At 41.0% G+C, this 240093-nt stretch overlaps 11 protein-coding genes, 1 long non-coding RNA gene, 2 pseudogenes and 1 gene segment (V, D, J or C); 7 read left to right on the top strand and 8 right to left on the bottom strand.

The window, feature by feature from the left end:
* The first annotated feature begins 16693 nt into the window (after positions 1-16693).
* LOC106608741 (uncharacterized) lies at positions 16694-18594 on the top strand. Of its 2 annotated transcripts, none has more exons than XM_045721726.1 (5): positions 16694-16798; positions 16965-17309; positions 17717-17770; positions 17931-17965; positions 18054-18594. In XM_045721726.1, exons 1-5 carry the CDS (start codon positions 16756-16758, stop codon positions 18201-18203), a joined length of 627 nt encoding a protein of 208 aa, XP_045577682.1. In that variant the 5' UTR covers positions 16694-16755; the 3' UTR covers positions 18204-18594. The 2 variants fall into 2 exon arrangements, with proteins under 2 accessions (XP_045577682.1, XP_014062320.2); XM_014206845.2 differs by having other exon boundaries at positions 17609-17770.
* A 3239-nt stretch (positions 18595-21833) lies between these two features.
* On the top strand, positions 21834-22482 carry LOC106608708 (Ig kappa chain V region K29-213-like). The segment is given in 1 exon segment: positions 21834-22482. A coding segment is annotated over 1 exon segment (342 nt).
* A 1425-nt stretch (positions 22483-23907) lies between these two features.
* LOC123743754 (uncharacterized) lies at positions 23908-27197 on the top strand. The gene is made up of 3 exons (XR_006770583.1): positions 23908-24265; positions 25598-25656; positions 26695-27197. It is a non-coding gene; the product is annotated as an uncharacterized lncRNA (long non-coding RNA).
* Positions 27198-28644: 1447 nt separating this feature from the next.
* Positions 28645-31439, top strand: LOC106608710 (uncharacterized; annotated as a pseudogene).
* An 11090-nt stretch (positions 31440-42529) lies between these two features.
* On the top strand, positions 42530-45136 carry LOC106608736 (immunoglobulin kappa light chain). The gene is made up of 6 exons (XM_014206841.2): positions 42530-42636; positions 42767-43135; positions 43492-43842; positions 43953-44081; positions 44183-44232; positions 44365-45136. Exons 1-6 carry the CDS (start codon positions 42597-42599, stop codon positions 44479-44481), a joined length of 1056 nt encoding a protein of 351 aa, XP_014062316.1. The 5' UTR covers positions 42530-42596; the 3' UTR covers positions 44482-45136.
* Positions 45137-51500: 6364 nt separating this feature from the next.
* Positions 51501-59042, top strand: LOC123743752 (uncharacterized). Its single transcript, XM_045721725.1, has 6 exons — positions 51501-51581; positions 51738-52082; positions 52245-52286; positions 57179-57361; positions 57550-57584; positions 57710-59042. Exons 1-6 carry the CDS (start codon positions 51539-51541, stop codon positions 57830-57832), a joined length of 771 nt encoding a protein of 256 aa, XP_045577681.1. The 5' UTR covers positions 51501-51538; the 3' UTR covers positions 57833-59042.
* Positions 59043-68993: 9951 nt separating this feature from the next.
* On the top strand, positions 68994-188392 carry LOC123743870 (uncharacterized; annotated as a pseudogene).
* On the bottom strand, positions 124878-127322 carry LOC106608743 (uncharacterized). The gene is made up of 7 exons (XM_014206846.2): positions 127270-127322; positions 126743-127087; positions 126603-126644; positions 126255-126386; positions 126069-126103; positions 125820-125973; positions 124878-125137 (listed from the first exon to the last, which is right to left on the bottom strand). The coding sequence occupies exons 1-6, from the start codon at positions 127310-127312 to the stop codon at positions 125854-125856; spliced, it is 717 nt and encodes a 238-aa protein (XP_014062321.2). The 5' UTR covers positions 127313-127322; the 3' UTR covers positions 124878-125137; positions 125820-125853.
* LOC106608739 (uncharacterized) lies at positions 156541-159387 on the bottom strand. Its single transcript, XM_014206843.1, has 6 exons — positions 159322-159387; positions 158870-159217; positions 157838-158188; positions 157517-157648; positions 157314-157348; positions 156541-156950 (listed from the first exon to the last, which is right to left on the bottom strand). The coding sequence occupies exons 1-6, from the start codon at positions 159359-159361 to the stop codon at positions 156810-156812; spliced, it is 1047 nt and encodes a 348-aa protein (XP_014062318.1). The 5' UTR covers positions 159362-159387; the 3' UTR covers positions 156541-156809.
* On the bottom strand, positions 166988-169896 carry LOC106608740 (uncharacterized). 2 transcript variants are annotated; one of them, XM_014206844.2, is made up of 6 exons: positions 169830-169896; positions 169323-169691; positions 168830-169171; positions 168591-168719; positions 168440-168489; positions 166988-167571 (listed from the first exon to the last, which is right to left on the bottom strand). In XM_014206844.2, the coding sequence occupies exons 1-6, from the start codon at positions 169867-169869 to the stop codon at positions 167455-167457; spliced, it is 1047 nt and encodes a 348-aa protein (XP_014062319.1). In that variant the 5' UTR covers positions 169870-169896; the 3' UTR covers positions 166988-167454. The 2 variants fall into 2 exon arrangements, with proteins under 2 accessions (XP_014062319.1, XP_045577678.1); XM_045721722.1 differs by lacking the exon at positions 169830-169896 and having other exon boundaries at positions 169323-169766.
* Positions 188393-194834: 6442 nt separating the features above from the next.
* On the bottom strand, positions 194835-197435 carry LOC106608793 (uncharacterized). Its single transcript, XM_014206943.2, has 6 exons — positions 197432-197435; positions 196910-197272; positions 196422-196772; positions 196092-196223; positions 195846-195880; positions 194835-194988 (listed from the first exon to the last, which is right to left on the bottom strand). Exons 1-6 carry the CDS (start codon positions 197433-197435, stop codon positions 194848-194850), a joined length of 1026 nt encoding a protein of 341 aa, XP_014062418.2. The 3' UTR covers positions 194835-194847.
* A 1624-nt stretch (positions 197436-199059) lies between these two features.
* LOC106608711 (uncharacterized) lies at positions 199060-225607 on the bottom strand. The gene is made up of 6 exons (XM_045721723.1): positions 225565-225607; positions 225119-225460; positions 224631-224987; positions 199629-199757; positions 199471-199520; positions 199060-199356 (listed from the first exon to the last, which is right to left on the bottom strand). The coding sequence occupies exons 1-6, from the start codon at positions 225602-225604 to the stop codon at positions 199240-199242; spliced, it is 1035 nt and encodes a 344-aa protein (XP_045577679.1). The 5' UTR covers positions 225605-225607; the 3' UTR covers positions 199060-199239.
* Positions 208034-209815, bottom strand: LOC123743751 (uncharacterized). The gene is made up of 5 exons (XM_045721724.1): positions 209463-209815; positions 208985-209335; positions 208524-208640; positions 208326-208375; positions 208034-208165 (listed from the first exon to the last, which is right to left on the bottom strand). Exons 1-5 carry the CDS (start codon positions 209779-209781, stop codon positions 208034-208036), a joined length of 969 nt encoding a protein of 322 aa, XP_045577680.1. The 5' UTR covers positions 209782-209815.
* A 771-nt stretch (positions 225608-226378) lies between the features above and the next one.
* LOC123743753 (uncharacterized) lies at positions 226379-228589 on the bottom strand. The gene is made up of 5 exons (XM_045721727.1): positions 228502-228589; positions 227680-228030; positions 227437-227556; positions 227017-227054; positions 226379-226914 (listed from the first exon to the last, which is right to left on the bottom strand). Exons 1-5 carry the CDS (start codon positions 228539-228541, stop codon positions 226768-226770), a joined length of 696 nt encoding a protein of 231 aa, XP_045577683.1. The 5' UTR covers positions 228542-228589; the 3' UTR covers positions 226379-226767.
* Positions 228590-230151: 1562 nt separating this feature from the next.
* On the bottom strand, positions 230152-232379 carry LOC106608792 (uncharacterized). Its single transcript, XM_014206942.2, has 6 exons — positions 232304-232379; positions 231780-232148; positions 231278-231628; positions 231039-231167; positions 230888-230937; positions 230152-230755 (listed from the first exon to the last, which is right to left on the bottom strand). Exons 1-6 carry the CDS (start codon positions 232341-232343, stop codon positions 230639-230641), a joined length of 1056 nt encoding a protein of 351 aa, XP_014062417.2. The 5' UTR covers positions 232344-232379; the 3' UTR covers positions 230152-230638.
* Positions 232380-240093: the final 7714 nt, after the last annotated feature.

The raw sequence follows: 240093 nt of genomic DNA, 5'->3' as shown, positions 1-240093 counted from the left end.
CAAAAATACTTCTCTATTCATCATTGTAACATTAGTCCCTTCTGCACTGTATAGTGTGTGGGTCTGACAGTGGGGCACTTTACATGCACCCTATATATGATGGCACTTTACATGTACCTTTCATGCAGTAGGAGGGAATACTGAAAGGAGAGATTTTATTGGCTGACTACAATCTTAGAAATGTGTCCTCTGGCTTACCATAGTTTGAGCTTCCCGGGAATTACTTTTTAAGAAGACATTATTATGCAATTTAATTACATTTTTATTTTACCTTTAATTAACTAGGCAAGTCAGTTAAGAACAAATTCTTATTTTCAATGACGGCCTAGGAACAGTGGGTTAACTGCCTTGTTCAGGGACAGAATGACAGATTTGTACCTTGTCAGCTCAGGGATTAACCACTAGGCTACCTGCCGCCCCAATTCAGTTACCTGATCAAGACACTCAAATATTTGTTTGATACTCCTGCATCTTTTTTAGAGAAATTAAACATTTTGTGAAATTATTTCTCTTTTGATGTTTGGACAGGAAACCGTGAATGATCTCTGGTGCTGCTAATACTACCGACCCAACCCAGCCCAGCCCAAAGGTTAAGGTAATCCATAATGTAAATTTACCCACCACTGCATAAAAGCTGCATTCCTGGCTGTTGGTTTTCATCATAAGGCTCCAACAATAAATACTAATATTAGTTGTAAGCGCAATAGCATTGAATAACATATGTTGGCTTAATTTGTTTGTTACCCATACCTTCTTTTTTTCATGAAGGAAGAGTTGACAAAATTATTGAGACACTCAATCTTTATCTGCACTTTGTCCTCTAATTATATGCTTTAGGGTTGTTAAATGTTTTCAACACGAGACCCAAGTGATAAATTGACTGTCCTCCCATGACCCAAATCGTCCTCCAATGACCCAAAGTAAGCAGAAATAGTGTGATTATAGATGTATTCTCATAACTCAGGACCCATAGTTCAAGAAAACCTGCACAGTTTAGGGTTTGGAAAATGATTTTAGCTTGTTGTATGTATTCTTGACATACTTTGCACATCTAACTGAATGGCAGGGGTCTGGTGTTCAGATGAACAGATGAAGAGAGAGAGGTGTGTAAAGACCCCCTACGCCCTCAAATCACCCAGGTATTTACTCTTCCACACACAGAGAGAGAGACAGAGACACACACACAGAGAGAGAGAGCGAGCATAAGGGACATTTCATCCCACAGTGTTAGTCTATGAGAAGCCCAGTGATGTTCACCTCAGCAGGTCTCGCTCTACACTGAGCTGCTCCTTACTGTCACTCACACCACAGGAAGTGATGCGTGCCCTCACTGGCCCCTCCTCTACGTCAAGACCTCAATCATATTATCCTTATAAGGTGCTTTTCGGAGTAGGGGGCTGTGATCAGTGCAAAGTCAAGACAGGAAATATACTGCTCAAAAAAATAAAGGGAACACTAAAATAACACATCCTAGATCTGAATGAATGAAATAATCTTATTAAATACTTTTTTCTTTACATAGTTGAATGTGCTGACAACAAAATCACACAAAAATAATCAATGGAAATCCAATTTATCAACCCATGGAGGTCTGGATTTGGAGTCACACTCAAAATTTAAGTGGAAAACCACACTACAGGCTGATCCAACTTTGATGTAATGTCCTTAAAACAAGTCAAAATGAGGCTCAGTAGTGTGTGTGGCCTCCTCGTGCCTGTATGACCTCCCTACAAAGCCTGGGCATGCTCCTGATGAGGTGCGGATGGTCTCCTGAGGGATCTCCTCCCAGACCTGGACTAAAGCATCCGCCAACTCCTGAACAGTCTGTGGTGCAACGTGGCGTTGGTGGATGGAGCGAGACATGATGTCCCAGATGTGCTCAATTGGATTCAGGTCTGGGGAACGGGCGGGCCAGTCCATAGCATCAGCAGAACGTTCTCCATGGCGTCTCCAGACTCTGTTACGTCTGTCACGTGCTCAGTGTGAACCTGCTTTCATCTGTGAAGAGCACAGGGCGCCAGTGGCGAATTTGCCAATCTTGGTGTTCTCTGGCAAATGCCAAACGTCCTGCACGGTGTTGGGCTGTAAGCACAACCCCCACCTGTGGACGTCGGGCCCTCATACCACCCTCATGGAGTCTGTTTCTGACCGTTTGAGCAGACACATGCACATTTGTGGCCTGCTGGAGGTCATTTTGCAGGGCTCTGGCAGTGCTCCTCCTGCTCCTCCTTGCACAAAGGCGGAGGTAGCGGACCTGCTGCTGGGTTGTTGCCCTCCTACGGCCTCCTCCACGTCTCCTGATGTACTGGCCTGTCTCCTGGTAGCGCCTCCATGGTCTGGACACTACGCTGACAGACACAGCAAACCATCTTGCCACAGCTCGCATTGATGTGCCATCCTGGATGAGCTGCACTACCTGAGCCACTTGTGTGGGTTGTAGACTCCGTCTCATGCTACCACTAGAGTGAAAGCACCGCCAGCATTCAAAAGTGACCAAACATCAACCAGGAAGCATAGGAACTGAGAAGTGGTCTGTGGTTACCACCTGCAGAACCACTCCTTTATTGGGGGTGTCTTGCTAATTGCCTATAATTTCCACCTGTTGTCTATTCCGTTTGCACAACAGCATGTGAAATGTATTGTCAATCAGTGTTGCTTCCTAAGTGGACAGTTTGATTTCAGAGAAGTGTGATTGACTTGGAGTTACATTGTGTTGTTTAAGTGTTCCCTTTATTTTTTTGAGCAGTGTACTAAGGGAAGAAAAACATAATGACAAAGGCTATTTTGGCTAAACTCTTTATGTGTCTTTAGAAGTGATCAATACAATGCAATTGTCTACTGATGGGTACTTTGCCCCTTAGGGTCACCCGATAAAAAAATTACCAAATCTCTAACACACAACAGAGATCTAAGTTAATGTTGAGGCAAATGTTTGTGCATATTTTTTTGTCATAAAGTTAATTTTATGAAAATCGCTATTTAGCAAGTTAGCTGACTAGCTAACATTAGCCAGCTAGCTTGCTATTGTTATGACATGAGAATGCATTTGTAATTCGTGTTGTTTAATGTTTTAGGGACTCCTGTGAAATCCAGCAAAGCAGGCTGTCGTTTTGTGAAACAGTGGATTTAAAGAATATAGCTAGCTAAAGCATTTACTGCATATTGAAAGTACAATTGTGTTAGCTTGCCTTGCTTATATAGGCAATACAGCTGAAGTAACATAGCTAGCTAACTATTTATTTGCTTATTGTGTAGTGGAGGATGAAAATAACTGTATGCCTATGGATGTGTAGCTAGCTACAGTATGTAGCCAATCTGTGTATGGACCCTAAAATCTATGAATATTAGTTCAGAACCTATCTATGAACCTCAGCTATCCTAGTTGTTGTATCAACTTCAAGTCTGAATGGCATTAATGAAACATATGGATTGAGTAGAATATAATAACTTTATTGTGCCAAGGATGCAAGTCCTGTATACATGTACTGTAGTTATTACCACGCAAAAGATCCCCACATTGTAGCTTGTACATTGAACATATTCATTGATCATGTACTCTTCCTTGGCAAATAAAGGTGCGGTTCAGGTATGAATCTCTGTGAGACATTCTCTTTCAGTCATATCCAATACCAGGTGTATCAAACACCATTCTTTGAATGATGCTGTGTCTGGATGTATGTAGTACAACTATACACTTCAACAGTGTTTACCACTCCTGCTCATGGGACATCAATGATTACACATTGTAACTATGCAATAGACTAGAAACAAGATTTAAGCAAAGGCTGATTTGTAATTCATATATACATAAATACACCAATGCATATCTAACTCCCTTCATCTGCATTAATCTGAGGACACAGGATAGGTGTAGTGTTCCAATAAAATACTTAATTTCAACCAGTGGAGAATGTGAAACGCTTCATTGAAAGTTCCTTATCAAGGTGTTACAAATACATAATACATGCATTATAAATATTATAATTGTAATATTCTATTATAAATTCAAGTTCAATCTGTACTTCAATGCACCTATGGTGTGCATTATAAAGAGGAAGAAAGGTGGTGGGGAGAAGACAGAAAAGGAAAGAGGTAAAACAGAGGAGCAGGGAAGACAGCATAAGATGAATGAATTACAGTGCTACCCTAATATTCTCTCAGTTCAGCACAATTACATAGTGTCTCTTGCGGTGTCTCCTAACCAGCCTTGGGCTCCCAGTCGGCCCGAAGGTTATCTTAACCTCTCTTGGGTAGGGGGCAGTATTTTGACGTCCGGATGAAAAGCGTGCCCAAAGTAAACTGCCTGTTACTCAGGCCCAGAAGCTAGGATATGCATATAAGATTTGGATAGAAAACACTCTAAAGTTTCTAAAACTGTTAAATTATGTCTGTGAGTATAACAGAACTGATATGGCAGGCGAAACCCCGAGGACAAACCATCCCCCCAAAAATAATTCAGCCTACCACTATTTTCAATGGCCATCACTTTTATTATAAGGCGAAGTCCTCCCAGATTGCAGTTCCTAGGGCTTCCACTAGATGTCAACAGTCTTTAGAAAGAATTTCAGGCTGGTTTTTGGCAAAACTTGCCAGAAATTGTAGTTTTCTAGGTGGCTCCCATTTTGGCTGTAGAGGGTCAAATACTTATTTCCCTCATTAAAATGCAAATCAATTTATGACATTTTTGACATGTGTTTTTCTGGATTTTTTTGTTGTTATTCTGTCTCTCACTGTTCAAGTAAACCTACCGTTAAAGTTATAGACTGATCATTTCTTTGTCCGTGGGCAAACGTACAAAATCAGCAGGGGATCAAATACTTTTTTCCCTCACTGTAGGTATGCCTCTTGTCCAGATGGGACAGGGCAGTGTGCAGTGTGGTGGTGATTGCATCGTCTGTGGATCTTTTGGGGCGGTAAACAAATTGAAGAGGGTCTAGGGTGGCAGGTAAGGTGGAGCTGATATGATCCTTGACTAATCTCTCAAAGCACTTCATGATGACAGAGGTGAGTGCTATGGGGCAATGGTGGCCATCTTGAAGCATGTGGGGACTGGGATAGGGAGAGATTGAATATGTCTGTAAACACACCAGCCAGCTGGTCTGTGCATGCTCTGAGGACGCGGCTATGGATACCATCTGGGCCGGCAGCCTAGCAAGGGTTAACACGCTTAAATATCTTACTCAGGTCGGGCCCGGAGAAGGAAAGCCATAGTCCTTGGTAGTGGGCCGTGTCGGGGGGAAAATGTATTATCCTCAAAATGAGTAAAGAAGGTATTCAGCCTGTCCGGAAGCAAGACGTCGGTGTCCGGGACGTGGCTGGTTTTCCTTTTATAATCCATGATTGTCTGTAGACCCTGCCACATACGTCTCGTGTCTGAGCCGTTGAACTGGGACTCAACTTTGTCCCTATACAGACATTTAGCCTGCTTGATTGCTTTGCGGAGTGAATAACTACGCTGTTTGCATTCTTCAATGTTCCCAGTCTTCTTGCCTTGGTTAAATGCGATGGTTCACGCTTTCGGTTTTGGTGTATGCTTCCATCTATCCATGGTTTCTGGTTCGGATAGATTTTAATAGTCACAGTGGGTACAACATCTCCTATGCACTTCATGATAAACTCATTCACTGTATCGGTACACGTGTCGATATTATTTTCTGAAGCTACTCTGAACATATTCCAGTCCACGTGATCAAAACAATCTTGAAGCGTGGATTCCGATTGGTCAGACCAGCGTTGAATAGTCCTCACCACGAGTGCTTCCTGTTTGAGTTTCTGCCTATAGGAGGGGAGGAGCAAGATGGAATCGTGGCCCGATTTTCCGAAAGGAGGGTGGGGGAGGGCCTTATATGCGTTCTGGAAGGTAGTATAACAATGGTTGAGGGTTTTAGCAGCACGAGTACAGCAATCAAAATCTTGATAGAATTTCTGGAGCCTTTTCCTCAAATTTGCTTTGTTAAAATCCCCAGCTACAATAAATGCAGCCTCAGGATATGTGGTTTCCAGTTTGCATAAAGTCCAGTGAAGTTCTTTGAGGGTCGTCGTGGTATCCGCTTGGGGGGGTATAGACCGCTGTGGCTATTGTTGACTAAAATTCTCTCGGGAGATAGTACATTCTGCATTTAATTGTGAGCTATTCTAGGTCGGGTGACCAGAAGGACTTGAGTTCCTGTATGTTATCACAGTTACACCACCAAGTCGTTAATCATAAAACATATACCTCCACCCTTCTGCTTCCCGGAGAGATGTTTGTTCCTGTTGGCGCGATGTACTGAGAACCCAACTGGCTTTACAGAGTCAGACAGTATATCTTCCTGGTGTCCCTCTGAAAAGCAAGTCTCGCCTTGAGCTCATCAATTTTAGCATCCAGAGATTGGACATTAGCGAGTAAAATACTCGGGAGAGGTGGGTGGTGTGCACGCTTCCTGACTTGGACCAGAAGACCGCCTCGTGTACCTCTGCTTCGCCGGCGTTGTTTTGGGTCAGCCTCTGGAATAAGTTTGATTGCTCTCAGGAGAGTAAACAAAGGATCCGCTCCAGGGAAGTCGTAAACCTGGTTGTAATGATGGAAGTTCTGGTGAGTTTCCAGAAAGGGGAAGTTCCACTCTAATATCCAATAGTTCTTCCCGGCTGTATGTAATGACACAAAACAATTCCTGAGCTAATAACGTAAAAAATAGTACATAAACAAACAAAATACTGCAGAGTTGCTGAAGAGCTAGTCGCGATGCTGCCATCTCCGTCGGCGTATACTTATTCATGTCACTGAGGGAGAGAGGGGAATGTATAACATTTACACTCTGTTCGGGTATGTTATTGTTAGCCATCAGGGATCCTATGGGAAGAGAAGAAACACAGTCTGGTACAAGTCAACAAGACAGTCGTGAGTTGCGGAGGAGTGAGCAATTTGAGGCCGAAGTCAGGTCAGATGAAGTGTGGAAGAACATTTATCACTAAGGTATTGTCTAGAAACAGAGATGCATTGGCTGTTCAGATGTGAAGGAGGAGACTCAGCATAGGAAAAAGAGTTAAATATCAGTGCTTGTGTGAATATGTATTTTGTCTTATGTAGCTGTATGACCCAAGGGGTGAATAAACTTGGTTTAAGCTTTACTTATCGTCTGTGAAATTTATAAGGTTCATTTAGAACCTAGCAATAGATACGAGAAGGAATTATATATACAACGAGCTGTTTGTATGTGGATGCTATGAAAGTGAACTGTCTTTGCGTGTAATCAGGGGTATATTCATTGAGCAAATAGAAACTCTCGTTTGCAACTGTTGGACTAATGATTACACCCTTGATCAGCTAGGTGCAGGCAAAAGTGTTCAAGGCGGTATTGAATGTGTCACTGTCTGGCACCTTGATTACTCCAAATGTTCTCCACCAGTGCACTTATGTTGTAAATGTTCATTCATAGGCTAGGTTGTAGCAACCTCATGATGGGTACCAGTAAAATTTGAATATCATGTAGTAGACTAAAACTATCAATGCTACATCAAGCTGGGTGAATGGAATATGAATGACAGTCATCCACTATGCTGTAATAGAAATAAGGGCATGTTCGTTAAAAAATGATCATCCTCCCTCATCTTAAACATTTACATTACATTTTAGTCATTTAGCAGACGCTCTTATCCAGAGCAACTTACAGTAGAGTGCATACATTTTATTACATTTAAAAAAAAATACTGGCCCCCCGTGGGAATCGAATCCACAACCCTGGCGTTGCAAGCGCCATGCTCTACCAACTGAGCTATTGGTGTATACTACAGCACTGACTGCCATTGGTGTATACTATTCGTTCTGTCTTTTAGATTAGAGTGAGAGGCAGGAGGTTGGCTGTCTTACACTAATGGAATGATGGTCCCCAGGCCTGATTAGTTGTTCTGAGACCAACAGAGAGAAGGAAGAGGACAGCCTACTGTATCATCAGTCCTGCCTCTAACAGTGAACTCTGAAGTTAATAAAGTCCTGAGTAATCAGATGATGATTAACATTAGTATGTTTCAGATTTTTACACTATATCTACACTTATATGTACATTAATGAAGGATATTTTCAAGTGAAATGAAATAGAACAGTAATAATTACTGCACGATGTCCACCATGTAAAACATGCCTATGTGTTATCGGTCACTTCAACACAGTATATTGCAGCATCAGAGATTGATTCAAACATGTGAAAAGAGTCCTCTATAAATGTGAGCTAATGGCCATTCCCTGCAGTTTGTTTTTTAACTGACATTAAAAAGGTGACAAGTGCATCAACAACAGTGTGACTTAACAGGAACTACAAGGCAGGAGCCAGATTTGACCTGCTATTATTGGTTAGTAATTCATTTCCCAAACTAGGGGTCGCCTGATTTTCAAAATGGGGTCTCCATAGAAAATCTGAAATAAAATAAAAACATTTGCGTTTGGTTTTTTCCTTACCTTTCTTACCACGCAACAACCATATATTGAGCTACCATACCGCGAGAGTTTGTACGTCTGCTTTGAAGCCCATGTAGATCTGTCTGGTGTCAGATCGATTAACCCAGGGGTTCCCAAACTGTTTTGCCCGCGACCCCATTTTGATATCAAACATTTTTTGCGACCCCATCATGTAAAAAAAGTTATGTCATCAAAGGCCAATGTTCCCTTTTATAATTGGAGCTATGACAGTTTATTACAAATCAGTCTAACAGTACTTTTGATAGTTTTTCAATCTGAAGGAAGTATGGTTTGATGTGACCAGGCAATAAATGTATATGATATTCTGTGTAGAAAAGATCACCATTGATGATATTATTTTTCTCCTAGTCTAATTTAGTGCCTGGTCTTGTGCAATCTGTTCTGGCTTCTGAGAATTGTAGAGGGAAACATAAAGTGCATATGCGTTCCTGGGAGTATTAACCTTCAGTAATGGGGTAATAATATTGTGTACCTTTAACCATTCTAAAGATAGAGCCACATTTGCAGGAAGAAAACTGAAACCACTTTATTTATACAACCGCATCTAGCGGTCAGACTCCATGAGGGTGGTATGAGGGCCCGACGTCCACAGGTGGGGGTTGTGCTTACAGTCCAACACCGTGCAGGACGTTTGGCATTTGCCAGAGAACACCAAGATTGGCAAATTCGCCACTGGCGCCCTGTGCTCTTCACAGATGAAAGCAGGTTCACACTGAGCACATGTGACAGACGTGACAGAGTCTGGAGACGCCGTGGAGAACGTTCTGCTGCCTGCAACATCCTCCAGCATGACCGGTTTGGCGGTGGGTCAGTCATGGTGTGGGGTGGCATTTCTTTGGGGGGCCGCACAGCCCTCCATGTGCTCGCCAGAGGTAGCCTGACTGCCATTAGGTACCGAGATGAGATCCTCAGACCCCTTGTGAGACCATATGCTGGTGCGGTTGGCCCTGGGTTCCTCCTAATGCAAGACAATGCTAGACCTCATGTGGCTGGAGTGTGTCAGCAGTTCCTGCAAGAGGAAGGCATTGATGCTTCCCGTTCCCAAGACCTGAATCCAATTGAGCACATCTGGGACATCATGTCTCGCTCCATCCACCAACGCCACGTTGCACCACAGACTGTCCAGGAGTTGGCGGATGCTTTAGTCCAGGTCTGGGAGGAGATCCCTCAGGAGACCATCCGCCACCTCATCAGGAGCATGCCCAGGCATTGTAGGGAGGTCATACAGGCACGTGGAGGCCACACACACACACTACTGAGCCTCATTTTGACTTGCTTTAAGGACATTACATCAAAGTTGGATCAGCCTGTAGTGTGGTTTTCCACTTTAATTTTGAGTGTGACTCCAAATCCAGACCTCCATGGGTTGATAAATTGGATTTCCATTGATTATTTTTGTGTGATTTTGTTGTCAGCACATTCAACTATGTAAAGAAAAAAGTATTTCATAAGATTATTTCTTTCATTCAGATCTAGGTTGTGTTGTTTAAGTGTTCCCTTTATTTTTTTGAGCAGTATATTTTACTTTATGGGGACTGAATGCTGAGTTAACCTGTTGGGTCTAGGGGGCAGCATTTGCACGTCTGGATAAAAAAAATGTACCCGATTTAATCTGGTTACTAATCCTACCCAGTAACTAGAATATGCATATACTTATTATATATGGATAGAAAACACTCTAAAGTTTCCAAAACTGTTTGAATGGTGTCTGTGAGTATAACAGAACTCCTTTGGCAGGCAAAACCCTGAGACATTTTCTGACAGGAAGTGGATACCTGATGTGTTGTATTGACTTTAAACCTATCCCATTGAAAAACACAGGGGTTTAGGAATATTTTGGCACTTCCTATTGCTTCCACTAGATGTCACCAGCCTTTACAAAGTGTTTTGAGTCTTCTGGAGGGAGATCTGACCGAACAAGAGCCATGGAACGGTGATGTCCCATTAGACACCTGGCGCGCTAGTTCATGTTGGGTACCCTCGTTCCAATACGTTATAAAAGAGTATGCATTCGTCCACCTTGAATATTATTCATGTTCTGGTTAAAAAAGGCCCTAATAATTTATGCTATACAACGTTTGACATGTTTGAACGAACGGAAATATATTTTTTCCCCTCGTTCATGACGAGAAGTCCGGCTGGCTTACATCATGTGCTAACGAGACGGAGATTTTTGGACATAAATGATGAGCTTTTTTGAACAAAACTACATTCGTTATGGACCTGTGATACCTGGAAGTGACATCTGATGAAGAGAATCAAAGGTAATGGATTATTTACATAGTATTTTCGATTTTAGATCTCCCCAACATGACGTCTAGTCTGTATCGCAACGCGTATTTTTCTGGGCGCAGTGCTCAGATTATTGCAAAGTGTGATTTCCCAGTAAGGTTATTTTTAAATCTGGCAAGTTGATTGCGTTCAAGAGATGTAAATCTATAATTCTTTAAATGACAATATAATATTTTACCAATGTTTTCTAATTTTAATTATTTAATTTGTGACGCTGACTTGACTGCCGGTTATTGGAGGGAAACGATTTCCTCAACATCAATGCCATAGTAAAACGCTGTTTTTGGATATAAATATGAACTTGATAGAACTAAAAATGCATGCATTGTCTAACATAATGTCCTAGGAGTGTCATCTGATGGAGATTGTAAAAGGTTAGTGCATCATTTTAGCTGGTTTTATGGTTTTGGTGACCCTGTCTTTGACTTGACAAAACATTACACACAACTCTTGTAAATGTACTGTCCTAACATACTCTAAATTTATGCTTTCGCCGTAAAACCTTTTTGAAATCGTAAAACGTGGTTAGATTAAGGAGATGTTTATCTTTCAAATGGTGTAAAATAGTTGTATTTTTGAAAAATTTGAATTTTGACATTTATTTGGATTCAAATTTGCCGCTCTTGAAATGCACCTGCTGTTGATGGAGTGCACCACGGGTGGCACGCTAGCGTCCCACCTAGCCCCAAGAGGTTAAGGCTCCCGGGCTTGCAAGGACAGACCAGATACAAATTCAATTAGCACCAAGGTGTGAAGTAAAAGGTGTCGAGGCCTTTGGGCCCAACAAGTGGCAGGAGTCTTTGAAGCATCCTCTGAAGCACCCTCCTGCTGTTCAAAGACCATTCACTGGCATTTTCTACAAGATATCTGCCTCCAGAAATAAAATCTTCTCCCAAGTGGGTGTGACACCTATTCCTGTTGCCTGCTGCTCTGCTGCTTGGATCCCCACCTGACGATCTGTTCACCGTCTGCCCTGGCTTGTCTCCCCGTCTGGTACAGGTACCTCCACCACACTCCCCCCTCTCTCCCAAGCTTTCGCTCGCCTCCAGCACACACGCACTGTTGGGGCGAGTGACTGAACTTACAATGGCTAGCCCCAAGTCATTATATATTAAAAAATGTTCTTGTGCATTTTGCTATTTTTCTGTTTGCCTCATGTCTCCTTGATACTTTGTTGACTACAAACTTTCTTTACCCAACCGTGGGATGTTTGTTTCCACACTCGGGACTCTGACTCTCTATTGGTTACACAGACTTTTGGCCTCCCATCCTATTTTAACCACCTCTCGCTGGATTTGTATGCATGTTACCTGATGAAATTGCTGTACAATATGATCTTGTTGCCATCTGATGCACATTCAGATGTCATAAATCAGCACTGCAGAGCTCTCCCTGTCCTATGCCGTGCCTTGATTGTATTACTGTTGATGATATCTGGAAATGTGGCTTTACAGCGAAAAGGCTTTACAGCGAAAGCAAAATATTAGATTATGTTAGGAGAGTACATAGACACAAAAAACACACAGCCATTTCCAAGCAACTAGCATGCATCACAAATACCCAAAACCACAGCTAAATGCAGCACTAACCTTTGATGATCTTCATCAGATGACACTCCTAGGACATTATGTTATACAATACATGCATGTTTTGTTCAATCAAGTTCATATTTATATCAAAAAACAGCTTTTTACATTAGCATGTGATGTTCAGAACTAGCATACCCACCGAAAACTTCCGGTGAATTTACTAAATTACTCACGATAAACGTTGACAAAATACATAACAATTATTTTAAGAATTATAGATACAGAACTCCTTTATGCAATCGCGGTGTCAGATTTTAAAATAGCTTTTCGGCAAAAGCACATTTTGCAATATTCTGAGTACATAGCTCGGCTAACACGGCTAGCTATTTTGACACCCACCAAGTTTGGGACAACCTAAACTCAGAATTACTATTAGAAAAATTGGATTTCCTTTGCTGTTCTTTGTCAGAATGCACTCCCAGGACTTCTACTTCAACAACAAATATTGTTTTGGTTCCAAATAATCCATAGTTATATTCAAATAGCTCCGTTTTGTTCGTGCATTCAGGTCACTATCTGAAGGGTGACGCGCGAGCGCATTTTCGTGACAAAAAATGTCAAAATATTTCATTACCGTACTTAGAAGCATGTCAAACGCTGCTTAAAATCAATTTTTATGCAATTTTTCTTGTAAAATAGCGATAATATTCCAACCGGGCAATGTTGTATTCATTCAAAGGCTGAAAGAAAAAATGGAGTAGTCTCGTGACCGCGCATCTCCAGCGTCACTGTCCCCAGGCTGACCACTAACAAATTCTGCTGCTGTTCTTTGCCCAGAGACAGCAGACACCCCATTCCACTTTCTGGCGGCTTCAGAGAGCCAATGGAAGCCTTTGAAAATGTCACGTTACAGCACAGATGCTGTATTTTCGATAGAGATGCAACAGAAGGACAACAAATTGTCAGACAGGGCACTTCCTGTATGGAATCTTCTCAGGTTTTGGCCTGCCATATGAGTTCTGTTATACTCACAGACACCATTAAAACAGTTTTAGAAACTTTAGAGTGTTTTCTATCCAAATCGACTAATTATATGCATATTCTAGTTTCTGGGCAGGAGTAGTAACCAGATTAAATCGGGTACGTTTTTTATCCGGACGTGAAAATACTGCCCCCTATCCCAAAGAAGTTAACAAACACGCCCCCATAAAGAAAATGAGAATCAAAACAGGTTCAGCCCCTGGTTCGCCTGTGATCTTACAGAGTTACTCCACCTCAAGAATTGCATTTGGCGAAAGGCTCGGCACACGCATACTCAGGCTGACTGGCTATCGTTAGTTACTTTAAGAGCAGTACTCTTTCTGTGGATCTAACCCCAAGAAGTTCTGGAAAATGGTTAAACTTGACCACAAAAAAACATCTGGGTCAGATGTTTGAGACCCTTTCTTCTTTCAGGTTGCTGCACCTATCGTCGCCAAGCCTGTCTCTCCTTTCTGGGGAGGTTCCCATTGCTTTGAAGGCAGCCACAGTTCATCCTTTATTTAAAAGGGGAGATGAAGTTGATCCTAACTGTTATAGGCCTGTTTCTATTTTGCCCTGTTTATCAAAAGTGTTGGAAAAACGTGTCAATAATCAACTGACTGGTTTCTTGATGTCTATAGTACTCTCTCGGGTATGCAATCTGGTTTTCGCTCAGGTTATGGATGTGTCACTGCAACCTTAAAGGTCCTCAATGATGTCAACATTACCCTTGATTTTAAGAAATATTGTGCTGCTATTTTTATTGACTTGGCCAAAGCTTTTGAAATGGTAGACCATTCCATTCTAGTGGGCCGGCTAAGGAGTATTGGTGTCTCTGAGGGGTCTTTGGCCTGGTTTGCTAACTACCTCTCAAGAGTGCAGAGTCAGAAAATTTGCTCTCTCAGCCACTGCCTGTCACCAAGTGAGTGACAGGCAGAGCTTGAGGTAGTCACGTCATACAAGTACTTGGGAGTATAAAGCTGCAGGCTAAAGATAAATCTAGACTTGGTTTCCTCTATCGTAATCGCTCCTCTTTCACCCCAGCTGTCAAACTAACCCTGATTCAGATGACCATGCTACTCATGCTAGACTACAGAGACATAATTTATTGGTCGGCAGGTAAGGGTGCTCTCGAGCATCTAGATGTTCTTTACCATTCGGCCATCAGATTAGCCACCAATGCTCCTTATAGGACGTTTCACTGCACTCTATAATCCTCTGTAAACTGGTCATCTCTGTATACCCGTCACAAGACCCACTGGTTGATGCTTATTTATGAAACCCTCTTAGGCATCACTCCCCCCTATTTAGATATCTACTGCAGCCCTCATTCTCCACCCACTCTGCCAGTCACATTCTATTAAAAATCCCCAAAGCACACATCCCTGGGTCACTCCACTATTCACTTCATTGCAGCTAGCGATGGAATGAGCTGCAAAAAGCACTCAAACTGGACAGTTAGGGTTAGTCTTGATTCAGAGACTCAATAATGGACACTCTTATTGACAGTTGTGGCTGCTTTGTGTGATGTATTGTCTCTACCTTCTTGCCCTTTGTGCTGTTGTCTGTGCCCAATAATGTTTGTACCATGTTTTGTTCATCTACCATGTTGTGTTGCAACAATGCTGTGTTGTCATGTGTTGCTGCTTTGCTGTGTTGTCGTCTTAGGTCTCTCTTTATGTAGTGTTGTATCTTGTTGTGATGTGTGTTTTGTCCTATATTTATATTGTTTTTATTTTTAAACCCAGGCCCCCGTAGGAGGCCTTTTGGTAGGCTGTCATTGTAAATAAGAATTTGTTCTTAATTGACTTGCCTAGTTAAATAAAAGACTAAGGTTCGGGTTGGTTAGGGTTTGGCTAGGCTAGGGTTACAGCTAGGACTTGGGCTGAGGTTAGGGCTAGAGTTAGGCTAGAGTTAAGGGTTAGGGTTGGTGAACAGTTAGTTCGAACATTGTTGCGTACACCTCTTGGAGGGAACGCAAGACCCCGCTACATTTCAACTCCCTGTGAAGTGAAAAAAGTATGTGATCGTAGGTGTGGGGATGGACGACAGAGGCAGAGAATACCGTTTACAGGGAATTTATTATTCCTAACACACAATAATGTGGGGAAAAACAGGCTGGCCGGAACTAAAGTAAAGAAAGTAAACATTAAGGAATCCCCTCTCCCACCTTACCTGCCTTCTAACCTAACCTTTAGCACCACCTGGCGCGCTAACCAAAATACAGGGGGTGGTCCGCCCAGGTCTTACCTAGTGTGCATAGACAGATTAAATGCTACGGGTTACGTATGCCCGCAGGCCTCTTGCCTAAACACTTCCAAAGTGCATTCCCCTTTCCCCCCCAGGAACAAATGAAACAGAATAATTTACCAATAGTCTAATTGTGAAATTTCAATAACCACAAACACTAAGTCCTATTGTCATACACATACATCTGAAGGAGAAGCTACAAAATAATATAAAAAAACTTTCACTGACCACCACAACAACCAACACAGGACAGAAAAAGAAGCTCTCTGACATTGGAACACTGGCTTTTATCCAGCTGGAGAAGAAGTTGGTAATTGAAGAAACAGCTGTATCCCCTGACGAGAGGGAGGGGTCAGAGCTCGAATCAGCGATGGGGCCGACCAATCAGCCGCTTTAGGAATCCAGGAAGGCATTTCCTGAAATAGACACACATACAAACCCACAACAACACAGAAACTGGGGAACGTAACAACATGTGCAATCCATCTGTAGAGTGAAGCCTCGTGGTCCTCTATGAACCCCACCAAACCCAAACACCTATATCAGTGGTATGATATTCTGTGTAGAAAACAATGGATGGTGTCCCTCCCCATCTTGATTTAGGGCTTGGTCCTGTCCACTCTGTTTTAATATGTCCTGAGTGGTTGTGGACAATGTAGAGGGAAACAGAAGACACATAATTGTTCGTAAGAGCCTTATCTTTCAGGGATGGGGTCATAATATTTTTTAACTTAAACCGTTCAAATGATTGAGCCACATTTGTAGGAAGAAAACAAAAAACACTCTGTTTATTACAACTGCAACTCGCAGCTTCCGTAGGTTACTGATATAACCCTGGTTCTATGAACCAAGAGCAATTTGTACATTTTATTTCAGATTTTTTCTCATGACCCCATTTTTAAATCAGGGGACAGACACTACATGGGGTCGCAACCTTCAGTTTAGGAAACGCTGACCTATATGAACCCAACCGAACCCAAACACCAATCTCTATTTTGATTCAACACAAATATGCTACATTTCTGTTTTTAAACTCCACATAAAACGTCTGTGTATGTACTGCTTTCTGTAAATAGACATTGTGGTCCAATGCCAACTACCACGCCTCCTACCAATGAAATCCCCTTTGATCTCACAGTGATCTCAGCGTGAATAAAGAGGTGTTCTCTGATTCACAACCAGACATAGCAGAATAGATTTACACACAGAATGGCAAGAACCTTCCTACAAGCTCTACTGCTCTATGGATTGAGTAATTAAGCTACTGTTAAATCTATCATGGAGACAGAGAAAGATTGACTGCATTCATCAAGTATAACCAGAATGTTCAGTGCAGCACTTCTTCCTGATTTCTAACATGTACATGTGATATCACCGATTACAGTCATTAATGTTGGACTTTGTTCTATCTGTTTCAGGTTTGGTCTCTGTTTTGGTTTCTCAGTCTCAGACTATGGTGGTCCGTACTGGGGATAACATCACCTTGCAGTGCTCCAATGTTACAACGGTTGTGGGACACACAGCATGGTTCAAGCAAGTCAACGGATCAGAGCCTGTGTGTATCTCATCTATGTACGGCTTTAATTCAACACCTGATCTCCACAATGGTTTTCAAAGGAGACATTTTGAAATATTCAGCAACAACACCACTATCTTTCTCAAAATCACAAAAGTGGAAATAGCTGACTGTGGCCTGTATTTCTGTGGATTGTTTCCATATAACCACATGTTCTTTGTCAACGCAACAGTTCTAAAAGTTAAAGGTACGTTTTCAATTATTTATCTGGCTTTTGATACATTTGAACATTTTTTATCAACCTAATCAGGAGTTATCATGAAACAAAGGCAAACCATTGATGGACATATTTTTTTTGCATTATAATTTTGAAAAGGAATACTTCTCTATTATTACTAATCGCAATGCTATAGGGCACAACGGAGGTGAGGAAACACCAGAGTCACCTAAAGAGAGTCATGTAGATGAAAAAATATCTACATGATAAAATGTTTAGGTCTGTCATTAAAGGATCACCAAGTGATTTAATAAAATGTCATCTAATAGGACATTGTAATGGAACTATCAGTCTAGTAGGACAGGATGATGATGGAACCATGTACCTCCTTCCCCTGGTTATGATCCTGGCTGTTTTGACTGCTGTTCTACTGATAGTCATCCTCATCCTGGTCCTCAAGATCAGACAAGACACAAACAGACACAATACAGGTAGGAGCCCATTTCATGATAATATGGGACCTTTGAATTATACCTTTAATGTGGATGTTTTTCCCATGACATACTGTACACTGATGATCAGAGGAGTCGGTGTGTTCACTATAATGGATTGATCCATTAATCCGTTCTCTCATCTCTCTTTGATATTCAGGCCCTGATCCTCAAAGACTACAACACAATGATCAGGTAAATACTGCATGATTAAATACTGAAATGTAAGCAATTCAGAAACTGAGAAAATTACAACTACTGCATGGTGTTTGCAAATCATCAGAACCAAGATCCAGATACATTGAATTATGCCGCTCTGAATTTCACCTCCACGAAGAGGAAGATGGAGAAGAGAGAAGGAGCTGGACCCCCATGTAGTGTATGCTGCTACAAGATTATAAAGTGGAGGAGGATGGAAGAGGAGGACAAATAGTTGTCCATATCTTTGAACACACTGATTTACCATATGTTTGAATACAAGATTAAATCTTGCTATATTGTATCTGTGTAGTTATATAAAATGTATTGACATTTATTTAAATGTAAATCAATTAATCTCTGCAGTGTATGTTTGTGAGTTTTACCTCAGGGCCACTGTAGCTCTCTCCAAGTTAGGCCAAACATCTCAGTGGTACAGGGTGTGGTTAGAGAGGAGGAGTTAGAAGTCAAAACACAACTGTTTAATGGCCGCAGAGTAGTTGCCTCTTTTGGCATCTCTTAACTTAGATCTCTGTTGTGTGTGTTAGTGATTTGGTTATTTTTTTATAGGGTGACCCTGAGGGACAAAGTACCCAGCAGTAGACAACTGTATTATACTGATCACTTCTAAAGACAAATAAAGAGTTAAACCAAAATTGCCTTTGTCATGATGTAATTCCCCCTTAGTATTTCCTGTCTTGGCTTTGTACTGATCAAATCAAATCAAATTATATTAGTCACATGCACCGAATACAACAGGTGTAGACCTTACATTGAAATGCTTACTTACGAGCCCCTAACCAACAATGCAGTTTTTTAAAATATGGATAAGAATAAGAAATAAAAGTAACAAGTAATTAAAGAGCAGGAGTAAAATTACAATAGCGAGACTATATACAGGGGGTACCGGTGCAGAGTCAATGTGCAGGGGGCACCGGTTAGTTGAGTTAATATGTATGTGTAGGTGGAGCTATTAAAGGGACCATGCGTAGATGATAACAACAGAGAATAGCAGGTGGGCGGCAGGGTAGCCTAGTGGTTAGAGCGTTGGACTATTACTAGTCCTTGAAGGTTGCAAGATCAAATCCCTGAGCTGACAAGGTAAAAATCTGTCCTTCTGCCCCTGAACAAGGCAGTTAGCCTAGCAACAGTGGGTTGTTATTGAAAATAAGAATTTGTTCTTAACTAACTTGCCTAGTTAAAGAAAGGTTAAAAAAAGAAAATAGCAGTGGTGTAAAAGAGGGGGGGGGTGGGCAACGCAAATAGTCTGGGTAGCCGTTTGATTAGGTGTTCAGGAGTCTTATGGCTTGCTGGTAGAAGCTGTTTAGAAGCCTCTTGGACCTAGACTTGACGCTCTGGTACCGCTTGCCGTGCGGCAGCAGAGAGAACATTCTATGACTATGTTGGCTTGAGTCTTTGACAATTTGTTTTTGACAATCACAGCCCCCTATTCCGAGAAGCAGTTCATAAGGAGAATATGATTGCGGTCTGAGGTAGAGGAGGGGCCAGTGAGGGTACGCATCACTTCCTGTGGTGTGAGTGACAGGAAGGAGCAGCTCAGTGTAGAGTGAGACCTGCTGAGGTGAACATCACTGGGTCTCTCATAGACTAACACTGGGGGATGAAATGTCCATTATGCTCTCTCTCTCTCTCTCTCTCTCTCTCGCCAGATTTTCAGTCCACCTGCCGACAGATAGTACGGGAAAATATTTGTGTGTAATAGTAAACGCAACTCTTCTGTTCATCTGGACCGTAAACACCAGACACCTGCCGCTCAGTTAGATGTGCAAAGTATGTCAAGAATACAAACCACGAGCTAAAAGCATTTCCCAAACCCTAAACTGTGCAGGGTTTCTTAAACTATGGCTCCTGAGTTATGAGAAAACATCTATAATCACAGGCTATTTCTTCAAATGTCTGGTCATTGGAGGACGATTTTGGTCACGGGAGGACAGCCAATTTCTCAATTGGGTCTCGAGTTGAAAACGTTTAACCTACAGTAAAGCATTCAACAAGAGGAGAAAGTGCAGATTCAGATTGAGTGTCATCTCAATAGTTTTGTCAACTCTTCCTTCATGGAAAAAGAGAAAGTATTGGTACCAAACAAAGGTTTGAAAAAAAATAGATATTATTCAATGCTATTGCGTTTACAACTAATATTAGATTTTATTGGTGCAGCTTTTATGCAGTGGTGGGTAAATTTACATGATGGGTTACTTTAACCATTGGGCTGGGCTGTGTTTGGGTAGGTAGTATTATCAGCACTAAAGATCATTCACTGTATAATTTCCAAACATCAAAAGAGAAAGAATTTAGGTAAATGTTTCATTTCTCTCAAAAAAGAAGCAGCCGTATCAAGCAAATATTTGATTTCCTTGATCCAGTTACTCTGACCTGCTTTATAATGTCTTAAAAAGTAATTAGAAGGAAGCTCAAACTATGGTAAGCCAGAGGACACACTTCTAAAATTGTAGTCGGCCAATAAAATCTCTCGTTTCAGTGTTCCCTCCTACTGTATGAAAGGTACATGTAAAATGCCATCATATACAGTATAAGGTGCATATAAGATGTCCCACTGTCAGATCCACACACTATACAGTACAGAAAGGACTAATGCTACAATGATGAATAGAGAAGTATTTTTGTTTTACATCAACTTGTGTAAGTGTAAGACATTTTAATTGAGTTTATTTTTTAATTATTTCTAGTATGTAGTTTAAATATGATAAGTTAAGTGGATGTTCTGTCTGTAATGGGTAAAAATGGTTTATCCATGTTACATTACATTACATTTAAGTCATTTAGCAGACGCTCTTATCCAGAGCGACTTACAAATTGGTGCATTCACCTTATGATATCCAGTGGAACAACCACTTTACAATAGTGCATCTAAATCTTTTAAGGGGGGGGGGTTAGAAGGATTACTTTATCCTATCCTAGGTATTCCTTAAAGAGGTGGGGTTTCAGGTGTCTCCGGAAGGTGGTGATTGACTCCGCTGTCCTGGCGTCGTGAAGGAGCTTGTTCCACCATTGGGGTGCCAGAGCAGCGAACAGTTTTGACTGGGCTGAGCGGGAACTGTGCTTCCTCAGAGGTAGGGGGGCCAGCAGGCCAGAGGTGGATGAACGCAGTGCCCTTGTTTGGGTGTAGGGCCTGATCAGAGCCTGGAGGTATGAAGGTGCCGTTCCCTTCACGGCTCCGTAGGCAATCACCATGGTCTTGTAGCGGATGCGAGCTTCAACTGGAAGCCAGTGGAGAGAGCGGAGGAGCGGGGTGACGTGAGAGAACTTGGGAAGGTTGAACACCAGACGGGCTGCGGCGTTCTGGATGAGTTGTAGGGGTTTAATGGCACAGGCAGGGAGCCCAGCCAACAGCGAGTTGCAGTAATCCAGACGGGAGATGACAAGTGCCTGGATTAGGACCTGCGCCGCTTCCTGTGTGAGGCAGGGTCGTACTCTGCGAATGTTGTAGAGCATGAACCTACAGGATCGGGTCACCGCCTTGATGTTAGTGGAGAATGACAGGGTGTTGTCCAGGATCACGCCAAGGTTCTTAGCACTCAACAGAGAGGAACATGTCTTTGTCTTTGATCCATTTTGTTTGTTTGCTTTGACAGTTGGTGCTTTTACCAAACCAAACGTAATCCAACCAACCCCTGTGATGGTTACTGAGCTGGGAGGTACTGTGACTCTCACTTGTCTTTGTTCAGATGAGTCAGTGACCAGGTTTATTTGGTTCAAGCAGAGTTTTGGACAGAAACCCCTTCACATGGCGTCATCTCTTTATTTTGGCCAAGATAGTTATTATTCCAACAACTTTATTAAGGACTTTACTGAGACCAAACGTTTGGGTGTGAGGAGAGGAGACTACAGCTGTAACTTGACCATATCCAAGACAGAGCCAGGGGACTCAGCTACATACTATTGTTCCACTACAGCCATCTATGAGCAAACATTTGAAGAGGGAACTGTTTTAATTGTCAAAGGTGACTAAACATTTGCTTCTTCATTTTAAAAATGTATGGCACTGTATATTAGTATGTTTTTGCAACTAGTTCATCAAATGCTAGTGATGAATACATGGCTTGTTTTTCACCCACTTAGTTTTACTTTAGTTACTCACTCTCTTCAGACTCAGAGTCCAACAGCATGTCTGTGCTCCAGCAGCCTGTGTCTGAATCCGTCCAGCCAGGAGACTCTGTAACTCTGAACTGTACAATACACACTGAGACCTGTGCAGGAGAACACAGTGTCTATTGGTTCAGACATGGCTCTGGAGAATCCTGCTCAGGAATCATTTACACCCATGGAGACAGGAGTGATCAGTGTGAGAAGAGCTCTGAGGCTGGGTCTCCTACACAGAGTTGTGTCTACAACCTCCCGAAGAGGAACCTCAGCCTCTCTGATGCTGGAAGTTACTACTGTGCTGTGGCCTCATGTGGGGAGATACTGTTTGGAGACGGGACCAAGCTGGACATTGATCGTAGGTGATACTTCTGACATCTATATAATCAAAGTTCTTTAGATTACAGGCAAGGTATCGTTTATATACTTTTTTAATTCTTCAGATATCTTTGTTTTAATTCATTCAGATATCTTTGTTTTTATATCATTCAGATATCTTTGTTTTTATATCATTCAGATATCTTTGTTTTTCTATATCACTGAGATATCTTTGTTTTTTCTATATCATTCAGATATCTTTGTCTTTCCTATATCCTTCAGATATCTTTGTATTTCTATATCATTCAGATATCTTTGTCTTTCCTATATCATTCAGTTATCTTTGTATATGAGAGAAGAAAGTTTGACTCTCAGATCAGGCCGAGTCTTGTTGGTGTCTCTAACATTGTCATAGCTTTATTCCTCAGTGTCTCAGTGTCTCTATCCCTATTTGATATTTCACAGATGGTTGTAAGGAGGACCATCTTCTGTTCATGTATTGCCTTGGCGTAGCGTTGGGTTTGTGTGTCCTCCTCATCATTGTCCTTACTTGTGTTTTGTACAAGATGAGCAAGTGCATAGGTAAGCAATATTATTGTGCAAGATACAGTATGCTTATCAATTGTTGGTACTGTTACATTAGTTGACATGTTTTAGTCAAAATTGGTCATAAAAGATCTTCATTGAAGGATGATGATGATTGTATTGATTATTTGTGTTTGATTAAAAGGAACGCACCTTCAGCCAAGTGCTCCTGCAGTCCCCAGTCATGATAACCAGGTAACCTGACCTAACACTTATTTAGTTGTTGCTGAATCAATGTGTTTTTCCTTCAATCAAAATATGAAAATATAAATTTTATTGGAGGATTGTTTCACTATAGTGTTATATTTAGTCTAATTGCAAATATTTTCATTTTTGTTATTCCTCTTAGGATCAAGAGCCTGATACTCTCCATTACGCCGCTCTGAACGTCGTCCACAAGAAACCAAAGGCCGGGAGACAGAGGAGCGCCATGGAGACAGACACTGTGTACTCTGGTGTGAGACGCCAAAACATGGACTGAAATGTCAACTTTTCCTCTTTATTAACTTGCATTGATTCTGTGTTTTTTACACTGTATGTTTGACTGTGGCTTTTTCATTGTAAGTTACAATTACTTACATTGATACTGATGTTCCATTTTGATCAAATAAAACATTCAACTGCTTTCATAGAGAGGAATTGTTTGATTTTCATTCATATATTTCTCTGTCCTTAAATTTCTACAACACTTTCACCCACAGATTCAGCGTGCAACAACCATATCAAGCCTATGCTCAATGTAAAAAATATGGTTGGTTGCATAATAACTGTAAATATGTTTCTATTGCTGGTGTTTTAGCCTCTCAAACTGTCTTCTTTTAGCTGTATCCTGTATCACAGCACTCTGGTGTTCTGACTGCTCTGAATAGATGTTCCACTTCCGCAAACTCAACTCTAACCCCCAGCAATCACCGTCAGTCCTCACCACACTCACTTTTCACACACCATCAAAACCACCAGCATCCATGTCACTAAGAGCCCAACTCTCTCTCTCCGTAACAAAAGACTGAACTAAAAATGTACTTCTTAGCTAAATAGACTTTGAACAGAATTGATATGGTTGAGAGACTGATTTCAAATATGACCATGTTCACATTGTAACTGAGCAGTTTTCACAAACTATTGACAAAATGTGAATATGTATAAGGGCACCTTGCAGGACTCTAATCCATTTATTTTTCAACAGGGAGCAGCAGTGTTCATGGAAGTCCCCATAACTCCCTCAACGGTAGAGTTGGCAGTAACTTGTAGCTATGAAGAATCTATAACAAGGTAATATAGTTATTACACATCTATAACATGTTAAAAATCATTTCCAGCGTATTTAAATAGCAGCTACCGAACAGGCTAGACAGTCATCATCACTGGGTCATTACTACTAACCTCAACATAGTTATAATAAAGTGTAGCTTAGTAACAAGGAGCAACAATCACTCAAAATGAAACAGGTGGTAGAGTGATCTGTATGATGAAGACAATGACTCATTTGTTTGAGTGTGTAGTTTTTTAATTGAGTTCCAGGGAGTCTTTGCATGAGTAAGGCACACAACCTATTTTCTTCATGTCCACTGAAATGTCTTGACCTTCTTTTAGACGAGTTGATAGCATGACACTCACATCCCCGCACACACATCTAACAAGTTCACAGGTACTTACGGTCTGCTCTAAGTACGAGGCTATATCTATTCTTTGGTCAGGCCTGCTGGCTTTGTACACACAGGACCCTCCTACCTGCTCTCTGTGTCTCTGTGGTTTTCAGCAGGATGTCTATCTGGTGTCAGTCAGTAGTTTTCGCATTTGTTACTGTTGTTTATGTTCCTACTGACAGCTTGCAGTCACAGCAAACCAGTTCTTTATAAACTTACTCAGATATAAATAGTTATCTGAAATCAGTTAGAAACCACAAAGAACTGTTTATGAACTCTATTGAACTCTCCAAGTTAAGCATCTCATGTCATAATACAGAACCATCTATTCTACATCTATGGGCTCAGAGTGAGGGGCCATTTTAAGATGATGTCATGGGAGAACTAGTGCATTCTCAATCAGACAAGTGTTCTAGGACTACTGCAGGGTTCTCTGTAAGGAGACCAATAGAGGAGGATCCTCCTTATGATAGATTGCCTCCTATGAGAACAACACTAACCAGAGAGTGATATAGAGTGGATAAAGTGTGTCATGTGTATTAGTTACATTAGGCTGGGGTGTCCAATCAGTGATGCACTCACAGGTGTTACACTAAAGTTAATGCATGTTTCAGTGAATGAGACTGACATACAATTGACTTGTTTCATGCTGTAGGTGTTTATCCCATTAACACTTCCAATGCTCTACTCCTGTTCACACTTACATTTGAGTAATTTAGAAGACACTCTTATTCAGAGCAACTTACCGGAGCAAGTAGGGTTAAGTGCCACAGATTTCTCACCTAGTCGGCTCGTGGATCTAAACAAGCGACATTTTGGTTACTGGCCCAATGCTGTTAACCGTTCGACAAGACATGGTCGATGTAAAACAGCCCTCCTAAGGGTAATCTGGAGTATTCTGACTGCTGAATGACCTGTTCAAAATAATAATAGTTTTGTTCTCTTTCAAATACTTTAGGTACACTTGGTTTTTCTTGTCTTCTGCAACGGAGGCAAGATCCACTTGATTTAATTAAAGTAAGTGTGAGAAAACAATTAGCCTCATATTTTGAACCAGGGTTCTCCAGAGAGGTGAGAAAACCACAAACCACCAAACAAGTAAAACCTTCAAGACAATTACTTGCATTTTACAGCATCCTGTGTCTCAGTGAGGCCAGCCAGTAGACTGTGTGCCTCTGTAGGTTGCAATAGACAACAAGACCATGTTCGTCTCAATGAGGAGTCAATAAAGAAGATTAGGTCCAGTTCAACCAATCACCCATTAGCCAATTGTTGAAGTGTTGTACACTTGGGTAGACCTTTTCCACTCAATATGTTATATTCAAAGATGGTGACACTGTTTATGATATTTCTAATTCTGTAACGCCCTGGCCATAGAGAGGGGTTTTGTTCTTTATTTTGGTTAGGCCAGGGTGTTACATTGGGTGGGCGTTCTATGTTCTGTTTCTATGTTTTTGTATTTCTTTGTTTTGGGCCGTGTGTGGCTCCCAATCAGGCACAGCTGAAGTTCGTTGTTGTTGATAGGGAGTCACACAAAAGTGCATGTTTTTCCATTGGGGTTTTGTGGGTAATTGTTTCTGTCATTTTGGTTCACCTGACAGGACTGTTTGGCTGTCGGTTTTTTCTTGTTTTGTTTGTATAGTGTTCTTTCTTAATTAAATATGATGAACACTAACTCCGCTGCGTTTTGGTCCACTCTCTCTCACGTCAGCCCTTACAAATTCTCAAACAAATAAGTTATATAACATTACCAAGGACTTCACTGGGACTAAACGTCTGATTGTGAAGAGAGGAGTTGACAGCTTTAACCTGACCATCCGTAAGACACAGTTAGGGGACTCAGATGCATACTACTGTGCTGCTGTTGAAGTGGGCAAGGTCACATTTGGACAAGGAGCAGATTTGATTGTCAAAGTTTAACTAACTTAGGTCTTTGTTTTGGATTTTCATTTTGCATTCATGAAATTCTAAATATACAAAATAAATTGTTCATAAAAAAATCTAGTACGACAATACAATTGACACACCATGATCTTACTCGGTCACTCTTTTCAGAATTAGAGTCCAACAACATGTCTGTTGCACAGAAGGGTTTGTCTGAGTCAGTCCAGCCAGGAGACTCTGAGACTCTGAACTGAACAATATACACTGAGACCTGTGCAGGAGAACACAGTGTCTATTGGTTCAGACATCGCTCAGGAGAATCCCATCCAGGAATCATTTACACCCATGGAAACAGGAGTGATCAGTGTGAGAAGAACTATGAGGATTGATCTCCTACACAGAGCTGTGTCTACGATCTCCCCAAGTGGAACCTCAGCCTCTCTGATGCTGGGACTACTGTGCTGTGGCCTCATGTGGGGAGATACTGTTTGGGAACTGGACCAAGCTGGATGTTGAGCGTGGTCACTCTGATGATCAACAGATGAGAATCCTGGTCCTTCTCTCCATCATAAGAACTAGAGTTCTCGTCTGCTGTCTGACCATCTTCATCATCATCTACACCACCAGGAAATAGATCAATCTAAGACAAATGTCGATGGACTTTTTGCAGTAAATGTTGGAAATATCATCACCTTGTATTGAAAATTAGTATTTGTTGAGATTGCTGAGTTGTTTTGCATTCTAAAAATGAATGGCCAGTGACCTTGTTTAAAAAGTTGTATATCAGTTGATTAAATTGCTCTTCTGAAATCCATGTATAAGTTGCTTCTTTTAGTATTAATTAATATACATTTAAACAACTGATACTGACTAAAATAGACTTGTCCCTTCTCCTGTGTTCTGTAAGTACAGGATGTCTGTATGAATGTGTGCAGAGGGCTTCTGCAGAACCATCCTACTGATAAATGCTAAACCCACCCATGCATGCACCCACACAGCGAGATGTTCACAGGTACCTGCACACTGTGGTCTGTTGTGAGCACAAAACAAGGCTGTCTCTACGCTTTGGACAGGCCTGCTGGCCTTTTACACACCCTGTGTCTCTATGTGGTTTTCAGCAGGATGTCTATGTGGTGTCACTCTGTTTTCTCTCATTCTTTCAATGTTATTCACAACCATGACAATTAGCATCATAGTCCACTTATATACTGTATGCCATGTAGCCTGTATCTGGTCACTTACAAGATCATAGGTTTAATTCATTCAAACTACAATCATTTGTTTACTGAGTTAAAAATTGTATTAATGTATACTAGGCTACAGTGAAGAGGCCTACCCACTGAGGTACACCCCTACTAAACGCTCAACTAGTAGCCTACACTTGAGTTAGTACATGAATGACAGGGATAAGACTGACTTTCACTCTGTCAGTGTTTTCCCCACATACTCTCACAGTAATGCTCCACCCCTGTTCACCCTACAAATCAGGATATGTTCTATGGCCTTCCCTGTGGCTCAGTAGGTAGAGCATGGTGTTTGCAACGCCAGGGTTGTGGGTTTGATACTCTCGGGGGGCCAGTACAAAAAAAAATACAAAACAAGGAATGGTATGAAATGTATGCATTCACTACTGTAAGTCGCTCTGGATAAGAGTGTCTGCTAAATGACTAAAATGTAAAAGTATGTATAACAGTCCCCCTATAGGTCATCAGTATTACTCCCTGTAACTGTTGCATGGGGTGGGGCTAAATCTATCTAAGGCACACAACTGAGTTTGACAACAAGAGGATACAGGTACATGAATTTGTAAGGTATGCTTGAAAATCTACTGCATACTTATCACATAATATTATACTTTTAACCAAATTAAGTGAAGGATATTCATATATTCTCTTTACACATTGCCTCATTGTTGGACATCTTTGATTCAGCTGGTGCCCACATAGCAAACTATACGTTTCCCCCACAAAAAAAGATTCATCTAGACACCACAAACTGTCTATGCTTCACCCACCCTCAACATAATATCCTATACAGTAAGCACTGGTTCACTTTGCATGGATTCTATGAGTGATTTTTAGTTACGAAGACCATGGTTGGCTGAATAAGATGTTAACAAAAATGACACGTCCAGTTCGACCAATCACCAATAACACCATAGTTAAAGTGGGGTCTACATGGGTGGACTTTTCCACTCAAGACACAGGTTGTGAAGAGGACATCTTCAAATATGATATCACTGTGTCTGATACTGGCACTTCTTGTCTGCTTAAGGGATGTACACTCAGATACTTTATTTTTGCAATTCATAGATTTTTGGGGTATATAAAGAACTTGCGTAAGTAACGGATCATGTCTCTGTGTGTATTCTAGCTGCTGCACAATCCTCGGAAATTCATCTTGTTACAGCCAATGTTGGAGAGACAGTGACTTTGCACTGCTTCTATAAAGGCAACAGGGCACTGTACTTTATGTGGTACAAGGAAACATTGGGTGACAATCTTCAAATCTTATCAGTCTTTTACAAGTATAACAAGAATGCAACATTTTACCATGAATTTAAGGGTAACACTCGCTTCTCAGTGCAAAGCGGTGAAGAAATGAATCACCTAAAGATCTCAGACATGCAGCTCTCTGATTCAGCCACATATTACTGTGGGAACTCTTATGCCAACCAGGTGGAGTTTGAAGAAGGAGCCATTCTCATTGTGAAAGGTACAACATCTGAATTTACAAAGAAAGGAAATTGTAACACATTTTCTGCGACTATAATCTGAGGGCTTTTCATCTTTGCGTTTTTGATACAATGGCTTAATTATGCTGTATTTGCATAATCAGATATGACTGTGTATGATTTCAACAATGATAAGTTGGGACACAACATAGGGAACAGATTTACTGACTTATAAACCTTCCTGTCAGGTTCAGGGTCCAGAAACATGACTGTGCTCCAGCAGCCTGTGTCTGAGTCAGTCCAGCCAGGAGACTCTGTGTCTCTGAACTGTACAATACACACTGAGACCTGTGTAGGAGAACACAGTGTCTATTGGTTCAGACATGGCTCACGAGAATCCCGTCCAGGAATCATTTACTCCCATGGAGACAGGAGTGATCAGTGTAAGAAGATACCAGAGGCTGGGTCTCCTACACAGAGCTGTGTCTACAACCTCCCAAAGAGGAACCTCAGCCACTCTGAAGCTGGGACTTACTACTGTGCTGTGGCCTCATGTGGGGAGATACTGTTTGGGAATAGGACCAAGCTGGACATTCAAGGTAGTTGATACGGTTGAATCTTTTTCTTTATTTTACTAATCTACTGTGTAGAACATACATTTACTTGCTATTCTGAGCGTCCTCTATCAATGTTTGAATGTCCACAGGCCATAGGGCAGACCTTCTTCTCTTGGTGTACTGCCTGGGTGTAGGATTGGCTTTCTCGTTAATCCTGATCATTGTCCTTGCTTGCATCATGTACAAGATGAACCAGAGAAAGTGTCTGCAGTGCAGAGGTAAGTGACTCCCTTTTAGAAGTTGCTCTTCTTTAATATCACCATCTACAGATGTATCTGCAGTGGAAGAAGGAGTTGCATCTTTATCTTTGGGGTGTTTCTTTTCAGGATCCATCTCTCTGACAGCATGTACAGCAGTCTCTTCTACATCCAGGAATCCTTTACTCCCATGGAGACAGGAGTGATCAGTGTGAGAAGAGCCCTGAGGCTGGGTCTCCTACACAGAGCTGTGTCTACAACCTCCCCAAGAGGAACCTCAGCTTCTCTGATGCTGGGACTTACTACTGTGCTGTGGCCTCATGTGGGGTGATACAGTTTGGGAATGGGACCAAGCTGAACATTCAAGGTAAATCCCATTTAATCTGTAAATATCCCCAACAATACAGTATATTCGTGCAAGCAGCCTACCTCCAAATGACCTCATTTGTCTCAACAAGCTATACAATATCACCATCAGCTTTTGATGCCATACTTTACTGTTTGATGATCTTCCTAAGCGCTCATGAATACAATATGAATTCTCTGATACCCTTTCCACAGTTCCAGAGCATGATTCTCCATTTGATCTGAGTCCTACTGTTCTGGCCTTGGTCGTCTTCAACATCATTCTGGGGATAGTGACCCTTCTACTTGTCTGGGCGTTGTGCAGACAACAGAGATAGCAGAGGTATTACGTTATATCTAATGTATCCAATGTATGTGATGTTACAACTGATGTGTCTAATTTTACATGAATCTCTATGCAATGTACATTCTGTAAATATTCATTAAATGCCCAACATATCAGCATTGTTAATTAACTGTATGAGGTTAAAAATAGATAGATTGTCATAAAAAATAATAGCTGGCCTTTCTCTATTTCAATCTCTTTGAAGGGAGGACTGATGTCCCAATGTCTCAGAGAAATCAGATAAACTTGTCAACATTTATAAATATATAATATTTATAGTTTTTACAAGAAACTGCCATTTAACTTTCCTTACAGCTAGTACTCAACTTATTTGTGCATTTTTTGTTATTAAGCTTTCTTGCAAGTAATATGTCACTGTACTAGATGTAGCCTACTTATATTTGTGATCATTGTTTATTTTTCTGTGGAACTTCTGTCTGTCACTGTTCCACTGACTGTCAGGTCATTGTAGTGGGTGTACAGTCTGAACAGTCATTTCTTTTGTAGAGTGTTTTCTTCCATAGGAGAATAGAAACGTTATATAGTAGATCATGCTATCATCATAATGCATTTCCTCATGGCTCCAACCCCTCAGAATCAAGACAGTGACGTGTTTGAACTATGCAGCTGTCAGTTTCACCCCCAAGAAGAAGTCCTCCTCCTCTAGAAGAGTGAGAGAGAAGACCAGCAGAGAGGATGCAGTGTACTCTGATGTCAGATACCTGCAGCAGCAGTGAAATATATCACCACTGTCACAAAGACTACAAGAAGAAATGTTACTATTTGTAGCATAATTAAACTGCTTTTAGTAACAAACATTTGTATGGAATTTTCAATGTATCAAAGAAACTGTTGTTTTAACACCGTTTTGCGGGTACTATTTAATGAAGCTGCCAGTTGAGGACTTGTGAGGCATCTGTTTCTCAAACTAGACACTCTAATGTACTTGTCCTCTTGCACAGTTGTGCACCAGGGCCTCCCACTCCTCTTTCTCTTCTGGTTAGAGCCAGTTTGCGCTGTTGTGTGACGGGAGTAGTACGCAGCGTTGTACAAGATCTTCAGTTTCTTGGCAATTTCTCGCATGGAATAGCTCCATTTCTCAGAACAAGAATAGACTGAGGAGTTTCAGAAGAAAGGTCTTTGTTTCTGGCCATTTTGAGCCTGTAATCGAACCCACAAATGCTGATGCTCCAGATACTCAACTAGTCTAAAGAAGGCCAGTTTTATTGCTTCTTTAATCAGAACAACAATTTTCAGCTGTGCTAACATAATTGCAAAAGGGATCAATTAACCTTTTAAATTATAAACTTGGATTAGCTCACACAACGTGCCATTGGATCACAGGAGTGATGGTTGCTGATAATGGGCCTCTGTATGCCTATGTAGATATTCCATAAAAAAATCAGCTGTTTCCAGCTACAATAGTCATTTACAACATTAACAATGTCTACACTGTATTTCAGATAAATTTGATGTTTCTTATTGAACAAAAAATGTGCTTTTCTTTCAAAAACAAGGACATTTCTAAGTGACCCCAAACCTTTGAATGGTAGTGTACATAATATTAGCATCAACATACATTATAGTTTAATTCAATTTCACATATTTAATTGTTATTTTGGTTCAACCATAATGCATAGTAAGCATCATCAACAGGGGGAACATATTGGGTGTACGCTGATTAGCTCTAGAAAGAATATATCAATTTATAAGACTTTTTCAAAAAATATATAATTGTTCATAAGAAGTGCCTGAGATCACAGTCAATATTCAGATCACTAGGGGTCAATGTTTTTACATAGGATATCCAGTAAGCCTCCCTTTGTAGTAGTAGGATCTCCATGTTACCTCCTCTCCTTGGTAGAGCAACATGCTCAATGCCTGTGTATTTGAGGGAGGAGATTGGATGGTTAGCTTCAACAAAGTGAGCTGCTACTGGATAGTCAATGTTCTTACACCTGATTGAGTTGCGGTGTGCAGCTATGCGTTGTTTTAATTGTATTTTAATTTGTCCTACATAGGCTTTCCCACATGAACAGGTGATGAGATGATACCCCGAACAGGGTTTTTTCTACGTGTATGTGGGTGTCTGAAGGATGTGTTTATTGTGATATTGCACTGTGCGCATGAGACACATTTGTAGTTCCCATTTGGAATGTGTGTCAAGAGTGTCTGAGTGGGCTCAGGGGGCATGTCTAATCTCATGAAGCTATCTCCAATATTGCGACCACCGGGACATGGACTTGTACCCATGTACCAACTTACTATGAAAAAGTATATTTCTAGGGAGATTTCGCAAATACATCTTGTCTTGAGCTGCGAAGGATGACTTGAGTTTTAATTTGCCCATACTGATGTTGGTTTGTATCACTGTGGAATATTCTGGTATAATGAATACTTTTTTGGAGATGGTGCATATGCCATGAAGGTCAGTGAAGAAACTGAAAGTTTAGTAGCAAACTATGTTTCCAATTTGAATTTCAGTTTTTTTCCCATCAGAATGTCGAAATGTTATGTGGTTTTCTTTAGCCAATGATAGATAGATACAAGAAGGAATTATATATACAACGAGCTGTTTGTACGTGGATGCTATGAAAGTGAACTGTGTTTTCGTGTGATCAGGGGTGTATTCATTGCACCTATTCTGTTGAAAAACTCTAAAACGGAAGCAAACGGAACAAAATGGGGATAAACATACCTGAATTTGTCCAATAAAAACTATTGTTTGCAACTGTTGGACTAATGATTACACCCTTGATCAGCTAGATGCAGGAAACAGTGTGCAAGGCGGTATTGAATGTGTCACTGTCTGGCATCTTGATTACTCCAAATTCTCTCTACCAGTGAACCTACGTTGTAAACTTTCATTCATAGGCTAGATTGTAGCAACCTCATGATGAGTACAGGGAATATTTTTGAATCATGTAGTAGACAAAACATATTGATTTTACGTTGAGCTGGGTGAATGGAATATGAATGACAGTCATCCAATATGCTGTTATAGAAATAAGGCCATGTTCATTCAAAAACGTATCATCCTCCCTAATCTTAAACGGCACCGACCGCCACTGGTGTATACTAGCCTGTCTGTCAGATTAGAGTGAGAGGCAGGGGGTTGGCTGTCTTACATGACTGTAATGACAGTCCCTAGGCCTGATTGGCTGTTCTGAGACCAGCAGAGAGAAGGAAGAGGACAGCCTACTGTATCATCAGTCCTGCTTCTAACAGTGAACTCTGAAGATAATAAACTCCTGAATAATCAGATGATGATTAACATTAACATGTTTCAGATTTTTACACTATATCTACACTTATATGTACATTAATGAACAATCTTTTCAAGTGAAATGAAGTAGAAGAGTAATAATTACTATACGTTTTCTCCAAAGTCCACCAGGAACAACATGCCTATGTGTGATCGGTCACTTCAACCGCAGTTTATTGCGCCAGCAGAGTTTGATTCAAGCGTGAAAAGAGTCCTTCATAGGTGTCAGCTAATGGCCATTTCCTGCTGTTGGTTTTTTAACTGACATTAAAAAGGTGACAAATGCATCAACCACAGTGTGAGGTGACAGGAACTACGAGGCTGGAGCCAGTGTTGACCTGATATTATTGGTTAGTGAAGCGTTTCCCAAACTAGGGGTCGCCTGATGTGGGGTCACCTGATTTTAAACTAAGGGTCGCCAGAGAAACTCTGAAATAAAATAAAAACATAGCCGCTGGTTCATTGTACCGGGGTTACGTCAGTAACCTCTAGTAGCCGCTAGATGCGGTTGTAGTAAATAGAGCGGTTTCAGTTTTCTTCCTACAAATGTGACTATCTTAGGAATGGTTTAAACTAAAGCATATTATGACCCCATCACTGAAGGATAATACTCTCAGGAACACATATGCATCTTCTGTTTCCCTCGACAGTTCCCAGATGCCAGAACAGACTGGACAAGACCAGGCACTAAATCAGACTGTGTAACAAAGAATATCATCAATGATGATGTTCTTTTCTACACAAAATATCATACAACATTATTGCCTGATGATCATCTCAACTTCCCAATGTCTTTCTGATGCATTTCAGTCACTTCAAACCATACTTCCTTCACATTGAAAAAACAGTCAAAAGCACTGACTTGTAATAGTCTGTCATAGCTCCAATTATAAAAGTAATCATTGGCCATTGACTACATAACTTTTTTTACATGGTTGGGTGGCAAAGAAAAATGTATATCAAAATGGAGTTACAGGCAAAAAGGTTTCTGAACCAGTAGGTTAGTAGCACTGACACCCAGACAGATCTGCATAATATGATCATGAGCTAAAAACAAGTATGGGTAACTGCAGCCCTATCTGGTGACTGGAGTATGGGCGAGTGAGTGTGTCAAAACAATTGGGTGTATGGAAATTAATCAGCTAATTGTGCAGATTTGTTGCCAATCCAGACTGTTTTGCATGGTTGATTTTGCTGAATGACGATAAGCCAGCGAACAGTGAACAGCTATATCATGGTCGTGTCGCCTGCTAACGTGGCCATGTTTTACCATCCCATTATTCTATTTCAAGTAGGATAGCAGCATACACAATAACTAATATTAAAAACCATCTAGATGTGACCTTAGTTCACACAGCACATACACTATACTACTCAATGGGGAGAGTATGAAAGGCAACAACACCAGGACACAGTGCCCTTCGCTCCGGTTTGTCAAGCACTAATGTCCAGCAAAGGCGTAGGAAATAGCTACCTACTGTAGTAGCCAATATCAGGGTGACAGTCACAGTAAGCACACACATACAACACATGAAGCAACAGTATACTCAACACCAGTACTTCTAATAAAAAATAACAATCGTCTGTTTTATAACTGAAAATGTACAATTATTTGTGTAACACTAACACAGAAATACGACTCAAACTCATGCCCTGGCTTCAAAACAGATGTCCAAACTCTCGCGGTATGGTAGCTCAATGTATCGTAGTTGATTGGTCAGAAACTGAGAAAAAAAAACATACCACTCAATCAAAACAGTCTGACCTATAGCAGAGAGTTCTCGACACACCAACTCCTTTCCACACACCCACTACTTTCCTTTCGACACCCACTCATCAGTTGCCATACTGGACTGCAGCTACCCCCTTCTCGCAAAAACACCTTTGTAGCTGTATCTACAGTCAGTTTAGGGTTAGGGTAAGGGTTACGGCTAGGACTAGGGTTAGGGCTGGGGTTGGGGCAAAGGTTAGAGTTAGGCTAGGGCTGGAGTTAAGGGTTAGGCCTGGGGTTGGGGTAAGGCTTAGGGTTAAGGCTAGAAGATAGTTATTTTGAACACATACAGTGGGGCAAAAAACTATTTAGTCAGCCACCAATTGTGCAAGTTCTCCCACTTAAAAAGATGAGAGAGGCCTGTAATTTTCATCATAGGTACACTTCAACTATGACAGACAAAATGAGAAAAAAAATCCAGAAAATCACATTGTAGGATTTTTAATGAATTTATTTGCAAATTATGGTGGAAAAAAGTATTTGGTCAATAACAAAAGTGTATCTCAATACTTTGTTATATACCCTTTGTTGGCAATGACACAGGTCAAACATTTTCTGTAAGTCTTCACAAGGTTTTCACACACTGTTGCTGGTATTTTGGCCCATTCCTCCATGCAGATCTCCTCTAGAGCAGTGATGTTTTGGGGATGTCGCTGGGCAACACGGACTTTCAACTCCCTCCAAAGATTTTCTATGGGGTTGAGATCTGGAGACTGGCTAGGCCACTCCAGGACCTTGAAATGCTTCTTACGAAGCCACTCCTTCGTTGTCCGGGCGGTGTGTTTGGGATCATTGTCATGCTGAAAGACCCAGCCACGTTTCATCTTCAATGCCCTTGCTGATGGAAGGAGGTTTTCACTCAAAATCTCACGATACATGGCCCCATTCATTCTTTCCTTTACACAGATCAGTCGTCCTGGTCCCTTTGCAGAAAAACAGCCCCAAAACATGATGTTTCCACCCCCATGCTTCACAGTAGGTATGGTGTTCTTTGGATGCAACTCAGCATTCTTTGTCCTCCAAACACGACGAGTTTAGTTTTTACCAAAAAGTTCTATTTTGGTTTCATCTGACCATATGACATTCTCCCAATCATCTTCTGGATCATCCAAATGCTATCTAGCAAACTTCAGACGGGCCTGGACGTGTACTGGCTTAAGCAGGGGGACACGTCTGGCACTGCAGGATTTGAGTCCCTGGCGGCGTAGTGTGTTACTGATGGTAGGCTTTGTTACTTTGGACCCAGCTCTCTGCAGGTCATTCACTAGGTCCCCCCGTGTGGTTCTGGGATTTTTGCTCACCGTTCTTGTGATCATTTTGACCCCACGGGGTGAGATCTTGCGTGGAGCCTCAGATCGAGGGAGATTATCAGTGGTCTTGTATGTCTTCCATTTCCTAATAATTGCTCCCACAGTTGATTTCTTCAAACCAAGCTGCTTACCTATTGCAGATTCACTCTTCCCAGCCTGGTGCAGGTCTACAATTTGGTTTCTGGTGTCCTTTGACAGCTCTTTAGTCTTGGCCATAGTGGAGTTTGGAGTGTGACTGTTTGAGGTTGTGGACAGGTGTCTTTTATACTGATAACAAGTTCAAACAGGTGCCATTAATACAGGTAACGAGTGGAGGACAGAGGAGCCTCTTAAAGAAGAAGTTACAGGTCTGTGAGAGCCAGAAATCTTGCTTGTTTGTAGGTGACCAAATACTTATTTTCCACCATCATTTGCAAATAAATTCATTAAAAATCCTACAATGTGATTTTCTGGATTTTTTTTCTCATTTTGTCTGTCATAGTTGGCATGTACCTATGATGAAAATTACAGGCCTCTCTCATCTTTTTAAGTGGGAGAACTTGCACAATTGGTGGCTGACTAAATACTTTTTTGCCCCACTGTATAATCCATCTGTAGGGGACTATACAAATAAAGCCTTGCCAGGATTAATAGGGATAGGGAGAAGCCTTTTGGTCCTCTATGAACCCCACCAAATCCAAACACTTATGTGAATTCCACCTAACCCAAACACCTATATCAGTTGTTCACTTACCTTTTTGGCCTGGGACCCCATTTTTATATCTGGTCTTGTCCACTCTGTTCTACTGAGTCCTGAGTGCTTGTGGGCATTGTAGAGGGAAACAGAAGACACATACGTGTTCCTAAGAGTCTTATCTTTCAAGGATGGGGTCAGAATGTTTTGTAACTTAAACATTTTTCAAAAGATAGATACACGCTCGAAGGAAGAAAACAGAAACCGCTCTGTTTATTAGAACCGCAACTTGCACTTACTGAAGTAACCCCGGTTCTATGAACCAGAAGAGATTTTGTACATTTTATTAACACATTTTTCTCCTGACCCTATTTTTAAATCAGGGGACAGACATTACATGGTGTCGAAACCTCCCGTTTGGGGATCGCTAACCTGTATGAACCCAACCGAGCCCAAACAGCTATCTCCATTTTGATTCAACGTCTGTGTCTGTTCTGCGGTCTGTAAATAGACATTGTGGTCCAATACCAACTACCACGCCCCCTACCAATGAAATCCCTTTTGATCTCACTGTGATCTCAGCGTGAATGAAGAGGTTTTCTCTGATTCACAACCAGACAGAGAAGAATAGATCTAAACACAGAATGGCTATAAACTTCCTACAAGCTGTACTGTCCTATGGATTGAGTAAGTAAGCTACTGTTAAATCTATCATGGAGAGTAAGACTGACTGCATCCGTCAAGTATAACCAGAATGTTCAGTGCAGCACTTCTTCTAACATGTACATGTGATATCACCGATTACAGTCATTAATGTTGGACTTTGTTCTATCTGTTTCAGGTTTGGTCTCTGTGTTGGTTTCTCAGTCTCAGACTATGGAGGTCCGTATTGGGGATACCATCACCTTGCAGTGCTCCAATGTTACAACGGCTGTGGGACACACAGCATGGTTCAAGCAAGTCAACGGATCAGAGCCTGTGTGTATCTCATCTATGTACGGCTTTAATTCAACACCTGATCTCCACAATGGTTTTCAAAGGAGACATTTTGAAATGTTAAGCAACAACATCACTATCTTTCTCAAAACCACAAAATTGGAATAGCTGACTGTGCCCTGTATTTCTGTGGACTGTATCCACTTAGCCGCATGTTCTTTGTCAACAGAAACATTCTACGTACGTTTTCAACAATTTATCTGGCTTTTGATCAATCGAATCAGGATGATCCATTAATCCATTTTCTCGTCTCTCTTTTATATCATATTCAGGACCTGATTCTCAAAGACAACCACAAAATGATCAGGTAAAACTGATCAGGTAAATACTGTATGATTAAATACTGAAATATAAGCAGTTCAGAAATCGTGGAAATAACATATGTTGGTTATGTCATGGTGTTTGAATTATGCCACTCTGAATTTCACCTCTAAGAAGAGGAAGATGGAGAGGAGAAGAGAGAAGGAGCTGGACCCCCATGTAGTGTATGCTGCTACAAGATGATAAAGTGGAGGAGGATGGAAGTTTGGTTGGCCATATCTTTGAATACATTGATTTGCCATATCTTTGAATGTAAGTTTAACTCCTTCTATATTGTATGTGTAGTTAAATTAAATGTATTGAAATGTAAATCAGAAAATATCTCTGTAGTGTTTGTGAGTTGTACCCCAGGGCCACTGTAACCCTCTCCAACTCAGTTAGGCCACACAGCTCAGTGGTACAGGGTGTGGTTAGAGAGGAGGAGTTAGAAGTCAAAACACAACTGTTTAATAGAGGAGTTGTCTCTGTTGGCCTCTCTTAACTTAGATCTCTGTTGTGTGTGTTAGTGATTTGGTTATTTTTTATAGGGTGACCCTGAGGGTCAAAGTACCCAGCAGCAGAGAATTGCATTATACTGATCACTTCTAAAGACAAATAAAGAGTTAAAACAAAATTGCCTTTGTCATGATGTTTTCTTCCCTTAGTATTTCCTGTCTTGGCTTTGCACTAATCACAGCCCCCTATTCCGAGAAGCACCTTATAAGGAGAATGTGATTGGGGTCTGAGGTACAGGAGGAGCCAGTGAGGGTACGCATCACTTCCTGTGGTGTGAGTGACAGTAAGAAGCAGCTCAGTGTAGAGTGAGACCTGCTGAGGTGAACATCACTGAGTCTCTCTCTCTCTCTCTCTCTCTCTCTCTCTCTCTCTCTCTCTCTCTCTCTTCTCTCTCTCTCTCTCTCTCTCTCTCTCTCTCTCTCTCTCTCTCTCTCTCTCTCTCTCTCTCTCTCTCTCTCTCTCTCTCTCTCTCTCTCTCTCTCTCTCTCTCTCTCTCTCTCTCTCTCATCAGATTTCCAGTCCACCTGCCAACAGATAGAATGTGCAAAAAAGTTGTGTGTAAGAGTAAATGCCTGGGTGATTTGAGGGTGTGGGACTCTTTACACAACTCTCTTCATCTGAACGGTAAACACCAGACCCATGCCACTCAGTTAGATGTGCCAAGCATGTCAAGAATACTAGCAACAAGCTGAAGCATTTTCCAAACCCTAAAATGTACAGGTTTTCTTAAACTATGGCTTCTGAGTTATGAGAATACATGTATAATCACACACTATTTATTCTTATTTTGAGTCATTGGAAGTTGATTTGGGTCACGGTAGGACAGTCAATTTCTCATTTGGGTCTCGAGTTGACAACATTTAAGAACCTGAAAGCATTCAGGAAGAGGACATAGTGCAGATAAAGATTGAGTGTAATCTCAATAGTTTTGTCAACTCTTCCTTCATGAAAAAAAGGAAATTAAGCCAACAAAAACATACACTACCAGTCAAAAGTTTGGACACACCTACTCATTCAAGGGTTTTTCTTTATTTTTACTAGTTTCTATATTGTAATATAATCATGAAGACATCAAAACTATAAAATAGCACATATTGAATCATGTAGTAATAAAAAAGTGATAAACAAACCATAATATATTTTAGATTTCAGATTCTTCAAAATAGCCACCCTTTGCATAGATGACAGCTTTGCACACTTTTGGCATTCTCTGAACCAGATTCATGAGGTAGTCACCTGGAATGAATTTAAATTAAGTGTGCCTTGTTAATTTGTGGAATTTATTTCCTTTTTAATGCGTTTGAGCCAATCAGTTGTGTTGTGACAAGGTATGGTTGGTATACAGAAGATAGCCCTATTTGGTATAAGAACAAGTCAATATTATGGCAAGAACAGCTCAAATAAGCAAAGAGAAATGACAGTACATAATTTCTTTAAGACAGGAATGGTCAGTCAATATGGAACATTTTAAGAACTTTCAGGTGCAAAAATCATCAAGCGCTATGATGAAACATGCTCTCATGAGGACCGCCACAGGAAAGGAAGACCCAGAGTTACGTCTGCTGCAGAGGATTAGTTCATTAGAGTTACCAGCCTCAGAAATCGGCAATTAACTGCACCTCAGATTGCAGCCCAAAGAAATGCTTCACAGAGTTCAAGTAACAGACACGTCTCAACATCAACTGTTCAGAGGAGACTGCGTGAATCAGGCCTTCGTGGTCGAATTTCTGCAAAGACACCAATAAGAAGAAGAGACTTGATGGGCCAAGAAACACGAGCAATGGACATTGGACTGGTGGAAATCTGTCTTTTGGTCATGATCAGTCATAATTGGAGATTTTTGGTTCCAACCGCCGTGTCTTTGTGAGACGCAGAGTAGACGAATGGATGATCTCAGCATGTGTGGTTCCCACCGTGAAGCATGGAGGAGGATGTGTGATGGTGTGGGGGTGCTTTGCTGGTGACACTGACAGTAATTTATTTAGAATTCAAGGCACACTTAACCAGCATGGCTACGACAGCATTCTGTAGCGGTACACCATCCCATCTGGTTTGCGCTTAGTGGGACTATCATTTGTTTTTCATCAGGACAATGACCCAACACACCTCCAGGCTGTGCAAGGGCTATTTGACCAAGAAGGAGAGTGATGGAGTGCTGCATCAGATGACCTGGCCTCCACAATCACCCGTCCTCAACCCAATTGAGATGGTTTGGGATGAGTTGGACTGCAGAGTGAAGGAAAAGCTGCCAACAAGTGCTCAGCATATGTGGGAACTCAAGACTATTGGAAAAACATTCCAGCTGAAGCTGGTTGAGAGAATGTCAAGAGTGTGAAAAGCTGTCATCAAGGCAAATGTTGGCTACTTTGAAGAATCTAAAATATAATTTGATTTGTTTAATAATTTTTTGGTTACTACATGATTCCATATGTGTTCTTTCAAAGTGTTGATGTCTTCACTATTATTCTTCAATATAGATAACAGTAAAAAAAAGAAAAACCCTTGAATGAGTAGGTGTGTCCAAACATTTGACTGGTACTGTATATTATTCAATGCTATTGCAGTTACAAATAATATTAGTATTTAATGTTGGAGGCTTAATATGAAAACCAATAGCCAGAAATTCAGCTTCTATGCAGTGGTGGGTAAATCTACATTATGGATCACTTTAACCCTTGGGCTGGGCTGGGTTGGGGTCGGTAGTATCAGCAGCACTAGATATATTTCACTGTTTCTTGTCCAAACATCAATTTAATTTCAGAAAATGTTTAATTTTTCTCAAAAAAGAAACAGCCGTATCTGGCAAATATTTGATTGCCTTGATCTAGTAACTCTGAATCGCTTTATAATGTCTTCTTGAAAAGTCACTCCCGTGAAGCTCAAACTATGTTAAGCTAGAGGACACACTTCTAAGATTGTAGTCAGCCAATAAAATCTCTAGTTTCAGTGTTCCCTCCTACTGTATGATGGGTACATGTAAAGTGCCATCATATACAAGGTGCATATAAAGTCTCCCACTGTCAGACCCACACACTATACAGTGCAGAAGGGACTAATGCTACAATGATGAATAGAGAAGTATTTATATTTTACATCAACTTGGGTAAGCGTAAGACATTTTAATAAATTTAATTTGTAGTATGTAGTTTGAATATGATAAGCGAAGTGGATGTTGTCTGTAATGGGTAGAAATGCGTTTGTCTTTGATCCATTTTGTTTGTTTGCTTTGACAGTTTGTGCTTTCACCAAACCAAACGTAATCCAACCAACCCCTGTGATGGTTACTGAGCTGGGAGGCACTGTGACTCTCACTTGCTTTTGTCCTAATGTGTCAGTGACCAGTTTTAATTGGTTCAAGCAGAGTTTTGGACAGGAACCCCTCCACATGACGTCATCTCTTTATGTTGGCAAAGACAGTTATCATTCCAACAACTTTATCAAGGACTTTACCGAGACCAAACGTTTGGGTGTGAGGAGAGGAGACTACAGCTGTAACTTGACCATATCCAAGACAGAGCCAGTGGACTCAGCTACATACTATTGTTCCACTACAGCCATCTATGAGCTCACATATGGAGAGGGAACTGTTTTAATTGTCAAAGGTGACTAAATATTTGCTTATTCAATTTCAAAATGTGTGGCCCTGTATGTTGGTATGTTAGCACAACTGCTTCATCAAATGCTAGTAATGAATCTGGTCTTCCCTGTGGCTCAGTTGGTAGAGCATGGTGTTTACAACACCAGATTGGTGTGTGCAACGCCAGGGTTGTGGGTTTGATTCCCACGGGGGGCCAGTACAAAAAAATAAAATAAATGCATGAAATGAAATGTATGCATTCACTACTGTAAGTCGCTCTGAATAAGAGCGTCTGCTAAATGACGTAATTGTAATGAATACATGGCTTTTAATGTTTTTCATCCACACCTTAGTTTTACTTTAGTTACTCACTCTCTTCAGGTTCAGTGTCCAACAGTAAGATTGTGCTCCAGCAGCCTGTGTCTGAGTCAGTCCAGCCAGGAGACTCTGTGACTCTGAACTGTACAATACACACTGAGACCTGTGCAGGAGAACACAGTGTCTATTGGTTCAGACATGGTTCAGGAGAATCCCGTCCAGGAATCATTTACTCCCATGGAAACAGCAGTGATCAGTGTGAGAAGAGCTCTGAGGCTGGGTCTCATACACAGAGCTGTGTCTACAACCTCCCCAAGAGGAACCTCAGCCTCTATGATGCTGGGACTTACTACTGTGCTGTGGCCTCATGTGGGGAGATACTGTTTGGGAACGGGACCAAGTTGGACATTAACGGTAGGTGATACAGCTTACATTTTTGTTCATATCTACTGTATAGTCTACTGTGTAGAACATACATTTACTTGCTATTCTGGTTTCCTTTATTACTGTTTGAATTTCAACAGACCATAGAACAGACCCTCTTGTCTTGGTGTCCTGCCTGGGTGTAGCATTAGGTGTCACGTTCACCTTGATCATTGTCCTGGTTTGCATCATGTACAAGATGAACAAGACAACATGTGTGCAGTGCAGAGGTAAGTTACTATCCCTTGCTATTCGTTGATGTCACCATTTGTTGATGTTTCAGTAGTAGAAAAAGAGGAAGTATCCTAATCTTTTGTGTCATTCTTTTTAGGACTCGTCTCTCAGACCAGAGGTCCTGCAGTTACCCAGTCAGATGCAGGGGTAAGCAGAAATAATTTTTTATTGTTTGAAGTTTATTGTGAAGCCTGTCTTTAACCAACTTCACTATTGTGGGTAAAAAAAAACTACATTTACAATAATTGAATGTCAACAATGCTATTTTGTGCTTCACAGGACCAAGATGGAAACAGTCTCCATTACGTAGCTCTGAATCTGAGCAACAAGAAGAACAGGTCTAGAAGACAGAGAGGTCACATGGAGACAGTGGTGTACGCTGGAATTAGACAGTAGAACTGGATGAATGAAACAATTATCATTTTATACTAGATAACTCTTTAATAACTAGTTCTAGCTTCCTTAACTATCTATGAATGCATAAGCAGTCAAACGTGATAAAAACAGTGGTCATAGCTTTTTTGTTATACAATGTTGAAATAATTGAATGCATTGCTATTTTTTGTTGTTGTTGAATAATAATAATAATAATAATAATAATAATAATAATAATAATTAGGGGGGTGCTTATATTTGTCTTGGTACACAAGTGTGTAATGGAAATGTTTTTTTTGTTGCTAATCCCAACTCCCCCTGAGGCACCCACAGGGAGTGGGTTCATAGCCAGGGTCACCATTGTACAGCACGCCTGGAGCAATTAGGGTGCCATGCTCAAGGGCACCTCGACAGATTTTTATTATTTTTATTGAATTTGTTGTGCCCATTTTAGCAACAGTAAACTAGTTACTTGTGTAAAGAAAAATAAATAGTTTCCAACTGTTTGAATTTGAATAAATTGAACCCATTGTATACTATGATGATATGGCGCTTCTTACAGACGGATGCTCTTAACTGTCTCAGACATTATGGTCTGTTTACAAAGCTTTGTGGTGAAGGTGAAGGTGTTGCAGTAACTTTCCACTGATGGAAACTAACCTCTTATAGACATTTAACACAGGAAGACTGACCTGCACCCACACTACTCTCTACTTTGTCCCTTAGGGCCCTGTATTGTTCACACCCCTTGGTGTGAAACAGCACCTTAGTGCAACAAGGACCTCTCAACACAAATGTGTAGGTCAAAGTTTACTTAATTATGTGACAGTACCACATCATGTTACGGTAAATGATTTAGGCCTCTTGCAATAGATCTACTCATAGTGAAAGTTGCACAACAGCCAGCACCACAGAAGGAGCACAGGCCATAGTCAGCCGTCATTATTTTTTTTATTTTAAGACATAACATAATAAACCATACAATTTTACTCCATACATCTCTATTCTCTGTCTACAGAACATCTCTGCCACCACATATACAAATATACAATATGATTAAAAGTAATAGCAGTTTAGCTGAATGTGTCAGGCTCCATCACACCATTAGAAATGGAGGAACACCAAGACACATCTATTTCTTATCACAGATGAAGTGCCTTTTTATTGAACCTTTATTTAATTATGTTTAGTCTAGTTGAAATTATTATTATATTTTTTTTTTCAAGAGAGACCTTGTGCTTGCACACCCCAAGAATCTCTGTGACTCTACATACCTCATAGATATACAGTTGAAGTCGGAAGTTTACATACAGTGAGGGAATAAAGTATTTGATCCCCTGCTGATTTTGTACGTTTGCCCACTTACAAAGAAATGATCAGTCTATAATTTTAATGGTAGGTTTATTTGAACAGTGAGAGAGAATTTGAGACAGAATAACAACAAAAAAATGCAGAAAAACGCATGTCAAAAATGTTATAAATTGATTTGCATTTTAATGAGGGAAATAAGTATTTGACCCTCTCTCAATCAGAAAGATTTCTGGCTCCCAGGTGTCTTTTATACAGGTAACGAGCTGAGATTAGGAGCACACTTAAAAGGAGTGCTCCTAATCTCAGTTTGTTACCTGTATAAAAGACACCTGTCCACAGAAGCAATCAATCAATCAGATTCCAAACTCTCCACCATGGCCAAGACCAAAGAGCTCTCCAAGGATGTCAGGGACAAGATTTTAGACCTACACAAGGCTGGAATGGGCTACAAGACCATCGCCAAGCAGCTTGGTGAGAAGGTGACAACAGTTGGTGCGATTATTCGCAAATGGAAGAAACACAAAAGAACTGTCATCTCCCTCGGCCTGGGGCTCCATGCAAGATCTCACCTCGTGGAGTTGCAATGATCATGAGAACGGTGAGGAATCAGCCCAGAACTACACAGGAGGATCTTGTCAATGATTTCAAGGCAGCTGGGACCATAGTCACCAAGAAAACAATTGGTAACACACTACGCCGTGATGGACTGAAATCCTGCAGCGCCCGCAAGGTCCCCCTGCTCCAGAAAGCACATATACATGCCCGTCTGAAGTTTGCCAATGAACATCTGAATGATTCAGAGGACAGCTGGGTGAAAGTGTTGTGGTCAGATGAGACCAAAATTGAGCTCTTTGGCATCAACTCAACTCGCCTTGTTTGGAGGAGGAGGAATGCTGCCTATGACCACAAGAACACCATCCCCACCGTCAAAATTGGAGGTGGAAACATTATGCTTTGGGGGTGTTTTTCTGCTAAGGGGACAGGACAACTTCATCGCATGAAAGGGACGATGGACGGGGCCATGTCCCGTCAAATCTTGGCTGAGAACCTCCTTCCCTCAGCCAGGGCATTGAAAATGGGTCGTGGATGGGTATTCCAGCATGACAATGACACAAAACACACGGCCAAGGCAACAAAGTAGTGGCTCAAGAAGAAGCACATTAAGGTCCTGGAGTGGCCTAGCCAGTCTCCAGACCTTAATCCCATTGAAAATCTGTGGAGAGAGCTGAAGGTTCGAGTTGCGAAAGGTCAGCCTCGAAACCTTAATGACTTGGAGAAGATCTGCAAAGAGGAGTGGGACAAAATCCCTCCTGAGATGTGTGCAATCCTGGTGGCCAACTACAAGAAATGTCTGACCTCTGTGATTGCCAACAAGGGTTTTGCCACCAAGTACTAAGTCATGTTTCGCAGAGGGGTCAAATACTTATTTCCCTCAATTAAATGCAAATCATTTTCTAACATTTCTGACATGCGTTTTTTTTTTATTATTTTTTTTATTCTGTCTCTCACTGTTCAAATAAATATAACATTAAAATTATGGACCGATCATTTCTTTGTCAGTGGGCAAACGTACAAAATCAGCAGGGGATCAAATACTTTTTTCCCTCACTGTGCACTTAGGTTAGAGTCATTAAAACTCATTTTCAACCACTCCACACATTTCTTGTTACTTTGTGCATGACACAAGTACATTTTCCAACAATTGTTTACAGACAGATTATTAATTTTCAAACACCTGAACGTACCACGTTCATCTGTACAAACTATTGTACGCAAGTATAAACACCATGGGAACACGTAGCCATCATACCGCTCAGGAAGGAGACGCGTTCTGTCTCCTAGAGATGAACGTACTTTGGTGCGAAAAGTGCAAATCAACCCAAGAACATCTGAAAAGGACCTTGTGAAGATGCTGGAGGAAACAGGTACAAAAGTATCTATATCCACAGTAAAACGAGTAGTTTGTTGAAATAACCTGAAAGGCTGCTCAGCAAGGAAGAAGCCGCTGCTCCAAAACCGCCATAAAAAAAGCCAGACTACGGTTTGCAACTGTACATTGGGACAAAGATCGTACTTTTTGGAGAAGTGTCCTTTGGCCATAATGATCATCGTTATGTTTGGAGGAAAAAGGGGGAGGCTTGCAAGTGGCCTGACTTCAATCCCATAGAAAATCTGTGGGCAGAACTGAGAAAGCGTGTTTGAGCAAGGAGGCCTACAAACCTGACTCAGTTACACCAGCGCTGTCTGGAGGAATGGGCCAAAATTCACCCAATTTATTGTGGGAAGCTTGTGGAAGGCTACCCGAAACTTTTGACCCAAGTTAAACAATTGAATGGCAATGCTACCAAATACTAATTGAGTGTGTGTACACTTCTGACCTACTGGGAATGTGATGAAAGAAATAAAAGCTGAAATAAATCATTCTCTCAACTATTATTCTGACCTTTCACATTCTTAAAATAAAGTGGTGATCCTAACTGACCTAAGACGGAATTTTTACTAGGATTAAATGTCAGGAATTGTGAAAAACTGAGTTTAAATGTATTTGGCTAAGGTGTATGTAAACTTCCGACTTCAACTGTACACACATATATATATATATATATATATATATATATATATGATTTACAGTAAATGCTCTCTTTGTAAGAAGTGCTGTGTCTGTTCACACACCTACCAGGAAGGGTGTTATTTGATGAATCTCCCACCAATCAGAGAGAATAGGTGACTTTCTGCCTTTCCCTGTAACTGTCAGGCAAGAAGCCTACTGATCACAGTACTGCACCAGTCCATTTGATTCAGGGTAGGCGAGAGTAACCACTAAGGATGGACTGCAAGATGACCCCATTATTATCTGTATGGTGATTCTGCATCTCACTTGTAAGTACTGTATGTGCACATCGACAGTAGACTGCCTAGTCCATTTCTCATGTGTTTCAGTAGCTATTTAAGGAAAAGATAACTGACATTGTCTTCTACCTTGGCTCAACTTACTGACATGGCTTTACTGTAACTCTTATGCAAACTGAGAATTTATACATTTTACTTCTACTTCAATTAGCCAAACTTGAGCCCTTTACCTCTGAATGATTTACACAATGTGCAAATACAGGGGCGAACTGGGACCAAAAATCGTAGTGTTTTAGTATTTTGATACTTTGTTCAAGTTGATAAGCATTAAAAACTTTGTGGATAGGGCCTCCTGAGTGGCACAGCAGTCTGAAACACTGCATCGCAGTACAAACTGCGTTGCTACAGATGATGGTTCGATACCCGTGCCGGCCGTGACTGGGAGACCCATGAGGCAATGCACAATTGGCCCAGTGTTGTCCAAGTTAGGGGAGGGTTTGGCCAGCTGGGATGTCCTTATCCCATCGCGCTGTAGTGACTCCTGTGGTGGGCCAGGCCATGCATGCTGACACGGTCACCAGGTGTACAGTGTTTCCTCTGACACATTGGTGCGGCTGGATTCCGGGTTAAGTGTGCATTGTGTCAAGAAGCAGTGCGGCTTGGCGGAGTTGTTTTTCGGAGGTCGCACGGCTCTCGACCTTCACCTCTCCTAAGGCCGTACGGGAGTTGCAGCGATGGGACAAGACAACTTGATATCACGAAAAGGGTGTAATAAATAAATACAATTATTTAAAAAAAAATTGTGGATGGGTATAATTTGTATGTAAAAAATGTATAATAGTAATATTTAAAATGAGTAAATCAGGTAATTTTGTATACATTTATTTAAAATTGCATCGGGACGCTTCTAAGGGGATTCTGGTAAGATGCCAGCAAAGTCAGCTGAAATCCGTTAGATGGAAACGACCCGATGTACTTGGGCCGATTCTGGGCAGTCATTCATTTTGATTCCTGGCCGAGTCCGACACCAGATTCCGGGCCGATTCAATCAGTTCCGGTCCCCCGGAAGAGGGCCGCTTCTGGGCAGAATCCTCATTTCTAGCTGGGTAGTAGATAGTTAGTTTGAACATGTATAATCCATCTGTAGGGGAAAATACAAATAAAGCCTTAAAACCTGTTGGGGCTACAGGTTAGCAATGAACCCCGAGCCGGGATTGCTAACAAGGCTGGAAATTCAAAACATCAAAAATCTAATAATTTCAATTTCTCAAACAATCAACTATTTTACACAATTTAAATGATAAACATCTCCTTAATCTAACCACATTGTTCGATTTTCAAAGAGGCTTTACGGCAAAAGCATAAAGTTAGATTATGTTAGGACAGTACATAGCCACAAAAGTACAAACATCCATTTTCAATTCAAGGTCAGGCGTCACCAAAAGCAGAAACCAGCTTGAATTATGCACTAACTTTTATCAATCTCCATCAGATGACACTCCTAGGACATTATGTTATACAATACATGCATTTTTTGTTCCATCAAGTTCATATTTATATCCAAAAACAGCATTTTACAGTAGCGTGAAATTCAGATTTTTTCTTCTCTGAAATGCTTCCGGTGAACATAACAAAATTACTATTCGAAAACATTGGTAAATTATAATATTGTCATTCAAAGAATAATATATTATCATCTCGTAATTGCTACCGAATGGCCAGATCTCAAAATAACTTTACTGGGAAATCACATTTTGCAATAAACGGGGTGCTATGCTAAGAACAACAGGCTATGCTATACAGTTAGCATCATCTAAAATCGATAATAACATTGTAAATACCCCCTTACCTTTGATTATCTCCATCAGAAGGCAGGATCCCAGGTCCGGAAGGCATTCCAGGTCCGGAACAAATGTGGTTTCTTTTGACAAAGTTCATAATTTATGTCCAAATAACACCAAGTACTTAGCGTTCATTATGCTCCCACAAAACGTGGTGGGGGGCTGGTAAAATCACGCCGAAAAGCTAAAAAAACCTAGTAAATAATCTATTTATGTTCGTTCAAACATGTCAAATGTTGTTTAGCATTAATCTTTTGGTCCATTTTTAACGTTAAACATCAGTAATATTTTCACACAACCTATCCTATGTCTAGATAAAAAATTATGACAACTCACGTTTCTCAGATTTATGCGCAGGCGCAAAAAAATGAAGTGATGACATGTCAACTTCCTTGGATTCTAATTTGCTCTCTGTTTATCATAGAGCTTCAAACAACTTTATAAAGATCGTTGACATCTAGTGGAAGCCGTAGGTGTTGCGAAATGAATCCTTTCTCACTATGGTATCTATAAAACAATGACACTAAATAGTACAGTCACAAAATTCACATTTTTTTGGATCTATTTTCACAGGTTTTTGCCTGCAATATGAGTTTTGTTATACTTACAGACACCATTCAAACTGTTTTAGAAAATTCAGAGTGTTTTCTATCCGAATGTGTTAATAATATGCATATCCTAGCTTCTGAGTTGGTGTAGGAGGCAGTTAAAAATGGGCACATATTTTTTTCAAAATGTCTCAATACTGCCCCCGAGCCCCAACAGGTTAAGAGCACTAACCCTGATAAGGTGAAGTCTTATGGTCACCTATTAACCCCACTAAACCCAAACACCTACTGTATATGAACCCAAACACTTTTCTCCATTTTAATTCAACATAACTATGCTAAACTTCTGTTTTTACACTCCACATAAAATGTCTCTGTCAATTCTGCTCTCTGTAAATAGACATTGTGGTCTAATACCAACTACCACGCCCACTACCAATGAAATCACCTTTGATCTCACTGTGATCTCAGAGTGAATAGTGCTCTCTGATTCACAACCAGACAGAGCAGAATAGATCTACACACAGAATGGCCAAAACCTTCCTACCAGCTCTACTGCTCTATGGATTGAGTAAGTAAGCTACTGTTAAATCTAACATACTGTAGAGACAGAGTAAGATTGAGTGCATCCGTCAAGTATAACCAAAATGTTCAGTGCAGCACTTTTTCCTGATTTGTAACGTGATTTCAACGAATATAGTAATTAACTTTGTTCTATCTGTTTCAGGTTTGGTCTCTGTGTTGGTTTCTCAGTCTCAGACTATGGAGGTCCGTATTGGGGATACCATCACCTTGCAGTGCTCCAATGTTACAACGGCTGTGGGACACACAGCATGGTTCAAGCAAGTCAACGGATCAGAGCCTGTGTGTATCTCGTCTATGTATGGCTTTAATTCAACACCTGATCTCCACAATAGTTTTCAAAGGAGACATTTTGAAATGTTCAGCAACAACACCACTATCTTTCTCAAAATCCCAAAAGTGGAAATAGCTGACTGTGGTCTGTATTTCTGTGGATTCTTTCCACATAGTCACATGTTCTTTGTCAACGGAACAGTTCTAAAAATTCAAGGTACGTTTCAATTATTTATCTGCCGTTTGATACATTTGAAAATGAGTAACAACCTAATCAGGAGTTGTCATAAAACAAAGGCAAACCTTTGCTGCACATATTGTTTAGTATAAAAATTTAGAAAAAATGATTTATTTATTTTGACTAATCTCGATGTTATAGGGCACAACGGAGGTGAGGAAAGACCAGAGTCATTGACAAAAAGTGAGTTTCTCTTTCTTTCTCATGTACAGCGCCTTCAGAAACTATTCATACCCCTTCACTTATTTCACATGTTGTTGTATTACAGCCTGAATTCAAAATGGATTAAAAAAATTATTATCTCACCTATCTACACACAATACCCTATAATGACATAGAAAAAATGCCTATCAACCGAATCAGGTGTAATCATGAAACAAACGCAAACCATTGCTGGACATTTTTTCATCATTATAGTTTTTTGCAAAAAATATGTATTTTTTCTTACTAATCCCGATGTTATAGTGCACAACGGAGGTGAGGAAATACCAGAGTTGTCTAAAGAGTTTCTCTGTCTTTCTCATGTACAGTGCCTTCAGAAAGTATTCACACCCCTAGACTTATTCCACATTTTGTTGTGTTACAGCCTGAATTCAAAACTGATTGAGTAGATTGACACAAAATACCCATAATGACAAAGTGAAAACATGTTTTTGGACGTGTTAGCAAATTGATTGAAAATTAAATGCAGAAATATATTTATTTAACTAGGCAAGTCAATTAAGAACACATTCTTATTTTCAATGACAGCCTAGGAACAGTGGGTTAACTGCCTTGCTCAGGGGCAGAACGACTGATTTTTACCTTGTCAGCTCAGGGATTCGATCTTTCAACCTTTCGGTTGCTAGTCCAATGCTCTAACCACTAGGCTACCTGCCACCCCTGTAAAGTGTAATTTACATTAGTATTCACACCCCTGAGTCAATACATATTAGAATCAACTTTGGCAGTGATTACAGCTGTGCGTCTTTCTGGGTAAGTCTCTAAGAGCTTTGCACATCTGGAATGTACAATATTTCACCATTAAATATTTTTGAATTCTTCAAACTCTGTTAATCGGCTACAAAATCTATGAAACAACTTGAAGATGTCTGTCTAGCAATGACAAACATATTGCTAGACAATCATTTTCAAGTCATGTAATTTTCAAGCCACTTTAAGTCAAAACTGTAACTCAGCCACTCAGGAACATTTAATGTCGTCTTGGTAAGCAACTCCAGTGTATATTTGGCCTTGTGTTTTAAGTGATTCTCATGCTGAAAGGTGAATTTGTCTCCCGTTGTCTGTTGGAAAGTAGACTGAACCAGGTTTTCCTCAAGGATTGTTCCTGTGCTTAGAGGTATTATGTATATTTTTAGCTTTTAAAAAACTCCCTAGTCATTCTCGATGACAAGAATACCTATAACATGATGCAGCCACCACCATGCTTGAAGATATGAAGAGTGATACTCAGTGATGTGTTGTGTTGGATTTGCCCCAAACATAATGCTTTCTACTCAGGACATGAAAATAATTTCTTCGACACATTTTTAGCAGTTTTACTTTAGTGCCTTATTGCAAACAATAATATTTGTTTTATTTTATTCAGACTTTCTTTCCCTCTGTCATTTAGGTTAGTATTGTGGAGTAACTACAATGTTTTTGATCCATCCTCAGTTTTCTCCTATTCCAGCCATTAAACTCTGTAACTCATTGTGAAATACCTGAGTGGTTTCCTTCCTCACCGGCAACTGAGTTAGGAAGGACGCCTGTATCTTTGTAGTGACTGGGTGTATTGATACACCATCCAAGTGTAATTAATAACTTTACCATGCTCAAAGGGATTTTCAATGTCTTCTTTTTTTACCCATCTATCAATAGGTGCCCTTCTTTGTGAGGCATTGGAAAACCTCCCTGGTACTTGTGGTTAAATCTGTGTTTGAAATTCACTTCTCTGCTAAGGGATCTTACCGATAACTGTATGTGTGAGGTAGAGAGATGAGGTAGTCATTCAGAAATCATGTTAAAACCTCTCTGGGGTATGTGGGACTCTAGCGTCCCACCCGCGGGACACACTATTCAACAGCCAGTGAAATAGCAGGGCGGCAAATTCAAAACAACAAAAATCTCATAATTCAAATTTCTCAAACATACAACTATTATATCCCATTTTAAAGATACACTTCTCGTTAATCCAACCACATTGTCCGATTTCAAAAAGGCTTTACGGTGAAAGCATAACATTACATTATGTTAGGACAGCACCAAGACAGGAAAAACCACACAGCCATTTTCCAAGCAAGGAGAGACGTCACAAAAACCAGAAATACAGCTAAAATGAACCACTAACCTTTGATGATCTTCATCCGATGGCACTCATAGGACTTCATGTTAGACAATACATGTATGTTTTGCTCGATAAAGTTCATATTTATATCCAAAAACCTCATTTTACATTGGCGCGTTATGTTCAGAAATGTTTTGCCTCCCAAAACTTCCGGTGAATGAGCGCATCAATTTACAGAAATACTCATCATAAACGTTGATAAAATATTCAACAGTCATTCAAAGAATTATAGATACACTTCTACTTAATTAATGCAACCGCTGTGTCAGATTTCAAAAAAGCTTTACGGTGAAAGCACATTTTGCAATAATCTGAGTACAGCGCTCAGATATCAAAACAAGCCATAAAGATACCCGCCATTTTGGAGTCAACAGACAAAAATTACATTATAAATATTCACTTACCTTTGATGATCTTCATCAGAATGCACTCCCAGGAATCCCAGTTCCACAATAAATGTTTGTTTTGTTCAATAAAGTCCATCATTTATGTCCAAATACCTCCTTTTTGTTAGCACGTTTAGTCTACTCCAAATGCAGGAAGCGTGCGCAAAATGTCACAACGAAAAGTCAAAAAAAGTTCTAGTTATGTTCGTAGAAACATGTCAAACGATGTATAGCATTAATCTTTAGGATGTTTTTATCATAAATCTTCAGTAATATTCCAACCGGACTATTCCAATGTCTTCAAAAAAGAAAAGGAACACAGCTAACTCTTATGTAAGTGCGCGCCACTGAACTCATGTCATTTTCTCACTCATCTACTTCCAGGAGCTCTTATTCTTTCCCTAGTCACAGTAGAAGCATGAAACAACATTCTAAAGACTGTTGACATCTAGTGGAAGCCTTAGGAAGTGCAAAATGAACCCTAAGTCACTGTATACTGTATAGGCAATCACTTGAAAAACTACAAACCTCAGATTTGAACACTTCCTGGTTGGATTTTTCTCAGGTTTTTGCCTGCCATATGAGTTCTGTTTTCTATCCAAATCTACTAATAATATGCATATCCTACCTTCTGAGCCTGAGTAGCAGGCAGTTTAACCTGTTGGGGGTAGGGGGCAGTATTGACACGGCCGGATAAAAAAACGTACCCGATTTAATCTGGTTACTACTCCTGCCCAGTAACTAGAATATGCATATAATTATTGGCTTTGGATAGAAAACACCCTAAAGTTTCTAAAACTGTTTGAATGGTGTCTGTGAGTATAACAGAACTCATATGGCCGGCAAAAACCTGAGAGGATTCTATATGGGAAGTGGCCTGTCTGACAAGTTGTTGTTCATCTTGGCTCTTTTTATTGAAGACAGGATCTTTGCTCTAACGTGACACTTCCTACGGCTCCCATAGGCTCTCAGAGCCCGGGAAAAAGCTGAACGATATCGAGGCAGCCTCTGGCTGAAACACATTATCGCTTTTGGCAAGTGGCCAATCAGAGTACTATGGGCTTAGGCGCATGCCCGAGTCGACCCCATGCTTTATTTTCTTTTGTCTGTTTACCCAAATGCAGATTCCCGGTCGGAATATTATTGCTTTTTTACGAGAAAAATGGCATAAAAATGGATTTTAAACAGCGGTTGACATGCTTCAATGTACGGTAATGGAATATGTAGAATTTTTTTGTCACGAAATGCGCCATGCTCGTAACCCTTATTTACCCTTTCGGATAGTGTCTTGAACGCACGAACAAAACGCCGCTATTTGGATATAACTATGGATTATTTGGGACCAAACCAACATTTGTTATTGAAGTAGAAGTCCTGGGAGTGCATTCTGACGAAGAACACCAAAGGTAATAACATTTTTCTTATAGTAAATCTGACTTTGGTGAGTGCTAAACTTGCTGGGTGTCTAAATAGCTAGCCCTGTGATGCCGGGCTATCTACTTAGAATATTGCAAAATGTGCTTTCACCGAAAAGCTATTTTAAAATCGGACATATCGAGTGCATAGAGGAGTTCTGTATCTATAATTCTTAAAATAATTGTTATGCTTTTTGTGAACGTTTATCGTGAGTAATTTAGTAAATTGTTAGCAAATTCCCCGGAAGTATGCTAGTTCTGAACGTCACATGCTAATGTAAAAAGCTGTTTTTTGATATAAATATGAACTTGATTGAACAAAACATGCATGTATTGTATAACATAATGTCCTAGGTGTGTCATCTGATGAAGATCATCAAAGGTTAGTGCTGCATTTAGCTGTCTTCTGGGTTTTTGTGACATTATATGCTAGCTTGAAAAATGGGTTTCTGATTATTTCTGGCTGGGTACTCTGCTGACATAATCTAATGTTTTGCTTTTGTTGTAAAGCCTTTTTGAAATCGGACAGTGTGGTTAGATTAACGAGAGTCTTGTCTTTAAAATGGTGTAAAATAGTCATATGTTTGAGAAATTGAAGTAATAGCATTTCTAAGGTATTTGAAAATCGCGCCACGGGATTACACTGGCTGTTACGTAGGTGGCACGATTTCGTCCCGCCGGCCCTAGAGAAGTTAATTTGGGCACGCCTTTCATCCGGACGTCAAATACTGCCCCCTACCCTAGAGAAGTTAATAAACACTAATATTGCACACAGAGTGAGTCCATGCAACTTATTATATGACTTGTTATTAATCACATTAATCTGAACTTCATTAGGCTTGCTCTAACAAAGTGGTTGAATACTTATTGACCCAAGACATTTCAGATTTTAATTTTTATTAATTTGTAAACATTTCTAAAACATATTTTCACTTTGACTTTCTGAAGGCACTGCCAAAGCAAAACCAAAACATTGTAATGGAACTATCAGTCTAGTAGGAGAGGATGATGATGGAGCGACGTTCCTCCTTTCCCTGGTTGTGATCCTGGGTGTTGTGACTGCTGTTCTACTGATAGTCATCCTCATCCTGGTTCTCAAGATCAGACGAGACACAAAAACACACAACACAGGTATAATGGAGGACCATAAACATTTTCTAAAAGGTGTATATCTCAGATTATATCAATTGAACGCAAACCACACACACATGCTTAGGGTATTTCTCTCTGACCAAATTTCTTTACATTAACACACAACGTAAAATGTATGTTTGAATAACTGTTTGTGTACTGACCCAAATTACTCTTTCCTTATTCAGGTATCGAGGCTCAACTGCAGCCACAAAATAGCCAGGTAATAGAAACTGTTATATTTACTTGATTTTCGTACATGGCATCCAGATAACTGTACTTGATTAGAATTGTGTGTTTTGTTGAGATTTGTTTGATACCTCTAACCTTATTTTATGCTTTCTACAGGACCCAGAATCTCTGAACTACGCAGCACTGAGTTTCCTTCAGAAGAGGTCCAGAAATAAGAAGACAGCTAAAGGTCAAATGATGGAGATGGAGTCGAGTGTTGTTTATGCTGCCACAAGATAATGTCAAATGTTTTAATGTTGATATCAGTGTACTGTAGCACCGACAAAGAACTGATGCAATATATTGAATAGTAGTAGTCAAAAATCCCCTTGTGACAGCCATCATGATTGAGTGCTGAGGTAGAGGAGGAGGGGCCAGTGAGGAACGCATCACTTCCTGTGTTGTGAGTGACAGGACGGAGCAGCTCAGTGTTGAGTGAGACCTGCTGAGGTGAACATCACTGGGCCTATCATAGTCTTGACAGAAAGATTGTGTAATATTATTATTATAATTTTTGGGGGGGATAACCAATATTTGAATACTTTTTGATATTAAAGACGACGTAGCCCTGGGCGTATATCTCTAATTCTGTGTAAATAAGATTTAGGATGCAAACCGCAACAAAATAGGGGCACTAGTTTGTATAATATATTTGTATGTCTATGATAATGGTGACACTGATAGGCCTTGTTATTTTCCACTGAGGTAAAGTCCTCTTATTCTCTATCTCTGCTGAAGACGAGCAACCTGCACCACAGGAAGACTGGCCTAGAGCTCTCTCTCTCTGTTTGTCTCTCTCTCTCTCTCTCTCTCTCTCTCTCTCTCTGTTTCTCTCTCTCTCTCTCTGTTTCTCTCTCTCTCTCTGTCTCTGCATATAACCACACACTCTCTTCTCAACAATCAGGCCCCACATCAATTTCCATCCACACCGCCAGACTGAAAATACCTGACCAAAACCAAACTCCTCCAGGCTCTAGACTAGAGACGTGCACAATGTGTGAAGTGTACAATGACAAACACTATTATACTTCAAAACATTATCTGCTGTTGTTATCATAATTTTATGGTTGAATTTATTTGAATACATGATGCACAATGATATGTGTGGACATCTGGGGTTTGGGACACCTGTACACCACCTGTATACCGCCACTTGTACACCGCCAATAAAGGTGAGTGGGCAATGTTCAAAAAATCCATAAAATGTTAGTTTTTTTTAACTTCTTGAACACTTTTGTTCACTTGTAGGCATACTTCAATCATACTGCATACATTATGTGTTTGCATGCATAGGGAACGCATCCATAAACAATAGGCCTACTGCACTAATGTTGAGTGTGCCGAGGCAGGTGTCAATGCTCTCAGCCTGGTCTAATACACTAGACGTAACATAGTAAATGTAAATCAGGGAAGTTCTAATTAGTATGATATGTTACATTTGGTATGGTTACGTAAGACAGAAGGTTACTTAACCTGTTATGGCTAGGGGGCAGTATTTTCACGGCCGGATAAAAAACGTACCCGATTTAATCTGATTATTACTCCTGCCCAGAAACTAGAATATGCATTTAATTATTAGCTTTGGATAGAAAACACTCCAAAGCTTCTAAAACTGTTTGAATGGTGTCTGTGAGTATAACAGAACTCATTTGGCAGGCCAAAACCTGAGAAGATTCTGTACAGGAAGTGGCCTGTCTGACCATTTCTTGCCCTTCTTGATTATCTCTATCCATTACTGGGGATCTCTGCTGTTACATGACACTTCCTACGGCTCCCATGGGATCTCAGAAGGCAGCAAAAAGCTGAATCGTGGCTTTGCAGGCTCTGGCTGAAAAAAAGTAGCGCGTTTGGATAGTGGCCAGTCACAGTACTATGAAACTCAGGCTCGTGCACGAGGGGATCCCATGCTTTTATTTTCTCTCTCTTTGTACGTATACACGCTTTCCCGGTCGGAATATTATCACTTTTTTACGAGAAAAATGGCATAAAAATTGATTTTAAACAGCGGTTGACATGCTTCGAAGTACGGTAATGAAATATTTAGAAATCTTTTGTCACGAAATGCGCCATGCTCGTGACCCTTATTTACACTTCGGATAGTGTCTTGAACGCACGAACAAAACGCCACTGTTTGGATATAACTATGGATTATTTTGAACCAAACCAACATTTGTTATTGAAGTAGCAGTCCTGGGAGTGCATTCTGACGAAGAACACCAAAGGTAATCAAACTTTTCTAATAGTAAATCGGAGTTTGGTCTGGGCTAAACTTGGTGGGTGTCTAAATAGCTAGCCGTGATGGCTGGGCTATCTACTCAGAATATTGCAAAATGTGCTTTCACCGAAAAGCTATTTTAAAATCGGACACCTCGATTGCACAAAGGAGTTCTGTATCTATAATTCTTAAAATAATTGTTATGTTTTTTGTGAACGTTTTATCGTGAGTAATTTAATAAATTCACCGGAGGTTTTCGGGGGGTATGCTAGTTCTGAACGTCACATGCTAATGTAAAAAAGCTGGTTTTTGATATAAATATGAACTTGATTGAACAAAACATGCATGCATTGTATAACATAATGTCCTAGGGTTGTCATCTGATGAAGATCATCAAAGGTTAGTGCTGCATTTAGCTGTGGTTTTGTTTTTTGTGACATTATATGCTAGCTTGAAAAATGGGTGTCTGATTATTTCTGGCTGGGTACTCTGCTGACATAATCTAATGTTTTGCTTTCGCTGTAAAGCCTTTTTGAAATCGGACAGTGTGGTTAGATTAACGAGAGTCTTGTCTTTAAAATGCTGTAAAATAGTCATATGTTTGAAAAAATTGAAGTTTTCGGATTTTAGAGGAGTTTGTATTTCGCGCCACGCCCATCATTGGATATTGGAGCAGGTGTTCCGCTAGCGGAACGTCTAGATGTAAGAGGTTAACCTCTCTGGGCTAGGCGGGACGAATTCGTCCCAACTACGTAACAGCCACTTGCAGCCTGTGGCGCGATTTTCAAAACATTAAAAATCCTATTACTTCAATTTCTCAAACATATGACTATTTTACAGCTATTTAAAGACAAGACTCTCGTTAATCTAACCACACTGTCCGATTTCAAAAAGGCTTTACAACGAAAGCAAAACATTAGATTATGTCAGCAGAGTACCCAGCCAGAAATAATCAGACACCCATTTTTCAAGCCAGCATATAATGTCACCAAAACCCAGAAGACAGCTAAATGCAGATGACAACCCTAGCACATTATGTTATACAATACATGCATGTTTTGTTCAATCAAGTTCATATTTATATCAAAAACCAGCTTTTTACATTAGCATGTGACGTTCAGAACTAGCATAACCCCCGCAAACTTCCGGGGAATTCGCTAACATTTTACTAAATTACTCACGATAAACGTTCACAAAAAGCATAACAATTTTTTAAGAATTATAGATACAGACCTCCTCTATGCACTCGATATGTCCGATTTTAAAATAGCTTTTTGGTGAAAGCACATTTTGCAATATTCTAAGTACATAGCCCAGGCATCACGGGCTCGCTATTTAGACACCCGGCAAGTTTAGCACTCACCATAATCATATTTACTATTATAAAAGTTTCATTACCTTTTGTTGTCTTCGTCAGAATGCACACCCAGGACTGCTACTTCAATAACAAATGTTGGTTTGGTCCAAAATAATCCATCGTTATATCCGAATAGCGGCGTTTTGTTCGTGCGTTCCAGACACTATCCGAAATGGTAAAGAAGTGTCGCGCGCATGGCGCAATTCGTGACAATAAAATTCTAAATTGTCCATTACCGTACTTCGAAGCATGTCAACCGCTGTTTAAAATCAATTTTTACGCAATTTTTCTTGTAGAAAAGCGATAATATTCCCACAGGGAATCTCCTTTTCGGCAAACAGAGGAAAAAATCACAAAGGCGGGGGCGGTCGGGTCACGCGCATAAGCCCAGAGTCCCTTGATCGTCCACTTGATAAAGGCGATAATGTGTTTCAGCCTGGGGTTGGAATGACGACATTCTGTTTTTTCCCGGGCTCTGAGCGCCTATGGACGACGTGGGAAGTGTCACGTTAGAGCAGAGATCCTTAGTAAAAGATAGAGATGGAAAAGAAGTTCAAGAAATGGTCAGACAGGCCACTTCCTGTAAAGGAATCTCTCAGGTTTTGACCTGCCATTTGAGTTCTGTTATACTCACAGACACCATTCAAACAGTTTTAGAAACTTTAGGGTATTTTCTATCCATATGTAATAAGTATATGCATATTCTAGTTACTGGGTAGGAGTAACCAGATTAAATCGGGTATGTTTTTTATCCAGCCGTGTCAATACTGCCCCCTAGCCCTAACAGGTTAAGGCAAGACAAAAGTAGGGTGGGAGGGGTGATTAGGCATTTAATGTGAACCTCTAGCAACCTGAAGGTTGCGTGTTCCAGTCTCATCACGGACAACTTTAGCATTTTAGCTAATTAACAACTTCGCAACTACTTACTACTTTTTAGCTACTTAGCAACTAGTTAGCTTGTTAGCTAACCATTCCTCTAAACTTAACCCTTTACCCTAACATTAACCCAAACCTTGACCCTAACCTTTACCCTTAACCCTAACCCCTATCCTAGCTAACTTTAGCATTAGCCTCCTAGCTGCCTAGCTAATGTTAGCCACAATAAATTGGAATTTGTAACAAATAGTATGTTTTGCAAATTCGTAACATATTGTTTGAATTGAAATTCGTAACATATCATATGAATTGTATTTCGTAACATATCATACGAAATGGATGATGGACATCCACAAATTAATACATACCATATGAAACGTAACATTTCATACTAATTGGAGTGGCCAGATTTACATTTACTATGTTACGTCTACCCTTGAGTCCAGGTTGAGCCACTCTGCAAACTCTCATCTGACGGATTCGCTGCAGACACAACATCCTCGACCTTTAGTCAGTGTCACCTTGCTGGTGTGAACAGGGATGGTCTTTGTGGTGAGAAGTTTCCACTGAACAACCAAACATACATTTTTTTCTTTGGTACTTTTGATTTCACACCTCATCTCTTCCATGATATATTTGTTATGGTTTGTTACCAAGGCAATTTGATGTGTATACAAATAATCATGTTGCTAATTGTGTTGCTACGGCCTTGGACACGCCTTGTTGTGTTTTTGGTCAACATTTCTGAGGAGGTTGATAACAAACCCTCAGGTCCAACAGTTTCAGCCCATAGTTTTTATATTGTTACATTTCAGGGAGGCAGGAGAGTGGACTGTGCACACATCAAGGCTTATTTTTACTTTTCGCTGACAGAACTGTTATCTTTTTACAGCATCAACCAAATAACAAGTGTGCTTTGAAATGGTAAAAGAAGTGCCTCTGGTCAGAGGTACGGTACAGTATGTGCACTATATAGGGAATATATAGTGCACTCCTTCACCAAACCCTCTTTCTGAACCACACTCATACCACATGTTTATATGCAGACCACAACCTGTTGTTGTCACTATACTCATCAGACAACGGGAAAAAAATACTTTATTTAACATGCAATGCCTGACATCTATCAGAATGCTTTCAATAACTTGAGAAAGTATTGAGAGGATATACAAATTATATCGATACAATCTCTTTCTGTGAACCCTATGGAAATGTAGTAGGTATGAGGAAGTACAGAGTCAGGACCGACAGTATTATTGTTAATTTTCAGAGCATCAGAATGAGACAATATGTAAATGTAAAAGCACTCTTCGGTTTATACATTCAACAGTATAATATCACAGAAAAGTGCATGACTAGTGTGCTCTCTGAGAAGGCATTCATAAGCAGAATAATAATACTGATACCTTTGACCGTGTACATATGAGATGGCCAATCAAAATCATGCCATCAGATAAAAATTCTAATTCAAAAACTGAAATGAGAACAAGTATATATCCATATCGTACATATTGTCACACCTACTCCCTCCAGCACTTGACGTTGTCAGGTCTACTAACCACCGGCCCTGGCAACAGTTATTAAGCACACCTGCTCCCCATCGTTACGCACACCTGGTCATCATTATCTCCTTGATTACTCCCCCTCAATCATTAGGTAGTATTGTTTCTCGCGCGATTTGTACGTGATCGCATCTACGTGCCCATGGGGGTAAGATATCGGCTGTTGACCTGGGCACACACATCCCTCGCCGCTGGACACCCAGGTATCACCCACACCATCCAATCCCTCTCCGATAAGTACTGGTGGCCCACCTTGGCGCAGGATATCGCCCACTATGTCAACTACTGCTCTGTATGTGCACAATCCAAATCTCCCCTGCATGCTGTTAGGAATCTACTTCCCCTTCCCGTGCCTCAGCCGCCTTGGTCACATCTGTCTATAGACTTCGTAACTGATCTCCCCCTTTCTGATGGTTTTACCTTTCCAGTCCACTATGCTTGTTGACAGATTCTCTAAATCCTGCCGTTTTATCGCTTTCTCTGGTCTACCTAACGCTCTCCAGGTCTCTTGAGGTATTATTCCAGCAGGTTTTCCAGCACGCTGGTCCCCAATTCACGTCGCAGGTATGAAAGGCCTTCATGGCGAAGCTGGGGGTCACGATCAGCCTCATATCCGGGAGTGGCCTCAGTCCAACGGCAGGTGGAGAGGACCAACCAGGAGCTGGGGAGGTTTCTAAGGAGTCCCACTCCGACTGCTCTGACGAAAGCTGAGCCCACGGTTTGTGGGGCCCTTTGAGGTCCTTCGGAGGGTCAATGAGGTAACCTATCGTCTAAAACTCCCCACCAACTACCGGATCTCACCCTCCTTTCAAGTTTCCCTTCTCAGGCCAGTGGTTCCTGGTTATCTGGCTGATGCCGTCCCCCGCAACACCCCTCCACCTCCCCTGGACATCAAGGTTGTAGGAGTAGGCTCCAGTACCTGGTGGACTGGGAGGGGTACGGTCGTGAGGAGCGCTCTTGTGTTCAGGTGGCGGACATCCTGGACCCCAACATTATCCAGTGTTTCCATCTCTGCCGCAGTCGTCCTGCGGCTGGAGCTGAGGGGGCGGGGGGGAATTGCCACCCCTAAACCCACTCCCTCTCTCCAGCGCTCGACGAAGGCGCTCTAATAACCAAAACGTTTTTTTTTTAACAAAAGTAGTGCACTGGGCCTTTCCTAGTCCTGTATTAGCGGACCGATATAGCCATCTGCAGTGACGCAAAAAAGTATCTGCATCTGTCCTGTTACGTGTGTTTACTGATGCCACAGCAGCAAATCAGGGATGTAGTCCCTCACTCCAGTTCTGTATAAAAAATATCTTTCATTTAGCATTTAGCATTAGATATGTATGGCAGAACTTCGCCTGGAAATAACATACAGTGTACAGATGAGGAAGTTACAAAACAATGTGAAGACATTCAAGTATTCATATATTTTTTAATGCTGGTCTCATGCAACCGTCAGACAGTCTGATATGTGACCGACCGGCTCAAATCGGTCTTATGTAGCAAAATTTGAAATTGTGTTTTTTACATTTGGAAAATAAATCTGCTTTGAAAGTTGAAGCCTTTAAATGTTTTGGTACTACTACTGGAGAGCCCTTTGTCTACACCCTCTTGAACATCGTTCAAACCCTCTTTAAGATTTAGCCCCGACCATCTCTTGGGGCTAGGGGGCAGTATTTTCACGGCTGGATGAAAAACGTACCCAATCTAAACAGGTTACTACTCTGGCCCAGAAAATAGAATATGCATATTATTAGTAGATTTGGATAGAAAACACTCTGAAGTTTCTAAAACGGTTTGAATGGTGTCTGTGAGTATAACAGAACTCATATGGCAGGCAAAAACCTGAGAAAAATTGAATCAGGAAGTGGGAGAAATTAGAAATGTAGTTTTTCTTTTGAATCCCTTGAAAAACTACAGTGACATATGTTGGTGCTGACATCTTCAGGACAGGAATACCGGTTTACTTAACGGAGGAATAAACACACATGTTCATCATTGGTGTTTTAACCAGAACGGGGGAAAATGCACTTTATTTATTTTCGCACATGCGCAGTCATACATCTCTCATAGGGCATGACTGTACCAGTGTAAGAACACAACTCAACAACATATTAGTCCACATGCCAACACCCCCACTTGCTCTTATACTGTACAAGTCGTATTCAACCTAACTTTATCAACACATTTAGCTTACAGTTATTCATCTCACAAATGTCAGTTTATATTCCAAACATGTAACCCAAGAATTGTTCATTTTTGAACTTCGTTACAGGTTTAGTCAAAACATCTGCAGCCATGTCTGCCGTTGGACAATATTCAATACTTATTTTACCATCACTGAGTTTAGTTTTTGTTCACATGGTGTTGACCTTGTTTGGTTCATCTTTATTTTCCCTTCACTTTGTGTAAAATCAATGCCTAGGAAATGTCCAAGCCTCCCAAGATCTTTCATCTTAAATTGTTCACTTAACTTTTACACTTGTGAGTGAGTCACTATCACTAGCAGCGATAATTAGATAATCGACCCAAATTATCAAAATGATCCTTTCTGTTGCAGTTTGTTTGTTATAAACACAGTGATCAGCTGGGTTCTGTGTAAAACCATTTTCACTAAGGTGATCATGCAACATTTTGTTCCAGTTCCTTCCTGACTGTTTCAGGCCGTACAGTGACTTGTTCAGATTGCAGACTAGTTGCTCACCTGTATCTGACCTGACTTCAAAACCCTCTGGTTGCTCCATGTACACTTCACAGTCAATAGGAGCATGTAGATATGCTGTTTTGACATCCATCTGATGTAACTAAGTCATACTGAGCTGCTAGCTGCATCAAACAGCGTAATGATGTCATATTTGCAGTTGGAGAAAAAGTATCCTTATAGTCTATTCCTGCCACTTGACTATACCCCTTTGCAACATATCTTGCCTTGTATGTCTCAGTCTCATCTGAATCGTTTTTGACCGCATAGACCCACCTGCCCCCCACTGCATTTTTACCCTCTGGCAGTGTGGTTAATGTGAATGTATCATTTTCCCTAAGGGAATCCATCTCCTCCTTCATAGCAGTAGCCCAAATCTCTGATTTTGGTGAAATCATTGCTTCTTTGAAGGTTTGTGGTGCATTGCACATTACTCTGTAGCAGTAGTCAACACTAGGTGGTATCTGGTCATCACATTTCACTTTACACTCATAGTCTTTTAAGTACTGGGGTTTCTTCCTCGCTCTGTCTGGATAGCGTGGACTGACCATCTGAAGTCTCAATTTGCACATCTTGTGTCTCTTCTGAGTTTTGATCTGCCATCTTGGCTTTCGGCATGGGGTTTTCAAATCTCTCCCCATGAAGATCATCACTGATTTCCAAATCTGTCTGAGTTTGGTGTTCGACTACACCTTTTGTAACACACTTGACTAATCTGTTTTTAATAACTTTCCCAGTGTCTGGGTAGTAGACTAGGTATGCTGGACTATTTTTATCATACCCGACAAAAATACCCTTTTCACATCTTGAGTCTAACTTTTTCTTGTTCTGTCTATATGCATAGCAAACAGATCCAAATTCTTTCATCTTTGAAAGATCAGGCTTTCTCCCAGTAAACATGTAGTGTGGAGTCTGTCCTACACGCTTATTGTAACACCTATTGCGAATTACTGCAGCAGTCATTACAGCATATGTCCACAAGTTCTTTGGTAGGTTGCTTTCAAGTAGCATGCATCTTGCCATTTCGAACAGTGTTCTCCAATTTCTCTCAGCGGTCCCATTTTGATGGGGTGAGTAAGGGGCTGAAGTTTCATGTCTTATGGCGTTCTTACTGAGCAGTGACTGGAACTCTTTGGCTGTGAATTCTGTGCCATTATCTGACCTGACACACTTTATTTTCCCATAAGGGGTCACATCAGCAATAAACTTCTCAGTAGCTTTTACAGTATCACTCTTTGCTTTTAGGAAATACACAAAAACTGCCCCTGAATAATCATCCGTAAATGCTAGAGTATATCTGAACCCATCTTTCGTCTCTGGCTCAATAGGGCAAATCAGTGTGCACAAGCTCAAGAGCCGCTTTTGCCTTTTCATCAGGCTCTCTGTTTCTGCTCTGAACAAATTTTCCTTGAGTGCAGATTTCACAGTTGAGGGTAGATTTGTCAATCTTACCTGTGATTTTCATTCCCTCTGTCACATTTTCTAACTTTGACACATCCTCAAAATTACAGTGGCCAAGACTTTTGTGCCATGTGTGAATATCATAGCACCCATGACACCCATCATCATTTTCATCACCTACAGTGTTAAGATAGTAAAGTCTATCGTACTCCTCGATGTCAAAAGTGGTACCGTTCTTGTGGATGAGCTTGTTACACCCCTGTCGAAAGTTGACTGAAGCTCCGTTGGCTGTCGCTGCTTTAACAGAGAAAATGGCCTGTGGAAACGACGGCACGTACAGCGCCTTCGTCAGCGTTGTTTTTACCCGACGACCCGTGTTGTCTCTCAGGTAAACCTCCGCTGCACCTCTCCTCTCCGCGACACCATTCGTTCTTGTTCCGTCAGCCAGCTCCACGGAATGTTTTTCCGGTTTGAAAGTCTTGTCAAACTCCTTAAACTTCCCGATGTCCGTGACTATATGTGACGTTGCTCCCATATCAACCATCAGCCCTTTCTGTTTCAGTCCACTAACCTGACAGTCACTTATTCTGAATGCAAATGTGTGGCTTTCAGCATCTGTTGCTTGTTTCACATTGTCTCTTCTTTTTCGTCTGCAATTTGCATCAGTATGAGTGGAGCTCTTGCAAAAACTACACCACTGTCTCTGTTCTTTGCGCTCTCCAGTAACGGTACATTCCCGGGCCTTGTGCCCTTTCTGGCCACAGTTGAAGCAGGTTATCTCGGTCCCTTTATCTCTCCCTCTTGGCCAGCTAACTTTAATGTTACTTGCCTTCATCACGTTGTCGTCAGTGGAAATGGCGCTAAACTTCTCGGTGCTTTCATAGCTCCTCAACTTGGTTTTGAACTTGCCAAAACTTGTCGGCTCGTCACTCTGCATTATGTGGATGGCAAACGGCTTAAATGATTCGGGCAAACCTTTCAGAATCATTGCAATCAACAGCCCATCACTTAAAGTCTCTTCAGCATTTCTCAGTGCTGTAATAGCCATCTCAGCACGAATGATATAGTCCGTAACACTTTCGTCAGTGGCTTTCTGAAGAGAAGTTAGTTCAGTGTAGAGGCTAATCACACGTGGCTTCCCTTTACCTGCATAATGTTCCCTCAATATCTTCAACGCTTTTCTCCCATCATCTGCTGCTTCTCTCATTATCAGGGAAAGACTTTTATCATCCAAAACCTGTATCAATTCGGCGTAGGCTTCTTCATTTTTCTCTCCGTCTTCTTCATCTTCATCCACGCTCAACATGGCGGCCTTTAGCCCAAGCAAACGCAAGTGCCCCAAAAACTTTGTCTCCCATAACTCGTAGTTTTTTTTCATCTCCGTCGAAATATAATCTATTCCATCGGCTTCCATGTTCCCTCCTGGGCCCATAACCTGTTGGTGCTGACATCTTCAGGACAGGAATACCGGTTTACTTAACGGAGGAATAAACACACATGTTCATCATTGGTGTTTTAACCAGAACGGGGGAAAATGCACTTTATTTATTTACGCACATGCGCAGTCATACATCTCTCATAGGGCATGACTGTACCAGTGTAAGAACACAACTCAACAACATATTAGTCCACATGCCAACAACATAGGATTTACGTTGCACCTCCTAACTCTTCCATTGGCTGTCAACAATCTTTAGGAACTGGTTTCATCCGTCACCTGTTACCGGGCAGAAAATTGTGGCTCAGTCAATCACTGGCCAGTCTGAGGACAGGTGTCTTATGACGCGCATGCACGTGACTTCGTTGTTTGTAATTTTTCTTCTGGGATGAATACCTATTGCCCGGTTGTAAAATTATCGCAATTTTACGTAAAAAATTACCCTAAAGGATTGATTGTAAACATCGTTTGACATGTTTCTACAAACGGTAATGGAACTTTTGAACATTTCGTCTATGGATTTGCGTCCACGCCACATGGCATTGTAAAGTGTTCTGGATGGGTCAACAAAACGGACGTATTTGGACATAAATGATGGACTTTGCAGAACAAATGAACATTTCTTGTGGAAGTGGGACCCCTTCCGAGTGCATTCCGCCGAAGATCAGCAAAGGTAAGAAAATATTTTGAACATATTTTTAGAGATTTGTCGACGCCGTGGTTGTAGGCTAACTGTATAGCTTAGCATTGAAGGCTAAATTCTGTACTCAGAATATTGAACAATGTGCTTTTTCCGTAAAGTTATTTTGAAATCTGACAAAGTGGTTGCATAAAGGAGTAGATTATCTCTAATTCTTTAAATAATTGTTATACATTTTGTCAACGTTTATGAGTTCTTCTGTAAATGAAATGTGCCTATTCACCGTCAGTTATGGGGAGAAAACATTTTCTGAATGTCACGCGCCAATGTAGAAATTGGGTTTTTGGATATAAATATGAACTTGATCGAACAAAAAATGCATGTATTGTCTAACATGATGTCCTAGGAGTGTCATCTGATGAAGATTGTCAAAGGTTACTGCTTAATTTTAGCTGTATATCTGGTTTTGTGACGGCTATCCGTGCTTGGAAAATGGCATTTTTTTTGTTAACCTGTTAGGGCTAGGGGGCAGTATTGACACGGCTGGATAAAAAACGTACCCGATTTAATCTGGTTACTACTCCTGCCCAGTAACTAGAATATGCATATAATTATTGGCTTTGGATAGAAAACACTCCAAAGTTTCTAAAACTGTTTGAATGGTGTCTGTGAGTATAACAGAACTCAAATGGCAGGTCAAAACCTGAGAGATTCCTTTACAGGAAGTGGCCTGTCTGACCATTTATTGTCTTTCTTTGACATCTCATTCCATTACAAAGGATCTCTGCGGTAACGTGACACTTCCCACGGCTCCAATAGGCTCTCAGAGCCCGGGAAAAACCTGAATGTCGTCCCAGGCTGAAACACATTATCGCCTTTCTCAAGTGGCCGATCAAGGGACTGTGGGCTTAGGCGCGTGCACTGGCCGACCCCGTCTTTGTGTTTTTTCCTCTGTTTGCCGAAAAGGAGATTCCCGGTCGGAATATTATCGCTTTTTTACGAGATAAATTGCATAAAAATTCATTTTAAACAGCGGTTGACATGCTTCGAAGTACGGTAATGGAATATTTAGAATATTTTTGTCACGAAATGCGCCATGCCCGAGACCCTGATTTACCATTTCGGATAGTTTCAGGAACGCACGAACAAAACGCCGCTATTCGGATATAACGATGGATTATTTTGGACCAAACCAACATTTGTTATTGAAATAGAAGTCCTGGGAGTGCATTCTGACGAAGACAACAAAAGGTAATCAAACTTTTGTAATAGTAAATCTGATTTTGGTGAAGGCTAAACTTGCCGGGTGTCTAAATAGCTAGCCCGTGATGGTTGGGCTATGTACTTAGAATATTGCAAAATGTGCTTTCACCAAAAAGCTATTTTAAAATCGGACATATCGAGTGCATAGAGGAGTTCTGTATCTATAATTCTTAAAATAATTGTTATGCTTTTTGTGAACGTTTATCGTGAGTAATTTAGTAAATTGTTAGTAAATTCCCCGGAAGTTTGCGGGGGGTATGCTAGTTCTGAACGTCACATGCTAATGTAAAAAGCTGTTTTTTGATATAAATATGAACTTGATTGAACAAAACATGCATGTATTGTATAACATAATGTCCTAGGGTTGTCATCTGATGAAGATCATCAAAGGTTCGTGCTGCATTTAGCTGTCTTCTGGGGTTTTGTGACATTATATGCTAGCTTGAAAAATGGGTGTCTGATTATTTCTGGCTGGGTACTCTGCTGACATAATCTAATGTTTTGCTTTCGTTGTAAAGCCTTTTTGAAATCGGACAGTGTGGTTAGATTAACGAGAGTCTTGTCTTTAACCTGTTTGGGCTAGGGGGCAGTATTGAGAATTTTGGAAAAAATATGTGCCCATTTTGAACTGCCTCCTACACCAACTCAGAAGCTAGAATATGCATATTATTGTTCAGGTTTGGATAGAAAACACCCTAAAGTTTCTAAAACTGTTTGAATGGTGTCTTTGAGTATAACAGAACTCCTATGGCAGGCAAAAACCTGACAAGGTTTCATGCAGGAAGTGGCCTGTCTGACAAGGAGTCGTGCGTCTTGCATCTGTTTATTGAAAAGTAAGGATCTTAGCTGTAACGTGACAATTCCCAGGGCTCCAATAGGCTCTCAGGACGCGGGAAAATCATGAAGGTTGACGAGGCAGCCTCAGGCTGAAACAGATTATCGCCTTATTCAAGTGTCCCATTAGGTGACAATGGAATGAGGCGCGTGCGCGATTAGCCCCCGTGGAGTATATTCATTAGGCTGTTTAGCTTATTGCAGATTCCCGGTCGGAATATTATCGCTTTTCTACGAGATAAATTGCATAAAAATTGGTTTTAAACAGCGGTTGACATGCTTCGAAGTACGGTAATGGAATATTTAGACATTTTTTGTCACGCCATGCGCTATGCTCGTGACCGTGGATTACCATTCTGATAGTGTCTAGAACGCACGAACAAAACAACGCTATTTGGATATAAAGATGGATTATTTGGGACCAAACCTACATTTGTTATTGAAGAAGAAGTCCTGGGACTGCATTCTGACGAAGAACAAGAAAGGTAAGAACATTTTTCTTATAGGAAATGTGATTTTGGTGAAGGCTGAACTGCGTGGGTGTCTAAATAGCTAGCCCTGTGATGCCGGGCTATGTACTTAGAATATTGCAAAATGTGCTTCATCCGAAAAGCTATTTTAAAATCGGACATATCGAGTGCATAGAGGAGTAATGTATCTATAATTCTTAAAATAATTGTTATGCTTTTTGTGAACGTTTATCGTGAGTAATTTAGCAAACTGTTAGTAAATTCCCCGGAAGTTTGCGGGGGGTATGCTTTTTCTGAACGTCACATGCTAATGTAAAAAGCTGGTTTTTGATATAAATATGAACTTGATTGAACAGACATGCATGTATTGTATAATATAATGTCCTAGGTGTGTCATCTGATGAAGATCATAAAAGGTTAGTGCTGCATTTAGCTGTGGTTTGGGTTTTTGGTGACATTATATGCTAGCTTGAAAAATGGGTGTCTGATTATTTCTGGCTGGGCACTCTCCTGACATAATCTAATGTTTTGCTTTCATTGTAAAGCCTTTTTGAAATCGGACAGTGTGGTTAGATAAACGAGAGTCTTGTCTTTAAATAGCTGTAAAATAGTCATATGTTTGAGAAATTTAAGTAATAGGATTTTTAAGGTATTTGAAAATTGCGCCACTGGATTACACTGGCTGTTACGTAGGTGGGACGATTACGTCCCGCCTAGCCCATAGAGGTTAATGTGCTATCCTAAAATAATCGAATGTTTTGCTTTCACCGTAAAGCCTTTTTGAAATCGGACAATGTGATTGGATTAACTTGTTATGGATAGGGGGCAGTATTTTCACGGCCGGATAAAAAACGTACCCGATTTAATCTGGTTATTACTCCTGCCCAGAAACTAAAATATGCATATAATTAGTAGCTTTGGATAGAAAACACTCCAAAGTTTCTAAAACTGTTTGAATGGTGTCTGTGAGTATAACAGAACTCAAATGGCAGGCCAAAACCTGAGAATATTCTGTACAGGAAGTACCCTGTCTGACCATTTCTTGGCCTTCTTTGTCATCTCTATCCAAAACAAAGGATCTCTGCTGTAACGTGACACTTTCTAATGCTCCCATAGGCTCTCAGAAGGCGCCAGAACGTTGAATGATGACTCTGCTGTCTCTGGCTGAAAAACAGTAGCGCATTTGGATAGTGGTCGATCTGAGAACAATGAGACGGGGGCGCGCGTGCACGAGATGACTCCATGTTTACATTTTCAGTCTTTGAACGAAAAAGACGTCTCCCTGTCGGAATACTATCACTATTTTACGAGAAAAATTGCATAAAAATTGATTTTAAACAGCGTTTGACATGCTTTGAAGTACGGTAATGGAATATTTCGAATTTTTTTGTCACGATACGCGCCGGGCGTGTCACCCTTCGTTACCCTTCGGATAGTGTCTTGAACGCACAACAAAACGCTGCTATTTGGATATAACTATGGATTATTTGGAACCAAAACAACATTGGGTGATGAAGTAGAAGTCCTGGGAGTGCATTCTGACGAAAAACAGCAAAGGTAATCCAATTTTTCTTATAGTAAATCTGAGTTTGGTGAGTACCAAACTTGGTGGGTGTCAAAATAGCTAGCCCTGTGATGCCGGGCTATCTACTTAGAATATTGCAAAATGTGCTTTCACCGAAAAGCTATTTTTAAATCGGACATAGCGAGTGCATAGAGGAGTTCTGTATCTATAATTCTTAAAATAATTGTTATGTTTTTTGTGAACGTTTATCGTGAGTAATTTAGTAAATTCACCGGAAGATCATCAAAGGTTAGTGCTGCATTTAGCTGTGGTTTTGTTTTTTGTGACATTATATGCTAGCTTGAAAAATGGGTGTCTGATTATTTCTGGCTGGGTACTCTGCTGACATAATCTAATGTTTTGCTTTCGCTGTAAAGCCTTTTTGAAATCGGACAGTGTGGTTAGATAAAGGAGAGTCTTGTCTTTAAAATGGTGTAAAATAGTCATATGTTTGAAAAATGGAAGTTTTTGTATATTTGAGGAATTTGTAATTCCTATCATTGGATATTGGAGCAGGTGTTCCGCAAGCGGAACGTCTAGATGTAAGAGGTTAACGAGTAGAGTATCTTTAAAATGCCATATAATACTTGAATTTTAATTTTGAGATTATTATTTTTTAATTTCGCGCCGTGCTATCTCACTTGTTGTTGTCCAACCAATCCCGTTAACGGGATTTTATCTCGAAGGGGTCCTCATTTAACCTCTATGGGACCGGCGGGACGAATTCGTCCCACCTACGTAACAGCCACTGCCAGCCTGTGGCGCGATTTTCAAAATCTTCAAAATCCTATTACTTCAATTTCTCAAACATATGACTATTTTACAGCCATTTAAAGATAAGACTCTCGTTAATCTAACCACACTGTCCGATTTCAAAAAGGCTTTACAACGAAAGCAAAACATTAGATTATGTCAGCAGAGTACCAAGCCAGAAATAATCAGACACCCATTTTTCAAGCCAGCATATAATGTCACCAAAACCCAGAAGACAGCTAAATGCAGCACTCACCTTTGATGATCTTCATCAGATGACAACCCTAGGACATTATGTTATACAATACATGCATGTTTTGTTCAATCAAGTTCATATTTATATCAAAAACCAGCTTTTTACATTAGCATGTGACGTTCAGAACTAGCATACCCCCGCAAACTTACGGGGAATTCGCTAAAATTTTACTAAATTACTCACGATAAACATTCACAAAAAGCATAACAATTATTTTAAGAATTATAGATACAGACCTCCTCTATGCACTCGATATGTCCGATTTTAAAATAGCTTTTTGGTGAAAGCACATTTTGCAATATTCTAAGTACATAGCCCAGGCATCACGGGCTCGCTATTTAGACACCCGGCAAGTTTAGCACTCACCATAATCATATTTACTATTATAAAAATGTCATTACCTTTTGTTGTCTTCGTCAGAATGCACACCCAGGACGTCTACTTCAATAACAAATGTTGGTTTGGTCCAAAATAATCCATCGTTATATCCGAATAGCGGCGTTTTGTTCGTGCGTTCCAGACACTATCCGAAATAGTAAAGAAGTGTCGCGCGCTTGGCGCAATTCCTGACAATAAAATTCAAAGTATTCCATTGCCGTACGTCGAAGCATGTCAACCGCTGTTTAAAATCAATTTTTACGTCATTTTTCTCGTAGAAAAGCGATAATATTCCGACAGGGAATCTCCTTTTCGGCAAACAGAGGAAAAAATCCCAAAGGCGGGGGCGGTCGGGGTCACGCGCATAAGCTAGTGTCTCTTGATGGGCCACTTGAGAAAGGCGATAATGTGTTTCAGCCTGGGGCTGGAATGACGACATTCTCTTTTTTCCCGGGCTATGAGAGCCTATGGAAGACGTGGGAAGTGTCACGTTAGAGCAGAGATCCTTAGTAAATGATAGAGATGGCAAAGAAGTTCCAGAAATGGTCAGACAGGCCACTTCCTGTAAAGGAATCTCTCAGGTTTTGACCTGCCATTTGAGTTCTGTTATACTCACAGACACCATTCAAACAGTTTTAGAAAATTTAGGGTGTTTTCTATCCATATGTAATAAGTATATGCATATTCTAGTTACTGAGTAGGAGTGGTAACCAGATTAAATCGGGTATGTTTTTTATCCAGCCGTGTCAATGCTGCCCCCTAGCCCTAACAGGTTAAGGGTTGATCCGAGCATTCTGTACTAAAAACAGCAGTCAAGCACCCGGGCTAACTTGCTAGCTACTTCCAGACACAAATAAGAGAAAAGCTCACTGAACATTACTCACCCTACCAGAGCTGGTTATGTTATCCAGGGCATTGTTGACTGCAACTGTGCTGTCAGATTGTCAGTTTGTAAATTCAGAGCGTTTCGCTCTTGGAGCGTTCAGAGCACACACTGGACGCTCTGGCCGATGAGTAGGGTTGCTCGAACGTTCTGACCTCACAATGGTATTCAAGCACCCAAGCTAACTGGCTAACATTGGCTAGCTTTTTAGCTACTTCCAGACACAAATGAGAGAACACCTCACTGACCATTTTCCTCGCCCTAGTAGAGCTGGTTAGGCTGTTTTCATGTTATCCAGCGCATTGGTGACTGTAACAGTGCTGCTGGCAACAATTGAATTATGCTTTTTTGTCAACTTTTACTTACACCGGCCATATTCAATGGGTGTTGAGCATTCGTAAATTCATCAGTTATTCTGTAGTCTGGCACACTCAGACAAGAGTGCTCATCGGAGTATATGGCCAGACAGAATTTACGAACGCACCTGAAATGGTTACTTGCATAGCAGATTATTTTGTTAAGATATTTATCTAGCTAGCTAGGCAAACAATGAACCATAATCCCAATTTATGACATTACTACCCTGCATGAATCTGCAGGTAGCTAACCAACCAGGTTCAATGTTAGCTAGCTAACATTAGGCTATAAATAGCTAAGCAATGGCTCTGAGATACGAATAATAAGATCGTACATGTAACATTAACATTAGTTAGCTAACATTAGCTGGCTAAAGGACACTTTAACCTCTCTGGGGCAGGCGGGACGAATTCGTCCCACCTACGTAACAGCCAGTTGAATCCTGTGGCGCGATTTTCAAAACCTTTGAAATGCTATTACTTCAATTTCTCAAACATATGACTATTTTACAGCTATTTAAAGACAAGACTCTCGTTAATCTAACCACACTGTCCGATTTCAAAAAGGCTTTACAATGAAAGCAAAACATTAGATTATGTCAGCAGAGTACCAAGCCAGAAATAATCAGACAGCCATTTTTCAAGCTAGCATATAATGTCACAAAAACCCAGAAGACAGATAAATGCAGCACTAATCTTTGATGATCTTCATCAGATGACAACCCTAGGACATTATGTTATACAATACATGCATGTTTTGTTCAATCAAGTTCATATTTATATCAAAAAACAGCTTTTTACATTAGCATGTGACGTTCAGAACTAGCAAATTCCCCGCAAACTTCCGGGGAATTCGCTAACAATTTACTAAATTACTCACGATAAACGTTCACAAAAAGCATAACAATTATTTTAAGAATTATAGATACAGAACTCCTCTATGCACTCGATATGTCCGATTTTAAAATAGCTTTTTGGTGAAAGCACATTTTGCAATATTCTAAGTACATAGACCAGCCATCACGGGCTAGCTATTTAGACACCCGGCAAGTTTAGCACTCGCCAATATCAGATTTACTATTATAAAAGTTTGATTACCTTTTGTTGTCCTCGTCAGAATGCACTCCCAGGACTGCTACTTCAATAACAAATGTTGGTTTGGTCCAAAATAATCCATCGTTATATCCGAATAGCGGCGTTTTGTTCGTGCGTCCCAGACACTATCCAAAATGATAAATCAGGGTCGCATACGCAGGCGCAATTCGTGACAAAAAAATCTAAATATTCCATTACCGTACTTTCGAAGCATGTCAACCGCTGTTTAAAATCCATTTTTATGCCATTTTTCTGGTAAAAAGCGATAATATTCCGACCGGGAATGTCCATTTAGCTAAACAGAGGAAAGAAAACAAAGCTTTCGGTCGACGCGGGGCGCGAGCCTGAGTCTCACAGTACTGTAACCAGCCACTACCCAAACGCACTACTTTGTTTCAGCCAGAGCCTGCAAAGCCACGATTCATCGTTTTGCCGCCTTCTGAGAACCTATGGCAGCCGTAGGAAGTGTCACGGGACAGCTAAGATCCTCACTCTTCAATAAACAGAGACAAGAAGAACGACACCTTGTCAGACAGGCCACTTCCTGCATGAAATCTTCTCAGGTTTTTGCCTGCCATATGAGTTCTGTTATACTCACAGACACCATTCAAACAGTTTTAGAAACTTTAGGGTGTTTTTTATCCAGCCGTGTCAATGCTGCCCCCTAGCCCTAACAGGTTAAGGGTTGATCCGAGCATTCTGTACTAAAAACAGCAGTCAAGCACCCGGGCTAACTTGCTAGCTACTTCCAGACACAAATAAGAGAAAAGCTCACTGAACATTACTCACCCTACCAGAGCTGGTTATGTTATCCAGGGCATTGTTGACTGCAACTGTGCTGTCAGATTGTCAGTTTGTAAATTCAGAGCGTTTCGCTCTTGGAGCGTTCAGAGCACACACTGGACGCTCTGGCCGATGAGTAGGGTTGCTCCGAACGTTCTGACCTCACAATGGTATTCAAGCACCCAAGCTAACTGGCTAACATTGGCTAGCTTTTTAGCTACTTCCAGACACAAATGAGAGAACACCTCACTGACCATTTTCCTCGCCCTAGTAGAGCTGGTTAGGCTGTTTTCATGTTATCCAGCGCATTGGTGACTGTAACAGTGCTGCTGGCAACAATTGAATTATGCTTTTTTGTCAACTTTTACTTACACCGGCCATATTCAATGGGTGTTGAGCATTCGTAAATTCATCAGTTATTCTGTAGTCTGGCACACTCAGACAAGAGTGCTCATCGGAGTATATGGCCAGACAGAATTTACGAACGCACCTGAAATGGTTACTTGCATAGCAGATTATTTTGTTAAGATATTTATCTAGCTAGCTAGGCAAACAATGAACCATAATCCCAATTTATGACATTACTACCCTGCATGAATCTGCAGGTAGCTAACCAACCAGGTTCAATGTTAGCTAGCTAACATTAGGCTATAAATAGCTAAGCAATGGCTCTGAGATACGAATAATAAGATCGTACATGTAACATTAACATTAGTTAGCTAACATTAGCTGGCTAAAGGACACTTTAACCTCTCTGGGGCAGGCGGGACGAATTCGTCCCACCTACGTAACAGCCAGTTGAATCCTGTGGCGCGATTTTCAAAACCTTTGAAATGCTATTACTTCAATTTCTCAAACATATGACTATTTTACAGCTATTTAAAGACAAGACTCTCGTTAATCTAACCACACTGTCCGATTTCAAAAAGGCTTTACAATGAAAGCAAAACATTAGATTATGTCAGCAGAGTACCAAGCCAGAAATAATCAGACAGCCATTTTTCAAGCTAGCATATAATGTCACAAAAACCCAGAAGACAGATAAATGCAGCACTAATCTTTGATGATCTTCATCAGATGACAACCCTAGGACATTATGTTATACAATACATGCATGTTTTGTTCAATCAAGTTCATATTTATATCAAAAAACAGCTTTTTACATTAGCATGTGACGTTCAGAACTAGCAAATTCCCCGCAAACTTCCGGGGAATTCGCTAACAATTTACTAAATTACTCACGATAAACGTTCACAAAAAGCATAACAATTATTTTAAGAATTATAGATACAGAACTCCTCTATGCACTCGATATGTCCGATTTTAAAATAGCTTTTTGGTGAAAGCACATTTTGCAATATTCTAAGTACATAGACCAGCCATCACGGGCTAGCTATTTAGACACCCGGCAAGTTTAGCACTCGCCAATATCAGATTTACTATTATAAAAGTTTGATTACCTTTTGTTGTCCTCGTCAGAATGCACTCCCAGGACTGCTACTTCAATAACAAATGTTGGTTTGGTCCAAAATAATCCATCGTTATATCCGAATAGCGGCGTTTTGTTCGTGCGTCCCAGACACTATCCAAAATGATAAATCAGGGTCGCACGCATGGCGCAATTCGTGACAAAAAAAATCTAAATATTCCATTACCGTACTTCGAAGCATGTCAACCGCTGTTTAAAATCCATTTTTATGCCATTTTTCTGGTAAAAAAGCGATAATATTCCGACCGGGAATGTCCATTTAGCTAAACAGAGGAAAGAAAACAAAGCTTTCGGTCGACGCGGGCACGAGCCTGAGTCTCACAGTACTGTAACCAGCCACTACCCAAACGCACTACTTTGTTTCAGCCAGAGCCTGCAAAGCCACGATTCATCGTTTTGCCGCCTTCTGAGAACCTATGGCAGCCGTAGGAAGTGTCACGGGACAGCTAAGATCCTCACTCTTCAATAAACAGAGACAAGAAGAACGACACCTTGTCAGACAGGCCACTTCCTGCATGAAATCTTCTCAGGTTTTTGCCTGCCATATGAGTTCTGTTATACTCACAGACACCATTCAAACAGTTTTAGAAACTTTAGGGTGTTTTCTATCCAAAGCCAATAATTATATGCATATTCTAGTTACTGGGCAGGAGTAGTAACCAGATTAAATCGGGTACGTTTTTTTATCCAGCCGTGTCAGTACTGCCCCCTAGCCCTAACAGGTTAACTTGATATTAAACTTTGTTAATAAGGCACATGATTGTTCACATGTTTGAAAAAACTAATCTTGATATAATTTTTTTTTACATTCAAATGGCTCTCCTGTGAAGTAGTGACCCACGGCATACGCATAGTTGCCTGAAAGGGTCACATATATTAAAGACCTTTATCGTTGGAGACACAGTGGATTTGGAATGCCTCATCTTAGGAGACAAAAATAACTACTTCAACTGGTTCAAGCTGAGAGTGGGACCAGCTCCTTTGTTGATGCAACCCTTCTACTCTCACTTAAACTCCCCATAGAACGTTGGAGTGTTTATCAACCCTGAGTTAGTTGCAGAGAAGAGTGGAACTAGTTTTGTGCTAACCATTGCGGATGCCAGACCGGCAGATGTGGGGATGTATTACTGTGCTGCATGCGATTATGACACCATCATATTTGGAAATTGTGTGTTTTTGATGCATGAGGGTAAGTACAGTTGTTAAGAAATAATATGTAATGGTGTCAGGCTTTTTTTTTTACTGTGTAAAATGGGCAAGTACAAGGAGCCAGCATTAGGTGAGAATAAGCATAATAGATGGTGAGAATAAGCATAATAACAAGGAAAGTAATTGAATAACATGGGTGGTAAATTCTCAAAGGAGGTCCTGGAATTAACCGGAGATGAGAGATATATGGATAAAAGGAACATTTATTTGGGCCCAAAATGGAGAAAGAAGTACGAATTTGATGGACGTCTAGATGTAGAAAAGCTAGAACTAATTGTAAAGCAAATGCATAAGGCATGCGGAGATAGTATAGGGAAGTAGCGAGTAGAGGGGCTAGACACCACTAGGGTGTGGCTGTCTGAGGCCCGTAAGAGAGTAGAAGGAGTGAAGGAGAAAGAAGTATGGTTTTGTTGGGCGTCTCGATATAGACAAGATTAAATCATTTCAGGGGGAGTATCATCCGAAAATGTGTTCTGACTGAATCGTTTCATGGTGTGTATCATCCGAAAATGTGTTCTGATTGAATCGTTTCATGGTGTGTGTCATCTGAAATGTGTTCTGATTGAATCGTTTCGTGGTGTGTATCATCTGAAATGTGTTGTGTTAGAGTCTATGATTAAACAGATGCATAGAAAGAGAGAGAGAAAGTTTCAAGAAGGATATCAGCAGGGGAAAAATTATGTGCGTGTGAGAGAGGTTTATTAACCAGTCAAAAGTCATAAGAAGCGGTAACTCGTATACGTGTGAGACCTAAATAGTCTATTGTATATGGGAAGTAGTCTGAGACTATTAAAAGTAGAGATAGATATATTAATCAGTCGAGAGTCACAAAAACGATAATTCGCTCACGTGTGAGACCTAATAACTTATCAAAAGTCACAATAGTAATTATTCCTAAATTCCAGAGAGAGACAGAGAGAGCAAGATAGACAGAGACAGCAAGAGCGAGAGTAGAGAGATATGGAGATGAGACAGCACCAACTTTTTAAAGGTTTTAGATTTGTTAAACAACAGGATTCTTTCTTCCGGAAAGGATGGAAGTCATCTAAAGCATGTATGTTTATTAAGGAGGCATAGGAGAACACGCCTACATTTCTATTAAAAGCCTGGGATAAATATCACTGATTCCTTACGCTGAGAAATGTACTACATTTGTGACAGAAAACAAAATGTGTTGCATTTAGTGGGGTAACAGGAACAATCTAAGGAGAAAAAGCTATTACATATTTGTTGGACATGGGTCGAGGAATGATACCAGGATAATTGTATCTAACGGTAGCGCATGTTCAATTAAGTACATATAAACATTGAGGAAGTTTAAAACGAATGATTTGAGGGAGTACAGTGGAATTATCATTATTATTAGGTTTTGTTTGTAGTTAACTTTTGGGTTTCTGAATCGGTGTAGTATAATGAATGCTGACGAAGTGTTTGTGTTTTTTTTTCTGGGAAAATGGGGGTTTCATTGTCTCTCTTTGGAATGTTTCCTGGGGCTATAATCTTGGGGAGAGTGAGTGAGATGGAGGCCATAAACTACCAAATTGAAAAGGCCTGGCAAGTTTTTGTTTGTTTTTACCTTAGGGTTTGCAAATACCCACACACACAAATAGTGTATTACTATTTGTTGGTGCTTTCAAAATACTGTGTTTTGATTTGTGTGTTCTATTTCCTTTGGGTTTGGTGAGATTTCCATTTGTCTTAAGTGCCAAGGTATCTTAAAGGGGCACGCACATGGCATTTTAGAAGTTTTTATTTCCTGAGTTTTAATTAAACATGTGAATTCTTTTGATAAAGGACTGTTCTAGGAACCTGGGATACAACATGTAGGAAATGTTTGACGGTTTTTCTTTAATTTGTCTAATATAGTAAGAAACACTTCTTTGAAGGGTTTGTATGACCTATGACCTCTATCATGACTTTCCATTGTGGTTTGATCAGCCTCATTGGAAAGCCATTTGGATAATGAATTTAAGGTCATTTATAATACTGATTTTAAGGTAATTTGTGTCATTGATAATTATGATGGAGTTTAAAGTTCTTAGACATATTTGTAATTTGAACCAATGAGAAGAAAGAAAGAGCATTGCCTTTGACTAAGGATATGCTTCCTTAAGTCTATTTTCCTATGACCATAAGGGTACAATCATTTTTCTTTGGGGAGTTTTTCAGGGTAGTGATTTTAATTTGATTATGTTATTTGAAATGTTGTCTTATCTTTTGACCAGTAGTAGTTTTTTATATACATTACTCTCATGGAGAATTAAGTGTTAAAAATGGGGCGAAGATAGGTTTATAAGAAATTGGTATAAGGTTATTTTGACACTCCCACTATTTTGGCTTAAGGAATGTTTAGTAACCTAGCTAAGTTTTATTTTCCCTTAGGTAGTTAGCTGTTGTTGTATGTAGATGATATTTTCGTGAGAAATGTATCACTACAAGGCTGTGAAATTGATATACTAGTATTATTATATTTTGTTGTTGAATAAGGTTAGAAATAATAAGTTTTAATAATGGTAGACTTATGTTAAGTATTTAAGACATATTCTAAGCCAACAGGACAAGAAAATAGATAAAGATTGAAAGAACAGTGATTTTATAAGCGTTAAAATTCATTATGAAAATAAATATATTACGGTTCTTAGGTATGGCAAATTACTGTAGATAATGAATCCCACACTATGCAACATATATTAAATTATTGATGGGACTGATTTAAGATTAACCCATCTTATTGTTAGATAAAATACAGTGGACTCCCGAAGGAGAGATTTCATTAGTACAGATAAAACATATGCTATGTTTAGCATTCATTTTAGTTTTATTTAAATAGTAGAAAGTTGACAGGGATATATGGCATCTGTGCTGATCCAGGATCATTGATAGTATCGAGATGAACTTAATCAACTATGTAATAATCTTAGAGATTACTACCATAGACATGTTGATTTTTCCAAGGTCCACGAATGTAAACAGGGAGACAGTGAGACAGTTAGTCAATATTTGGAAACAGAAACCATATTTGACACTGACTGTTATGGGAAAGAAAAGATACGTAAGAAAGAACAGAGAGAAAGAGCGTCAGACAGATAGTAGGAAAGGCAGACGGAGAAGGGCTCCCCCACCCTATGCTGAGACTTTGATGGTTTGGGAGTAGTAGGAAGAGGAGGGGGCCAGGAGGAGAGCAAGATAGAGAGCAGAAGGTTATAATCTCAAAATAAGCCAGGATTGAGAGAAGATAGAAGTGACACAGAATGGTTAGATAACAGTTACTGAGTGGAGACCAGCATAGTTAAATTATAGACAGGTATAGATGAAAACTGAATTGGAGAAGCGAGAACTTAACCTGGGGTCCACTTAGACGTGGGGCCCAATTAATGACAGGATGATTTGTTTTCAGCTTAGGAACAGAAAGAGGAGTTAGAAGCTGTACCCTCTGTGTTATGGTCACAAGGACTCGTTGATGTGGGGTTAATTAACTTCTTCGGGGTAGCCCCCCTTCTTCTCAATTTCTGCATGAAGACATACCCTAATCTAACTGCCTGTAGCTCAGGCCCAGAAGCAAGGATATGCATATTCTTGGTATCATTTGAAAAGTAACACTCTGAATTTTGTGGAAATGTGAATTGAATGTAGGAGAATATAACACAATAGATCTGGTAGAAGAAAATACAAGGAAATAAACATACGTTTTCTGTTTTTTATTGTTGCTGCATCATCTTTCAAATGAACAAGAACAGCCAAACATACAGATAGGGTGCTGGGATGATTTGAATGAAGAACATAAGATGGCAACAATAGCCGAGCAAAGTTTTAGACAGATAACTTCAAAAATGAGCAAGCTACATGACATTGAGCATGAAGTCACCCAGGTGTCCCACACAAATGTACCCAAATGTACCCAAGTGGCCGAATTGGTACAGTGATACATTTTGAAGGAAAGAACTATATACAAAATACATAAATGCTATTCTAATACACCCCCCCCCCAAAAAAATATATATATAAAAAAATACAAAATACAAAAAATATTTACAAATCTAAAATAACAAGGGTAACTACTTACACATTTTCTATTTACAATATTGTGAAGACCCTCAGTCCTCTACACAATATTGTGCTGCTGGTGCCATGGCCCATAGCAGTCTCTTTCTGCTGTAAAGCAGAGGGTTACTGAACAGGGGGTGCAGGTGATGGGGCATTTCCTGTGACAACGGGCACAACGACGTCTCCCACCTGTGCCCTTTTTGCCCTGAGGCACATTCATGCCTGCAGAGATGAAGCTGGGCAGGTGAACACCACTGGTTGGAGCAGAAGGGACAGAGGTAGAGGGGACAGAAGGTGCTGCAGTGGACTTGCTGTAGCTAGCAAGCTCCTGGATGAGCAGCTCCCTGAAGGCTAGCTGTGAGATGGGGGGCTGTCCACAGCTCTTGGCCATTTCCTTCTGGAGGATGAAGGCATTCACCACAGCAATGTCAATGAAATGATAGAAAAATGTCTTGTACCATTTCATGGTCTTGTGGACAACATTGTAGTATCCTATCAGTGCGTCTGACATGTCCACACCTCCCATGCCCTTGTTGTAGTCCTTCCCAGCAGCTGGAATGGGGACATTTTTTGTGGTCCATGCCCCGCGACCGTCCTTCACACGCCTGACGACGTGAACGCCACTGAAGGACTTGTGGATAGTACTGCACATGACCACCTCTCTGGTATCCATCCACTTTACAAAGAGCAGGCCATCTTCACGAATCCATCGCATCGTACCCCGCTCAGCCCGCTTAGGCATGTCGTTCACCTTTGTTTTTGGAAAGCCCACTCTTTTGGTCCGAATGGTGCCACAAGCCCACACATCCCGCTTCCTCAGCTCTGTAAACAGGGTAGGGCTTGTGTAGGAGTTGTCCACAAACAGTTTGTAGCCCTTCCCCAGCAGTTGAAAATCCAATAACTCCATAATGGAATCATAACTCAGTCCATTACCGGTAGCAAAACTGTTTTTCCCCTCATAAACAAAAACATTGCAAGTGGAGGCACACACAGAATAAGCCAAAACAAACTGTTTGTAACCCCATTTGGTTGGTTTGTTACACATGTATTGTTTGAGGCTGATTCTGGCCTTTGAGGCCACCATCCTCTCATCGATGGACAGGTTCTGGGCAGGCTGAAAATAGGTCTTGCAGGTCTAAATAATGTTGGGGTAGAGAGGTTTGATTTTGCAGAGCCTATCAAACCTTGGTGTGCCTCTCTTCTTGTCATTCTCCCCATCAACTTCTGGGTCACTGATGTGAAGCGCCCGTGAGATAGTCAGAAACCTTTTACAAGACATGACAGTCATGGGGAAAGGCAGTTGATAGAGAGCTGACGTTTTCCGGTAGTCCCTTAGAGTTTTCATTTTCAGCAGCCCCATGTAAATGACCATTGAAAGGTAGCAGAAAAGGTCTGACATGAAAATGGGCTTCCATGCCTCTTTCTTTCCTGCCTGCTTCTTAGCCCCATACTTATTGGTGTTCGACACCAGGGAATCAACAACTGACGAGGTGAAAAACAGTTGAAAAAGTTGAAGGGGGCTGTACTTTTCGGTCATGTGGAGTTGAGGTCCTGGCTGCCTTTTTGGTCTAAAAACTGGTGGAATTGGTTCCACATCGTCTTCTAACACAGAGTGCCAATGACCCTCTGGCCCTCTGTCTGCAGGTTTCTCTCTTCCCCACCTCCACTTCTTTGTCACTGACTTCACACCTCTAGATGGCCGGGTAGGTGTGGAGCCGGAGACAGCAGGGGTCCGGCAGGATGAACCAGCTTCAGAGGGGGATGGACACCTAGACATTGGTGGCTCATAATCAGAATCACTGCCACTGTGAACGAAAGACAAAAATCAGTAAGAATACTTTCACGTATGAGCCCTGTATCAACACGTAAAATAAACAGATATGTATTATACAGAGTAAAAATATATATAACACACACACACACACGCACACAGTATAGCCAATGTGTACTTTACACATTTCATTACTGATGATATTTTTATATATTGCAAATAAAATAAGAAAATCAAAAAAAAATCTCAAATGAATAATATTTGATATTATTAATTTCAAACAATGACATTAGCATTAGAACTTACCAGTCCAGCATGGCATCCTCTCCATGGAGAAACATGTCTTCCGCCTGGGAGTCACATGTCACGTCACCCCGCTCCTCCGCTCTCTCCACTGGCTTCCAGTTGAAGCTCGCATCCGCTACAAGACCATGGTGATTGCCTACGGAGCTGTGAAGGGAACGGCACCTCCATACCTTCAGGCTCTGATCAGGCCCTACACCCAAACAAGGGCACTGCGTTCATCCACCTCTGGCCTGCTGGCCCCCCTACCTCTGAGGAAGCACAGTTCCCGCTCAGCCCAGTCAAAACTGTTCGCTGCTCAGGCACCCCAATGGTGGAACAAGCTCCCTCACGACGCCAGGACAGCGGAGTCAATCACCACCTTCCGGAGACACCTGAAACCCCACCTCTTTAAGGAATACCTAGGATAGGATAAAGTAATCCTTCTAACCCCCCCCTTAAAAGATTTAGATGCACTATTGTAAAGTGGTTGTTCCACTGGATATCATAAGGTGAATGCACCAATTTGTAAGTCGCTCTGGATAAGAGCGTCTGCTAAATGACTTAAATGTAAATGTAATGTAAATGAGTCAATACCAGCTTCGCTGAAAGATTAATCTTCCTCAAGCAATTTGGTCTCACTTTCTCTATCAATTTCCTCTATAATTTGGGTTAAATCTGTATACCTAGACTTTGTTTTAGCTTTTCCTGATTTATTCGTCATAATTTAAATATATAAACTTGCTGAAAATGCTATTGACTATGTACTGCTGTGCGTAACATTCGTGGCTCCGTCAGGTAGGATTTGCAATGGCGAATGAACCTCTTTTACGCCAGAGTTTACGACAAAGGCTGGTCTTCGAACGTATAACCATTACATATTGCCGTTTACCTTAGCTCATTGGCTATCTTCCAAGCTAGATTTCAAGATGATCAGTGGTCATTGGGCCAAAATACAGTCAATCAACGATTGACCGGTCCAACCATTGGTGCGCAATGAGGTCATTGATTGCTGTCTTCAAATCAGTCTGTTTCGGTCAATACGTCCCAGGAAAAGAACCATTAAGTATAGTTGTGTTAGTAACAACCAGAGGATTGCAATGAAACCAACCATGACTGGATAAACGTTTGTTTTGTGTGTGTAATTACCACGCATGTTTCGTCCAAAGTTGAACGAGACGGAAATCACGTCGCAAGAAGTTTACAAATGTTTCGTGTTAACCTGTTGAGGACTGCGGAACCCCTAGCCAACAGCCAATGGCATTTTTCACACCCGGATAAAAAACATACCCGATTTAATCTGGTTACTACTCCTGCCCAGAAACGAGAATATGCATATAATTAGTAGATTTGGATGGAAAACACTCTAAAGTTTCTAAAACTGTTTGAATGGTGTCTGTGAGTATAACAGAACTCATATGGCAGGCCAAAACCTGAGAAGATTCTATACAGGAAGTGCCCTTTCTGACAATTTGTTCTCCTTCTAGGGCATCTATATCAAAAATACAGCATCTCTGCTGTAACGTGACATTTTCTAAGGCTTCATTGGCTCTCAGAAGGCGCCAGAAAGTGGAATGAGAGCTCTCCAGTCTCTGGGCGAAAAACAGCAGGAGTTTTTGTGAGTGGTCCTGCTGAGAACAATGACACTGGAGCGCGCGTGCAATAGACAACTCCATGTTTTTCTTTCAGTGTTTGAATGAATACAACGTTGCCCGGTTGGAATATTATCGCTATTTTACGAGAAAAATAGCATAAAAATTGATTTTAAACAGCGTTTGACACGCTTCGAAGTACGGTAATGGAATATTTTGACATTTTTTGTCACGAAATGCGCCGGCGCGTCACCCTTCGGATAGTGACTTGAATGCACGAACAAAACGGAGCTATTTGGATATAACTATGGATTATTTCGAACCAAAACAACATTTGTTGGCGAAGTAGAAGTCCTGGGAGTGCATTCTGACAAAGAACAGCAAAGGTAATCCAATTTTTCTTATAGTAAATCTGAGTTTGGTGCGGGCCAAACTTGGTGGATGTCAAATTAGCTAGCCATGATGGCCGGGCTATGTACTCAGAATATTGCAAAATGTGCTTTCACCGAAAAGCTATTTTAAAATCTGACACCGCGATTGCATAAAGGAGTTCTGTATCTATAATTCTTAAAATAATTGTTATGTATTTTGTGAACATTAATCGTGAGTAATTAAGTAAATTCACCGGAAGTTTGCGGTGGGAATGCTAGTTCTGAACATCACATGCTAATGTAAAAAGCTGGTTTTTGATATAAATATGAACTTGATTGAACAAAACATGCATGTATTGTATAACATAATGTCCTAGGAGTGTCATCTGATGAAGATCATCAAAGGTTAGTGCTGCATTTAGCTGTGGTTTTGGTTTTTGTGACATATATGCATGATTTGAAAATGGCTGTGTGATTATTTTTGGCAGGGTACTCTCCTGACATAATCTAATGTTTTGCTTTCGCTGTAAAGCCTTTTTGATATCGGACAGTGTGGTTAGATTAACAAGAGTCTTGTCTTTAAAATGGTGTAAAATAGTTGATTGTTTGAGAAAATGTTATTGTATTTTTGTTGTTTTGTATTTCGCACCCTGCTATTCCATTGGCTGTTGGTTAGGGGTCCCACTGGCGGAACGGGGTTCCGCTAGCGGAACTCCTGTCCATAACAGGTTTTAATGCACTTGGGAGGTTAGGATGTGCAGGATATATTCACCACGTTAGATGACATGGGGGAAGACAAGAGCTATGAGATTGTCTTCACAAAGCTAAACGAGTACTTCACTCCACAAAAAAACATTCCCTACGAGAGACATTTGTTTAGGAAAGCTGAACAAGTGCAGGGGGAATCATTGGACACGTTTGTGAGCAAACTGAAACAGTTGGCTTTTACATGTGATTATGGAGATTTCAAAGATGATTTCATAAGGGACCAAGTGATTGACAAGTGTCACTCAAATGTGTTGCGCAAACGGTTTCTGCGAAAGAGGGACCTCACTCTCACCGCTCTAATGGATATAGCAAGAGCAATGGAGGCTGTTGACCAGCATGCGGCAAAAATGGAAGACTGAAAGTCAATGCAAAAACACCTGCTACACAAGATGACAAACCAGACAATGACAATGAACATGTGTTCACACCTACCAGCAGTACTGATGATGCTGAAATGCAGGTATTGGTCAATGGCCAGCCAGTTAACCTCTATGGGCTAGGTGGGACGCAAGCGTCCCACCCGTGGTGCACTCCATCAACAGCAGGTGCATTTCAAGAGCGGCAAATTTGAATCCAAATAAATGTCAAAATTCACATTTTTCAAACATACAACTATTTTACACCCTTTGAAAGATAAACATCTCCTTAATCTAACCACGTTTTACGATTTCAAAAAGGTTTTACGGCGAAAGCATAAATTTAGAGTATGTTAGGACAGTACATTTACAAGAGTTGTGTGTAATGTTGTGCCAATTCAAAGACAGGCGTCACCAAAACCATAAATCAGCTAAAATGATGCACTAACCTTTTACAATCTCCAACAGATGACTCCTAGGACATTGTGTTAGACAATGCATGCATTTTTAGTTCTATCAAGTTCATATTTATATCCAAAAACAGCGTTTTACTGTAGCGTTGATGTTCAGGAAATCGTTTCCCTTCAATAACCGGCAGTCAAGTCAGCACCACAAATTAAATAATTAAAATGAGAAAACATTGGTAAAATATTATATTGTCATTTAAAGAATTACAGATTTACATCTCTTGAACGCAATCAATTTGCCAGATGTAAAAATAACCTTACTGGGAAATCACACTTTGCAATAATCTGAGCACTGCGCCCAGAAAAATACGCGTTGCGATACAGACTAGCCGCCATGTTGGGGAGATCTAAAATCGAAAATACTATGTAAATAATCCATTACCTTTGATTCTCGTCATCAGATGTCACTTCCAGGTATCACAGGTCCATAACGAATGTAGTTTTGTTCAAAAAAGCTCATCATTTATGTCCAAAAATCTCCATCTTGTTAGCACATGATCTAAGCCCGCCGGACTTCACTTCATGAACGAGGGGAAAAAATATATTTACGTTCGTTCAAACATGTCAAACATTGTATAGCATAAATCATTAGGGCCTTTTTTAACCAGAACATGAATAATATTCAAGGTGGACGAATGCATTCTCTTTTATAACGTATTGGAACGAGGGTACCCAACATGAACTCGCGCGCCAGGTGTCTAATGGGCCATCATCGTTCCATGGCTCTTGTTCGGTCAGATCTCCCTCCAGAAGACTCAAAACACTTTGTAAAGGCTGGTGACATCTAGTGGAAGCAATAGGAAGTGCCAAAATATTCCTCAGCCCCTGTGTTTTTCAATGGCATAGGTTTAAAGGTAATACAACACATCAGGTATCCACTTCCTGTCAGAAAATGTCTCAGGGTTTTGCCTGCCAAATGAGTTCTGTTATACTCACAGACACCATTCAAACAGTTTTAGAAACTTTAGGGTGTTTTCTATCCATATATAATAAGTATATGCATATTCTAGTTACTGGGTAGGATTAGTAACCAGATTAAATCGGGTACATTTTTTTATCCAGCCGTGCAAATACTGCCCCCTAGCCCCAACAGGTTAACATGTTAATTGACTCTGGGGCTAGCGGTGATATTGTGGGCACAGCAACACTCAGTCATTTGCAGACCAAATGCAATGTGCAATTGAAACCAACATCCAAGAGACTTTACCCATACGGTTCAACACAACCATTAGCAGTTGAGAGCTTGTTCACTGCCAACATTACAGCAGTTGTTAGTTCTGAGTCAGTCACTGCAGACATTCTAGTCGTGAAAGATGCACAGGCATCTGTACTGGGAATGATATCAGCAGTTGCTCTTAGCATTTTGCACATAGGATCAAAGGTACACATAAGCTCAGTCCAAGGTGATGACACAGACATTCAAAGCTGCACTTCAGCAGGAATGCAAAGACTGTTTCACAGGCCTGGGAAAACTGAAAGACTTCCAGTTAGGAATTCATGTAGATGAGATGGTCACACCTGCTGCATAGCCAGTACGCAGAATACCATTCAGTGTCAGGAAGCTAGTTGAAGAGAAGCCGAACGAGCTAGAGGACATTGATGTTATTGAGAAAGTGAACGGACCTACACCATGTGTGTCCCCATTAGGTGTACTACACAAGAAAACCGGTGACATCAGAGTATGTGTTGACATGCACAGAGCAAATGAAGCTGTTGTGCGGGAGCGACACCCCATCCCCACCATCGACGAGATCCTGGAGGACATGTCAGGACCTGTGGTTTTCTCAAAACTGAACCTAAAGTGGGGATATCATCAGATCTAATTGAAACCTGAGTCTCGTTCCCTGGCCACATTTGTGACTCACACAGGTTTGTGGCACTGCTGGAGACTAATGTTCGGTGTCTCCTCTGCTCCAGAGACATATCAGCACATCATCCGTCAAGTCCTACAAGGCATAGATGGGGTCCACAACATCTCAGATTATATCATTGTGTTTGGGAAGAACCCACAAGACCACCACAAACGACTACACCAAGTCCTGAGACGACTACAGGAGAGGGGACTCACCCTCAGCAGTAACAAATGTGAATTGCGACTGACGGAGATGGAGTTCATAGGCCACGTTCTCTCGAAGAATGGCATTGGAGCATCACAGTCAAAGGTAAACTACTGTGGCAGATTTATCCCTAATCTGGCAACCACATCCGAACCGCTGAGAAGACTCACAAAAACCTCATGCAAATGGTCATGGAGAGATGAACAAGAATCATCATTCATAGCACTGAAGAATGCACTGGCCAGTTCACACAACATGGCCTACTTCAATCAAGATGCAGAGACACGTGCTTGTGGATGCTAGTCCAGTGGGGCTGGGGGCTATTTTGAGTTAGAAGCAAAAAGATGGTTCACAAAGGCCAGTGTACTACGCTAGCCGTGCTCTCACAGACGTAGAGCGACGCTATTCTCAGACTGAGAGAGAGGCACTCGCCATAGTATGGGCGTGTGAGAAATTTCATATGTGTCTCTATGGCTAAGACTTTGTAATGGTAACCGACCACCAGCCTTTAGAGACAATTTATTCTCCAAAATCCAAACCACCAGCGAGGATCGAGAGACGGGCACTGAGAATGCAGCCTTACAGATTCAAGGTTGTATACAAGCCTGGGCCTCAGAATGCAGCCGACTCACTGTTACGGTTGACTCTGAACCCTCCGGCATCTCTACACTATGGGGATGACCACATCTAGTACGTAGCCAAACATGCAGTGCCATGTGCATTCCCCCCACGAGAGCTGGAGGGAATGTCAACAAAGATCCTAGTTCTAGCTACTCTACGAGCAAGCATCAGACAGGGTGACTAGAGCACATGCGACACTGCATAGCGACGTGTTCAAGAAGAACTCGCTATTGTTGGACAGATAGTTCTACGAGGCAACCACATTATAATGCCACGAGCAGCTCAGAAACTGACTGTGATGTTAGCATACAAAGGGCATCAGGGGATAGTAAAAACAAAACAGAAACTGCGCACAAAAGTGTGGTGGCCAAACATTGATAAAGAGGTTGAACTGCTGGTGAAGTCCTGTCCAGCATGTCAAGTCAATGGCACACCGCCAAAGCAGGTCCCCACAGTCAGAACAATGTTACCAGCTAAACCATGGCAGATCCTAGCCATTGACATGTGTGGGCCGTTTCCAACAGGAGAACACCCTTCTCGTAATGGACTACTACTCAAGATGGGTTGATGTAAGTATCCTAAACCGCATCACCACCACCAATTTAATCAAAAGCCTAAGGGTAACGTTCACAGTCCATGGTTATCCTGAGTCTATTGTGACAGATAATGGTGCTCCTCTCACCGCAAGTGATTTCCGAGCATACGTGGAGGAAAATGGGATCCGACACCGCCGCATCACTCCATACTGGCCACAGGCCAACAGGGAAGTTGAAAGACAGAACAGGACTCTTGTGAAAGCAATTTGCGCCGCTCAATCAGAAGGGAAGGATTAGCACACAGAACTACAGACATTTCTTATGGCCTACAGGAGTACGCCACACAGGCCGCAGTCCAGCTAAACAGTTGTTCAACCGCCAAATTAGAACCAAACTGCCAGAGCTGTCAGCCGAAATGCAGGCAGGAGCTGAACCACACCACAACGCCATTCGGCTTGCCGATGCTAAAAGAAAGGAGAGAGGTGGACAGAACGCTGACAGATCTAGGAGAGCAACTGAAAGCACAATCCAAAGCAGAACAAGTTGTCAACTACATTCGAACCAGAACCATACACTGTCGTGGACAGGAAGGGGAAATCTGTTGTCCTGGAAAGGAATAGAAAGAGGGCCATGCAACATCTTTCTTTTGTGAAACTGTGGATACAACCACAGTCAGGACAATGGACTACTAGTGACAGAGCAGGGCAGAGCCTGCCAAACTGCCTAGACAAGTGCCTGCACCTGCTGAGGCCATTCAACTACAGCCCCGACCCCAAAGACTCAGACAACAAGCTGTGCATCTGAAGGACTATGTTAGATAGACATGTTGCCAAAATGGAGCAGAATAATCTCCGGCACAGTCTCATTGGCATGGTAGTCTACCCCTAGCCATCACAGAAAAGTTCCGGTAAGAATTATTGTCAAAGAAACATTGTTAACAAAAGAGTTTGGGCAATGTAATCAGTGTTATTTTACTAGGCAAGTCAGTTAAGAACAAATTCTTATTTACAACGACAGCCAAGGAACAGTGTGTTAACTGCCTTGTTCAGAACGACAGATTTTTACCTTGTCGGCTCAGGGATTTGATCTTCCAACCTTTCGGTTACTAGTCCAATGCTCTAATCACTAAGTTACCTGCCACCCTGGTAACCTAGTAGTTTAAAGAAAGTAGAAGTAAACATTAAAGTATGTTGTTGTAAAAACATGTTAATAGTGTATACAAGAGATACCGTATTTTGAGTACTAGATCATGTTTTGTTACGTTATAATGCATAGATCTGCAGTTTGGAGATGTGTTATCATAGTGAATAGTCAAACATCTAAGAAGAGGAGAGATGTAGTTTATTAGCGACACCTAGTGGCGCAATACCAGCGGAGCACTAGGAGCCACTTGAGGAACGGAGGGGGGCGATGCTTGGGAAGACGAGAAATAAAGTAAATGATTCCCGTGAGTCTGAGTCAAGTTGATAAATTGCAGGTCCAAAGTAGCACCGATCCACAGCAGCACATCACAATGTCCTCTTGCATTGTAGAATATATATGTAGATGAAATATCCCTCCTTTCATCAATACACTAAAAGCCCATTGCTAGAACATGTGATCAAGATTACTGGTGAAACGGCATTCAATTGTCACATTGTCCCCCAACTTTGCAGTTAGGAATGGAGCAGGCTGAGAAATCTCAGATGATTTGGTCACATCTGAAACAAAATCAGGTATTTCCATTGAGAAAAAGACAGAATACCAAAAACGTATTATTGATCCCAGATTGAAAGTAGACTTTCTTAGGAAATGTGTCACTTACAGGAGTTGCAGAGAAGAAGAAAGACCAAGAGCTCAACCATCTTGTCCTCGCCTCTAGCTTTTCTGGAGCAGGAGTGATTTGTTAAGTGCATCCTGTGCTAAGTCTCAGAATCACACATCTTATGTCTGATTGGTTAGATCTAGATGGCATCGGATTGGTCTGTCAAATTAGTTAAGCTGAACACTCGATTGGCTGCCCAGCAGGTCTTTTGTGGAACAGGAACATTCTTTCTACGAAGTTTGAATCAGTGTCACTTTGCAAGAAAGGATACAAGAAAATACAACCTGAAAATATGATGTTTGGTCACCCATGTTGTCAGTTTCATGTCTTTGACTTTACAATTCTCATTTTTTTAACAGTTTAATATTGATTAAAATACACTGGGGAGTAATAACAAACTCATAATGGAAGCAGTGATTTTTGATCAGCAACATTTATTCAGTTATGAGGCAATTTGAATATTTAAGACATTAGAGAAACAATGAAAGCCTACTCATTGAAGTTGCTTTTATGGGTTACAAGTAGAGATATTTCCTATTTTATTTAGCTATTAGTTACGTACTAAAATCTTTTTTTTTGACCAGTCATCACAAGGCCTTCAAAGTTATCTCTAATGTATATGGATGTGGTTTCCGTTCAATGTGGTGAGGTTATTCACATATCTCTCTCCTGCTGAAGGTACCTGACCTCAGAGTACTCTGCATCCTCTCTGCTGGTCTGGGCTCTCTGTCTTCTGGAGGAGGAGCTTTTGTTGGGGGTGAAACTCACAGCTGCATAGTTTACCACGTCACTGTCTTGGTTCTGTGAGAGAGAGGTGGAGCCATAACAAGACATTATACTGGTCACATCTACTAGATAAACCCTTTTGAGATGGAGAAAAAAGTGATACAACAAAGAGTTTACCTGACCGACTGGTGACCTATCAGTTGCATCTTCAAATTAAAAACAAGATGAAAAACACATTACATATACAAGCTATCTCGGTCAGTGGTGAAAGTAGATAGAATTTCTTACCAGTACGGGGACACCCAAGCACGCACAATTTTTTTATAGCCAAGGTGTAATTATAGAATTACATATAGAATCCCTATTAATTTAATGTATGATCTCTATGGGCCTAGAAGCCTTGGCCTAGTAAAATATTTGTCATATCACTTTTAACGTTTTGATATGTACGAACACAGGGGTGTGATCATTCTACAGTGGTCCCTGCAGCTTATGCTCAAGCCTTTGTGATTAGAACACTTATTTAGAACGTCCAGTTACGATTGACGCAACAGTCAGCGTTGAGCTGGCCACACTGTTTTTATACTGAAACATTTTGCACAAACACAGTCTTTACAACGTTATGTCCTCAATGTGAGTAGTTAATTATAATTAGAAATTGACAAGTTGAAACAGCCTATAGATAATTAGCAGGCAGTGTGCCTTGGTTTGGGGTGCGTTATGCCAAAACCACGCCCCGTTATTGAGGGACGTTCACCTACGCTCCTATTGGCTAGCTAGCATTGTCTCACTCACAGGCAATCAGCGCAGAGACAGTAACCTTCCAAGGTAAGGATGGAAAGTGTAATTTAACAATTAGCTGCCTACCGTAATGCAGGCCTATTATTATCATGCTTGGTAACATTTGCCCATGTACTTACTATCAGAGCTTCAATGAGTTGTAAAAATGTCTTAGAAAACTCTGCTGAATTCTCTCAATTGAAGGTCAGCTAAGTTAACCTAGGCTACTGAACGTTACTAGCTCGGTATTTGAAGTTGTTTTATCATTAGTAGTCTATTATCAGGTAAAAGCATATGCTTATTATTCATAATTTCTCAAATATTTATTAGCTTATCATTCAGTCGAATATGCTATGTTACAGCCATTGAATCTGTCTTTGAGCGATAAGGGACGTTAATGGCTAGCTCGGTTCAATCTTGAAATACAAGGGAAAATGTTATTAATCAGTGACTGAAATTTTATGCTAGGTGATATTCACTTCCGGACTTGGAGACTTGGAGAGCGCTCAAAGCTTGTAGAATGCTGCTCTGAATAACAGGGCGTGGTTTTGCCTTAACACAGGCTATTCAAGTCCTTCAGTAGGGTCAGAGAGGGGAAGGGAGAAAGGTATTTATGGGGGGGGGGTCATAAACCTTACCCACAGGCCAACGTCATGACAGTCCCCCCATGTTGGGTTCAATCTTGCATTTAAACTGCATGTTGTAAACCAACATAAAAATGAACGTGGGTTGTCCTGGTTGTGGATCATCGTTGTGGTCCCCATCTGGCGGTCGACCCGGGTAAGGTGTCTGCAAATGAAGAAGTCCGTTCCATGGCTCGGCAGCGGATGTCCGGATTGGGATCGCCGTTTCGGACCCGTCGTCTGGTCGTCCAGACTGGAATATCTGGGCAGTAACTTAGGCAGATGTTAACAACGCACACACACTCATGAAATATATCATTACATTTCCTCCCAAATGAGTGGCGTTGTGGCACTAACTGATGGTTGTATGGGGGAGTTGTTTATGGCTTTATCACTTTCTATGTGCCGAAGAAAATGAAACAAAATGAATGAAAGCATAAACAAAACAAAATATAGTTATGCCACCTTAATCATCTAATTGGACTGTATTCTATCTACGTCCATGGTCTTGGCAAAATGACCCTATCATGGCATTGTCTAATGTCATATCTAGGGCTTTCCTAATTTGCGGGGTGGCGCTTAGGGTACTATCCTAAGTTGACAACTATATGATAAGTCTACAGCTGTAAGGCACTAGTTTTGGGCAGTCTACAGGGATGACCTATGGACTTCTGGTTAGAAAACTGGTGAGTGCTGTAGAGTCAAAGGCCTAGAAGTAAATGTTCAACTTTACTAAGGCTGGTATTTTGCTTGGACCCTTAAGTGATCCTAGCATAAATCCTAATTGGATGTTCCGTTGTACATGTGCGTTTATGCTTGCACAATCGCGCATGTCAAGGGAAGAAAACCAAGTATCCTGGCAGATTACAACTTGTTCAGAATGAGTGTGACGTAGTCAGGTAATTTTCAGGTCAATGCCTGGAGGTCAGTCAGAATTGGTGTGAAGGGAGTCTGTAGTAGTTTTTCTACAAGTCACTGTGTCTTCCACTATTGTAGTGGCAGTAGGTATGAAGTCTATTTCATAGCTATGTTATCCACGGAGGAGCTAACCTCACGACGGAAGTACTCTAAGTATTAGACCAGTCGTACGTGGTGTGATCATGGTTCATGACTTCTAATAATTTTCTCCTGAACGGAGGGTTCTATTTATTAGTGGCATGTGTTAACCTGTTATGGCTAGGGGGCAGTATTTTCACGGCTGGATAAAAAACGTACCCGATTTAATCTGGTTACCACTCCTACCCAGTAACTAGAATATGCATATACTTACTACATATGGATAGAAAACACCCTAAAGTTTCTAAAACTGTTTGAATGGTGTCTGTGAGTATAACAGAACCCATTTGGCAGGCAAAAACCTGACAAGGTTTCAGGCAGGAAGTGGCCTGTCTGACAAGGTGTCGTTCTTCTTGTTTCTGTTTATTGAAGAGTGAGGATCTTAGCTGTCCCGTGGCACTTCCTACGGCTGCCATAGGGTCTCAGAAGGCGGCAAAAAGCTGAATCGTGGCTTTGCAGGCTCTGGCTGAAACAAAGTAGCGCGTTTGGGTAGTGGCTGGTTACAGTACTGTGAGACTCAGGCTCGTGCCCGCGTCGACCGAAAGCTCTGTTTACTTTCCTCTGTTTAGCTAAAAGGAGATTCCCGGTCGGAATATTAGATTCCGCTAGCGGAACACCTGCTCCAATATCCAATGATAGGTGTGGCGCGAATTACAAATTCCTCAAAAATACAAAAACTTCAATTTTTCAAACATATGACTATTTCACAGCATTTTAAAGACAAGACTCTCCTTTATCTAACCACACTGTCCGATTTCAAAAAGGCTTTACAGCGAAAGCAAAACATTAGATTATGTCAGCAGAGTACCAAGCCAGAAATAATCAGACACCCATTTTTCAAGCTAGCATATAATGTCACAAAAACCCAGAAGACAGCTAAATGCAGCACTAACCTTTGATGATCTTCATCAGATGACACCCCTAGGACATTATGTTATACAATACATGCATGTTTTGTTCAATCAAGTTCATATTTATATCAAAAACCAGCTTTTTACATTAGCATGTGACGTTCAGAACTAGCATACCCCCCGCAAACTTCCGGAGGAATTTGCTAACAATTTACTAAATTACTCACGATAAACGTTCACAAAAAGCATAACAATTATTTTAAGAATTATAGATACAGAACTCCTCTATGCACTCGATATGTCCGATTTTAAAATAGCTTTTTGGTGAAAGCACATTTTGCAATATTCTAAGTACATAGCCCAGCCATCACGGGCTAGCTATTTAGACACCCGGCAAGTTTAGCACTCACCAATATCAGATTTACTATTATAAAAGTTTGATTACCTTTTGTTGTCTTCGTCAGAATGCACTCCCAGGACTGCTACTTCAATAACAAATGTTGGTTTGGTCCAAAATAATCCATCGTTATATCCGAAAAGCGGCGTTTTGTTCGTGCGTCCCAGACACTATCCGAAATGGTAAATCAGGGTCACGCGCATGGCGCAATTCGTGACAAAAAAAATCTAAATATTCCATTACCGTACTTCGAAGCATGTCAACCGCTGTTTAAAATCCATTTTTATGCCATTTTTCTCGTAAAAAAGCGATAATATTCCGACCGGGAATGTCCATTTAGCTAAACAGAGGAAAGTAAAAAAAGCTTTCAGTCGACGCGGGCACGAGCCTGAGTCTCACAGTACTGTAACCAGCCACTACCCAAACGCGCTACTTTTTTTTCAGCCAGAGCCTGCAAAGCCACGATTCAGTATTTTGCCGCCTTCTGAGAGCCTATGGCAGCCGTAGGAAGTGTCACGGGACAGCTAAGATCCTCACTCTTCAATAAACGGAGACAAGAAGAACGACACCTTGTCAGACAGGCCACTTCCTGCATGAAATCTTCTCAGGTTTTTGCCTGCCATATGAGTTCTGTTATACTCACAGACACCATTCAAACAGTTTTAGAAACTTTGGAGTGTTTTCTATCCAAAGCCAATAATTATATGCATATTCTAGTTACTGGGCAGGAGTAGTAACCAGATTAAATCGGGTACGTTTTTTATCCAGCCGTGAAAATACTGCCCCCTAGCCATAACAGGTTAAGCAGTCCTCCAGGACTGTTTCCAGGTATGGCCGTTTAGATTCGTGGTTAGTGGGCATATTCCCCACAAAGTGGAGTGGTCGTTCGCAACGACGTGATGTGCCATTTCTGTTCAAGGTGGAAGCAGATTGACTTTTCCGATTTTGAGTGGGCTTGGCTTTAACGAAGCGTTTGACCTTTTTCTTCTTAAATTTTGTATCAGAGTCTACAGACAAAGCCCGGGGGCTTGTTTCTTGATCAGGCGGGCCCTGGATAGGGTCTTGAATGAGAGCGGGAGAAATTTGAACTTTAACGTCCTTGCTATGGGTGTTAATTTCTGCGGACCTGGTGTCCGGTAATTCCCCGTCTAGTCCTTGTGACTTATCTTTTACCCTTTTCTCAAATTGTTCTCGCTTTAGTTCTTCACGTAGTGGAACTTCTGGAGAACATTGGTCTACGTTTTGATCGTCCTTCAACCCTTTGTTACCCTTGTGTTCTGACACTTTGTGTGGGTTGGGTGCAGGAACGTAGCGAACAGGTCAATTGTAGCGGTAGTCGTTTTGAAGGCGACGTACTTTACAGTTATTTCGACCGCGGCGGTTATGGGAATCATGGTTTCGTGGTAGAAACTGTTGTTGTGCGTCAGCTCTCGACGCTCCAATACCTGATAATGCACCCTCTAACTGGAGTGAGTGCTCCTGGTCAAACTTCAAAACCGAGTGGTCAGGGCTCTTAGCGTTGCGAGCTTTTGATGCCTCAAAAGCTGTGCTTGCAAGCTCTCTGAGTTGTAAGATATGCAAGCCAACGTGGGCTGCAGGGCCCAAGTAGGTAATGAAGGTGGGATACATGTTCGACAGAAACATTTGTTTGAATGGTAACAGCTCTTCCATTCCTGTTTCCGTGAGTAGGCCAAAGTAAGCTGAACAAAGCCTATGATAGAAAGCTTGTAGGTGTTCGTTCCGAGCTTGTTTGACCGTGTTAGCCAGTGAGCTATCGTGTTTGCGAGTCGCAGAATCACTGAATTTGAATTTCAAAGCTGTGGCAAGTTTAGCGTAGTCATTTAGCACGTGTTGCTGTTGTAGGCGGATGAACCTTGTCACGTGTCTATTCGACGTTCACTTCAACAGGTAAACCCTGTCAGAACCCGTAGCTTTCGGGTAGCCACCCAACGCGTCCTCTATGTCAGCTAGGAACGTCTCAGTATCGTTTGGCTGACCTGGAACGGGGTCAAAGGTGGGGAAATTCTTGACGAGTTTGTCAAGGTATTCAGCGCCAAGCGGGCGGAGAGGATTGGCTTCATCCTGTGGAGAAATTGGGGCCGACAGGCCAAGAGGAGAAGCCAAGCTTTGGCTTTGTTGGCCGAGAGGCTCCATATTACTCAGTGCCGAATGGCCAAGATGAGAAGACTGAGGGACACATGATGGAGGCAATGTCTGAAACCTATCGTCTTCACTCCTTTGAGTACCGGACTCCGGTTGCTTGGATGGGTAGTCATGCTGTAGAGCGTGACCATTCTGGACTTCCTCCAGATGGTACCTAAGGGTGGTCTTCTGCTGCATTGCAGAGTCCACTTGAGCGCTTAGAGTACCGATTTTGGACATGTGAGTGTCACCTCTGCTCCTTTCGGTCTCAAACTTATCTGTCATGGTTTGCAGATAGAGGTCTCGAGTATGGAGCGAGAGATTCAGTGATGAGATTTCCTCTGCTTGCTTAGAAATCAATATTTCCATCCTCATCACCTGAGGTCTCTCATCATTCATTTGGTCAGCAACTTCAATAAGTTCTGCTGATTTGTCATCCAACTTTGTCATTGTGTTCATCAACTGATCGTCTTTGGTCTGCAGAATTTGGAGTAGAACATTGTTACCTTGAGTAACGTTCAACAAAACTGCCTGCATGTTATCAAATTGTGCGCTCCTGTTTATAGATAACTCGACAGATTTATCTAATTTGGAGTGGACTACATCGTATTTAGTTTTGGCTAAATCGAGTTGTTCCTGCAGATGACGATTTTGTTGGAGAGTTTGTGCTCGTTCATCGTCATAAGTATTTGCAATTACTTTTAATTCTTCCGATTTCAAACGCAGTTCCTTGGCTAGCAGAATGTTTTCATTTCCTGCTTTTGTCAATAGTTGCTCAGTTCTCTCCACCTGTGCCCTCATGTTAGCCATGTCTTGCACGTGCTTCAGCTGTGCACTGTGGTATTGGACCGATGCCAACCTTTGATGGCGATACATAAGTGCTAAAGTGGAGAGAACCGTCACAAAGCCTGTGTTTGATGGTTGATTTTGGAGAGCGTTCGCAATTTCGGCTGTGTTTTCGCTAATGTCATAATTAGGGTTGGTATCCCTGCTGAGGTCAGAGATCGATCCTTTTATGAGTTGAGGTTCACTAATTAGCGGAGGAGTGGTGACCACCTCCTTTGGTAGCTTGCACATTATTCGAAAAATTTAGAGGAAACATTTTCCTATTTTTTTTTCAATGTTTGGGTATGGAATTCATTGGAAGCTGCAAAGACAAGTTTAATCTATTCATAGATGTTGACGAACCATCAGTACTGTACCAGTAATGTGGAAGTTGGACGTGAATGAATTTGCAAAAGCAAATTGAATTAATTAATCAATGCCAATGATTAATCATACCTGGGTAGGCTATCTGGGTATTAAACTTGAATTAACCTGAGAGGTTGCTTCATCCAGGTTAATATGGGAAGTTTAAAAGTGTCTCATTTGATTGCAAGAACATTCAGGTATGTTCAACAATTTAACTTATTAAATTGAATGAGATGATAATCCATACAATCTCCATTGATTGGATATCATAAGTGTAAACAGTAGTTCAAATGTTGGGAACACTCCCCACTATGGTACACTTCTTCCTTGGGCCGAAGCCACATGGGATTCCCGTGGGGGCGGGACTTCTGTCAGTACTGGATTACTGAATGGGTTTTGCAAAAACCAAATTTTACTGATTGATCAATTTTAATGATAAATCAAACCTGTATAGGCTATTTGGGATTTAAACTTTAATTAACCTGAGAGGTTTATTCATCTAGGTTAATGTGGAAAAAATATTACAATGTCTCATTTAGAAAACTCATCAATTTGGATATTATTTAAAAGATCCATTTGAGAATGTAAATCTGGCAATTTCACTTATTAGTTCAATTGAATAAGACATCGATATCCGTCTGGATATCACGAGTAACGACTTGAGTGTCACCTGACTAATTCTTCTTGAAGGAAAGTACTGGTGACTCTTCAGAGGTCCCTGCTGGCACACGCTGAAATCAAGCGGAAGTACCCAGAGCGGGACTTTCGTTCCGCAAGTCGGATGAATTACAATGTGGCACAAAACAAAATGGCTGTTTTTCCTTTTGTTAGCTTAGCATCTCGAGCAAGCTAATGCTACTTTATGCCTGAAAAATGCACAACATAGGATTCCCTTGGCAGGGGAAAGGTTTTACTTATAACGTATTATGTTCAAACCCTTTTCGGCGATATTTGACGATGTTTTAACCGGAACTCGCGGCAAACAACGAAATGCACCGTGGTCTACTCGCATCGAAACGCGAGAGAGACAGAGAGATACTTATCGCTGGTCAAGCTAATCTCTCCTAAATTTCAATCGGCTGGCTCTTTGTCCTCGCTCGAGAAATTAATAATGACCTAGCCAACACGCGTCTGAAACGTTTGGCCAAACGCGCTATTTCTCAGATAGCTTTATCAGCCATCATACATAAATGTATAGTTTATGCTACCCACTGACTACGTCAGAGCACAACACGGAGGCGATTCTCCAGAGCACACACGCACCAATAATTCCGGTCTACAATTCCCATAATGTATATAATAAACTTGGTATATTATGTAATCTGCTTTTCAATTTTATATAGGCTGAATCAAAATGAAAGCGTCATCCTATTTTAGATTCCTCACAGGGGGCAACAAATGTCGTGTCTTTGGCTATGCCGGATTAAGTGATATGACATGCTAACCTATAAAATTCTTTCTCTAATTAATATTACCTGATTAAGCTAATCATGTAAATGTAATTAACTAGAAAGTCGGGGCACCACGGAAGAACGTTTATAGAGCCGTTATCTTCCGAATAAACTCTTAAAATACTTAGTAATACTTTACATCGGTAGCAGTCAATATTAACCCTTATCTTATTTTCAGTCTCATAATGAACTTTGTAAATTCTTGGTTATCTTCACGAACCCTGGCTAACAAGTTGAATCAGCAATACCAAATTGGGTTTAATTATTTATTTACTAAATACCTAAACTAATCACACAGAATTACATATACACAGAATACAAATGATGTCATACAGAAAACGTCCTGGTGGACAGAACCTGTATGAGGCTTGTTACACAAAGGAAAGGGGGTTGGGCTTGAATGAAAGAGCGGGAAGACTTAGGAACGAAGAAACAGCAGCTATGCTATCGTAAATACATTATCTTATGCATTCTAAATTACTGCCCATTTGGAAAAGGAAAATGCAATAAATATTTACTCTGAGCTGCGCTTCGGTAGATTGGTCGTAGATGCTGGCCGGGTTGGCCAACAGATCTTCCTGTCCTCGGAAGAATGTCTCTGGTGGTAAATTGAATACGTGGTGGTATCTTCGTCTGGTTGTTAGACTGGATCCATCGTCCGTCCTTTCCTAGCTCCCGTCTACAGCGGCCGCTGCTAACTCAACGGCTAGGAAGTATCACTTCTGTAGTGAATAAGCTCAAAGTTCATACCATTCGCCACCAAAGCTCACGCCGAGGTTGGCTTAGTTCTGTACTTGACGTGTGTCCTTCTAACGTAGAGGCTGCAGACCTCACGTACTGGAACAACGTGGTTATCTTTTCATCAAAGGCTTATATAGTGGAGAGGGGGAAGGATGTGTTTCATCGTTTATAACCCCTGTCTCTTCACAGGGGTGGGCCACTGATCAAGCAGGGCACTTTCCTTATGAAAACCCAATTCTCTCATTTGGAAGCTAAAATTACATTTAATCTCCTAACAAACAATTTCAATATCAAACATTTCAATTGCATAACAATTCCATGTGACTCTGATAACTAGAGGGTGTATACTTTCTCAGGTACAGTTTATGTCGTCCTGTCATCAGTCATAATGTCTCAGATGACAACCGAACTGACATACATACTCATTACGTTCCCAAGCATATTTCCAACTGGTTTTATTACCAAAATATGGTTCCTTTTCCCCATTTGTTTGATGTTCCCAGACTCTCTATATTTAACACAGGCTATTCAAGTCCTTCAGTAGGGTCAGAGAGGGGAAGGGAGAAAGGTATTTATGGGGGGGGGGGGGGGTCATAAACCTTACCCACAGGCCAACGTCATGACATGGGATTGGAATGTCCTTTGTCTCCAGAAGACTTTTGCTGTCAAAAACTCTAACGTCCAAAAAGTGAACACTGGAACAATCAGAATGTGGGGAATGGTCAGTGGGGACCTAAATAATAATCATGTCATATTGTTTTTCATTTTGTGATGTTATTATTAAGACTATAAAGGAAATACTGTAATTTGAAGAGTATTTACACTACAGGTATGAAGTCTCCATCCAAAATGTGTATTTTTTTTAAGATAGGAATGTGATTTTAGTTTTGTAATGAGATAATTGTTTACCTTGCATACCTTGCACAGTAACTAGCTACGCCACTCTCAACCTCAACACGAGGTGAACTAAATTAACTTATCAGACCACGACACCGCCAGTCTGCAGCTGCGCATGTAAAGTGGTTTGGAACTTTGACTATCTACCCGTGATGGAAAAAAGAGAAAACCCCTCTCAGACAATCACTAGTTCAGCTAAGAACTGTTCTGAGGAAACAGCCCATGGTTGACCAGACAACTAAGAAGAAGGACATAGTGACCACTGGTGGACAATCAGAGCCTTACAAGTGAGCTGAGTGAATACATAGCCAAAACCGCCTTTCAAGAAAGCTTGGATTCAACAGAGATAGAAGACAGATGACGGCATTCAAACACGTAAATGTCACATTGTATAATGATAGGAGGCGCAGGAATACAAAATAGTTTTTTTTATTTCACTCCCCAAAATACCTTTTGTCATGAACATGACGGGGACGAAGACCAAAACAAACACGTGTGTATATATATAACACAGGGCTGTAACCCAAACAAAGAGCGAGGTGTAAACCTCTAATAAATACACGGGACAAGACCCGTAATAACAATACATGGGACGAGACACATAATAACAAGTGCACACTAACATGGTAACACGCCAGCCGATACAACAGAGCACAGGTACCGTGGTTTTTCCTTTAAAAGTTTACAACAACAAAAAAGCTTACACCGCAGGACTTAGAGGTACCCAGCATCACAGCTTCATTGATCCAGACCACCACAAGGGGGAGTTAGAGCACTCATTATGCATTTGGGTCCCAAGGATTTTATATGACCAATCATATCGAGTGCTTCCAGTGACGAATTTGACGCGAGCCACCCATCCCTGGTGAATTTCTTCAGCAAAGATGGCTGACAAAACATTATGGGGGAAGCAATTGTAAATAATTATAACGTCATAACGAGTCAAGCTAAAAATCTACAATTGAGAGGAATATGTTAGTTAATGTAGAGACAAACGAATGTCCATATTTTTTTGTCATAAAGTTAGTTTACAAAAATCATGATTTAGCAAGTTAACTGACTGGGTAACATTAGCCAGCGAGCTTGCTGGTGTTATGTCATGAGTACAGTATGACATTGTAATTTGTGTTGTTTTTAAGGACTCCTGAGAAAACCAGCAAACCAGGCTGTCGTCTTGGGAAACAGTGGATGTAAAGAATCTAGCTAGCTAAAGCATTTACTACAAATTGAATGCCGTGCAATGCAGCTGAAGTAACATAGCTAGCTAACTAATTACTTGCTTATTTATGTAGTGGTGGATAAAAATAACTGTATGCCTATGGATGTGTAGCTAACTATTTACTTGCTTATTTATGTAGTGGTGGATAAAAATAACTGTATGCCTATTGATGTGTAGCTAGCTACAGTATGTAGCCGATCTGTGTATGGACCCTAAAACGTTGTGTTCTGAACTAATATTCATACCAATCTATGAACCTCAGCTATCATAGTTGTTGTATCAACTTCAAGTCTGAATGGCATTAATGAAGCCTATGGCTTGAGTAGAATACAATAACTTCATTGTTGTAAGGGGTGCGTAACTGGTGGCAGTGATGTCAGATGCAAAAGAGCAGAACTAGGTAATAGCCGGAGCAGTTTAATTTCAAAACCAACAGCATAAAGAAATAACCAACATGGGTACACAACCCGACGCGCACCAGTAAACATGTGCACAAGCACTTACAACAAACAATTCCACATTAAGACATAGGGGGAACAGAGCGTTAAATACACAACACTTAATGAGGGAAATGAGAACCAGGTGTGTAGGAAAACAAGACAAAACAATTGGAAAATGAAAAGTGGATCGAAGATGGCTAGAAGACCGGTGACGCCGACAGCCGAACGCCGCCCGCCGAACGCCGCCCGAACAAGGAGAGGAACCGACTTCGGTGGAAGTCGTGACAATTGTGCCAAGGATGCAAGTCCTATATACATGTACTGTAGTTATTACCACGCATGAGATCTCCACATTGTAGCCTGTACATTGAATATATTCACTGATCATGTACTCTTCCTTGGCAAATAAAGGTGCATTTCAGGTTTGAATCTCTGTGAGACATTCTTTTTCAGTCATATCCAACACCAGGTGTATCAAACTCCATTCTTTGAATGATGCTGTGTCTGCATGTATGTATTACAACTATACACTTCAACAGTGTTTACCACTCCTGCTTCTGGGACATCAATGATTACACATTGCAACTATGCAATAGACTAAAAACATGATTTAAGTAAAGGCTGATTTATAATTCATATATACAGAACTACATAACTCCCTTCATCTGAATTCATAATGAGGACACAGGATAGTATTTCAATGAGATACTTAATTTCAACCAGTGGAGAATGTGAAACGCTTAATTGAAAGAAGTTCATTATCCGGGTGTTATAAATACATAATACATGCATTGTAATTATGATAATTGTAATATTATATTATAAATACAAGTTCAATCTGTACTTCAATGCACATATGGTGTGCATTATAAAACGAGGATTAAAGACGAGGTGGGGAGAGAGGTGTAGAAGACAGAAAGGGAAAGAAATAAGAACAGAGGCAGACAGCATATGATTAATGAATTACAGTGCTACCCTAATATTCTCTCAGTTCATCTCAATTACAGTGTCTCTAGCGGTGTCTCCTAACCAGCCTTGGGCCCACAGTTGGCCGGAAGGTTATCCTAAGAGCGAGTGAGGTGGCGATGACGGGACTGGCTTCCTCTCTCACATCAAAACATACCTGCAGATGAGAGACAGATGGATAGAGAGAGCATGATTAAGCCTTGTTTTTTTTCATGATCATGATGTGCCCTCTGTATCAGCAAGTTCAGATGCGAGAGGGGTTCACCAACACAGCTGATATAACCTAGAGGATTTAGGGAGAAGGGGGAGAGGGATGAAGTGAAGGAGAGAGACTGCTATTGTGTGTCACCTGGTGTCCACGCTAAGTGACTACAGAGTACTTTATGCCGAAAAACAGACACATGAGGACAAAAAATAGAAGATGATGTCATTATTAGACATAAATACCGCTTGAAGCTTGATGATAACTTGATCATTTGAATCAGCTGTGTAGTGCTAAGGCAAAACAAAAATGTGCACAGGTGTTTGGAGCATTCCGATATGCCACAGCTGGTGAGGTGTCAGGTTTGCCTCTATACTTAGGGTGATTATTCCAACTCTCTGAAATGCTGCAGATCTGCCCGCAGACGAGGTAGGAACACATATCCCACACAGAAGAGGTGGATAGAATTCAACAGGTCAAGGTATCCTTCCTCCTCCAAACTGTGCATGTGAGACTGGTTCCATGTACAACAAGACAGGCAGAGAGGAAGAGAGAAAAATAACACAGAGCAGTTTAATTACCTCTGGTTATGGACACTTTTGCCAGCAAAAGTTTTCACGGCATGTTCGTCGGACAGTGAACATCTGGCAATAATTACTTTTTCGACCCCTTGATCAGCTCGCACCCTGAAAGTAAAGAAAATAGCTTATTTTTTGTTGATATGAAAACAATAACTGAGATATGACTGTTCAATCTAAAGCAGCAGATGTTATTTTCAAGATACGTCAATACAGCACAGAAAGCTTTACACCAGACTGGTATTGTTGTTGTTCCTTAGGTGATGGGAAATATGCATTATGCAGGTGCGACGCTACCATCCCACCTGCCCATAAGAAGTTAACGAAGTAACGTAACGTTAACTAGTTTAACATCCGATGACTCTGACCATCAAAATAGTCTGTTAACCCCACTATTTTCATACCAGAGTTATTATTTTCATTAATGATGATCTTTACTTTATGGAGATAATAGATAAGTAAAACAAAAGATCGTCTTTTGATGGTGTTTAATCTATTGATTTAATTAAATGAATAGTTCTACTTTTCAGCCCTTCCAGCCTGAATTTGAAGTATTTACAGTGAGCACTTGCATTTTAAACGATATACTAGGCCTACACAGTATGTCTCATGTGATATGATGACCTGTTCTTTGGGGAACTTATCATCAGTACATTATTTCTCATGTGGGGATGTTGTTGTCTTTTGATTTCAGGGAGAGCTGTATGCCTCCCCAAGGGATGGCAACGCATTTTGCCTGATGTGGAACAAGGCATTGTTCAGGTGGTCGGGGAATGGGGTTCCAGAGATGGACTTTGCCAGGGTTGACAAAATGTGGTGGGACCGCCATTCACCACCATCTGCAGCTCAGTAGAGATGGAGAGGTACTTTGCCCATCCTCTGCTGCTCTGGATGCCCAGGAAGCTCTGGCAGGTAAAGCTGTATTGCCCACATTCTGTGCAGTAGGAAGGCCATCAGTTGGAACATACGGTTCCTTACACTGCTCCACGCAAATATACTGGTAATGGCAATATCGGTTTAATGTAATTAATAATCTAATGCCGCCTTGGCGCAGGACATAGCTCATCAGTCGAGGTTGCGACACCAGGAATTAACGAGTGTAGCGAAATCTGAGGGCATTTTCAACCAAGAATGAACATACTCGCCAATGCCGACCCTGTATCAATGCCGACCAATGCCGACTCGCCAATGCCGACCCCGCTGCTGTATTTAGCTGTTTTTAATGCTTTCCTCTCCTTACCGTGACAATCTAAGAGTAGAAAAGAATTGGGCTTCATCCGACAATCCTCGTTCCTCTCAGCCTGTCAATCTGTCATCATCATCACTTTTTAATTATGAAAACCTGTCTCTTTTTGTCAAACCACTCACCCTCTTCAGGATTCAACTTTATAGACATGAATGTATAGCCTAAATGTGTTAAGCCTAAACGCCACAGGAGTTAAATCTTGTTTATCTCAAATAAGAGACATGGCTTAATTTATAAATGTATTATCATGTTCACATCGAAAACCTAATGTTGGCGAAATTGTTATGATTGTAAAATAAAGGAAGTAATTGAAGACAGAATTGGAGGAAGACGTGAGAATGACAAATATACCCTAATTGTTTGAAATCAGTGCACAATGCACGCAAGCTGGAAAATTAAATAGTTTATACAATGGAGCATTCAAAGACTGACATTAATTGATCAAAATGTAATTAGAGAATTCAGCTAAGGGCTTTTGTTCCCTTAGTGAATTAAGGGGAGAATACTTTTGACACAACAGAGGGACAAACAACTGAACACAAATAATAACAATTGTATATACTGTAACTAACTGAAAATGGAGAGTGACTGATCGCCTGCTTCATCAGAATGCCCAGCCTGTAAGGAGCAGAGGACGGGGCAGACTGAGTGCCAGCCAAGCATAGGTGTCGGGCACGGACAGAGGCCCAGCCGGGCACAGGTGTGGAGGTCATGAACAGAGGCCCAGCCGGGCACTGGTGTCGGGCACAGACAGAGGCCCATCCGGGCACAGGTGTGGAGATCATGAACAGAGGCCCAGCCGAGCACTGGTGTCGGGCACAGAGAGAGGCCCATCCGGGCACAGGTGTGGAGATCATGAACAGAGGCCCAGCCGGGCACGGGTGTGGAGATCATGAACAGAGGCCCAGCAAGGCACAGGTGTGGAGATCATGAACAGAGGCCCAGCCGGGCACAGGTTTGGAGATCATAAACAGAGGCCCTGCAGGGCACAGGTGTCAAGGCCACGGACAGAGAACCAGCTGGTGGTGGAGTAGTCCGTACAGGAACGGAGGACTGATGCGGTTAGAGGTGTGGAATGGATGCTGGATGGTGGGACTCCTACAAAGTCATCTGATTGGCAGCATGTTTTTTTGCATCACTCTTCATCAATGCCACCAAATACCCAGCATACCACAGAGCATTTTCAACAACCTACTTGATGGTCTGTTTCCTCTAAAGGCTGAACTGCATCTCGTGTTGACACAACAAGTGTGCCTTGTTGCTGGTTTGCAAACTCTGACTAATATAGGCCTCCTGGCCAAATTTATCCGGAAATATAGCCCTGGTGTACTCTCTTTTAGAACTATGTCTCCTGAAATGGCAAGCATCCTTACTGTCAAAAATCTAATCCAATTTAATTCATCATATATACAGTATACAGTGGGGTGTAAACAGTGCTATGAAATGCTTACTTGCAAGCTACCTCTCAACATAACCCTTGTCATACAGCATGCCTTGGGGGTATGATATTTGTGCGTCTATAACTTTCTCATTCATCATTATTCACAATTCATCAGGACTATCCGTAATCCTGGTAGCATACAAATTCATGTAGAAGTGTTTAGAAACATATTATATTCTTATTTATGTATTTACTTCTAAGTAAGTCAGCCTATATGCGCAATTTATAGATGATAATGATTTAATACAACAAAATGTTTTTTAAATGCTGAGCGCTTTTTGAGCGCTAACAGCCTATTGTCTCGGACTTGCAAATGCTTCACAATGTATTTCTTTGTAGGCTTTAGCCTTGAAATAATTTAAATAATATAGCCTAAATAATTCATTTTTTTCCCTTCTTAGCCTCTTTAATATGACATGTAGCCGATTTGAAATGTCTCAGTGTCCATTCTCCAGCATCTATTCTGCAATAGTCTATGTGTCGGGGGGCTAGGTTCAGTCTGTTATATCTGGTGTAATTCCCCTGTCTTATCTGGTATCCTGTGTGTATATATAAGTATGCTCCCTCTAATTCTCTCTCTCTCCCTCCTGTCCCGAAGGACCTGAGCCCTAGGATCATGCATCAGGACTGCCAGGCCTGTTTTCGACTCTCTCTCTACCGCACCTGCTGTCTCGACCTCTGAATTCTCGACTATGAAAAGCCAACTGACATTTAATCCTGAGGTACTGACCTGTTGCACCCTCTACAACCACTGTGATTATTATTTGACCCTGCTGGTCATCTATGAACGTGTGAACATCTTGATAGTATATATGGCCTTAAATGCCATGTATTCTTATAATCTCCACCCGGCACAGCCAGAAGAGGACTGGTCACCCCTCAGAGCCTGTTTCCTTTCTAGGTGTCTTCCTAGGTTCCTAACCACCGTGCTTCTACATCTGCATTGCTTGCTGTTTGGGGTTTTAGGCTGGGTTTCTGTATAGCACTTTGTGACATCTGCTGATGAAAAGGGCTTTATAATTACATTTGATTGATTGATTGATGAGTGCTTCTTACTGTACGTTCACCTTTTCATGTTTATCCAATACTTTTCATTCAAATCCATATAGTTTGGTTTCAATACTTCAAAACCAAATTGTAGGTCCAGGTAGTCACAAAAATAGATGGGGTTTGGTTAAATTGTGATTGGAGCGAATTTGGAGTTTTTTTTCCTGTGAGCATGGAGCAGTTTTTAGCGGAGCGGTTGGAAAGGACATGGAGCACTGGAGAGGTGCTTGAGCAAGGCTCCATGAGCAATGGGTGGGATTTCCAACTGCTCAACTCCACTCACATGCTCTGGTCAAACTGTATCTTTAGATCACATAAGAAAACGTGCAAGCGTACCTGTAGTTACTATACTTCTATAACCATATTTATTTTCACACAAAATGGCGGTGACCTTTTTCTCCTTGTGTACTGCCTGGGAGTAGCATTGGCTCTCTCTCTCATCCTGATCATTGTCCTTGATTGCATCATGTACAATAGGAACCAGAGAAAGTGTCTGCAGTGCAGAGGTAAGTGACTCCCTTTTAGAAGTTGCTCTTCTTTAAAAACTTGTTAAGGCTAGGGTCCTTTTTTCAGAATTTCCGCCTGACTGATGTGCCCAAAGTAAACTGCATGTTACTCAGGCCCAGAAGCCAGGATATGCATAATATTGGTAGCATTGGAAGGAAAACACTTTGAAGTTTGTAGAAATGTAAAAATAATGTATGAGGCTATAACACAATTGATATGGCGGGAGAAAATCCAAAGAAAAACCAACTGGAATATTTATGTTTTTGAGATCCCAGGCTCTTATAATGGCAAGCAATTCCTATGGCTCCAAATTCCTATGCAATTCCTATGGCTTCCACTAGATGTCAACAGTCTTTGTTCAAGGTTTCAGGCTTGTTTCTTCCAAAACGAGGAAGAATTTGGAGTTTTGGAAATCAGTCTGTGGGCGAAACAAAGAGGATGGGCGAAACGAAGAGGATGCGCACTTGCTAATTTTACTTTTCTATTGAACATACTTCTTTCCGTATGAAATATTATAGTTTATTTACATTTTAGGGTACCTGAGGATTAAATAGAAACCTAGTTTGACTTGTTTGAACAACGTTTAGCGGAAGCTTTTTGGATTCCTTTGTCTGCATATTGAACGAGTGGATTACTGAAATTGATGGTGCCAACTTAACTGACTTTTTGGGATATAAAGAAAGATTTTATCTAACAAAACGACCATTCATGTTGTAGCTGGGACCCTTTGGATTGCAAACAGAGGAAGATTTACAAAAAGTAAGTGATTATTTAATCGCTATTTGTGAAAAATATGTTGATGTGTGGGGCCGTCCTCAAACAATTGCATGGTATGCTTTTGCTGTAAAGCCTATTGTAAATCGGACGACGCAGTTAGATTAACACGAATTTAAGCTTTTAACCGATATCAGATACTTGTATGTTCAAAAATGTTTAATATTACGAGTATTTAATTGAATTGCACGCCCTCCAATTTCACCGGATGTTGTCGACAGGTGTCCCGCTAGCGTGGAAGAAGGGGTTGTATTTTTATCTTTGGGGTATTTCTTTTCAGGACCCGTCTCTCTGACAACATGTCCAGCAGTGTCTTGTACGGATGCAGGGGTAAGTAGAAGACCTTATATTTTGTATGTGTGATAATTGTTACATTTTATAGTAACATATAGTAATATTTCCCCCATTTTCTCATTGTTCTTCACAGGCCCAAGATGCAGACCATCTCCATTACGTTGCTCTGAATCTGAGAAACAAGAAGAACAGTTCTAGAAGACAGAGAAGCAACATGGAGGAAGAGACAGGGTACTCTGGAATATGACAGTAAAAGTGGATAGATTAAACAGCCTTATTAAATAGCTATTTATTAGCTTTATCTTTATCAACTGTATTAGCTTTATTACTGTAACTGTAGCTACTAATGAATTAAGTACATTGCTTCTCTACCAAACTCATTTGAAATGGACTTGCTTGTGATAAGATGAATAAAGCACGTGTTATGCTTTATGAACATGAATAAAGCATGTTCAGAGGAACAGAATAGCATACTCTGAGTTGTCCTTATGTTAGGCCCTGATCTAGCTATGCCATACGGCTGTGGGCTACACTAGTTCATTTAGCAGACAAGATTTGCTTAGAATTCTGTGGAATTATTTTATATTATTTTAAAGTATGAAGAATACAATTGAACATAGCTAAATAAAATAGAAAGTATATTTTCTCCAAACAATTTGACGGAGTGTGCACATGTGGCTATTCTGTGTTGAGCGGTTAACAAAGAAACAGGTCCTCCTATATGCTTAATTTAGATTTACTAATGCAACATTAGTTGTGATACAAACATTTGGCTATATGTTTAGATTTTTTATACATTCTAAGGCTGCATGATGCGACTCTAATGATGATTTGAAAAAAGTCACATGAAAGGCACGAAGTCTGCTTTGTTTGTTTTACACAGGCTGCACACACTTCATCAGTCTTTCATTCACAATTTGACAAGCACTTGAAAATGGCTCGGATTTCCCAGCAGCATCCCTTTTGTGTGGTCGTAATGCCCCCCAAAACAATCCATGTCTTTTGCAGCCAGTGTATGTTGTGCCCTTGGGATGAATATAACAATTCCTCACATGGCTCTTTCAGATATCTCAATTGTTATTAGCTAATATACAGTATTTTATTTTGTTTAACACTTTTTTGGTAACTACATGATTCCATATGTGTTATTTCATAGTTTTGATGTCTTCACTATTATTCTACAATGTAGAAAATAGTAAAAATAAAGAAAACCCTTAAATGAGTAGGTGTGTCCAAACTTTTGACTGGTACTGTATATATTTCTATCGCTCTTTTTTTCTCTATGTCTCTCTCTCTCTCTCTGTGTGGTTCTCTGCAGACTGTCTCAGGTGTGTCACAATCTACTGGCTCTTCAAGTTGACCATTTATGCAACAGTAGACCACTATTTTCATGAGGCAGTTTGTTATCTATTCATAGTAAACTGAAATCTGTGAAAAACCATAATGAACTATCTATTGGGTAATTTAACCTAGATATCTGAAGTACTTTGCCCCACACACATGACAGAATTAAGTGTGATGTAAAGTATTATCAAAATCTGGGCCAAGAAGAAAGAGCCTCCTCATATTTATATGATGGGAGGGCTTATATCCGTCCATACATTGGACAATAAATTGTGTATGAGATATTGCTGGTTAATAACCTGTTGAGGACCCCTTCGAGATAGGATCCCGTTAACGGGATTGATTTTGACAACAGCCAGTTAAAAATCAGAGCGCCAAATTCAAAACAGCAAAAATGTCATAATTAAAATTTGTCACACATACAAGTATTATACACCATTTTAAAGCTAAGATTCCCCTTAATCTAACCACATTGTCCGATTTCAAAAAGGCTTTACGGCGAAAGCAAAACATTAGATTATGTTAGGCCACCACCTAAACAAGAAAAGTCACACAGCCATTTTCACAGCAAGGAGAGACGTCACAAAAACCAGAAGTACAGCTAAAATTAAGCACTAACCTTTGATGATCTTCATCAGATGGCACTCATATGACTTCATGTTACACAATACATGTATGTTTTGCTCGATAAAGTTCATATTTATATCCAAAAACTCCATTTTACATTGGCGCGTGATGTTCAGAAATGTTTTCCCTCCAAACCTCCCGGTGAATGAGCACAATGAGCACACATATTACAGAAATACTCATCATAAACTTTGATCAATATACAAGTGTTATGCACAGAATAATAGACAACCTTCTCCTAAATGCAACCGCTTTGACAGATTTCAAAAAAGGTTCACGGCGAAAGCACAATTTGCAATAATCTGAGTACAGCCCAGAAGACATCAACAACAAGCAAACAGAAACCCGCCATCTTGGAGTCAATAAAACTAATAAATTACATTATAAATATTCACTTACCTTTGATTATCTTCATCAGAATGCACTCCCAGGAATCCCACCTCCACAATAAATGTTCGATAAAGTTTATCTTTATGTCCGAAAACATCCATTTTGTTCGCGCGTTAGGTTCACAACCCAAATCCACAACGCACGTGCTTACTTAGTCCAGACGAAAAGTCAAAAAAGTTATACTACAGTTTGTAGAAACATGTCAAACGATGCATAGAATCAATCTTTAGGTTGTTTTAACATATATCTTCAATAAAATTCCAACCGGATCTATCCGTTCTCTTTAGGAATGAATATTTTTGTGACAAAAAATGTCTAAATATTCCATTACCGTACTTCGAAGCATGTCAACCGCTGTTTAAAATCAATTTTTATGCAATTTATCTCGTAAAAAAGCGATAATATTCCGACCGGGAATCTCCTTTTCGGTAAACAGAGGAAAAATCACAAAGACGGGGGCGGCCAGTGCACGCGCCTAAGCCCACAGTCCCTTGATCGGCCACTTGAGAAAGGCGATAATGTGTTTCAGCCTGGGGCTGGAATGACGACATTCAGGTTTTTCCCGGGCTCTGAGAGCCTATTGGAGCCGTGGGAAGTGTCACGTTACCGCAGAGATCCTTTGTAATGGAATGAGATGTCAAAGAAAGACAATAAATGGTCAGACAGGCCACTTCCTGTAAAGGAATCTCTCAGGTTTTGACCTGCCATTTGAGTTCTGTTATACTCACAGACACCATTCAAACAGTTTCAGAAACTTTGGAGTGTTTTCTATCCAAAGCCAATTATTATATGCATATTCTAGTTACTGGGCAGGAGTAGTAACCAGATTAAATCGGGTACATTTTTTATCCAACCGTGAAAATACTGCCCCCTAGCCATAACAGGTTAAAATCAATTTTTATGCAATTTTTCTCGTAAAAAAGCGATAATATTCCGACCGGGAAACCGTGTTTAGGTTCAAAGAGAGAGAAAATAAAAACATGGGGTCGCCTCGTGCATGCGCCTCAGTCTCATTGTCCTCTGATAGACCACTTACCAAAGGCGCTAATGTTTTTCAGCCAGGGGCTGCAAAGACTTCATTCAGCTTTTTCCCGGGTCCTGAGAGCCTATGGGAGCCGTAGGAAGTGTCACGTTACAGCAAAGATCCTACATTTTCAATAAAGAGAGTCAAGAAGCCCAAGGAATGGTCAGAGAGGGCACTTCCTGTACAGAATCTTCTCAGGTTTTTGCCTGCCATATGAGTTCTGTTATACTCACAGACACCATTCAAACAGTTTTAGAAACTTTAGGGTGTTTTCTATCCAAAGCCAATAATTATATGCATATTCTAGTTTCTGGGCAGTAGTAATAACCAGATTAAATCGGGTACGTTTTTATCCGGCCGTGCAAATACTGCCCCCTACCCTCAACAGGTTAATTTGGGTAAGTTTTTCATCCGGCCGTGAAAATACTGCCCCCTATCCGTAAGAGGTTTTTAAGCAAAGACTATTATCATGTTTTCTGTAGATGTTTCTTTGTGTTAGAAACCCTACGTGATGACAGTGTCATAGCATGTGGCCAACAAGGTCACAACTACTGTATGACTCCCATGGACAAGAATGGCAAGAACAACAGATTAAGTAAAGTAATCCATTGATGCTTGTGGTTATGTCTTATACTTTCAGGTGGACAAGCCCTCAGGTGGATGGCTGTAGTACATAGTATTGTAGACAGTATGAGCTGTATTTAGGTCTAATAAAGGATAAAACACAGTAGTCACATTCAGTTTAAAAATACAACTAAACATTGACAAAATCAAACTTGCAATGTGATAAAGTTGTGCAACATATGTTCAAGCTGTACAAAAACATGAATGGACAGTGTTTGTTGCAATCGTGACCTACTGGCCAGCCAATCAAATCTGAACATCCAGATCAGACGGTACCGGAGATCAACCAATGTAAGCAAATGCAAGTTTCCTTTCTGTTCTGTAGAGAGACTGAATTTCACACAGGTCAATCTCATCACTTGAAGAAACAAGCAAGATGAACAAACTCTTCATCTTTCTTTTCATCCGGAAAGCTTGTAAGTAACATCTAGCTCAATTTACTAGGTTATCCAGATGGATGGCCATCGCGATGAGTGCGTCCAAGGAGAGGTGGTCGTGACAACATGCCAGTACCGTCTGGACCTCCTCGCGCTGTCCTCTTCTGAATAGCATACAGAGCACCGGCTCATTCCATCCGCTGTTTGCTGCTACAGCCCGGAGGGTGAGAGCATACTCGGCAGTGGTCTGGTCATCCTGCTGTAGTTGGAATAGGCGCTCACCCCCCTCTCTGCCCTCCAGCGGATGATGGAAGATACCTCTGAACAGAGCCATGAACCCCTCATACGGATCCAGCTCCTCCTCTCCTCTCTCCCAGACGGCTGTAGTCCACTCCAACACCTGTCCAGTCAGCAGAGAAATAACTGTGGCAACCGTGGACCTCTCAGTGGTGGGGGCTCCCATCTGGTGCACTAAATAGAGGGAGCACTGGACTAGGAAGCCGCCGCATTTAGATGGGGTTCCATCATATTTATCCGGGAGGGACAAACGGGCATTGCTGACCTGGGCGGACTGCTGAATGGACTGGTGTGCTGAGTCGCTGGGTCGTCTAGTGGCAGATTATCCTCCGCTAGTTGAAGGCAACGCCTCTTGGGTATGTTTGAGACGTTGAAGACTGCAAATGACCTCTTCCACAGCCTTCCCCAGTTGCGCCAGCTGGTCGTGGTGTTGACGAAGTAGTAGGTATCTCTGTTCATTGACCGTCTGGGAGATGTCCTGATTTCCTGCTGCTTCCATTTGTTGAGGCAATATTCTGTAACGTAGATGCTGGGAGTTGGGAAGCAAGTGCAGGTGGTGAGTTTAGGAATAAAAAAACAGAACATGGAACAATACAAGAAACAAGGGTAGCGTACGGACATAAAACAACATCAATAATGCCTGGGGAATAAACCTAAGTTAGTGCCAGATATAGGGGAGGTAATGAGTGAGAAAATGGAGTCCAGGTGTGCCTCATCATGAGGAGTAGGTGCGCGTAATGATTGATGCCAGGTGTGAGTAATAATGGTTGCCAGGACCGGTGGTTAGTAAACCGGTGACGTCGAAAGCCGGAGAGTGGGAGCAGGAGTAGACTTGACAGTAGCCTAGAGGCATGTCTTTTTGAAGTGATTGTTTGACAATCAGATGAAAACATCATGACTGGTTGTGTTTATGCCACATTAAAAGGTAATACATGTTAACCTTTTCAAACGTGAGTTCCAAATATGTCTAATGGGTGCCCCAGTGTGAGTTTTTTAATGCATGTGATGTCAGAATGCCCTCACTGTTCCAAAATGTGATTGTTATGTAACAGGACAGTTAACACTCGCTGCCCCAAACGCGTCTTTCTTTTTCCCAACAATGTTAATCAGGTAATATTAATTAGAGAAAGAATTTTATAGGTTAGCATGTCATATCACTTAATCCGGCATAGCCAAAGACACGACACCCAATAGAGAGCCAGAAAGTTCTCTCCTGCTTAAATTTACGACCGGGTGTGAGGGTGTCAAAACCCCCACCGTGCCTGGTGATTATCAGCCATTGCCAAGCTGATCTGACCCATTGTGATCCTCATGTGTAGTCATGACACAGCAGTAAGTCCCAGCATCAGAGAGGCTGAGGTTCCTCTTGGGGAGGTTGTAGACACAACTTTGTGTAGGAGACCCAGCCTCAGGGCTCTTCTTACACTGATCACTCCTGTCTCCATGGTGGTAAATAATTCCTAAACAGGATTCTCCTGAGACATGTCTGAACCAATAGACATTGCGTTCTCCTGCACAGGTCTCCGTGTGTATTGTACAGTTCAGAATTACAGATTCACCTGGCTGGACTGTGTCATGGAAGTATTCTAATCAAAAGGAGAGACTTTTAAATTTCTTCAAAACAAGTTAACTTTATTATTGAATTACTTCAGTAATGGAGCTTGTCAACGACCCACCCGTAGGTGATTCGTTGAGAGCCCAACCAGCAGAACGAAGCCACAGCATTGTATAGCAAAGTCCATGCTCCTGGATGTTCATGACAAATCAAAGATGAGAGAATTTTTACAAAGGTACATTTTGCTCTCAGGCAAGAGACATCAAGATTTACATGGCGTCAAATATCTGTCTCTAGTTAATTTACTGCTTGCATATACAAAAATACTAATGCAACCTAGAATATTAAACGCTTTCGTTAAAGAAACTGGAGATTGGTTCTCCCTGTTACCGACATACATGCACACAGACACTAACCATGGAATGGAATGTTGTCTTATCACCAATCCATCGTAAGTCTACTGTCACTTAAAATCTCCCAGAGCCCCACTTTCAGTCCACACACACACACACACACACGTGTTCTAAAAAAAAAATATTCTGTTGCATAAAACTAGTGAAAACTAAAGTAAAGCTAAGGTCTGTGGGTGAAAAACATGTATTCGTCACTAGCATTTGATGAAGCAGTTCTACGAACATATCAAGGAAAAGCTCATGTTTAGTTAAATTCAACAATTAAAGAAGTTCCCTCTCCAAATATGAGCTCATAGAAGACTGTAGTGGAACAATTGTATCTAGCTGAGTCCCCTGGCTCTGTCTTGGATATGGTCAAGTTACAGCTGTATTCCCCTCTCCTCACAACCAAACGTTTGGTCTCTGTAAAGTCCTTAATAAAATTGTTGGAATAATGACAGATGTCTTGGCCAACATAAAGAGATGACGTCATGTGGAGGGGTTTCTGTCCAAAAGTCTGCTTGAATGTAACGGCTGTCTTCAGAAATGAACCAAGGCGCAGCAGGTATGTGAATACTCATCTTTAATTACCCAACAAAAGGAGTAAAGCATCCACAGGAACCAATAAACACGACAGCAGCAACAGTTTACAGGCTAAAAAACACAGTGCAAAACAACCACCCACAACCCCAAAGAAAAACACACACACCTATATAGGACTTCCAATCAAAGGCAACTATACACACCTGCCTTCAATTGGAAGTCCCAATCAACAACCCAACATTTAACAAACACAAACCACCTGCCACATCCTGACCAAGACTAACACAATTACGCCCTCTGCTGGTCAGGACGTGACATTGAAACATTTAAATCTGGTCACTGACTCATTTGGACTAAAGCAAGTGAGAGTCACAGTGCCTCCCAGCTCAGTAACCATCACAGGGGTTGGTTGGATTACGTTTGGTTTGGTAAAAGCACAAACTGGCAAATCAAACAATTAAAATGGATCAAAGACAAAGACATAAACCATTTCTAGCATTACAGACAACATCCACCCCACTTATCATATTCAAACTACATACTACAAATGATTAAAAAGGGAAATAATATAAAATGTCTTACACTTACACAAGTTGGCGTGAAACAAAAATACTTCTATATTCATCATTGTAGCATTACTCCCTTCTGTACTGTATAGTGTGTGGATGTGACAGTGTGAGACTTTATATGCACCTTATATACGACGGCACTTTACATGTACCCATCATACAGTAGGAGGGAACACTGAAAGAAGAGATTTCATTAGCAGACTACAATCTTAGATGTCTGTCCTCTGGTTTACCATAGTTTGAGCTTTCCGGCAATTCAGAGTTACTAAATCAAGGCAATCAAATTTTGGCTTGAGCTGTATCAAGCTTATTGTTTGAGAGAAACTAAACATTTACTGATAGGATTTCTCTTTTGATGTTTGGACAGTATACAGTCAATGATCTTTAGTGCTGCTAATATTACCGACCCCAACCCAGCCCAGTCCAAGGGTTAAAGTAATCATCCACAATGCACATTTACCCACCACTTCATAAAAGCTGCATTTCTGGGTCTGGTTTTCATCATTGGCGTCCAACATTAAATACTAATATTAGATGTAACACTAACAGCATTGAATGAAATATACAGTTGAAGTCGGAAGTTTACATACACTTAAGTTGGAGTCATTAAAACTTGTTTTTAAACCACTCCGCAAAATTCTTGTTAACAAACTATTGTTTTGGCAAGTAGGTTCGGACATCAACTTTGTGCATGACACAAGTAGTTTTTCCGACAATTGTTTACAGACAGATTATTTCACTTAGAATTCACTGTATCACAATTCCAGTGGGTCAGAAGTTTACATACACTGAGTTGACTGTGCCTTTAAACAGCTTGGAAAATTCCAGAAAATTATGTCATGGCTTTAAATGCTTCTTTTAGGCTAATTGACATCATTTGATTCAATTGGAGGTGTACGTGTGGATGTATTTCAAGGCCTACCTTCAAACTCAGTGCCTCTTTGGTTGACATCATGGGAAAAACAAAAGAAATCAGCCAAGACCTCAGAAAAAAATTGTAGACCTCCACAAGTCTGGTTCATCCTTGGGAGCAATTTCCAAATGCCTGTAGGTACCACGTTCATCTCTACAAACAATAGTATGCAAGTATAAGCACCAAGGGACCACGCAGCCATGATATCGCTCAGAAAGAAGACGCGTTCTGTCTCCTAGAGATGAACATACTTTGTTGCGAAAAGTGCAAATCAATCCCAGAACAACAACAAAAGGACCTTGTGAAGATGCTGGAGGAAACAGGTACAAAAGTATCTATATCCACAGTAAAACAATTCCTATATTGACATAAAGGCTGCTCAGCAAGGAAGAAGCCACTGCTCCAAAACCACCTTAAAAAAGCCAGACTACGGTTTGCAGCTGCACATGGGGACAAAGATCGTACTTTTTGGAGAAATGTCCTCTGGTCTGATGAAACAAAAATAGAACTGTTTGGCCATAATGACCATCGTATGTTTGGAGGAAAAAGGGGGAGGCTAGCAAGCCAAAGAACACCATCGCAACCGTGACGCACAGGAGTGGCAGCATCATGTTGTGGGGGTACTTTGCTGCAGTAGGGACTGGTGCACTTCACAAAATAGATGGCATCATAAGGATTGAAAATTATGTGGATATATTGAAGCAACATCTCAAGACATCAGTCAGGAAGTTAAAACTTGATTACAAATGGGTCTTCCAAATGGACAATGACCCCAAGCATGCTTCCAAAGTTGTGGCCAAATGGCTTAAGGACAACAATGTCAAGGTATTGGAGTGGCCATCACAAAGCCCTGACCTCAATCCTATAGAAAATTTGTGGGCAGAACTGAAAAAGCATGTGCGAGCAAGGAATTTTTACTAGGATTAAATGTCAGGAATTGTGAAAAACTGAGTTTAAATGTATTTGGCTAAGGTGTATGTAAACTTCCGACTTCAACTGTATATTCTTGTTGGCCTAATTTCAAACCTTTGTTAGTTACCAGTACCTTGTACCTTGTTCATAAAGGAAGAGTTGACAAAACTATTGAGACACTCAATCTTTATCTGCACTTTGTCCTCTTGTTGAATGCTTTAAGACCGGAAATCTGACGAGAGAGAGAGAGAGAGAGAGAGAGAGAGAGCATAAGGGACATTTAATCCCCCAGTGTTTGTCTATGAGAGACCCGGTGATGTTAGCCTCAATAGGTCTCACTTTACACTGAGCTGCTCCTTCCTTTCACTCATACCACAGGAAGTGATGCGTACCCTCACTGGTCCCTCCTCTACCTCAGACCCAAATCATATTCTCCTTATAAGGTGCATCTCACAATAGGGGTATGTGATCAGTGCAAAGCCAAGACAGGAAATACTAAGGGGTGAATAACATCATAAGAAAGGCAATTTTGATTTATCTCTTTATCTCTTTCTATGTGATCAGTATTATGCAATTGTCTACTGCTGGGCACACCCTTTAAACAAAAAAATACCAAATCACTAACACACACACAACAGAGATCTAAGTTAAGAGAGGCCAAAAGAGGAAACTGCTCCTCTGCGGCCGTTAAACAGTTGTGTTTTTACTTCTAACTCTCTAACCACACCCTGTACCACTGAGCTGTGAGTTGGAGAGAGCTAGAGTGGCCCTGAGGTACAACTAACAAACACTACAGAGATATTTACTGATTTACATTTCAATACATGTAATTCATCTACACAGATACAATATAGCAAGATTTAAACTTGTATTGAAAGATATGGCAAATCAATATATTCAAAGATATGGCCAACCAATTTTCCTCCTCTTCCAACCTCCTCCACGTTGTCATCTTGTAGCAGCATACACTACATGGGTGTCCAGCTCCTTCTCTCTTCTCCTCTCCATCTTCATCTTCTTGGAGGTGAAATTCAGGGCAGCATAATTCAATGCATCTGGATCTTGGATCTGTGGATTTGCAAACATCATGAAATAGGCTACGGGTGTAATTTTTACCGTTTCTGAATTGCTTATATTTCAGTATTTAATCATACAGCATTTACCTGATAATTTTGTAGTTGTCTTTGAGAATCAGGTCCTGAATATGATATAAAAGAGAGACGAGAGAACAGATTAGCGGATCATTCTATTCTAGTGACTCTTCAGTGTACAGTATGTCATGGGATAAACATCTAAATTAAAGGTGTAGTTCACAGGCCACATATAATCATGAAATGATATGCTGCTACCTGTGTTTTGTCTTTTTGCATCTTGTATGATCTTGAGGACCAAGATGAGGATGATTATCAGGAGGACAGCAGTCACAACACCCAGGAACTCAACCAGGGGAAAGGGGTACATGATGGGTTCATCATCCTCTCCTACAATACAGATTGTTCCATTACACTACCACCCATCACAACCAGTGGGAAGAGGTTCATTGATCTATCATCCTCTCTTATCAAAACTCTTAATTTAGAATCAGAAGTATAACAATTACACCCATTTAATCTAACAATTATTAGCTCATATCGAAGATATGGGTTAAAATTGATGTTTTAAATTATTTTCACCATACAATAACAGACGTAGCATACCTTCAGAACGTTGCTCTGGCTCTTTGTCAGAATCCTTGTAACCTTTTGGATGAATAGGACAGTTGAATTTTCCTACTACATAAACTTGATTGAAAGTTAACTTGTAGTAGTCACAGCTGAGAAATGATTGAAAAGATTACCTGGAACCATCAGGAAAGTCATGTTGGTGAAGATGAAGTATTGATCGTACATTCCACAGCAGTACAGACCAGAATCAGCTACATCCACCTCTGTGATTTTGAGGAAGATTATTTTATTGTTGATGAACATTTCCATATGGCTGGGCTGAAAACCATTGTGATGCGTGACATACGGCTGAGAGCTGTACATAGACACGATGCACAGAGGCTCTGAGACGTTGACTTGTTTGAACCAGGCAAAGTGCCCTGGTCCTTTAAGGACATCAGTGCACTGTAGGGTGACATTATCCCCAGGATGGACCACCACTGAGGGTGGCGGAGAGACCAAGATGACAGGGGTCAAACCTGAAGGAGAGAAAACAGATTTAGAAACATAACTTTCTGTGGAATTCTTATGGAAAGTACATCTGGTGTGATTGAATAAAAAGTTATTGTTCACACACACAATCTTTTGCACACTAGACACAGTCACAACTATTTGACAGACCAAATCTATTAAAATCTGAAATGAAGATAAAGTATCTTACAGAAGCCGTAGAGGACTAGAGCTGATACATATATGCATGCCATTCTGTGTGTACATCTACACTGCCAGACTATTAAGGAAGGACTGAATCTTCAAACATGAGAGATGAAAGTAACTTGTAATTATGGGCGGTACATAGTGTGACAACCATATAGCTGCATAAACCCCAGATTGATAACAAGCCACGGGTTTTCCACTCTTGCATTTGGTTTGAGAGAGAGAATGCGAAGCAAATCTGAATCTGTTTTCTCAATGATGATGCTCAGCATGGTTAGATTGAATAATTACACCACCGCTCAAAAGTTTTAGAACACCTACTCATTCAAGGGTTTTACTTTATTTTTACTCTTTTCTACATTGAAGACCTGTTGCACCCTCTACAACCACTGTGATCATCTTGAAGAACAATCTGGCCATGTACTCGTATAATCTTCACCTGGCACAGCCAGAAAAGGACTGGCCACCCCTCAGAGCCTGGTTCCTCTCTAGGTTTCTTCCTAGGTTTCTGCCTTTCTAGGGAGTTTTTCGTAGCCACCGTGCCTTTACATCTGCATTGCTTGCTGTTTGGTGTTTTAAGCTGGGTTTCTATATAGCACTTTGTGACATCTGCTGATATAAAAAGGGCTTTATAAATACATTTGAGTGATTGATTGATTGATTGGCAGCAGCTAATTGGGGATCCTAATAAAATACTACATTCTAAATTGGGGCCTCAAATAAAAATAATTGCTGGTGTGGGGGCCTCATGGAAGTAAATAGGCTGGTGTGTTTGATATGCCAGGGATGATTTCTGGTCCCAGTCCGCCCTGGCAGGAGCAGGGATTTGTTCTTCACCCATTGTATAACTTAAAGGGGTGTGGGTTGTTCAAATAACATTATCTGATAATCTTTCAAAATAAAGGCCAGGCTTTTGCTAAACCACTCTTCATCCAAAAAGTGGCATTCTGAGTTTCGCTGCACTACATTTGAAAGAATAGTTAGATCATAGAAGATAAACACAATAATTTTAGCCCAACAGGACGTTCAGTTCTGCCCATCCGGTCTTTTGTAATCTGGGTTAGGTCAAGCCACAGGGGCACTTAGCCTACCACTTAGCTGTCCTCGCTGCTCACATAAAATTAATCTCAGGAACTAAATAACGTAATTTGAGAAGGGTTGTTCTACAGAGGTAGACTTTTCCACTCAAGACACTGGTTTTGAAAAAGATGACAGATATTAGCATGACAGCTATTAGATAGTAAGATGGCGCTGACAGAAAAGGCAGCTCTGCTTCTAGCTCCAAAGCAACTTTGTAGTGTTTTGTTTTTTTATGCGTTATTTCTTATATTATTAGCCCAGAACATTTTTTGTGTTATTACACACTTTGGGATATCAGAGTGGCGGTAACTTAACAGCATTACGACCAGGATTACGACTTTCCCGAATTGGATCCTTTGTTCGTACCCCCCAGGGCAATTTAACTTATCCCAGAGGCTGTTCCAAGTCACCGCCCGGCGGAGAAGAGGTATTCGGAGCGGACTTCTAGTCCGACTCAGGAGGGGGGCACACCATCCACCGCTTCTGAGTATATCACTCGCCAATCTCAGAACAAGGATCTCCTTCCAGAGAGACATGAGGGACTGTAACATATTCTGTTTCCCGTGCCAAAGACGCGGCCCGCTCCCAGGGACTGTGGGCTCTCGTTCTCCGTGGTCGACGTGTTTAATACGGCATCCCTAGTCGCGTCCTCAGAGAATGCGCAGACCAGCTGGCTGGAGTGTTTACGGACACATTCAATATCTCCCTATCCCACTCTGCTGTCCCCACTTGCTTCAAGATGTCCACCATTGTTCCATTACCCAAGAAAGCAAAGGTAACTGAACTCTATGACTATTGCCCGTTGCACTCACTTCTGTCATCATGAAGTGCTTTGAGAGGCTGGTTAATAAAGTCCTGAATAATCAGCTGATTAACATTCTGATATGTTTCAGATTCTTACACTGTATCTGCACCTATATGTACAATAATTAACCATATTTTAAAGTGAAATGAACAGTAATAATTACTGAACGTTTTCTCCAAAGTCCACCATGAAGAACATGCCTATGTGTGATCGGTCACTTCAACCGCAGTGTATTGCGGCATCAGAGTTTGATTCAAATATGTGCAAAGGGTCCTCTATAGGTGTCATGTCCTGATCTGTTTCACCACCCCCCTCCAGGTGTCGCCCATCTTCCCCATTAACCCCTGTGTATTTATACCTGTGTTTTCTGTCTGTCTGTTGCCAGTTCGTCTTGTTTGTTCAAGCCTACCAGTGTTTCGTCTTAGCTCCTGTTTTTCCCTAGTCTCTCTTTTTCTCGTCCTCCTGGTTTTTGACCTTTGTCCTGTCCTGACCCTGTACCCGCCTGCCTGACCACTTCCTGTGTCTGACCCTGAGCCTGCCTGCCGTCCTGTACCTTTGCTCCGCCTCTGGATTACCGACCTCTGCCTGACTTGAGCCTGCCTGCCGTCCTATAACTTGGCCTCTGCTCTGGATTATCGACCCCTGCCTGCCTTGACCTGCCCCTGTGGTTACAATAAACATTGTTACTTCACACAGACTGCACTTGGGTCTTACCTTGATTCGTGATAATAGGTGTCAGCTAATGGCCATTTCCTGCTGTTGGTTTTTTAACTGACATTAAAAAGGTGACATGTGCATCAACCATAGTGTGAGGTGACAGGAACAACTAAATATTATGACCCCATCACTGAAGGATAATACTCAGGAACACGTATAAAATAAAAATAAAACATTTGCGTTTGGTTCATAGTACCGAGATTACGTCAGTAACCTTCGGTAGCCACTAGATGATGGTTGTAATAAACAGAGTGGTTTCAGGTTTCTTCCTACAAATGTGGCGCTATCTTTGAAATGATTTAAACTACAAAATATTATGACCCCATCAATGAAGGATAATACTCTCAGGAACACGTATGTGTCTTGTGTTTCCCTCTACAATTCCCAGATGCCAGAACAGAACAGACTGGACAAGACCAGGCACTAACTCAGACTGGGGGAAAATGAACATCAATGATATTCTTTTCTAAACCCAATATCATACAAATGTATTGCCTGGTGATCTTCTGAACTTCCAAATACCTTTTTGATGCATTTCAGTCACTTCAAATGATACTTCCTTCACATTGAAAAACGGTCAAAACTACTGTTAGAATGATTTGTAATAGACTGTCATAGCTCCTATTCATAAATGTAAACATTGGCCTTTGATTACATTACTTTTTTTACATGGTGGCGTCGTAAAATGTTTTGATATCAAAATGGGGTTGCGGGCAAAAAAGTTTGGGAACCCCTGGGTTTGTAGCTCTGACACCCGACAGATCTACATGCTATGATCATGAGCTAAAAACAAGTATGGGTAGCTGCAGCCCAATATGGCGACAGGAATATGGGCTAGTGGGTGTGTTGAAAGGAGTGGATGTATAGAAATCAAATCAGCTAATTGGGCAGATTTGTTGCCATTTGGCTGAATGACGAGGCGATAAGCCGGCGACCAGTGCACTGGTGTTGTATCGATGTGCCGGCGGTAGCTAACATGGCCATGTTTTACCATCCTATTATTGTATTTCAAGTAGGATAGAAGCACACACAATAACTAATTTTGATAACCATAATAATGTCACCTTGATAAATACATACACTATACTACTCAGTGGCGTAGGAAGTAGCTACCAACTGTAGTAGCCAATATCAGGGGACAGTCACAGTAAGCACACACATACAACACATGAAGCAACAGTACACCCATAACCAGTACTCTTAATAGCAAATAAACAATCCTCAGTTTTATAACTCAAAATGTACAATTATTTGTGTAAAACTAACAGAGAAATACGACTCAGAGCCATGCTCTGGCTTCAAAACAGACGTCTAAAACTCTTACTGTTTGTTAGCTCAGTGTATCGTATTTGTGTGGTAAGAAAATTAAGTCAAAACAGTCTAACTTATAGCAGAGAGCTTTTGACACACCAACTTATTTCCAGACATCCTCTACTTTCCTTTTGACACATCCACTCGGCCATTCTCCAGTCACCATATTGGACTGCAGCTACCCCCTTCTCGCAAAAACACCTGAAAAGACCTGTCTACCTTTGTAGCTGTAGCTTCAGTCAGGCTAGGGTTAGGGTAGGGTTAGGCTAGTGTTACAGCTAGGACTAGGGTCAGGGCTGAGGTTAGGGCTAGGGTTAGAGTTAGGCTACGCCTGGGGTTAAGGGTTAGGGCTGGTGGATAGTTAGTTTGAACATGTATAATCCATCTGTAGGGTGAAGCCTTGTGGTCACCTATGAATGCCACCAAACCCAAACACCTACATCAGTTGTTCCCAAACTTTTTTGGCCTGCGACCCCATTTCGATATCCAAAAATGTTTGAGACCCAACCATGCAAAAAGAGTGATGCAATCAATGGCCAATGTTTACTTTTTAATTGGTCTAGTACAAATCAGTCCGACTGTACTTTTGACAGTATTTCAATCTGAAGGAAGTATGGTTTGAAGTGACTGAAATGCATCAGAAATGTATTGGGAAGTTCAAAAGATCACGAGGCAATAAAGTTGTATGATCTTTTTTGTAGCAAAGAATATCATCATTGATTATGTTTTTTTCCTTCCCAATCTTATTTAGTGCCTGGTCTTGTCCACTCTGTTCTAATGAGTCCTGGGTGCTTGTGGGAATTCTAGAGGGAAAGAGAAGACACATACGTGTTCCTAAGAGTCTTATCTTTCAGGGATGGGGTCATAATTGGGCTCCCGAGTGGCATGGGGGTCTAATGCACTGCATTTCAGTGCTAGAGACGTCACTACAGACCCTGGTTCGATTCCAAGCTGTATCAAAACCGGCGGGGATTGGGAGTCTAATAGATCGGCGCACAATTGGCCCAGAGTCATTATAATTAAGAATGTATTCTTAACTGACTTGCCTAGTTAAATTAAGGTTCAATAAAAAAAAATCATATTTTGAATATTAAACCGTTCAAAACATAGACACATTTGTATGAAGAAAACAGAAACCAATCTGTTTATTACAACCACAACTCACGTCTACCAGAGGTTACTGACGTAACCCTGGTTCTATGAACCAAGACCAATTTTGTACATTTTATTTCAGATTTTTTTCTCGTAACCCCATTTTTAAATCAGGGGACAGACACTACATGGGGTCGCAACCTTTAGTTTGAGAAACGCTGACCTATATGAACCCAACCGAATCAAACCCAAACACCTATCTCTATTTTGATTGAATGTAAATATGCTACATTTCTGTTTTTAAATTCCACATAAAATGTCTGTGTCAATTCTGCTTTCTGTAAATAGACATTGTGGTCCAATACCAACTACCATGCCCCCTACCAATACAATCCCCTTTGATCTCACTGTGATCTCAACGTGAATGATTCACAACCAGACAGAGCAGAATAGATCTGCACACAGAATGGCCAGAACCTTCCTACAACTTCTACTGCTCTATGGATTAAGGATCATATTACCTCTACCTTACCTGACACCCATGACCCACTTAAATTAGTTTACTGCCCCAATAGATCCACAGACGATGCAATCGCAATCGCACTGCACACCACGCTATCCCATCTGGACAAGAGAAATACCTTCATCAGAATGCTATTCATTGACTATATCTCAGCCTTCAATACCATAGTAACCTCCAAGCTCATCATTAAGCTCGGGGGCCTGGGTCTGACTGTGCAACTGCATCCTGGACTTCCTGACGGGCCGCCCCAGGGGTTGAAGGTAGGAAACAACACCTCCACTTCGCTGATCCTCAACACAGGGGCCCAACAAGGGTGCGTGCTCAGCCCCCTCCTGTACTCCCTTTTCACCCATGACTGCGTGGCCACGCACACCTCCAACTCAATCATCAAGTTTGCAATTGACACAACAATAGTAGGCCTGATTACCAACAATGATGAGACAGCCTACAGGGAGGAGGTGAGGGCCCTGGCAGAGTGGGGCCAGGAAAATAACCTCTATCTCAACGTCAACAAAACAAAGGAGATGATCGTAGACTTCAGGAGAGGGAGCACACCCCTATCCACACCAACGGGACCGCAGTGGAGAAGGTGGTTCCTCAAGTTCCTCAGCATACACATCACTGACAATCTGAAATTGTCCGCCCACACAGACAGTGGGGTGAAGAAGCTCCAACAGCACCTCTTCAACATCAGGAGGCTGAAGAAATTTGGCTTGGCTCCTAAGACCCTCAGAAACTTTTACATATGCACAATTGAGAGCATCCTGTCGGGCTTTATCACCACCTGGTACGGCAACTGCACCGCCTGAAACAGCAGGGCTCTCCTGAGGGTGGTACGGTCTGCCCAACGCATCACCTGGGACACACTGCCTGCCCTCCAGGACACCTACAGCACCCGATGTCACAGGAAGGCCAAAAAGATCATCAAGGACATCAACCATCTAAGCCACGGCCTGTTCACTGTTTACCTACTGCTTTACTTATCTCATATGTATATACTGTATTATATTCTACTGTATTTAGTCAATGCCACTCTGACGTTGCTGGTCCTAATAATTATATATTTCTTTCTTTTACTTTTAGATTTGTGTATATTGTTAATTGTTGGAGCTAGGAACACAAGCATTCCTCTACACCTGCAATAATGACACCATTTATTTTATTAACATTCACAGACACGTTGAGGCAATCCAACCTTGTATTTTAATCTATATGAAGTTTATTTATTTGTGTAAGATGTTGTCTTTTGTTTTGTTGTAGTTCATATGTTAGCTGGGACTGAGTCCTCTGCCATACAGGCGAGTGGTCTCATGTCAACCAATGTTGTAGACACATTGTCTTTTCAGTGCTTCCATAAGGGTGGCATGGCCGTGCACTGATACAAGCAACCCTTGGAAGAAAACCCTCAACTCATCTCAACCATCTATAAGTACTGTATGACAAAGGTAAAACATTTTGCCATGAGTTTAAGGATAACCATCACTTCTCAGTAAAAAACTGCAAATGTGCAAATCACCTCAGCATCTCAGACATGAAATGCTCGGATTCAGCCATCTACTACTGTGGAAGTACGCACTCAAATGTGGTAGAATTAGGAAAAGGAACCACTGTCAATGTAAAAGGTATAGTACTGAGAAATGTATTTTAATATTTACGGACATTCAAAGATATCAGAATTTATACACAAAGAGCAGTGAAAAAAGTGACATTTTGGATACGGACTTACAGAATATTCAATATTTTCTGACATATAAACACTCTTTTCAGGTTCAGAGTTCAACAGTAAGACTGTGCTTCAGCAGCCTGTGTATGAGTCAGTCCAGCCAGGAGACTCTGTTACTCTGAACTATACAATACACACTGAGACTTGTGCCGGGGAACACAGTGTCTATCAGTTCAGGAGAATCCCATCTAGGATTTATTTACACCCATGAAGACAGGAGCAGGGCTGTTGCGGTGACCCTATTATCGCCACACCGACGGTCACGAGTCATTAAGGCAGTCAAATTCCACGTGACCTTTTAGTCACGGTAATTAGGCTTGTCCAAGCTCTGATGCTGCTGCTGGTCATTAGTAGCATACCAAACTTACTAACTGCCTGGTACTCAGCACTCTATTGTCCCTCTAATCACTCTGACATTAATGCAAATGTATTCATGAGATCCCATAAGCTCATGTTGCTATACAATTGTGTGAGAAAACAGAGTAATGGCCTCTATTAAGTTTCCAGTCGAATTGGACCAATTTACAAGTTCTCTCTCTGAAAAATGTAGTTAATTTAATCTGATTGTCATGACTGTCCACACAGGGCATATGAACACACAAAATACATTTTGATGATTTTCATTACAATTTGTGTTTTTTATTTAACTTTGTACACCTGTGGTGTTCCCGGTCAAAAATTACCGGTCGTTAGAAATTAATGGATGAGACTACAATTAGTGTATAAAATTGAATTCAGGCACTTCCTGTGAGAAAGACCCAATCACATGATGGAGAGCCATGTGAGTGAGAGGTGCTTCAGAGCACGCAACGCTTAGGCAGAAGGGAATTCAAATTATTATATAAAGCCTAATGACACAACGGCCACTGGCCGCAAAAGGCATGGATTTGTGCTCATCAAATGTTGGTAGATACAGATTGGCACCAAGCTGAACATTCATGGTAAATATGTTATGCTTGTATATTAACAATATACAAACATGACCTTTAGTTATTACAATGTATTAGCCAATACTATATTATATACAATTATAAAAATTTGGAAATATAAAAGGTTTATTCTTTCAGGTGGTGACATTCAAGTGGCGACTGAAGCATATATGAGAACTGGATTTCTCCTCTGCTGTCTGACAATCATCTTCATCATCTACCTCGTCAGGAAATAGATAAATGTAATGATTCAGTTTCTCAATCCTTCAGCTGTTACAAACACAAATGTGGTTTACTGTCTGTTCAACTGTTTCAGTGCTCGTCAGCTTAGGTGACATAATGTAAACATAAAATGCCATTTCGTCAGCCTTTTGATATGTTGATGATGCAGATTCGCTAGTAATCATTTTTTGCAATATTTCTGTTCAAATTGTCAATAAATAAATACAACATTTTAATAAAAATGCTATTTTTTATTCAATACTGGCCAACATTACACAGTAGTTAAAGTCTGATACGTAAACATAGTCAAACAAGACTGATGGGAAGTATTTCACGGCCAATGTCTCAGACACTTCTCCACCCTGCCCTCTCCCTCTTCCATGCTCTGATTTGTTTATTGAGAAGCTCAATGCAGCGTAATTTTCGGTGTCCATGTTCAGATTCTAAAATAAAGAGAGAGAGAGATACGTACTTTATCCTCAATGACTAAATTAGCTAGCGACCTATATGAAGCATGAGATTTTATTGAGAATGTGAAGCAGTATAACGTCAAGTAAAAAATATAATGCCAAATAACTCACTTGGACTGTGGATGAAGTGTCCATAGTCACCCCTAATTAAAAATAAAACACACATTTTTAGTGTATTCTTGTTTGGCATTCATACAATATATAATATAATATGGCATTCATACTGTACATCATATATTGTGTACAAAGTATAACAAAGTCAAACTTCATCACACTACTTTAACGAGTCCGACGAGAAGGATATACTGCCTTCCCGGGAACAGGCCCAAATCCCTGTCATTTGCGTGAAGAAAAGGGGGCGCAGGTCAGGCTGCCTTCTGAGAATCCGTAGGCAAGCGAATAAACTCCCACTGCCATCCATTCAACTGGCAATCATGCAATCATTGGAAAATAAAATTGATGACCTACGATTATCCTACCAACGGACATTAACTGCGATAACATCATATGTTTCACCGAATCGACAATGATAATATAGAGCTTGCGGGATTTTCCATGCTGTCACGTCCTGGCCAGTATAAGGTTAATTGGTATTGTAGTTTGGTCAGGACGTGGCAGAGGGTATTTGTTTTATGTGGTTCGGGGTGGTGTTTTGGAAAATAGGGTGTTTGATTTAGTATTTCCGGGTTTTTGGTTTATGGTCTGTGTTTATGTATTTCTATGTGTTATCTAGTTAGTTGTATGTCTATGTTTGGTTAATTGGGGTGGACTTCCAATTGAAGGCAGCTGTGTGGTGTTGCCTTTGATTGGAAGTCCTATATTAGTTGGGTGTGTTTGTTTGTCTAATTGTGGGAGATTGTTTTTGCATTGCGTGTTTTGTAGCCTGTAAAACTGTTGCACTATCGTTGTTTATTGTTTTTTGTATCGTGTTCACGTTAGAGATTTATTAAATTCAAAGATGAACACGACCTACGCTGCGTATTGGTCTACCTTTTCTGACGAGGACTTTTCTATTTCTTCTGAAGACGATGAATGCTGTGACAGATCTCCCACCAAACCAAGACCAAGCAGCGGAGAGAGGAGCAGCACGCTCAGGATACGGACTATGTGGAGAGATGGACATGGGAGCAGGTTATGGCCGGAGAAGGCCCATGGAGTATGGCTGGTAAGGACCGGGAACGTTTCCGAGGATCAAGACTGGCGTTGAAGCACGAGAGGCACCCCCAATAAAAAAATTTGGGGGGCACACGGGTAGTTTGGCTAGGCATAGGAAGAGCCGGAAGCCAGCTACCCGTGGTTATATGGAGGAGCGTATGAGGTGGAGAGCGCCATGTTTCGCTGAGGAGCGCACTATCTCACCCATACGCACGCACAGTCCGGTGCGCATTATTCCAGCCCCTCGCAGGTGCCGTGCTAGAGCGGGCATCCAGCCTGGTAGGAGGATGCCTGCGCAGCGCATCTGGTCGCCGGTACGCCTCCGAGGACCAGGCTACCCAACTCCCGCTCTACGCACGGCTACCATCAGGCCCCTGCACAGCCCAGTCTGCCCTGTACAAGCACCCCGCTCGTACAGGGCTACTAGTTCCATCCAGCCAAGGCGGGTTGTGCAGGAGGTAAGATCAAGACCGACTGTGCGCCTCCATAGCCCTGGGTTTCCAGCTCCTGTCTCTCGTGCGGACCCGGAAGTGCGTCAACCCAGTCCGACTCGTCCTGTTTCCGCTCCCCGCACTAGCCTTCAAGTGCGTAAACCCAGCCACGCCAGTCAACAGTCGTCGGAGCTGCCCGCCAGTCAACAGTCGTCGGAGCTGCCCGCCAGTCAACAGTCGTCGGAGCTGCCCGCCAGTCAACAGTCGTCGGAGCTGCCGGAGTGGCCAGACTGCCCTGAACTGCCGGAGTGGCCAGACTGCCCTGAACTGCCGGAGTGGCCAGACTGCCCTGAACTGCCGGAGTGTCCAGACTGCCCTGAACTGCCGGAGTGGCCAGACTGCCCAGACTGTCCCGAGTGGCCAGACTGCCCTGAACTGCCGGAGTGTCCAGACTGCCCTGAACTGCCGGAGTGGCCAGACTGCCCTGAACTGCCGGAGTGGCCAGACTGCCCTGAACTGCCGGAGTGGCCAGACTGCCCAGACTGTCCCGAGTGGCCAGACTGTCCTGAGTTGCCAGACTGCTCAGACTGTCCCGAGCTGCCAGACTGCCCCGACAGCCTGGAACGGCCAGAGCCGGAGCCACCTCCAGAGATAGGTGGGTTGGGGAGGGGGGGTGTAGCACAGTGCCGTCGTTGACGGCAGCCACCCTCCCTTCCCTCCCTTTAGTAGGGGGGAAATGTTCTTTTTGGTGTTGCTTGGGGTTATTTTTGTTAAGGTGCTTCCGGGGTTAGCACCTTTAAGGGGGGGGGTACTGTCACGTCCTGGCCAGTATAAGGTTAATTGGTATTGTAGTTTGGTCAGGACGTGGCAGAGGGTATTTGTTTTATGTGGTTCGGGGTGGTGTTATGGAAAATAGGGTGTTTGATTTAGTATTTCCGGGTTTTTGGTTTATGGTCTGTGTTTATGTATTTCTATGTGTTATCTAGTTAGTTGTATGTCTATGTTTGGTTAATTGGGGTGGACTTCCAATTGAAGGCAGCTGTGTGGTGTTGCCTTTGATTGGAAGTCCTATATTAGTTGGGTGTGTTTGTTTGTCTAATTGTGGGAGATTGTTTTTGCATTGCGTGTTTTGTAGCCTGTAAAACTGTTGCACTATCGTTGTTTATTGTTTTTTGTATCGTGTTCACGTTAGAGATTTATTAAATTCAAAGATGAACACGACCTCCGCTGCGTATTGGTCTACCTTTTCTGACGAGGACTTTTCTATTTCTTCTGAAGACGATGAATGCTGTGACACATGCACCGGCAGAACAGAGAAGAAGCTATGTCTGGTAAGACGAGGGATGGGGGTGTGTGTCTACTTGTCAATAACAGCTGGTGCGCAATGTCTAATATTAAAGAAGACTTGAGATATTGCTCGACTGAGGTAGAGTGCCTTATGATAAGCTGTAGACCACACTATCAACCAAGAGATTTCTCATCTATATTATTCGTAGCCATCTATTTACCACCACAGACTGATGCTGGCACGAAGACTGCATTCAACCAACTCTGTAAGGCAATAAGCAAGCAAGAAAATCCTCATCCAGAAGCGGCGCTCCTACTGGCCGGGGCCTTTAATGCAGGCAAACTTAAATCAGTTTTACCAAATTTTTACCAGCATGTCACATGTGCAACCAGAAGAGAAAAAAACTCTAGACCACTTTTACTCCACACACAGAGATTCATACAAAGCTCTCACCCGCCCTCCATTTGGCAAATCGGAGTAATTCTGCTTCCTGCTTACAAGCAAAAACTAAAGCAGAAAGTACCAGTGACTCGCTCAATATGGAAGTGATCAGATGACGCGGATGCTACGCTACAGGACTGTTTTGCTAGCACAGACTGGCATATGAGCATTGAGGAGTATACCACCTCAGTCATCAGCTTCATCAATAAGTGCATCGACGACATCGTCCCCACAGTGGCCATACGTACATATCCCAACCAGAAGCCATGGATTACAGGCAACATCCGCATCGAGCTAAAAGCTAGAGCTGCCGCTTTCAAGGTGTGGGACACTAATCCAGACGATTATAAGAAATCCCGCTATGCCCTCAGACGAACCATCAAACAAGCAAAGTGTCAATACAGGATTAAGATTGAATCCTACTACACCGACTCTGACGTTTGTCGGATGTGGCAGGGCTTGAAAACTATTACAGACTACAAAGGGAAACCCAGACGTGAGCTGCCCAGTGACGCAAGCCTACCAGACGAGCTAAAAACCTTTTATGCTCGCTTCGAGGCAAGCAACACTGAAGAATGCAGGAGAGCACCAACTGTTCTGGATGACTGTGTGATAATGCTCTCGGTTGCCGATGTGAGCAAGATCTTTAAACTGGTCAACATTCACAAAGCCGCAGGGCCAAACGGATTACCAGGATGTGTAATCAAAGCATGTGCAGACAAACTGGCAAGTGACTTCACTGACATTTTCAACCTCTCACTTACGAGTCCATAACACCTACATGTTTCAAGCAGACCACCATTGTCCCTGTGCCTAAGGAAGTGAATGTAACCTGCCAAAATGATTACCGCCCCGTATCATTCACATCTTTAACCTGTTAGGGCTAGGGGGCAGTATTTTCACGGCTGGATAAAAAACGTACCCAATTTAATCTGGTTACTAATCCTACCCAGTAACTAGAATATGCATATACTTATTATATATGGATAGAAAACACCCTAAAGTTTCTAAAACTGTTTGAATGGTGTCTGTGAGTATAACAGAACTCAAATGGCAGGTCAAAACCTGAGAGATTCCTTTACAGGAAGTAGCCTGTCTGACCATTTCTGGAACTTCTTTGCCATCTCTATCTTTTACTAAGGATCTCTGCTCTAACGTGATACTTCCTACGTCGTCCATAGGCGCTCAGAGCCCGGGAAAAACCTGAATGTCGTCATTCCAGCCCCAGGCTGAAACACATTATCGCCTTTCTCAAGTGGCCGATCAAGGGACTCTGGGCTTAGGCGCGTGACCTGACCGCCCCCGTCTTTGTGATTTTTTTCCTCTGTTTGCCGAAAAGGAGATTCCCGGTCGGAATATTATCGCTTTTCTACGAGAAAAATGGCATAAAAATTGATTTTAAACAGCGGTTGACATGCTTCGAAGTACGGTAATGGAATATTTAGAATTTTTTTGTCACGAATTGCGCCATGCGCACGACCCTTCTTTACCATTTCGGATAGTGTCTTGAACGCACGAACAAAACGCCGCTATTCGGATATAACGATGGATTATTTTGGACCAAACCAACATTTGTTATTGAAGTAGCAGTCCTGGGAGTGCATTCTGACGAAGACAACAAAGGTAATCAAACTTTTGTAATAGTAAATCGGAGTTTGATCAGGGCTAAACTTGGTCGGTGTCTAAATGGCTAGCCGTGATGGCTGGGCTATCTACTGAGAATATTGCAAAATGTGCTTTCACCGAAAAGCTATTTTAAAATCGGACATATCGAGTGCATAGAGGAGTTCTGTATCTATAATTCTTAAAATAATTGTTATGCTTTTTGTGAACGTTTATCGTGAGTAATTTAGTAAATTCACCGGATGTTTGCTGGGGGTATGCTAGTTCTGAACGTCACATGCTAATGTAAAAAGCTTGTTTTTGATATAAATATGAACTTGATTGAACAAAACATGCATGCATTGTATAACATAATGTCCTAGAGTTGTCATCTGATGAAGATCATCAAAGGTTAGTGCTGCATTTAGCTGTGGTTTTGTTTTTTGTGACATTATATGCTAGCTTGAAAAATGGGTGTCTGATTATTTCTGGCTGGGTACTCTGCTGACATAATGTAATGTTTTGCTTTCGCTGTAAAGCCTTTTTGAAATCGGACAGTGTGGTTAGATTAACGAGAGTGTTGTCTTTAAAATGCTGTAAAATAGTCATATGTTTGAAAAATGGAAGTTTTCGGATTTTAGAGGAGTTTGTATTTCGCGCCACGCCCGTCATTGGATATTGGAGCAGGTGTTCCGCTAGCGGAACGTCTAGATGTAAGAGGTTAATCAAAGAGGCAACAAAGAGACCAAAGATAGCACTGGTGAAGCTGCAAAGCTCCACAGCAGAGATTGGAGTATCTTTCCATAGGACCACTTGAAGTCGTACACTCCACAGATCTGGGCTTTATGGAAGAGTGGCCAGAAAAAAGCCATTGCTTAAAGAAATAAATAAGCAAACATGTTTGGTGTTCGCCAAAAGGCATGTAGGAGACTCCCCAAACATATGGAAGAAGTTACTCTGGTCAGATGAAACTAAAATGTAGCTTTTGGGCCATCAAGGAAAACACTATGTCTGGCGCAAACCCAACACCTCTCATCACCCCGAGAACACCATCCCTACAGTGAAGCATGGTGGTGGCAGCATCATGCTGTGGGGATGTTTTTCATCAGCAGGGACTGGGAAACTGGTCAGAATTGAAGGAATGATGGTACTAAATACAGGGAAATTCTTGAGGGAAAGCTGTTTCAGTCTTCCAGAAATTTGAGACTGGGATTGAGGTTCACCTTCCGGCAGGAAAATGACCCTAAGCATACTGCTAAAACAACACTCGAGTGGTTTAAGGGGAAACATTTAAATGTATTGGAATGGCCTAGTCAAAGCCCAGACCTCAATCCAATTGAGAATATGTAGTATGACTTAAAGATTGCTGTACACCAGCGGAACCCATCCAACTTGAAGGAGCTGGAGCAGTTTTGCCTTGAAGAATGGGCAAAAATTCCAGTGGCTAGATGTGTCAAGCTTATAGAGACATACCCCAAAAGACTTGCAGATGTAATTGCTGCAAAAGGTATCTCTACAAAGTATTGACTTTGGGATTGAGAATAGTCATGTACTGTATGCTCAAGTTTTCTTTTTTTTGGTCTTATTTCTTGTTTGTTTCTTCAAAGTGGTAGGCATGTTGTGTAAATCAAATGATACAAACCCCGAAAATCCATTTTAATTCCAGGTTGTAAGGCAACAAAATAGGAAACATGCCAAGTGGCATACTTCTGCAAGCCACTGTACTTAAGTTTCAAAAGTAGAAGTAATGTCTTATATTAAGCAAACCAGACAACACCATTTTTCTTTATTTTTTATTTTACTAATAGCCAGGGGCACAGTTCAACACTCAGACAAAATTCACAAGCAAAGCATTTGTGTTTAGTGAGTCTGCCCGATCAGAGGCAGTAGGGATGACCAGGGATGTTCTTTTGATAAGTGCTTGAATTTGACTATTTTCCTGTCCTGCTAAGCATTCAAAAGGTACTTGGGTGTACTTGGGTGTCAGGGAAAATGTAAGGAGTAAAAAAGTACATTACTTTCATTAGGAATGTATTGGAGTAAAAGTAAAAGTTGTCAAAAATATATATAGTAATGTAAAATACAGATACCCCCAAAAACGACTTAAGTAGTACTTAAAAGTATTTTTCCTAAGTACTTTTTACCATTGCAAAATTGCTAAAGTTTTCCATGATGAGATTCAAACACGCAACCTTTGGACTGCTAGACGTTTGCGTTTTACGCCTACACATCCACTCCGACCCACCACACATCTTTTGTTTTTGCCTTAAGTAACCTTCTGTTTTATGTAACCATAACAAACGTAGCATTGTTTATATATGCATTCCCTAAGGATGCGAACACATCATGGATGCATTATGATTGAAGTAAGCCTACAATACAAAAAAGTGTGTGTGTGCTTTTTTAACACTAAATGTGTGGTTATTTTACTTAACAGCAGGTGGCGGTGTACAGGTGTCCCAAACCCCAGGTGTCCACCATATCATTGTACATCATACATTCAAACAAATTCAACCAGACTATTATGAAAACAACAGCAGATAATGTTTTGAAGTATCATAGTGTTTGTCATTGTACACCTCAAACATTGTGCACAACTCTCTAGTCTAGAGCCTGGAGTAGTTTGGTTTTGGTTTTGGTCAGGTATTTTTAGTCTGGCAGTATGGATGGAAAGAGAAGTGGGTTCTGATTGCTGAGAAGAGAGTGTGTGGTTAGATGCGGAGAGAAAGAGCGAGAGAGAGAGAGAGAGTGACAATGAGAGAGAGAGAGACAGAGAGAGACAGAGAACGAGAGGGAGAGAGAGCTCTAGGCCAGTCTTCCTGTGGTGCAGGTTGCTGGTCTTCAGCAGAGAGAGAGAATTAAAGGATTTTACCTCAGTGGAAAATAACAAGTTCTATCAGTGTCACCATTATCATACACACAAATGTAAAAAAACAATGTGTATTTTATTGATTATTTCCCATTCAAGATACAGTACAGACATTACAAGTATTTTGAGTTTGGTCAAAAGTGCACCAGATTTTTTGCAGTTTGCATCCTAAATCTTTAGAAATATATGCCCAGGGCCATGTCATCTTTAATTTAAAAAAGTGGTCAAATTTTGGGAATCAATTCTAAATAGTAGTTAAAAAAGTAATACAAAATCTGTCAAGACTATGAATGGCCCAGTGATGTTCACCTCAGCAGGTCTCACTCAACACTGGGCTGCTCCTTCCTGTCACTCACAACACAGGAAGTGATGCGTTCCTCACTGGCCCCGCCTCCTCTACCTCAGGCCCCATTCATGATGGCTGTCACAAGGGGATTTTTGACTACTACAACTATTAAATATATTACATCAGTTCTTTATCAGTGCTACAGTACACTGATATCAACATTAAAACATTTGACATTATCTTCTGGCAGCAGAAACAACATTCGACTCCATCTCCATCATTTAACCTTTAGCTGTCTTCTTATCTTCTGAAGGAAACTCAGTGCTGCGTAGTTCAGAGAGTCTGGATCCTGATCCAGATCCTGTAGAAAACATATAATAATATTAGGGGTATCAAACAAATCTCAATTAACCACAACATTTAACCTCGGTATCTGAATAAGGAAAGAGTCATTTGAGTCAGTACACAAAGTTATTCAAAAATAAATGTTACATTGTGCAATACCATAGAGACATTTGGTCAGACAGAAATACTATGAAAATGGGTATGTGTGGTTTGCTCTCAGTTTGCTCCCAATAATCTGCGATATACACCTTGTAGAAAACACTTTTGGTCCTCCATGTCACGGATCCCTCCGGAACTTTCATTACGCACACCTGTCCCCTATTCCCACAGATTAGTGCTTCTATAAGTGTGCCATTTGGTTTCCATTGGGCTGTCCATTATTGTTACAATGTCCATTGGTACGTGTGAGTGGGTCCGTCCGACGATGCAACTTCAGCAGTGGCAACCGGCCCGTCCGACGACAACTCAACTCCGGCAGCTGCATCGGATCTTGATCGACCCGCACTGCATTCCTGTGATCGTCCTCGAGACCGGTGTCATTGCACTGCTGGTGCAGCGCTTCAGGGGGGGGGTACTGTCACGGATCACTCCGGAACTTTCATTATGCACACCTATCCCCTATTCCCACTGATTAGTACTTGCATAAGTGTGCCCTTTGGTTTCCATTGGGCTGTCCATAATTGTTACAATGTCCGTTGGTGCGTGTGAGTACCTGTGCTGTGTGTTTTGGCTTTTGTGCCATTGTGAATTGTGCAGATGATTATGAGTCGCGACCCGTGTGTTAATCTTAAGGCTCGGGGAGAGTGTTTGGAAGTTCGGCTGAATGACGTGCCCAAAGTAAACTGCCTGTTACTCAGGCCCATAAGCTAGGATATGCATATAATTGGATAGACAACACTCGGAAGTTTCTAAAACTATTACAATAATGTCTGTGAGTATAACAGAACTGATATGGCAGGTGTAAACCCGAGGAAAATCCATCCGGAATTTTTGTTGTTGTTGATATCACAGGCATTTCAATGATAGCCTATGGGAAAAACAAATAGATAAGACCCAGATTGCAGTTCCTATGGCTTCCACTAGATGTCAACAGTGTTTAGAAAGGGTTTCAGGCCTGTTTTTTGAAAAATGAACAAGTCGTTGTAGTTTTTCCAAGGTGTCCTTCATTAGAAAAGTAGTCTTGTTGTGCGCGTGAATGAGGTGTGCGCTCTTTGTTATTTATCTTCCCTATTGAACATACTATTCTCTGTCTTACATTTGATCATTTATTTAGATATTAGAGTGCCTGAGGATTAATTAGATACATTGTTTGACTTGTTTGGACAAACTTTACCAGTAACTTTTTGGATTCGTTTGTATGCATGTTGAATGAGTGGATTACTGAGATCAGTGGCACCAACTAAACTAACTTTTTTGATATCAAGAGGGACTTTATCGAACGAAACAACCATTCATTGTGTAGCTGGGACCCTTGGGATTGCAAACAGAGGAAGATCTTCAAAGGTAAGTGATTTATTTTATTGCTATTTGGAATTTTGTGACGCCTGTGCTGGTTTGAAAATAGTATTTTGATGTGGGGTGCTGTCCTCAGATAATCGCATGGTATGCTTTCGCCGTAAAGCCTTTTTGAAATCTGACAACGGGGTTGGATTAACAAGAATTTAAGATTTTAAATGATGTAAGACACTTGTATTTTCATGAATGTTTAATATTACGATTTTTGTATTTTGAATTTCGCGCTCTGCAATTTCACCAGATGTTGTCATAGTGGAATGCTAGCTGGACACCGATCCCAAAGAGGTTTTAACTTCTTTGGGCTAGGGGGGCAGTATTTTGAAGTTTGGATGACAAACGTGCCCAAAGTTAACTGCCTGTTACTCAGGCCCAGAAGCTAGGATATGCATATAATTAGCATTGGATAGACAACACTCTGAAGTTTCTAAAACTGTTAAAATATTGTCTGTGGGTATAACAGAACTGATTTGGCACGCGAAACCCCGAGGACAATCCATCCTGGAATTTCTTTGTTGTTGAGGTCATTGGACTTTTCAATGCTTTTCTATGGGAAAGTCTAATAATTAGGACCCAGATTGCAGTTCCTATGGCTTCTAGATGTCAACAGTCTTTAGATATTGTTTCATGCTTGTTTTTTGAAAAATGAAGAAGTATTCGAATTCTTTCGAAGTATCCCTCTTTTGGTGCGCGTGAATGAGTGCGTGCTCCTCGTTCTTTTTCTTCGGTATTAAACACAGTGTATTCTGTCTTAAATTTTATCGATTATTTACATATTAGGGTACCTGAGGTTGGATTAGAAACGTTGTTTGAATTGTTTGGACGAAGTTTACAGGTAACTTTTTAGATTCCTTTGTAGGCATGTTGGGCGAGTTGGAACAGGTGGATTTCTGAATCAAACGCAGAAAAATAAACGGACATTTTTGGGATATAAAGGACTTTATCGAACAAAACAACCATTCATTGTGTAACTGGGACCCTTTGGATTGCCAAAAGATGAAGATCTTCAAAGGTAAGTGATTTATTTTATCGCTATTTTTGAGTTTTGTGACACCTGTGCAGGTTATGAATTCATGTTAATGCAGGAAGTGGGTAAGGCGATGTCCTTCTAATGATAGTCATCCTCATCCTGGTCCTCAAGATCAGACGAGACACAAAAACACACAACACAGATACATGGAGGGTCACGTTGGTAACAATGATTCGGGAGACAGGCGCAGGAATGCGTAATAGTTTTTTTTATTCAGTCCAAATTTTGGCGTGCCGTGTAAAGGCACCGGGACGAAGACCAAACAAACAGGTAACAAAAAAACAGTGTAGAAACCCAAAACAAAAGTGCGAGGAGTACCTTGAATAAATTACACACGCGCACAATGATTAACATAATTTTTTAATGACTACCTCATCTCTGTATTCCACCCATACAAGTATCTGTAGGGTCCCTCAGTCAAGCAGTGAATTTCAAACACAGATTCAACCACAGAGACAAGGGAGGTTTTCCCATGCCTCACAAAGAAGGGCACCGATGGGTAAAAAAAAGCTGTACTTTAATTTCCCTTTGCTCATGGTGAAGTACTTAGTTACACTTTGGATTGTGTATCAGTACACCCAGTCATGGCAAAGATACAGGCATCCTTCCTATCTCAGTTGCTGGAGAGGATAGGAAACTGCTGAGGGATTTCAACATGAGTTACAGAGTTGAATGGCTGTGAAAGGAGAAAACTGAGGCTGGATCAACAACATTGTAGTTACTCCACAATACGAACCTAAATGACAGAAGGAAATAATATATGATAAAACATGCATCTTCTTTGCAATAAGGCACTAAAATAAAACTTCAAAACATGTGGCAAAGAAATTCCCTTCGGGACAAATCCAAAACAAAACATTGAGTACCACTATTCCACCCTGGCAGGTTGGGATGGATGGGTTGGAGTATAATGAAAATGTTTAGCAACCCAAAGGTTGCGAGTTCAAATCTCAGCACAGACAACTTTAGCATATTAGCAGCTTTTCAACTACTTACAACTGTTTTGCCACATTGGAACTACTTAGCTTGTTAGCTAACCCTTCCCCGAACCCTAACCTTAACACTTTTAGCTAACCCTTCCGCGAACCCTAACTCTGACCTTAAGCCATTAACCTAACTCCTAAACTTTACCCTAACCTTAACTCTAACCCCTAACACTAGCTAATGTTAGCGAGCTAGCTAATGTTAGCCATCGATCTACAATTCGTAACATATCATAAGTTTAGCAAATTTGTGACATATTTTACGTTTTGCAAATTCATAACATACAATACAAATTGTAATTCGTAACATATCCTCTCTGGGCTAGGCGGGACGAATTCGTCCCACCTACGCAACAGCCAGTGTAATCCAGTGGCGCGATTTTCAAATACCTTAAAAATCCTATTACTTCAATTTCTCAAACATATGACTATTTTACAGCTATTTAAAGACAAGTCTCTCGTTAATCTAACCACACTGTCCGATTTCAAAAAGGCTTTACAATGAAAGCAAAACATTAGATTATGTCAGCAGAGTACCCAGCCAGAAATAATCAGACACCCATTTTTCAAGCTAGCATATAATGTCACAAAAACCCAGAAGACAGCTAAATGCAGCACTAACCTTTGATGATCTTCATCAGATGACAACCCTAGGACATTATGTTATACAATACATGCATGTTTTGTTCAATCAAGTTCATATTTATATCAAAAAACAGCTTTTTACATTAGCATGTGACGTTCAGAACTAGCATACCCCCGCAAACTTCCGGGGAATTTACTAAAAATGTACTAAATTACTCACGATAAACGTTCACAAAAAGCATAACAATTATTTTAAGAATTATAGATAAATAACTCCTCTATGCACTCGATATGTCCGATTTTAAAATAGCTTTTTGGTGAAAGCGCATTTTGCAATATTCTAAGTACATAGCCCAGCCATCACGGGCTAGCTATTTAGACACCCGGCAAGTTTAGCCTTCACCAAAATCTGATTTACTATAACAAAAAATGTTATTACCTTTGTTGTCTTCGTCAGAATGCACTCCCAGGACTTCTACTTCAATAACAAATGTTGGTTTGGTCCCAAATAATCCATCGTTATATCCAAATAGCGGCGTTTTGTTCGTGCGTTCCAGACACTATCCGAAATGGTAAATCAGGGTTATGAGCATGGCGCAATTCGTGACAAAAAAATTCTAAATATTCCATTACCGTACTTCGAAGCATGTCAACCGCTGTTTAAAATCAATTGTTATGCAATTTATCTCGTAAAAAAGCGATAATATTCCGACCGGGAATCTCCTTTTCGGTAAACAGAGGAAAAAACAGAAAGACGGGGGCGGCCAGTGCACGCGCCTAAGCCCACTGTCCCTTGATCGGCCACTTGAGAAAGGCGATAATGTGTTTCAGCCTGGGGCTGGGATGACGACATTCAGGTTTTTCCCGGGCTCTGAGAGCCTATTGGAGCCGTGGGAAGTGTCACGTTACCGCAGAGATCCTAAGTTTTGGAAAGAGATGTCAAAGAAAGCCAATAAATGGTCAGACAGGCCACTTCCTGTAAAGGAATCTCTCAGGTTTTGACCTGCCATTTGAGTTCTGTTATACTCACAGACACCATTCAAACAGTTTTAGAAACTTTGGAGTGTTTTCTATCCAAAGCCAATAATTATTTGCATATTCTAGTTACTGGGCAGGAGTAGTAACCAGATTAAATCGGGTACGTTTTTTATCCAGCCGTGTCAATACTGCCCCCTACCCCCAACAGGATATCATATGAAATGGTATGAACTTATGTAAAAACATGTTTTCACTTTGTCTTTATCTGGCATTGTGTGTAGATGTGTGAGAACATTTTATTCATTTTGAATTCAGGCTGTAACACAAGTGCTGAATAAGTCAAGGGGTATGAATACTTTCTGAAAGCACTTTACATGAGAAAGATAGAGATACTCACTTTCTTTAGATGACTGGTATTTCTTCAACATCGAGATTTGTGAGAATAAATAATTATAATGATAAAATATATGTCTAGCAATGTTTTGCCTTTGTTTCATGATAACTCCTGATTAGCCATATAAATAGTTGAAAAAGTACCTTGAATTTTTGGAACTGTTGCTTGTGGCTATGTGGATACAATCCACAGAAATACAGGCCACGGTCAGCTATTTCCAATTTAGTGATTTTGAGAAAGATAGTGGTGTTGTTGCTGAACATTTCAGAATGGCTCCTTTGAAAACCATTGTGGAGATCAGGTGTTGAGTTAAAGCCGAACATAGACGAGATACACACAGGCTCTGATCCGTTGACTTGCTTGAACCATGCTGTGTGTCCCACAGCCGTTGTAACATTGGAGCACTGCAAGGTGATGTTATCCCAAGTACGGACCTCCATAGTCTGAGACTGAGAAACCAAAACAGAGACCAAACCTGAAACAGATAGAACAAAGTCCAACATTAATGACTGTAATCGGTGATATCACATGTACATGTTAGAAATGAGGAAGAAGTGCTGCACTGAACATTCTGGTTATACTTGATGAATGCAGTAAGTCTTACTCTGTCTCCATGATAGATTTAACAGTAGCTTACTTACTCAATCCATAGAGTAGTAGAGCTTGTAGGAAGGTTCTGGACATTCTGTGTCTAGATCTATTCTGCTCTGTCTGGTTATGAATCAGAGAACACCTCTTCATTCACGCTGAGATCACAATGAGATCAAAGAGACAGCAAATCAATTTATAACATTTTTGATATGCGTTTTTCTGGATATTTTTGTTGTTATTCTGTCTCTCACTGTTCAAATAAACCTACTATTAAAATTATAGACTGATCCTTTCTTTGTCAGTGGGCAAACGTACAAAATCAGCAGGGGATCAAATACTTTTTTCCCCCACTGTAACGTCAGAGTTCGCTGTTAGAAGTAGAACAGATGATACGGTTGGCTGTCCTCTTCCTTCTCTCTGCTGGTCTCAGAACAGCCAATCAGGCCTGGGGACCATCATTCCATTCTCATCTGTCAGACAGAAGGACTAGTTTTTATGAATTTCACTGAGGAGTATGGTCCTCTTCTTCCTCCTCTGAAGAGCCTCCACTGTTATACACACAATGGGTATCTATCTACAGAGGAGGACAATGACAAAACACTGTCTGGCCATCTCTCAGTTATTTGCAGTATGTAGAGCCAGCTGTAATGATGCAAACTTACTACTGAAATAGAGATTGATGTCTTTGATTAATCAAAACATGTATCTTTTTATGGTTTGTTTCTTGCTTTTGCTAGGTCTGATATTTGAAAGACCTTTTCGCTGGAGACACAGTTAATTTGGAATGCTTTATCACTGGGAAACTTGGCAACTACTTCAACTGGTTCAAAGTGATAATGGGGCAACTTCCAGTGTTGATCTAATCTCTGTATGCTCACTCCAACACTGCAACGTTCTTTGGAGAGTTTAACAATTTTGCTTTGCTACAAGGAAGAGTGTAACCAGTTTTGGGCTGACCAATTCAGATGCCAGGCCATTAAACATGGTGATATAGTACTGTGCTGTATGTAAATATGGACGGGACCAAGCTGAATATTCATGGTAAATACAATATGGTTGTTTATTAACAATATACAAACATGAACCTTAGTTATTGTACTGTATTAGCCAATACTGTATTATATACATTTATAAAAATGTGGAAATATAAAAGGTTAAATTATTTTAGGTGCACACATTCAAGTGGCAACTGAAGCAGATATGAGGATCCTTGTCCTCCTCTCCATCATACGAACTGAAATTCTCCTTTGCTGTCATCTTCTTCATCATCTACCTTGTCAGGAAAAAGATCAAGTCAATGATTCAGTTTCTCAGTCCTTCAGCTGTTACAAACATAAATGTGGTTTACTGCCTGGTCAAATGTTTCAGTACTCGTCAGCTTAGTTGACAATGTCAAGGTAAAATGCACACATGTTTATGATGCAGATTTGCATATAATACTTTATCAAACTTTCAATTCATAATTTAATCGTTACAGTATGATATGGTAACATACTCAAACAAGACTGGAAGTATTTCACTGCAATTGCATTATGGGAGCTTACACAAAGTGTCTCGGAAATGTCTCCATCCTGCCATCTCCCTCATCCACGCTGTGATCTGTTCATTGGGAAGCTCAGTGCAGCGTCATTTTCTGAGTCCATGTTCATATCTGAAAAAAGGAGAAGAGATAACGAGAGAGATACATACTGTCGTGGAAATTCAACACCAGGGACACTGTCACAACACCTACGGAAGGTGGCGACCATCCTCGGCCGGGCGGCGCTCGGCGGTCGTTGTCGCCGGCCTACTAGCTGCCACTGATCTCTGTTTCACATTCTGTTAGTTAGGTCTAGGTTAGTTACGCACCTGTTTTGTATTAGTTGTTAGTGGGAAGGGGTATTTAGGCTAGCTAGTTAGGTTTGTGGGTTGTGCGGGATTGTTTATTGTCTGGGCTGATGTTGCTTGTGAGGGTCTGTGTTTTTCCACAAAATTATTGTTGGGCTGTGTCCCTAGTTTTCTGTCGTAGAGGGTGGTGCCTTCAATTTTGCACACCCTGCACTCCATGCTTGTATTTTCCGTGCAAATATTTATTAAAAGTATTATTCCCGGAATCATCTGTCTCCTGCGCCTGACTCCACCTCTCCTGCTTCCTCAAGCCACCCATTGTGACAGACACCTGAAGTCAAACTTAAATGAATCATTCTTTATTATCAGCAAGATGGAGAGGTTCCAAGAAACGTGATGCACCAAGTAGTACACGTCTGTCAGGAGCTCTCACATCCACATTCACTTAACCTCTATGGGCTAGGTGGGACGCTTGCGTCCCACCTACTCAACAGCCAGTTGAATCCTGTGGCGTGTTATTCAAATACCTTAGATATGATATTACTTCAATTTTTCAAAAATATGACTATTTTACACCATTTTAAAGATAAGACTCTCGTTAATCTAACCACACTGTCCGATTTCAAAAAGGCTTTACAACGAAAGCAAAACATTAGATTATGTCAGCAGAGTACCGAGCCAGAAATAATCAGACACCCATTTTTCAAGCTAGCATATAATGTCACATAAACCCAAACCACAGCTAAATGTAGCACTAACCTTTGATGATCTTCATCAGATGACAACCCTAGGACATTATGTTATACAATACATGCATGTTTTGTTCAATCAAGTTCATATTTATATCAAAAACCAGCTTTTTACATTAGCATGTGACTAGCATGTGACTAGCATTCCCACCGAACACTGCCGGTGAATTTACTAAATTACTCACGATAAACGTTCACAAAATGCATAACAATTATTTAAAGAATTATAGATACAGAACTCCTCTATGCACTCGATATGTCCGATTTTAAAATAGCTTTTCGGTGAAAGCACATTTTTCAATATTCTCAGTAGATAGCCCGGCATCACAGGGCTAGCTATTTAGACACCCAGCAAGTTTAGCACTCATCAAAGTCAGATTTACTATAAGAAAAATGTTATTACCTTTGTTGTCTTCGTCAGAATGCACTCCCAGGACTTCTACTTCAATAACAAATGTTGGTTTGGTCCAAAATAATCCATCGTTATATCCAAACAGCGGCGTTTTGTTCGTGCGTTCTAGACACTATCCTAAAGGCTAAATAAGGGTGACGAGCATGGCGCAATTCGTGACAAAAGAATTCTAAATATTCCATTACCGTACTTCGAAGCATGTCAACTGCTGTTTAAAATCCATTTTTATGCCATTTTTCTCATAAAAAAGCGATAATATTCCGACCGGGAATCTGCGTTTAGATAAACAGACAAAGGAAAAGAAAGCATTCGGTCGAAGCGGGCACGCGCCTAAGCCCATAGTACTCTGAGTGGCCACTTGCCAAAAGCGATAAAGTGTTTCAGCCAGAGCCTGCCTCGATATCGTTCATCTTTTTCCTGGGCTCTGAGACCCTATGGAAGACGTAGGAAGTGTCACGTTATTGCACAGATCCTGAGTCTTCAATAAAAAGAGCCAAGATGAAACACTACTTCTCAGACAGGCCACTTCCTGCTTGAAATCTTCTCAGGTTTTGGCTTGCCATAGGAGTTCTGTTATACTCACAGACACCATTCAAACAGTTTTAGAAACTTTAGGGTGTTTTCTATCCAAAGCCAATAATTATATGCATATTCTAGTTACTGGGCAGGAGTAGTAACCAGATTAAATCGGGTACGTTTTTTATCCAGCCGTGTCAATACTGCCCCCTAGCCCTAACAGGTTAATACTATTCCCAAACACACTCAATTGTCCCATACTACAGTAGTCGCAGCCTACAGTGGTCCCAGACCATAGTGGTGCCAGACCACATAGACAATTCCCAGAATTGCCTATAGACAGCTGTTGGTGGGGCTTCTCTACCCTTTCCACGACAGTACTTCATCCACAATTACGAAATTACTCCAGAAACCTATATGAATGTGGAGCAGTATAATGTCAGGCAAAATATAATGCCAAATTCCTCACTTGGACTGTGGGTGAAGTGTCCATGCTCTCCCCTAATAAATAACAAAACATATATTTTTTGTGTATTCTTGTTTGGTGTAATATTAATTAATGACATTGATATATTACATTCATATATAATATATTTTGTATAAAGTATAAGAAAGTCAAACGATAGCACACATTTATCCAGAGCTCTCCTTCACAAGATATCCAGAGCTCTCCTTCACAAGAAAGTGTGTGTTGCTATCAGGATAATAATGTTATGTTGTTCATAAATCCGTGTTGATTCTCTTGAGAATAATACATACATACATTTGAAAGGAGGGAATTCTTAAGGTTTCAGACCAGAATATCCCCAACATATAAATTATAATAACTGTAGCTACATTTGGTGCCCCTGTTGTGGAATATTCTAATCAAGTGAGAGAGACTTTGTCGTTTCTTCAAACAATCATATTTTTTCAATATCGATGAATTATTGCAATAATGAGACTAGTCAACACAACAGTCTTGACTTTTGGGCCCAGAGCGTAACCGATAATAAAACAAACAGATCTTATATAGGACCTAAAATGCTGAGTCAGGGCTGGTTCCACCCCTCCCATAAGCCACCTTGGTCCATCTCCTGGTTATCTGCACGGGATGTTGTTTTACCCCAAAACCGGCTTAGTTTCCCAGATGCCAGTGTAACCGGTGTGAAATGGCTAGCTAGTTGGCGGGGTGCGCGATAATAGCGTTTCAATCGGTGACGTCACTCGCTCTGAGACCTTGAAGTAGTTGTTGCTCTGCAAGGGCCGTGGCATTTCTGGAGCGATGGGCAATGATGCTTCGTGGGAGGCAGCTGTTGATGTGTGCAGAGGGTCCCTGGTTTGAGCCCAGGTAGGGGCGATGAGAGGGACAGAAGCTAAACTGTTACACCAGGAAGATGAGGCAACGAGAGATCGTTCTGAACTCTTCCAGGCTATCTCTATCTAGGGTCACACATACCACATCTTGTCTATGGAATGCCAGCTTTAGGTTTTTATCAGCAAGTCATTGTCAGCTCAAGCTATCTCTAGCAAAACCCATTAACGTGACCATACGCCCAGACTAACTGCAGGAAGCTAGAGTGGAAACCATCTCTTTACAGATACACAGAATTAAACAGAACAGAAATGTCCTACTATTTGTTAAGTATATAATCCTTAACTATTAATATCAAACAAATCAGGTAAATATACATTTTTTCTATCACACCCCGTGTGAGGAGAATACGTAATTTTCTTATTGTATAAAATGTGTGCATCGTTTTTTATCAGCTCTTACACCGTCTTACCCTCATTGTCCAGCTTGGTTCCGTTCACTTGAGTTCCTTCATTGGCTAAAGAGAACCACACAACATTTAGACATTCTGATGGAAGAAAATCTGAAATTCAAATTAGAAACATAGTTTTCTACTAAACTTTCTGTTTCTTCACTGACCTTGAATCACAAGATACACACCATCTCCAAAATAGTATTAATTATACCAGAATATTCTACAATGATATTATCCAACATCAGTATGGGAAACATTCCATAGGGTCAAATTAAAACTCTAATTATCCTTATGTAGCTCAAAACGAGATGTATTTGGAAAATCTCTCTGGAATTGCACAATGTCCCGGTGTGTTTCAGCCATATCCAGGATAGCACTGAGTCTACCATGGAGAAGGCTTCTTGCCTGACAGTTAGAGAGCAGAAAGTCTATTTTCTCTGATTGGTGGGAGATATATCAAATCACACCTTTCCTGGTAGGTGGGTGAGCAGACACCGCACTTCTTACAAAGAGAGCATTTATTGTAAATAATATATATGTATATCTATGCAGTATGTGTAGTCAGAGATATTCTCATGGTGTGCAAGTACCAGGTCTCTCCTAAATATTTGTATATGTGGTCGCAGAGATGTTCTGTAGACAGCGTGTATAAAGACATGTACAGTGTGAATAAATTAATGGTTTATTATGTTAAAAACAGACAGTCATACAACAAAAATAGGATTCTCTATTAGATGATTACTTACAAGCTGTCAAAAGTGATGGCTATTTAAGGCATTACAGGATCATTATATAAATCTGACATATAGACAATGTTCAAATTACAGTTTCTTTGTTGTGTGTAAAATGCCATACTAATGTCAGTTACCAAAAGCAGTTTTATTAGGCTACCAATAGTTCTTGGTGTCTTTGTGACAGTGGTGATATATTTCACTGCTGCTGAAGGTGCCTGACATCAGAGTACACTGCATCCTCTCTGCTGGTCTTCTCTCTCACTCTTCTAGAGGAGGAGGAGTTGTTCTTGGGGGTGAAACTCACAGCTGCGTAGTTCAACACGTCACTGTCTTGATTCTGAGGGGGGTGGAGCCATGAGGAAAACCATTATGATGATAGCATGATCTACTATATAATGTTTCTATTCTCCTGTGGAAGAAAACACTCTACAAAAGACATGACTGATCAGACGTTACACCCACTACAATGACCTGACAGTCAGTGTAACAGAGACAGAAGTTTCATGGAAAAATGAACAGCGATCACAAAGATCAGTAGGCTACATCTAGTACAGTGACGTATTACTTCCAAAAAAGCTTAATAACATAAAAAGCACACAAAACTGAATACTAGCTGTAAGGAAAGTTAAATAGCAGTTGTAAAGAAGCACTCTAGTAAAAACTGAAAATATACTGTATTTATACATATTGACAAAATTACCTGACTGCCAAAGGACTTTGGGACATCTGTCCTCCCTTGAAAGTTTGAAATAGAGGAATGACAGCAATTAATTTGAAGACAATACATTTTTCTGTTTAACCTCATGTAGTTAGTTAACTAGGCTTATAAGTTGGAAATTGAATTGATATTTGCAGAATGTACATTTATTGACATGAAACATTAGACTTGATATAAAGTAATACCTCTGCTATCTCTGTTCAGAGTCTTGCACAGAGCCCAGACAAGTAGAAAGGTCACTATCCCCAGAACGATGTTGGAGACGACCAAGGTCAGAACAGTAGGACTCAGATCAAATGGAGAATCATGCTCTGGAACTGTGGAGAATGTACTGGTATTTTGTATTAATTAACCCTAAGTAGTAAGACCATCAAACAATAAAATAATGCACCAATAATCTAATGGTGGTACAGCTCTATCTTGTTGTGACAAAAGTATGTACTTTTTTTTAGGTTAATTCTTATGAATATATCATTGTGTTCATTTACAAATTAAATGGGAATTACCTTCAATATCCATCTTGGTCCCGTTCCCAAACAGTATCTCCCCACATGAGGTCACAGCACAGTAGTAAGTCCCAGCATCAGAGAGGCTGAGGTTCCTCTTGGGGAGGTTGTAGACACAGCTCTGTGTAGGAGACCCAGCCTCAAAGCTCTGCTCACACTGATCACTCCTGTCTCCATGGGTGTAAATTATTCCTGGATGGGATTCTCCTGAGCCATGTCTGAACCAATAGACACTGTGTTCTCCTACACAGGTCTTAGTGTGTATTGTACAGTTCAGAGTCACAGAGTCTCCTGGCTGGACTGACTCAGACACAGGCTGCTGTACAACAGTATCACTGTTCAACTGAGCACCTTTGAAATTAATAATTCATTATTCAATATTACATCCACAAATAAATTTGTTTTAATTTACCGGCATTTGTTTTCCTCTTACAACTGATTCACCTAATACTATGGTCAAATGCACACAATGATGTGATTATTGTGGATTGTCAGAGTAATATAGTAGTTAGATTAAAATGTTTATATGCTTTGCAAGAAAAAAACGATTTTCCTAATAATCCTGTTTACATGGACACATCTGAAATCAGGCTGCAGAAAATTGGCAATCAAAATCAAATGTATACCAGAGGGAGCATGTTCATTTTGGAGAGGATATTTCATTCTGAGTTAGGACATACAAAGTTTGTAGCTATGTGAAAACGACTTTTAAGACGCATACGTTCAGTTGTTCCGAACTGACTTTCCTCATGCTAAAGGGCTAGACTTGCTCGACTGGTGCTAGCACATGTACAGATCAAATAAACCACTGGAACGCCAATTAAGGTGATGACATGTCCTCATAATTCTACAGATTTCTCAGATAACCAGGTGTTTTAATCGGCGTATGCTTACTACGATCGCGACCTTACGCCGATTAAGATAAGCAGAGTAAGGTGTTTACATGACTAACACCGTACTCAGGCTTCTGCCATAATCAGTTTATTAGTGTACATGTAAACGTACTCGTTGTAAATACTGTGTTATCATTACCTTTAACCATCAAGGCAGTTCCAGGTCCAAACTCTACAAAGTTTAAGCGCAGAAGTCCACAGTAGTATATTCCAATGTCCTCTGGCTTCGTAGCAGATATAGTTAGGTGACATTTTCTTTTTTCTATCAATACACCAAAACGCCCGTTTCTAAAGTTACCTAAATAATGTACATGTTTGTAAAAGATCTCTGCCTTTGCCACACACTGGAGTTTCTTGCCAGTGGTCATCTTGTACCACACCATGTGATCAACATTACTGGTTACATGGCATTCAACTGTCACGTTGTCCCCCAACTTTGCTGCAAGGAATGGAGCAGGCTGAGAAATCTCAGATGATTTGGTCACATCTGAAACAAAATTAGGTATTTCCATTGAGAAAAAGACTGTATAGCAAACACATATTATTGAACACAGATGGAAAGTAGACTATCTTGGGAAATGTGTCACTTACAAGAGTTGCAGAGAAGAAGAAAGACCAAGAGCTCAACCATCTTGTCCTCACCTCTAGCTTTTCTGGAGCAGGGGTGATTTGTTAAGTGCATCCTGTACTTAACAAGTCACAGACTCACATATCTTATGTCTGATTGGTCAGATCTAGGTGGCGTCTGATTGGTCTGTCAGATTTGTATGTTCAGCTCAACATCTGATTGGCTGCCGAGTAGGTCATATGTGGAACAGGAACAGTCTTTCTATGAAGTTTGAATCAGTGTAATTTTGCAAGAATGGAAACAAGACAATACAACCTGAAAATATGATGTTGGGATCAGACCCATGTTGTGAGTAAGGAAACTCAAACCTACTTAGGGACTACCCTGTTTTTACTTTGACTTCACAGTTCACCTAGAGGGTAATTTGTTTAACATTTTAATATACCTAAACGTAACATATAACATGATGAAAATACACTAGGGTGTAATAACAAACTCCATAAGGAAGCAGTGATTTCTGATCAGACACCTTTATTCAATTAGCATATTTAATTCTTTAGAGAAACAATGAAAGCCTACTCATCGAATATTCTAATACAAATTGCTTCTCTAGGTTACAAGTAGAGCTATTTCCTATTTTATTTAGCTATTATTTACGTCCAAAAAGCAGTTATTTTACCAGTCATCACAAGGCCTTCAAAGTTATCTCTAATGTATATGGATGTGGTTTCAGTTCAATGTGGTGAGGTTCTTCCCATATCTCTCTCCTGCTGAAGGTACCTGACCTCAGAGTACTCTGCATCCTCTCTGCTGGTCTGGGCTCTCTCTCTTCTGGAGGAGGAGCTTTTCTTGGTGGTGAAACTCACAGCTGCATAGTTTACCACGTCACTGTCTTGGTTCTGTGTGAGAGAGGTGGAGCCATAACAAGACATTATACTGGTCACATCTCCTAGACAAACCCTTTTGAGATGGAGAAAAACGTGATACAACAAAGAGTTTTCCTGATTGACTGGTGGGGTTTCATCTTCAAATTAAAAACAAGAAGGAAAACGTATTACATATACAAGCTATCTCGCTGAAACAATCAATATGGTTTGGACATAGTAAAAAATGATAGTCAATGAAAAATTCCACAACAGCAAGTATATTACTGTAACTAGTCATATGCAGGACACATGCAAAACAACAGCAAGTATATTAGTGTAACTAGTCATAGGCAGGAAACATGCAAAACAACAGCAAGTATATTAGTGTAACTAGTCATATGCAGGAAACATGCAAAACAATAGTAAGCCTGACTCTACCTTCAGGTCCTCTGGTCCTTTCCTTGCATATCCAACATGTCAATAGAATGATGACAATCACAACCACAATGTTTGATATGACCAGCACAAGAGCAGTGGGAGTCAGGGGGAAATCATACTCTGAAACCAAAGAATTACATGATTTATTATGCTCATTATCTAGCAATACAAGAGTAAATGAATATAGTAATAATCATTTCTTCAGGTAACATGACACAAACATGTTTTTAATTAACTTCTTAAGGATCCGCCCCATTTTTTTTTAAATGTTCGCCTAAAATGACATACCAAATCTAAACATGTTTTCCATTAAAAACTAAGTGAAATTACCTTGAATGTCCAGCTTGGTCCAGTTCCCAAACAGTATCTTCCCACATGAGGCCACATCACATTAGTAAGTCCCAGCATCAGAGAGGCTGAGGTTCCTCTTGGAGAGATTGTAGACCCAGCTCTGTGTAGGAGACCCAGCCTCAGGGCTCTTCTCACACTGATCACTCCTGTCTCCATGGGTGTAAATAATTCCTGAACAGGATTATCCTGAGCCATGTCTGAACCAATAGACACTGTGTTCTCCTACACAGGTCTCAGTGTGTATTGTACAGTTCAGAGTCACAGAGTCTCCTGGTTGGACTGACTTCGACACAGGTTGCTGTATAACAGTCTTTCTCTTTAAAGTTGTGCCTGATAACAAAGTTAAATAACAGATAAAATAACGAATTACAAATATTCAGAGGACATACTGTATGTAAAGTAGTTCCCAATGTCCTCTTGTTTTGTGTCAGAAACGTTGAGGTGAAATGTGTTTTTGCCAGCCAACACAGAGAATCGCCCATCATTGAATTCATTGTGGAATTGTACATCACTCTGGTACTTGGAAAATGTAGAAATGTATTGAAGCACCATGCCAGTGGTGAGTTTGTACCACATCATGTAGTTGATGTTCTCACTGGTCATGTGGCAATCAATAGCCACATTGCCTCCTTCTGGAATGAAACACGCTGAACAATTATTTGTGTTTTAGATGTACCTGAATTTAAATAATAAATGGACCATGTTGGAAACACATGTACCAAATATAGTAAGAACCTGTAATGTATGTTTAACAGTTATAAGATTAGTATATTGAGCTAGATGTTACTTGCAAGCTTTCCAGATGAAAAGAAAGATGAAGAGTTGGTCCATCTTGCTTGTTCCTTCAAGTGATGATATTGACCTGTGTGAAATGCAATCTCTCTACAGAACAGAAGAGAAAGGAAACTTGTTGTCACGTCCTGACCAGTAATAGGGGTTATTTGTTATTGTAGTTTGGTCAGGACGTGGCAGGGGGTATTTGTTTTATGTGGTTCGGGCTGGTTGTGTTAGTTGTAGGGTGTTTGATTTAGTATTCCGGGTTTTGGGCACTATTCTATGTTGATGTATTTCTATGTTCAGTCTAGTTATTTGTACTACTATGTTTAGTTAATTGGGGGTTGAACCCTCAATTGGAGGCAGGTGTTTTCTCGTTGCCTCTGATTGAGGGTTCTATAAATAGGTATGCGTTTGTTTTAGTATTTGTGGGAGATTGTGCTAGGTATAGCTTTGTTGCCTTAGCGGGCTGTTATTAGTAGTTGTGTTCTTGTTGTGTACGTATTTATTTTGGTTTACCTTCTTTGTCCGTTTAAATAAAAAGAAGATGAGTGCACATTTCCCCGCTGTGTCTTGGTCCGCTTTACCATACGACAACCGTGACACTTGTTTTTTCTTTCATTGGTTGATCTCCGGTACCGTCTGATCTGGATGTTCAAATTTGATTGGTTGGCCAGTAGGTCATGAATGCAACAAACACTGTGCATTCATGTTGTTGTACAGCTTGAACATGTGTTGCACAACTTTATCACATTCCACGTTTGAATATGTTTATTTTTGTTTTTGAAACTGAATGTGACTAGTGTGGATTTATCCTTTATTAGGCCTCAGTTTAAAATGTCTACAATACTATGTACTACAGCCGTCCACCTGAGGGCTTGTCCACCTGAACGTATAAGACATAACCACAAGCATCAATGGATCACTTTACTTCATCTGTTGTTCTTGCCATTGTGGTCCATGGGAGTCATACAGTAGTTGTGACCTTGTTGGCCACATTTTATGACCCTGTCATCCTCGAGGGCTTCTATGACCACCACACAGTCACTTCATAACACAGAGAAACATCTACAGAAACAATGATAATAGTCTTTGCTTAGCCAGCAATATCTCATATACATTTTATTCTCCAATGTATGGACAGATAAAAGCCCTCCCATGATATAAATATGAGGAAACTCATTCTTCTTGTCCCAGATGATGATGATGATACTTTACATCACACTTAAAACTGTCATGTGTGTGTGGGGCAAAGTACTTCAAAAGTCTAGGTCAAATGACCCAATAGAAAGTTCATTGTGGTTTTTCACAGATTTCAGTTGAATATATATGTAGATATCAAGCTGCCTCATGAAAATAGTGGTCTACTGCTGCTAAAATGGGCAACTTGAAGAGCAATTATAGAGTATGTGAAACAACTGACTGACACCACTGAGACATCCTGCTGGAAACCACATAGAGAGAAAGTCAATGCAGAAAGACAGAGAAAGATAGACAGAGAGAGAGAAAGAGAGTGTGAGAGTCAGAAAGAGAAAGACAAAGAAAGAAAGAAAGAAAGAAAGAAAGAAAGAAAGAAAGAAAGAAAGAAAGAAAGAAAGAAAGAAAGAAAGAAAGAAAGAAAGAAAGAAAGAGAGACAGAAAGAGAGACAGAAAGAGAGACAGAAAGAGAGAGAGGGAGAGAGAGAAAGACAGAGATAGAGAAAGAAAGAGAGAGGGAGAGAGAGAAAGACAGAGATAGAGAAAGAAAGAAGAGAGAGAGAGAGAGACAGAGAGAGAGAAGGAGAGAGAGAAAAAGAGAGAGAAAGAAAGAGAAAGAGAGAGAAAGAGAGAGAGAGAGGGGGAGAGAGAGAAAGACAGAGAGAAATACAGAGAAAGAGAGAGTGAGGGAGTGAGAGAGAGACAGACAGAGAGAAAGAAAGAGTGAGAAAAAATAAGGGGGGAGTGAGAGACCCATATTTCCCTGATTACACAGATCCACAACGAAGTCCATGGAGAATAAGAGCACCTCCTCCCAGCTGCCTACTGCACTGAGGCTAGGAAACACTGTCACTACCGATAAATCCACTATAATTGAGAATTTCAATAAGCATTTCTCTACGGCTGGCCATGCTTTCCACCTGGCTACCCCTACCCCGGTCAACTGCCCTGCACCCTCCACAGCAACCCACCCAAGCCCCCACCATTTCTCTTTCACCCAAATCCAGATAGCTGATGTTCTGAAAGAGCTGCAAAATCTGGACCCCTACAAATCAGCCGGGCTAGACAATCTGGACCCTCTCTTTCTAAAATGATCTGCCGAAATTGTTGCAACCCCTATTACTAGCCTGTTCAACCTCTCTTTCGTATCGTCTGAGATTCCCAAAGATTGGAAAGCTGCCGCGGTCATCCCCCTCTTCAAAGGGGGAGACACTCTAGACCCAAACTGCTACAGACCTATATCTATCCTACCCTGCCTTTCTAAGGTCTTCGAAAGCCAAGTTAACAAACAGATTACCGACCATTTCGAATCCCACCGTACCTTCTCCACTATGCAATCTGGTTTCAGAGCTGGTCATGGGTGCACCTCAGCCATGCTCAAGGTCCTAAACGATATCATAACTGCCATCGATAAGAGACATTACTGTGCAGCCGTATTCATCGACCTGGCCAACACTTTCGACTCTGTCAATCACCACATTCTTATCGGTAGACTAAACAGCCTTGGTTTCTCAAATGACTGCCTCGCCTGGGTCACTACTTCTCTACTTCTCACTACTTCTCTGACAGAGTTCAGTGTTTCAAATCGGAGGGCCTGTTGTCCGGACCTCTGGCAGTCTCTATAGGGGTGCCACAGGGTTCAATTCTCGGGCCGACTCTCTTCTCTGTATACATCAATGATGTCGCTCTTGCTGCTGGTGATTCTCTGATCCACCTCTACGCAGATGACACCATTCTGTATACTTCTGGCCATTATTTGGGCACTGTGTTAACTAACCTCCAGAGGAGCTTCAATGCCATACAACACTCCTTCCGGGGCCTCCAACTGCTCTTAAATACAAGTAAAACTAAATGCATGCTCTTCAACCGATCGCTGCCCACACCTGCCCGCCCGCCCAGCATCACTACTCTGGACGGCTCTGACCTAGAATATGTGGACAACTACAAATACCTAGGTGTCTGGTTAGACTGTAAACTCTCCTTCCAGACTCACATTAAGCATCTCCAATCCAAAATTAAATCTAGAATCGGCTTCCTATTTCGCAACAAAGCATCCTTCACTCATGCTACCAAACGTACCCTTGTAAAACTGAACATCCTACCGATCCTGTCATTTACAAAATAGCCCCCAACACTCTACTCATCAAATTGGATGCAATCTATCACAGTGCTATCCGTTTTGTCACTAAAGCCCCATATACTAACCCAAAACTGCGACCTGTATGCTCTCGTTGGCTGGCCCTTGCTTCATACTCATTGCCAAACCCACTGGCTTCAGGTCATCTACAAGTCTCTGATAGGTAAGGCCCCGCCTTATCTCAGCTCATTGGTCACCATAGCAGCACCTACCTATAGCACATGCTCCAGCAGGTATATATCTCTATTCTAGACTCTTACCTCCCTCACTAGCTTTAAGCACCAGCTGTCTTAGCAGCTCACAGATCACTGTACCTGTACATAGCCCATCTAGCCCATCCAACTACCCCATCCCCATACTGTATTTATTTACTTATCTTGCTCCATTGCACCCCTGTATCTCTACTTGCACATTCATCTTCTGCACATCAATCACTCTAGTGTCTAATTGGTATATTGTAATTACTTCGCCACCATGGCCTATTTATTGCCTTAACTCCCTTTTCTTATCTCATTTGCACACACTGTATATATATTTTCTTCAACTGTATTATTGACTATGTTTTGTTTATTCCATGTGTAACTCTGTGTTGTTGTATGTGTCGAACTGCTTTGCTTTATCTTGGCCAGGTCGCAGTTGTAAATGAGAACTTGTTCTCAACTTGCCCACCTGGCTAAATAAAGGTGAAATAAAATAAATAAAATAATTTGAAAACAAACCCAATTTTGATAAACTCCCATATCTACTGGGTGAAATACCACAGTGTGCCATCACACCAGCAATATTTGTGACCTGTTGCCACAAGAAAAGGGCAACCAGTGAAGATCAAACACCATTGTAAATACAACCCATATTTATGTTTATTTATTTACTCCTTTGTACTTTAACCATTTGCACATCATTACAACACTGTATATATACATAATATGACATGTGAAATGTCTTTACTCTTTTGGAACTTCTGTGAGTGTAATGTTACCTTTCATTTTTATTGTTTATTTCACTTTTGTATATTATCTACTTCACTTGCTTTGGCAATGTTAACATATGTTTCCCATGCCAATGAAGCCCTTGATTTGAATTGAGACAGACAGACAGACAGACAGACAGACAGACAGACAGACAGACAGACAGACAGACAGACAGACAGACAGACAGACAGACAGACAGACAGACAGACAGACAGACAGACAGACAGACAGACAGACAGACAGACAGACAGACAGACAGACAGACAGACAGACAGACAGACAGACAGACAGACAGAGGGTGCTGTGCAGAAGACCTGCAGGACTCACGAAGTGTAGCTTGTTACAGCGTCGTGTTTTGTTGACAGCAGACCACAGCCTACCTGTAAATAGGTTGCTGTGTATGTGAGGGGGTGTGTAGGATGACAATAGGCCTATGTCTTAAAAAAAATCATTTTTTTAAAACAAGCTACAACAGAATGATGCCTGGCGATGGCTTGTCCTCCTTCTGTGGTGGTGGCTGTTGTGCAACTTTCACTATGAGTAGATCTATTGCAAGAGGCCTAAATCATTTACCGTAACATGTGGTACTGCTAGACTTCACATAACTAAGTAAACTTTGACCTACACATTTGTGTTTATTGGCCTTTGCTGCACGAAGGGTCTGTTTCACACCCACTAAGTAGTGTGAACAGTAAGGGGCCCTAAGGGACAAAGTAGAGAGTAGTGTGGGTGCAGGTCAGTCTTCCTGTGTTAAATGTCTATAAGAGGTTAGTTTCCATCAGTGGAAAGTTACTGCAACACCTCCACCTTCACCACAAAGCTTTGTAAACAGACCATAATGTCTGAGACAGTTAAGAGCATCCGTCTGTACAACGCGCCATATCATCATAGTATGCAATGAGTTGAACTGATTCAAATTCAAACAGTTGGAAACACTTTATTTTTCTTTACACAATCAACTAGTTTACTGTTGCTAAAATAAGCACAACAAATAAATACAAAAAAGAACAATCTATCATTGTGCCCTTGAGCATGGCGCTTAACCATAATTGCTCCAGGGGTGCTGTACAATGGTGACCCTGGCTGTGAACCCACTCCCTGCGGGTGCCTCAGGGGGAGTTGGGATTAGCAACAACAACAACAAATATTTTCATTACACAGTTTTGTACCAAGACAAGTACAAGCATCCCTCAAATTATTATTATTATTATTATTATTATTATTATTATTATTATTCAAATGTAAAAATTGGTTTGTCAGAGAAGCAATGCAATCAATTATTTCAACTTTGTATAACAAAAAAGCTATGACCACTGTTTATCACATTTGACTGCTTATGCATTCATAGATAGTTAAGGAAGCTAGAACTAGTTATTAAAGAGTTATCTAGTATAAAATGATAATTGTTTCATTCATCCAGTTCTACTGTCTAATTCCAGCATACACCACTGTCTCCATGTGACCTCTCTGTCTTCTAGACCTGTTCTTCTTGTTGCTCAGATTCAGAGCTACGTAATGGAGACTGTTTCCATCTTGGTCCTGTGAAGCACAAAATAGCATTGTTGACATTCAATTAGTGAAGTTGGTTCAAGACAGGCTTCACAATAGACTTCAGTGTCGGGGGGCTAGGGTCAGTCTGTCACATCTGGAGTATTTCTCTTGTCTTTTCCGGTGTCCTGTGTGAATTTAAATATGCTCTCTCTAATTCTCTTTTTCTCTTTCTTTCTTTCTTTCTCTCTCTCGGAGGACCTGCGCCCTAGGACCATGCCTCAGGACTACCTGGCTTGATGACTCCTTGCTGTCCCCAGTTCACCTGGCCGTGCTGCTGCTCCAGTTCCAACTGTTCTGCCTGCAGCTATGGAACCCTGACCTGTTCACCAGACGTGCTACCTGTCCCAGACCAGTTGTCCAAGACCTGCTGGAACCCTGACCTATTCACCGGACGTGCTACCTGTCCCAGACCTGCTGTTTTCAACTCTCTAGAGACAGCAGGAGCGGTAGAGATACTATCAAAGATCGGCTATTAAAAAGCCAACTGACACTTACTCTTGTGTTACTAACTTGTTGCACCCTCGACAACTACTATGATTATTATTATTTGACAATGCTGGTCATTTATGAACATTTGAACATCTAGGCCATGTGCTGTTATAATCTCCACCCGGCACAGCCAGAAGAGGACTGGCCACCCCTCATAGCCTGGTTCCTCTCTAGGTTTCTTCCTAGGTTTTGGCCTTTCTAGGGAGTTTTTCCTAGCCACCGTGCTTCTACACCTGCATTGCTTGCTGTTTGGGGTTTTAGGCTGGGTTTCTGTACAGCACTTTGAGATATCAGCTGATGTAAGAAGGGCTATATAAATACATTTGATTTGATTTGATTCAGACAATATAAAAGTATTTCTGCTTACCCCTGCGTCTGACCTGGTAACTGCAGGACCTCTGGTCTGAGAGACGAGTCCTAAAAAGAGTTACAAAAAAGATTAGGATACTTCTACTTCTTCCACTGCTGAAACAACAGCAAATGGTGACATCAACGAATAGCAAGGGATAGTAACTTACCTCTGCACTGCACACATGTTGTCTTGTTCATCTTGTACATGATGCAAACCAGGACAATGATCAAGGTGAACGTGACACCTAATGCTACACCCAGGCAGGACACCAAGACAAGAGGGTCTGTTCTATGGTCTGTTGAAATTCAAACAGTAATAGAAGAAACCAGAATAGCAAGTAAGTGTATGTTCTACACAGTAGACTATACAGTAGATATAAAGAAAAATGTAAGCTGTATCACCTACCGTCAATGTCCAACTTGGTCCCGTTCCCAAACAGTATCTCCCCACATGAGGTCACAGCACAGTAGTAACTTCCAGCATCAGAGAGGCTGAGGTTCCTCTTTGGGAGGTTGTAGACACAGCTTTTCTCAGTCTCAGAACTCTTCTCACACTGATCACTCCTGTCTCCATGGGTGTAAATGATTCCTGGACGGGATTCTCCTGAGCCATGTCTGAACCAATAGACACTGTGTTCTCCTGCACAGGTCTCAGTGTGTATTGTACAGTTCAGAGTCACAGAATCTCCTGGCTGGACGGACTCAGACACAGGCTGCTGGAGCACAGACATGATGTTGGACTCTGAGTCTGAAGAGAGTGAGTAACTAAAGTAAAACTAAGTGGGTGAAAAACATGAAAAGCCATGTATTCATTACTAGCATTTGATGAAGCATGTCTATGAACATGTCAACATGCAGGGTCACACAATTCGAAATTGAAGAAGCAAATGTTTAGTTACCTTTGACAATTAAAACAGTTCCCTCTCCAAATGTGAGCTCATAGATGGCTGTAATGGAACAATAGTATGTAGCTGAGTCCCCTGGCTCTGTCTTGGATATGGTCAAGTTACAGCTGTAGTCTCCTCTCCTCACACCCAAACGTTTGGTCTCAGTAAAGTCCTTAATAAAGTTGTTGGAATAATAACTATCTTGGCCAACATAAAGAGATGACGTCATGTGGAGGGGTTTCTGTCCAAAACTCTGCTTGAACCAATTAAATCTGGTCACTGACTCATCTGAACAAAGACAAGTGAGAGTCACTGTACCTCCCAGCTCAGTAACCATCACAGGGGTTGGTTGGATTACATTTGGTTTGGTAAAAGCACAAACTGTCAAAGCAAACAAACAAAATGGATCAAAGGCATTTCTACCCATTACAGACAGAACATCCACTTCACTTATCATATTCAAACTACATACTAAAAATGATTAAAAAAAGGAACTCAATTAAAATGTCTTACACTTACCCAAGTTGATGTAAAACATAAATACTTCTCTATTCATCATTGTAACATTAGTCCCTTCTGCACTGTATAGTGTGTGGGTCTGACAGTGGGACACTTTATATGCACCTTATATATGACGGCACTTTACGTGTACCCATCATACAGTAGGAGGGAACACTGAAACGAGAGATTTTATTGGCTGACTACAATCTTTGACGTGTGTCCTCTGGCTTACCATAGTCTGAGCTTCTCAGGAATTACTTTTTAAAAATACATTTTAAAGCAAGTCAGTTACTGGATCGAGGCAATCAAATAATTGCTTGATACGGCTGCTTCTTTTTTGAGAGAAATGAAACATTGACTGAAATTGGACGTCATTGTAAATAAGAATTTGTTCTTAACTGACTTGCCTAGTGAAAATAAAGGTTTAACTAGGAAATGGTGAATGATCTCTAGTTCTGCTAATACTTCCGACACCAACCCAGCCCAGCCCAAGGGTTACAGTAATCATCCATAATGCACATTTACCCACCACTGCATAAAAGCTGCATTTTTGGTTCTTGGTTTTTATCATAAGCCTCCAACATTAAATACTAATACTTGTTGTAACTGCATTAGCATTGAATAATATATGTTTATGTTGGCTTAATTTCTTTCTTTTTCATGAAGGAAGAGTTGACAATAGTTTTGTCAACTCTTCCTTCATGAAAAAGAAAGAAATTGAGATCACACTAAGTCTTTATCTGCACTTTCTACTCTTGTTTAATCCTTTAGGGTTCTTAAATATTTTAACCTTGAGACCCAAGTGATAAATTGACTGTCCTCCCTTGACCCAAATCGTCCTCCAATGACCCAAAGTAAAAATAAATAGTGTGTGATTAGAGATGTTTTCTCATAACTCAGGACCTATAGTTCAAGAAACCCTGCACAGTTTAGCGTTTGGAAAATGCTTTTGCTTGTTATTTGTATTCTTGACATACTTTGCACATATAACTGAGCGGCAGGGGTCTGGTGTTTACTGTCCAGATGAACAGATGAAGAGAGGTGTGTAAAGACACCCCCCCCAAGCACTCAAATCACCCACCATTTACACTTACACACAAATATTTTGCCAATTCTATCATTTGGCAGGTGTACTGGAAATCTGGAGAGAGAGAGAAAGAGAGAGAGAGAGGGAGAGAGAGAGAGAGAGAGAGAGAGAGAGAGACATTTCATCCTCCAGTGTTAATCTATGAGAGACTCAGTGATGTTCACCTCAGGTCTCACTCTACACTGAGCTGCTCCTTCCTGTCACTCACACCACAGGAAGTGATGCGTACCCTCACTGGCCCCTCCTCCACCTCAGACCCCAATCATATTCTCTTTATAAGTTGCTTCTCGGAATAGGGGGCTGTAATCAGTGCAAAGCCAAGACAGGAAATACTAAGAGGCAAATAACATCATGACAAAGGCAATTTTGGTTTAACTCTTTATTTGTCTTTAGAAGTGATCAGTATAATGCAATAGTCTACTGTTGGGTACTTTGCCCCTCAAGGTCATCCTATAAAAAAAATACCAAATATGACTGACCGCCTTGATTCGATCTTATCTCGCAAAATTAGAAATTGTTATTTTTACGTTGGATTAAAGCAGAGACACAGAGCTACAAAATGGTAACCTGGGCTGTTAGCAAAGCGGCCTCTCAGTTTCTCAAGAGCCCTGCTTAGCTCTCCCGGAACACTTCGCTGGAGAGTCGGGAACCTATCGTGCGTTTCTCATGCAGTGTTCTCTCATCATCGAGCTGTAGCCCTCCTCCTTCCCCTCGGATCTCTCGAAGATAGCATACCTCATCATGCTGAGGTCCGGGAGGGCTCTCGCCTGGGCTACGGTCGTGTGGGAGCAACAGTCGGCCGTATGCTTCAGTCTGGAGGAGTTTGTGGCGGAGGTGAAGAAGGTTTTTGATTCTCAATTATCCGGGAGAGAGACTGACCGGAAGCTTCGGCAAGACTCCTGCAGTGTGGTAGACTATGCGGTGGATTTCCGCACATTGACAGCTGAGAGTGCCTGGAACCCGGAATTGCTGTTCGACACATTCCTGTACAGAGTATCGGAGGAGGTTAAGGACGAACTAGCAGCCCGGGAACTACCGATGGATCTCAACTCGCTCATTGCCTTGACCATCCAGATCGATGGGTGACTACGGGAACGTAAGAAGGAGAGGAGGTCCGATTCCACTCTCCCGCCCAAGAATTCCAACTCGCCTCCGAGGCATCACGGAAGTCCCCGACGTCCCCGAACGTCTCCGGCCAGTCAGTGCGAGCCAATCAAGACCTGGAGACGACGCTTCGCTGCCTTGTCTCCGCCAACCCCACCACCTTGAACCAGCAACTAGTGTGGGTTGAACATGCCCGTAACACCCTCCTCTGCACTGCCACTGGACTCTCGCGTTTCGAGTGTTCCCTGGGTTATCATCCCCCGCTCTTCCTGGAGGAAGAGGTCGGCATACCCTTGACCCAGATGTTTGTCCGCCGCTGTGGCCATACCTGGAAGACAGCCCGGTCGGCTCTTCTCAAGACCACCTCCAGGTATCGACGTCAAGCGAACCGCCACCGGACCCTCGGCTCCCCGGTATTGTCTCGGGCAGAGGGTATGGCTGTCCACTCGAGACCTTCCCCTCCGGGTGGAGTCCCGCGAACTTCCCCCCCGGTTTATCAGCCCTTGCCCCATCTCCAAGATCATTAGCCCCTTTTCTGTTTGTCTTCTGTTGCCCTGTACTGTATACATCCCACTTTGTATGTGTTTAGGATTAACCTGTTTTGGCTTGGGGGCATTATTTTCACAGCCGGATAAAAAACGTACCCGATTTAATCTGATTATTACTCCTGCCCAGAAACTAGAATATGCATATAATTATTAGCATTGGATAGAAAACACTCCAAAGTTTCTAAAACTGTTTGAATGGTGTCTGTGAGTATAACAGAACTCATTTGGCAGGCCAAAACCTGAGAAGATTCCATGCAGGAAGTGCCCTGTCTGACAATTTCTTGCCCTTCTTGATTATCTCTATCCATTACAGAGGATCTCTGCTGTTACGTGACACTTCCTACGGCTCCCATGGGCTCTCAGAAGGCGGCAAAAAGCTGAATCGTGGCTTTGCAGGCTCTGGTTGAAAAAAAGTAGCGCGTTTGGGTAGTGGCTGGTTACAGTACTGTGAGACTCAGGCGCGTGCGCGAGTCGACCGAATGCTTTGTTTTCTTTCGTCTGTTTACCTAAACGCAGATTCCCGGTCGGAATATTATCGCTTTTTTACGAGAAAAATGGCATAAAAATTGATTTTAACCTCTTACATCTAGACGTTCCGCTAGCGGAACACCTGCTCCAATATCCAATGATGGGCGTGGCGCGAAATACAAACTCCTCTAAAATACAAAAACTTCAATTTTTCAAACATATGACTATTTCACAGCATTTTAAAGATAAGACTCTCCTTTATCTAACCACACTGTCCGATTTCAAAAAGGCTTTACAACGAAAGCAAAACATTAGATTATGTCAGCAGAGTACCAAGCCAGAAATAATCAGACACCCATTTTTCAAGCTAGCATATAATGTCACAAAAACCCAGAAGACAGCTAAATGCAGCACTAACCTTTTATGATCTTCATCAGATGACAACCCTAGGACATTATGTTTTACAATACATGCATGTTTTGTTCAATCAAGTTCATATTTATATCAAAAACCAGCTTTTTACATTAGCATGTGACGTTCAGAACTAGCATACCCCCGCAAACTTCCGGGGAATTCGCTAACATTTTACTAAATTACTCACGATAAACATTCACAAAAAGCATAACAATTATTTTAAGAATTATAGATACAGACCTCCTCTATGCACTCGATATGTCCGATTTTAAAATAGCTTTTTGGTGAAAGCACATTTTGCAATATTCTAAGTACATAGCCCAGGCATCACGGGCTAGCTATTTAGACACCCGGCAAGTTTAGCACTCACCAATATCAGCTTTACTATTATAAAAGTTTCATTACCTTTTGTTGTCTTCGTCAGAATGCACTCCCAGGACTGCTACTTCAATAACAAATGTTGGTTTGGTCCAAAATAATCCATCGTTATATCCGAATAGCGGCGTTTTGTTCGTGCGTCCCAGACACTATCTGAAATGGTAAATCAGGGTCGCGCGCATAGCGCAATTTGTGACAAAAAAAATCGAAATATTCCATTACCGTACTTCGAAGCATGTCAACCGCTGTTTAAAATCCATTTTTATGCAATTTTTCTCGTAAAAAAGCGATAATATTCCGACCGGGAATCTCCTTTTAGCTAAACTGAGCAAAGTAAACAAAGCTTTCGGTCGACGCGGGCACGCACCTGAGTCTCACAGTACTGTAACCAGCCACTACCCAAACGCGCTACTTTTTTTTCAGCCAGAGCCTGCAAAGCCACGATTCAGCTTTTTACCGCCTTCTGAGACCCTATGGCAGCCGTAGGAAGTGTCACGGGACAGCTAAGATCCTCACTCTTCAATAAACAGAGACAAGAAGAACGACACCTTGTCAGACAGGCCACTTCCTGCCTGAAACCTTGTCAGGTTTTTGCCTGCCAAATGAGTTCTGTTATACTCACAGACACCATTCAAACAGTTTTAGAAACTTTAGGGTGTTTTCTATCCATATGTAATAAGTATATGCATATTCTAGTTACTGGGTAGGAGTGGTAACCAGATTAAATCGGGTATGTTTTTTATCCAGCCGTGAAAATACTGCCCCCTAGCATAACAGGTTAAACAGCGGTTGACATGCTTCGAAGTACGGTAATGGAATATTTAGAAATCTTTTGTCACGAATTTTGCCATGCTCGTGACCCTTATTTACACTTCGGATATTGTCTTGAACGCACGAACAAAACGCCGCTGTTTGGATATAACTATGGATTATTTTGAACCAAACCAACATTTGTTATTGAAGTAGCAGTCCTGGGAGTGCATTCTGATGAAAAACATCAAAGGTAATCAAACTTTGTAATAGTAAATCGGAGTTTAGTCAGGGCTAAACTTGGTCGGTGTCTAAATGGCTAGCCGTGATGGCTGGGCTATCTACTGAGAATATTGCAAAATGTGCTTTCACTGAAAAGCTATTTTAAAATCGGACATATCGAGTGCATAGAGGAGTTCTGTATCTATAATTCTTAAAATAATTGTTATGTTTTTTGTGAACGTTTATCGTGAGTAATTTAGTAAATTCACCGGATGTTTGCGGGGGGTATGCTAGTTCTGAACGTCACATGCTAATGTAAAAAAGCTGTTTTTTGATATAAATATGAACTTGATTGAACAAAACATGCATGCATTGTATAACATAATGTCCTAGGGTTGTCATCTGATGAAGATCATCAAAGGTTAGTGCTGCATTTAGCTGTGGTTTGGGTTTATGTGACATTATATGCTAGCTTGAAAAATGGGTGTCTGATTATTTCTGGCTGGGTACTCTGCTTACATAATCTAATGTTTTGCTTTCGCTTTAAAGCCTTTTTGAAATCGGACAGTGTGGTTAGATTAACGAGAGTCTTGTCTTTAAAATTGTGTAAAATAGTCATATGTTTGAAAAATTGAAGTTTTTGCATTTTTGAGGTATTTGTATATCGTGCCACGTGATTACACTGGCTGTTGAGTAGGTGGGACGCACCTAGCCCATAGAGGTTAATGTTAGATCCCTCACTTCCAAGGTAGTTATAGTCAGTGAACTAATCACTAATCATAATCTTGATGTGTTTGGCCTGACTGAAACATGGCTTAAGCTTGATGAATTTAATGTGTTAAATGAGACCTCACCTCCTGGTTACACTAGTGACCATATCGCCCGCGCATCCCGCAAAGGCGGAGGTGTTGCTAACATTTATGATAGCAAATTTCAATTTGCCCCAAAAAATGTGTTTTTCATCTTTTGAGCTTCTAGTCATGAAATCTATGCAGCCAACTCAATCACTTTTTATAGCTACTGTTTACAGGCCTCCTGGGTCATATACAGCGTTCCTCACTGAGTTCCCTGAATTCCTATCGGACCTTGTAGTCATGGCAGATAATATTCAAATTTTTGGTGACTTTAATATTCACATGGAAAAGTCCACAGACCCACTCCAAAAGGCTTTCGGAGCCATCATCGACTCAGTGCGTTTTGTCCAACATGTCTCCGGACCTGCTGACTGCCACAGTCATACTCTGGACCTAGTTTTGTCCCGTGGAATAAATGTTGTGGATCTTAATGTTTTTCCTCATAATCCTGGACTATCGGACCACCATTTTATTACGTTTGCAATCGCAACAAATAATCTGCTCAGACCCCAACCAAGGATCATTGAAAGTCGTGCTATAAATTCTCGGACAACCCAAAGATTCCTAGATGCCCTTCCAGACTCCCTCCGCCTACCCAAGGACTTCAGAGTACAAAAATCAGTTAACCACCTAACTGAGGAACTCAATTTAACCTTGTGCAATACCCTAGATGCAGTCGCACCCCTAAAACCAAAAACCATTTGTCATAAGAAACTAGCTCCCTGGTATACAGAAAATGCCCGCGCTCTGAAGCAAGCTTCCAGAAAATTGGAACGGAAATGGCGCCACACCAAACTGGAAGTCTTCCGACTAGCTTGGAAAGACAGTACCGTGCAGTATCGAAGAGCCCTCACTGCTGCTTGATCATCCTATTTTTTCCAACTTAATTGAGGAAAATAAGAACAATCTAAAATGTATTTTTGATACTGTCGCAAAGCTAACTAAAAAGCAGCATTCCCCCAGAGAGGATGTCTTTCACTTCAGCAGTGATAAATTCATGAACTTCTTTGAGGAAAAGATCATGATCATTAGAAAGCAAATTACGGACTCCTCTTTAAATCTGCGTATTCCTCCAAAACTCAGATGTCCTAAGTCTGCACAACTCTGCCAGGACCTAGGATCAAGGGAGACACTCAAGTGTTTTAGTACTATATCTCTTGACACAATGATGAAACAAATCATGGCCTCTAAACCTTCAAGCTGCATACTGGACCCTATTCCAACTAAACTACTGAAAGAGCTGCTTCCTGTGCTTGGCCCTCCTATGTTGAACATAATAAACGGCTCTCTATCCACCAGATGTGTACCAAACTCACTAAAAGTGGCAGTAATAAAGCCTCTCTTGAAAAAGCCAAACCTTGACCCAGAGAATATAAGAAACTATCGGCCTATATCGAATCTCCCATTCCTCTCAAAAAAATTGAAAAAGCTGTTGCGCAGCAACTCACTGCCTTCATGAAGACAAACAATGTATACGAAACGCTTCAGTCTGGTTTTAGACCCCATCATAGCACTGAGACTGCACTTGTGAAGGTGGTAAATGACCTTTTAATGGCGTCAGACCGAGGCTCTGCATCTGTCCTCGTGCTCCTAGACCTTAGTGCTGCTTTTGATACCATCGATCACCACATTCTTTTGGAGAGATTGGAAACCCAAATTGGTCTACACGGACAAGTTCTGGCCTGGTTTAGATCTTATCTGTCGGAAAGATATCAGTTTGTCTCTGTGGATGGTTTGTCCTCTGACAAATCAACTGTAAATTCCGGTGTTCCTTAAGGTTCCGTTTTAGGACCACTCTTGTTTTCACTATATTTTTACCTCTTGGTGATGTCATTCAGAAACATAATGTTAACTTTCACTGCTATGCAGATGACACACAGCTGTACATTTCGATGAAACATGGTGAAGCCCCAAAATTGCCCTCGCTGGAAGCCTGTGTTTCAGACATAAGGAAGTGGATGGCTGAAAATGTTCTACTTTTAAACTCGGACAAAACAGAGATGCTTGTTCTAGGTCCCAAGAAACAAAGAGATCTTCTGTTGAATCTGACAATTATTCTTGATGGTTGTACAGTCGTCTCAAATAAAACTGTGAAGGAACTCAGCGTTACTCTGGAACCTGATCTCTCTTTTGATGAACATATCAAGACTGATTCAAGGACAGCTTTTCTCCATCTGCGTAACATTGCAAAAATCAGAAACTTTCTGTCCACAAATGATGCAGAAAAATGTATCCATTCTTTTGTCACTTCTAAGTTAGACTACTGCAATGCTCTACTTTCCGGCTATAAAGCGTTAAATAAACTTCAGCTAGTGCTAAACACGGCTGCTAGAATCTTGACTAGAATTTTTTTTTAAATCATATTACTCCAGTGCTAGCCTCTCTACACTGGCTTCCTGTTAACCTCTCTAGGGTAGGTGGCACCAAATCGTCCCACCTACGTAACAGCCAGTGTAATCCCGTTATTCAAAAACCTAAAAAATGCAAAAACTTCAATTTTTCAAACATATGACTATTTTACACCATTTTAAAGACAAGACTCTCGGTAATCTAACCACACTGTCCGATTTCAAAAAGGCTTTACAACGAAAGCAAAACATTAGATTATGTCAGCAGAGTACCAAGCCAGAAATAATCAGACACCCATTTTTCAAGCTAGCATATAATGTCACATAAACCCAAACCACAGCTAAATGCAGCACTAACCTTTGATGATCTTCATCAGATGACAACCCTAGGACATTATGTTATACAATACATGCATGTTTTGTTCAATCAAGTTCATATTTATATCAAAAAACAGCTTTTTACATTAGCATGTGACTAGCATGTGACTAGCATTCCCACCGAACACTGCCGGTGAATTTACTAAATTACTCACGATAAACGTTCACAAAAAGCATAACAATTATTTTAAGAATTATAGATACAGAACTCCTCTATGCACTCGATATGTCCGATTTTAAAATAGCTTTTCGGTGAAAGCACATTTTGCAATATTCTCAGTAGATAGCCCGGCATCACAGGGCTAGCTATTTAGACACCCAGCAAGTTTAGCACTCACCAAAGTCAGATTTACTATAAGAAAAATGTTATTACCTTTGCTGTCTTCGTCAGAATGCACTCCCAGGACTTCTACTTCAATAACAAATGTTGGTTTGGTTCAAAATAATCCATAGTTATATCCAAACAGCGGCGTTTTGTTCGTGCGTTCAAGACACTATCCGAAAGGGTAAATAAGGGTGACGAGCATGGCGCAATTCGTGACAAAAAAATTCTAAATATTCCATTACCGTACTTCGAAGCATGTCAACCGCTGTTTAAAATAAATGTTTATGCCATTTTTCTCGTAAAAAAGCGATAATATTCCGACCGGGAATCTGCGTTTAGGTAAACAGACGAAAGAAAATAAAGCATGGGATCGACTCGGGCACGCGCCTAAGCCCATAGTACTCTGATCGGCCACTTGCCAAAAGCGATAATGTGTTTCAGCGAGAGGCTGCCTCGATATCGTTCAGCGTTTTCCCGGGCTCTGAGAGCCTATGGGAGCCGTAGGAAGTGTCACGTTAGAGCAAAGATCCTCAGTCTTCAATAAAAAGAGTCAAGATGAAACACAACTTGTCAGACAGGCCACTTCCTGCATGGAATCTTCTCAGGTATTGGCCTGCCATTTGAGTTCTGTTATACTCACAGACACCATTCAAACAGTTTTAGGAACTTTAGGGTGTTTTCTATCCAAAGCCAATAATTATATGCATATTCTAGTTACTGGGCAGGAGTAGTAACCAGATTAAATCGGGTACGTTTTTTATCCGGCCGTGTCAATACTGCCCACTAGCCCTAACAGGTTAAGGCAAGGGCTGATTTCAAGGTTTTACTGCTGACCTACAAAGCATTACATGGGCTTGCTCCTACCTATCTTTCCGATTTGGTCCTGCCATACATACCTACACGTACGTCACAAGATGCAGGCCTCCTAACTGTCCCTAGATTTTCTAAGGAAACAGCTGGAGGCAGGGCTTTCTCCTATAGAGCTCCATTTTTATGGAATGGTCTGCCTACCCATGTGAGAGACGCAGACTCTGTCTCAACTTTTAAGTCTTTACTGAAGACTCATCTCTTCAGTAGGTCCTATGATTGAGTGTAGTCTGGCCCAGGAGTGTGAAGATGAACGGAAAGGCACTGGAGCAACGAACCGCCCTTGCTGTCTCTGCCTGGCCGGTTCCCCTCTCTCCATTGGGATTCTCAGGCTTACTGGTTCTCTTCCATGCCGTCCCTAGGAGGGGTGCGTCACTTGAGTGGGTTGAGTCACTGACGTGATCTTCCTGTCTGGGTTGGCGCCCCCCCTTGGGTTGTGCCGTGGCGAAGACCTTTGTGGGCTATACTCAGCCCTGTCTCAGGATGTAAGTTGGTGTTTGAAGATATCCCTCTAGTGGTGTGAGGGCTGTGGTTTGGCAAAGTTGGTGGGGTTATATCCTGCCTGTTTGGCCCTGTCCGGGAGTATCGTTGGACGGGGCCACAGTGTCTCCCGACCCCTCCTGTCTCAGCCTCCAGTATTTATACTGCAATAGTTTGTGTTGGGGGGGCTAGGGTCAGTCTGTTATGTCTGGAGTATTTCTCCTGTCTTATCCGGTGTCTTGTGTGAATTTAAGTATGCTCTCTCTAATTCTTTCTTTCTCTCTCGGGGGACCTGGCCCTAGGACCATGCCTCAGGACTACCTGGCCTGATGACTCCTTGCTGTCCCCAGTCCACCTGGCCGTGCTGCTGCTCCAGTTTCAAATGTTCTGCCTGCGGCTATGGAACCAGGACCTGTTCACCGGACGTGCTACCTGTCCCAGACCTGCTGTTTTCAACTCTCTAGAGACAGCAGGAGCGATAGAGCTACTCTGAATGACCCGCTGTGAAAATCCAACTGACATTTACTCTTGAGGTGCTGACCTGTTGCACCCTTGACAATCACTGTGATTATTATTATTTGACCCTGCTGTTCATCTATGAACATTTGAACATCTTGGCCATGTGCTGTTATAATCTCCACCCGGCACAGCCAGAAGAGGACTGGCCAGCCCTCATAGCCTCTCTAGGTTTCTTCCTAGGTTCTGGCCTTTCTAGGGAGTTTTTCCTAGCCAACGTGCTTCTACACCTGCATTGCTTGCTGTTTGGGGTTTTAGGCTGGGTTACTGTACAGCACTTTGAGATATCAGCTGATGTAAGAAGGGCTTTATAAATCAATTTATTTTGATTTGATTTATCATGAAACAAACAGACACAACACATACCTGTGTTGTGTCTGTTTGTGTCTCGTCTGATCTTGAGGACCAGGATGAGAATGTCTATCAGCACAACACCCAGGATCACAACCAAGGGAAGGAGGTACAGTGAGGGAAAAAAGTATTTGATCCCCTGCTGATTTTGAACGTTTGCCCACTGACAAAGAAATTATCAGTCTATAATTTTAATGGTAGGTTTATTTCAACAGTGAGAGACAGAATAACAAAAAAAGAATCCAGAAAAACGCATGTCAAAAATGTTATAAAATGATTTGCATTTTAATGAGGGAAATAAGTATTTGACCCCTCTACAAAACATGACTTAGTACTTGGTGGCAAAACCCTTGTTGGCAATCACAGAGGTCAGACGTTTCTTGTAGTTGGCCACCAGGTTTGCACACATCTCAGGAGGGATTTTGTCCCACTCCTCTTTGCAGATCTTCTCCAAGTCATTAAGGTTTAGAGGCTGACATTTGGCAACTCGAACCTTCAGCTCCCTCCACAGATTTTCTATGGGATAAAGGTCTGGAGACTGGCTAGGCCACTCCAGGACCTTAATGTGCTTCTTCTTGAGCCACTCCTTTGTTGCCTTGGCCATGTGTTTTGGGTCATTGTCATGCTGGAATACCCATCCATGACCCATTTTGAATGCCCTGGCTGAGGGAAGGAGGTTCTCACCCAAGATTTGACGGTACATGGCCCCGTCCATCGTCCCTTTGATGCGGTGAAGTTGTCCTGTCCCCTTAGCAGAAAAACACCCCCAAAGCATAATGTTTCCACCTCCAATTTTGACGGTGGGGATGGTGTTCTTGGGGTCATAGGCAGCATTCCTCCTCCTCCAAACACGATGAGTTGAATTGATGCCAATGAGCTCCATTTTGGTCTCATCTGACCACAACACTTTCACCCAGTTGTCCTCTGATTCATTCAGATGTTCATTGGTAAACTTCAGACGGGCATGTATATGTGCTTTCTTGAGCAGGGGGACCTTGCGGGCGCTGCAGGATTTCAGTCCTTCGCGGCGTAGTGTGTTACCAATTGTTTTCTTGGTGACTATGGTCCCAGCTGCCTTGAGATCATTGAAAAGATCCTCCCGTGTAGTTCTGGGCTGATTCCTCACCGTTCTCATGATCATTGCAACTCCACGAGGTGAGATCTTGCATGGAACCCCAGCCCGAGGGAGATTGACAGTTATTTTGTGTTTCTTCCATTTGCGAATAATCGCACCAACTGTTGTCACCTTCTCACCAAGCTGCTTGGTGATGGTCTTGTAGCCCATTCCAGCCTTGGGTAGGTCTACAATCTTGTCCCTGATATCCTTGGAGAGCTCTTTGGTCTTGGCCATGGTGGAGAGTTTGGAACCTGATTGATTGCTTCTGTGGATAGGTGTCTTTTATACAGGTAACAAGCTGCAGTTAGGAGCACTCCCTTTAAGAGTGTGCTCCTAATCTCAGCTCGTTACCTGTGTAAAACACATCTGGGAGCCAGAAATCTTTCTGATTGAGAGGGGGTCAAATACTTATTTCCCTCATTAAAATGCAAATCAATTTATAACATTTTTGACATGCGTTTTTCTGGATTTTTTGTTGTTGTTATTCTGTCTCTCACTGTTCAAATAAACCTACCATTAAAATGATAGACTGATCATTTCTTTGATCAGGTGATGGTATCCACAGTATGGACCACCATAGTCTGAGACTGAGAAACCAAAACAGAGACCAAACCTGAAACACAGAGAACAAAGTTAATTATTATAATTGCTGACATCACATGCACATGTTAGAAATCAGGAAGAAGTGCTGCAAGGAACATTCTGGTTATACTTGCCGGATGCTGGAAATCTTACTCTTCATGTTAGCTTTAACAGTAAGTAGCTTACTTTCTTAATACATAGAGCAGTAGAACTTGTAGAAAGGTTCTGGCCATTCTGTGTGTAGATCTATTCTGCTATGTCTGGTTGTGAATCAGAGAAAACCTCTTCATTCACGGTGAGATCACAGTGAGATCAAAGGGGATTTCATTGGTAGGGAGAGTGGTAGTTGGTATTGGACCACAATGTCTATTTACAGAAAGCAGAATATACACAGACGTTTTACGTGGAATGTAAAAACAGAAATGTAGCATATTTGTGTTCAATAAAAATGGAGATGGTGTTTGGGTTCGGTTGGGTTCATATAGGTCAGCGTTTCCCAAACTGAAGGTAGCAACCCCATGTAGTATGTGTGTGTGTGTGTGTGTGTGTGTGTGTGTGTGTGTGTGTGTGTGTGTGTGTGTGTGTGTGTGTGTGTGTGTGTGTGTGTGTGTGTGTGTGTGTGTGTGTGTGTGTGTGTGCATGTGTCTGGGCCAATCTTTGTGCTGCTTCACTGTCCTCGCTGTTCCATAAGGTGTTTTTTTATCGTTTTTTTAAATCTAATTGTACTGCTTGTGTCAGTTACTTGATGTAGAATAGAGTTCCATGTAGTCATGGCTCTATCTAGTTCTGTGTGCCTCCCATAGTCTGTTCTGGGCTTGGGGACTGTGAAGAGGGTGTCCGAGTGTCCGAGCTGTGTGCCAGTAGTTTAGACAGACAACTCGGTGCATCCAACATGTCAATACCTCTCATAAATAAAAGTAGTGATGAAGTCAATCTCTCGTCCACTTTCAGCCAGGAGAGATTGACATGCATATTATTGATATTAGCTCTCTGTGTACATCGAAGGGCCAGCCGTGCTGCCCTGTTCTGAGCCAAGTCCTTTTTTGTGGCACCTGACCACACAATTGAACAGTAGTCAAGGTGCGACAAAACTAGGGCCTGTAGGACCTGTCTTGTTGATAGTGTTGTTAAGAAGGCAGAGCATCACTTTATTATAGACAGACTTCTCCCCATCTTAGCTACTACTGCATCAATATATTTTGACCATGACAGTTTACAATCTAGTGTTACTCCAAGCAGTTTAGTCATCTCAACTTGCTCAATTTCCACATTATTTATTACAAGATTTAGTTGAGGTTTAGGGTTAAGTGAGTGTTTTGTTCCAAATACAATGCTTTAGAAATATTTTGGGCTAACTTATTCCTTGCCACCCACTCTGAAACTAACTGCAGCTCTTTGTTGAGTGTTGTAGTCATTTCAGTCACTGTAGTAGCTGACGTGTATAGTGTTGAGTCATCCACATACATAGAAACTCTGGCTTTACTCAAAGTCAGTGGCATGTCATTAGTGAAAATGGGAAAAAAAAGCAAGAGGCCTAAACAGCTACCTTGGGGAATTCCTGATTCTAACTGGATTATATTTGATAGGCTTCCATTAAAGAACACGCTCTGTGTTCTGTTAGACAAGTAACTCTTTATCCACATTATAGCAGGGGGTGTAAAGCCATAACCCATACGTTTTTCCAGCAGCAGACTATGATCAATAATGTCAAAAGCTGCACTAAAGTCTAACAAGACAGCCCCCACAATAATTTTCTCATAAATTTCTCTCAGCCAGTCATCTGTCATTTGTGTAAGTGCTGTGCTTGTTGAGTGTCCTTCCCTATAAACCTGCTGAAATTAAGTTATCAATTTGTTTACTGTAAAATAGCATTGTATCTGGTCAAACACAATTTCTTCCAGAAGTTTACTAAGGGTTGGTAACAGGCTGATTGTTCGCTATGTGAGCCAGCAAAAGGGGGCTTTCCTATTCTTGGGTAGCGGAATGACTTTAGCTTCCCTCCAGGCCTGAGGGCACACGCTCTCTAGTAAGCTTAAATTGAAGATGGGGCAAATAGGAGTGGCAATATCGTCTGCTATTATCCTCAGCCATTTTCCATCTATATTGTCAGACCCTGGTGGCTTGTCATTGTTGATAGACAACAATAATGTTTTCACCTCTTCCACACTGATTTTACAGAATTCAAAAGTACAATTCTTGTCTTTCATAATTTGGTTCGATATACATGGATGTGTAGTGTCAGTATTTGTTGCTGGCATGCCATCTCTAAGTTTGCTTATCTTGCCAATGAAAAAGTCATTAAAGTAGTTTGCAGTATCACTGGGCTTTGTGATGAATGAGCCATCTGATTCAATAAATGAAGGAGCCGAGTTTCATTTAAGGTGGCCCAAAGCTTTTAACTATCATTCTTTATATAATTTATCTTTGTTTCATGGTGTAGTTTTTTTTCTTTTTCTTTTTAATTTTTTTTTCTTAATTTGTTAATTTGCAGTACGTTTGCCAATCAGTTGGGCTGCCAGACTTAATTGCCATACCTTTTGCCTCCTCCCTCTCAACCATACAATTTTTCAATTCCTCTTCAATCCAATGGGATTTAACAGTTTTTACAGTCATTTTCTTAATGGGCGCATGCTTATTAGTAACTGGAATAAGTAGTTTCATAAATGTGTCAAGTGCAGCGTCTGGTTGCTCCTCATTACACACCACAGACCAGCAAATATTCTTTACATCATCAACATATGAATCACTACAAAACTTCTTGTATGATCTCTTATATACTATATTAGACCCAGCCTCTGGAACTTTGGTTTATATTTTGGTAATTTGACAGTTTTTCAATCTGAAGGAAGTATCATTTGAAGTGACTGAAATGCATCAGAAAGGTATTTGGAAGTTCAGAAGATCACCAGGCAATACATTTGGATGATCGTCTGTGTAGAAAAGAACATCATCATTGATGTTCTTTTTCCCCCAGTCTGAGTTAGTGCCTGGTCTTGTCCAGTCTGTTCTGGCATCTGGGAACTGTAGAGGGAAACAGAAGACACATTCGTGTTCCTGAGAGTATTATCCTTCAGTGATGGGGTCATAATATTTAGTAGTTTAAAGATAGAGTAACATTTGTAGGAAAAAAACTGAAACCACTCTATTTATTACAACCGCATCTAGTGGCTACCGAAGGTTACTGACGTAACCCCGGTACTATGAACCAAGCGCAAATGTTTTATTTTTATTTTATACGTGTTCCTGAGAGTAGTATCCTTCACTGATGGGGTCATAATATTTTGCAGGTCCTGTCACCTCACACTGTGGTTGATGCACATGTCACCTTTCAAATGTTAGGTAAAAAACAAACTGCAGGAAATGGCCATTTAGCTGATAGCTATAGAGAAATCTTTGCACATGTTTGAATCAAACTGTGATGCCACAATATACTGCGGTTGAAGAGACTGATACATAGATAGGCATGTTGTTCAAGGTGGACTTTGGAGAAAACGTTTAGTAATTATTATTGTTCTGTTTCATTTCACTTGAAAATATTGTTAATTGAAGTACATAGACGTGTAGATACAGTGTACAAATCTAAAACATATAAGAATGTTAATCATCTGATTACTCATGACTTTATTAACTTCAGATTTCACTGTTAGGACTGACAGTAGGGTGTCCTCTTCCTTCTCTCTACTGGTCTCAGAACAGCCAATCAGGCCTAGGGACCATCATTTCAGTCATGTAAGACAGCCAAGCCTCTCAATCTAATCTGACAGACAGAACGACTAGTATACACCGGTGACGGTCAGTGCCGTTGAAGATATGAACATGTCCTTATTTCTATTACATCATATTGGATGACTGTCATTTATATTCATTCACCCAGCTCAATGTAGCGTCGATAAGTTTAGGCTACAACGTGATACTTGAATTTTCCCTGTACCCATCAGGAGGTTGCTACATCCTAGCTTATGAATGAAAGTTTACAACATAGGTGCACAGGTTGAAAGAATTTTGAGTATTCAGGTGCCAGACAGTGAAACATTCAATACTGCCTTGCACACTCTTGTCTGCATCTAGCTGATCAAGGGTATAATCTTTAGTCCAACAGTTGCAAACGAGAGTTTCTATTGGACCAATTCAGGTATGTTTATCCCCATTTCGTTCCATTTGCTTCTGTTTAAGAAAGTTTTTCAACAGAGTTGGCGCAATGAATACACCCCTGATCACAGATAAACACAATTCACTTTCAGAGCAGCCACAAAGAAACAGCTAGTTGTATACATAATTCCTTCTTGCATCTATCTATGCACTCTCTTCCTCTCAAATAGCATCCCTCTCTTTTAGAGCCAGGTGTTTCAGTAGGCTAAACTAGCTAGCTGCATTCGATTCTGTATAAAAATACATATCACGAAATATAGCTAGCTCTCTCTTGCGCGCTCTCTCTCGCTCTCTCTCTCTCACGTCTCCTTACTTTTGGAAGAAATGAATTTGTTTAGAACTGTTCATCTGTTGTCTTTCTCTCTCCTTGAGTCAACTACTCACCACATTTTATGCACTGCAGTGCTAGCTAGCTGTAGCTTATGCTTTCAGTACTAGATGCTTTCAGTACCCCATCACTGACTCTGATCCTTTGATTGGGTGGACAACATGTCAGTTCATGCTGCAAGAGCTCTGATAGGTTGCTGGACATCCAACGGAAGTTTTCATAATTACTGTGTAAGTCTACGGAAGTGGGTGGGAACCATGAGCCTCCCAGGTATTGTATTGAAGTCAATGTACACAGAGGATGACAGAAGCTAGCTGGCCTCCGGCTGCACCATGGTGTTACCCTACAGAGTTCTGCTGAGGCCTTCATTGCGAAACAATGTAGGCCTTCATTGCGAAACAGTGTTTTACTCAATTATTTGGTGACGTGAATATGCTTAATATAGTTTTATAAAAAAATGATAACTTTTTAAATGTTTCATTATTTGTATTTTTATAAAATTAACTTAGGAGTATGGTCCTCTCCTTCTGAAGAGCCTCCACTGGTATACACATGATGGGGTTGTATCTACAGAGGTGGACAATGACAAAACATGTATCTTTTTCAGCTTTGTCTCTTGCTTTTGCTCAGTCTGATGTTTGAAGACCTTTATCCTTGGAGACACAGTTAATTTGGAATGCTTCATCACTGGGGACCTTGGCAACTACAACTGGTTCAATGTGAACATGGGACAGTCAGTCAGAGCCAGGATACTCTGTGCTCTGAAATGGACAATACACACTGAGACCTGTGCAAGAGAACACTGTGTCTATTGGTTTAGACATGGCTCAGGAGGATCCCATCCAGGAATCATTTACACCCATGGAGCCAGTGGTGATCAGTGTTAGAAGAGCCCTGAGGCTGGGTCTCCTACACAGAGCTGTGTCTACAACCTCCCTAAGAGGAACCACAGCCTCTCTGATTCTGGGACTTACTACTGTGCTGTGGCCTCATGTATGGGAGATACTGTTCAGGAAATGGACCAAGGTGGACATTCATGGTAAGTCTATTACTGTTGTTTATTAACAATATACAATCTGGAGGCGAAAGAAACGCACACCTTTTTAGGGTGTGGTGCTGGCTAGCTGAGTAGAACACTTGAAAAAGAAAAGGAAAGACTCGCACTCAATAATTTCATAACCAAATAACCAACGTTTTGACAGACAATGTCATGGATTCCCCCGGTACTGCTGCACATTCCCGGATTCCCCGGTACTGATGCTCATTCCGTTCACCAGCTCTGGAGGTCTATGTGACCGGCCTTCTAGACGTCTGAACTGAACTGGATCATTACCACCAACCCCAACCCCGGACTGTCTTGTCTCATTACGCACACCTGGTTCCCATTCCCCCTGATTAGTATGTGTATATATGTGCCCTCTGTTCCCCATTGTCCTTGATTATGGTTCCATGTCTGTTGGTCTTGTATCGGCTTGCGTGTTACCATGTTAGTGTGCACTGGTTTTCCGGGTCTCGTCCCATGTACTGTTATTACGGGTCTCTTTATGTGTATTTATTAGAGGTTTACACTCTCTTTGTTAGGATTACAGCCCTATGTTATCTATATATATATACACACGTGTTTGTTTTGGGCTACGTCTCCGTCATGTTCATGACGTACGGTATTTTGGGGAGAGAAAAAAAAACAAGTTCGTATTTCAGAGCCTGTCTCCTATCATTATACAACGTGACAGACAGGCTGTCTTCATCAGGGTATAATGTAACAATGTGAGCTGAGAGTCGGGAAGCAAGTTCAGGGAGTGAGGGTTTAAGGATTGGCGTTCCGTCAACGGGACAGTTGTAAATCATGCAGCGCTTGGTTTTACCCACATCATTTTTAACACAAGGACAAGTTATAAGATAAAAAACTGCCTTAGTGGAGCACGTGATAACACCTTTGATTGGGATCGATTTCCCTGTTTGGGGGTGTTTGAAGGATCTACATTTGTAAGTGTCATTGCATTGAGCGCAGCCGTTACACTTGTAGTTTCCATCCTGAAGAGGCGCAAATAGAGGTTGCACAAAATACCCCTGCACAACATTTATTTGTACACCTACTAGATGGAAGTCCATGTCGCAGTGTGTGTTTCAGCTGGAAGTCTCCATGGAGACTGTGTCTACCATGGAGAAGCACTCCATACTCACAGATCCCCTTAGGGGTACCAATTCTGTCAGCACAGGCTGAGATATAATGGGATACATGGTCCCATCTAGAACACACAGGACAGAGGACAAAGTTGGAGATGGAAATATTTGCTCATGGTGTAAATCATCCAGAGTTAAAGGGCTCATGTTTGGCAAAATGATGTAGACATAAATTAATACATTTGAAATTTGCGTAAAAGTTACAGTAAAGCCATGTCAATAAGTTGAGTCAAGGTACAGGACAACGTCAGTTATCTTACAGTAAATAGCTACTGAAACACAGGAGAAATGGACTAGGCAGTCTAGATATGCACATACAGTACTTAGTGAGATGCAGAATCACCATACAGATGAATAGTGGGGTCATCTTGCAGTCCGTCCTGAGTGGTTACTCTCGCCTGCCCTGAACCAAATGGACTGGTGCAGTACTGTGATCAGTAGGCTTCTTGCCTTACAGTTACTGGTAGGTGTGTGAACTGACACTGCACTTCTTACAAAGAGAGTATTTAATGTAAATCGTATACAGTTGAAGTCGGAAGTTTACATACACATAGATTTTCAACCACTCCACAAATTTCTTGTTAACAAGCTATAGTTTCGGCAAGTCAGTTAGGACATCTACTTTGTGCATGACACAAGTATTTTTTCCAACAATTGTTTACAGACAGATTATTTCACTTATAATTCACTGTATCACAATTCCAGTGTGTAACGGTTGTCGTCGGGAATAGAGGACCAAAACGCAGCAGGAATGTGGATGCTCATCTTGTTATTTATTTTAAATAAAGAGAACACCAAAATAACAAAACGAAGAACGCACGAACAACAAAACAGTCTTGTCAGGCTCACACAGGCAAAACACTTAACCAAACACATACCCATATATAGGACTCTCAATCAGAGGCAACTAGAAAACACCTGCCTCCAATTGAGAGTCCAACCCCATTAAACTAGACATAGAAATACAAAAGAATAGAGACCACATAGAAATACAAACCTAGAACATAACCCCAAAAACCCGGAACTAACTAAACCAACACCCTACTAAATAAATCACCACCCCGAATCACATAAACAAAATACCCTCTGCCACGTCCTGACCAAACTACAAGAACAAATAACCCTTATACTGGTCAGGACGTGACACAGTGGGTCAGAAGTTTACATACACTGAGTTGACTGTGCTTTTAAACAGCTAGGAAAATTCCAGAAAATTATGGCATGGCTTTAGAAGCTTCTGATAGGCTAATTGACATCATTTGAGTCAATTGGAGGTATACCTGTGGATGTATTTCAAGGCCTATCTTCAAACTCAGTGCCTCTTTGCTTGACATCATGGGAAAATCAAAAGAAATCAGTCAAGTCCTCAGAAAAATAAATGTAGACCTCCACAAGTCTGGTTTATCCTTGGGAGAAATTTCCAAACGCCTGAAGGTACCACATTCATCTGTACAAACAATAGTACGCAAGTGTAAACACCATGGGACAATGCAGCCGTCATACCGCTCAGGAAGGAGACGCGTTCTGTCTCCTAGAGATGAACGTACTTTGGTGTGAAAAGAGCAAATCAATCCCAGACCAACAGCAAAGGACCTTGTGAAGATGCTGGAGGAAACAGGTACAAAAGTATCTATATCCACAGTAAAACCAGTCCTATATCGAGATAACCTGAAAGGCTGCTCAGCAAGGAAATAGCCACTGCTCCAAAACCGCCATAAAAAAGCCAGACTACGGTTTGCAACTGCACATGGGGACAAAGATCGTACTTTTTGGAGAAATGTCCTCTGGTCTGATGAAACAAAAATAGAACTGTTTGGCCATAATGACCATCGTTATGTTTGGAGGAAAAAGGGGGAGGCTTGCAAGAGGAAGAACACCATCCCAACCGTGAAGCACGGGAGTGGCAGCATCATGTTGTGAAGTTGCTTTGCTGCAGGAGGGACTGGTGCACTTCACAAAATAGATGGCATCATGAGTGGGAAAAATGATGTGGATATATTGAAGCAACAAGTTAAAGCTTGGTTGCAAATGGGTCTTCCAAATGGACAATGACCCCAAGCATACTTCCAAAGTTGTGGCAAAATGGCTTAACCTGTTAGGGCTAGGGGGCAGTATTGACGCAAGCGTCCCACCCGTGGTGCACTCCATCAACAGCAGGTGCATTTCAAGAGCGAAAAAATTTGAATCCAAATAAATGTCAAAATTCACATTTTTCAAACATACAACTATTTTACACCCTTTGAAAGATAAACATCTCCTTAATCTAACCACGTTTTACGATTTCAAAAAGGTTTTATGGCGAAAGCATAAATTTAGAGTATGTTAGGACAGTACATTTACAAGAGTTGTGTGTAATGTTGTGCCAATTCAAAGACAGGCGTCACCAAAACCATAAAATCAGCTAAAATGATGCACTAACCTTTTACAATCTCCAACAGATGACACTCCTAGGACATTGTGTTAGACAATGCATGAATTTTTAGTTCTATCAAGTTCATATTTATATCCAAAAACAGCGTTTTACTGTGGCGTTGATGTTGAGGAAATCGTTTCCCTCCAATAACCGGCATTCAAGTCAGCACCACAAATTAAATAATTAAAATTAGAAAACATTGGTAAAATATTATATTGTCATTTAAAGAATTATAGATTTACATCTCTTGAACGCAATCAACTTGCCAGATTTAAAAATAACCTTACTGGGAAATCACACTTTGCAATAATCTGAGCACTGCGCCCAGAAAAATACGCGTTGCGATACAGACTAGCCGCCATGTTGGGGAGATCTAAAATCGAAAATACTATGTAAATAATCCATTACCTTTGATTCTCTTCATCAGATGTCACTTCCAGGTATCACAGGTCCATAACGAATGTAGTTTTGTTCAAAAAAGCTCATCATTTATGTCCAAAAATCTCCGTCTTGTTAGCACATGATCTAAGCCCGCCGGACTTCACGTCATGAACGAGGGGAAAAAATATATTTACGTTCGTTCAAACATGTCAAACGTTGTATAGCATAAATCATTAGGGCCTTTTTTAACCAGAACATGAATAATATTCAAGGTGGACGAATGCATTCTCTTTTATAACGTATTGGAACGAGGGTACCCAACATGAACTCGCGCGCCAGGTGTCTAATGGGCCATCATCGTTCCATGGCTCTTGTTCGGTCAGATCTCCCTCCAGAAGACTCAAAACACTTTGTAAAGGCTGGTGACATCTAGTGGAAGCAATAGGAAGTGCCAAAATATTCCTCAGCCCCTGTGTTTTTCAATGGCATAGGTTTAAAGGTAATACAACACATCAGATATCCACTTCCTGTCAGAATCTGTCTCAGGGTTTTGCCTGCCAAATGAGTTCTGTTATACTCACAGACACCATTCAAACAGTTTTAGAAACTTTAGGGTGTTTTCTATCCATATATAATAAGTATATGCATATTCTAGTTACTGGGTAGGATTAGTAACCAGATTAAATCGGGTACATTTTTTTATCCAGCCGTGCAAATACTGCCCCCTAGCCCTAACAGGTTAAAATTCAAATCATCCTATGCAGCTCAAAATGAGACGTAGTTGCTAAATCTCCCTGCAATCTGACTTTTTCATTGTAGGTTGTCACATGGGTACAAGTCCATGTCCCGGTGTGTGTTTCAGCCATATCCAGGATAACACTGAGTCTACAGTGGAGAAGCACTCCAGAGTCTCGGATCCCCCTATGGGCATCCAATCTGTCAGCACAGACTGAGATACAATGGGATGCATGGTACCATCTAGAACACACATGCCAGAGTACATAGTTGGATAGGGAAATATTTGTTCATGCTGTAAATCATCCAGAGGTAAAGGGCTCATGTCTGGCTAATTGATGTAAACATAAATCAATCAATTCACAATTTGCATGAGAGTTACAGTAAAGCCAAGTCAATAAGTTGAGTCAAGGTAGAAGACATTATCAGTTACCTTCCAGTAAATAGCTACTAAAACACAGGAGAAATGGACTAGGCAGTCTAGATATGCACATACAGTACAGTACCTAGTGAGATGCAGAATCACACAGAAATCACAACCATGGGCAGCCACATCATATTTAGCTTACGTTGATTGGACTAAATCGTTTTTGTTATATTTTAGTTGTCACGGTATTAGACTAAGCAGAGGTGATCAAATCAAATCAAATCAAAGTGTATTTGTCACGTGCGCCGAATACATCAGGTGTAGACCTTACAGTGAAATGCTTACTTACAGGCTCTAACCAATAGTGCAAAAAAGTTATTAGGTGAACAATAGGTAAGTAAAGAAATAAAACAACAGTAAAAAGACAGGCTATATACAGTAGCGAGGCTATAAAAGTAGCAAGGCTATATACAGACACCGGTTAGTCAGGCTGATTAAGGTAGTATGTACATGTAGATATGGTTAAAGTGACTATGCATATATGATGAACAGAGAGTAGCAGTAGCGTAAAAGAGGGGTTGGCGGGTGGTGGGTGGCGGGTGGCGGGACACAATGCAGATATCCCAGTTAGCCAATGTGCGGGAGCACTGGTTGGTCGGCCCAATTGAAGTAGTATGTACATGAATGTATAGTTAAAGTGACTAGGCATATATGGTAAACAGAGAGTAGCATCAGCGTAAAAGAGGGGTTGGGGGGAAGGGGGGCACACAATCCAAATAGTCTAGGTAGCCATTTGATTACCTGTTCAGGAGTCTTATGGCTTGGGGCTGAAATGTTGAAGTTGAAATGGTGCTGGAATAGTGGAGGCAGTTGCTGTTTTCGTTGCGACTTGCGGTAACTCTGTGGTTCTAAATCAACAGTTGTTTAGTGGTCTGAAAATGTGAATTTATACTGCCAATGTGTCTTCCTATTGTCTCGGCCTTTCGGCGTGTATATCACGGTCTCAAGGCATATGAATTTACAGGTTAAAGAGAAAACAATGCAATTATCACAAAACATACTGTAGGATGTAATATGTCTCCAGTGATTTTACCCACGCACCACTACCACCTGATTTGTGTGTAAACCAGCACTGCACTTCTTACAACGCAAAGTGTATATCTATGTGCGGTATGTGGAGTCAGAGAGATTCTCATGGTCTCGCCTGAAAAATGTATTTGTATCTCAACGAGACTAAACATAATTAAATTAAAGTTAAATAAAAAATGCACCTCTTCTGTGATAAGAAATAGATGTGTGTTTGTGTTCCTCCATTTTTAATGGTGTGATGGAGCCTGACACATATTCAGCTAAACTGCTATTACTTTAATAATATTGTATATTTGTATATGTGGTGGCAGAGACGTTCTGTAGACAGAGAATACAGATGTACGGAGTGTATAAATGAATGGTTTATTATGTTAAAAACACACAGTCATACCGCAAAAATGGGATTCTCTTTCAGAAGATTTCTTACAAGCTGTGAAATGTTATGGCTATTTAAGGCTGGACAGGATCATTATGTAAATCTAACATAAAGACAATGTTAAAGTTACATTTTCTTTTTTTGAATTGTAAATTGCAAAGTAATTTAAGTTACTAAATAGTAAAATGTTGCTTCTTGTAGTCTTTGTGACAGTGGTGACATATTTCACTGCTGCTGAAGGTATCTGACATCAGAGTACACTGCATCCTCTCTACTGGTCTTCTCTCTTGCTCTTCTAGAGGAGGAGGACTTCTTCTTGGGGGTGAAACTGACAGCTGCATAGTTCAACACGTCACTTTCTTGATTCTGAGGGGGGTGGAGCCATGAGCAAAACCATTATGATGATAGCATGATCTACTATGTAACATTTCTATTCTCCTCTGGAAGAAAACACTCTACCAAAGAAATGACTGTTCAGACGTTACACCCACTACAATGACCTGACAGTCAGTGGAACAGTGACAGACAGAAGTTCAATGATCACAAAGATAAGTGGGCTACGTCTAGTACAGTGACCTATTACTTCCAAAAAAGCTTATGTTATGCTGAGTGGAACAGGGGAAACCAAGAGCAGACTCAGATGAGGAGACGGGGATGAAGTAACCAAGGCATTTATTGAAACACAGGTGGAGATGGAGTGCAGGTCAGGGGAAACTCAGGCGGGTTCTGAAACCAGGTGCGGAGGCTGAGGCTGGAGCGAGAGGGGTTGAGACAGGGTAAGCAGGTCTGGGGTGGAATCCAAGGGAGTAGTAGAGTGGGGAATCCAGGACAGAGAAGCAGGATGTCGAGAAGTGGGACAGGAGACAGGGACCAGAGTCAGAGCGGGCAGAGTGAGCAGAGATTACAATCTGGCAGTGTGGAAGTGGCAGGGCTGCGTATTTGTAGTTTTGATTATGGAACAGGTTGCAGTTGGTGGGGATCTGCTCTGACTCCAGCACACCTGTCTCCACCAACACAATCACACACACAGAGAGAGAGGGAGAGAGTACAGGGGGAGTGGCGGCAGGTCACGGAGACACAGGATGAGCAGTAGAGAGCGTTGCAGGAGCAGATGTGACAGCTTAATAACATAAAAAGCTGAATACTAGCTGTAAAGAAAGTTAAATGGCAGTTTCTTGAAAAAACTGAAAATATACTATATTTATAAATGTTGCAAAATGTACCTGATTGCCCTGGGACGTTGGGACATCTGTCCTCCCTTCATAGAGATTGAAATAGAGGAAGCTATAATAAGCTATTATTTGATATGACAATCCATCTCTTTTAAACTCATGCAGTTAATTAACATTGCATATATGTTGGCATTTAACTGATATTTACAGAATGTACATTGCATAGAGATGCATGAAACTTTAGATACATCAGCTATAACATTAGATACATTGGATACATTAGATATAAAGTAATACCTCTGCTATCTCTGTTTAGAGTCTTGCACAGCCCCCAGACAAGTAGAAGGGTCACTGTCCCCAGAACGATATTGGAGACGACCAAGGCCAGAACAGTAGGACTCAGATTAAATGGAGAATCATGTTCTGGAACTGTGGAAAGGGTATCAGAGAATTCATTTTGTATTCATGAGCGCTAAGGAAGACCATCAAACAGTAAAGTATGGCATCAAAAGCTGATGGTGATATTGTATAGCTTGTTGACACAAATGAATGAGGTCATTTGGAGGTAGGCTGCTTGCACGAATATACTATGTTGTTGGGGATATTTACAGATTAAATGAGATTTACCTTGAATGTTCAGCTTGGTCCCATTCCCAAACAGTATCTCCCCACATGAGGCCACAGCACAGTAGTAAGTCCCAGCATCAGAGAGGCTGAGGTTCCTCTTGGGGAGGTTGTAGACACAACTCTGTGTAGGAGACCCAGCCTCAGAGCTCTTCTCACACTGATCACTCCTGTCTACATGGGTGTAAATGATTCCTGGACGGGATTCTCCTGAGCTATGTCTGAACCAATAGACACTGTGTTCTCCTACACAGGTCTCAGTGTGTATTGTACAGTTCAGAGACACAGAGTCTCCTGGCTGGACTGACTCAGACACAGGCTGCTGGAGCACAGTCATGTTTCTGGACCCTGAACCTGACAAGAAGATCAATTAACCCATTGAATCTCTAGAATATTACTGTGGACATTTTCCAACTCAACATCTCATCTGAATAAGATAATACCTCATATTTACACTGCATATATGTAAATTAAGTTATACAAAAATGTACCTTTTACTATGAGAATGGCTCCTTCTCCGAACTCCACCTTGTTCCCATAAGCGCTTCCACAGAAGTATGTGCCTGAATCAGAGAGCTGCATGTCTGAGATCCTTAGGTGATTCTTTTCTTGGCCATTTTCCACTGAGAATCGAGGGTTATCCTTAAACTCATGGTAAAATGTTGCGTTCCTGTCAAACTTATAGACAGTTGAGAAGAGTTGAAGCTTATCTCCCAAGGGTTGCTTGTACCAGGAAAAATGCATGTCCATGTGGCCTTTATAGAAGCAGTGCACAATCACTGCGTCTCCAACGTTGGCTGATATGAGACCACTGTCCTGAAGTATAGATGAGGATTCAGTACCAGCTACTACATCTATTAAGGAACATGAACAATATAGTATATTTGCTGTTACATACCTTAAACACAACTTAGAATATTCAAAGTGTCTGTAAAGTATTACATGTGATATCTCATGCATCCAAATCAAGGGCGGACATCTCATAAGCAGAGAAATATAAAAGTTGGACTTACCCATCTCTACAAGAAGTGGAAATATCAGACACAGTGTGATCCTCTTTGCATTTTACATTTACATTTTAGTCATTTAGCAGACGCTCTTATCCAGAGCGACTTACAAATTGGTGCATTCACCTATAATATCCAGTGGAACAACCACTTTACAATAGTGCATCTTTGAAGGTGTCATCCTCCTCACAACCTGTCTTGAGTGGAAAAAGTCCACCTATGTAGACAACACTTCAACAATGGAGTTAAAAGTGATTGGTCGAACTGGTCACGTACTTTTTGTTGACGCCTTATTCCGTTACGACAATCTTCTTCACATTGTCTAGAGTCACAGAGTCTCCTGGCTGGACTGAATCAGACAGAAAGATTTTATTATCGGTATATTCTTATCCTTAAATATTTAGGACACATTTAGGTATAATCATTCAAGTTTGGAATCGCTTATTCTTTATCACTACAGATACTGTTGTCTACGTCAAAAGACTGATAGTTGTGAACTTCACCTCACTAAAAAACATCTATGGAAAACAATCTCTAATTCAGGATATTCAGTTGGACTGAGTATTATCACCTATAGGCCTAGAGGAATCTACCTCCTCAATAACAAAATCATGGGAAGGGATTCTATCCCTCCTCAATTAGGGACTCTATCCCTTCCCATGATTTTGTTATTGAGGCGGCAGGTTCCTCTAGGCCTATAGGTGATAATACTTCAATGTTAAAACTGTGTTGTGTTTGACTAAGAACTACAGCTCAAGGTGAAATTACCTAATAAATACCTTATTGTGTTTTTTCACAGATTTCAGTCGACTATGTATAGATAAGATGCCTCATCAAAAGACTTGGTTTAATGGTCAAATTGAAGAGCAAGTAGTATAGCCTACAGTATGGGAGAGCTAAGAGTTCTGAGAGAGAGAGAGAGAGAGAGAGAGAGAGAGAGAGAGAGAGAGAGAGAGAGAGAGAGAGAGAGAGAGAGAGAGAGAGAGAGAGAGAGAGAGAGAGAGAGAGAGAGAGAGAGAGAGAGAGAGAGAGAGAGAGAGAGAGAGAGAGAGAGAGAGAAGAGGGTCCTGTGTACAAAGCCAGCAGGCTCTAACAAAGCACAGATACATCCTCACCTTGTGTTCATCACAGACTGCAGACTTACTGTAAATAGGTTGCGTGTGTTTGAGGGCATGTTAGTGGCACAAGAAGAGATTTAAAAACGGTTTAACACTACAAATTAAAGCTGCAATATGTAACTTTTTGGGCGACCAGACCAAATTCACATAGAAATGCGAGTGATAGATCTTTCATTCTCATTGAATGCAAGTCTAAGAAGCGGTAGATCTATTCTAGGCGCTCTATTTCTAAGTTTCCTGTTCTTAAGTTTAGTTTTTGCATTTTTTACTTTCGGTTTTGTACACTAGTTTATAACAGCTGAAAATACAATATTTTTGCTTATTGAAAAGATATTTCACAGCGGTTTAGATGGTACAATGATTCTCTACATATTAGTTGTTTTGTCACATAAACTGAAATTAGGTGAACTATAAGAATGTCAGCAACCAGGAAATGGCGTAGCGATTTTGCATATTGCACCTTTAAAGATCCTGAGTATGGCCTGAATAAATACATTCAACTTCCTTTGTCTTAACTGTTAAACGCTTTATTCATTTTATCACAAGCAAGTCCATTTAAAATGAGTTTGGCAGAGAAGCAATGCACTTAATTCAAGTAGCTACAGTAATTATATGTTTCAGTAATACAGATAATAATGTTAATAAAGGGAGAGTTGATAAAAAGAGAATTCATTGGACTGTTTCATTCATCCAGTTCTACTGTCTGATTCCAGCGTACACCACTGTCTCCATGTGACCTCTCTGTCTTCTAGACCTGTTCTTCTTGTTGCTCAGATTCAGAGCTACGTAATGGAGATGGTCTGCATCTTGGGCCTGTGAGAAACAATTATAAGGGGGAGGGGAAAATAATACCATAGGTTATTATTTAACATAAACATTTCCGTACATATTTTTATGGTCATACAAAATGTAAGGAATTGTATTTACCCCTGCAGCCGTAGAAGGGACTGCTGGACATGTCGTCAGAGCGACAGATCCTGAAAAGAAACACCCCAAAGATAAAAATACAGACCCTTCTTCCACTGCAGATACATCTGTAGATGGTGATATTAAAGAAGAGCAACTTCTAAAAGGGAGTCACATACCTCTGCACTGCAGACACTTTCTCTGGTTCATCTTGTACATGATGCAAGCAAGGACAATGATCAGGATTAACGAGAAAGCCAATCCTACACCCAGGCAGTACACCAAGAGAAGAAGGTCTGCCCTATGGCCTGTGGACATTCAAACATTGATAGAGGACGCTCAGAATAGCAAGTAAATGTATGTTCCACACAGCAGATTAGTAAAATATAATTAAGATACAAGCCGTATCACCTACCTTGAATGTCCAGCTTGGTCCCGTTCCCAAACAGTATCTCCCCACATGAGGCCACAGCACAGTAGTAAGTCCCAGCATCATAGAGGCTGAGGTTCCTCTTGGGGAGGTTGTAGACACAGCTCTGTGTATGAGACCCAGCCTCAGAGCTCTTCTCACACTGATCACTCCTGTCTCCATGGGTGTAAATGATTCCTGGATGGGATTCTCCTGAGCCATGTCTGAACCAATAGACACTGTGTTCTCCTACACAGGTCTCAGTGTGTATTGTACAGTTCAGAGTCACAGAGTCTCCTGGCTGGACTGACTCAGACACAGGCTGCTGGAGCACAGTCATGTTTCTGGACCCTGAACCTGACAAGAATGTTTTTAAGTCAGTAAATCTGTCCCCAATGTTGTTTCCCAAGTTAACATTGTTGAAATCATACACAGTCATATCTGATCATGCAAATACAGCATATTTAAGCCATGGTATCCAAAACGTAATGTGGAAAAATCCCTTAACATTCTAGGTGCAAAACATTAGTTACTATTTCCTTTCTTTGTAAATTCAGATGTTGTACCTTTCACAGTGAGAATGACTCCTGCTCCAAACTCCACCTGGTTGGCATAAGAGTTCCCACAGTAATATGTGGCTGAATCAGAGAGTTGCATGTCTGAGATCTTTAAGTGATTCATTCCTTCACCGCTTTGCACTGAGAAGTGAGTGTTACCCATAAATTCATGGTAAAATGTTGCATTCTTGTTATACTTGTAAAAGGTTGATAAGATTTGAGGATTGTCACCCAATATTTGCTTATACCACATAAAGTACCGTGCCATGTTGCCTTTATAGAAGCAGTGCAAAGTCACTGTCTCTCCAACATTGGCCGTGACAAGATCCATTTCTGAGGATTGTGCAGCAGCTAGAATACACACAGAGACATGATCCGTTACTTCCGCAAGTCCTTTATATACCCAACACATACATATATGAATTGCATCTATAAAGTACCTGAGTGTACATCCCTTAAGCAGAGAAATATAAAAGTTGGACTTACCCATCTCTACAAGAAGTGCCAGTATCAGACACAGTGATATCATCTTTGAAGATGTCCTCTTCACAACCTGTGTGTTGAGTGGAAAAAGTCCACCTACTGTATGCAGACAACACTTCAACTATGGGGTTATTGGTGATTGGTCGAACTGGACGCGTCATTTTTGTTAACACCTTATTCAGCCAACCATGGTCTTCGTAACTGAAAATCACTCATATAATCCATGCAAAGTGAACCAATGCTTACTGTATAGGATATTTTGGAGAGGGTGGGTGAAGCATACACCCTTTGCGGTGTCTAGATGATAAATATATTTTTTTAAAGATTGTGTGGTTTGCTTTTTAGGCACCAGCTGAATCAAAGATGTCAAATACTGAGGCAGTGTTTAAAGATAATATATTTATGTCCTTCATTAAAGTGGGTTGAAAGTATAATGTTATCTGGTAAGTATGCAGTACATTTTAAATTATACATTACACATACATGTAACTCCATGCTCTTGGTATCAAAGGTGTGTGCTTTAAATAGATTTAGCCCCACCCCATGCAACAGTTACAGGCAGTACTCCTGATGACCTATAGGAGGACTGTTTTACATAGAACATATCCTGATATGTAGGGTGAACAGGGGTGGAGCATTACTGTGAGGGTATATGGGGAAAACACCTACAGAATGAAAGTCAGTCTTATCCCTGTCATTCATGTACTAACTCAAGTGTAGGCTACTAGTTGAGAGTTTGGTAGGGGTGTACCTCGTGGGTAGGCCTCTTCACTGTAGCTTAGTGTACATTGATACAATTTCTACTTTAAACTCTGTAAACAAATTATTGCAGTTTGAATTAATTAAACCTATGACCTTTTAAGTGGCAAGATACAGGCAACATGTATATAAGTGGACTGTGTTGCTAATTGTCATGGTTGTGAACAACATTGAAAGAAAGAGAGAAAACAGAGTGACACCACATAGACATCCTGCTGAAAACCACATAGAGACACAGGGTGTGTAAAAGGCCAGCAGGCCTGTCCAAAGCGTAGAGACGGACTTGTTTTGTGCTCACAGCAGACCACAGTGTGCAGGTACCTGTGAACATCTCACTGTGTGGGTGCATGAATGGGTGGGTTTAGCATTTATCAGTAGGTTGGTTCTGCAGAAGCCCTCTGCACACATTTATACAAACATACTGTATGTACAGAACACAGGAGAAGGGACAAGTCTATTTTAGTCAGTATCAGTTGTTTAATATATCAGTGGATATTTATTAATGCTAAAAGTAGCAAAATAAGCAGAGATTTCAGAAGAGCAGTTTAATCAACTGACATACACTACCAGTCAAAAGTTTGGACACACACACTCATTCAAGGGTTTTTCTTTATTTGTACTATTTTCTACATTGTAGAATAATAGTGAACACATAAAACTATGAAATAACACATATGGAATCATGTAGTAACCAAAATATTTTTGATTCTTCAAAGTAGCCACCCTTTGCCTTGATGACAGCTTTGCACACTCTTGGCATTCTCTCAACCAGCTTCACCTGGAATGATTTTCCAACTGTCTTGAAGGAGTTCCCACACAAGTTGCGCACTTGTTGGCTGCTTTTCCTTCACTCTGCGGTTCTTATGAATGTCCATCTTGGTCCCGTTCCCAAACAGTATCTCACCACAGCACTGTAGTAAGTTCCAGCATCAGAGAGGCTGAGGATCGTCTTGGGGAGGTTGTATACACAGCTCTGTGGAGGAGACCCAGTCTCAGGGCTCTTCTCACACTGATCACTCCTGTCTCAATGGGTGAAAATGATTCCTGGACGGGATTCTCATGAGCCATGTCTGAACCAATAGACACTGTGTTTTCCTACACAGGTCTTACTGTGTATTGTACAGTTCAGAGGCACAGAGCCTCCTGGCTGGACTGACTCAGACAAAGGCTGCTGTACATGCTGTTGGACTACATCTGAAAAGAGTGACAGATTAATATTATGGTCTGTAAATTGTATTGTCCTGCTAGATTTATTTACAATTACAATATACAATTTAGAATGTATATTTAGAATTTCATGGATGCAAAATGAATATCCAAAATCTAGAACTAAGTTGTAGGTTACCTTTGACTTTGCCCACTTCAATAGCAGCATAGTAGTATGTAGCTGAGTCCCCTAACTGACTTGTCTAGTTAAATATATTTTAAATAAAAATAAATAAACTGTGTCTTGGATTGTCACGGCTGTCATAGAGAAGGGACCAAAGTGCAGCGTGTTTGTAGTTCCACATTTGATTTAATCTGTGAAACTTTGCAATACATAAATAAACTGAATCAACAAAACAAACCGTGACACAGAGGAGAAACAAACACTACTCAAAAATAATCACCCACAAAACTAAACTACTTAATATGACAAAACTACTTAAATATGATCTCCAATTAGAGACAACAAGGACCAGCTGCCTCCAATTGGAGATCATCCCAAACAAACCAACATAGAAATACAAAAACTAGAACCTAAGAACATAGAAATAAAAAACATAGAAAACACAAAACACCCCCTGTCACGCCCTGACCTACTCTACCATAGAAAATAACATCTTACTATGGTCAGGACGTGACAGTACCCCCCCCCCATAGGTGCGGACTCCGACCGCACCTAAACACAACAACAAACCCCCCCCCCCCCCAAAAAAAAACAAAAAAATAAAAAGGGAGGGTAGGGTGGGTAACTCCTGTCTATGGCGGCTCTAGTGCATTCCACATAACCTTATCCTCCAGCGGATCCTCCAGCAGAGGAGGCGGCTCCGGTTCGGGGCGTAACCCCCGCTCCACCCGCTGATCCCTCTGCTTCAGTACCACCGGACTGTAGATCATTGCCGGAGGCTCTGGGCTGCGGGCCGTCTCAGGAAGTTCCGGGCTACGGGCCCTCTCAGGAGGTTCCAGGCTGCGGGCCGTCTCAGGAGGTTCCGGGCTGCGGGCCGTCTCAGGAGGTTCCGGGCTGCGGGCCGTCTCAGGAGGTTCCTGGCTGGGGACCGTCTCAGGAGGTTCCGGACTGGGGACCGTCTCAGGAGGTTCCAGACTGGGGACCGTCTCAGGAGGTTCCAGACTGGGGACCGTCTCAGGAGGTTCCAGACTGGGGACTGTCGCAACAGGCTCCATGCCATAGATCGTCACTGTAGGCTCCGCGCCATGAATCATCCCTACAGGCTTCTTGCCATGGATTATCCCTACAGGCTCCGGGCCATGGATCATCCCTACAGGCTTCTTGCCATGGAATATTCCTACAAGCTCCGGGCCATGGATCATCTCTACAGGCTTCGTGCCATGGATCATCCCTACAGGCTTCAGACCATGGATCATCACTGGAGGCTTCTTACGTGGAGCCGGAACTGGTCTCACCGGACTGGGGAACGTCGCTGGAGGCTCCGGACTGGAGGATGTTGCCAGAAGCTCTGGACTGGGAAGACACACTGGAGGCCTGATGCGTGGTGCTGGCATAGGGGGCGCCAGACTGGTAACACGCACCTCACGGTAAGCACGAGGAGTTGGCTCAGGTCTCCAACCTGACTCTGCCAATCTCCCTGTGTGCACCCCACCAAAAAATTTGGGGGCTGCCTCTCGTGCTTCCCTTGTTGCCGCGCTCTTGCTGCCTCCACCTGTTCCCCTGGGAGGCGCTCTTCTCCTGCCCCTAAATCCTCCAAAGCCCTGGATATACTCCTCCTTGTCTCCTCAAATGTCCACAGGTCCATATCACGCTGCTTGGTCCCTTGGTGGTGGGTGATTCTGTCACGGCTGTCGTAGAGAGGGGACCAAAGTGCAGCGTGTTTGTAGTTCCACATTTTATTTAATCTGTGAAACTTTGCAATACATAAATAAACTGAATCAATAAAACAACAAACCGTGACGCAGAGGAAAAACAAACACTACTCAAAAATAATCACCCACAAAACCCAGGAAGAAAAACCCCTACTAAAGTATGATCTCCAATTAGAGACAACGAGGACCAGCTGCCTCCAACTGGAGATCATCCCAAACAAACCAACATAGAAATACAAAAACTAGAACCTAAGAACTTAGAAATAGAAAACATAGAAAAACACAAAACACTCCCTGTCACGCCCTGACCTACTCTACCAAAGAAAATAGCATCTTACTATGGTCAGCACGTGACATGGATATGGTCAGGTTAAAGCTGTCAACTCGTCTCTTCACACTCAGATGTTTAGTCCCAGTTAAGTCCTTGGTAAAGTTATATAACTTACACATTTATTTGAGAATTAGAAATATCATCATCAGTGACACCATCTTTGAATATAAAATATTGAGTGGAGAAAGTCTACCCATGTATACAACACTTCAACAATGGGATAATGGGTGATTGGTTGAACTGGACCCAGTCTTCTTTGTTGATGCCTCATTCAGAAGACCATGGTCTTGTGGTCTATTGCAACCTACAGAGTCACACAGTCTACTGGCTGGACTCACTGAGACACAGGATGCTGTAAAATGCAAGTAATTGTCTTGAAGGTTTTACTTGTTTGGTGGTTTGTGGTTTTCTCACCTCTCTGGAAAACCCTGGATCAACATAGTAGGCAATTTGTTTTCTCACCTCGCTGGAGAAACCTGGGTCAAAATAGTAGGCTATTTGTTTTCTCACCTGTCTGGACAGCCCTGGGTCAAAATAGTAGGCTATTTGTTTTCTCACCTGTCTGGACAGCCCTGGGTCAAAATAGTAGACTATTTGTTTTCTCACCTGTCTGGACAGCCCTGGGTCAAAATAGTAGACTATTTGTTTTTTCACTCTTACTTTAGTTGGACTTTATTTATTTTTTCTCCATTGCAGAAGACAAGCAAAACCAAATGTACCTATAGTATTTGAAGGAAAACTATTCTTATTTTGAACAGGCCATTCAACAGTTACTGTACTCCAGGAGGGCTGCTATACATTGAACATGTCTTCTCTTGTCTAGCGGTTAAGAGCATTGGGACAGTAACCAAAACGTCGCTGGTTCGAATCCCCAAGCTGACTGGGTGAAAAATCTGTGGATGTGCCCTTGCGCAAGGCACTTAACCCTACTTAATCCAGTAAGTTGGTCTGGATAAGAGCATCTTCTAAATGACTAACATGTAAATGTATAAGGGTGACCAGGGGTAGAGCAGTGGGAGTGAATATGGGATAAACACCTATTGAATGAAACAAGTCAATTCTATGTCAGTCTCATTCACAGAAACATGCATTAACTTTAGTGTAACACCTGTGAGTGCATCACTGATTGGACACCCCAGCCTAATGTAACTAATACACATGACACACTTTATCCACTCTGTATCACTCTCTGGTTAGTGTTGTTCTCATAGGAGGCAATCTATCATAAGGAGGATCCTCCTCTATTGGTCTCCTTACAGAGAACCCTGCAGTAGTCCTAGAACACTTGTCTGATTGAGAACGTACTAGTTCTCCCATGACATCATCTTAAAATGACCCCTCACCCTGAGCCCATAGATGTAGAATAGATGGTTCTGTATTATGACATGAGATGCTTAACTTGGAGAGTTCAATAGAGTTCTTAGCAGTTCTTTGTGGTTTGTAACTGATTTCAGATAACTATTTATATCTGAGTAGGTTTATATAGAACTGGTTTGCTGTGACTGCAAGCTGTCAGTAGGAACTTAAACAACAGTAACAAATGCGAAAACAACTGACTGACACCAGATAGACATCCTGCTGAAAACCACAGAGACACAGAGAGCAGGTAGGAGGGTCCTGTGTGTACAAAGCCAGCAGGCCTGACCAAAGAATAGATAAAGCCTCGTACTTAGAGCAGACCGTAAGTACCTGTGAACTTGTTAGATGTGTGTGGGGGGATGTGAGTGTCATGCTATCAACACGTCTAAAAGAAGGTCAAGACATTTCATTGGAGATATGACTTTAAAACAATAGGTTGTGTGCCTTACTTATGCAAAGACTCCCTGGAACTGAATTACAAAACTACACACTCAAAAACATGAGTCATTGTCTTCATCATACAGATCACTCTACTACCTGTTTCATTTAGAGTGATTGTTGCTCCTTGTTACTAAGCTACACTTTATTATGACTATGTTGAGGTTAGTAGTAATGATCCAGTGATGATGACTGTCTGGCCTGTTTGCTGCTATTTAAATACGCTCGAAATGATTTTTAACATGTTATAGATGTGTAATAAGCATGTAACAACTACATTACCTTGTTATAGATTCTTCATAGCCACACATTGTCTTTTTTGGCATTTGTTTGACTGCTATTTCAGCTAGACACATGAACTTTCACAGAAAGGCACGTTGTCAATGATACTTCATCCAATTAGTGGACATTTTGAACACTTCTACAAATTGCTGCCAACTCTACCGTTGAGGCAGTTATGGGGACTTCCATGTTCACTGCTGCACCCTGTTGAAAAAGAAATGGATTGCAGTTCTGCAAGGGGCACTTATACATATTCACATTTTGTCAATAGTTTGTGAAAACTGCTCAGTTACAATGTGAACATGGTCATATTTGAAATCAGTCTCTCAACCATATCAATTCGGTTCAAAGTATATTTAGCTAACAAGTTTATTTTTTGTTCAGTCTTTTGTTACGGAGACAGAGAGTTGGGCTCTTAGTGACATGGATGCTGGTGGTTTTGATGGTGTGTGAAAAGTGAGTGTGGTGAGGACTGACGGCCATTGCTGGGGGTTAGAGTTGAGTTTACGTGAGTGGAAAATCTATTCAGGGCAGTCAGAACACCACAGAGAGCTGTGATACAGGATACAGCTAAAAGAAGACAGTTTGAGAGGCTAAAACACCAGCAATAGATACATATTTACAGTTATTTTGCAACCAACCATATGTTTTACATTGAGCATAGGCTTGAGATGGTTGTTGCACACTGAATCTGTGGGTGAAAGTGTTGTAGAAATGTAACGACAGAGGAAAATATGAATGAAAATCAAACAATTCCTCTCTATGAAAGCAGTTGAATGTTTTATTTGATCAAAATTGAACAACAGAATCAATGTAAAAAGAAGCTGTAAGTAATTGTAACTTACAATGAAAAAGCCATAGTCAAACATACAGTGTAAAAAACACAGAATCAATGTAAGTTATTAAAGAGGAAAAGTTGAGATTTCAGTCCATGTTTTGGCGTCTCACACCAGAGTACACAGTGTCTCTCTCCATGGCGCTCCTCTGTCTCCTGGCCTTTGGTTTCTTGTGGACGACGTTCAGAGCGGCGTAATGGAGAGTATCAGGCTCTTGATCCTAAGAGGAATAACAAAAATGAAAATTCAAATATTTGGTATTATACTAAATACTGCGGTATAGTGAAACAATCCTGTAATAAAATGCATATTTTCATATTTTGATTGAAGGAAAAACACATTGATTCAGCAACAGCTAAACAAGTGTTAGGTCAGGTTACCTGGTTATCATGACTGGGGACTGTTGGAGCACTTGGCTGAGGGTGCGTTCCTTTTAATCAAACACAAATAATCAATACAATTATTATCATAATACAATGAAGAGACTTTATGACCAATTTTAACCAAAACATGTCAAATAATGTAACTGTATCAACAATTGATAAGCATACTGTATCTTGCTCAATAAAATTGCTTACCTATGCACTTGCTACTCTTGTACAAAACACAAGTAAGGACAATGATGAGGAGGACACACAAACCCAACGCTACGCCAAGGCAATACATGAACAGAAGATGGTCCTCCTTACAACCATCTGTGAAATATCAAATAGGGATAGAGACACTGAGACACTGAGGAATAAAGCTACGACAATGTTAGAGACACCAACAAGACTCGGCCTGATCTGAGAGTCAAACTTTCTTCTCTCATATACAAAGATATCTGAATGATGTAGAAAAACAATGATATCTGAATGATATAGAAATACAAAGACATCTGAAGGATATAGAAAAACAATGATATCTTAATGACCTAGAAAAACAAAAGTATCTGAATGATATAGAAAAACAAAAGTTTCCGAATGATATCTTGCCTGCAATCTAAAGAACTTTGATTATGTAGATTATTATAAAACAGAATGTCAGAAGTATCACATACGGTCAATGTCCAGCTGGGTCCCGTTGCCAAACAGTATCTCCCCACATGAGGCCACAGCACAGTAGTAAGTCCCAGCATCAGAGAGGCTGAGGTTCCTCTTGGGGAAGTTGTAGACACAGCTCTGTGGAGGAGACCCAGCCGCAGGTCTCTTCTCACACTGATCACTCCTGTCTCCATGGGTGTAAATGATTCCTGGATGGGATTCTCCTGAGCCATGTCTGAACCAATAGACACTGTGTTTTCCTAAACAGGTCTCAGTGTGTATTGTACAGTTCAGAGTCACAGAGTCTCCTGGCTGGACAGATTCAGACACAGGCTGCTGGAGCACAGATATGCTGTTGGACTCTGAACCTGAAGAGAGTGAGTAACTAAAGTAAAACTAAGGTGTGGGTGAAAAACATGAAAAGCCGCAGTTGTACAAACATACCAACATGCAGGGCTACACAATTTTTAATTGACGAAGCAAATGTTTAGCTACCTTTGACAATTAAAACAGTTCCCTCTCCATATGTGAGCTCATAGATGACTGTAGTGGAACAATAGTATGTAGCTGAGTCCCCTGGCTCTGTCTTGGATATGGTCAAGTTACAGCTGTAGTCTCCTCTCCTCACACCCAAACGTTTGGTCTCATTAAAGTCCTTGATAAAGGTGTTGGAATAATATTGGCCACCATAAAAAGAGGACGTCATGTGGAGGGGTTTCTGTCCAAAACTCTGCTTGAACCAATGGAACCTGGTCACCGACACTTTCGGACAAAAGCAAATGAGAGTCACAGTTCCTCCCAGCTCAGTAACCATCACAGGGGTTGGTTGGATTACGTTTGTTTTGGTAAAAGCACAAACTGTCAAAGCAAATAAACAAAATGGATCAAAGACAAAGACATGGATAAACCATTTCTACCCATTACAGAGAGAACATCCACTTAACTTATCATATTCAAACTACATACTACAAATGTTTAAAAAAGGAACTCAATTAAATTGTCTTACACTTACCCAAGTTGATGTAAAATATAAATACTTCTCTATTCATCATTGTGACATTAGTCCCTTCTGCACTGTATAGTGTGTGGGTCTGAGAGTGGGACACTTTATATGCACCTTATATATGACGGCACTTTAGATGTACCCAACATACAGTAGGAGGGAATACTGAAACGAGAGATTTTATTGGCCGACGACAATTCTAGAAGTGTGTCCTCTGGCTTACCATAGTCTAAGCTTCCTGGGAGTTACTTTTTAAGAAGACATTATAAAGTAAGTCAGAGTTACTGGATCACTCAGTCAAATATTTGCTTAATACAACTGTTTATTTTTAGAGAGAAATTAAAGATTTACTAAAATGATTTCTCTTTTGATGTTTGGACAGGAATCTGTGAACGATCTCTAGTGCTGCTAATACTACCAACACCAACCCAGCCCAACCCAAGGGTTACAGTAATCATCCATAATGCACATTTACCCACCACTGCATAGAAGCCACATTTCTGGCTCTTGATTTTCATCATCAACATTAAATACTGATATTAGTTATATGAGCAATAGCATTGAATAATATATATTTTTGGTGGCCTAATTTCAAACCTTTGTTTGTTTCCAATACCTTATTTTTTTCATGAAGGAAGAGGTAACAAACCAATTGAGATGACACTCAATCTGAACCTGCACTTTGTCCTCTTGTTGAATGTTTTAGGGTTCTTAAACGTTTTCAACTCGAGACCCAAATGAGAAATTGACTGTCCTCCCATGACCCAAATTCGACCTCCAACGACCCTAAATAAGAAGAAATAGTGTGTGATTATAGATGTATTCTCATAATTCAGGACCCATAGTTTATGAAACCCTGCACAGTTTAGGGTTTGGAAAATGCTTTTAGCTTGTGGTTTGTATTCTTGACATTGTACATCTAACTGAGAGGCAGAGGTCTGTTGTTTACCATCCAGATGAAGAGAGGTATGTAAAGAGGCAAAATAATTACAATTTAGCATTTACTGTTACTCTCAAGCGGGAAACCTTCACTCTTGTGCAGACATTTAGAAACGAAACATGACAATTTGAAAAATAAGCCACGGGAGTTTTTTGAGCGAGAATAAGGACGACTTTCGGGTAGTAAAACATGTATAAAAGCAACAGATACCATTAATAAGAAGGGGCTAGAAGAGTCTTATATGGTGAGCTACCGAGTGGCTAGAACAGGCAAGCTACATATTATTGTAGAGGACTTAATTCTTCCTGCTGCCGCAGATATGGCTGGGACAATGTTGGGGGGAAAGGCAAAAAAAAACGATACAGACAATGACTTCATCAAACAACAGCTGGCGAGCCTGGCACAGCTCCTTGTATATGTCCGTTACGTTTATGAGGGGTCAATTAAGGAATCTTCTTCTGCAAACCACTGGAAACCAGGACAACATGAGAGGATAGATGGACAGCTTTGTGACATCAAATGGACTTTGGTGGTCAAGATGTGTTGGTATCTGTACTGATGACACAAAAGCCATGACAGGGAGACATAGTGGAGTGGTAACGAGCGTGCAAGCAGTTGCTCCCTACGCCACTTGGGTACACTGCAGCATCCACCGAGAGGCTCTTGCTGCCAAGGGAATGCCTGACAGCTTGAAAGACGTGTTGGACACTATAGTGAAAATGGTTAACTTTGTTAAAGCAAGGCCCCTGAACTCTCGTGTATTTTCTGCATTATGCAATGATATGGGCAGCGACCATGTAACGCTTTTACAACATACAGAAGTGTGCTGGTTATCAAGGGGCAAAGTATTAGTTTGGGTGGCAGGTTGCCTAGTGGTTAGAGCATTGGACTAGTAACTGAAAGGTTGCAAAATCGAATCCCTGAGCTGGCAAGGTAAAAATCTGTCGTTCTGCCCCTGAACAAGGCAGTTAACCTCTATGGGCTAGGTGGGACGCTTGCGTCCCACCTACGTAACAGCCACTGCCAGCCTGTGGCGCGATTTTCAAAACCTTAAAAATCCTATTACTTCAATTTCTCAAACATATGACTATTTTACACCATTTTAAAGACGACTCTCCTTTATCTAACCACACTGTCCGATTTCAAAAAGGCTTTACAGCGAAAGCAAAACATTAGATTATGTCAGCAGAGTACCCAGCCAGAAATAATCAGACACCCATTTTTCAAGCTAGCATATAATGTCACAAAAAACAAAACCACAGCTAAATGCAGCACTAACCTTTGATGATCTTCATCAGATGACACTCCTAGGACATTATGTTATACAATACATGCATGTTTTGTTCAATCAAGTTCATATTTATATCAAAAACCAGCTTTTTACATTAGCATGTGACGTTCAGAACTAGCATTCCCACCGAACACTTCCGTTGAATTTACTAAATTACTCACGATAAACGTTCACAAAAAACATAACAATTATTTAAAGAATTATAGATACAGAACTCCTCTATGCAATCGCAGTGTCCGATTTTAAAATAGCTTTTCGGTGAAAGCACATTTTGCAATATTCTGAGTAGATAGCCCGGCCATCATGGCTAGCTATTTTGACACCCACCAAGTTTGGTACTCACCAAACTCAGATTTACTATAAGAAAATTTGATTACCTTTGCTGTTCTTCGTCAGAATGCACTCCCAGGACTTCTACTTCAATAACAAATGTTGGTTTGGTTCCAAATAATCCATAGTTATATCCAAATAGCGGCGTTTTGTTGTGCATTCAAGACACTATCCGAAGGGTAAAGAAGGGTGACGCGCCCGGTGCGTTTCGTCACAAAAAAATTCTACATTTCCATTACCGTACTTCGAAGCATGTCAAACGCTGTTTAAAATAAATTTTTATGCAATTTTTCTCGTAAAAAAGCAATAATATTCCGACCGGGAGTCGTTGTTTTCGTTCAAAGACTGAAAATAAAAACATGAAGTCGTCTCGTGCACGCGTGCGCCACTCTCATTGTTCTCAGATCGACCACTATCCAAATGCGCTACTGTTTTTCAGCCATGGCCTGCAAAGTCATCATTCAACGTTCTGGCGCCTTCTGAGAGCCTATGGAAGCGTTAGAAAATGTCACGTTACAGCAGAGATCCCCTGTTTTGGATAGAGATGATCAAGAAGGCCAAGATATGGTCAGAGAGGGCGCTTCCTGTTTGGAATCTTCTCAGATTTTGGCCTGCCAAATGAGTTCTGTTATACTCACAGACACCATTCAAACAGTTTTAGAAACTTTGGAGTGTTCTCTATCCAAAGCTAATAATTATATGCATATTCTAGTTTCTGGGCAGGAGTAATAATCAGATTAAATCGGGTACGTTTTTTATCCGGCCGTGAAAATACTGCCCCCTATCCATAACAAGTTAACCCACTGTTCCTAGGCCATCATTGAAAATAAGAATTTGTTCTTAAGTGACTTGCCTAGTTAAATAAAAATAAATTAACACATTTTTTTAAATTGGGAGACGAGCGTAACGTTTTCTTTACTGACCATAATTTTCACTTGTCTGACCGCTTGCATGATGACGAGTTTCTCACACGACTGGCCTGTCTGGGTGATGTTTTTTCTCGCCTGAATGATCTGAATCTAGGATTACAGGGACTCTCCGTAACTTTTTTCAAAGTGCGGGATAAAATTTTGGCTAATATTAAGAAGTTGGAGCTCTTTTCTGTCTGCATTAACAAGGACAACACACATGTCTTTCCATCATTGTATGATTTTTTGTGTGCAAATGAACTCAAGCTTACGGACAATGTCAAATGTAATATTGCGAAAAGATTTGGCATGGGTCCTCAGATCCTAAAAAAGTTATACAGCTGCACCATCGAGAGCATCCTGACTGGTTGCATCACCGCCTGGTATGGCAACTGCTCGGCATCCGCCTGCAAAGCATTACAGAGGGTAGTGCGTACGGCCCAGTACATCACTGGGATCAAGCTTCCTGCCATCCAGGACCTATGTACCAGGCGATGTCAGAGGAAGGCCCTAAAAATTGCCAAAGACTCCAGCCACCCAAGTGATAGACTGTTCTCTCTGCTACCGCACGGCATGTGGTACCGGAGTTCCAAGTCTAGGTCCAAAAGCCTTCTCAACAGCTTCTACCCCCAAGCCATAAGACTCCTTAACAGCCAAATGGCTACCCGGACTACTTGCATATACCCCGCCCCCTTTTTTTACGCTGCTACTACTCGCTGTTTATTATCTATGCATAGTCACATTACCCCTACCTACATGTACATATTACCTTCATTACCTCGACTAACCTGTACCCCAGCACATTGACTCGGTACCGGTACCCCTTGTTTTTAGCCTCGTAATTGTTATTTTCTTGTTTCTCTTTTATTTTTTTACTTTAGTTTATTTAGTAAATATTTTCTTACATTACATTTTTATTAAAACTGCATTGTTGGTTAAGGGCTTGTAAGTAAGCATTTCACGGTCTACACCTGTTGTATTCGGCGCATGTGACAAAAAACATTTGATTTGATTTGTACTAGACTGTCACCAGTTAAAAAGTAAACATTGGCTGTTGATTACATCACTCTTTTAACATGGTGGGATCTCGAAAAATATTGGATATCAAAATGGGGTCACAGGACAATTTTTTTGGGGAACAGCTGATTTAGGTTTGGTGGGGCTCATAGATGACCCCAAGGCTTCACCCTACAGATGGATTATACATGTTCAGACTAACTATCCACCAGCCCTAAGCCTTAACCCCAGCCCTAGCCTAACTCTGACCATAGCACTTACCTCAGCCCTAACCCTAGTCCTAGCCCTAACCCTAGCCAGACTAAAGTTACAAAGGTAGGCAGGTCTTTTCAGGTGTTTTTGCGAAAAGTGGGGTAGCTGCAGTCCAATCTGGTGACGGGAGCTATCTGCTATGGGTTAGACTGTTTTGATTGATCGGTGTGTTTTTTTCATCAGTTCCTAACCACGCAGCTACCATACATTGAGCTACCAATACCGCAGGAGTTTGGACGTCTGTTTTGAAGCCAGAGCATGACTCTGAGTCATATTTCACTGTTAGTTTTACACAAATAATTGTACATTTTCAGTTATAAAACTGACGATTGTTTATTTTTTATTAAAAGTACTGATGATGGGTGTACTGTTGCTTCATGTGTTGTGTGGGTGGGCTTACTGTGACTGTCACCCTGATATTGGCTACTAGGTAGCTACTTCCCACACTGTTGCCAGACAGTGGTGCTTGGGGGAGCGAAGGGCACTGTTTTCCGGTGTTGTTGCCGGTAATTCCCTCCCCATTGAGTAATATACTGTATGTATGCATCTATCAAGGTGACATCTAGATGTTAATCAATATTAGTTTTTGTGTATGCTGCTCTCCTACTTGAAATAAAATAATGATGGTAAAACATCGCCACATTAGCTACCGCCGCGACACGACCGTGATATAGCTTCCCAGTAAGAAGCTCCTCAGGTCGGCAGGCACTTTGATACAACACCGGTGCACTGGTCGCCGGCTTATCGACTTGTCATTCAGTCCATTCAGCGAAACGGTCTTGAGTTCCAAAAACTCTGCCCAATTAGCTGATTCGCTCGCCCCATACTCCTGTCGCCATATTAGGCTACAGCTACCGATAGTTGTTTTTATCTCATAATCATAGCATGCAGATCTCTCTGGGTATAAGAGCTACTAACCCAGGGATTCCCAAACTGTTTTTGCCACAAACCCATGTAATCAAAGGTCAATTTTTGCTGTTATAATTGGAGCTATGACAGTCTATTACAAATCAGTCTAACAGTACTTTTGACAGGTTTTCAATCTGAAGGAAGTTAGGTTTGAAGTGACTGAAATGCATCAGAAAGGCAATGGGAAGTTCAGATGATTACCAGGCAATAGTTTTGTATGATATTCTGTGCAGAAAAGAACATCATCATTAATTATGTTCTTTTTTTCACCCAGTCTGAGTTAGTGCCTGGTCTTGTCCACTCTGTTCTGGCTTCCTGAGAGTATTATCCTCCTGTAATGGGGTCAAAATATTTTGTAGTTTCAACCATTCCAAAGATAGAGCCACATTTGTAGGAAGAAAACAGAAACAGCTCTATTTATGGTGTAGCCTCCTAGGTTTTGTATTCAAGTCAATGTACCCACAGGAGGACAGAAGCTAGTTTTCCTCCGGCTATACCATGGTGCTGCCCTACAGTGCTGCTGAGACTACTGTAGAACTTCATTGCAAAACAGTGTGTTTTAGTCAATTATTTGGTGAGGTGAATATGTTTAGTATAGTTGTATGTAAAAAGGATAACTTATTTATTGTTTCATTATTTTATTTTTAATGAAATTCACTGAGTAGGATGGTCCTCCCCTTCCTCCTCTGAGGAGCCTCAACTGGTATACACATGATGGGGATCTATCTACAGAGGACAACGACAAAACTCTGTCTGGCCATTTCTCAGTTAATAGGAGCAGACAGAGCCCGCTGTAATAGTGCAAACTTACTATTGAAACAAAGGATCATGCCTATGTATTTAAGATTGAAATATACAGTGCATTCGGAAAGTAATCAGAACCCTTGACTTTTTCCACATTTCGGAAGGTTACGGCCTTATTCTAAAATGGATTACATGTATTTTTTTCCTCATCAATCTACAAACAGCACCCAATAATGACTAAGCAAAAACAGATTTTTAGACATTTCTGAAGATCTATAAAAAAAATTAAATGAAAACTGAAATATTACATAAGTATTCAGAACCTTTACTCAGTACTTTGTTGAAGCACCTTTGGCAGCGATTACAGCCTCTAATCTTCTTGGGTATGACGCTACAAGGTTGGCACACCTGTATTTGGGGAGTTTCTCCCATTTTTCTCTGCAGATCCTCTCAAGCTCTGTCAGATTGGAAGGGGAGGAACACTGCACAGCTAATTTCAGGTCTTTCCAGAGATGTTCAATCGGGTTCAAGTCCGTGTTCTGGCTGGGCCACTCAAGGACATTCAGAGACTTCTCTTGAAGCAACTCCTGCGTTGTCTTGGCTGTGTGCTTATGGTCTTTGTACTGTAGGAAGGTGAACCTTCACCCCAGTCTGAGGTCCTGAGCGCTCTGGAGCAGGTTTTCATCAAGGATCTCTTTGTACTTTGCTCCGTTAATCTTTCCCTTGACCCTGACTAGTCTCCCAGTCCCCTGACTAGTCTCCCAGTCCCTGCCTTTTGGCAAACTCCAAGCGGGCTGTCATGTGTCTTTTACTGAGGAATGGCTTCTGTCGGCCCACTCTGCAATAAAGGCCTGATTAGTGGAGTGCTGCAGAAATGGTTTTGCTTCTGGAAGGTTCTCCCATCTCCACAGATTAACTCTGGAGCTTTGTCAGAGTGACCATCAGGTTCTTGGTTAAATCCATGACCAAGGCCTTCTCACCCAATTGCCTAATTTGGCCGGGCGGCCAGCACTAGGAAGAGTCTTGGTGGTTCCAAACTTCTTCCAATTAAGAATGGTGGAGGTCACTGTGTTCTTGGGGGCCTTCAATGCAGCAGAATGTTTTTGGGACCCTTCCCCAGATCGGTGCCTCGACACAATCCTGTCTCGGAGCTCTATGGACAATTCCTTCGACTTCAGGGTTTGGTTTTTGCTCTGACATGCACTGTCAACTGTGGGACCATATATAGACAGGTGTGTGCATTTCCAAATCATGTCCAGTCAACTGAATTTACCACAGGTGGACTCCAATCAAGTTGTAGAAACATCTCAAGGATGATAAATGTAAACAGGATGCTCCTGAGTTCAATTTCGAGTCTCATAGGGGTCTGAATACTTACGTAAATAAGGTATTATTTAAAAAAAATAGATATATGTTTTTGCTTTGTCATTATGGGTATTCTGTGTAGATTGGTGACAACATATTTTTTATACACTTTAGAAAAAGGCTTTAACATAACAAAATTTACAAAAAGTCAAGGGGTTTGAATACTACACTTTGTAACACTTTTCAGTATAGTACCTGAACATGCATGGACTAGATTGAGATTGAGGTCTTCGATTAATCAAAACATGTATATTTTTTGTCTCTTGCTCTTGTCCAGTCTGATGTTTGAAGATCTTTGTCCCTGGAGACACAGTTAATATGGAATGCTTCATCACTGGGGATCTCGGCAACTACTACAACTGGTCCTAGGTGACAATGATAGTCTGAGTCAGTCCAGCCAGGAGACTCTGTGTTCTGAACTGGACAATACACACTGAGACCTGTGCAGGAGAACACAGTGTCTATTGGTTCAGACATGGCTCAGGAGAATCCCGTCCAGGAGAGCCAATACTATACAATGATTAAAAAATAGGAAATATAAACGGTTTAATTCTTTCATGTGGGGACATTCAAGTGGTGACTGAAGCAGATATGAGGACCCTTGTCATCCTCTCCATCATAAGAACTGAAGCCCTCGTCTGCTGTCTGATCATCATCTTCATCATCTACCTCGTAAGAAAATAGATCAATTCAATGATTCAGTTTCTAAATCCTTCAGCTGTTACAAACAGAAATATGGTTTACTGTCTGTTCAAATGTTTAACCTCTATGGGCTAGGTGGGACGCAAGCGTCCCACCCGTGGTGCACTCCATCAACAGCAGGTGCATTTCAAGAGCGGCAAATTTGAATCCAAATAAATGTCAAAATTCAAATTTTTCAAACATACAACTATTTTACACCCTTTGAAAGATAAACATCTCCTTAATCTAACCACGTTTTACGATTTCAAAAAGGTTTTACGGCGAAAGCATAAATTTAGAGTATGTTAGGACAGTACATTTACAAGAGTTGTGTGTAATGTTGTGCCAATTCAAAGACAGGTGTCACCAAAACCATAAAATCAGCTAAAATTATCCTCTTGAGGATACCGTAGGATAGGGGGCGCCACAGCGCATTTTGAAAAAAAATCGTTCCCATTTTCAACGGCCTACTAATCAAACTCAGAAGATAGGGCATGCATATACTTATTATATATGGATAGAAAACACTCTAAAGTTTCTAAAACTGTTTGAATGGTGTCTGTGAGTATAACAGAACTCAAATGGCAGTCAAAACCCTGAGACCGATTGAAACAGGAAGTGGAATTCTGAATTGTGGACTCGACTTCTCATCTTTCCTTATTAATCACACCGTTAACCTCTTCAGCGTCTGATCCCGTTAGTGGGATCAAAATCCAGCGAAAAATCATATCGCCAATTAGCATTAAAAAAAAATCATAATTAAAAAAAAATAATAATAATATATATATTTTTTTTTTATAGATACACCTCTCCTGAATCGACCCACGTCGTCCGATTTCAAAAAGGTTTTACAGGAAAAGCAAATCATTAGATTATATTAGATGAGTCCATCGTAAAAAGCAGCTTCATAGCCATTTTCCGACCAACCACTTGCATCACATATAATCAAAAAACAGCTAAATGCAGCACTAACCTTTTACAAACTTCATCAGATGGCACCCCTAGGACATCATGTTATACAATGCATGCATTCTTTTGTTCAATAAAGGTCATATTTATATATAAAAACAGCATTTTACATCTCTGTCTGAGGTTGACTACATAATTTCCCCTCAAAAGCGTCCCGGTAAACAATGCTACATTTCCCTAAATTACTATCCTATAACGATTTTTTAAATGTATATTGTCAATCTAACATTTATAGATGAATATCTCTTGAGAACACCCGTCATACCAGATTTTAAATTAACTTTACTGGGTAATCACACTTTGCGATAAAAGGAGATGCGATACTCAGAAAATTAGCTAATATACAGAGCTCGACGCCATCTTGGAAAGAATCTCATGTCACATCTTATCTTGTATATTATTGTCAATCATCGCCTACCTTTAGTTGTCTTCATCAGAAAGCATCCCAGGTCCACAACAGATGTATTTTCGGTCAAAAAGTCCATACTTCACGTTCCATTAGCCTGATGTTGGTAGCGCGTCCTATGGCTCTCTCCAAGTGCAGGTCTGAAGTTCATAATAAATGCAATGCTCGCGCATGTAGGTTCGTTCAAACATGTCAAACGTTGTATAAAATAAATCTTCAGGGCCTCTAACACCAAGAGAGCCAATAAGATTCGAGGGGGATGATGTCATGGCCTTTAAAACCGTATCCAAAGGTGGGGGCAGACATGGCCGCCGGCGTCATAATGGTGATGGCCCATCCCCTGTGACCAATTTCAAACTCGTGTCATTCACTGAGTTTTGACTCTATAAGGCTCAAACCAATGTGAAAGGACTGGCGACATCTAGTGGAAGCAATAGGAAGTGCTCACTGAACCATGGTTAACCTGTTGGGTCTAGGGGGCAGCATTTGCACGTCTGGATAAAATTTTTTTACCCGATTTAATCTGGTTACTAATCCTACCCAGTAACTAGAATATGCATATACTTATTATATATGGATAGAAAACACTCTAAAGTTTCCAAAACTGTTTGAATGGTGTCTGTGAGTATAACAGAACTCATTTGGCAGGCAAAACCCTGAGAAATTTTCTGACAGGAAGTGGATACCTGATGTGTTGTATTGACTTTAAACCTATCCCATTGAAAAACACAGGGGCTTAGGAATATTTTGGCACTTCCTATTGCTTCCACTAGATGTCACCAGCCTTTACAAAGTGTTTTGAGTCTTCTGGAGGGAGATCTGACCGAACAAGAGCCATGGAACGATGATGTCCCATTAGACACCTGGCGCGCGAGTTCATGTTGGGTACCCTCGTTCCAATACGTTATAAAAGAGTATGCATTCGTCCACCTTGAATATTATTGATGTTCTGGTTAAAAAAGGCCCTAATGATTTATGCTATACAACGTTTGACATGTTTGAACGAACGGAAATATATTTTTCCCCTCGTTCATGATGAGAAGTCCGGCTGGCTTACATCATGTGCTAACGAGACGGAGATTTTTGGACATAAATGATGAGCTTTTTTGAACAAAACTACATTCGTTATGGACCTGTGATACCTGGAAGTGACATCTGATGAAGAGAATCAAAGGTAATGGATTATTTACATAGTATTTTCGATTTTAGATCTCCCCAACATGACGTCTAGTCTGTATCGCAACGCGTATTTTTCTGGGCGCAGTGCTCAGATTATTGCAAAGTGTGATTTCCCAGTAAGGTTATTTTTAAATCTGGCAAGTTGATTGCGTTCAAGAGATGTAAATCTATAATTCTGTAAATGACAATATAATATTTTACCAATGTTTTCTAATTTTAATTATTTAATTTGTTACGCTGACTTGACTGCCGGTTATTGGAGGGAAACGATTTCCTCAACATCAATGCCATAGTAAAACGCTGTTTTTGGATATAAATATGAACTTGATAGAACTAAAAATGCATGCATTGTCTAACATAATGTCCTAGGAGTGTCATCTGATGGAGATTGTAAAAGGTTAGTGCATCATTTTAGCTGGTTTTATGGTTTTGGTGACCCTGTCTTTGACTTGACAAAACATTACACACAACTCTTGTAAATGTACTGTCCTAACATACTCTAAATTTATGCTTTCGCCGTAAAACCTTTTTGAAATCGTAAAACGTGGTTAGATTAAGGAGATGTTTATCTTTCAAATGGTGTAAAATAGTTGTATTTTTGAAAAATTTGAATTTTGACATTTATTTGGATTCAAATTTGCCGCTCTTGAAATGCACCTGCTGTTGATGGAGTGCACCACTGGTGGCACGCTAGCGTCCCACCTAGCCCCAAGAGGTTAATGGGAGCATACGCAACTTGTCTCAGATATGTCTCCATCCTGCTCTTTCCCTCTTCCTCGCTCTGATTTGTTTATTGAGAAGCTCACTGCAGCATAATTTTCTGTGTCCATGGTCAAATTCTAAAATAAAGAAAGAGAGATATGTACTTCATCCACAATTACTAAATTACCCCAGTGACCTATATGAAGCATGAGATTTTATTGAGAACATGAAGCAGTATAACTTCAAGAAAAGTGTCCATGGTCACTCCTAATTAAAAAACAAAACACATATTTTTGGGGTATTATTGTTTGGCATTCATACCTGATATAGTATTCATTGATTACATTAGTATATGGCATTCATATATCATATATTTTGTATACAGTTTAACAAAGTCAAACTTAATCACACTGCTTACTTTTTTGCAGAGCTCTCCTCCACAAGAGAATGTGTCTTGCTGCCAGGATAATAATGATAACAACCAGAACAGACATTATGAAGTTCAGCAATCCGGCTTGGTTATTTTGAGAAGAAGATAAATACATACATATGTTTTAAAGGGGGTAATTCTTAAAGTTGCTGACCAGAAACCCCCCACATATAATTTACAGTACATTTGGTGCCCCGTGTGAGTAGAATGCATACCTCTCAGAATTTGTAAAAAAATACATACAGATATATATAAACAAGGTCTTACCCTCAATGTTCAGCTCGGCTCCGTTCACTTTAATTCATTCATTAGCTAAAGAGAACAACACAACATTTTGACATTCAGTAATTCTAATTGAAAACATAGTTTGCTACTAAATGTTCTGTTTCTTCACTGACCTTGAATCATGAGAGATGCACCATCTCCAAAATAGTATTCATTATACCAGAATATTCCAAATTAAAACTCAAATCATCCTTTGTAGCTCAAAATTAGACATCTTTGCGAAATCTCCCTGGAATTGCACTTTTGCATGGTATGTGGATACATGGATACAAGTCCATGTCACGGTGTGTGTTTCAGCCATATCCAGGGTAACAGTGTAGACTTTAAAAAATAAAAATGTTTTTCTTTTATCTTTTGACTCTTTGTGTTTCATAATTGTCCTTCAATTCGCAAGAAGCTAAATGTATGTCACAGGAGAAAGCATCCGAGCGAGCAAAACAGCGGCCCTCTGTCTCTCTACTTGTAGGCCCTCTATCTGATACTGTCTGGTCCAAACGAGTACAACATTGTTGCTGCCCATAGCATTGAAGGCAAGAGAAGCCAGCGAGCATCTGAACTCCCTTGACAAAAAAAGTCTACAAAATTAGCCAATTAGCGTTGAGGTAAACTGAGCAAGCTCAACTGTGAATGGTCCTGGCACACCAAAATAAAGTGTCAAGGGAAGCAAGCTTGGATTTGGCATCACTACTATCAAATCCAATTGACAGGATATGTCATTGAGAGATAAACTTGTATCGTTGCATCGATGTGTTGTTGTCCTCCGGTTGCTAGCTAGCCAGCTGGCTAAAATTGTCCCTTTCTGAAATTAGCCATGGATGGAGATAGGGATTTGGATTTGTGGTTTTACTTAATTCTCCGTACTGGCCAATGATTATAACCTTGATTCTGATCCAACCATTAATTCATATATTGTTGTGCCCCTGGCCTGAGAGGATGGAAGTTCAATATGTAGCTAGATGTAGAAGGCTAATGTTAACTAGCTAACTAGCTAACATTGCCCATGAATGGAAGTTATGCTAGCGAGCAAGCATTTTAGCCAGGACAACAAAAAATAAAAGTGTGTACTGTATGACAGTGATGGACCGTTTCATCAACATAAAAGAGAGGAGGATGGCATTGGCGTTTCTCTACAAGTAGGATGAGTCAACATGTTTTTCTAGTTGCGCAAACATGCATGCATGCACACACACACACACACACACACACACACACACACACACACACACACACACACACACACACACACACACACACACACACACACACACACACACACACACACACACACACACACACATGCACACAGATATCAGAACCATGGACAGCCACATCATATTTAGTTTACGTTAATTTGACTAAATTGTTTATTGTAGATTTTACTTGTCAATGTATTAGACTAAGCAGAGGTGATTTAATGATGTTGAAATGTTGAAATTGAAATGGTGCTGAAATAGTGGAGGCAGCTCCTGTTTTCTTTGTGGTTCTAAATCAGTAGTTGTTTAGTGGTTCAAAAATGTCGGAAACATTGCTTGACCATGCTGTAGGTCATGTAACTAACTGATACTATACATTCAATATGCTTTGTGGACTTCACTGGACAGAGGTTTGTGTCTGGTTATGTGATAAAACAAAGATGTGGTTGAATTTATTCCGCCACTGTGTCTTCTTATTGTCTCGGTAATTAGGCCTACATATCACGGTCTCAAGGCATATAACAGGTTATAGGTTAAGCTATTATAAGCTATTATTTTGTATGACAATCCATCTCTTTTTAACCTCATGTAGTTAATTAACAATGCATATATACATGTATACATCTAACTGATATTTAAAGAATGTACATTGCATAGAGATGCATAAAACTTTAGATTCATCAGCTATAACATTAGATACATTGGATACATTAGATATAAAGTAATACCTCTGCTATCTCTGTTCAGAGTCTTGCACAGCGCCCAGACAAGTAGAAGGGTCACTATCCACAGAATGATGTTGGAGACGACCAAGGCCAGAACAGTAGGGCTAAGATCAAATGGAGAATCATGTTCTGGAACTGTGGAAAGGGTATCAGAGAATTCATATTGTATTCATGAGCGCTTAGGAAGATCATCAAACAGTAAAGTATGGCATCAAAAACTGATGTTGATATTGTATAGCTTGTTGAGACAAATGTATGGGATCATTTGGAGGTAGGCCGTTTGCATGAATATACAGTATATTTTGTGGATATTTATATATTAATTGGGAATTACCTTGAATGTCCAGCTTGGTTCCGTTCCCAAACAGTATCTCCCCACATGAGGCCACAGCACAGTAGTAAGTCCCAGCATCAGAGAGGCTGAGGTTCCTCTTGGGGAGGTTGTAGACACAGCTCTGTGTAGGAGACCCAGCCTCAGGGCTCTGCTCACACTGATCACTCCTGTTTCCATGGGTGGAAATAATTCCTGGATGGGATTCTCCTGAGCCATGTCTGAACCAATAGACACTGTGTTCTCCTGCACATTTCTCAGTGTGTATTGTACAGTTCAGAGTCACAGAGTCTCCTGGCTGGACTGACTCAGACACAGGTTGCTGGACAACAGCATTACCATTCAACTCTTCACCTTTGAAATGAAATGTAATTGATTTATCGTAAAGAATATTTTTTAAATCATGTCACATATTATATTTCAGCGTATCATTATTCAGCGTATGACTTCAAGCTTTGTTTTCTTCAAACATGTAATTGCATTAACTATAAGCATCAAGGCAGTTCCAATTCCAAACTCTATGAAGTTTAAGCGCAAAACTCCACAGTAGTACATCCCAATGTCCTCTTGCTTTGTTGAAGATATATTTAGGGGAAATATCCCTACTTTTATCAATACACCAAAACCCCCGTTTCTAAAGTTACCTAAATAATGTACATGTTTGTAAAAGATCTCTGCCTTTGCCACACACTGGAGTTCCTTGCCAGTGGTCATCTTGTACCACACCATGTGATCAACATTACTGGTTACATGGCATTCAACTGTCACGTTGTCCCCCAACTTTGCTGCAAGGAATGGAGCAGGCTGAGAAATCTCAGATGATTTGGTCACATCTGAAACAAAATCAGGTATTTTCATTGAGAAAAAGACTGTATACCAAACACTTATTATTGAACCCAGATGGAAAGTAGACTATCTTGGGAAATGTGTCACTTACAAGAGTTGCAGAGAAGAAGAAAGACCAAGAGCTCAACCATCTTGTCCTCGCCTCTAGCTTTTCTGGAGCAGGGGTGATTTGTAGTGTGCAACTTGTAAAAAGACATTGAATCACCAGATCTGTGGTCTGATTGGTTAGATCTAGGTGGGGTCTGATTGGTCTATTAAATGTGTTCAGCTGAACATCTGATTGGCTGTTCAGTTGGTCATATGTGGAACAGGAACAGTCTTTCTATGAAGTTTGAATCAGTGTCACTTTGCGAGACTGGATACAAGAAAATACAACCTGAAAATATGATGTTTGGATCAGACCCATGTTGTGAGTAAGGAAACTCAAACCTACTTAAGGACTTCCCCGTCTTCACTTTGACTTTACAGTTCAACTTCAGGGTACATTTTTTTGACAGTTATAATATCGAAACGTTAACATATAACATGTGATGAAAATGCACTTGGATGTAACAACAAACTCATTGTCACGGTTGTCGTCGGTGAAGGAGGACCAATACGCAGCAGGTACGTGTATGCTCATCTTGAGAATTTATTAACTTAAAAAAATTAACGTACAAAATCACAAAACAAAAAGAACGAACGAACAACTACAAACAGTCTGTTCTGTGTTGAGCCTATGCTAGCCAATCACCCACCAATCACACACACAAACACACCCTAATATATGGGACTCTCAATCAAAGGCAGATAGACAACACCTGCCTTCAACTGAGAGTCCCAACCCCAATTAACCAAACATAGAAACACACACACCAGACTAACCATAGAATACAAACACATAGACCATCAACCAAAAACCCGGAAATACTAAATCAAACACCCTTTACACAAACACACCACCCCGAACCACATAAAACAAATACCCTCTGCCACGTCCTGACCAAACTACAAAAACAATTAACCTTATACTGGCCAGGACGTGACACTCATAAATTAAGCTGTGATTTTTGATCAGCAACATTTATTCAGTTGAGGTCATTTGCATATTTAAGACATTGGAGAAACAATGAAAGCCTACTCAACGAATATTCGAATACATGTTGCTTTTCTAGGTTACAATTAGAGCTATTTCCTATTTTATTTAGCTATTAGTTACGTACTAAAATCTTTTTTTTTGACCAGTCATCACAAGGCCTTCAAAGTTATCTCTAATGTATATGGATGTGGTTTCCGTTCAATGTGGTGAGGTTATTCACATATCTCTCTCCTGCTGAAGGTACCTGACCTCAGAGTACTCTGCATCCTCTCTGCTGGTCTGGGCTCTCTGTCTTCTGGAGGAGGAGCTTTTGTTGGTGGTGAAACTCACAGCTGCATAGTTTACCACGTCACTGTCTTGGTTCTGTGAGAGAGAGGTGGAGCCATAACAAGACATTATACTGGTCACATCTCCTAGACAAACCCTTTTGAGATGGAGAAAAACGTGATACAACAAAGAGTTTACCTGATTGACTGGTGGGGTTGGTGATCTATCAGTTGCATCTTCAAATGAAAAACAAGAAGAAAATAACTTGTTACGTATACAAGCTATCACACTAAAACAATCAATATGGTTTGGACATAGTAAAAAATGATAGTCAATGAAAAATTCCACAACAGCAAGTATATTACTGTAACTAGTCATATGCAGGACACATGCAAAACAACAGCAAGTATATTAGTGTAACTAGTCATATGCAGGACACATGCAAAACAACAGCAAGTATATTAGTGTAACTAGTCATATGCAGGAAACATGCAAAACAACAGCAAGTATATTAGTGTAACTAGTCATATGCTGGACACATGCAAAACAACAGCAAGTATATTAGTGTAACTAGTCATATGCAGGAAACATGCAAAACAACAGTAAGCCTGACTCTACCTTCAGGTCCTCTGGTCCTTTCCTTGCATATCCAACATGTCAATAGAATGATGACAATCACAACCACAATGTTTGATATGACCAGCACAAGAGCAGTGGGAGTCAGGGGGAAATCATACTCTGAAACCAAAGAATTACATGATTTATTATGCTCATTATCTAGCAATACAAGAGTAAATGAATATAGTAATAATAATTTCTTCAGGTAACATGACACAAAAAAAACGAAGTGAAAGAAATTACTATGAATGTCCAGCTTGGTCCCATTCCCAAACAGTATCTCCCCACATGAGGCCACAGCACAGTAGTAAGTCCCAGCATCAGATAGGCTGAGGTTCCTCTTGGGGAGGTTGTAGACACAGCTCTGTGTAGGAGACCCAGCCTCAGGGCTCTGCTCACACTGATCACTCCTGTTTCCATGGGTGGAAATGATTCCTGGACGGGATTCTCCTGAGCCATGTCTGAACCAATAGACACTGTGTTCTCCTGCACAGGTCTCAGTGTGTATTGTACAGTTCAGAGTCACAGAGTCTCCTGGCTGGACTGACTCAGACACAGGTTGCTGGATAAAAGTCTTTCTCTTTGAAGTTGTGCCTGATAACAAAGTTAAATAACAGATAAAATGTGATAAAATAACTCATTACAAATATTCAGAGGACATACTGTATGTAAAGTAGTTCCCAATGTCCTCTTGTTTTGTGTCAGAAACGTTGAGGTGAAATGTGTTTTTGCCAGCCAACACAGAGAATTGCCCATCATTGAATTCATTGTGGAATTGTACATCACTCTGGTACTTGGAAGATTTAGCAATGTATTGAAGCACCATGCCAGTGGTGAGTTTGTACCACATCATGTAGTTAATGTTCTCACTGGTTATGTGGCAATCAATAGCCACATTGCCTCCTTCTGGAATGAAACACGCTGAACAATTATTTGTGTTTGAGATGTACCTGAATTTAAATAATAAATGGACCATGTTGAAAACACATGTACCAAATATAGTAAGAACCTGTAATGTATGTTTAACAGTTATAAGATTAGTATATTGAGCTAAATGTTACTTACAAGCTTTCCAGATGAAAAGAAAGATGAAGAGTTTGTTCATCTGGGTTGTTCCTTCAAGTGATGATATTGGCCTGTGTGAAATGCAGTCTCTCTACAGAACAGAAGAGAAAGGAAACTTGCTTTTGCTTTCATTGGTTGATCTCCGGTACCGTCTGATCTGGATGGTCAGATTTGATTGGCTGGCCGGTAGGTCATGAATGCAACAAACACTGTGCATTCATGTTGTTGTACAGCTTGAACATGTGTTGCACAACTTTATCACATTGCAAGTTTGAATATGACTGTTTATTTTATTTTTTAACTGAATGTGACTAGTGTGGATTTATCCTTTATTATACCTAATACAGATCATACTGTCTACAATACTATGTACTACAGCCGTCCACCTGAGGGCTTGTCCACCTGAACGTATAAGACATAACCACAAGCATCAATGGATCACTTTACTTCATCTGTTGTTCTTGCCATTGTGGTCCATGGGAGTCATACAGTAGTTGTGACCTTGTTGGCCACATTTTATGACCCTGTCATCCTCGAGGGCTTCTATGACCACCACACAGTCACTTCATAACACAGAGAAACATCTACAGAAACAATGATAATAGTCTTTGCTTAGCCAGCAATATCTCATATACATTTTATTCTCCAATGTATGGACAGATAAAAGCCCTCCCATGATATAAATATGAGGAAACTCATTCTTCTTGTCCCAGATGATGATGATGATACTTTACATCACACTTAAAACTGTCATGTGTGTGGGGCAAAGTACTTCAGAAGTCTAGGTCAAATGACCCAATAGAAAGTTAATTGTGGTTTTTCACAGATTTCAGTTGAATATATATGTAGATATCAAGCTGCCTCATGAAAATAGTGGTCTACTGTTGCTAAAATGGACAACTTGAAGAGCAATTATAGAGTATGTGAAACAACTGACTGACACCACTGAGACATCCTGCTGGAAACCACATAGAGAGAAAGCGAGAGAGAGAGAGAGAGAGAGAGAGAGAGAGAGAGAGAGATGTTCGGTCGGTCCTGTGCAGAAGGTCAGCAGGCCTCACCAAAGTATAGCTAGCTACAACCTTGTGTTTTGTTCATAGCAGACCACAGCCTACCTGTAAATAGGTTGCTGTGTATGTGAGTGTGTGTCTGGCATGAAATCAGTAGGCCTGTAATCAGTAGGCCTGTAATCAATAGGTCTGTCTTAAAAAAATTAAAATTAAATAACATTACAACAGAATGAGGCCTAACTATAGCCTGTCCTCATTCTGTGGTGGTGGCTGTTGTGCAACTTTCACTATGAGTAGTTCTGTTGCAAGCGGCCTAAATAATTTACCATAGCATGATATGGAACTGCTAGATTTTGACCTAAACATTTGTGTAGCACTAAGGGTCTGTTTCACACCAAGGGGTGTGAACAATACAGGGCCCTAAGGGACAAAGTAGAGAGTATTGTGGGTGCAGGTCAGTCTTCCTGTGTTAAATGTCTATAAGAGGTTAGTTTCCATCAGTGGAAAGTTACTGCAACACCTCCACCTTCACCACAAAGCTTTGTAAACAGACCATAATGTCTGAGACAGTAAAGAACATCCGTCTGTACAACGCGCCATATCATCATAGTATGCAATGAGTTGAACTGATTCAAATTCAAACAGTTGGAAACTATTTATTTTTCTTTACACAATCAACTAGTTTACTGTTGCTTAAATAGGCACAACAAATACAATAAAAATAATATTAATCTGTCGCTGTGTCCTTGAGCAAGGCACTTAACCATAATTGCTCCAGGGGCGCTGTACAATGGTGACCCTGGCTGTGAACCCACTCCCTGTGGGTGTCTCAGGAGGAGTTGGGGTTAGTAAAAAAATAAAATTTTCATTACACACTTGTCTACCAAGACAAATATAAGCACCCCCCTAATTATTATTATTATTATTATTATTATTATTTAAAAAAATATATATAATTGTCAGAGAAGCAGTGCATTCTATTATTTCAACTTTGAATAACAAAAAAGCTATGACCACTGTTTTTATCACATTTGACTGCTTATGCATTCATAGATAGTTAATGAAGCTAGAACTAGTTAATAAAGAGTTATCTAGTATAAAATGATAATTGGTTCATTCATCCAGTTCTACTGTCTAATTCCAGCGTACACCACTGTCTCCATGTGACCTCTCTGTCTTCTAGACCTGTTCTTCTTGTTGCTCAGATTCAGAGCTACGTAATGGAGACTGTCTCCATCTTGGTCCTGTGAAGCACAAAATAGCATTGTTGACATTCAATTATTTTAAATGTAATTTTTTTTTACCCACAATATCGAAGTTGGTTAAAGACAGGCTTCACAATAGACTTCAAACAATATACAATCATTTCTGCTTACCCCTGCATCTGACTGGGTAACTGCAGGACCTCTGGTCTGAGAGACGAGTCCTGAAAAGAATGACACAAAAGATTAGGATACTTCTACTTCTTCCACTGCTGAAACAACAGCAAATGGTGACATCAACGAATAGCAAGGGATAGTAACTTACCTCTGCACTGCACACATGTTGTCTTGTTCATCTTGTACATGATGCAAACCAGGACAATGATCAAGGTGAACGTGACACCCAATACAACACCCAGGCAGGACACCAAGACAAGAGGGTCTGTTCTATGGTCTGTTGAAATTCAAACAGTAATAGAAGAAACCAGAATAGCAAGTAAGTGTATGTTCTACACAGTAGACTATACAGTAGATATAAACAAAAATGGAAGCTGTATCATATACCCTCAATGTCCAGCTTGGTCCCGTTCCCAAACAGTATCTCCCCACATGAAGCCACAGCACAGTAGTAAGTCCCTGCATCAGAGAGGCTGAGGTTCCTCTTGGGGAGGTTGTAGACACAGCTCTGTGTAGGAGACCCAGCCTCAGGTCTCTTCTCACACTGATCACTCCTGTCTCCATGGGTGTAAATGATTCCTGGACGGGATTCTCCTGAGCCACGTCTGAACCAATAGACACTGTGTTCTCCTACACAGGTCTCAGTGTATGTTGTACAGTTCAGAGTCACAGAGTCTCCTGGCTGGACTGACTCAGACACAGGCTGCTGGAGCACAGACATGCTGTTGGACTCTGAGTCTGAAGAGAGTGAGTAACTAAAGTAAAACTAAGTGGGTGAAAAACATGAAAAGCCATGTATTCATCACTAGCATTTGATGAAGCAGTTGTACAAACATACCAACATAAAGGGCCATACATTTTGAAATTGAATAAGCAAATGTTTAGTTACCTTTGACAATTAAAACAGTTCCCTCTCCAAATGTGAGCTCATAGATGGCTGTAGTGGAACAATAGTATGTAGCTGAGTCCCCTGGCTCTGTCTTGGATATGGTCAAGTTACAGCTGTAGTCTCCTCTCCTCACACCCAAACGTTTGGTCTCAGTAAAGTCCTTAATAAAGTTGATGGAATAATAACTATCTTGGCCAACATAAAGAGATGATGCCATGTGGAGGGGTTCCTGTCCAAAACTCTGCTTGAACCAAATAAACCTGGTCACTGACTCATCTGGACAAAAGCAAGTGAGAGTCACAGTATCTCCCAGCTCAGTAACCATCACAGGGGTTGGTTGGATTACGTTTGGTTTGGTAAAAGCACCAACTGTCAAAGCAAACAAACAAAATGGATCAAAAACAAAAACATGGATAAACCATTTCTACCCTTAACAGATAAAACATCCTACTTCACTTATCATATTCAAACTACATCCTACAAGTGATTAAAAAAGGAACAAAATTAAAATGTCTTACACTTACCCAAGTTGATGTAAAACATAAATACTTCTCTATTCATCATTGTAACATTAGTCCCTTCTGCACTGTATAGTGTGTGGGTCTGACAGTGGGAGACTTTATATGCACCTTATATATGATGGCACTTTACATGTACCCATCATACAGTAGGAGGGAACACTGAAACGAGAGAGTTTATTGGCCGACTACAATCTTAGAAGTGTGTCCTCTGGCTTACCATAGTTTGAGCTTCCCGAGAATTACATTTAAGACATTATAAAGCAATTCAGAGTTACTGGATCAAGGCAATCAATATTGGCTTGATTTTTTAAAATGTATTTAACCTTTAAGAACAAATTATCATGTACAATAACGGCTTTTATTTTCTGAGAGAAATTAAATATTTACTGAAAGGATTTCTCTTTTGATGTTTGGACAGGAAACTATATATCTTTAGTGAAATATCTCTAGTGCTGCTCATACAACCAACCCCAACCCAACTAGTAATCCATAATGTGAATTTACCCACCACTGCATAGAAGCTGAATTTCTGGCTCTTGGTTTTCATCATAAGCCCACAACATTAAATACTAATATTAGTTGTTAAAAAAAAGCAAAGAGAAACTACAGTCCATCATTACTTTAAGACATGAAGGTCAGTCAATACGTACAATTTCAAGAACTTTTAAAGTTTCTTCAAGTGCAGTCGCAAAACCATCAAGCGCTATGATGAAACTGGCTCTCATGAGGATCGCCACAGGAATGGAAGACACAGTTACCTCTGCTGCAGAGGATAAGTTCATTAGAGTTACCAGCCTCAGAGAAATTGCAGCCCAAATAAATGCTTGACAGAGTTCAAATAACAGACAAATCTCAACATCAACTGTTCAGAAGAGACTGTTTGAATCAGGTCAAATTGCTGCAAAGAAACCACTACTGAAGGACACCAATAAGAAGAAGAGAGACTTGCTTGGGCCAAGAAACATGAACAATGGACATTAGACCGGTGGAAATTTGGCCTTTGGTCTGAAGTCCAAGTTGGAGATTTTTGGTTCCAACTGCCGTATCTTTGTGAGATGCGGTGTGGGTGAACAGATGATCTCTGCATGTGTATTTCCCACCATAAAGCCTGGAGGAGGAGGTGTTATGATGCTTTGCTGGTCACACTGTCTGTGATTTATTTAGAATTCAATGCACACTTAACCAGCATGGCTACCACAGCATTCAGCACCGATACACTATCCCATCTGGTTTGGGCTTAGAGGGACTATTATTTGTTTTTCAACAGGACAATGACCCGACACACCTCCAGGCTGTGTAAATGCTATTTTACCAAGAAGGAGAGTGATGGAGTGCTGCATCAGATGACCTGGGCTCCACAATCCCCCGACCTCAACCAAATTGAGATGGTTTTGGATGAGTTGGACTGCAGAGTGAAGGAAAAGCAGCCAACAAGTGCTCAGCATATGTGGGAACTTCTTCAAGACTGTGTCACGTCCTGACCAGTAAAAGGGGTTATTTGTCATTATAGTTGGTCAGGGCGTGGCAGGGGGGTGTTTGTTTTGTGTGTTTGGGTATTTTGGGTTTAGGTTCTAGTTTTCCTATTTCCATGTTTGAATCTAGTTTTTCTATTTCTATGTGAGTTTTGGGCAATGACCTCCAATTAAAAGCAGCTGGTTGTGGTTGTCTCTAATTGGAGGCCATATTTAGTTGTGTTTGTTTTCACTTGTGTTTGTGGGTGGTTGTTTCTAGTATAGTCGGTTTTCCTTTTGTAGTCCGTGATTGTAGACCCTGCCACATACAGTACGTCTCGTGTCTGAGCCATTGAATTGTGACTCCACTTTGTCTCTATACTGACATTTCACTTGTTTGATTGCCTTGCAGAGGGAATAACTACACTGTTTGTATTCGGCTATATTCCCAGTCACCTCTCCATGGTTAAATGCGGTGGTTTGTGCTTTCAGTTTTGCCGCCATCTATCCATGGTTTCTGGTTAGGGTAGGTTTTAATAGTCACAGTAGGTACAACATCTCCTATGCACTTCCTTATAAACTCACTCACCGAATCAGTGTATATGTTGATATTATTCTCTGAGGCTACCCGGAACATGTCCCAGTCCGCGTGATCAAAACAATCTTGAAGCGTGGATTCCAATTGGTCAGACCAGCGTTGAATAGTCCTTAGCACGGGTACATCCTGTTTGAGTTTCTGCCTATAGGAAGGGAGGAGCAAAATGGAGTCGTCTTCAGATTTGCCGAAAGGAGGGTGGGGGAGGGACTTGTATGTATCACCGAATTTAGAGTAGCAGTGATCCAGTGATTTACCAGCGTGAGTGCTACAGTCAATATGCTGATAGAATTTAGGCTGACTTGTTCTCAAATTTTCTTTGTTAGAATCCCCAGCTACAATAAATGCAGCCTCAGGATATATGGTTTCCAGTTTGCATAAAGTCCAGTGGAGTTCTTTGAGGGCCGTCATGGTATCGGTTTGAGGGGGGATATACACGGCTGTGACAATAATGAAAGCAGAATTCCCTTGGGAGATAATACAGTCGGCATTTGATTGTGAGGAACTGGTCTGGTGTTTACCGTCCAGATGAACAGATGAAGAGAGGTGTGAAAAGAGCCCCCCCCCCACACACACACCCTCAAGTCACCTAGGCATTTACTCTTACACACAACTATTTTGCCCATTCAATCTTTTGGCAGGTTGACTGGAAATGTGATGAGACATACTGAGAGAGAGAGAGAGAGAGAGAGAGAGAGAGAGAGAGAGAGAGAGAGAGAGAGAGAGAGAGAGCATGAGGGACATTTCATCCCCCAGTGTTAGTCTATAAGAGACCCAGTGATGTTCACCTCAGCAGGTCTCCCTCTACACTGAGCTGCTCCTTCCTGTCACTCACACCACAGGAAGTGATGCGTACACTTACTGGCACCTCCTCTACCTCAGACCCCAATCATATTCTCCTTATAAGGTGCTTCTCGGAATAGGGGGCTGTGACCAGTGCAAAGCCAAGACAGGAAATACTAAGGGGGAAATAACAACATGATAAAGGCAATTTTGGTTTAACTCTTTATTTGTCTTTAGAAGTGATCAGTATAATGCAATAGTCTACTGCTGGGTACTTTGTCCCTCAGGGTCACCCTATAAAAAAATAACCAAATCACTAACACACACAACAGAGATCTAAGTTAAGAGAGGCCAACTACTCTGCGGCTCTTAAACAATTGTGTTTTGACTTCTAACTCCTCCTCTCTAACCACACCCTGTACCACTGAGCTGTGTGGCCTAACTGAGTTGGAGAGAGCTACAGTGGCCCTGAGGTACAACTAACAAACACTACAGAGATATTTACTGTTTTACATTTCAATACGTTTTATTTAACTACACATACAATATAGAATGATTTAAACATGTATTCAAAGATATGGACAACCAATTTTCCTCCTCTTCCATCCTCCTCCACTTTGTCATCTTGTAGCAGCATACACTACATGGGTTCTGACTTCTAAACTTGAAAGATTGTTAATCATCAGGTATCCTATGGAAAGGAGAAGAGCCACAGTCTGGATGCTACACCAAAGGTTAATGGTTATCTGTAGGAGGAATGTATATGGTGGAGTCAATTAAGGTTGAATATGAGCCAGGGGTTTGAAATGTTACTGATTAAGGGAAAGGCAATCACATGGTTGCGGTCACTGATAAAGGTGAAGAGCTGTGGATTAGTGAGGAATGGAGGCCGAGGTCAGGTCAGGTCACATTAAGGGAGAAGGAACAGTTTATTACCCACATCCCTTAACTTCCTGCCTGACAATAAAGATGTCATGTTTTGAGGGAAGGAGGAGACTTCACCATAATTGGGGTATGTATACTTGTGCTGGTGTGAATATGTCTTTGTCTCTTCAGCTGTCTGACCCATTAGGTGATAAACTTGGTTTGAGCTTTAATAATCATCCGTGTGTTTTTACTCTGTTAATTTAGAACCTTACACACTATACGGGGGTCCAGCTCCTTCTCTCTTCTCCTCTCTATCTTCCTCTTCTTGGAGGTGAAATTCAGGGCAGCATAATTCAATGCATCGGGATCTTGGTTCTGTAGATTTGCAAACACCATGACAGACTACATTTTCACAGTTTCTGAAATGCTTATATGTCAGTATTTAATGATAAAGTATTTACCTGATCATTTTGTGGTTGTCTTCGAAAATCAGGTCCTGAATTTGATATAAAAGAGACAAGAGAACAGATTAATGGATCATTCCATTCTAGTGAACTCACTGACTCTTCTGATCGATGTCATGGGAAAAAACATCTACATTAAAGGTGTAGTTCACAGGACCAAAATTATCATGAAATGGGCTCCAACCTGTGTTGTGGGTCTCGTCTGATCTTGAGAACCAGGATGAGGATGACTATCAGTAGAACAGCAGTCACAACACCCAGGATCACAACCAGGGGAAGGAGGTACATGGTTCCATCATCATCCTGTCCTACTAGACTGATAGGACATTGTAATGGAACTATTAGATGACATTTCATTAAATCATTTTTTATATTTTAGTCATTTAGCAGACGCTCTTATCCAGAACAACTTACAGTAGTGAATACATACATTTCATTTATTTTTTTGTACTGGCCCCCCGTGGTAATCAAACCCACAACCCTGGTGTTGCAAACACCATGCTCTACCAACTGAGCCACAGTTGGTGATCCTTTAATGACACACCTAAACATTTTGTCATGTTTTTCATCTACATGACTCTCTTTAGGTGACTCTGGTGTTTCCTCACCTCCGTTGTGCCCTATAGCATTGCGATTAGTAATAATAGAGAAGTATTTTTTGTTTTCAAAATTATAATGCAAAAAAAATATGTCCATCAATGGTTTGCCTTTGTTTCATGATGACTCCTGATTAGGTTGATACACATTTTCAAATGTATCAAAAGCCAAATAAACAGCTGAAAACTTATGGTGAATTTTTAGAACTGTTGCGTTGACAAAGAACATGTGACTATGTGGATAAAATCCACAGAAATACAGGCCACAGTCAGCTATTTCCACTTTTGGGATTTTGAGAAAGATAGTGGTGTTGTTGCTGAACATTTCAAAATGGCTTCTTTGAAAATCATTGTGAAGATCAGGTGTTGAATTAAAGACGTACATAGATGAGATACACACAGGCTCTGATCCGTTGACTTGCTTGAACCATGCTGTGTGTCCCGCAGCCATTGTAAGATTGGAGCACTGCAAGGTGATGGTATCCCCAGTACAGACCTCCATAGTCTGAGACTGAGAAACGAAAACAGAGACCAAACCTGAAACACATAGAAGGAAGTTAATTACTATAATTGCTGTTATCACATGTACATGTTAGAAATCAGGAAGAAGGGCAGTGGTGCAGTGGTCTAAGGCATGGCATCGCTGTGCTAGCTGTGCCACTAGAGATTCTGTGTTCGAGTCCAGGCTCTGTCACAGCCGGCCGCGACCGGGAGACCCAAGGGGCGACACACAATTGGCCCAGCGTCGTCCGGGTTAGGGGAGGGTTTGGCTGGCAGGGATGTCCTTGTCCCATCGTGCAATAGTGACTACTGTGGCAGGCTGGGGGCAGTACATGCTGACATGGTCGCCAGGTGCAAAGTGTTTCCTCCGACACATTGGTGCGGCTGGCTTCCGGGTTAAGTGGGCATTGTGTCAAGAAGCAGTGTGGCTTGGTTGGGTTGTGTTTTGGAGGACGCATGACACTCGACCTTTGCCTCTCCCAAGTTCGTATGGGAGTTGCAGCGATGAGACAAGACTGCAACTACCAATTGGATACCACGAAAATGGGCTAATAAATTATTTTTAAAAATGTATCAGGAAGAAGTGCTGCACTGAACATTCTGGTTATACTTGATGGATGCAGTCAATCTTACTCTGTCTCCATGTTAGATTCAGCAGTAGCTTACTTACTCAATCCATAGAGCAGTAGAGCTTGTAGGAAGGTTCTAGCCATTCTGTGTGTAGATCTTTTCCACTCTGTCTGGTTGTGAATCAGAGAGCACCTCTTTATTCACGCTGAGATCACAGTGAGATCAAAAGGGATTTCATTGGTTGGGGGGGTGGTAGTTAGTATTGGACCACAATGTCTATTTACAGAAAGCAGAATTGACACAGACATTTTATGTGGAGTGTAAAAACAGAAGTGTAGCATATTTGCGTTGAATCAAAATGGTGATAGGTGTTAGGGTTCGGTTGGGTTCATATAGATCAGCGTTTTGCAAACCAAAGTTTGTGACCCCATGTGGTGTCCCCTGATTTAAAAATGGGGTCATGAGAAAAAAAATCTGAAATAAAACTTACAAAATCACTCTTAGCTGTTAGTTGCGGTTGTAATAAACATAGCGGCTTCTGTTGTCTCTATCTTCTGAACAGTTTCAGTTACAAAATATTATGACCCCATCCCTGAAAGATAAGAATATAACGAATATGTGTGTGTGTCCTGTTTCCCTCAACAATGCCCACAAGCACTCAGGACTCATTAGTGGACAAGACCAGGCTCTAAATAAGATAAGATTGGGGGGGGACATGATCAATGATGACATTCTTTTCTACACAAAAAAATCATACAACTTTATTACCTGGTGATATTCTTTACATCCCAATACCTTTCTGATGCATTTGTCACTTCAAACCACACTTCCTTCAGATTGAAATTCTGTCAAAAGTACTTCAGACTGACTTGTACTAGACCAATTAAAAAGTAAACATTGGCCGTTGATTACATTACACTTTTTATATGGTGGGGTCTTGAAAAATGTTGTATTTCAAAATCGGGTCACAGGGCCAAAAAAGTATGGGAGCAACAGATTTAGGTGTTTGGGTTTGGTGGGGCTCATAGAGGACCACAAGGCTACACACAACAGATGGATTATACAGTACCAGTCAAAGGTTTAGACACACCTACTCATTCAATGTTTTTTCTTTATTTTTGTACTATTTTCTACATTGTAGAATAGTAGAGAAGACATCAAAACTATGAAGCAAAACATTTGGAATAATGTAGTAACCAAAGAAGTGTTAAACAAATCAAAATATATTTTATATTTTATATTCTTCAAAGTAGCCACCATTTGCCTTGATGACAGCTTTGCACACTCTTGGCATTCTCTCAACCAACTTGACCTGGAATGCTTTTCCAGCAGTCTTGAAGGAGTTCCCACATATGCTGAGCACTTGTTGGCTGTTTTTCCTTCACTCTGCGGTCCAACTCATCCCAAACCATCTGAATTGGGTTGAGGTCGGGTGATTGTAGAGGCCAGGTCATCTGATGCAGCACTCCATCACTCTCCTTCTTGGTCAAATAGCCAATACACAGCCTGGAGGTGTGTTGGGTCATTGTCCTGTTGAAAACAAATGTTAGTCCTGCTTAGCGCAAACCAGATGGGATGGTGTATCGCTGCAGAATGCTGTGGTAGTCATGCTGATTAAGTGCGCCATGCTGATTAAGTGTGCCTTGAATTCTAACAAAATCACAGACAGTGTCACCAGCAAAGCACCCCCACATCATCACACTTCCTCTTCCATGCTTCACGGTGGGAACCACACATGTGGAGATCATCCGTTCAGCTACTCTGCATCTCACAAAGACACGGTGGTTGTCAGACCAGGACTCATCAGACAGATTTACACCGGTGTAATATCCAGTGCTCGTAAGAGAATCACTGAGGACAGGGGAGAATGAACATCTTCCTCCTCACATTGATTTGTTCTCGAGCGGAACCCCTCGACAACATCCGATGAAATGGCAGAGCGCCAAATTCAAATTAAATTAATATA

The sequence above is a fragment of the Salmo salar genome, chromosome ssa07, assembly GCF_905237065.1.
Source record: "Salmo salar chromosome ssa07, Ssal_v3.1, whole genome shotgun sequence".
Taxonomy (NCBI): Eukaryota; Metazoa; Chordata; class Actinopteri; order Salmoniformes; family Salmonidae; genus Salmo; species Salmo salar.
This window is presented reverse-complemented; position numbering and strand designations above follow the sequence as displayed.

What these genes read in the sequence shown, in the direction of transcription:
- LOC106608741 (XM_014206845.2), top strand. Translation starts at nt 16,756, where the DNA reads ATGGCAAGAACCTTCCTACAAGCTCTACTGCTCTATGGATTGA. An exon ending in TCTACTGCTCTATGGATTGA is followed by an intron (nt 16,799 to 16,964) that starts GTAATTAAGCTA and finishes TATCTGTTTCAG; the next exon opens with GTTTGGTCTCTGTTTTGGTT. An exon ending in CACAAACAGACACAATACAG is followed by an intron (nt 17,771 to 17,930) that starts GTAGGAGCCCAT and finishes TTTGATATTCAG; the next exon opens with GCCCTGATCCTCAAAGACTA.
- LOC106608736 (XM_014206841.2), top strand. Translation starts at nt 42,597, where the DNA reads ATGATGAATAGAGAAGTATTTATATTTTACATCAACTTGG. An exon ending in GACCAAGTTGGACATTAACG is followed by an intron (nt 43,843 to 43,952) that starts GTAGGTGATACA and finishes GAATTTCAACAG; the next exon opens with ACCATAGAACAGACCCTCTT. An exon ending in TTACCCAGTCAGATGCAGGG is followed by an intron (nt 44,233 to 44,364) that starts GTAAGCAGAAAT and finishes TGTGCTTCACAG; the next exon opens with GACCAAGATGGAAACAGTCT.
- LOC123743752 (XM_045721725.1), top strand. Translation starts at nt 51,539, where the DNA reads ATGGCCAAAACCTTCCTACCAGCTCTACTGCTCTATGGATTGA. An exon ending in AACAGTTCTAAAAATTCAAG is followed by an intron (nt 52,083 to 52,244) that starts GTACGTTTCAAT and finishes TCGATGTTATAG; the next exon opens with GGCACAACGGAGGTGAGGAA. An exon ending in ACCAGAGTCATTGACAAAAA is followed by an intron (nt 52,287 to 57,178) that starts GTGAGTTTCTCT and finishes GACTTTCTGAAG; the next exon opens with GCACTGCCAAAGCAAAACCA.
- LOC106608743 (XM_014206846.2), bottom strand. Translation starts at nt 127,312, where the DNA reads ATGGCATGCATATATGTATCAGCTCTAGTCCTCTACGGCTTCT. An exon ending in TCTAGTCCTCTACGGCTTCT is followed by an intron (nt 127,088 to 127,269) that starts GTAAGATACTTT and finishes TCTCTCCTTCAG; the next exon opens with GTTTGACCCCTGTCATCTTG. An exon ending in GACAACTACAAAATTATCAG is followed by an intron (nt 125,974 to 126,068) that starts GTAAATGCTGTA and finishes GCAAATCCACAG; the next exon opens with ATCCAAGATCCAGATGCATT.
- LOC106608739 (XM_014206843.1), bottom strand. Translation starts at nt 159,361, where the DNA reads ATGGTTGAGCTCTTGGTCTTTCTTCTTCTCTGCAACTCTT. An exon ending in AACTGCCTTGATGGTTAAAG is followed by an intron (nt 158,189 to 158,869) that starts GTAATGATAACA and finishes TTAATTTCAAAG; the next exon opens with GTGCTCAGTTGAACAGTGAT. An exon ending in GACCAAGATGGATATTGAAG is followed by an intron (nt 157,649 to 157,837) that starts GTAATTCCCATT and finishes CATTCTCCACAG; the next exon opens with TTCCAGAGCATGATTCTCCA.
- LOC106608740 (XM_045721722.1), bottom strand. Translation starts at nt 169,737, where the DNA reads ATGGGTAGAAATGCCTTTGATCCATTTTGTTTGTTTGCTTTGACAGTT. An exon ending in AACTGTTTTAATTGTCAAAG is followed by an intron (nt 169,172 to 169,322) that starts GTAACTAAACAT and finishes CACTCTCTTCAG; the next exon opens with ACTCAGAGTCCAACATCATG. An exon ending in AACATGTGTGCAGTGCAGAG is followed by an intron (nt 168,490 to 168,590) that starts GTAAGTTACTAT and finishes AACTCTTTTTAG; the next exon opens with GACTCGTCTCTCAGACCAGA.
- LOC106608793 (XM_014206943.2), bottom strand. An exon ending in GACCAAGCTGAACATTCAAG is followed by an intron (nt 196,224 to 196,421) that starts GTAAATCTCATT and finishes CCCTTTCCACAG; the next exon opens with TTCCAGAACATGATTCTCCA. An exon ending in TCTAAACAGAGATAGCAGAG is followed by an intron (nt 195,881 to 196,091) that starts GTATTACTTTAT and finishes ATCTCTATGAAG; the next exon opens with GGAGGACAGATGTCCCAACG.
- LOC123743751 (XM_045721724.1), bottom strand. Translation starts at nt 209,781, where the DNA reads ATGGTTACTGAGCTGGGAGGAACTGTGACTCTCATTTGCTTTTGTCCG. An exon ending in AACTGTTTTAATTGTCAAAG is followed by an intron (nt 209,336 to 209,462) that starts GTAGCTAAACAT and finishes CACTCTCTTCAG; the next exon opens with GTTCAGAGTCCAACAGCATA. An exon ending in CAAGAGTAGCAAGTGCATAG is followed by an intron (nt 208,376 to 208,523) that starts GTAAGCAATTTT and finishes TTTGATTAAAAG; the next exon opens with GAACGCACCCTCAGCCAAGT.
- LOC106608711 (XM_045721723.1), bottom strand. Translation starts at nt 225,604, where the DNA reads ATGGTTGAGCTCTTGGTCTTTCTTCTTCTCTGCAACTCTT. An exon ending in AAAGTGTCTGCAGTGCAGAG is followed by an intron (nt 199,521 to 199,628) that starts GTATGTGACTCC and finishes GTTTCTTTTCAG; the next exon opens with GATCTGTCGCTCTGACGACA. An exon ending in TCCCTTCTACGGCTGCAGGG is followed by an intron (nt 199,357 to 199,470) that starts GTAAATACAATT and finishes TGTTTCTCACAG; the next exon opens with GCCCAAGATGCAGACCATCT.
- LOC123743753 (XM_045721727.1), bottom strand. Translation starts at nt 228,541, where the DNA reads ATGAACAAACTCTTCATCTTTCTTTTCATCTGGAAAGCTT. An exon ending in TCTTTTCATCTGGAAAGCTT is followed by an intron (nt 228,031 to 228,501) that starts GTAAGTAACATT and finishes CTTTGTTATCAG; the next exon opens with GCACAACTTCAAAGAGAAAG. An exon ending in CAACCCCACCAGTCAATCAG is followed by an intron (nt 226,915 to 227,016) that starts GTAAACTCTTTG and finishes TCTCTCTCACAG; the next exon opens with AACCAAGACAGTGACGTGGT.
- LOC106608792 (XM_014206942.2), bottom strand. Translation starts at nt 232,343, where the DNA reads ATGATGAATAGAGAAGTATTTATGTTTTACATCAACTTGG. An exon ending in GACCAAGCTGGACATTGAGG is followed by an intron (nt 231,168 to 231,277) that starts GTATATGATACA and finishes GAATTTCAACAG; the next exon opens with ACCATAGAACAGACCCTCTT. An exon ending in TTACCCAGTCAGATGCAGGG is followed by an intron (nt 230,756 to 230,887) that starts GTAAGCAGAAAT and finishes TGTGCTTCACAG; the next exon opens with GACCAAGATGGAGACAGTCT.